The 238,611-nt window shown below is 43.9% G+C and overlaps 1 protein-coding gene across 1 annotated transcript; it reads left to right on the forward strand.

Annotated features, from left to right (window-relative positions):
* The first annotated feature begins 34,073 nt into the window (after positions 1-34,073).
* GAA (alpha glucosidase) lies at positions 34,074-227,392 on the forward strand. Its single transcript, XM_082271730.1, has 20 exons — positions 34,074-34,140; positions 64,597-65,026; positions 67,411-67,556; positions 77,360-77,525; positions 86,851-86,947; positions 101,162-101,281; positions 104,265-104,383; positions 111,011-111,142; positions 127,612-127,722; positions 164,217-164,330; positions 171,558-171,642; positions 174,480-174,597; positions 185,803-185,936; positions 186,028-186,179; positions 202,131-202,279; positions 202,359-202,500; positions 211,043-211,141; positions 213,242-213,406; positions 216,339-216,491; positions 227,298-227,392. The coding sequence occupies exons 2-20, from the start codon at positions 64,619-64,621 to the stop codon at positions 227,358-227,360; spliced, it is 2,673 nt and encodes an 890-aa protein (XP_082127856.1). The 5' UTR covers positions 34,074-34,140; positions 64,597-64,618; the 3' UTR covers positions 227,361-227,392.
* Positions 227,393-238,611: the final 11,219 nt, after the last annotated feature.

Below are 238,611 nucleotides of genomic sequence, written 5' to 3' on the forward strand. Positions count from 1 at the left end.
GCTCTGAAAAGCCTGACAGGTGTTCTAACCCCTCATTCTATTCAAAACTAAAAAACAAGGTAGTCTCAATCCGTTGAGCCTATATCCACCCAGTACTAATCAGCATATTTATTTATTGTATGTTTGTGGACAGATAATTAGCTCATACTTGAACATTCAGTGAGTTAGGGGAGCCAGTCTTTTTTGGTAAGGGAATGTTGGGGTTTCTTTAAATTATTTTGTATTTATATAATAGGATTCTGTGTTTCTGACAGATTGGGCTCATGGTAGAACAGGCATGGCAGACTCAAAATAGCAGCTAAATTGAGTGGAATAACTCCACAATTGGCTGCATTGGATCTACTGAGGGATTGTACCTACTTCATTCCAATAAATATTTAAAGATGAACTCCAGGCAAACAGTTAATACACAGATACAATGCATACAGTATTAGGGGACTGTTTTACCTGCCAAATGATTTGTATTACTGTATATACAGCTCTGAGATATAAAAGCTCTGCGCAACCCTGTCTAGTCTACTTCTCCCACTCCAAGATCAGTGGTGTACAGGAGGCTCATTGTGCTACTTCTCCCACTCCAAGATCAGTGGTGTACAGGAGGCTCATTGTGCTACTTCTCCCACTCCAAGATCAGTGGTGTACAGGAGGCTCCTTGTGCTACTTCTCCCACTCCAAGATCAGTGGTGTACAGGAGGCTCCTTGTGCTACTTCTCCCACTCCAAGATCAGTGGTGTACAGGAGGCTCATTGTGCTACTTCTCCCACTCCAAGATAAGTGGTGTACAGGAGGCTCCTTGTGCTACTTCTCCCACTTCAAGATCAGTGGTGCACAGGAGGCTCCTTGTGCTACTTCTCCCACTCCAAGGTCAGTGGTGCACAGGAGGCTCCTTGTGCTACTTCTCCCACTCCAAGATCAGTGATGTACAGGAGGCTCCTTGTGCTACTTCTCCCACTCCAAGATAAGTGGTGTACAGGAAGCTCCTTGTGCTACTTCTCCCACCCAAGGTCAGTGGTGCACAGGAGGCTCCTTGTGCTACTTCTCCCACCCAAGGTCAGTGGTGCACAGGAGGCTCCTTGTGCTACTTCTCCCACCCAAGGTCAGTGGTGTACAGGAGGCTCCTTGTGCTACTTCTCCCACTTCAAGGTCAGTGGTGCACAGGAGGCTCCTTGTGCTACTTCTCCCACTCCAAGGTCAGTGGTGCACAGGAGGCTCCTTGTGCTACTTCTCCCACTCCAAGATCAGTGATGTACAGGAGGCTCCTTGTGCTATTTCTCCCACTCCAAGATCAGTGGTGTGCAGGAGGCTTCTTGTGCTACTTCTCCCACCCAAGGTCAGTGGTGTACAGGAGGCTCCTTGTTCTACTTCTCCCACTCCAAGGTCAGTGGTGCACAGGAGGCTCCTTGTGCTACTTCTCCCACCCAAGGTCAGTGGTGTACAGGAGGCTCCTTGTGCTACTTCTCCCACTCCAAGGTCAGTGGTGCACAGGAGGCTCCTTGTGCTACTTCTCCCACTCCAAGATCAGTGGTGTTCAGGAAATGTAAGAGGCTGATGTCAAGTCAGAATTAGGTGCTTTCACTGCTTGTATTACAAAAAAAACATTATTATTATTATTATGAATGCAGGTGAATGCAGAGTTGTATTAATATGTGACTTTTATATCTGCTTGGAGTTCAGCTATAAGTATTTCATTAAAGAGAGCCTGCTATCTATATAAAAAAAAAAAAATTGTCATACAATAAATATATGACCGTAAAAAAGAAATTATTGCAGGTCCATGGAGTTCAGCAGGGCGTTTCTTATCGCTAAAGGTTTTCCTGCGGTATTTATATTCTGTACCTCCATCTTGGATTTGTTACCCTAAAATATATGAGAGTTAATTTATCTCAGACAATATTTGGGTTAATAATGAGAGTTCTATGACTGTGTGAAAACTTCAACACAACAATTATTTATTCGTATAAGGTTTGCACAGCCTACGTAATAACTATTGTACATACTACACAATGTATAATTTCCCTAGTTTAACTGAACAAATACAATGCATAGAGTATATACTCATATACACACACTATGACCGACACACAAATAAAATATACAATGTAAACTTACTCCTTAATCCATAATTACCTCTAGTGATGGCTCTAGCTCTCCCATGCCAAACAGGAAGTCACCCTGTCTCACCGAACCTAATATAGACCCATATCCCATAGCCTTGTATAGGGCCATTCTCATTGGTTCAGCTATCTTGCTTGTCACTTCCTGTGGGCCTATCTCTTCCCAGATTGGACCATTTCCCCCTCCCATAGTTACGCCTCTTTCTAACCACCCCTCTATGTTGGTGGGGGCCATTATTCATAACTGCGGAGTGGCTCTGAAATTGCTACTTAAGATATGCAATCTTTATTCTAGAGACATGTGGTCTACCCCTCCCCAGATGGCTTATCCTCATTGCATATCTTAATGAGAGTCTTTTGATATGGAGGGATACCACTCAGGGCGGGGATGTCAGTCTATTCATCCTCGTCTATTGGCACCAGGATGTCTAACACCCAGAGATGAGATTGCAGGGTGCCACCATAAGGTTCATTCACTGGCTCCCTCCCGGCTATACGAAAAATCAAATTCACACAGACTAGATAACAAGGTATTCACTTTATGTGTTTACACGTCAATAGCCAGCTGGCCTTTCAAAGGAATGTGTTACCCTGGATTCCTAAAACCAGTCCGTCTGGCTCACGCACATCTATCTACACTAAAATTCCCAAGTATGAGTTTGCAATCAAAAATGGGTACCTTTACTACTTTCATTAATATATATTTACAATTACTGATGGAGTTTTATACATAAACCCCTCATCCTCACCACACGGTAAGAGATTACGCCTAAACCCCATATGGCAACAGATTCAAGAGCTGGCTCTTACTTCCCAGTTTTCAGAGTCGGCCCCCTTGTGATATGTACTAAATCTTGAGTATGCGCACAATGACACCTAGCTGCATGTCATTTTTTTTTATTGGTTGCCATAGTGTTGGCAACGAAATCTCAAGATACAATACTTTGGCTCACAGCCCTGCAGCTCTCTGGGATAAATGGTAATCCAAATGTTATCACACTGGTAGGTTTAAGAAAAGCTGCTGGCACAAAAAAATCAGGTATGATTGCATATTTCAAACCAAATAAGAAATTGGCCTTGCTATAAAGAGAAAATAATGAGAAAAAATATACACATCAAATTGAATCATAAAAAAACATCCAAGTAATCTCAGTCCAACAACGAATCCATTTGTCTAAGTTCAAGGGAGTGAAGAGTTAGGCTGGGTTCACTCTAGTGCTAATTGGATGTGGGTTTCCCTGTATCCAATTTGCATGACAGGAGAGTGTGCCTGGCTCTCAATGGAGTTGGTTCATACTTCTCCTTGGTGGCTGCGGAGCAGATTGCACAAGGGTCCAATGTGTCTTTGACTCTGTTTCAGGTACAAATTCTTGCAAACATTTGGGCCTGATTCGACCCTGAAACGGAGAACAGGGACGCACCGGACCCCTGCTGTGAGCCGCATCCAATATAAGTGTAAACCCAGCCTTACACTAATTTTCATGTTAAATCCAATTTGCGCGGTGAATGTGGATGTGGTTAATACTGCAACAGGTGAATCACCGCAGTGCTCCTCCACCATATGCTCAAAATGGCAGCTTACCAGAGAGAGTGGACTCAAAATTTTAGAGTATACTTCCACATACTGTGATACTATGTGATACTGTGGCATGCCCGCCGGCCCCACGAGGCTGTCTGATACAGTCTGATTGATTTTTATTGCATATATGCCTGTTTCAATGTGAGTGGTTGGTGTTATCTACAATATATTTTATATACAGTATCACACTATGGGAATGTTTCTATTTTCTACCCATGTTATGTTGGATTGATTGACCACTATTCCATATGAGAGTGTTTTCCACCTGAAAGGAAGCTATAAACCAAGGACCTTTACCCTGAGGGACACCCTGTTATGCTTTGCTTGTGACTCTTAAAATTTCGATTCCACTCTCTTTGGTAAGCAGCCATTTTGAGCATTTGGTGGAGAAGCACTGCCGTAATTCGCCTGTTGCTGTATTAACCACATCCACGTTTATTATTTGTGCGCTGAAATTAGTGTAATTCTTTACTCCTTTGAACTTTTACCAATGGATTCGTTGTTGAACTGAGATTACTTGGGTGTTTTTTATGATTCAATTTGATGTGTATATTTTTTCTCATTATTATTTCTTTATAGCGCGGGCCAACTTCTTATTAAATTTGTGGGATATATCTTGTGATATTCCAGGAGGCTCAGGGTGGATTACGTCTGCCTAAGCAAGATAAAAGAAAGCAGGAGAGCAATGCACTTTTAAAAAATATTTACCAAAATGAAAAAATTGAATTATATGAGAGTGAGCAGGAAGAAAGGGAATGACCGCAAGTTAAAAAATTGGTGATAGGGCAGTTTTAAATGCTAACTTCACCTTTACAAATTACATATTACTCCCATATTTACAGAGATACGGACAGAGAGATGTACGATGTGTCTGCAGGAGCCTTACATTGCACCTGTGATCCACTATTCATGGGTGCAATGCTCTGCAGGCTCCTGAGAAAAAAATAAATAAATGTATTTTTTTTTATTTGCAAAAATATGTGCATTTATTTTTACACAAAGGTGAACCTAGCCTTTAATCACCATAATAACTGCACCTTCAGTATTTATGTGTAACCACAGCAAAGATGTGAAAACATTTTCTGAAGTATTGAACTGCAAAATGATGTAAAGCAAGCTTTATAATTGATAGAATATCCTGGACTGTCATCTGTTTAACATTCTTAAGCCCCGTACACACGATCAGATTATCGAACGATCTGTCGTCCGTCTTTTGTGGCATGCTAGTCTGATGTGGAAAGTGAAGAGGTTATTTTCATACGAATTTTCCCGTACAACAGAATTCTACTTCAGAAGTGATGTCATGTGTTGGATTGCTTTGTATATGTGTTCTTTCATCTCTGAGCATGCCTAGTCTTGCTCTCAAGATTTTTTTCCATCGAAAACTGTACTAATGAGACGAAAATCGGACATTGTGTTGACAGACAATAAAAATGTTATAGCCTGCACATCAGGATTTTTTCGGCCGAAAAGTTGGAGTCGGCTGTCGAAAGCACCATACTAACAATCCGAAAATCGACAGATCGGTCGTCAGACGAAATTTCCCTTCAGATTTTCTTATCGTGTGTACGGGCCTTAAAGCTAACCTGTGCTTTGCCTATGCAGGGAAAAAGCAACAGATTCACTTAAAGCATAAGTTAACCTTTGGGAACATGTTACATGTTCCACCCATTTTTAGGCTGAAACATGTAACATGTTCCCAATGCTGCATCCCTCCTCTCCCTGTAACAGTAATACAGGAAGAAGTTTCCCGTACTAGCTGTCAGTTTTTTCAATTAGTGCGGCCATGCGGGGCTCCGCCCACTTAGGCACGTCATTTATTCACACAGCTCTGTGCGTGAATAAACTACCAGCCCCTACATCCTTTGCTGTTGTTGTCGGCTTGTTGTTCTCGATGAACTACCAACGCCATGTGGTAGTTCATTGATACTTCCTGTCAGGGTATCTGCTTGTTCATATGGCATGTACAGGCACACAGATACACAGAAAGACATGCAGGAAACCTGCATGGCACCACCTGCAAAAAAAAAAAAAAAAAATGTGTATTTATTTTGTAAATTGAACTTATCCTTTAATTTGTGGTCCCACCAGCATTACCTGCCTTCCCTTTTCCCCCACTGGGAACAGTAGTCTTTACTTCTGGGCATGGGCCTTTTTTCACTCCCTTTCCATTTATGGGAAGGAACTGGTGCTTGGTGATTAACCATTCACATGGGAGTGGGGAGACCATTGTGACTTGGAATTTAAACAAGGCTCCCTCTCATTATGGTGGCAAAAAGGAGTGAGGTTCGTATGTACATTTGGAAGGGCCAGGATTAAAATGATCCTGATAACTTTAAAACTTGGCTGCCAAGAAAGTATAAGAGGAGCATATACAGTCCAAAAAACAGTTTGACTTGCCTTCCTAAGGGTAAAAGAAACATTTGTAAACATCTGTTATCTGTAAATTATCCCTACAAACTTGCTGGTGAATTAGCCCAAATCTGAGTTGTGCTGTGGGTGACCCTATTGGCACCCCGCAGCTCAACGAAAATTCACGAAAAATCAACTGGGCCAGGTGAAAAATTCTCAAATAGTGACTGCATCCATTCTGGGGCAGTCTTTGTTCTCGCATTCCGACAACAATCAGTGGCAGCTGTCTGAATACTAAATACATGTAGCGCTAATAAACAAATGATATGCAGATGATACAAACCCCACACAATAATGTAACAGAAAAAAACGAGTGTTCGGGGGACTACAGGTCCCAGCACAAATGAATACAGTCCCAATAAAAGAAAGTCCTCCAGTAAAGGAAACAAAAATGCCCAAAAGGTCTTGTGCAACACGCTTGGAAGGAACCACAAGTCCCAGCAGATGCAGAGTGTCCAAATATGTCTTCACAATATACCAAAAGTTCACCCGTGACCGAAGAGATATAAAAATAGGCTGCTTATCATCCAACCTAATGTATACATATTACTTGGAAACAGGACAAATCAAATGGATCCCATGGAACACTCCTCAGAATATATAAGGCAACAGATCCAGAAAGGGCTTGTACAGGTATCATCAGTATAGAGCCAATCTTCAGAATGTAACAAGTGAAGCCCATATACACCACATAATCAGGGAAGAGGAGAAAGGCACATAGCGTGATACTGTTTGAGATTGAAAACCTTTTATTTTAAAATCACACTTACATGGACAATGTAACAGGCGAACATGTCACAAAAGCCGATGACTGGAAAAAATGAACTTGCGGTGTCCCGTGTTCACATACAAAATCTATAGCCGGCTGTGGGGGCATGGTGACGTAACATCTGGAAGCTGTCTGAATACAATAGCCAGCAGTAGAGATTCTTCCATCCATACTGTTTAGTGTGTATAGAGGAATCAAGTAGTTTTCCCTTGGTCAGCCTGCAGGCTAAATTAGGAAAATCTTACCATGCATGTCTAGCTTTAGGCCCCTTTCACACTCGTGCGGGATTTTGACGCGATTTTGATGCGAGTTTGACTGGGCTTGAATGTCTTTGGCCTTAAAACGCTTCAAAATCGTGCCAAAGTAGTGCAGGGACTACTTTGAAGTCGGTGCGACTTCAAGTTGCACAGATATGAATGGCACTCATTGGAAATAATGGAGAACGACTTGTCATGCGATTTTGCAGTCCCAAATCGCATGACAAGTTGCACAAGTGTGAAAGGGGCCTAAAGTGGTTCTAAAGCCTTAAGGTTTGTCACTCTATGCAATCTATACATTATGTTGAAAAACCTTCTCTGCTGCAGCTGCCCCCCAGATCCCCCTTTTCCTTACCTGAGCCCTGTCCAAAATAGTGACGTGCATGAGCGCAGTGGCTCCCACCGCTGTCTCTCTCCTCATTGGACAGATTGATAGCACGGGAGCAGGGCTGAGTCCCACTGTCTGTGTCAATGGACGCAGCAGAGGGCCTCGGGAGCTAGCACGCACAGGTGTCCTCATGGAAAGCAGCTTTCTGTGGGGGCACCCAATGAAGAGGAGGGGCCTAGAGCGCTGGTTGGGGACCCCCGCCAGTGGGGGCTGCTCTGTGTAAAACCATTGGTAAGTATAGGCTTGTTAGTTTTTTTTTTTTTTTATGCAAAATAACAAAGCTTTTTTATATTTTACAATCACTTTAAAGTGGTATTAAACCAAAAAAGCATTACATTCTTAGATGTGATGGCTGCATTATTATTTTTTTTATTTTTTTTCAGGTTTTCTTTTCTTTGTTTTGACCTGGTGATCCTGCCAGTAAGTCTGTTTTTCAACAGGACAAACTCTCCTGCAAATGTTAAGAGTGTTGAGACAAACCATTTACCATTGGCAGGGGTGCTTACAATAATCACATTTTATTTATTCAATATTTATTAATAAAATCTTTATCCCAAAAAAAAAAAAAAAATTGTTGCTGCAAATGCTTGTGCAATTGGAGTGTCAGCTGGGGTTTGGCTTCAATTTGTTAGTGTATCGTAGGGCGCTTTCACACGGTCTGCCTCCGTCGGCGGACTCCGTGCTGCTCCGTGGGGGATCGATTCGCCGATCCCCACTGAGCAGGCAGGTGACAGCTCCGTCTCCTCTCTGTGTATGGAGAGGGAGGTGTCAGAGCCCTGCTGCTCTCTATGGGGAATCGGATGAGAGCGTGTCTGCTCTCATCCGATCCCATCCGATCCGATGCCCTGGATGGATGGAAAATAGGGTTTCCATCTGTCCGGATTTCACGAACAGGATTGGATGCGGATAGCAGCGGGTGTCAGAGGACATGTCACCGCTGACATCCACTGCCCCATAGAGCTGAATGGGGCATCCGATCAGATCCGCCTAAAAAACTGACAGGCGGATCTGATCGGACCGCCCGTGTGAAAGGGGCCTAAATCTGCTAGTACATCTAATGCTTCCCTTTTCCCAGATGCTACTGTCTGCTGTGCTCCTTCGTTCAGAGTAAAGGCTTGGTAATACAGGAGGTGTGTTACTGGCCAGATCACCAGGTGACAACAGAGGGGGAAAAAAAATAAAGACAACGAATGCAGCCACAACATGTAATAACTAGTAAGCTGCATTATTTGACCTTTCTGGTTGTGGGTTTAGTCTCAAAAGGGGTAAAGTGTTAGGCCCCCTTTCACACTTCTGAAGAAAAGCTTTATGTGGAAGTCTGGACTAGAACTAAGGGTAGCACTACCCTCTTGAGGATTGCTGGTTAGTGGGTGTTCTTCAGCACTACCGTGACCCTGTGAACTGTCTAGCCCACCTGACATTCTAGGTTCAGACATTGTGTATACACCTTTAACAGGTTAAGGACCGCCCGCTGCTGTTATACTGCGGCAGGCAGCTCCTCTTGCGCGAACCGTCGTAGGTATAGGTCGGTCCCGCCCCCACTCAGCAACGGGGACTCCGATGCATGGGGTAGGCGGCTCCGATTGCCGCCTGACACCCGCGATTGTTCCCCACTGAGAGAGAAGGACGGTCAGCTGTTGTAAACACAGCTGACCGTTTCTCTCCCTGGAATGATCATAGAGGCCATGTGATCCTTCTATATAGGATCGCAGGTCTATGTGATCATTTCACAAGCCCCATCCTCTTACAGCTAGAATCACTCCCCTAGGCTCACATTTAACCCCTTGATCACCCACAGTGTTAACCCCTTCCCTGCCAATGGCATTATTACAGTAACAGTGCATATTTTTAGCACTGATTACTGTAGTAATATCACTGGTACCCCAAAAAGTGTCAAAAATGTCAGTTAGGGGTCCGATCTGTCCGCCGCAATGTCGCAGTCCCGCTAAAAATCTCAGATCACCACCATTAATAGTAAAAAAACTATAAAAATGACAAATCTTTCCCGTAGTTAGTAGACGCGATTACTTTTGCGCAAACCAATCAAAATACGCAAAATATGTAGCAGAAAAAAAATTGGCCTAAAATGTTAAAATTTTTTGATTTCTAAATTTTTTTATTTGGGGAATGTTATATAGCAGAAAGTCGCTCTTTTTTTGTTTAAAGTGCAATAAATAAAAATCGCAGAGGTGATCAAATACCACCAAAAGAAATCTCTATTTGTGGGGAAAAAAAATCACGCAATTGTCCGTTAAAGTAACGCAGTGCCCAATCGCAAAATATGGCCTGGTCATTAACCACTTGCCGACCGCCACACGACTATTTACTGCAGTGGTCAGGCCCATACAGGCAAAGTGACGTAGGACTATGTCGCTAGCCTGTGAGCCTCTAGGGGGCTCTCTCTCTCTGCGGGGGTCTCTAGGCGCGCTGCCTGACCACTTGGGGGCGCTCTAGTGCGGCGGGACACTTTCATGTTTTTTTTAATCTGTTAAAGGGTTTCCCTGGTGTAACATGGACCCTGCTGAACATGTGTCCCCACCTGATCCCCTCAAGGTGGTAGGGCCCTCAGGCTCCCAGCTAACTATACAGTGCCTTGCGAAAGTATTCGGCCCCCTTGAACTTTTCAACCTTTTGCCACATTTCAGGCTTCAAACATAAAGATATAAAACTGTAATTTTTTGTGAAGAATCAACAACAAGTGGGACACAATCATGAAGTGGAACGAAATTTATTGGATATTTCAAACTTTTTTAACAAATATAAAAAACTGAAAAATTGGGCGTGCAAAATTATTCAGCCCCCTTAAGTTAATACTTTGTAGCGCCACCTTTTGCTGCAATTACAGCTGTAAGTCGCTTGGGGTATGTCTCTATCAGTTTTGCTTTTACGCCAAACATAATATTTTGCATTGTTGCCAAAAAGTTAGATTTTGGTTTCATCTGACCAGAGCACCTTCTTCCACATGTTTGGTGTCTCCCAGGTGGCTTGTGGCAAACTTTAAACAACACTTTTTATGGATATCTTTAAGAAATGGCTTTCTTCTTGCCACTCTTCCATAAAGGCCAGATTTGTGCAGTATACGACTGATTGTTGTCCTATGGACAGAGTCTCCCACCTCAGCTGTAGATCTCTGCAGTTCATCCAGAGTGATCATGAGCCTCTTGGCTGCATCTCTGATCAGTCTTCTCCTTGTATGAGCTGAAAGTTTAGAGGGACGGCCAGGTCTTCGTAGATTTGCAGTGGTCTGATACTCCTTCCATTTCAATATTATCGCTTGCACAGTGCTCCTTGGGATGTTTAAAGCTTGGGAAATCTTTTTGTATCCAAATCCTGCTTTAAACTTCTCCACAACAGTATCTCGGACCTGCCTGGTGTGTTCCTTGTTCTTCATGATGCTCTCTGCACTTTAAACGGACCTCTGAGACTATCACAGTGCAGGTGCATTTATACAGAGACTTGATTACACACAGGTGGATTCTATTTATCATCATTAGTCATTTAGGTCAACATTGGATCATTCAGAGATCCTCACTGAACTTCTGGAGAGAGTTTGCTGCACTGAAAGTAAAGGGGCTGAACAATTTTGCACGCCCAATTTTTCAGTTTTTTATTTGTTAACAAAGTTTGAAATATCTAATAAATTTCGTTCCACTTCATGATTGTGTCCCACTTGTTGATTCTTCACAAAAAATTACAGTTTTATATCTTTATGTTTGAAGCCTGAAATGTGGCAAAAGGTCGAAAAGTTCAAGGGGGCCGAATACTTTCGCAAGGCACTGTAGATGCACTTTCGGCGATCCTGGATCCGTTTGTGTCCGTGTGGAGGTGGTCTTTAAGGGGCGAGGTGCTAGAAAGCGCCCTCCGCCTACCCCTGCCTCATCTGATGCCTCAGAATCTGAGTCTGAATCAGTCATTGCTGACACAGGTCTCCCTTCCGGGTCTACTACCTCGCGCCCCATCTCCTCTGATAGTGAGGATGACCTTTCTGCCTCCGCTGCCGTGCAAGACAAGGCGCTGGTGGACGCACTGATCATGTCTGTACGTGATACCCTGAAAATGGAGGACACAGCTGCGACTGCGACTGATGCGCAGGTTGCCTTTGGCACTCACAAACCCTCCAGGGTGACAAAGGTTTTTCCTTTTCCCGCATTCCTTGACTAGCTAAGGACCCCCATCGCAGACAGGGACCCTCCTTTTCGGCACACAGAAAGTTTTTCGTCCCTCTGGATCAGTCGATAAAGCGAAGCCCTTCAAGGCCCCCTCTGGGGGTTCCAAGCGACCCTGGTCTGGAAAACATAAATCGGGTTCCTTCAGACCTGAGGACAAGGCCACTTCAGTCTGAAGGTGCGCCCCCACCCATATAAGGGGTGGGGGGACGTCTTTGCCAGTTCCTGGACCCGTGGCTCTCCCGGATTCAAGACAAATGGGTTCACAAGGTCATATGGTCAGGGTACAAGATCGAGTTTCGATCAGTTCCACCGGTAAGGTTTTTACCTTCCAATGTGAGACTGTCCCTGGATCGATTACGGGCTCTGTTGAGTAATAGTTCAGTTTATGTGTGCGGAATGTTTTCGGGGCTTTTATTCCAATCTGTTCACAGTACCCAGGAAGGAGGGCAAGGTGCGTCCAATCCTGGACTTAAAGGCGCTGAATTGCTTCGTACAGGTGCAAAAATTCAAGATGAAATATATTCGCACGGTGGTGGCCTCCCTGCATCAGGGGGACTTTCTGGCCTCCATAGACTTTAAAGATGCCTCCCTTCACATTCTCATTTACGCAGGACACCAACATTATCTGCGCTTTGCAGTGGGAGAGGACCATTTTTAGTTTGCGGCATTGCCCTTTGGTCTCACCTCTGCTCTCCGGGTCTTCACAAAGACTCTGGTTCTGGCGCTGTTGCGACAACGTGGATCTCGGTCCTGGGCTACCTTGACGACCTCCTTCTCAGTGCGTGATTCTAAACCTACAGCAGTCATCCTTGGTTCCCTCCAGGAGACTGGACTATCTGGGCCTAACTTTGGATTTGTCCTTAGCCTAGGTGTTTCTTCCTTCGGAAAAACTCCACAAGCTCCAGACAGCGACTCAGCTGTTGCTGTCCAGTAAATGGTCGTCCCTTCAGACTTGTATGAGAGTTCTGGGACTGATGGTGGCGTCCTTCGAGGTGGTACCTTTCGCTAAATTTCATACGAGGACCCTCCAGAAGGAGATCCTTCTCAAATGGAAAAAGAACCCCAATTCCATGGAAATCAGATCCAGCTGAGTGAGCGGACCAGGGAGTCCCTGATATGGTGGCTTCAGTCTCCGATGCTCATTCAAGGAAAATCCTTTCTTCCGATCTATTGGACGATTGTCATCATGGATGGGGAGGGGTTCTTGGCAGGTTTTCTGTTCAAGGAGTCTGGTCCCTGGAAGAATCCAGGTTGCCGATAAATGTACTGGAACTGAGAGCGATCAGGCTTTGCCTGGTTCACTGGACCGAGCATCTTCGAGGTTGTCCAGTGCGCATTCAATTGGACAATGCCACGGCCGTGGCTTATGTCAATCACCAAGGGGGCACCAAAAGTGCTCTTGTGGCCTTGGAAGTGGCCGGCATCCTCCAATGGGCGGAACGCTTTGTTCCCGCTCTCTCTGCTGTTCACATTCCAGGCGTGGAGAATTGGCAGGCGGATTTCCTCAGCCGACAGACCTTGGATCAAGGAGAATGGTCTCTCCATCCGGAGGTGTTCCACCAGCTGTGTCTTTGTTGGGGCACCCCAGATGTGGATCTGTTGGCGTCCCGGATCAACAGGAAAGCGCAGCGGTTTGTAGCCCGCTCCTGGGATCCTCTGGCAGACGCCACAGATGCGCTGGTGGCCCCATGGGGGCAGTATCAGCTGCTGTATGCCTCTGGACTGGCCTCATCGGGCCTGGTACGCTGACTTGGTCAGGCTAGTCGCAGACGCTCCATGGAGACTCCCTCTCAGGGAGGATCTACTGTCTCAGGCCAATCTTCCATCCTGTTTTACGCTCGCTGGCTTTGACGGCTTGGCTGTTGAAAGCCAGGTGCTGAAGGACAGGGGATTGTCTGCTTCAGTTATCCCTACTCTGCTTAAAGCAAGGAAAGCGACTTCTAGAAAGATCTATCATCGTACGTGGAAGTCATATATTGCGTGGTGTGAGTCCCTTGGGGCTCATCTACGTTCTTAGTCGGTGGCTCGGATCTTCACCAGAGCTTCATAGATTGCTACTGGAGTCCTCTTCCACTCCTCCACGACGACATCACAGGGCTGGTGGATGTTACTGACCTTGCGCTCCTCCACCTTCCATTTGAGGATCCCCCACAGATGCTCAGTAGGGTTTAGAGCTGGGGATATGCTTGGTCAGTCCATCACCTTTACCCCCAGCTTCTTTAGCAAGGCAGTGGTCATCTTGGAGGTGTGTTTGGGGTAGTTATCATGTTGGAATACTGCCCTGCAGCCCAGTCTCTGAAGGGAGGGGATCATGCTCTGGTTCAGTATATCACAGTACATGTTGGCATTCATGGTTCCCTCAATGAATTGTAGCTTCCCAGTCCTGGCAGCACTTATGCAGCCCCAGACCATGACACTCCCACCACCATGCTTGACATTAGGCAAGACATACTTTGTACTCCTCACCTGGTTGCCGCCACATGCTTGACACCATCTGAACCAAATCAGTTTATCTTGGTCTCATCAGACTGCAGGACATGGTTCCAGTAATCCATGTCCTTAGTCTGCTTGTCTTGAGCAAACTATTTGCGGGCTTTCTTGTGCATCATCTTTAGAAGAGGCTTCCTTCTGGGACGACAGCCATGCATACCAATTTGATGCAGTGTGCGGCATGTGGCCTGAGCACTGACAGGCTGACCCCCCCACCCCTTCAACCTCTGCAGCAATGCTGGCAGCACTCATATGTCTCTTTCCCAAAGGCAACCTCTGGCTATGATGCTGAACATGTGCACTCCACTTCTTTGGTTGACCATGGCAAGGCCTGTTCTGAGTGAAACTTGTCCTGTTAAAACACTGTATGGTCTTGGCCACCGTGCTGCAGCTCAGTTTCAGGGTTTTGGCAATCTTCTTATAGACTAGGCCATCTTTATGTAGAGCAACAATTCTTTTTTTCAGATCCTCAGAGAGTTCTTTGCCATGAGTGTCAAGGACATGTGCAGACTGCTGCCTCTTATTAACTCTGATTGCATCATCACTTGCCTGCTGCCTGGGCGTCGCACTGTGATGATGCTGTACACCTGACAATATCTATCGATAGTCTTCTGTTCTCTGTGTTTCTCCGTTAATGACCTGGCTTGGCTGAGGACTCTCCTGGATTTTGATCCAGCATCGTCAGGCGACCCGGCATTGGCAGAGTACCCACTTCAAGACTCGACCCCGGCTTGGATGACTATCCGCTTCTGGACTTGACCCCGTCTTGTTCCTGCTCCCACTTCCTCAATCTTGCTTTGCATTTATTATTGCTTGCTCTAATAAACTGCTTTATTTTACCTGCATCCCTGTGTGGTCTGGTTTCCTGACACCCTGACAGTACACAAGGGCAATAAATCCTGATGATGCAGGTGCTCCTATGCTCCCCATGCTGGCTACCAACCAGGCTTGATCAACAAGACCACCGTTTGGGTCAGTTCGCTCACATGTTGCAGACTTTGCTTGCACGCACAGCGCACCTCGCTCCTGGTGCTGCTAGGCCGATGTTCTCTCTTGTTGTTGCACTGCTTCTGCTCCTGTCGCCGCTCCTGCTCCTGCAGTTGCAGCTGGAGTCGCTGTTTCAAGAGGGATGACTGGTTCAGCCCCCCTCCTGCAGCACTATGGGGTGAACCGAGTCAGTGTCGTGGCTTCCTAAACCAAGTGGGCATTTATTATGAGATGGTTCCTCAGGTGTTTTCTTCTGATGGGTCCAAGGTGTGCTTCCTAATCTCCTTGCTCTCAGGCAAGCCTTGGGGGAATGACTTATGGGCGAACGATAATCCTGTGATACTCGAGTACCCAAGTTTTGTTGCCTCCTTTCGTAGGGTGCCTGCTCGCACTGTCTCTGTTGCTAAGCTGCTCCTGTCCATTCAACAGGGTACACAAACCGTTGCCTAGTATACCATCAAATTTTGTACCTTGGCAGCAAAGATGGGCTAGAATATTGAGACTGGTGGCTGTCTTCTCTGCCCTGGAGTTGCAACAGTGGATGCGAGAGCGCTGTGGGGTAAGAGTGCCTGCACCCCCAGCTCTATCACTGGAAAGGACTGGATTGCTGAGCAGCAGGTAGAAGCAGGTATAGTGCTGCGGTTTCACAGCGGATGAAGGACAGCGTCACCAGGTACTGTACAGAGCAGGATAGGCAAAAGACTGGAGCAGGGTCAGACAAGCCAGATCAGTCACAGATAATCAGATATGGCATAAGCAGCAGGCAGAGAATGTGTCGGTGTACAGGCAGAGGTTGGCCGCAGGATATAAGGCAGGAAAGCAGGTATAAAGGAATGAAAATACAGCTATGATCTATTGAAGCTGTACCACACTCACTCTGTGCTACGAGACACCACTTCCAATAAAGATAAACTCTACCTGATTAAACAAAGCAGCTGCTATAGCTCAACAAAAAGATCAATATCATATGTGTAAATATGCCCTCAAAACAGAGTCCACCTGGGCAAACAACACATTAGCAGCGCTACATATAATAATTCCTCAGCGGATTAATGTCTGCAAAAGTTCATAAAGACGTAGCCCTTCTGATAGATGAAGAAAGTCCTTCACCAGTGTATGAGGGTCTCAATCTGCACCATCACCGCACCTCCAGTGCTGTCCCATAGGTAATTATCACTCACCGACAGGACTGTAGGTACTACGCCTTTAACACTCAAAGGAATAGCTACACTGTGCCTTCCACCGACAGAGAGAAGAAGACTTGCACTCCTCCTATGCCCACACGATGTTCAGCAGTGTATATCCCAAACCAGATATTCCAAAATCATGTGAGTCACAAAAATGATAAGAAGGACTCATAGGGTAATATTGCTATAAATTGAATGGTTTATTCAGACATGTCCCCGTCCCCTCATCAAATGCACTTACATGTAAAACATGAAATATAGACATAAAGGCAACAAACGTAACCTTTCCGCTCTGGCCGCATTGCACCGCTCCACCTTCCGCCGCTCGGTACCAGCTGGTCGGATGTTCCGGGTCGCGTGTGTGACGTCCAGGCGTTCGGTTACCAAGGTGACCACGTGCTCGGCACGGTCACTTGCATTTATCTTCCTCCTCCGCAAACTATTAACCCATTCCACCACCTACACCTGCAGTCAGAGCTCCGGAAGGATCCAATTTAAACTAATCAGATGTTTTTTTTTTCCTTCCCTTTCCGCCGGAAGGGGCGTGGTTGCCATATGGCGCGGAGAAGCCGCGTCTAAACAGGATCCCGGCGAGGCTGCGGCTAGTGAAAAGCAATGCCATCAAGGGCTATCAAGACCCGCTCTACCCGCTCTTCCAGCAGCAAGAAGACCGGTAAACAGCCTCCACCAAGACCGTTGCCTTCCAGCTCCATTAAAAAATATTTGACAACCGAGGCTGACACAGCGGGTAAGCACGGTCTGGTATACGATCACAGCCCTAATCGGTCCCCTTACCCCCATACGAGTGGGAGCTCGTCAGCACTCTCTTCAGGCTCAGAGTTGATGGGAGATTTGAGAGGAGACACAGGTTCACCCAGTGGTGCAGTTATGCCAGCTTTTATGAAAGACCTGAAAAGAGAAATTGCAGGGATGTTTCATAACATGGAGAAATCTATAAAAAAGGAGCTGGGGGCTGTAAGGTCTGACATATCTCATATCTTAAGTAGGGTGGAGGAGTCTGAGAAACGCCATGACTCCCAGGAAGAGGCCCTTAGAGAGCTACAGCAGACAATTACTAAATTGGCTACAGCACATAGGTCCACCCTATATAAACTGGAGGACCTTGAAAACAGGAATCGTCGCAATAATTTGCATATACGAGGGGTGCCAAAAATCATAAAAGATGAAGATCTCCCTGTCACAATACAAGGTGTCCTCAACAAAATACTTGGTAGATCTGCAGCTGATCCATTACGTTTTGACAGGATCCATCGGGCATTCCGTCCACGCAATCTCCCTTCTGATCTCTCAAGGTATGTGATCTGCCGCTTGCACTACTTATGAAAAATAACATCATGACCAGACTGCGCAATGTTGCACCAATAGATCTCGCTAAAGAAACCTTGGAGCGCAGAAAGGCCCCTAAACCGTTGCTGGAGGATCTTAGGGTGAATGGGGTCACCTATAAATGGGGCTTCCTGTCTTGCTTAATTGCAACTCGTGATGGTAAGTCCTCCATGCTGCGATTCCCTGAAAATGTTCAAGCCTTTTGTCAGACTCTCCAATTAAAAATCCCTGACTTACCAGGATGGCAAGATTGCATCCCCTCATTTCAGGCTCAACTGGATACTCAATGGCGGAAGGCCTCAACTAAAAAGATCCGCACCTTTCTCTGGTTCAGCCCAGAAACATGGGTAACTGTTGACTGTTAATTATTGATTAAATAAGTTACCTCTTCTGGGGATTTTTCAGTAGACTGGAGCACCACGCCCTGGCCCCTGTGGGGTCAGCCAGGCTGCTGCGTCCACCGCAATCCCTCAATTGCTTGCAATGTGGGTGTGGTCGGCGTTCTGGCCTGATCCACCCTGCCAGGACCATTACATGTACAATCATGTACGTGATTTTTTTCCCTTTTTTTTTTTTGGTCTGTTTGTGTATTGTTGTTTTATTGGCGATGGGAATGATATATACTGTACCTTATTGAGGGGCTGCATTCTCTGTTATGGTCATGGCCACCCTGAAGGTACTTTCATATAATGTAAGGGGCTTAAATGTTGCTACTAAACGACACTTGGTTATGAGGGAACTTAAGAAACTCAGATGCTCTGTTGTTTGTTTACAAGAAACTCACCTTACTCACCAGGTGTCGGTGCGATTGTTTTCTCCCTTCTTTCCGAAATGGTACTATGGTCTCTCTGACACTAATAAAGCTAAAGGGGTGGCCATAGGCTTCAGCAGGGATGTAGCCTTTCAGTTGGAAGAAATGTTTGCTGATGATTTGGGTAGGTAACTATTTTTGAGGGGTACTATTGGCACTTCCATCTGCACATTTGTGAATATTTATTGTCCAAATGTACATCAAACATTATTTATGTCAAAAGTTCTTTCTAAATTAGCTTCATTTGCGAAAGGTGTATTGGTGATGGCGGGAGATATTAATATATCATTGGATCCGTTAATTGATACATCACTAGTTCGCTCTAATATTCAGTTTAAAAAATTGGCATTTATCAGGAAACGACTATGTGATCTTCAATTGATGGATGTCTGGCGTCTTCTGAACCCCAAAACGCGTGACTATTCATATTTTTCTAAGACTCATAATCTATATTCTCGAATCGATGCCATATTCATAAACCATCATTACTTACCTATGGTGCGCGCAGCTTCTAGAGGTCAGTTTTCAATTTCAGACCATGCACCAGTACAGATTACATTGATAATCCCGTCTTTAACAAAAAGATCTTACCAGTGGCGATTAAGATCGCCACTGGTAATCTATATTGTCTCTGACACAATATTTTGCTGAAAACATCACAGATTAATCACCTCCTTCTATTGTGTGGGAGGCCCAAAAGGCTAATATACGGGGTGTATTGATGGAGCTGGAGGAAAAGGAAACGGTCTCAACAAATGGAACATCTTCTGTCTGAGATTAAGGTTTTGGAAGCTCAGCATTAACTTTCTTTACTTGTGCAACATTTGGAGGAGTTGGAAAGTAAACGGGATGAACTCTGGTCGCTTCTTGACCTTGATATTAAGAACCATGCGCATAAAATATCTCGATCAGTTTATGAATGGGGAGATAAGCCTGGTAGGCAACTTGCACGATCTTTGCAATCTAAACATTCTGCCTCTTTTATCTCTAAGGTCAAGACGCGGGTGGGTACCCTAGTTTACTCCACTCCGGAGATTGCCAAGGTTTTTCAGGAATACTATTCGGATCTTTATCATGTGCAAGGAGGCCTTTCTCATCTCTCAAAAGAATTCGAAACGGGATAGGATTAATTCCTATCTCACATTGGCTAATCTCCCGGTACTACCTGCTCAGATGCTTTTAGCCTTGGAGGAGGATCTTACTGAGACAGAATTTAAGATGGCTTTGAGGTCCACTCCTGTAGGAAAAGCTCCTGGACCTGATGGTTTTTCTGTAAATTATTATAAGACATTTAACTGTGTATGCTAATTCAACATCTGTTCAATCTCAACTGCGTGCTGAAACACTTGAAGCCCACATTGCGGTTTTGCCAAACCTGATAAAGATCCTTCCTGTTGCGCTAGTCACCGCCCTATTTCTTTGTTAAACGCAGATGTTAAGTTAATTGCGAAAGTTATGACTACCCGTCTTATGCCTCTGATACCTCAATGGGTTTTCGTTCGATCAATCGGGTTTTGTCCGGGGCCGAGAGGCCCGCGATAATTCATTAAGATCCATCTCTCTGATACATTATGTTAGGTCACGGTCCCAGCCCACCCTTCTTCTTTCTACAGATGCTGAGAAAGCGTTTGATAGGGTGGACTGGGACTATTTACATGCCACACTTCAACATTTTGGACTTGGTACCAAGATGTTATCTCGGATATTTTCTTTATACTCTTTTCCAACAGCCAGGGTAAAAATGAATGGTTCCCTTAGCGATCCCTTTTCTTTAAAAAAAACCCGACAGGGGTGTCCCCTTTACCCTTTATTGTTTGTTCTTTCCCTAGAACCCTTTTTAGCTACGGTTAGAAACAACGTAGACATCCAAGGGATTCATATTGGTCAGTCCATACATAAATATGCCGCATATGCAGACAATATTCTTTTTTTTGTTCAAAAACCCCTCCTTTCTTTGCCTAATTTAATTTCAGCTTTAACAGATTACCAATTGGTCTCTAACTTTAAAATCAATATGAACAAGTCTGAAATCATGAATGTTAATATGACCCCTTCGGAGAATGCTGTAATCAGACGGTCTTTTTCTTTCCGTTGGCAATCATATAGTTTGAAATATCTGGGGGTTTATCTTACACCTAGAATTTCTATGCTTTTTTAGATCTAATTATATCCTGTTATTGAATGGCATTAAGGATCTCCTCCAGTGTTGGTCATCTATTTCACATTCATGGCTGGGGAAGATCAATGTAATAAAAATGTCTATATTACCTCAAATTTTGTTTTTGTTCCAGATGTTGCCACTGGGAGTGCCAATAGGTTTTTTCTCAACTTTGCAAGGAATATTGTCTAAGTTCACTTGGAAAGGTAAACACTCTAGGGTTGCTAGGCCTTGCCCTTCCTCAAGTGAAACTATATTATCATGCAGTGGCCCTATCTAGAATAGCGGACTTGGTTTGTATAAATAATGTTAAGCTATGGGTCCAGGTGGAGCGAGACTTAAGTGGAGTGGATATTTCTAGATCCCCCCTGGATTCCATATAAATACAGGTCTTTCCTGTCTTTTGTTTCCACCAGGCATAATAGACCCTGGTTTTCGGCAGTGGACACCTAAAGTGGAACTCCGCATACACCATGTTCTTAAGGACAATCAGATTAAATCCCTAAATGAAACTATGCATCCACGACAACCCTCTCGGATGGATGGATGGAGATACAACCAGCTGGTGAATTGTTGCGTTCTATTCCTCAACCTTTACGCAAAGTGTCAGACCTTAACCCAGTTGAAGCGATACTCCAGGCTCAGCAGCCACCTCAACATGCTATATCTGTGTTCTACAAGGTGCTGCTGAACCTATATTATCTAGAGAACCCAGGATATTTGGCTAAATGGGAGAAGGATCTTGCCATCTCTCTGTCGGACACCAGAAGGTAAAGATTCTCCAGATGGCTCTGTCTTCATCCCTATCTACTAAAACAGCGTAAGTAAACTACAAATTACTAACAAGGTGGCATTGTACACCATCAAAATTGCATGCTATGTTTCCATCACATTCACCACTTTGTTGGAGGAATTGTGGCCAAGTGGCAACACATGCTCATATATGGTGGTCCTGTCCTATTATACAACCGTACTGGGAAACAATTCTATCCGCTATTACTAAGATAACGGGTCTTTCTTTACCACAAGACCCTTGGAGTGTTCTTTTCCACTGTACTTCAGAGCCCCTAAGGACATATAAACGTTCTGTTCCACCCCACCTTTTGAACGCAGCGAAAGCTTTGATTCCAGTCAGATGTTGAGAATCTGAACCACCTTCCTTTCGCCAGTGGTGTCTTAAAGTGGACTCAGTGGCACTTATGTAAGACCTTACTTACATTTCCAAGGGGCGAGTGGATAGGGGGTCACAAAATTTGGGCTGTATGGAAAAAATTTAAGGCCAATTCTATCTTAGGAGGAAACGTCGCCTCTACCTCTGAACTAGGAGGCCCGGCTCAGATATCTATGAGTATTGTCTAGTAAAGAATGTCTGTGAAACCCCGTCGCCAATACATAAATAACTGCATAAGGGTGCATATGGTTTTTTTCCATTTTTTTTTTTTTTACTTTCTATGTCTGTGCCAAGTTAGTATTGTTTTAAGTTGTATTGTTTCTTTTTTCCCTTTTTTTTTGTGTAATACTGGAAAAATTAATAAAAATTTAATATAAAAAAAAAATAAACTAATCAGATGGATAATGGGCTCATCATAAACCTCAAAAGTGTTTATTAGCGCGGTGGAATATTAATTTGCATAATAAATATAGCCCAGACATTTAGATAATCTCTGCGCATGATAGTTACAGATAGTATCAGTTTAATGCCTCATTACTATTCATTAACAGGGTGTTGCTATATTCACAAAGCACATCTGATTAGTATTCAGAACAATGATAAATAAACCATATATCAATAATGTTAATAAAACCATATGTCAGCATAAACAATATGATCCAAATATTCGTCCTCCTATTAACTGCCAAAGGCATATATAAAACAATAAGTTAATATGAATAAGGTGAATTCACCATTAATTCATAACTGATCCAATTAAAACATTATTAAATCATTAAGAAGGTACTGTAAACATTCATAATCAAATACATCATCATTTCTTAAAATATCTTAAAAAAGATCCAGGCTCAAATTACCACAAGAAAAAAAGGGGGAGAAGATGTGGAGAACAAAATCGCATCCCCAAGAAGCGTTGCGATTCGTCCTCCAGGAAGCGAATCGCTCCCACCCTCTCTTTTGTTCTATTGGAGACCGCATCAGTATACACTAACTCAGTGTTGTATTTATATAAAATACAACACTAAAAGCTACGATTCTGGAGGGGTGTACACACAACACTGAATATTAAAATTAATAAATAATCCTATTACATCTCGGCAATTAACTCATATATGGATGCCCACCCAATATAGGACAACTAAATCAATTTCGGAGATGGGATATATAACATTACCAGTATATTCGAATTGGAGGGTCTTGCTCCATTCAGTAATCACTGATGAAGCAATTCACATGCAACTCGACATTCATTCCATTGGGGTAAAGTGCGTTTGTCAGGTAGATCCACTGCGTTTCTCGCTTAGATAATTCCCTAACTAGATTTGACCCCCGCCAGGCTGGTTGTATTTTTTCAATGCCCCAAAATCTGAGGCTTGGTAGGTCCCTGTTATGCTTCTGTCTGAAGTTCAGCAACACACTATGGTCTTTGAATCCCTTTAAAATATTCTTTATATGTTCTGAAATCCTTGTTGCCAACGTTCTTTTGGTACAGCCGTGATAGATAAGCCCGCAAGGGCATTCTAACCGTACACCACATGGGTCGAATTACAAGATCTAAATTCTTTTATATCAAAAGATGTGCCATTGGCATTGGAAACAAAGGAAGTCAGACCCCTCAAATGTTTCTTAACATGCTTACATGCCTTGCACCTCTGACAGGCATAAAAGCCCATCTTATCCCAAAACATTGTTGGCTTTTTCGGAGGATCTAAAACTTTACAGACTATTTTATCACCAAAAGTTGGTGCTTTCCTATAAATAAAAACCGGATCATTAGGGAGGACCTTACCCAAGATTCTGTCCATACTTAGAACATTCCAATGTTTTTAAAAATAGCCTCCACCTCTCTATGCTGCTCATTATAATTAATGTTATATGGATGCACTCTAAACCTATATACTTAAACACTAAACTAAGTATACAATAACTGCTATATTTTTACATGGATAGATGTATATATATTGAATAATAGAACAGACTCTCCAATAACCACAGTAAATATGTAGAATTTTAACTTTCGTTCTTCTTCTCCTCCTCTCCCCTTCCTCTCATTCTGTTCTCATTCTCACATACCAGGCAGACCGCTGTGCTGAAACCGACTCCGCCATCCACTCCACCCCCTGGGACTGTTCCTCTCGCTGCGGCCCCACCTGGCGCACCAGGGCCTTGGCTCCTCCTGCGGACGACGTCCGATATGTTCGGCCCCGCCCGCTCCGATGAGACCAATTACTGCGTCGGTGCCGTTGGAACGCAGGCCACGCTTCCGCATCCGGGGGCGTGGCCTGCGTTCCACCGGCAGGGGGTGCCATTGGCCGCCATATATGCTATGTTTTTATCCCCAGATGCTCACCTTGGCAACCAAAATGAGGAATCCAAACACCGCTTGAATCTTTCCATCTAGGTATACTTAGATCAATATTTGTATATACTGACAATACTCGATACACACCACCATTGAATCTAATGTGCTCCCATTTCAGCATCCACCTAGGGATCATCTTATCTCCACCTGTCGGGAAATAACAACATACTCCTTAATTTCCTTTTTAGGAAATTCCTGGTATACAACTACCAACAGACTAAGGTATGAGTAAATATAGACATCTTGCTGACATTCTGACATATCTCCGACATGGAACTGACGTAACCACAGTATATAACCAAAAAATATATATATATTTCAGAAGAATCAGCCGATTTACACCACCCTATTTTGGGACTCCATTGTTACAGACACCCTCCCAACCACACGCGTTGAGACATTTTTTACAAGGTATATTCTCCCTTACCTTCTTATCCAACTCACCACCATACTAGTTATTACTCTTTTAGTATACAACACAACGTATATATCTATTTTTTGCATATACGCCTACACAGACGCCAGTGCGGCCTCCCTTTTGGCATCCTCGCTTGAGCCACATCCGAGAGGACTCACACCCTCAGGGATTTAGTGGCACCCTTACCGGCATTCAACACAGCGGAGTACTCCTTTCTTTTCCTTTATCAGTCGTGACTCTCTTGTCACACTCCAACCATTCCCCAGGTATGCATTTCTGAATATCCAAAATACTATCTACACATGCAATGTTTAACTATTGTTTGAAATTTACTGGTAATGTAATATATTCCAAACTATGCAACTAACAAAAATACTGTTTACTATGTCATGTAGGAAATCACAAATCTCCCCACTTTCAGACCCCTGAAGAAAGGCCTGCGTGCCTGAAACGCGTCGGGTGGGAGGATTTCCTTCAGAAGCAAAAATATGCCATTGAGTATATGCATCACCAATTCTCTTTATCTCCTTGAAATACACCCATATATATTCTCTGTATAGAACACTAAATGTGACACTCTAGATCTGTGTTAGATCTATTTTAATACATTTTGTTAATAAAATTATTTAATTTTGACTCTCTTGTAGAAGTGTGCTTGCCGCTAAAGTCCCACACCCTAGGGGGACCCCCCACTCTGTTCATTCTATACCAATATGTCATATGTAGTGGTATCTGACAACATATTAGATAATTGGGTGTGATAGAATTTTTTTATTCAAAATTACAACACCCCCCCCCCTTTATCGGCTGGCCAGATAATCACATCCTTCCGTTTTTCTAAGGCCTCTAATCCCTTTTGTATATAACGCGGGATGACATCCTTTTTAGGCTTAATTGCTTCTAAATCTCTGATTACAAGCTGCTTAAATACCTCTACATATTGGTTAGAGGGTTGAGGTGGATTAAATAGAGATTTATTTCTAAGACCACTATTGTCACCTACAATTTGGACAGCAGATAAGGAACAGGAAAGCAGGTATAGCAGAGTCTAGGCAAGCCAGGGTCAGGACTGGAGATAAGCAAACTTGGTCAGACAATCCGGGTTAATACAGGAGTCAATTGTCAGGGTGCCAGGAAACCAGACCACACGAAGATGAAAGTAAAATAAAGCAGTTTATTAGGGCAACAACCATAAACACACAGCAAGAAAGAAAGAGGAGCGAAATCAGTCGGAATCTGCTAAGTAGTGTGTAACAACTCACCTGCCGAATCAACTAGCCCTGAAAATGGATGGCGCTGGAGCGTCTGGCCCATGCCTGGCTGTCACAAGTGATGAGAGCGGTCCCCCAGGGGCTAGGCCGCGGCGAGTAGAAGGGCCGCCGCAGTGGGCGCGGAAACCCCGGGGGAGGGCCGGGACAGACCTGCCATGGGTGCAGATCTTGGTGGTAGTAGCAGATATTCAAATGAGAACTTTGAAGGCCGAAGTGGAGAAGGGTACCATGAGAAATGCTGACAGCATCAATGACAGCATTGCATGTGAAAGATGATGCACAAGAAAGCCAGCAAACAGTTTGCTGAAGACAAGCAGACTAAGGACATGGATTACTGGAACCATGTCCTGTGGTCTGATGAGACCAAGATAAACTTGTTTGGTTCAGATGGAGTCAAGTGTGTGTGGTGGCAACCAGGTGAGGAGTACACCTCCAACATGACCACTGCCTTGCTTAAAAAGCTGAGTGTAAAGTTGATGGACTGGCCAAGCATGTCTCCAGACCTAAACCCTATTGAACATCTGTGGGGAATCCTCAAATAGAAGGTGGAGGAGCGCAAGGTCTCTAACATCCACCAGCTCTGTGATGTCGTAATGGAGGAGTAGAAGATGACTCCATTGGCAACCTGTGAAGCTCTGGTGGACTCCATGCCCAAGAGGGTAAGGCAGTGCTGGAAAATAATGGTGGCCACACAAAATATTGACACTTTGGGCCAAATTTAAACAATTTAAGTTGGGGTGTACTCACTTTTGGGGGTGTACTCACTGTTGTTGTAAACTCACTACTTGTACATTGTAGCAAAGTGTCATGAAAAGATAGAATAAAATATTTACAAAAATGTGAGGGGTGTACTCACTTTTGTGAGATACTGTATATCATATTTGGCCAAAACGTTAGCCCATAGAAACCACCTGGGCCTAACACATCTGTCCTCTTACCAGCACACAAGGACCATCTGAGCATTATACCACCATCAGATTTTTAGGGTTTACTTCTCATTGGAAGCATAGAGTGGCTGATGTCAATAGTATAAACAGTAATCCCAAGTGGGGGGAGAGAGTTTCCCAAAGGGACTAAGCCGCCCTCTCTTCACCTCTCTGACCTGACAGGGGAGAGAAAGATGGCGTTGTTTAGTTGCCCTTTACAATTCTATTAGATAGAGAAAACCAAATTGTAGTAAATGGATGATCATCTGCCTACATCTGTGCCTGTTCAGGTCCTTTGCTGTTTAGCTGGATCTGAACAGATGTGAACCTAAAGGATAAGTTTGCTTTTTAAAAAAAAAATATAAAATGCAAATTTTTTTTGCAGGTAAAAGCCTGTAAAGCATTGCACCAGTGATCAGCAGATTGCTGGTGCCATGCAGGTCTCCAGCAGAGCTGCCAGTGTATCTTTGTATACCTGTACATCCTGTGCAGGTAAGCAGATAAAATCTGACAGGAAGCACGAATGAACTACCATGGTGCTCCACAGCGCTGTGGCAGTCTATTAAGGGCTGGTTCACACTGGTGTGATGCCAGACTTTGCATGTGATTTGCACCGCATTGCTGTGCAGATCACATGTGATGTCTGTGCGATGCGAGTTCAGCCATACAAACTCGTGCAGGACCCTTTTTTTTTGTCTGCACCAGAATTGGATCGCATAGGTGTGATTCCTGTCCAAATTCACAGTTCGCACTGCGATCTGGGAGTGTCATTAACTTCGCAGAGGGCAGTGTGAGCCGCAGGTGAATAAAGTGCGATGCGCAAAACACTGGATTCGATGGGTTTCCCGCATCACACCAGTGTGAAGCAGCCCCCAGGATTGAGGGGGGAGGGTGAATTAGATTATAATGGGGCAGACAGGTCAGACAGGGGTCAGCCCCTGTTGGTGGATGGAATGGGGAAAGATGGGGGGAGAGTTATGGCAGAGGTTAACCACTTTACCACCGGAGGATTTTCCTGCTAAAAGACCAGGGGTTATTTTGCGATTTTTTACTGCGTGACTTTAACGGACAATCGCGCGGTCGTGCGACGCTGTACCTAAACGAATTTCACGTCCTTTTTTTCCCACAAACAGAGCTTTCTTTTGGTGGTATTTGATCACCTGTGCGATTTTTTGATCACGCGCTATAAACAAAAAAAGAGCGTAATTTTTGCAAAAACAACAATATTTTTCACTTTTTTTTATATGAAATTCCCCCAAAAAAAAATGTAAAAATCAAAATTTTTTAAAATTTTCGGCCAATTTGTTTTACGCTACCTATGTTTGGTAAAAAAAATCGCAAAAAGCGTATTTTGATTGGTTTGCGCAAAAGTTATCGCGTTTACTAACAAAGGGAAAGATTTTTGTCATTTTTGGTGTTTTTTTTTTTAACGAGTAATGGCGGCGATCTGCGATTTTTTTTGCGGTACTGCGACATTGCGGCGGACAGATCGGACCCTTGACTGACATTTTTGACACTTTTGGGGGTACCAGTGACATTACTGCAGTAATCAGTGCTATATATATGCACTGTTACTGCAAAAATGACACTGGCAGGGAAGGGGTTAACAGTATTGGACAGGGAGGGGTTAAGTGTGTCCTAGGGGCGTGATTCTAACTGTGTAGGGACAGGTCTACTAGTGTAAAAACAAAGATCAACAGTTCTACATAGTAGAACTGTTTGATCTTCACTTTTACACAGGGAGAACTGACAGGTGGCTTGTTTACACAAGCCGCTCTGTCTTTCTCCCGCTGTAGCGGCGATCGTAGTGTGACCGGCGGACATCGGGTCCGCCAGTCACACTCCCGCACTCCTCCGTGAACGAGCCGAGGCGGGCGCGCGCCTCGGCGGGCGCGCGCCCGCCCGCTATTGGCTCTGGAAGGAGTGACAGGCGAGCGACGTAGACCTACGTCACTCTGCCTGGCCGGGGCCGACTGCCGCAGTAAATATACTGTGCGCAGTCGGCAAGCGGTTAAGAAGGTTCCCATGTTACAAACAACCATTGGAAATGGTACTATTTGTACCAAAATAAAAAAATATGCAAAATAAGTGTGCAAAATGTGACAATGAATTGAAGTGTTTTTCACCAATGCCAGAAGTCTGCCAAGCAAAATAGGTGAGTTGGAAGCTCTGGTGCAGGAGGAGAACTATGATTTAATTGGTATTGCTGAATCTTGGCTTCATTCTTCACATGACTGGGCTATTATTTTTCCTGGCTATGCTCTCTTTTGGAAAGACAGGGTATAACGGAGGGGTGGTGGTGTCTGTCTCTATGTGAGAAGTGATCTCGAAGTGAGTGTGAAAGAGGACCTAGTTGCTGGAGAGTGTGCTGAGTCTGAAGCAGTATGGGTGGAAATGTTCATGGGTGTGCATAATACAAAGATTATCATTGGAGTTTGTTATAGACCTCCCAGTATTGAGGAGGTGAAGACTCAGCTCCTGGCACAGATAGAAAGGGCTGCAAGGGCTGGGACAGTGATAATAATGGGGGATTTAACTACCCAGACATTGACTGGAGTAATGCCACTGCTGGAACAGTTAAAGGGCAAAAATTTATAAACCCATTACAAGACAATTTTATGGTACAGTTTATTGAGAAATGATGCTCTGTTGGACCTGGTAATCTCAAACCACGCTGAGCTTATTATTAATGTTCATATAAAAGAACATCTGGGTAGCAGTGACCATAATATCATTTCATTTAATGTTAGCTGTAAGCAAAAAACGCATACAGGAAATACAAAAACACTTAACTTTAAGAGAGCAAATCTTCCAAGGATGAGGGGTGCTCTCCAGGATTTAGACTGGGAGGGGATATTGGCATCGATGAGCACAGAACAGAAATGGAAAATTTTCAAAGACTTTATGCAAACTCACTGCAAAGTACATTAACATGGACAATACGTTTAAAAGGCTAAAAATAAAACCTACGTGGCTCGCGGCCAAAGTTAAAAAAGCTATAAATCCTAGGAAGAGGGCTTTTAAAAAATATAAAAATAAGGGAACACTATCATTGTTGAATTGTTACAAAGAATATAGCAGAATATGTAAAAAGGAAATTAAGGACGCAAAAATTCAAAATGAACGACAGATCGCAAAAGATAGTAGGACAAACCCCCAAAAATTCTTCAAATATATTAATAGTAAAAAGGTTAGGTCTGAGCATGTAGGCCCTTTACAAAATAATCAGGAGTGGGTGACTGGGGACAAAGAGAAGGCAAATGTATTAAATACTTTCTTTAGCTCTGTGTATACAAAGGAGCATGGGGGAGCTCATGACCAAATGAGGACGGTATTGACACAGCCCCAAATGATCCACAATGGCTCAAAAGTTATATGGTCCAGAAATTTTTAGACAAAATAAGGGTGGATAAAGCGCCTGGACCAGATGGCATCCACCCACGCATCCTAAAATAATTCGAAGCCTTTGTTTCTAATTTTTAGGGACTCGTTAAGGACTGGAATAGTACCACTGGATTGGCGTAGGGCAAATGTGGTGCCTATATTTAAAAAGGGATCAAAGTCTTTGTCAAGTAACTATAGACCTGTTAGTTTAACTTCTATAGTCGGGAAGATATTGGAGAGTTTAATAAAAGACCACATAGATGAGTTCTTGCTGAAAAAAAAAATATTTGAAGCAACAGACAGCATGGATTCATGAAAGACAGAAGTTGTCAAACAAACCTGATTTATTTTTATGAATAGGTAAGTAAAACCTTGGACAGAGGGGTCGCTGTGGACGTAGTATACTTGGATTTTACAAAAGCGTTTGACACAGTTCCCCACACACGGCTAATGTGTAAGGTAAAGTCTACAGGCTTGGAAAGATCGGTTTGTAAATGGATAGAAAATTGGCTAAAAGATAAAATTCGGAGAGTAGTGGTTAATGATTCTTACTCTGAATGGTCTAAGGCAGGGATTCCAAAACGACGACCCTCCAGTTTTTCAGGAACTACAATTCCCATTATGCCTAGTCATGTATGTGAATGTCAGAGTTTTACAATGCCTCATGGGATGCATAGTTCTGCAACAGCTGCAGGGCCGTAGTTTGGCAATCCCTGGTCTAAGGTTATCAGTGGTGTACCCCAAGGTTCAGTGTTGGGACCCTTACTTTTTAATATCTTTATAAATGATATAGGGTCTGAGATTAAAAGTAGCATTTCAGTCTTTGCAGATGACACCAAGCTTTGCAGTGGAATAACTTCTTTACAGGATGTCTACAACTTACAAGCTGACCTCAATGCACTGTTTCATTGGTAAACTATGTGGCAAATGAGGATTAATGTTGATAAATGTAAAGTTATACACTTGGGGGCTAAGAATATGCATGCATCATACATACTAGGGGGATGGGACTGGGAGAATCCATAGCAGGGAAGGATCTGGGTGTTCTGGTAGATCATACGCTTAATAATAGCATGCAATGCCAAGCTGCGGTTTCCAAAGCAAGCAAAGTCCTTTCTTGTATTAACAGAGGCATGGACTCCAGAGAGAGAGATATAATTTTGCCCCTGTACAGATCATTAGTAAGACCTCATCTGGAATATACAGTTCAGTTTTGGGCACCAGTTCTTAAAAAGGATATCGGGGAACTGGAGAAAGTACAGAGCAGGGCAACCAAACTGCTAAGAGGCATGGAGGAGCTCAGCTATGAGAAAAGATTAGAGGAACTGAATTTATTCTCTTGAGAAGGGGAGATTAAGGGGGGATATGATCACCATGTATAAATACATAAGGGGTCCATATAGTGAACTTGGTGATGAGTTATTCACTTTAAGGTCAACACAGAGGACAAGGGGGCACTCTTTACGTCTAGAGGAAAAGAGATTTTGTCTCCAAATACGGAAAGGCTTCTTCATCATAAGAGCTGTGAAAATGTGGAATAGACTCCCTCCAGAGGTTGTTCTGGCTAGCTCACTAGATTGCTTTAAGAAAGGCCTGGATACTTTCCTGGGTGTACATAATATAAATGGGTCATGTCTTGTTAGGTTTGCAGTTGTGCAATACTCTTTCCATTTGCGGATGAAGGATTGAACAGTGCTCTGTGAGATGTTCAAAGCTTGGGATATTTTTTTATAACCTAAGCCTGCTTGAAACTTCTCCACATTTTTATCCCTGACCTGTCTGGTGTGTTCCTTGGCCTTCATGATGCTTTTTGTTCACTAAATGTCTCTAACAAACCTCTGAGGGATTCACAGAACAGCTGTATTTATACTGAGATTAACTTACACACAGGTGGACTCTATTTTCTAATTAGATAACTTCTGAACGCAATTGGTTCAACGCCACACTTTTCAGATATTTATTTGTAAAAGTTTTTGAAAAACATTTATCGATTTCCACTTCACAATTACAGTATCTCACCAAAGTAAGTACACCTCTCACATTTTTGTAAATATTTTATTCTATCTTTTCATGTGACAACACTGAAGAAATGACACTTTGCTACAATGTAAAGTAGTGAGTGTACAGCTTGTATAACAGTGTACATTTGCTGTCCCCTCAAAAAAACTCATCACACAGCCATTTATGTTTAAACTGCTGGCAACAAAAGTGAGTACACCCCTAAATGAAAATGTCCAAATTGGGCCAAATTAGCCATTTTCTCTCCCTGGTGTCATGTGACTCGTTAGTGTTACAAGGTATCAGGTGTGAATAAGGAGCAGGTGTGTTAAATTTTGTGTTATCGCTCTCTCTGTCATACTGGTCACTGGAAGTTCAACATGGCACCTCATGGCAAAGAACTCTCTGAGGATCTGAAAAAAAGAATTGTTGCTCTACATAAAGATGACCTAGGCTAAAAGAAGATTGCCAAGACCCTGAAACTGAACTGCAGCACAGTGGCCAAGATCATACAGCGGTTTAACAGAACAGTTTAAACTCAAAACAGGCCTCACCATGGTTGACCAAAGAAGTTGAGTGCATGTGCTCAGTGTCATATCCAGAGGTTGTCTTTGGGCCAGCACCAGTGACCAGTACCAGCGCCAGTGACCACCGGCACCAGTGACCAGTACCAGCACCAGTGACCACCGGCACCAGTGACAAGTACCAGCACCAGTGACCACCGGCACCAGTGACCAGTACCAGCACCAGTGACCACCGGCACCAGTGACCAGTACCAGCACCAGTGACCACCGGCACCAGTGACCAGTACCAGCACCAGTGACCACCGGCACCAGTGACAAGTACCAGCACCAGTGACCACCGGCACCAGTGACCAGTACCAGCACCAGTGACCACCGGCACCAGTGACAAGTACCAGCACCAGTGACCACCGGCACCAGTGACAAGTACCAGCACCAGTAACCACCGGCACCAGTGACCAGTACCAGCACCAGTGACCACCGGCACCAGTGACCAGTACCAGCACCAGTGACCACCAGCACCAGTGACCAGTACCAGTGACCACCGGCACCAGTGACAAGTACCAGCACCAGTGACCACCAGCACCAGTGACCAGTACCAGCACCAGTGACCACCAGCACCAGTGACCAGCACCAGTGACCACCGGCACCAGTGACAGTCTGCAAAATAATTAGAAAAGGTATGTGCATTGGCGTGTGTAAATTGTTGCAATATGTTTTTTTAATAGCTAGTCGTTTTCTGTCATAATAAAATGTCCTGTCCTTGTTCATACATGTATAAATAAGGACATGACATTTTCTGGCTGCCTAAGTCACATGTGCTAGGGGTGCAACTATCCCCCAGCACATAACTGTAAATATCCCAGCATGTGCAGTGTTTCTGACTCCTCCCACCATCACCATTTCAAATCACTGACATGGTGATGGTGGTTAGAGTGTTCCTTTATTATCTCTCAGAAGAAGTAACCCTCTGTATACTGATTCCATTTCATTTTATCATCCTCTAGTTGTAGTAAATTGGTGGTGTGGGGGGCGCAGGCGGAGTTTTTGCAGGTTGGGATGTCTGCATACATCACACATGTGCTGTGCTATGAACCAGCATATAGAAAAGAATAGTTTACTATGTACCATAGTGGTGACCTGCATTTATCCTCTGCTGTCAGTGTGATGGAGCTCTCAGTAGATTTCATACATCTTGAGGTCACTCTCCTCTGTGTCACACTGAAATCTGATAACACAAGCTTATAATTCTGCTGTCTGGGGACTTTCTTGTTCCTGCAATATGATACAGTGACCAGATCACACACACATCTTCCACTTCCTGCTTCTCAGCTGTCTTCCTGTTTGGTCACATGTCACCCAGTCATGTGACTCTGTCTTCTTAAAGGGACTGATAGGCAGAGGACAAAGGAGAAGCTGGAGTGTGAGAGGTGAGTGCTGTGCACTGTGACTGCTGACACTGAAATCAATCTTCTCTGTACATTATGGACTGTGAGATTTCTTCTATCTCTGCAACTGGCTCATCTACCACTACTTTATAATGCTGCATACAGTTGTTATAACTTCCTATAGATATATACTGTATATATGGCTGTTTTATTGCCTCTTATATATGTAGCACAGCAGGATTCATTTCCCTTTTCCCCTGTATTGTGTTTATTGTACACTGTGTGATATACTGACACCCATTGATAATCCACCTGTGATCTATATTTTATAAATCATATATCTGGGTCTCTGCCATCATTTACCAGCTTCACTATGTAATACCCAGCCTATATACATTATATACTATATATTTTATATCAAGAGGAGCCTTGCTGGATATCTGTGCTCTATATCATTGTCCTTTTAACCACTTAAGCCCCGGAAGATTTTACCCCCTTCCTGACCAGGGGTTTTTTTGCGTTTTTTTACTGCGTGAGTTTAACGGACAATTGCGCGGTCGTGCGACGCTGTAGCTAAACAAATTTGACGTCCTTTTTTTCCCACAAACAGAGCTTTCTTTTGGTGGTATTTGATCACCTGTGCGATTTTTTGATCATGCGCTATAAACAAAAAAAGAGCGTAATTTTTGCAAAAATAACAATATTTTTCACTTTTTTTTATATGAAATTCCCCCCAAAAAATTTAAAAATCAAAATTTTTTAACATTTTTGGCCAAATTGTTTTATGCTACATATGTTTGGTAAAAAAAATCGCAAAAAGCGTATTTTGATTGGTTTGTGCAAAAGTTATCGCGTTTACTAACAAAGGGAAAGATTTTTGTCATTTTTGTTTTTTTTTTTAACGAGTAATGGCGGCGATCTGCGATTTTTTTGCGGTACTGCGACATTGCGGCGGACAGATCGGACCCTTGACTGACATTTTTGACACTTTTGGGGTTACCAGTGACATTACTACAGTAATCAGTGCTATACATATGCACTGTTACTGTAAAAATGACACTGGCAGGGAAGGGGTTAACTGTATTGGACAGGGAGGGGTTAAGTGTGTCCCTAGGGGTGTGATTCTAACTGTAGTGGGACAATGCTATTGGTGTAAAAACAAAGATCAACGGTTCTACATAGTAGATCCGTCTGATCTCCATTGTTACACAGGGGAGAATGACAGGCGGCTTGTTTACATAAGCCGCTCTGCCTTTCTCCCGCTGTACCGACGATCGTAGTGTGACTGGCGGACATCGGGTCCGCCGGTCACACGCCCGCACTCCTCCCTGAACGAGCCAAGGTGGGCGCGCGCCTCAGCTCTATAGCAGTGACAGGCGAGCGACATAGACCTACGTCACTCTGCCTGGCCGGGGCTGACTGCCGCAGTAAATATACTGTGCGCAGTCGACAACTGGTTAATAAGTCATCAACATACGGGGGACGTTTCTCCCTATTCCATACCATACAAGGACTGAGTACTATCCATATAATCCTTATCTATTCTATCTATCTATCTATCTATCTATCTATCTATCTATCTATCTATCTATCTATCTATCTATCTATCTATCTATCTATCTATCTATCTATCTATCTATCTATCTATCTATCTATCTATCTATCTATCTATCGATTGCACATAATAAATAAAGGCAGACAGTCTGCTATTTGTTGGATATACTAAGTATTGGAATTGCTTCATTGTATGCTGCCATTATATATTCATTGTAGATTACAGTGATACCGTAGATTTTAGAGATGTGCAGGACAAAAAAAAAAAAAAAAAAAATGTAGTTTTTAGTTTCGGATTCATTCATTCAGCTAATCATTTTGTTTCATCATATTCGTTATGTTAGAATGATTCATTTTTGGAATTTAACCACTTAAGCCCCGGAAGATTTTACCCCCTTCCTGACCAGGGCCTATTTTGCGATTCGGCACTGCGTGACTTTAACGGACAATTGCGCGGTCGTGCGACGCTGTACCTAAACAAATTTGACGTCCTTTTTTTCCCACAAACAGAGCTTTCTTTTGGTGGTATTTCATCACCTGTGCGATTTTTTGATCGTGCGCTATAAACAAAAAAAGAGCGTCAATTTTGCAAAAATAACAATACAGGTCCTTCTCAAAAAATGAGCATATTGTGATAAAGTTCATTATTTTCTGTAATGTACTGATAAACATTAGACTTCATATATTTTAGATTTATTACACACAACTGAAGAAGTGCAAGCCTTTTATTGTTTTAATATTGATGATTTTGGCATACAGCTCATGAAAAACCAAAATTCCTATCTCAAAAAATTAGCATATTTCATCCGACCAATAAAAGAAAAGTGTTTTTAATACAAAAAAAGTCAACCTTCAAATAATTATGTTCAGTTATGCACTCAATACTTGGTCGGGAATCCTTATGCAGAAATGACTGCTTCAATGCGGCGTGGCATGGAGGCAATCAGCCTGTGGCACTGCTGAGGTGTTATGGAGGCCCAGGATGCTTCGATAGGGGCCTTGAGCTCATCCAGAGTGTTGGGTCTTGCGTCTCTCAACTTTCTCTTCACAACATTCCACAGATTCTCTATGGGGTTCAGGTCAGGAGAGTTGGCAGGCCAATTGAGCACTGTAATACCATGGTCAGTAAACCATTTACCAGTGGTTTTGGCACTGTGAGCAGGTGCCAGGTCGTGCTGAAAAATGAAATCTTCATCTCCATAAAGCTTTTCAGCAGATGGAAGCATAAAGTGCTCCAAAATCTCCTGATAGCTAGCTGCATTGACCCTGCCCTTGATAAAACACAGCGGACCAACACCAGCAGCTGACATGGCACCCCAGACCATCACTGACTGTGGGTACTTGCCACTGGACTTCAGGCATTTTGGCATTTCCCTCTCCCCAGTCTTCCTCCAGACTCTGGCACCTTGATTTCTGAATGACATGCAAAATTTGCTTTCATCCGAAAAAAGTACTTTGGACCACTGAGCAACAGTCCAGTGCTGCTTCTCTGTAGCCTAGGTCAGGCGCTTCTGCCGCTGTTTCTGGTTCAAATGCGGCACCTGTAGCCCATTTCCTGCACATGCCTGTACACGGTGGCTCTAGATGTTTCTACTCCAGACTCAGTCCACTGCTTCCGCAGGTCCCCCAAGGTCTGGAATTGGTCCTTCTCCACAATCTTCCTCAGGGTCCGGTCACCTCTTCTCGTTGTGCAGCGTTTTCTGCCACACTTTTTCCTTCCCACAGACTTCCCACTGAGGTGCCTTGATACAGCACTCTGGGAACAGCCTATTCGTTCAGAAATTTCTTTCTGTGTCTTACCCTCTTGCTTGAGGGTGTCAATGATGGCCTTCTGAACAGCAGTCAGGTCGGCAGTCTTACCCATGATTGCGGTTTTGAGTAATGAACCAGGCTGGGAGTTTTTAAAAGCCTCAGGAATCTTTTGCAGGTGTTTAGAGTTAATTAGTTGATTCAGATGATTAGGTTAATAGCTCGTTTAGAGAACCTTTTCATGATATGCTAATTTTTTTGAGACCTGTATTTTTCACATTTTTTATATGAAATTCCCCAAAAAATGTAAAAATCAAAACTTTTTAACATTTTAGGCCAATTTGTTTTCTGCTACATATTTTTGGTAAAAAAAAATTGCAAAAAGTGTATTTTGATTGGTTTGCGCAAAAGTTATTGCGTTACTAACTAAGGGAAAGATTTTTGTCATTTTTGTTGGTTTTTTTTTAACGCGTAATGGCGGTGATCTGCGTTTTTTTCTGCAGGACTGCGACATTGCGGCGGACAGATTGGACCCTTGACTGACATTTTTGACACTTTTGGGGTTACCAGTGACATTACTGCAGTAATCAGTGCTATACATATGCACTGTTACTGTAAAATGACACTGGTAGTGAAGGGGTTAACTTTATTTGAGAGGGAGGGGTTATGTGTGTCCCTAGGGGCGTGATTCTAACTGTGATTGGCTGTGGCTTGAGCTGTAAGAACAGTGATCAACGGTCCTACATAGTAGAACCGTATGATCACTGTTCCTACACAGGGAAGAATGACAGGTGGCTTTGTTTACATTAGCCGCCTGCCTTTCTCCCGGTGTAACGGACGATCGCGAGTGCCCGGTGGACATCGGGTTCGCCGGGCACACGCGCGGGGGGGTCCGTGACCGAGCGGGAGCACGCATTCGGTGGCGTGTGCTCGCTCCCCAGAGCCTCACAAGCTAGCGACGTAGACCTACTGACGGCAGTCGGCAAGTGGTTAAACCCAAAGGGCCCTTTCACACGGGCGCTCCGTGTGTCCGCAAATCATCCTATTTTTTTGCGGATGATTTGCGGACATAGTGTAAGTCTATGGCATTGCGGATGTCAGTGGAATACCATCCGCTGACATCCGATTTTCTTCCTGTCAGTTCTGTTCCGTTTTTTGGAACTGAACAGAACCCTATTTTTGTTCCGTTCAAAAAACGGAAACGAAGGAAAATCGGATGTCAGCGGTGTCATCCACTGACATCCGCAATCCCCATAGACTTACATTATGTCCGCATATCATCCGCAAACGGATGGGATGATATGCGGACCTACGGAGCGGATGACAGAAATGTGAAAAAAAAAAAAGTCCCGCAGTGGAGCTCTCACACGGAGCGGCCGTGTGAGAGAGCCCAAAGGGTGACCTCTACCTGTGCCACATCCAAAAGTAGACTCTAGAAAAAAAGGCAAGAACTAGCCTTACAGCTGGTGGACTCTACTGGCACATTACATGGAAAAAAAAATCAAAAAAGTTTTATTGGTACATATCTTTGAAAGGCGCTAACATAGCATTCAAACAAACAGTACACTGTACTCAGTAAATTGAATGCTGCACTTAATTAGATGCCCCCCCCCCACACCCCACCCCGGTGTGTTCTCTTGGTCCTGAAGGTGTATGCATCGACCCAGTGTTTTTAACCTGGTCTGAGTTTCCCTGTTGTGAGACTGTCCATCGGAAGCCCATATTATGTCATGAGCCTGATTTTAACTCTCACAATAGGGGATATTTACTAAAACTGGTGCACACAAAATCTGGTACAGCTGTGCATAGTAACCAATCAGTTTCTAACTTCAGCTTGTTCAATTAAGCTTGGACAATAAAAACTAGAAGCTGATTGGCTACTATGCACAGTTGCACCAGATTCTGTGTGCTCCATTTTTAGTAAATCTCCCTTTATGTGAGTTACCACCACAATAAATACAGGATAGGAATGACCCAGCCTGCTGCTCATTTGAGTAAAAAACAAAAAAAGTACAATTTTAGAGTTTGGCTAGAGATTAGTTCAGAGGAGGCCCAAGCTCATCTCTAGCTTTAATTTGTCTATCATCACATCTCAGAAATGTGGAAGGTATATCCTATTGTGATTACATGGGATAGTAGACAGTACTCTCTGAATTTATTAATAAATAACAGATAATAAAACTACAATAATGAGACACCACACAACATCTGGCTGGAAAATTTTTAAGGCCGCGGCCGTTTATTATTTGTTTATTTAAACAAACGTGATAAAAGATTTTCAACAATATTATAAAACACTGAAAAACAACCCGGTCACTACGACCCAGGTTGTGAGAATAAACAAATTCAGCTTATTAAACTTATCCAGAACAGCATTATTACACAAAACAAATCATATATACATATTGTCCCCCTTTTCATAACACAAAGGTGATCCTACAAATAATAATACTGGCGGCGACAAAACAATGGAGGGAGGGAAACAGCACAGCTTCGTTCCAGTGAGGTGGCTGAGCCCTTAGCTGCGGGGGTCCCTCTTAAATAGCCATAAACCAGGGGATTAGGCAGAATTCTGAGCGGGAAGAGGGAAAACTCAACTAATCTCCCCAGATACAAGGGAATTTAAGCGGGAAGAGGGGGAACCGGCCCAATCTCCCCAGATACAAGGGAATTTGAGCAGGAAGAGGGGGAACCGGCCCAATCTCCCCAGATACAAGGGAATTTGAGCAGGAAGAGGGGGAACCGGCCCAATCTCCCCAGATACAAGGGAATTTGAGCGGGAAGAGGGGGGAACCGGCCCAATCTCCCCAGATACAAGGGAATTTGAGCGGGAAGAGGGGGAACCGGCCCAATCTCCCCAGATACAAGGGAATTTGAGCGGGAAGAGGGGGAACCGGCCCAATCTCCCCAGATACAAGGGAATTTGAGCGGGAAGAGGGGGAACCGGCCCAATCTCCCTAGATACAAGGGAATTTGAGCGGGAAGAGGGGGAACCGGCCCAATCTCCCCAGATACAAGGGAATTTGAGCGGGAAGAGGGGGAACCGGCCCAATCTCCCCAGATACAAGGGAATTTGAGCAGGAAGAGGGGGAACCGGCCCAATCTCCCCAGATACAAGGGAATTTGAGCGGGAAGAGGGGGGAACCGGCCCAATCTCCCCAGATACAAGGGAATTTGAGCGGGAAGAGGGGGAACCGGCCCAATCTCCCCAGATACAAGGGAATTTGAGCGGGAAGAGGGGGAACCGGCCCAATCTCCCCAGATACAAGGGAATTTGAGCGGGAAGAGGGGGAACCGGCCCAATCTCCCTAGATACAAGGGAATTTGAGCGGGAAGAGGGGGAACCGGCCCAATCTCCCCAGATACAAGGGAATTTGAGCGGGAAGAGGGGGAACCGGCCCAATCTCCCCAGATACAAGGGAATTTGAGCAGGAAGAGGGGGAACCGGCCCAATCTCCCCAGATACAAGGGAATTTGAGCGGGAAGAGGGGGAACCGGCCCAATCTCCCCAGATACAAGGGAATTTGAGCGGGAAGAGGGGGAACCGGCCCAATCTCCCCAGATACAAGGGAATTTGAGCAGGAAGAGGGGGAACCGGCCCAATCTCCCCAGATACAAGGGAATTTAAGCGGGAAGAGGGGGAACCGGCCCAATCTCCCCAGATACAAGGGAATTTGAGCGGGAAGAGGGGGAACCGGCCCAATCTCCCCAGATACAAGGGAATTTAAGCGGGAAGAGGGGGAACCGGCCCAATCTCCCCAGATACAAGGGAATTTGAGCGGGAAGAGGGGGAACCGGCCCAATCTCCCCAGATACAAGGGAATTTGAGCGGGAAGAGGGGGAACCGGCCCAATCTCCCCAGATACAAGGGAATTTGAGCGGGAAGAGGGGGAACCGGCCCAATCTCCCCAGATACAAGGGAATTTGAGCAGGAAGAGGGGGAACCGGCCCAATCTCCCCAGATACAAGGGAATTTGAGCATAAAGAGGGGGAACCGGCCCAATCTCCCCAGATACAAGGGAATTTGAGCGGGAAGAGGGGGAACCGGCCCAATCTCCCCAGATACAAGGGAATTTGAGCGGGAAGAGGGGTAACCGGCCCAATCTCCCCAGATACAAGGGAATTTGAGCGGGAAGAGGGGGAATTGGCCCAATCTCCCCAGATACAAGGGAATTTGAGCATAAAGAGGGGGAACCGGCCCAATCTCCCCAGATACAAGGGAATTTGAGTGGGAAGAGGGGGAACCGGCCCAATCTCCCCAGATACAAGGGAATTTGAGCGGGAAGAGGGGGAACCGGCCCAATCTCCCCAGATACAAGGGAATTTGAGCGGGAAGAGGGGGAACCGGCCCAATCTCCCCAGATACAAGGGACAAATTTGAGCGGGAAGAGGGGGAACCGGCCCAATCTCCCCAGATACAAGGGAATTTGAGCGGGAAGAGGGGGAACCGGCCCAATCTCCCCAGATACAAGGGAATTTGAGCGGGAAGAGGGGGAACCGGCCCAATCTCCCCAGATACAAACAAGGGAATTTGAGCATAAAGAGGGGGAACCGGCCCAATCTCCCCAGATACAAGGGAATTTGAGCGGGAAGAGGGGGAACCGGCCCAATCTCCCCAGATACAAGGGAATTTGAGCGGGAAGAGGGGGAACCGGCCCAATCCCCCCAGATACAAGGGAATTTGAGCGGGAAGAGGGGGAACCGGCCCAATCTCCCCAGATACAAGGGAATTTGAGCATAAAGAGGGGGAACCGGCCCAATCTCCCCAGATACAAGGGAATTTGAGCGGGAAGAGGGGGGAACCGGCCCAATCTCCCCAGATACAAGGGAATTTGAGCGGGAAGAGGGGGAACCGGCCCAATCTCCCCAGATACAAGGGAATTTGAGCGGGAAGAGGGGGAACCGGCCCAATCTCCCCAGATACAAGGGACAAATTTGAGCGGGAAGAGGGGGAACTGGCCCAATCTCCCCAGATACTAGGGAATTTGAGCGGGAAGAGGGGGAACCGGCCCAATCTCCCCAGATACAAGGGACAAATTTGAGCGGGAAGAGGGGGAACCGGCCCAATCTCCCCAGATACAAGGGAATTTGAGCGGGAAGAGGGGGAACCGGCCCAATCTCCCCAGATACAGGGACAAATTTGAGCGGGAAGAGGGGGAACCGGCCCAATCTCCCCAGATACAGGGACAAATTTGAGCAGGAAGAGGGGGAACCGGCCCAATCTCCCCAGATACAGGGACAAGTTTGAGCGGGAAGAGGGGGAACCGGCCCAATCTCCCCAGATACAAGGGAATTTAAGCGGGAAGAGGGGGAACCGGCCCAATCTCCCCAGATACAAGGGAATTTGAGCGGGAAGAGGGGGAACCGGCCCAATCTCCCCAGATACAAGGGAATTTGAGCGGGAAGAGGGGGAACCGGCCCAATCTCCCCAGATACAAGGGAATTTAAGCGGGAAGAGGGGGAACCGGCCCAATCTCCCCAGATACAAGGGAATTTGAGCGGGAAGAGGGGGAACCGGCCCAATCTCCCCAGATACAAGGGAATTTAAGCGGGAAGAGGGGGAACCGGCCCAATCTCCCCAGATACAAGGGAATTTGAGCGGGAAGAGGGGGAACCGGCCCAATCTCCCCAGATAAAAGGGAATTTGAGCAGGAAGAGGGGGAACCGGCCCAATCTCCCCAGATACAAGGGAATTTGAGCGGGAAGAGGGGGAACCGGCCCAATCTCCCCAGATACAAGGGGATTTGAGCGGGAAGAGGGGGAACCGGCCCAATCTCCCCAGATACAAGGGAATTTGAGCAGGAAGAGGGGGAACCGGCCCAATCTCCCCAGATACAAGGGAATTTGAGCATAAAGAGGGGGAACCGGCCCAATCTCCCCAGATACAAGGGAATTTGAGCGGGAAGAGGGGGAACCGGCCCAATCTCCCCAGATACAAGGGAATTTGAGCGGGAAGAGGGGTAACCGGCCCAATCTCCCCAGATACAAGGGAATTTGAGCGGGAAGAGGGGGAATTGGCCCAATCTCCCCAGATACAAGGGAATTTGAGCATAAAGAGGGGGAACCGGCCCAATCTCCCCAGATACAAGGGAATTTGAGCGGGAAGAGGGGGAACCGGCCCAATCTCCCCAGATACAAGGGAATTTGAGCGGGAAGAGGGGGAACCGGCCCAATCTCCCCAGATACAAGGGAATTTGAGCGGGAAGAGGGGGAACCGGCCCAATCTCCCCAGATACAAGGGACAAATTTGAGCGGGAAGAGGGGGAACCGGCCCAATCTCCCCAGATACAAGGGAATTTGAGCGGGAAGAGGGGGAACCGGCCCAATCTCCCCAGATACAAGGGAATTTGAGCATAAAGAGGGGGAACCGGCCCAATCTCCCCAGATACAAGGGAATTTGAGCGGGAAGAGGGGGAACCGGCCCAATCTCCCCAGATACAAGGGAATTTGAGCGGGAAGAGGGGGAACCGGCCCAATCCCCCCAGATACAAGGGAATTTGAGCGGGAAGAGGGGGAACCGGCCCAATCTCCCCAGATACAAGGGAATTTGAGCATAAAGAGGGGGAACCGGCCCAATCTCCCCAGATACAAGGGAATTTGAGCGGGAAGAGGGGGGAACCGGCCCAATCTCCCCAGATACAAGGGAATTTGAGCGGGAAGAGGGGGAACCGGCCCAATCTCCCCAGATACAAGGGAATTTGAGCATAAAGAGGGGGAACCGGCCCAATCTCCCCAGATACAAGGGAATTTGAGCGGGAAGAGGGGGGAACCGGCCCAATCTCCCCAGATACAAGGGAATTTGAGCGGGAAGAGGGGGAACCGGCCCAATCTCCCCAGATACAAGGGAATTTGAGCGGGAAGAGGGGGAACCGGCCCAATCTCCCCAGATACAAGGGAATTTGAGCGGGAAGAGGGGGAACTGGCCCAATCTCCCCAGATACAAGGGAATTTGAGCGGGAAGAGGGGGAACCGGCCCAATCTCCCCAGATACAAGGGACAAATTTGAGCGGGAAGAGGGGGAACCGGCCCAATCTCCCCAGATACAAGGGAATTTGAGCGGGAAGAGGGGGAACCGGCCCAATCTCCCCAGATACAGGGACAAATTTGAGCGGGAAGAGGGGGAACCGGCCCAATCTCCCCAGATACAGGGACAAATTTGAGCAGGAAGAGGGGGAACCGGCCCAATCTCCCCAGATACAGGGACAAGTTTGAGCGGGAAGAGGGGGAACCGGCCCAATCTCCCCAGATACAAGGGAATTTAAGCGGGAAGAGGGGGAACCGGCCCAATCTCCCCAGATACAAGGGAATTTGAGCGGGAAGAGGGGGAACCGGCCCAATCTCCCCAGATACAAGGGAATTTGAGCGGGAAGAGGGGGAACCGGCCCAATCTCCCCAGATACAAGGGAATTTAAGCGGGAAGAGGGGGAACCGGCCCAATCTCCCCAGATACAAGGGAATTTGAGCGGGAAGAGGGGGAACCGGCCCAATCTCCCCAGATACAAGGGAATTTAAGCGGGAAGAGGGGGAACCGGCCCAATCTCCCCAGATACAAGGGAATTTGAGCGGGAAGAGGGGGAACCGGCCCAATCTCCCCAGATAAAAGGGAATTTGAGCAGGAAGAGGGGGAACCGGCCCAATCTCCCCAGATACAAGGGAATTTGAGCGGGAAGAGGGGGAACCGGCCCAATCTCCCCAGATACAAGGGGATTTGAGCGGGAAGAGGGGGAACCGGCCCAATCTCCCCAGATACAAGGGAATTTGAGCAGGAAGAGGGGGAACCGGCCCAATCTCCCCAGATACAAGGGAATTTGAGCATAAAGAGGGGGAACCGGCCCAATCTCCCCAGATACAAGGGAATTTGAGCGGGAAGAGGGGGAACCGGCCCAATCTCCCCAGATACAAGGGAATTTGAGCGGGAAGAGGGGTAACCGGCCCAATCTCCCCAGATACAAGGGAATTTGAGCGGGAAGAGGGGGAATTGGCCCAATCTCCCCAGATACAAGGGAATTTGAGCATAAAGAGGGGGAACCGGCCCAATCTCCCCAGATACAAGGGAATTTGAGCGGGAAGAGGGGGAACCGGCCCAATCTCCCCAGATACAAGGGAATTTGAGCGGGAAGAGGGGGAACCGGCCCAATCTCCCCAGATACAAGGGAATTTGAGCGGGAAGAGGGGGAACCGGCCCAATCTCCCCAGATACAAGGGACAAATTTGAGCGGGAAGAGGGGGAACCGGCCCAATCTCCCCAGATACAAGGGAATTTGAGCGGGAAGAGGGGGAACCGGCCCAATCTCCCCAGATACAAGGGAATTTGAGCATAAAGAGGGGGAACCGGCCCAATCTCCCCAGATACAAGGGAATTTGAGCGGGAAGAGGGGGAACCGGCCCAATCTCCCCAGATACAAGGGAATTTGAGCGGGAAGAGGGGGAACCGGCCCAATCCCCCCAGATACAAGGGAATTTGAGCGGGAAGAGGGGGAACCGGCCCAATCTCCCCAGATACAAGGGAATTTGAGCATAAAGAGGGGGAACCGGCCCAATCTCCCCAGATACAAGGGAATTTGAGCGGGAAGAGGGGGGAACCGGCCCAATCTCCCCAGATACAAGGGAATTTGAGCGGGAAGAGGGGGAACCGGCCCAATCTCCCCAGATACAAGGGAATTTGAGCATAAAGAGGGGGAACCGGCCCAATCTCCCCAGATACAAGGGAATTTGAGCGGGAAGAGGGGGGAACCGGCCCAATCTCCCCAGATACAAGGGAATTTGAGCGGGAAGAGGGGGAACCGGCCCAATCTCCCCAGATACAAGGGAATTTGAGCGGGAAGAGGGGGAACCGGCCCAATCTCCCCAGATACAAGGGAATTTGAGCGGGAAGAGGGGGAACTGGCCCAATCTCCCCAGATACAAGGGAATTTGAGCGGGAAGAGGGGGAACCGGCCCAATCTCCCCAGATACAAGGGACAAATTTGAGCGGGAAGAGGGGGAACCGGCCCAATCTCCCCAGATACAAGGGAATTTGAGCGGGAAGAGGGGGAACCGGCCCAATCTCCCCAGATACAGGGACAAATTTGAGCGGGAAGAGGGGGAACCGGCCCAATCTCCCCAGATACAGGGACAAATTTGAGCAGGAAGAGGGGGAACCGGCCCAATCTCCCCAGATACAGGGACAAGTTTGAGCGGGAAGAGGGGGAACCGGCCCAATCTCCCCAGATACAAGGGAATTTAAGCGGGAAGAGGGGGAACCGGCCCAATCTCCCCAGATACAAGGGAATTTGAGCGGGAAGAGGGGGAACCGGCCCAATCTCCCCAGATACAAGGGAATTTGAGCGGGAAGAGGGGGAACCGGCCCAATCTCCCCAGATACAAGGGAATTTAAGCGGGAAGAGGGGGAACCGGCCCAATCTCCCCAGATACAAGGGAATTTGAGCGGGAAGAGGGGGAACCGGCCCAATCTCCCCAGATACAAGGGAATTTAAGCGGGAAGAGGGGGAACCGGCCCAATCTCCCCAGATACAAGGGAATTTGAGCGGGAAGAGGGGGAACCGGCCCAATCTCCCCAGATAAAAGGGAATTTGAGCAGGAAGAGGGGGAACCGGCCCAATCTCCCCAGATACAAGGGAATTTGAGCGGGAAGAGGGGGAACCGGCCCAATCTCCCCAGATACAAGGGGATTTGAGCGGGAAGAGGGGGAACCGGCCCAATCTCCCCAGATACAAGGGAATTTGAGCAGGAAGAGGGGGAACCGGCCCAATCTCCCCAGATACAAGGGAATTTGAGCATAAAGAGGGGGAACCGGCCCAATCTCCCCAGATACAAGGGAATTTGAGCGGGAAGAGGGGGAACCGGCCCAATCTCCCCAGATACAAGGGAATTTGAGCGGGAAGAGGGGTAACCGGCCCAATCTCCCCAGATACAAGGGAATTTGAGCGGGAAGAGGGGGAATTGGCCCAATCTCCCCAGATACAAGGGAATTTGAGCATAAAGAGGGGGAACCGGCCCAATCTCCCCAGATACAAGGGAATTTGAGCGGGAAGAGGGGGAACCGGCCCAATCTCCCCAGATACAAGGGAATTTGAGCGGGAAGAGGGGGAACCGGCCCAATCTCCCCAGATACAAGGGAATTTGAGCGGGAAGAGGGGGAACCGGCCCAATCTCCCCAGATACAAGGGACAAATTTGAGCGGGAAGAGGGGGAACCGGCCCAATCTCCCCAGATACAAGGGAATTTGAGCGGGAAGAGGGGGAACCGGCCCAATCTCCCCAGATACAAGGGAATTTGAGCATAAAGAGGGGGAACCGGCCCAATCTCCCCAGATACAAGGGAATTTGAGCGGGAAGAGGGGGAACCGGCCCAATCTCCCCAGATACAAGGGAATTTGAGCGGGAAGAGGGGGAACCGGCCCAATCCCCCCAGATACAAGGGAATTTGAGCGGGAAGAGGGGGAACCGGCCCAATCTCCCCAGATACAAGGGAATTTGAGCATAAAGAGGGGGAACCGGCCCAATCTCCCCAGATACAAGGGAATTTGAGCGGGAAGAGGGGGGAACCGGCCCAATCTCCCCAGATACAAGGGAATTTGAGCGGGAAGAGGGGGAACCGGCCCAATCTCCCCAGATACAAGGGAATTTGAGCATAAAGAGGGGGAACCGGCCCAATCTCCCCAGATACAAGGGAATTTGAGCGGGAAGAGGGGGGAACCGGCCCAATCTCCCCAGATACAAGGGAATTTGAGCGGGAAGAGGGGGAACCGGCCCAATCTCCCCAGATACAAGGGAATTTGAGCGGGAAGAGGGGGAACCGGCCCAATCTCCCCAGATACAAGGGAATTTGAGCGGGAAGAGGGGGAACTGGCCCAATCTCCCCAGATACAAGGGAATTTGAGCGGGAAGAGGGGGAACCGGCCCAATCTCCCCAGATACAAGGGACAAATTTGAGCGGGAAGAGGGGGAACCGGCCCAATCTCCCCAGATACAAGGGAATTTGAGCGGGAAGAGGGGGAACCGGCCCAATCTCCCCAGATACAGGGACAAATTTGAGCGGGAAGAGGGGGAACCGGCCCAATCTCCCCAGATACAGGGACAAATTTGAGCAGGAAGAGGGGGAACCGGCCCAATCTCCCCAGATACAGGGACAAGTTTGAGCGGGAAGAGGGGGAACCGGCCCAATCTCCCCAGATACAAGGGAATTTAAGCGGGAAGAGGGGGAACCGGCCCAATCTCCCCAGATACAAGGGAATTTGAGCGGGAAGAGGGGGAACCGGCCCAATCTCCCCAGATACAAGGGAATTTGAGCGGGAAGAGGGGGAACCGGCCCAATCTCCCCAGATACAAGGGAATTTAAGCGGGAAGAGGGGGAACCGGCCCAATCTCCCCAGATACAAGGGAATTTGAGCGGGAAGAGGGGGAACCGGCCCAATCTCCCCAGATACAAGGGAATTTAAGCGGGAAGAGGGGGAACCGGCCCAATCTCCCCAGATACAAGGGAATTTGAGCGGGAAGAGGGGGAACCGGCCCAATCTCCCCAGATAAAAGGGAATTTGAGCAGGAAGAGGGGGAACCGGCCCAATCTCCCCAGATACAAGGGAATTTGAGCGGGAAGAGGGGGAACCGGCCCAATCTCCCCAGATACAAGGGGATTTGAGCGGGAAGAGGGGGAACCGGCCCAATCTCCCCAGATACAAGGGAATTTGAGCAGGAAGAGGGGGAACCGGCCCAATCTCCCCAGATACAAGGGAATTTGAGCATAAAGAGGGGGAACCGGCCCAATCTCCCCAGATACAAGGGAATTTGAGCGGGAAGAGGGGGAACCGGCCCAATCTCCCCAGATACAAGGGAATTTGAGCGGGAAGAGGGGTAACCGGCCCAATCTCCCCAGATACAAGGGAATTTGAGCGGGAAGAGGGGGAACCGGCCCAATCTCCCCAGATACAAGGGAATTTGAGCATAAAGAGGGGGAACCGGCCCAATCTCCCCAGATACAAGGGAATTTGAGCGGGAAGAGGGGGGAACCGGCCCAATCTCCCCAGATACAAGGGAATTTGAGCGGGAAGAGGGGGAACCGGCCCAATCTCCCCAGATACAAGGGAATTTGAGCGGGAAGAGGGGGAACCGGCCCAATCTCCCCAGATACAAGGGAATTTGAGCGGGAAGAGGGGGAACTGGCCCAATCTCCCCAGATACAAGGGAATTTGAGCGGGAAGAGGGGGAACCGGCCCAATCTCCCCAGATACAAGGGACAAATTTGAGCGGGAAGAGGGGGAACCGGCCCAATCTCCCCAGATACAAGGGAATTTGAGCGGGAAGAGGGGGAACCGGCCCAATCTCCCCAGATACAAGGGAATTTGAGCGGGAAGAGGGGTAACCGGCCCAATCTCCCCAGATACAAGGGAATTTGAGCGGGAAGAGGGGGAACCGGCCCAATCTCCCCAGATACAAGGGAATTTGAGCATAAAGAGGGGGAACCGGCCCAATCTCCCCAGATACAAGGGAATTTGAGCGGGAAGAGGGGGGAACCGGCCCAATCTCCCCAGATACAAGGGAATTTGAGCGGGAAGAGGGGGAACCGGCCCAATCTCCCCAGATACAAGGGAATTTGAGCGGGAAGAGGGGGAACCGGCCCAATCTCCCCAGATACAAGGGAATTTGAGCGGGAAGAGGGGGAACTGGCCCAATCTCCCCAGATACAAGGGAATTTGAGCGGGAAGAGGGGGAACCGGCCCAATCTCCCCAGATACAAGGGACAAATTTGAGCGGGAAGAGGGGGAACCGGCCCAATCTCCCCAGATACAAGGGAATTTGAGCGGGAAGAGGGGGAACCGGCCCAATCTCCCCAGATACAGGGACAAATTTGAGCGGGAAGAGGGGGAACCGGCCCAATCTGCCCAGATACAAGGGAATTTGAGCGGGAAGAGGGGGAACCGGCCCAATCTCCCCAGATACAGGGACAAATTTGAGCGGGAAGAGGGGGAACCGGCCCAATCTCCCCAGATACAAGGGAATTTGAGCGGGAAGAGGGGGAACCGGCCCAATCTCCCCAGATACAGGGACAAATTTGAGCAGGAAGAGGGGGAACCGGCCCAATCTCCCCAGATACAGGGACAAATTTGAGCGGGAAGAGGGGGAACCGGCCCAATCTCCCCAGATACAGGGACAAGTTTGAGCGGGAACAGAGGCTGATTAACCCCAGGTCAGAAAGGCCAACAAAACTTTCCCTAGCAACAACTCTACCTCATCCTGTTACCGTTCAGATCCAGCCTATACCTTTATTATCGCTGTCACTATCCCATGAGGAAAATGATGCCCCTTTTCCTTTCATTCTTCAAGATTAGTGGAGTGGAAGGTGTCCCACTGTAGGAAGAAGATTCATTTCTCCTGATGAAGCCATTTTATCAAGTTTTCTGAGAAACCATCTACCCTGCATTCCACACATGAGTATTCCATCTTGGCACACAGTCCTTCATATCTTCTCATCCAATTTGATGTCCTCTAATGTTCTTCCCTTTGTTGTGTCTCCCATCATGGCTATGTACAGTATTTACAATAGGATTACTTCTATTTTACTAGAACTCATCACTTTTTCTTATTTTCCCATCTCTAGAATGCTGGTCATATTTATAGACTGTATTGGTATCTGGGTATATTTGAGTGTATACATTATTCTTTATTCATTGATCCAGTAGTTTACTCTTCCAGTGTATGTGAGGTTTATGAGCATAGATCTTGGTCTGTTGCTTTTGGAGGAAAGCATATTTTTTCTAGTGGAGAGACCGCCTTATGCTGATATAAGGGAGTTCATGGGTTGAACTGGATGGACTGATGTCTTTTTTGGACCTCACTAACTATGTTTTGAACAATTTTCTTAACCGCTTGCCGACCCCTGCACAATTATTTACGTCGGCGGTCAGGGCTACGTCGCTAGCCTGTGAGGCTCTGGGGAGCGAGCTCACACCCCCGGAGGCGCGCTCCCGCTCGGTCACGGACCCCCCCTCCCCCCGCGCGTGTACCCGGCGGACCCGATGTACTCCAGGCACTTGCGATCGTCCGTTACACCGGGAGAAAGGCAGGCGGCTAATGTAAACAAAGCCGCCTGTCATTCTCCCCTGTGTAAGAATGGAGATCAGATGGTTCTGCAATGCAGGACCGTTGATCACTGTTCTTACACATCAAGCCACATCCAATCACAGTTAGAATCACGCCCCCAGGGACACACTTAACCCCTCCCTCTCAAAAAAAGTTAACCCCTTCACTGCCAGTGTAATTTTTACAGTAACAGTGCATATGTATAGCACTGATTACTGTAGAAATGTCACTGGTAACCCCAAAACTGTCAAAAATGTCAGTCAAGGGTCCGATCTGTCCGCCGCAATGTCGCAGTCCCGCAAAAAAAACGCAGATCGCCGCCATTACTTGTTAAAAAAAAAAACAACAAAAATGACAAAAATCTTTCCCTTAGTTAGTAAACACAATAACTTTTGCGCAAACCAATCAAAATACGCTTATTGTGATTTTTTTTTTTTACCAAACATATGTAGCAGAAAACAAATTGGCCTAAAATGTTTTTTGGGGGGAATTTCATATAAATAAATCTGAAAAATATTGTTATTTTTGCAAAATTGTCGCTCTTTTTTTGTTTATAGCGCATGATCAAAAAATCGCACAGTTGATCAAATACCACCAAAAGAAAGCTCTGTTTGTGGGAAAAAAAGGACATCAAATTTGTTTGGGTACAGCGTCGCACGACTGCGCAATTGTCCGTTAAAGTCACACAGTGAGGAATCGTAAAATGGGCCCTGGTCAGGAAGGGGGTAAAATCTTCCGGGGCTTAAGTGGTTAATGGAGGAGGATATATCAGGGTAAACAAAGAAGAGGAAGTTTTGCCTACCTTAATGCCCAAATAGGTTATGAAGGCCATGGCTATGGAAAAGAGAGAGTGGGAGGTCCAAGGAGGGTTCGATGACAAACCAAGGGGGAGAATTTCCCTTTAACTATAGTTAATGCAGAGGCCAGAACTCGCCAAAGATTACCTTAATGGAGGTCATGTCAGAGGAGTGGTTTGTGGTGAATATGAGCACATCATCATAGAGCAGTGCGTAGTTCATGGCTGCCAATCCAATTTTTTGTCACACATATGTATGTTTTGCTGTGAAAGCCTGGTTTAAAAATTGTGTTTTTTCTATTTAGTCACTGGTGCAGAAGCAGTATAGGATGCAGTCAGATGTGCCCTCCAGGCTTGGGACACTCAATACACTCTTCCCTGACTGCAGATATTTTGTTCAATAAGCACTTTGAAAAATGCCACCCCCCCCCCCCCTAGAAATTCTGTCATCTTAAGTATGGGCAGAAGATTCATGTAGCATTTAATTCTTGGAATCCATCTGTCCTTAACTCAGGCATGCAGGTAGGAGGGTGTGCTTAGCTGAGAAATCCCCTCCTCCAGATAAAATTTAAAAAAATTCCCATGAAGACTTCTGGGATGTTTGACATCATTTTGACCAAGCAAGAAAGAAACTGAAGATATTTAAAAATAAAGATTTAAACAAGTACATATAATAGACCTTCCTATCTATTTACTAATGCTAGCAGCATAAGTATTACAAATAGCTCATGTTAATTAAGAGAGTTTAGTTCCTCTTAAAGCGGACTTCTGGCCACAAAATCGACATAATCGACTTTGGGCCATCCGCTTGCTTTTGGTCACCTGAAAAAGAATTGGATAGTTACGATTTTTTTTTTGTTTACTTACCTTGTTATTGAAGAAAATATACTCACCTTTCTTCCAATTCCTCCCTCTGTGGCCGTGGCCCGCGCCGTCACTTCCTCTTTGCAATGATTCCTGGGAGCTGAATGTCATCGCTCCCAGGAATCAATGCGTCTGCACCGGCCCTGACGTCACTTCCGGTGCGGCGCCTCATTTCCTGCTAAACAGCTTCTATGCATGCCCAGAAGCTGTGCAGGGATGACACGCCCGCCCCGGAAGTGACGAGCGGGGCCGGTGCAGGCGCATTCTGGGAGAAGAGGACACGGAAGAGGACGCAGAAGAGGACGCAGAAGAGGACGCAGAAGAGGACGCAGAAGAGGATGCGCTGGCTTCAGCTTCCCACATCCGAGATGGCAGCGCTGGAGAAGAAATTTTCAAGGTAAGTGTTTCTTCTAAAAGGTAAGTGCGACCCGGGACAGTACAGAGGCTATCCATTGTGGAATGTACCAGCCCTGACTGTCCCGGGGTATTTTTATCAAAATTTCACCCCCGAGGTCGGAACTCCGCTTTAACATCAAATTAGCATTGGAGAAAAGCTTTTTGGCAATTATGTTGCCACCTTGTGGTGATAGATATTATTACTTTTTTTCCAAAGAGAAACATTATTAAAATGTACTATTATAAGCATTTATTAAGGGCAGGATTTTATATAATGTACATTAACACCAGTCCCTACCCTCAAAGAGCTTACAATCTAAGGCCACACACACACACACACACACACCAGTAAAAGTAATGTAACATTTAGGTGACTTCCATTTTCTTTCTAGCTTTTCAGATTTGTACTGCATTAAACATAGAGATTTGTAGATTATCTACTACAATGACTCTGCTAAACAACTGTTGATCTGTCATGCAGGGAGTAGGAGTTGATCTGTCATGCGGGGAGTATGAGTTGATCTGTCATGCAGGGAGTATGAGTTGATCTGTCATGCAGGGAGTAGGAGTTGATCTGTCATGCAGGGAGTAGGAGTTGATCTGTCATGCAGGGAGTAGGAGTTGATCTGTCATGCAGGGAGTAGGAGTTGATCTGTCATGCAGGGAGTAGGAGTTGATCTGTCATGCAGGGAGTAGGAGTTGATCTGTCATGCAGGGAGTATGAGTTGATCTGTCATGCAGGGAGTAGGAGTTGATCTGTCATGCAGGGAGTATGAGTTGATCTGTCATGCAGGGAGTAGGAGTTGATCTGTCATGCAGGGAGTAGGAGTTGATCTGTCATGCAGGGAGTATGAGTTGATCTGTCATGCAGAGAGTATGAGTTGATCTGTCATGCAGGGAGTATGAGTTGATCTGTCATGCAGGGAGTATGAGTTGATCTGTCATGCAGGGAGTATGAGTTGATCTGTCATGCAGGGAGTAGGAGTTGATCTGTCATGCGGGGAGTAGGAGTTGATCTGTCATGCAGGGAGTAGGAGTTGATCTGTCATGCGGGGAGTAGGAGTTGATTTGTCATGCGGGCAGTAGGAGTTGATCTGTCATGCAGGGAGTATGAGTTGATCTGTCATGCAGGGAGTATGAGTTGATCTGTCATGCAGGGTAGGGATGCACCGAATAATCGGCGGCCGAACATTATTCGGCCGAAAATAGAAAAAATAGCACTTTCGGTGTTCGGCCGAATAAGTCAAAAGGCCGAATAATTTTGTGCCGAATAATAGGGCTGAACGATAGTCGATATGATATTGACTATCCTTCTGTGGCCGTAGGCGATATTCATATCGCCGAGGTTACGATATTTACAGGGGGAAGGGACTCGGAGGAGGACAGGAGGACTCACAGACTTCCGTGTTAGGCAGGGGAAGCCGGGACACTTCAGCGGTGAGCATACATACATTACTCACTCGTGCACTGCAGCCCGCCCCACACATTCAGTGAGTTTTACTCTCCTCCCTAGTTTTTTCAATGGCACATTCAGGAAGCCAATCACGCCGTGATTAGCTGCACAGCGAACCAATCACGCGTGCCTGCACACCTGATTGGTTCCGCTGTGCCGCTACTCACGGAGTGATTGGCTTCCTGAATGTGCCATTGAAAAAACTAGGGAGGAGAGTAAGACTCACTGAATGTGTGGGGCGGGCTGCAGTGCACGAGTGAGTAATGTATGTATGCGGCTGTGCTCCTTTCCAGGCTCCTACTAGTCCACCTCCAGCCTCCTACTACCACCACTATGAGAGACTGTCTGTCACTGTATAATCTGATCGAGTCCACACTGACACTGACTGACTGTCACTGAGTAATTGATGTTACCACATTAACCCTGACCTGCCCAGTGCCCTGTATCTGCAATTAAAATTTACAAGGCTGCCTGCATGCTTCCTGATTTCCATTCCCAGCATCCTTCCCAATCCCTACAGTGTCACTAACATTAACCCTATGGTACAAGGCTGCAGTGTGCACTGAATCCCATTCCCAAAAGTAACATTTAGGGAGAGAGAGAGACACGAGAGGACAAGAGAGAGAGAGAGGACAGAGAGAGAGAGAGACATGAGAGAACAAGAGAGAGAGAGAGAGGACAGAGAGAGAGAGAGAGAGAGAGAGACATGAGAGGACAAGAGAGAGAGAGAGGACAGAGAGAGAGAGAGACATGAGAGGACAAGAGAGAGAGAGAGAGAGGACAGAGAGAGAGAGAGAGAGAGACATGAGAGAACAAGAGAGAGAGAGAGAGGACAGAGAGAGAGAGAGACATGAGAGGACAAGAGAGAGGACAAAAAATTGGCAAAATAAATGGAAAAAATGCAAAACACCGCGTTCGGTATTCGGCCAAACATTTTATTATTATTCGGCTTCGGCTTCGGCCAAGAATTTCATTTCGGTGCATCCCTAAGCAGGGAGTATGAGTTGATCTGTCATGCAGGGAGTATGAGTTGATCTGTCATGCAGGGAGTAGAAGTTGATCTGTCATGCAGGGAGTAGGAGTTGATCTGTCATGCAGGGAGTAGGAGTTGATCTGTCATGCAGGGAGTAGGAGTTGATCTGTCATGCAGGGAGTAGGAGTTGATCTTTCATGCAGGGAGTAGGAGTTGATCTGTCATGCAGGGAGTATGAGTTGATCTGTCATGCAGGGAGTATGAGTTGATCTGTCATGCAGGGAGTAGGAGTTGATCTGTCATGCAGGGAGTAGGAGTTGATCTGTCATGCAGGGAGTAGGAATTGATCTGTCATGCGGGGAGTAGGAGTTGATCTGTCATGCAGGGAGTATGAGTTGATCTGTCATGCAGGGAGTATGAGTTGATCTGTCATGCAGGGAGTATGAGTTGATCTGTCATGCAGGGAGTAGGAGTTGATCTGTCATGCAGGGAGTAGGAGTTGATCTGTCATGCAGGGAGTATGAGTTGATCTGTCATGCGGGGAGTAGGAGTTGATCTGTCATGCAGGGAGTATGAGTTGATCTGTCATGCAGGGAGTATGAGTTGATCTGTCATGCAGGGAGTAGGAGTTGATCTGTCATGCAGGGAGTAGGAGTTGATCTGTCATGCGGGGAGTAGGAGTTGATCTGTCATGCGGGGAGTAGGAGTTGATCTGTCATGCGGGGAGTAGGAGTTGATCTGTCATGCAGGGAGTATGAGTTGATCTGTCATGCAGGGAGTATGAGTTGATCTGTCATGCAGGGAGTAGGAGTTGATCTGTCATGCAGGGAGTAGGAGTTGATCTGTCATGCAGGGAGTAGGAGTTGATCTGTCATGCAGGGAGTAGGAGTTGATCTGTCATGCAGGGAGTATGAGTTGATCTGTCATGCAGGGAGTATGAGTTGATCTGTCATGCAGGGAGTAGGAGTTGATCTGTCATGCAGGGAGTAGGAGTTGATCTGTCATGCGGGGAGTAGGAGTTGATCTGTCATGCAGGGAGTAGGAATTGATCTGTCATGCGGGGAGTAGGAGTTGATCTGTCATGCAGGGAGTAGGAGTTGATCTGTCATGCAGGGAGTATGAGTTGATCTGTCATGCAGGGAGTATGAGTTGATCTGTCATGCAGGGAGTAGGAGTTTATCTGTCATGCAGGGAGTAGGAGTTGATCTGTCATGCAGGGAGTATGAGTTGATCTGTCATGCAGGGAGTATGAGTTGATCTGTCATGCAGGGAGTAGGAGTTGATCTGTCATGCAGGGAGTATGAGTTGATCTGTCATGCGGGGAGTAGGAGTTGATCTGTCATGCGGGGAGTAGGAGTTGATCTGTCATGCGGGGAGTAGGAGTTGATCTGTCATGCGGTGAGTAGGAGTTGATCTGTCATGCGGGGAGTAGGAGTTGATCTGTCATGCAGGGAGTATGAGTTGATCTGTCATGCAGGGAGTATGAGTTGATCTGTCATGCAGGGAGTAGGAGTTGATCTGTCATGCAGGGAGTAGGAGTTGATCTGTCATGCAGGGAGTAGGAGTTGATCTGTCATGCAGGGAGTAGGAGTTGATCTGTCATGCAGGGAGTATGAGTTGATCTGTCATGCAGGGAGTATGAGTTGATCTGTCATGCAGGGAGTATGAGTTGATCTGTCATGCAGGGAGTAGGAGTTGATCTGTCATGCAGGGAGTATGAGTTGATCTGTCATGCGGGGAGTAGGAGTTGATCTGTCATGCGGGGAGTAGGAGTTGATCTGTCATGCGGGGAGTAGGAGTTGATCTGTCATGCGGGGAGTAGGAGTTGATCTGTCATGCGGTGAGTAGGAGTTGATCTGTCATGCGGGGAGTAGGAGTTGATCTGTCATGCAGGGAGTATGAGTTGATCTGTCATGCAGGGAGTAGGAGTTGATCTGTCATGCAGGGAGTAGGAGTTGATCTGTCATGCAGGGAGTAGGAGTTGATCTGTCATGCAGGGAGTAGGAGTTGATCTGTCATGCAGGGAGTATGAGTTGATCTGTCATGCAGGGAGTATGAGTTGATCTGTCATGCAGGGAGTATGAGTTGATCTGTCATGCAGGGAGTATGAGTTGATCTGTCATGCAGGGAGTATGAGTTGATCTGTCATGCAGGGAGTAGGAGTTGATCTGCCATGCAGGGAGTAGGAGTTGATCTGTCATGCGGGGAGTAGGAGTTGATCTGTCATGCAGGGAGTAGGAGTTGATCTGTCATGCAGGGAGTATGAGTTGATCTGTCATGCAGGGAGTATGAGTTGATCTGTCATGCAGGGAGTAGGAGTTGATCTGTCATGCAGGGAGTAGGAGTTGATCTGTCATGCAGGGAGTAGGAGTTGATCTGTCATGCAGGGAGTAGGAGTTGATCTGTCATGCAGGGAGTAGGAGTTGATCTGTCATGCAGGGAGTAGGAGTTGATCTGTCATGCAGGGAGTAGGAGTTGATCTGTCATGCAGGGAGTAGGAGTTGATCTGTCATGCAGGGAGTATGAGTTGATCTGTCATGCAGGGAGTAGGAGTTGATCTGTCATGCAGGGAGTATGAGTTGATCTGTCATGCAGGGAGTAGGAGTTGATCTGTCATGCAGGGAGTAGGAGTTGATCTGTCATGCGGGGAGTAGGAGTTGATCTGTCATGCAGGGAGTAGGAGTTGATCTGTCATGCAGGGAGTAGGAGTTGATCTGTCATGCAGGGAGTATGAGTTGATCTGTCATGCAGGGAGTAGGAGTTGATCTGTCATGCAGGGAGTATGAGTTGATCTGTCATGCAGGGAGTAGGAGTTGATCTGTCATGCAGGGAGTAGGAGTTGATCTGTCATGCAGGGAGTATGAGTTGATCTGTCATGCAGGGAGTAGGAGTTGATCTGTCATGCAGGGAGTAGGAGATGATCTGTCATGCAGGGAGTAGGAGTTGACCTACTTGCAGGTTTGCATTGTGAGAGGGAGCAGTAAAGACAGGGTGTTTAGTACAACAAAGCATGAAGCTGCACCTGCATATTTATTGTGCAGTTATGGCTGTCCAATTTATATGTTTTATTATTAACTATACATAGAAGCAAGTTTTTTTACATAATATCAAACATAAATCGTAAGATTTGATTTTGATAAAAAAAGACTTATCATAGAAGTATGGGGGCTGCCATTTACTTTACTTCCAAAGATACAAATCATATGAGAGATGATTACAGCCACACACACCTACACAGGTTGAACTGGATGGACTATGGTCTTTATTCAACCTCAACTACTATGTAACTATGTAACTATCTGTCATGCTGATTCAATGCCTTCAGTAGTTCCTAGTTACTGACTCAGAGCGAGTATGTAGATTAGAAGTCCTGACCTTTTTCATCTGCCTGCTTGTTCCCGAAACAAGCTGCTGATATGCTCCTGAAAATGCTAGTTACTTGACTGTAGCTTCAAAACTCTGAGTTACTGATCTTGAACAGTTGTGGTGCAAGTAAAGTCAGGACCAAGTCAAAGCACCTAAACTACATGATTCTAAGTTCTAATTAAATGACTCCTGATGTCATGCATGTATGTGGGCAAGGTTTTTACCCTGCAAATGCTTGCGTCAAGAAAGAAAAAAAAAATTATGTGCACTGTATTGTCAAAAGTATTGGGACGCTTGCCTTTACACAGTCTCTGCTGTAATTCATCCCAAAGGTGTTCTATTTTAGGTCAGGACTCTGTGCTGGCTTGTCAAAGTTGGGAACATAAAGTTGCTGTCCAGCCCAACCCCTGACAAACAACCCCACGCCATAATCCACCCTCCACCAAATGACTGGGACCAGTGTACAAAGCAAGGGCTATAAAGACATAGATAAGTTTGGAGTGGAGGAACTTGACTGGTCTGCACAGAGTCCTGACCTCAACCCGATAGAACACCTTTTGGGTAAATTAGAGTGGGGACTGTGAGCCAGACCTTCTCGTCCAATATCAGTGCCTGACCTCAACCTGATAGAACACCTTCGGAATGAATTAGAGTGCAGACTGTGAGCCAGGCCTTCTTGTCCAAGAACAGTGCCTGGCCTCACAAATGCACTTCTGGAAGAATGGTCAAACATTCTCATAGACACACTCCTAAACCTTGTGGACAGCCTTCCCAGAAGAGTTGAAGCTGTTATAGCTGCAAAGGGTGGGCCAACTCAATATTGAACCCTATGGATTAAGGCTGTGATGCCATTAAAGTTCATGTGCATGTAAAGGCAGGCGTCCCAATACTTTTGACAAAATATTGTATGTCTATGCAGATCATACCTTGTCTTAAAATATAATATAATTGTTGGATTTAACAAATAAAGCTTATGGTTTCACAACTATAGATAAAAAAGAAAAACAAATTATTGTAATATTCTACTAGTAACCAGAAAAAAGACCACCTTAAGTTAAATACACTTAAAAAAAAGCTGCACTGCGGTTTGTCTGCAATGTGGATGTGCTTATGGTTTCCCTTTTTCTATTATGTCCTGGGTTTTTGATGCATGTAGGACCACAAGCCAGCAGAACTAAACTGATTTCGTGGATCGTATATACGCCATGATTATTTGCTAAAATGCAACATCGAAGAAGGCGCAGGCAGATTTAATCTGGAGTAAATCTGGCCATACATGGGTCAGTTGTGTTTTTGATCAGCCAGCAGGTTGAATGAAAAAAAAAACTGTCTCAATACCCCCATCCACACATTCAATGTGGATGCAGGAATCCTCCCCGCTGTGTCATTGTATTCTGCCAACAGAGAGACTCCTGCGCTGTCAGAATACACAGATCAACCTTGCAGCCTACTGTGTTCCCTCCACTCCATTCCATACAAGGCGCTTGTGTGCTACATCATGTGGGGTGGATGAGAGAGGAGAGATGGTTGGGGATCACTGCCAGTATACGTAGATCTGCCATAGCAGCTTCCCTCGGCCACTTTGCATCAGGAAACTGCTTTTTGGGGGTGGGACGAACAATCGTTCCTCAGGGGGGATAGATGAGTCTTATGGGGGATTGTTGGGGCTCATTTTTTGGGCTGCTGGGGGCCCCCGGGAGCCGCATGGTGCTGCCAGGGGCCGCCATCTTCATTCTAGCTTTTAAATTGTGCAGTCAATTGTTGGGACCCGACAGTTTCTGAGAGGGGATCAGGTGGTAAATTATGCTTCAGGGACTCCATGAGTGAGTGTGTGTAATGTGTGTGTGTGTGTGTATATACAGTGCCTTGTGAAAGTATTCGGCCCACTTGAACTTTTCAACCTTTTGCCACATTTCAGGCTTCAAACATAAAGATATAAAACTGTAATTTTTTGTGAAGAATCAACAAGTGGGACACAATCATGAAGTGGAACGAAATTTATTGGATATTTCAAACTTTTTTAACAAATAAAAAACTGGAAAATTGGGCGTGCAAAAATATTCAGCCCCCTTACTTTCAGTGCAGCAAACTCTCTCCAGAAGTTCAGTGAGGATCTCTGAATGATCCAATGTTGACCTAAATGACTAATGATGATAAATAGAATCCACCTGTGTGTAATCAAGTCTCCGTATAAATGCACCTGCACTGTGATAGTCTCAGAGGTCCGTTTAAAGCGCAGAGAGCATCATGAAGAACAAGGAACACACCAGGCAGGTCCGAGATACTGTTGTGGAGAAGTTTAAAGCTGGATTTGGATACAAAAAGATTTCCCAAGCTTTAAACATCCCAAGGAGCACTGTGCAAGCGATAATATTGAAATGGAAGGAGTATCAGACCACTGCAAATCTACAAAGTCCTGGCCATCCCTCTAAACTTTCAGCTCATACAAGGAGAAGACTGATCAGAGATGCAGCCAAGAGGCCCATGATCACTCTGGATGAACTGCAGAGATCTACAGCTGAGGTGGGAGACTCTGTCCATAGGACAACAATCAGTCGTATACTGCACAAATCTGGCCTTTATGGAAGAGTGGCAAGAAGAAAGCCATTTCTTAAAGATATACATAAAAAGTGTCGTTTAAAGTTTGCCACAAGCCACCTGGGAGACACACCAAACATGTGGAAGAAGGTGCTCTGGTCAGATGAAACCAAAATCAAACTTTTTGGCAACAATGCAAAATGTTATGTTTGGCGTAAAAGCAACACAGCTCATCACCCTGAACACACCATCCCCACTGTCAAACATGGTGGTGGCAGCATCATGGTTTGGGCCTGCTTTTCTTCAGCAGGGACAGGGAAGATGGTTAAAATTGATGGGAAGATGGATGGAGCCAAATACAGGACCATTCTGGAAGAAAACCTGATGGAGTCGGCAAAAGACCTGAGACTGGGACAGAGATTTGTCTTCCAACAAGACAATGACACAAAACATAAAGCAAAATCTACAATGGAATGGTTCACAAATAAAAATATCCAGGTATTAGAATGGCCAAGTCAAAGTCCAGACCTGAATCCAATCGAGAATCTGTGGAAAGAACTGAAAACTGCTGTTCACAAACGCTCTCCATCCAACCTCACTGAGCTCGAGCTGTTTTGCAAGGAGGAATGGGCAAAAATTTCAGTCTCTCGATGTGCAAAACTGATAGAGACATACCCCAAGCGACTTACAGCTGTAATCGCAGCAAAAGGTGGCGCTACAAAGTATTAACTTAAGGGGGCTGAATAATTTTGCACGCCCAATTTTTCAGTTTTTTATTTGTTAAAAAAGTTTGAAATATCCAATAAATTTCGTTCCACTTCATGATTGTGTCCCACTTGTTGTTGATTCTTCACAAAAAATTACAGTTTTATATCTTTATGTTTGAAGCCTGAAATTTGGCAAAAGGTTGAAATGTTCAAGGGGGCCGAATACTTTCGCAAGGCACTGTATTTATGTTATTTTTTTTATCATATATGCTTTTTTTCATTTTTTTTTTTTTTAACACACTTTGACCAGAGCAATAAAATGTTACCATATTAACATTGTACTACCCTGGGGAAGTGATCTGTTTTTTTTTTTTTTACACATTATGTTTGCATATAGCAGTTCCTTATATTGCTATATGCAAGCATTTTACTGAATGTAATTGATTCATTCAGTTTGTTTTGTTGTGATTAACTGTTATTATAGCTAATCACATGGTACAGATGGCCCATGTGGTACCATGTGATCACACTGACCTATAGGGATGCACCGATCCGATATTCGGATCGATATATCGGCGCCGATATGGCCATTTTAGATGGATCGAGGGATCGGTAACATTGACCGATCCACGGGCCGATCCGGTTTTTGCTTGGTAACAGCTCAGCCATCTCTTACTTGGTGCAGTAGTAGTATGGGGTGGGAGCCGCTACTTCCTGTATAGGTCCGGCTCACAGGCGGAGTGATATCAGATGTACTCCGCCTGTGAATGGAGGAGCCGTACACATGAAGCAGCGACTTTGCTCTGTACTGCAGCCGCTTGCTTTGTGTGTAGCTCCGGATCGGTTCCTGTATCGGTATCGGCGATTTCACAATGCCAGGTATCGGTATCGGGTCCAAAAAAGTCGGATCGGTGCATCCCTACTGACCTATCAAAGTTAGGAACTCAATTGTATACAATGGATGGCTTGAAAGGAAGCCATTAATTGTTTACAACTGTCATGTGACATCCTGATTGGTGGCACTGCTGGGCACTGAGAGGTGGCACTGACAGGCGGCACTGATGGGCACTCAGAGGCGGCAGTGATGGTCACTGATGGGTGGCACTGATGGTCACTGACGGGTGGCACTGATGGTCACTGACGGGTGGCACTGATGGGCGACACTGATGAGCACTGATGGGCAGCACCATCAGTGCTCACACTCAGTGCCCATAGTGCTGCTAGTCAGTGCCCATCAGTGCCTAGATGAGCAGGCACTATGGGCACTGACTGGCGGCACTGTGGGCACTGATGGTGGGCACTGTGGGCACTGATGGTGGGCACTTGTGTTATTTTATTTCCCTCTTGTGTAATTAGGGCATGGTGATCAGTGCCCTGATTACATTTCTCTGTGTCCCCTATGAGGAGGAGCCGCTGATCGGCTCTCCTCTTCCTCACACGCAGTCTCTGTGTGAGCCGGAAGGAGAGCTGGCAATGAGAGATGATCTCATATGTTTACATTTGAGATCATCTCTCATTGGATGTTCCGATTGCATGGCAAATGGCCGCTGTGATTGGCCATTCACCACGATCTGTGATTGGCTGTGTCCAAGGGACACGGCCGACACAGATTTTCCCCGATGCGCGCTCGCAGGAGCGTGTGGGGAGCCTGTTACTGGGAGGCCGTTTAAAGACGGCCTCCCGAAAATTAGAGCCCGCGCTGTAGCTGTCTTTTGGCTATAGCGCGGGCGGGAACTGGTTAAACTTGAAGCAAGTGTTAATGAGTCTTTACTGTAGAAGTAAATAATATTGGTCATTTTGGTGTTTCTTGTGGTTTTATGCAGTGCACTTAGCTTCATGTTAGAGCATATAAATGATACAAATGACATAATGTTAGCTGACCCTCATCATTTTAGGGGATAAAGTTGTCCCGTTAATGGTCTGTAGTGAATCCTAGTCATTTACATGGTATTTATTTCTTGTATAATCACATATCAATGAAATAGCCTTTAACTGGACATCTTTGGCTTTTGCAGGGGACTTTCCGGATGACACAGAATGTTTAGGCAAACAACGATGGATAGACAGAAACTTCTACTGAGTACCTATGTGCTTTTTATGGCATGTACAGCTTGCTTTACAGCAACCGTACATGCAGAAGATCCTTCCCAGTGCTCTGTGGCTCCCTGCAGCCGCTTTGACTGTGCCCCTGACAAGAGTGTAAGTAAGGAGGAGTGTGAGGCTCGAGGGTGTTGCTATTCTCCAGCATCAGAACACTTGGGAATAGGACAGCCATGGTGTTTTTTTGCTGCCAACTATCCAAGCTACAAAGTGGTCAACAAATCTGAAACTGAAAACGGAATTACTGCCACACTCACGCGTTCCGTCAAAACATTTATGCCTGATGACATTATGGAGCTGCAGCTGGATATATTACTTGAAACCGACAGCAGGCTGCATTTTACTGTAAGTATTTTCTTTGATTTGTTTTTTTTTCATCCTTTTTTAGTGTAGCATCAACTTTTTGTATGAGTCTAATTTTATCTTAAGGCTGGGTTCACACTTGTGTGATGACAGACATCGTATGTGATTTGCACCGCATTGCTGTGTAGATCACATGCGATGTCTGTGCGATACGATTTCAGCCATACAAACCGTATGGCTGAAATTACTTGGCATTCGCACGAAAACAGTGCAGGTGTAGAGCCTGACGTAAGAGGAGTGGCTTACCGGGTAACTGGCGTGGCACAGGTTCACCAGAGGCGCGGAGTCTAAGTGTTAGCCGGTTTTCACCAGGGCCCCAGATGGTGGGGATGGACTTGGCTGCTTGCTAACACCAGGTCACGGTCCCCGGATTCCCTGGTGGAGCCAGAATCAGGTCCAGGACCAATTGCCGGTAGCGGATAAACAGATCAGGATCCGGCAGGAGAATAGTCAGGACAAGCCAAGGTAAGGGCGGGCAGCAGGTAATCAGAATCCAAAGACAAGCCGGGTCAGGTAAACAGGAACAGCAGAATATAAACAGGCACAGGATACAGGAGAGCTGATGATAACATAGCAATTACCTGGAGTGACTGCTGTGTTTAAATAGGCAGTTTTGGCGTCAATTTAGTAGCCTCGAACTATTCTAAGGTAGCCTCGAACTTATTCCAAGGTAGCCTCTGACTATTCCAAGGTAGCATCTGACTATTCCAAGGTAACCTCTGACTATTCCAAGGTAGCCTCTGACTATTCCAAGGTAACCTCTGACTATTCCAAGGTAGCCTCGAACTATTGCAAGGTAGCTCGAACTACTGCAAGGTAGCCTCGAACTACTGCAAGGTAGCCTCTGACTATTCCAAGGTAGCCTCTCACTATTCCAAGGTAGCCTCGAACTATTGCAAGGTAGCCTCGAACTACTGCAAGGTAGCCTTGAACTACTGAAAGGTAGCCACAAGCTATTGTAAGGTAGCCTCTAGCTATTCAAGGTGCCCCTTCATACGCGCATGCGCATAGGCATTCGCCGGTTAGCGGCACCAGTGCGCCTGGGCAGGGTATTGATTCCCTGACAGCAGGACCCTTTTTTTGATCTGCACTGGAGTCGGATCGCATGGGTGTTCACAACTATACAATAAGATTCCTGCACTATTTCACAGTTTTCACTGTGATCTGTGAACCAATCTGGGGGTGTCATTACCTTTACATTGACACCCCCAGCAGTTTCATAGATCTACAGTGTGAACCAGTGTGCAATTCAGGTTCGATGTGGAAACCGACAATGAATGGCAGTGTTTCCTGCATTACACCAGTGTGAACCGGAACTAAAAAGCCAAATTCATCCATATTTTGTTTTGAAAAGAGCAGGGAGAGGTTACTTTTTGTTGCTGTCTGTGCCTTCCTGTTCTAGTGTCAGCCAATCTCCCCATTCTTTGTCCTTGTAGCCCAATGGCAGGAAGTGCAGGGCATGAAGGAAAATCTTTCTGATGGACTTACAGTCTGAAAAAAAACAACCTTACTGGCTTTTTTTTTGGTATATTTAGTTTAGTTTACAACATATAATATCCTGAGGTGCCCATTGCACTTCAAACTCTAACTGGAGCCTTATGCAATAAAACCTAGTTTGTGTCCCACATGCCATTTCAAGTGTTAAAACAAGCTTATGTCTCAAAAGTGAGCTCATTGGTCAACTACCTCTAGGATTTCCAGTGGAAGTGATTTGGGTGGTTTTACCTCAATAAAGTGTGACCCTGCCTCATTCCCCAGGCTTCATTGCTGCTCCTACTTCAGGATGAAGTTCAGAGGAGGATTGTTGAACATCCTTTCATTGATCCTTCCTTACGTTAGTGAAAGCAGAATTGCTCAGCTTTGAGCACATCTGGGTTCACTGTTTTCAGATCCAGACTGACTGTGGCCAGGAGAGCAATCCGATCAGGGACTTTTTTCTTTGATTTGTAGGGGCTTTAATAAATTCAAAGAGTTATTCTAGCCAAGAACCCCACATTCCTAATGCATGCTTACCTCTCTGAATGCAAGAATCCTTACTCCCACAGAAGGGATGCTAGGAGTAAGAAGTCTATGGGGAGTTATTTTGCTGCCCCTGGATAGGGGGGTTCAAGATTAGATTAATTTAGTAAGCCCTTACATTGCTTACTGTACAATTTAAATAGCCACCAAACTGCTTAAGTCCAGTGCCCTTTTTGTGCCATGGAAGTGTTAATTAAAAAAAAAAAAAAAATGAGTTGCATTAATTTAATCTCAACAGCACCATGCATGCTTTACATTTTAACACATTTATGTCAAATGGTAAGCTTTCTGTTTTTTCTTTCTGTGTTTTGAACCCTAATTCATTTTTCTTTTAATTGCATTAATAGATTAAGGACCCAGCTAAAAATCGATATGAGGTGCCCATACATACCCCTAAAGTCAAAGGAAAGGCATCTACAGTCCAATACGATGTCCAGATTACGGATGACCCCTTCAGTCTTGTGGTCAAAAGAAAGTCCAATGGACAGATTGTGTAAGTAATAGATGATCAGCTTAAAGGCTGTGAAAACTCTATAGTGAAAACATGTTGTCCCTATTTTTTTTCTTTTTCATCTTTTTTTATACTTAAACGAGGCAGTATCTAGGGAACAAATCAACTGATGCCCATTTTTCTGAATTGTGGATGGTATTATTCGGTAACCTGCTTTATTCTCCCTAGACATGAACTTGTTGATATTTGATGGTAAAACATGATGCATTGCAGCTCGGGATCCTCTAAGTTCCCAACACGAAAATTGGGCCAAATAGGGAAGCCAAAAGAATGTATCTAGTCAACTGACACTCTACAGGAGTGTGTATACAGTTTACAGGAGAGTGTATACAGGTTACAGGAGAGTGTATACAGTTTACAGGAGTGTGTACTGTATACAGTCTGTATACATTCTGCTTACATTCCTGGACCTTGGATGTTCTAAACTCTTTACATCAAATCTAGTATAGAGTTTACAGGGTTGTGTAACTGTGCCAATTTCAAGTTTTGTAATTTTAAAGCCCACCAAAACCTTTTTCTTGATAATGAGTGAGGAATGATTAATGCCTCAGGTTTTTATTGTGGACTGGGTCCCTGTTGAGGAGTTTTCCCCTCACTTCTGTTCCAAAATTCAAAAAAATCTCTCCAATGAAAACAGACAAAAACACGTTTTTTTCAGTAGAGTGGGGAAAGCATGAAACCCGAGTTCCTCCCCTTATGACATCGGCTCCCCCTGTGCAGGCGTCACAAGGTCAGAAAGTGAGGGAGAAAACTTCCTGATGGACTTGCCAAAACAAAACGTGACAGAAATGTTCAATCTTCCCCACTTTATCCAAATCTAAAGAAAAACATGATTTTTGTTAGGACTTTAATTCATTTTTTGATATACAGTACAGTATCTCACAAACTTACATTTTTGTAAATATTTTATTCTATCTTTCCATGTGACACACTGAAGAAATGACACTTTGCTACAATGTAAAGTAGTGAGTGCACAGCTTGTATAAGTGCCGGTCCACACTAATACGACTTGTCAGACGACTTGGTCAGCCTGACAAGTCGTGCACCGTCGCGGTCATTGAGTAGTACAGGACCGGTTCTAATAGGAGCAACAAAAGTCGCTCCGACTTAGAAAAAGGGTCCTGTACTACTTCGGGGCGACCTGGAGCGACTTGCATTGACATTCATTTTATGAAGTCCGTGCAAGTCGCGCCGAAGTCGTGCTGCATGCGACTTCACAGGTCGCCCCCTAAGTCGGAGCGACCTAGTGTGAACCGGCACTAACAGTGTAAATTTTCTGTCCCCTCAAAATAACTCAACACACAGCCTATAATTTCTAAACCGCTGGCAACAAAAGTGAGTACATCCCCAAGTGCAAATGTCCAAATTGGGCCCAAAGTGTCAATATTTTGTGTGCCCACCATTATTTTCCAGCACTGCCTTAACCCTCTTGGGCATGGAGTTCACCAGAGCTTCACAGGTTGCCACTGGAGTCCTCTTCCCCTCCTCCATGATGACATCACAGAGCTGGTGGATGTTAGAGACCTTGCACTCCTCCATCTTCTGTTTGAGGATGCCCCACAGATGCTCTCTAGGTTTTAGGCCTTGAGACATGCTTGGCCATTCCATCACCTTTACACTCAGCTTCTTTAGCATAGCAGTGGTCATCTTGGAAGTGTGTTTGCAGTCGTTAGTCAGTCTTCAAAGGGAGGAGATCATGCTCTGCTTCAGTATGTTACAGTACATGTTGGCATTCATGGTTCCCTCAATGAACTGTAGCTCCCCAGTGCCGGCAGCACCCATGCAGCCCCAGACCATGAAACTCCCACCACCATGCCTTACTGTAGGCAAACAATGCTTGTTCGCAGACAATAGGTGCAAGTGCTCAGCGTAGTGATTTCTCAATCCGCTCTGTAGTGCTCAGTGCAGCTTTTACTTCCACCGTGATAAATGGTAAGATTGGATCACTTACCAAATAGCGTGGGTCATGTATGCCTTATGGCATCAAGACCAGCCAAGCTTAGGTAGACTTCCAGGCTATGATGGAGTCTCCTCGTGGCTTGCTTTGGTTGGGTAGGATGGCGGGCTTCCCCTCTCTCTCCTCTCACCTCAGGCCAGATAAGAAGGAAGACGAAAAAAGCTCCGGATGGTGTAGTATTTTAGATATAAATTTTATTCCCCAATCTGGGTAAAAACGTACTGATAGTGATACAAAGTATTTAAAAAACCGGTATAAGCCAAAATGAAAGTAATTTGCCAATTAAAAAGGCCGTGAGCGCGTGTGTCGGTGCAAACCGAGTACAGGGTAGCGAGCGGGAAGACTTCCGGCTTGCGTTCCACCTGCGTCACACGTCACGTACGCTGTGCGTTCCAAATCTTTGCATTTCGTCACATCCGGTGATGTCTTCGGAGATCCACGCTATTTGGTAAGTGATCCAATCTTACCATTTATCACGGTGGAAATAAGCACCACAGAGCGGATTGAGAAATCACTACGCTGAGCACTTGCACCTATTGTCTGGGAACAAGCATTGTTTGCACGAGAGACTCACTATTTATTTATTTATTTACTTACTGGATTTTAAAATTAAAAAAAAAATTCTGAAAACTTTTTTTGGACTTTTTCTGTGATATTTTCACTACATTAGTCACCTTATGGAATTTTTATAATTTTTTATATGAATTAATTTGTATATATCACCATATTGTCACAATAGTCACCTCAATGAAATTTATGTATGAATTTTATGAATATCACTTTATACTTTATTATCAACATTTTACTGTAATTAATTAATTTTAGCAAGTGTTATAGGTAGCCTATTATAGACTACTTACCTGCAACACGTTTACAATATTTCTAATGCAGCTGCTACAAACGCACTATTTTATACTCATTTAAACTATTCACTCAATTAATTTATTATTCACATATTTATTTCTGAACACCGGGTGCGGGGCATATACTCAAGTATATTCCTTACACTTACTGTAGGCAAGACACACTTGTTTTTGTACTCCTCACCAGGTTGCCACCACACGCGCTTCACACCGTCTGAACCAAATAAGTTTATCTTGGTCTCAGCAGACCACAGGACATGGTTCCAGTAATCCATGTCCTTAGTCTGCTTGTCTTCAGCAAACTGTTTGCGGGCTTTCTTGTGCATCATCTTTAGAAGAGGCTTCCTTCTGGGATGACAGCCATGCAGACCAATTTGATGCAGTGTGCGGCGTATGGTCTGAGCACTGACAGGCTGACCCCCCACCCCTTCAATCTCTGCAGCAATGCTGGCAGCACTCATACATCTATTTCCCAAAGACAACCTCTGGATATGACGCTGAGCACGTGCACTTAACTTCTTTGGTCAACCATGGTGAAGCCTGTTCTGAGTGGCACCTGTCCTGTTAAACAGCTGTATGGTCTTGGCCGTCGTGCTGCAGCTCAGTTTCAGGGTCTTGGCAATCTTCTTATAGCCTATGCCATCTTTATGTAGAGCAGCAATTCTTTTTTTTTTCAGATTCCCAGAGAGTTCTTTGCCATGAGGTGCCATGTTGAACTTCCAGTGACCAGTATGAGAGAGTGAGAGCGATAACATCAAATTTAACACACCTGCTCCCCATTCACACCTGAGACCTTGTAACACTAACGAGACACATGACACTGTGGAGGGAAAATGGCTAATTGGGCCCAATTTGGACATTTTCACTTAGGGGTGTACTCACTTTTGTTGCCAGCGGTTTAGACATTAATGGCTGTGTGTTAAGTTATTTTGAGGGGACAGAAAATTGACACTGTTATACAAGCTGTACACTCACTACTTTACATTGTAGCAAAGTGTTATTTCTTCAGTGTTGTCACATGAAAAGATATAATAAAATATTTACAAAAATGAGAGGGGTGTACTCATTTTTGTGAGATACTTTAAGTGTAACAAGTAATAAAGCTGGTCATAGACGGTTGCTCGATTACCCCATCAACACAGGCAGTGTTGTCAGGGGAATTCCTCCCGTGGAGCTATTGTGTTCTTCTGGGGGCAGAGGGGATGCTGCAATAATTGCATATAAAATCCAACAGGCTGGTTTGTTCCCAGGTTAATCAATCGATCAACTTGGGTATATTCAGCCTGCCCATACATGGTTTGAATCTCAGCTGGTTCCTTCCGAACCAACCAAGATTTGAACCGTGTATGGTCAGCTTAGGAGATGGGCTTAATGTTTGAGTCGAACATAGGTTTCGACTCGATCATCGGGTGTTCATGTGTTCACCGAACACACAAACATCTGGGGCGCTCGGCGGGAAGTTCGCCCGCCGATGAGCACCCCATAATGCACTGCGCGATTGCAGTGCATTAAGTGCTTGTGATTGGCCAAAGCATGCACCTGACCTGGCCAATCACAGCACAATGTCCTGTCAGAGCCATGATTGGCCAAAGGCAGGGTGCCTTTAGCCAATCATGGGTCAGGGGCTAAGTCCACGCCCCACACTATATAAGGCTGCTGCTTACACGGCAGCCGAGTATAGTGTGTTACAATAGAGATTAGGCAGGTAGTTAGTGGATAGTGTGTTCAGTTGTGTGGTGTCCCCCTAAATCCCATACCAGACCCTTATCCAAGCAGGACAGGCCAGGATAGGGGGGGGGGGTGAGCAAGCGGTCCCTCCCCTCCTGAACCATACCAGGCCGCTTGCCCTCAACATGAGGAGGGTGCTTTAGGGGGCCTCCCAAAGCACCTTGACCACATGATGATGGGCTATTTTCAGAGACAGAAAGTCGGGGGAATTACGGGAGGTGAGGGTAAAATTTTCATTAGGACACCTGTTCCAGTAGCAACTGTCTTAATGGGGGCTGGGGGACCCCTTATTTTCTAGAAATTACTTCAGTCTACATCTGCAACAGTGATTTATTTGTATAGCAACATTTCATTGTTCCCTATGATGTGGTCATGCTCCTATTTTCTTTTATTGAACAATGTACCCTTGCTGTAACTTGTAAAGATTCACCAAGGAAATTGGTGAGCATTTAAATGGTCTAATCCCTGTGGATTTTTAAATGTCACTGAAGTCCAAGGTGAGTCCTAATTTCTTAGTATTCAGGTACATTTGAGGAGATTGGACATGAAAAACAAAGCTGAAAAGACTGCTAACTATAACCCCTCCCACTCCAAGCATGCTTCAATTTTTTGCTAGTGTCCTAGAAGAATAAACCTCTTCTCTCCTGAAAGAAGAAAAGGTATTTTCAGTTGCTGCAGAGCCAAAAGGGGTTCATTTTGTAACTCTCCAAACTGTCTGATTATCTGAATTGCCACAGAAGCTATAGCCAGGCCCACTGAGTACAAGTGAGACTGGCCTTTATTGTGTCATTAGAGGTCCAGGCCATTGTGCACCTGTCTGGTGGAACTCTGTCTCTGAAGACCCCTTTAGCATCCGAAGGGGTTGAACTCTGTCTCTGGATCCGAAGGGGTAAACACTAGTAGGAGCAGCATGCTCCCTAGATCTTTCCACTCTATCTCCAGATGTACCAGTGGGATTTCGGCATGGCCCTTGCTGGCCCTCAGCTGTAGTAGGTAGGACTTTTTCCTGTGTTTTTCTGGGAGCCTGTGTTTGTACAGACATTCCTGGCTTCCCCCAAGAGGTTAATCTTCCAGGCTCTTAGTATACCACTTTTAATCAGACAGGCAGTGGCAGAAATGTATTGTGCAAGTTTTTACGTTTGGCCACTCAAAGTGGCTTATTTGGGCTCTTCTCCTGCGTGAGCCCCCTCAATAATGTCTGTAATGTGTGAGTGTGCCATTTTCTCTGAGTGCATGCGGTCCTTGTTGCCTTCTCATTATCTCCCCTGCTCCTGCATTGGCTCTAAAATACCTGGGCTCCCTGCTGCCTTACATATGAACTGTTCACAGATGGAAACCTTCCTGTTCTGGCAGTGAATATGTGAGTATCCATGTGAGAGATGTCTCACTCTGTACTAGAACGGTGGATCATAAACACAAGCACAGTGATCCCAGGGGACTGGCTAGCTTGTGAACTGTGCTGAGGGTCTTGTAGTGTTCTATCTATAGGAACTTGACAAAGCGAATGCGCACGAAACATGTAGTTGTGGCAACCAGAAGCTTGCGAGTCACCTCCAAAGATCCAGCCCGGCTTCCTGTTGAGCTCCTGATCGTCACTTCCGGTGACGTCACCTACGCGCCACTTCCTGTTACTACGGAGGACCTGGCCACGGAGTACGTATCGGCTCTGGGTCTGTGTAGCGGCAGCACACAGGACCCAGTTAGCCTTTCATCACCGCGGTGCTGACTTGGGACATCCGGGATTACCTTTTTTTATCTGGCAACAGCTGATGCAATTGGATTCCCCCAGTTTACCATCAGGGTTCCCCACAGCACCCCAAGGAGATCGGGAGACTACAGGACTGGTTTGGAAGACTGTTTATTTTATTTATGTCTATTTCTGCATTAAACTTTCATGGTTCATCCAGAGACAGATCTTTGTCCAATTTCTACACAGTATTTCTCATTATGTGCACAATAGAGCGCCATCCTTCTTTTTTTGTTATTGACAGTCTTTGAACATCATCCCGTGTTAAGGATTGGGCAGCCTAGGTGCAATTGATTATAATCAAACCATAACCATAGTATAACAACATCTGGGTTTATGACCAAGCAGGAATCTGTATTAAGGACTAGCGCCTGAACTTTTTTTGTGTTTATATCTATAGCACCTGACCATGTTTGCCTGGCTTACTTATCTGAGTCTTCCTTAACCCCTTCAGGGGTTACCCCTCATTGGTAACATCTAGAGAAGAATACTCATATAATATGTCTAAGTTGCATTCATGATCGCTGACTCAAAACCCAAAGGACTGCAAGTGTGTTTGCACCCTTTCTCCTCCAGAGTCCATCTCTGGCTTCCTTGAGGCTGCAAATGCTTCTACGCAGTCATCTAAGGGTGATTAGGATCGTACCTTATTTGAGAATTTTTGGTACACAAGAAGTTGTAGCCTAAAGTCATTTCTCCAAAACTTACAGTATGTAAAACCCAACCTTTCATATTTCTAATGTGTGGTTGCTGTACCATGTACTTGTATGAAAAAGTATCTTGTTCTCTTTGTATTGCTTCCTTTGTGTGAAATCCCTGGTGTTCCTGCCAGTTCCTCTGCTTTCCTATTGAAAACTGACCACATTAGGCAGGAGAACACACCATGGTCAGTTCTCTAGCTATGCTAGTGTGCTCTCCTCCAGTGGTCAGACTTGTCCTAACATGGCCACACTACACAGCCTCCTCCCGCACACAGTCCCAGGACCATTTTTCTTCTTTCTTCCTTTTAGTTTAACCAGGACATTATTTAAATATGTCTCTGTCCTGCTCCTAAGCATCCTAAAGCCATTTCCTTCATTGTCTGGAGTTGGTTTCAGCTTATCTCTCAGCTTCAGCTCTTGGCAGTCTGACTTTCCTGAAGGTCCCCATGGGGGACAGCCGGCTTCTCATTGCACTATGGCTAGGTGGATTCCACAGCTCATTGTTCAAAGATTTGCAAGGCTGCAAAATGGGTCTTCACATTGTCCACACAATGGTTATGTTTTTTATCAGGTTGATATTCCGGTCTCAGGTGATGCGGGCTTCGTCAGAAGTTTCTTTTGAGCCACCCCTGTTGATCTGTTGATTTTGTGGGCCTGTTAACCTTTGTTTGCTTTGTTGTCCACCCCTCACTTGGACTGCTTTTGAACATCCCAATGTGCCTAAATACTCTTTTAGGAAATAGACTTATGCTGGCCATATACCTGACGAAAAATTGTTTGAAAATCTGTCATTTGGTCCAATCGTCCGTTTTTCCTCCAGTTAATGGGCACAAATTGAAAATCATTTTCAACTTTTCAGAGCCGAAAAATCTAAAGAACAGTTTTGAAAATCTGCTGGCTGATCGATAAACGAACGATGAATTGAAAGGTTAATGTGTTTCTGGCCCGACCTATTTGCACTAGGTATATGTGACAAACTGAATTCATAATGTCCATTGAATGATTTATCGTTCGAAATTCGGTCATTACATGATGGCACGATCGTCTGCTCTCAGGGCCGATTTTTCATTTTTCGAAATTGGGTTTGCCCGATATTTCGGCTAGTGTATGGCCAGCATAAGTCCCTTCCCTCAGTTCTTATCAACAACTCCTGATATTGCTTGCTAACAAAACTGATATATGCTGAGAGTGGTAGGGGGTTTACTGGGTTAGTGTCCAATTTCCCAAAGGCAGCTGCATACCCAAATGTACCCGAATACTCATCCTGTGTCCTGTAATGTACTCCAAGAAAAGTATTTTACGACAAGTCGCAAATCTTTTTATCCTTGTTATTGTACTGGCAGTACACTATTCCTTTTAATACACCAAAAATTTACAAAACTGACAAATACATCCCCCTTCATCTGTTGTGCACACACATATTATGGCTATACTTTAAATTACATTAGCATAGTAATTGCAATTACCAACTGATAATTAGTAGGACTGGCAAGGATTTATGCAGGCAGTTATTTTTCTCTTACTATCATTAAGGGACACCGCCCAGTTAGGAAACCAGTGATCTTATATTGCCACCTGCAGGAAAAAGATGCTGGGTGCAACAAAAATAGCAACCTAAAGGACTGACTCTTGTAGGGCACAGTGGCTTTGGCTTTTACCATATCTCAGTAGACTTACAGTTATTGTGTATTCTGCTTGGGTGGCCAGTGCTTTCCTGAAACATCCATCATAAAGCATCACTTTCTTAAGTTTGTGGCTCCATTGGCAAATGCCAGCTTTGGCCATCATTTTCTGCACACCGTACTATGATACATCTTTTGGGGCTTGGTCTAAACTAGAATTTGTTTGTGGTTGGGGACTCAGCCCACTCCTATGGTAATGCTTGTGATTTGTCCCAGTGGTTTTCTGAATGTGTCCCTCAATTAATTATTGAAAAAATGTAATTTAATATATTACTCGCAGTAAAATTATTTTCTGTGAGTTAACTCAGGGACATCGCTTCTCTCTTTCTATTGGATCTGTTGCCTTTGTTGAAATTTTTTGCTACTTGTACTGCTATATTGTCTAGAAAATAAAATATTTTTGCAAGAAAATATTGCCAAATACTGCCTTGTTCATCCTGAAAAAATATGTATTATTTTATCCTTAATAACGTTATCACTGAATAAACCGGCTCCCAGCAGAGATGTAAAAATTGCTCTGGTTCTTCAGGGGTATATTGGTACAGAAACTGAAGTGGTTAAGTACATCAGGTCAGATGGTGTTCTGGGAATACTTCTTTCTGCTTCTCAAGAAGAATGCCTCCACAGCCTAAAATGATTGGTAAAAAGCTTCAGAGCTGCTTTGGAAAGCTGTGTGTAATAAGAAAGTGATACAATTATATAAAGCTTTAGAGTTGGTTCACACTGATCCGACACGACTTCGGGGGCGACTAGTGAAGTCGCCGTGCACCGCGACTTCGGCGCGACTTGCACGGACTTCACATTATGGAATTCAATGCAAGTCGCTCCAACTTCGGTCAAAAGTAGTGCAGGAACTATTTTCTAAGTCGGAGCGAATCGAGTCGCTCCTATTAGAACGGTTCCCATAGCACTGAATGGACCGCGACTTGTCAGGCAACCAGGTCACCTGACAAGTCGCGGTAGTGTGAACCGGGACTTATGGTGAACTGAGGAATGTTCTGAGAAGCATTGTAGCAATTTTTAGTTGATTACATTGGCAATTGATGATATGATCATACTTTCTTGGATTGTGCTGTTCTTTATCTTTGCTTTCTGCTATTTTCCCAGGATAAACACTGCCTTGGCTCCATTATTCTTTGCAGACCAGTTCCTACAGATGTCCACATCTCTGCCTTCTGAGAACTTATATGGTTTGGGGGAACATCTCACTTCCCTTAATTTAAACACCACTTGGTCCCGCCTCACATTTTGGAACAGAGATATTTCACCGGAGGTAAGGGGAATGGAACAGTTTATTGAAGTAAAATAAAAACTCGGGGGTTTCGTGTCTACAAAACCAAAGTCAACTATGTGCATTGTAAAAATTGTAAGCCTACACTTTCGATTCAATAGTTTATAGTTTTGCTTTTGGAGCAGAGCAAAGCCATCTTAAAACTAAAGATATTTACATGTATCATTCCATCACAACGCCAAAAAAAGTAGATTTATTCTTCATTTTAGGCTAGTGGGTGGAACCATGCAAGTCATTTATTTGCATCTGTGACCAATTGTTGATGGCTCTGTCCACTATTCTGAAATGCAGTATAATCCTCCTATGTTTGGATATGTAATGGAATGAGACATAATTGGCTTCAGTTTTAAGAAGGCTCTACTGTGTTTCACACTGAATGGGTTAAGAGGGGAACATTTTGGCTCCTTTTAGCCAACCTTACAAATTGTATTACCGTAATTACCTAAAGAATACATATTGTAGGATCTGTTTGCATCCACCTGTATAATTCCAACCATAGTGCAATTTTTAGAAAACCCTTTCTTTGAGAAGATGAATTTACAGTGCCCTGTGCCAACAATAGTTAAGCAGGAGGAACTCTCTACTTGGCGTGGAGCCAGTCTAAGCGTCCGAAGGGTGTCCATAGCTCCGGCTGGATGTTGGATCATGTTCTATATATGTGATAATCTTCCTGTAAACAAGTGAGTGCAGTGTGTGGGATTGTTTTAATAAAGCGTGTGGAAACGGTATCACACTAGTGGAGCATTTTTTTTTTCATGTACGGGAGTTACATTATCCGAATGGGTGTTTGTGGCCGTCCGGTGGAGTAATGCTTCTTGAAATCCATACATTTTAAGCCTGATCCATGAGAGTGGGGGGGCATGGTCATTTGGTGAGTGTTCCATTCAGCTACTATCCTGGCATTGCGTTGGTGGAGAGTGGGGTGTTCCCCATAATATCACAAATTATTTCTGTTCCATGGATATAATTTGCACTTATTTAGAGTTCATGGACTTTATGGACTATTTTGTGCTGAGGACTGAATTATAAGGTCATTTCTTATGATATTATTGTATATGTGGGTCCTAGCCCAAGTACCAAGTTTGTGAACAACTGTGTGGTAGTGAGGGGTTCCAACCATCCTTGCGCTTCTGCTCTTTGTGACATATATCTTTTTTACTATATACATCAAATTTTATCCAAAAGGCATTGAACTTGCAGTGGAAAAAAAAATAGGACCTACGGGACAAGTTCTATTTCTTGGCTTTTCATGGCTGAGTAGTTGTGAACCAGTTGTTTTAGGCTTTGCCTTTCTGGTATTTGGTTCCCTGTATACTGTGTTCATTCACACACATCTTATACAGTATGTAACATTCCCTAATCTGTCATGAGAGCTTGGGATCCATAAATATCAGTGTGTTTTGGGTCAATAACATGCATGAAGGAAAGCTTGAGAATTTTTATTACGGTTTTGCTTACAAGACGATTAAACCCAGAGAGTTAGCGCAAATGACCTATATACAAGATTCTCCCGCACTTATTCCTGAGTTAGCGTAAATGACCTATATACAAGATTCTCCCGCACTTATTCCTGAGTTAGCGCAAATGACCTATATAAAAGATTCTCCCGCACTTATTCCTGAGTTAGCGCAAGTGACCTACAGTGCCTTGCGAAAGTATTCGTCCCCCATGAACTTTGCGACCTTTTGCCACATTTCAGGCTTCAATCATAAAGATATAAAACTGTAATTTTTTGTGAAGAATCAACAACAAGTGGGACACAATCATGAAGTGGAACGAAATTTATTGGATATTTCAAACTTTTTTAACAAAGAAAAAACTGAAAAATTGGGCGTGCAAAATTATTCAGCCCCCTTAAGTTAATACTTTGTAGCGCCACCTTTTGCTGCGATTACAGCTGTAAGTCGCTTGGGGTATGTCTCTATCAGTTTTGCACATCGAGAGACTGAAATTTTTGCCCATTCCTTCTTGCAAAACAGCTCGAGCTCAGTGAGGTTGGATGGAGAGCATTTGTGAACAGCAGTTTTCAGTTCTTTCCACAGATTCTCGATTGGATTCAGGTCTGGACTTTGACTTGGCCATTCTAACACCTGGATATGTTTATTTGTGAACCATTTCATTGTAGATTTTGCTTTATGTTTTGGATCATTGTCTTGTTGGAAGACAAATCTCTGTCCCAGTCTCAGGTCTTTTGCAGACTCCATCAGGTTTTCTTCCAGAATAGTCCTGTTTTTGGCTCTATCCATCTTCCCATCAATTTTAACCATCTTCCCTGTCCCTGCTGAAGAAAAGCAGGCCCAAACCATGATGCTGCCACCACCATGTTTGACAGTGGGGATGGTGTGTTCAGGGTGATGAGCTGTGTTGCTTTTACGCCAAACATAACGTTTTGCATTGTTGCCAAAAAGTTTGATTTTGGTTTCATCTGAACAGAGCACCTTCTTCCACATGTTTGGTGTGTCTCCCAGGTGGTTTGTGGCAAACTTTAAACAACACTTTTTATGGATATCTTTAAGAAATGGCTTTCTTCTTGCCACTCTTCCATAAAGGCCAGATTTGTGCAGTATACGACTGATTGTTGTCCTATGGACAGAGTCTCCCACCTCAGCTGTAGATCTCTGCAGTTCATCCAGAGTGATCATGGGCCTCTTGGCTGCATCTCTGATCAGTCTTCTCCTTGTATGAGCTGAAAGTTTAGAGGGACGGCCAGGTCTTCGTATATTTGCAGTGGTCTGATACTCCTTCCATTTCAAAATTATCGCTTGCACAGTGCTCCTTGGGATGTTTAAAGCTTGGGAAATCTTTTAGTATTCAAATCCGGCTTTAAACTTCTCCACAACAGTATCTCGGACCTGCATGGTGTGTTCCTTGTTCTTCATGATGCTCTCTGCGCTTTAAACGGACCTCTGAGACTATCACAGTGCAGGTGCATTTATACGGAGACTTGATTACACACAGGTGGATTCTATTTATCATCATTAGTCATTTAGGTCAACATTGGATCATTCAGAGATCCTCACTGAACTTCTGGAGAGAGTTTGCTGCACTGAAAGTAAAGGGGCTGAATAATTTTGCACGCCCAATTTTTCAGTTTTTTATTTGTTAACAAAGTTTGAAATATCCAATAAATTTCGTTCCACTTCATGATTGTGTCCCACTTGTTGAATCTTCACAAAATATTACAGCTTTATATCTTTATGTTTGAAGCCTGAAATGTGGCAAAAGGTCACAAAGTTCAAGGGGGCCGAATACTTTCGCGAGGCACTGTATATACAAGATTCTCCCGCACTTATTCCTGAGTTAGCGCAAGTGACCTATATACAAGATTCTCCCGCACTTATTCCTGCAAATTATAATGTACCTACCATAGTGGGCAAAGGTCCAGAAAATGTTGCAGTAATATCAAGAACATACAGATTCTCATTCCCCTAAAACACAGCCGAGGAGTCCATTGGATTCAGCATGAACACATAGCTGCTCCTGCTAAAAGCACGATTCCAACAGTCTGTTCAAGAGAAGTAGAATAAAATGCATATCATTCTGGCCATTGAGATAAAGTTCCCTCTTCTCCAAATTCTATGGCTTCCTGAATGACAGCTGTGGAGAACAGTACAAGGCCCAGGCTTTGTCAAGAGCGGCATCTTCCTGCTAAACGGTGTATGAGTCTGAAGAAGTGAAGGGGATCCTCTATTTATTGGGGGACGGGGAATGATATCTCTAGGAACAGAGCAGTGAGGGCTTATCCTGAACAGACTACTGGATCTGTGTGTTTACCAGGAGAAGCTGTGTGTCCATTTTGAATGCTGGAACTTATCTTTGTTTAACAAGGTGTTTTAGGTGTTTGATGCAACATTTTCTTGGACTTTTGAACAGCAGCTGCAAATATATCTTAGTGTTTATTAATATGGCCCCTTAAAGACATCTCCTATGACAAAACACATTGGGGAGGAGCCGGTGCTGATGTTTTCACTTCCGCTGGATGTAACAGAGATTGATTTTTGCTGTGACTCTGTTAAGTTTATTCAATGTGAGTACCTTTGTTTATATAATAAAACAAGTTTAATAGTTTTACACTATGGAGCTTTGTGTCGGTTTTACATTTGAATGGCAGCATATGTTGAGTGGAATTGCTGGCAAAACTTGGATCCTGCAGGTTACCTTGGGGGTTCCAGTCCACTTTACAAGATTATTACAAAGGCTCTTTGGTGTTCATGAATGCTGTAGACCTCTTAAAATATGGGGTCTTCCTCTCTGGTAAGCAGCTGAGTTCATTAGTGGTGGTGAAACCCATGGGGGACTCAGTGGTTTGTAAGTGTGACTTGGTCATCACTTATGGATCATACTGAACATTATGTTTTATGTACTTAATGCACATTTAGGTGATCACGCATTGTTTATATTTATTTACCTGAATTAATTTTGCAGATATATCATATTGCTGAGTATTTATGGATCCTTTTTTTTCCAACAATATTTTATTGTAAGCAAGTAAAGAACATGACATAATAATGGCATAGATCAAATACATCTGTCTCATATGCAAAGTACATTTTAGTTACATTTTATACATGGCAAGAAAAAATAACCACTCATGAATCCATCGGTCTGAGCATCCAGATGAAACCTCCACAAGAAGTTCTTGGGGCGGTTTCAACAATAGCTTGGGCAGCCTGTGTATCCGATCAATCGCCATATCACTTAGTGAGACATCTGGGAGAGCCTCTTGCATTATGGGGTTTAACCGTCTCAGGAATTCCTCTGATTTTAATATTATTGCGTCTAGACCTGTCTTCAAGGTCCGCTACTTTCGCTTTAAGCCAGGTGATGTCATCCTCATGTTCATTATGGGCATCTACCATATTGTTAAAAGTATCTGCAAATTCTCCCATTTTAGTCTCCTTAAGCTCCTTAAAGACACCATCATATCTTTCAATAAAGAGTCCATGACAGGTTTGCCTGTGGTGAGGAATGAGGATATGGTGTCATGGAATTCCAGGGTGTCATCAACATTTTCTCCCTGGGCCCCTTCACTCCCTGGAAGCTGCAGCCTGATTTTAGATTTGGCCGGGCTAGCACACTCTGAGCGAGGGGTAGATGCTGCCTGTGCCCCTGCTAGCATGTCAGAGGTTTCCCTAGCTGCCAGCAGTGTCCCTTGAGGCTGAACAGAGGAAGGGGATGTGTGAGGAGGCAGCGTGGCGCCGCTCGTAGAAGCACCGGCGCCATCTTGCCTGGGCGGCCCACCGGGTGAAAGAAGTTAAGGAGCTTACCGGGCTTAGTTTTCCCCTTTCACTTCCCCGGGACCTGTGTGTGGCTTCCAGGCATCTTGAGGTGTATTTTGTGCGAAGATGTGATGACCCTATGCATCTGATATGGCTCCGATCTGACTGCTTGGCGAGGAGCTGTGCAGTTAAGCGTCCATCTCTTTTGCCGGCCGGCTCCACCCCCCTTCGGTTTCAACAATAGCCACAAATAGTATAAATGGTATTACATTTATAACTGGAATCTCATGTTTGTGAAATGACCAGCTCAGTAAGGGGAGTAATTAAACTAACCAGTTAGATGGTTGCAAAAAGAACAAATCATTTTTGCCTCCGTAAATCGCATATTAGAAGTTCTATTTGGTGTAGGCCGATGTTGTGAAAAAATAGAGAAGAGAAGCGTGATGTTTTGGATTTGGGGTTGTCTGAATGATGAGAGGGATGTAGGGAAAGATACAGTGTAGGAAAAGGGGGAGGGGGGACAGGGTTTGTGTATGTGTGTGTGGGGGGGGGGCAGAAGGGAAGGAAGCGGGCTCACCTCCTTGGTCTCTACGGTTAGCAAACCTAAGTCTATTGGGTATAAGTATACTTGTATAATGAGGAGGGTACATTAGAGGAAGTGGATTCAGCATTTGGAAGTGGATTCAGCAGGCCCATACGGGTGAGAATTTGGTTGGGGTATCACGTGCTATACAGATCAATTCTTACATTTCTGCAATTTTGCTTATTTTATTAATCTTAAAGTTAAAATTGGCAGAATGTAATACACAGCCTTCTGTTTTGTGTCATTTGCCGATCTCAGATAACATTTCACCATCTAGAAGGCATCTATAGTACCCCAAGAGTGAATATTAATCAGCGCAAAACCACAAAAAGTAAAATCAACAATTCAAAAAAACGAAGGCAGCAAGCATTCAGTGTCTACACATTACACCAAAAACTAAACAAAAAATCAATAATGCTGCGCCAAAGAAAAAGTGACCCAATCAATAAGTGCAAATCAATACATTATCGCATGAGTGGCAAATTAATGATGTGAACCATGCAAGCAAAAGTGCGTAGGAAATAAATAAATAACAATGTAAAGGTCATAAACTAGAAAAGAAACCCATTTGGTTCTAACAGATCGTAAATAAATAAAGTGCTCAAATGTCCCAATATAAAATGCGTCATGTGACTTCGTCAGCAGAGTTCACGTTGCGTCATGTGACTTTGTCAGCAGGGGACGAAGTCACATGACGCAACGTGTATGGGGGAAGAGCCTACTTGCCGTATGTCTATCCTAGGAAGGTCTCGCCTGCATTTGCTAGCCTGCTATTGTAACTGCACTTGTTTAAGTGCTCGCCTGTGAGTACCCTGTATGCTTTTGTTTTACTTTAATAAACTATTAAACTGAGAGCATTAGATCCCTCTTCCTTTTTTCTACCCGGGATCTGGAAGCTGTTCCGCGGGAGATTGGAGGTTTGGAGGAGGAGAGAGACGCTATTTATTTATATACCGCTGTTGCTTCTATGACCCTACACGGGTCTATTATTGAGGTGAGCTGCTATAAGAGCACTAATCGCTGAGAGCACCGGGATGAATTGAAGTGGTGTGGAGCACTCATTCACTGATATACATAGTATATGCTGTCCAGGCACTGCATTATTGATTGAGATCCAGCACTTTCTCTGTTTTATATTGGGACATTTGAGCACTTTATTTATATATTTAAAATCTGTTAGAACCATATGGGTTTCTTTTCTAGTTTACGAACTTTACATTATTTATTTATTTATTTATATGTGATTTTCTACGCACTTTTGCTTGCATGGTTCACATCATTAATTTGCCACTCATGCAATAATGTATTGATTTGCACTTATTGATTGGGTCACTTTTTCTTTGGCTCAGCATTATTGATTTTTTGTTTATCTACAGTACCCTATACATTGTAAAATTTGGTTGTTTGTTTAAATACATTGTGACTCCAAATACCCCATAACCAAGTTTTGCATATAAATAGGTAAAGCAAACTCCCATGGCTGTTCCAATAAGCCTTCAAGTAATATTCATAAAAATAAAAACAAAATACACTGCACTTAATCAATGAGAGGGTAGAGTTATAATATCAGCAGCTAGCATAAGAAAGTTGTTGTACCTCAACTCAATACAAAATGAAAACAAAGTATGCAGCGCTTGATATAATAATCACAATATCAGTCAATGTTTGAAATAGTGATAAGCACAATAGATCAAAAAAAAACTATAAATCAATATATGGAAAGTCCATGAGGAAAGGAGTCCTATAAGAAGTCCAAGAACCAGGTGATGAGTTTGAAGATATGACCTCCACCTAACACCAACAAGTGTGGCCTCTTACCAGAATCATATGATCCCCATTACAGGGATCTCAATACGCCTTTGAAAGGGACTCCTCGCACCCCACAGTGGATGGATGGATGTAAAATCTTCTCCTACAGGAAATGCCTCTGCATGCTCAAAAATGATCCTCTCATGGGAATGGTATTAGCCCAGATAACATATGAAAGAAGAAAAACTCCTCATGGTGTAGTATATTTAAACACAGACACTTTATTTGTTAGAGAGCCAATGTAACACTCACATTAGATTGGTGTAAAACGAGCATCAACGGTCAAAATCCTGTGGGGAAGCCATGTAGTGGATGGTGTGGTAGCTGCAGCCAGGTAGCCTCTAGCTGGAAACAGATAGACTCTGGGGAGATGTTCACAGAGCAGACGTTTCCGGTCCCCTACCAGTTTCGTCAGATACTGACGTCATCAGGGGGCATAAGCAGAAGAATTATTCTCAAGGATAAAGTGTATGCTTTTTCTTATGAAGTTCGCTTGCTTTGTATTAAATTGATCTTCTTGAAAACGACAAAATTTAGGCCTAATATATGTGGAATTAATGAGTACAGGGAGGAGAAGAACCATATGTATTTGGGATACCAATCCTGTAAAATTTTTAGAATGTGGGTAGAATCTTTCTATGACACATCAATTTTTTATACATATAAACCCAAACAGATGGTAATATGTTCAAGTCATAAGAAGTGAGGTTTTTGAGTGAAAAGAAATCTATTTCAGTAATTTTATTCCTTCCATTTATAATTTTTCTCAGAACTAACATACCTCATATGTAAACCGCTCATTTTTTTGTGCCTGTTGTATCCCTGATATGTGCCTGTTGTACCATGTACTTGTGTTAAAAAGTATTCTGTTCTATTTGTATTGCTTCCTTAGTGTGGAACATCTGGTGATCCCGCCAGTTTCCCTGATTCCTATTCCAAATGGACAATGGAAGCACATCCATCCCAGCAAGGTTCCTGGCCATGCTAGGAGCAAGCCTGCCTGTCTTCCAATGGCCAGGACTTGTGCTGACAACCCCCCCCCCCCTCCTTCACAGCCATTTACTAGGAAGATCAGTATGCTGCTGTTTCTCAAGCCCCACTCCTCTAAGCCCCTTATGCCGATGAGAATGGAGGTAATGTGATCACATATAAAAGGGTATTTATAATGTGTATGTTTGTGTGTATAGAACACACACCACACAAATGTTTTGCCTTTCATTTCTATTGTAAACTAAGATGTTTTAGAGCCGGTTCACACTGGGGCGACTTGTCAGGCGACTTGGTCGCCTGACAAGTCGCCGTGGGTCGCCTGCCATAGATTAGCACAGGACCCGTTCTAATAGGAGCGACACAAGTCGCTCCTACTTAGAAAAAGGGTCCTGTACTACTTTGGGGCGACCTGGAGCGACCTGCATTGACTTCAATGATATGAAGTCCGTGCATGTCGCTCCGAGGTCGCGGTGCGCGCTGTGCACCGCGACTTCACAGGTCGCCCCAGCAAGTCGGATCGCCTCAGTGTGAACCGGCTCTTATGAGGTAAAGGTTCACAAATACTTAAGGAAAAAAGCAACATTTTTGGCTTCTGTGAGGAACATCTCCTGGATTCTCCAACATTTATACATGGCACTTATTATAATAAATTATGTTAGTTCTTTACCTGCCGCTGATTATATCCCAAATCTTTTTGTATTTCTAGAAAGGTACAAACCTCTATGGCTCTCATCCATTTTACTTGGCCTTGGAAAAAGATGGTTCTGCTCATGGGGTTTTTCTTCTTAACAGCAATGCAATGGGTAAGTATTATTTGGGCTAAATGGTGTAAATGTCTCTAATGCCATAGATAATGGTGGAAACAGTATTTAACCACCTCAGTACTGGGCACTTTTACCCCCTTCCTGCCCAGGCCAATTTTCAGCTTTCAGCGCTGCCGCATTTTAAATGACAATTACGTGGGCATGCAATACTGTACCCAAACAAAATGTTTATCATTTTCTTCACACAAGCAAAGCTTTCTTTTGGTGGTATTTAATCACCACTGGGTTTTTTACTTATTGCTAAATAAACAAAGACTGAAAATTTTGAAAAAATTTACTTTTTTCTTCATTTCTGTTATAAAATTTTGCAAATAATTTTGCAAAATGGGATTCTTGACTTACCGTAAAATCGATTTTCCTGTTCAATTATGGACACAGCATCCACCCCTCTGGTTGAGTTGTAATTCTTCTGACACTGCTTGTAACAAAACCTGAGTACCTATAGCAAAGTGAGGGAGTATACCCCCTGGGACTGCCCATTTGCGTACCCAGACTTTTTTTCTGCCCAGTGTCCTACTCCTCTAGGGAACAGTATAACCCAATAGTTAAGAAGATCAGGAGCTGTGTCCGTCAATTAACATCAGAGAAATGGATTGTATGGTAAGTCAAAAATCCCATTTTTTAAAACAACACTAACAAAAGTAGGACATATTTTTTTGTTATACTTTTGATAGCACAAAATACAATTATTTTTGCAAGACAATATTACCAAAAAAGCGTATCACTTTGTTATCTTACAGGACTTGTATATTTTCAAATGTTTTTATTGTTTTATCTAGGTATTAACCACTTATCGACTGTATAAGTTATATAGCGGCTAGGGTGGCACTGCTGCTCACGTACCTAGTACATGATTAGACTCTTCCAGGTAGGGGGTGCGCAGGCGTTCCACTGACGTCCCCCTGTGTCCGATGTCTGCTGGCACCCGCTGGTCCTTTGGTACAGAAGAAGAATGGAGGTCTGCCTATGTAAACAAGGCAGATCGTCATTCTTTCAGGATCTATGCCTTCCCCTAGTAAAAGCACATCCCATACTGCAGTAAAATACCAGCTAGGCAGAGAGTTAACCCTTTTCTCACCCCTGATGTTAACCCCTTCCCAGCCAGTGTCATTAGTACAGTGACAGTGCATATTTTTTAGCACTGATTAATGTATTATTGTCACTGTTCCCCAAAAAAGGGTCAAAAGTGTCAGTTAGTGTCCTACTGGCAGCCACAATATCGCAGTCCTGCTATAATTCGCTGATTGCCACCATTGCTAGTAAAAAACAAAACAAAAAAAAAAACGAATAAATAAAAATATCCCAGAGTTTGTAGACATAACTTTTGCGCAAGCCAATCAATATACGCTTATTGGGATTTGTTTTCCAAAAATATGCAGCAGAATACATATTGCCCTAAATTTATGATTTTTTTTCAAATTTTTTTTTATTGGATAAAAGGACATACATTTTATTTGGTACAAAAAATAAAGTAAGGCGCTGTAGGGATACTAATATGTGATAAAAATATGTATATGTGAAATAAAATAAAATGTGACTCAATAGTGGTGTTAAAGCCGCGTGACAAAATAAAGTCCGATGTGATAATCAAATGTACTACAGACATACAAATTAATAGTAGTGATAAATGTAAAAACAGTCCATTTAACAATAATAATAAATGGTGCTCTCCACTCAGTGACCACAACCAATATCACGCATTTTTCTGCATAATCATGTTATGCTCCATCACGTGAAATGGAAAATGCAAACGCCAACCAAACTCCCCAGGTCCAAAGGACCACAAAGAAAAACCTCATGGAAATGATTATTAGAAGGAGAAAGGTAAAACTAACTATAATTGAATTTAACATTCTAGCCCTTAAAGAGAAAAAAGCCACTTTTGTAGATACCCAAGAATATACAGATAAAGTGAAATGGATGCAAAATCTCATTACAAAATATCATAATGAAATTAAAAAGAAAAAAATGATAAAGTATCAGAGAGACGCAGAGGATTATAAAAAAGGATTGGTGTATAACTGGTAGGAGAATCGTAAAAAGCACTCAGTTCCAGGGAACCGTCCATTGAGAGAGATGCTATCCCTCAAGACATTAGGAATAATATATCCATGAGTTTCAATGTACTACCAAATGGATGCACACAGAATGCCCCTGGAGGGGGAGCAGATAATAGGCCACAGCCCCCAAAAAATGGTACAGGAAGAGGGGGTGCACACAACCCTTCCTACACAGTTCCTGTCAACAATAGGTTCTCACCTTTGAGAGACCATTCCTCAGGCTCTGGGATGCATCAAGCTAATGTACCCAGGAACTACCACATACCCCCATATAGAAGTAACCAGGAGCGGGAACATCAAGGATTTATCCCCAATGACCACCCTACAATGGACCACCAAGGGGTAGAGGTAGAGGTAACTATTGGGGGAGAGGCTTCCAGAGACTGTATTATCAACAAGGGGGGTGGGGACCCCCTTCAGCAGCATCAGTGTGAGTGGAAAAATTCTCACTCTACCCAATATCATCAGGGGGAATGGAAAAACTCTTATCCAACTGACTCCTACCCTCCTAATGAATGAAGGAACACACAGCAGGAGTACCCACAGCACCAGGGGGAGAGAGGGGATGGAAGGACAATTATTAGTAGGCAGCCTGACAGCCGTGAATATCTGCAGCTCGACAGACCCAGGCCGGGACTGGAAAAGGAAAGGAAAAATGGAGGAAGAAAACTGGAGGCCAGGTGGGGGTGAGTCAAAATTTATAGTTAAAGTGTACAGCCAAAGCCTACAGCCATAAAAACTAAAGCATTTCCCCTGGCCAGTCATTTGAAGGAAAAAAATAAAATATGCTGTTTCTAGGACTAATAGGCCATAATAAATGGTGGGACTTTCATAAAGAGAAACCTACAGTACACAGTTAAAGCTGAGGGGAAAATCAGCAGGTCTTAAGCAGGAAAAGACAACAGAGGATGATAGCCCCGCCTCCTACCTTAAAGAGACAGATCTAAGGATATACAGCACTGGAGGTGGTGAAGTACATGTGCTTTAATACTGCCTAGCCTCTAGTGACTGGGATAGGAGCATTAGGCGAGCAAACTAACGGACTGTTTTGGGTCTACCAAATGGGGGGGGGGCCCACCTAGACATACCTAGAGAAGACCGCTATCCTCCCCGGGCTAGCTCTCCAGTAGCTGGTTTCTACGATGCTCCGCACAACTCTCCCCCCCCTTCCTTCTTTTTTTTCTTCTTCTCTCTCCCGCCCCCAAAATGAGCTCTAAGACCAAAGGTAAAACTCTTAAAGAAAATACAAGTGCAATTAAGAAATGCCTGACCCAGGAAGGAAGCCCAGGGAACAAAAAACAACAAGGGGCAAATAATAAGAGGAAATCAGGGGGGCAAGATGATAAGCAAGCAAGAGACTCCATGGGGAACATTCAAATCAAACAACACATGATACTGGAATGGAAAACGAGATAGAAGTACGTAGGATGGAAGAACGAAATGTAAGCCCCCAATTCCCAACTAAAGTGGAAATAGCCGAGATGTTTAAAAAAATTGGAGAAAACCATTAAAAAGGAAATATCAACGCTGCATGAAAACCTGGGACATATGTTGGCACGGCTAGAAGAATCCGAGAGTAGAACGGAGATACAGGCGGAGGAAATAGAAGAACTGAAAGAACAAGTGAAGAGTTTACAATTGGAACAAAAGAAGATTTATCTTATAAAGCAGAAGATCAGGAAAATCAGAGTAGGAGACAAAAGAGAATATCTAAGGGACAAGATGAGTAAAGTTTTTAACCCTCTCTTGGGCAAGCTAAAAAGGACTATACTGAAAATAGATAGGGGTCCATAGGAGCAGGAAACCCCCAAATATACCAGCAGACGCCCCTAGAGACATAATTGTGAGATTTTAGTGTTCTGAGGAAAAAGCACAGATTTGGGAAAAATTGAGAGGAATAACAGCAATGGACTACGGGGGGAAGTTTAAAGTATATAGAGACTTTGCCCCAGAAACCCTTGCCAGAAGAAGACTCTTTAAACCCCTTCTTGAACAGATGTGGACAAAAAATATAAAATACAGGATTTTATAGGTATAGATATAGGATGTTATGAAGAAGCAACTAAGAGGATTCCAGTGGGAAAATTACAATGGCAATAAACCCCTCAATGAAGTAAAAATAGAGAACATTAAAGGGATATTGGGGGAATGCCCCATCGACAGCCCTGAAAACTCCGGATAGACTAAAGATGGGAAAAATCTGGGGAAGGTGGGGATGGGATAAGGGGAGAGTGGGGAAGGGGGGATGGGATAAGGGGAGAGTGGGGAAGGAGAAAAAGGAAATAAGACAAGATAAGTAGGAGAGGGGAGCCCCATTTTCGGGGGTATAGCCGAGGGGAATATTTACAAAATAAGTGAAAAGAACCTGTCGGACCACTCGGATCACTAGGGCGCTTCCGGACCCGCTCCCCTCGATCAAGGGAGGGGGATCAGCAGGTGTACGTGAACATAGTCAAACCCCAGGAATGTGGAATCAATGGCGGAAGGAAGACTAAAGGATTCCCTGCCGAATCTAGGGCCTGGTAATGACCAAAAATTCTCTGGGAGTGTGTGGTGGAGGAAATGGGTATTTGGCGGAGGGGGTGGGAATGTGGGGGAAGGGGGAGAGGAGGGAGGGAGGGTGTCTCGTTTTAGGTGATATCAATGTACTCTTATTTCCCTCCCTGGGAGGTCCCTTTTCTCTTTTCTTCTATGAGAATTATTGCCTCGTGGGATAAGCCTTTGAGAGAGCAGCCATGATATGGATGCAGTGGGAGGCACAGAGAAAATGTAACAAAGTGGAACAGAAACTTAATATGAATAAAATTAAACTTCTGACATATAATGTGAAAGGTTTAAACACCCGACTAAAAGACATAAGATCCTTAAAGCGTAACTCCACTTTTGTTAAGGAAAAAAAAAAACATTCCCTTCTGGGTGATCTCTGTGCATTACAAGGATTATAACAAACTTTGTTGCAGATTCCTATGTTTTGCTATTCTGAAGAAATCATTGTTTGTTCCTCTGTAGCTCTGTGCTGAGTAGGTCAAATGGGAGTGGTTTCATAATTATCTGTCAGCTGTGGCAGTTGCAGGGCTCTAATGCGGAAAGCTGCTGGGCCTGCATCCCTTTAGACATGTTCCTATTGGAAGTTTCTCAACAAAAATGACATTTTTGTTGCAGGGGATGCCAGAAATCTGACTTGTATCTTAGGCAGACTTCTGGGAAATTGGTGAGCCAATCACACAATCAGGAAATGATGTTTCTGGGGTGTGGTCAGTACACATTCTGTGTACAGAACACCTCCAGGTAGCCATATTGCATTGCATTTTCAGAAAATTACAACAGCTGCAGATTGAAAAGGAAAGGTAATGTTTAACAACATTCAATTACAATATGATTTGTGTCGCAGTTGTATACGCTTTATTGTTTTTTCTTTATTTGATATTTTTTTCCCATGAAAGTGGAGTTACCGTTTAAAGAAATTCAGTGACTTCCGGTTCCGGCGCTCATGAGAGAGGAGTGAGCCTCCGCAGCCCCGCTTCACCCGCCGCCGAATAGTTTAAAATTACGGGGACCGAGGCCGCCCGGAGCGTGCTTGCCTCCGCATCCCTCCTCCCACACACCAGGGGCTCTGGATGGACAAATTTGTGGAGCGCCAGCGCCCGCCATCTTCGATCGGCACGGAGCGGCCCGACACAGCCAGTTTACCTCACGCTGTCTCCAACATGGCCGCGGCGGCTACCACACAGCGGGAGGGGGAGGCGAGTGACTCCCTCTCTCTCTCACAATCTGCTCCTCAACTCCCGGGTCTCCATATGCCTGCCCAGACTGCGGAAAACACCCAGGCTGACCCGCAGTACCTGAAGATGGCAGAGGCAGTGGCACAGATCTTGTCCCCCACGATTAAGGCAGCTATTGAGACGGCCATCTCACAGAGCCTGTCACAGCTGCAAAAGGAGCTGACCTCCCACAGGCAACAAATCCAGGAGGCTGAGCTGAGGATTGCATCCCTGGAGGAAGAGACCCTGCTCAATAGCAGGGATATTAACAACCAGGATAGAGCACTTCAGGCATTGCAGGATAAAATTGAGGACTTGGAGAACCGCTCCAGACGGAATAATCTCAGAATCATTGGGGTGCCTGAAGCGGTTCAGGGGGCAGAGCTTCTCACTCTCTGCACAGACACTGTTCCCCGAGCCCTGGGTCTGCCATCCCCCTGCATTGTGGAGAGGGCACACCGGGTAGGGGCCCCGAATGAATCCAGGAAAAACCCGCGGCCCATCATCGCCCGTTACCTGAACTATGCGGACAAGAACACCATCTTACTGGCATTCAGGAAACAAAGACCCTTACAAATCAAAGGCTGTTCTATTCTACTCTTCGCAGATTACTCCGCCGAAGTGTCCAGACGACGCAAGGCGTTTGCTCAAGTTTGCTCCTCCCTTTTTCAACAGCAAATGCGTTTTACCTTAGCGTACCCCGCTATTCTTCACGTTACCACACCTGGGGGTGAACGCCTGTCTTTCCATACGCCGTCTGACGCGGAGCACTTTCTTTCTTCACTATCCACTCCGATGGAAGAATCCTCATCTCAATCCAGAAGAGAGTCTCTGGTTCGCAAGGCCCAATTGACACCCGATAAGGAACCACCCAAAAAGGGCAAATATGGCCACTCCGCCGTCCGCAGATCCCTCCTGTGAACTTTGACGGCCGAGTTCCCAGTGGTCAATTTTCTCAGATACTGACGTTCTGGTAGCCCTACCATTTCTGTACGACAAACAAGTTTACAGGCGTCTGGGTGGAATCCTTTGCCTATTTCGCTGTTTTACTTTTATTTTATTTTCTCTTTCCAGGTATCGCATTTATCCTTAGGCCTGGTGTTTTTTGACTTGTTATAGAGTTGGCTCATATACTTGTTATTTGCTTGCCTACAGTTTGTTGCTCATTCCTAATCCTTAGAGGGATGTTAGTAGTTTTCCCCTGGGTCCATGTACTGAGCATACAGTGCATGGAATCTTCGCTCCTCGGAGCGTACTCATCCCCTACTGCCCGTCACCACAGGCATATGGGTGTGGGGCAACGCCTGCACACTTCCTCTCCCTGAGAAAAAAGCGAAGCCTCATGATTGGTTTCCCCTTTTCTTTAAGACCTGCATCACACCTTACCACTGACCTCCTCTGCCAGGGTTACGCCACACCCCGGCACAGGCTCCTGTTCCTTATCTTTTCTTCTCCTGTCTTATTCCTACAACAATTGTCCTATCATGTCCCCCCTTCCATGAGTGTCCTTGCTGACGGTAATATCTTTGAGTTACAAAACCCTATCAACTCTCCTCCATGGCCACCCTGAAGGTTGTATCATGGAACGTGAAGGGCCTTCGCTCGCCAAATAAACGCATGATGATATTGCGCCATCTCAGGCGTTTGAGGGCGGATGTCGCTCTCCTCCAGGAGACTCACCTGGGGGAGGGAGACATGCGTTTCTTGCAGAAACTCTGGGTTGGGGAAGCGATATGCTCCCCTGCCTCGGGTCGCAAGGCTGGAGTAGCCATCCTGTTGAATAAGAAGATCCCCTATGACATCCTAGACACTAGCAGGGATGATGCTGGTAGACGACTGTCTTTATTGCTCAAACTTCCTACTCGCACAGTACGGATCTCAAATATATATGCCCCGACACCCTCTTCCACTATCTTTAACAGTGACACCGCGACATGGTTGCTTCAGGACCCCACTCCCTTTCATATAATAGGTGGCGACTTTAATGATGTCATGAACATATCAGTTGACCGACAGCAAAGGAGGACGAGGTCTCACGGCCCACGCCCAGCTCTCCACGCCAGGGAAACCCCCCTGCACTCCATGATATCTGCCCTACACTTGGTTGACGCGTGGCGTCTTAGCCACCCCACAGATCACGACTACTCCTTTTATTCCCCACCCCAGGACTCCATGGCCAGGCTAGACTATCTAGTCATCACCCCGGAACTTATCAGACTCGTTGATAGCACGGACATACATGATATTGCAATATCGGACCACTCCCCGATATCCCTTTCCATCTCATTAGCAGCTGCCACACCTCCCATGGGAACTTGGAGATTCCCAGTGTTTCTCACACACAATAAAGACTTCCAAAATCACGTGCAATCCTCCTGGCGGGACTATGCTACCCTCAATCAGGAGCATTCCACCGACCCTATCCTTTTCTGGGAAGCGGGCAAGGCGGTCCTGCGAGGACATATTATGTCATATGTTTCTACATATAGGAAAGCTCTTGCTAAACATTACCTAGAGGCGAGCGAAAAGTTACACCGAGCCCAATCCCGTCTCACCACATCACACTCCCCTGAGCTCAGGGATGAGTGGTACGAGGCTAAAAAGAACTTCGACCATTGGGCAAACAAAATCGAGGAATCTAAACGTTCCCGATTTATGGCATCCTTTTACCGCTTCGGGAATAAACCCGGAAAACTACTTTCCAGATTGGTCAAAGGTCCCTACAAACCCACGCACATACTGACACTCAGGAACGAGTCGGGACAGCTTACACATTCTCCTACTGACATTAGCGGTATTCTGGAAAAATACTATAGCACTTTGTATAGCAAAGACCAGGTAAATCTTGAGGCCGCCAAAAATTTTCTGGACACTGTCCCTCTCCCCTCACTTACAGAAGCCCAATTGCTAGAAATCAATGCACCAATAAGCTCGGAGGACATAGCTCACACCATATCTCATATGGCATCTCAAAAAGCGCCGGGCCCAGACGGTTACTCGACGGAATTTTTCAAAACTTTTAAGGATACCCTCCTACCCACTCTCACTACACTGTATAACAATATGTGGCAAAATGGTACTTATCTACCCACGGGCTCTCAGGCTTACATCAAACTACTATCCAAAAAGGGCAAGGACCCCACTCAACCAGGCTCCTATCGGCCAATATCCCTTTTAAACATTGATGCTAAAATTCTATCAAAAATAATAGCTTCCAGAATAGCACAGGTTCTTCCCACACTCATTCACCCCTCCCAAGCTGGCTTCGTCAGGGGGAGGTCGGCCACTGCAAATATCCGCAAGGTCTTGGCGGTCCTTGAACATGCTAAAGCTAACCCTACTAGTCACTCTGCCATAGTGACTTTAGACGCCGAGAAGGCATTCGATAATGTTAATTTGGACTGGCTCTTCCTGACCCTGGCGAAATTTGGGTTTTCCGGCAAGATAACTGACTTCTTAAAAGCTGTCTATGCTTCCCCCTCAGCGCGTATCTTCACGTCTTTAGGCATATCAAACCCGATTACATTATACAAGGGCACACGTCAGGGCTGTCCCCTTTCCCCCTTATTGTTTAACATGGCCATAGAGCCCCTTTCCAGGTACTTGTTGACCTCGAACACAATCCACGGTGTCCCGCTAGGTCAAACGGAGCTCAAAACTGCACTTTTTGCAGATGATCTGCTTATATTCACATCTCAACCTAGTACTGACCTCCCAGCGTTATGTTCGCTGTTAAAGGAATTCAGACTATTGTCGGGGTTAAAAATTAATTTCGATAAAAGTGAAGTCCTCCCACTAACGCAACCAGTCATAGACCACTGGAATCACTCCCTCCCTTTCCCTTTGAACCACCATCACATCACCTACCGGGGCATCAAGATTGGCCGACATACCTCTTCACTTTACCAACTGAACTATGTCCCACTTTTGGCAAAAATTATTAAAGAATTGGAATTGTGGATGACTCTGCCCCTTTCGTTCTTTGGAAGGTGCCACCTGGTCAAAATGATTAGTTTCCCACGTCTGCTTTACCCCCTCCAAACCCTCCCTCTCCTCCTTAAACATAAAGATATTAATACTCTAAACAAAGCCATTATGGCCTTCCTCTGGAATAAGAGGAGATCAAGGATATCCATTGCCAAACTGCACCTTCCGAAGAACGAGGGGGGAGCTGGCTTACCCAATATTAGGCTGTATAACTTGTCTTGCCTCTTACGCTATGGTCTGGATTGGATCACCAAATCCTCAAATTATTCCAACTACCACATTGAAACTCAACTAGACTACCCATGGGACCTTCCTGGAGTGCTCCATAGCACCTTTACAGCATTGCCCGTACACCTTCAACGACACGTACTCTTTCGAGACACTATGATAGCATGGAGGGAAATACGGAAACGTTTGGGAGTTCCCTCAACCATCTCTAAACACCTGCCTCTTCATGGCAATCCATTATTTCCACAATTTATGGAATATGCTTCGTTCCGACTCTGGGAACAGAATGGACTAACGCTGGCTCATTCCTTGGTTAGACCCTCGGATCTCTCTATAAAACCATACACGGAACTTGCAGGGGAATATAAACTGCCCCCATCACATCTGCTATACTACCACCAGGCAATAGCCTATGTTAAATCTTGTTCACCCAGCCCAGCTAAAAGTTTCCAAAAATCAGTCTTAGATGATTTCATCAAGAACAAAAGTTACAACATTTCCGTCCTATATGATCAACTACTTGTAAACTCAAATAAAATCTCCATGGAAACTATGTTCGATAAATGGGGTGCTGTCTTCCCCCTGGAGGATATTGCGCCTAAAATACTGCAAGGTTACCTACGGCTTAGAAAGACTGTGCTAATGGAGACATGGAGAGAGACCCAATTCAAACTGATTCACAGAGCCTTTGTTCCTGCTCTATATACCAATGACCCGAGAACTCCTGCAATCTGCCCTCAGTGCGTTGGAGAGAGACCGACGTTGGCCCACAGATTCTGGCATTGCCCCACTATTTCTTGTTTCTGGGACCAGGTGATGACTTTTATACAGGAGGTTCTGGGAATCCAGCTGGAAAAATCCCCTCACTTGTTCTTGTTTGGCTACGAAGAGATATCACAGTCCTCTAATCCTCCAAATCGGAAAGGTAAACGGCTACCCCCTTGGACCCATTTATGCACCTTAGCAGCCAAAAAAGCAATTCTAAAGACTTGGACTTCCAACACTCCCCCGTCGATTTCCATGGTTTGCAATGATCTTAAAGCACTTCTTCACATGGAAAAAGGAAATCTGGACACTGACAAATTCTCGTCAATGGAAACGTTTTTCTCCAGATGGCGCTCTTTCCTGCTATACACCTTTCGAGCAGATGAATTGAAAGATTTGATGGTCCCCTTCCAATTCACGGAATGGTATTTAAAGGCCTCCATATCAAATACATTAGGCGGGCTGAAAATTTAAAGGCAACACCCTTCATGTTCCCTCCTTCACAGGACCTAGCTCATCACCTACGGGTTGACTCCTTCAAGCTGGATCTCATGGATACCCCTATTTCCTCCCCCCCCCCCCCCCAACTATAAAACATACTGTTATAATGCGAATAGACTATGTGTGTAGCTCAGCCAGTAAGAGTCACTTTTCTGTACTTAGCTGTTGTTTTCTTTACATAATTGACGTTCTCCTCACGTCCCATGCGAGAGTGTCAATCTCTTTACCTATTCCTACTCCCTCCAAATCCCCCCTCTCACAGTGTCTTTCAGGTTACGTTTACTGTTACCCCTGAATATAACATGTGTGATACTGTTATTATAAAATATAAAATGCAGGAACTCTCTGTCTGCATACATGATTGTTACTGTTTCAAGAATTTTGCTTGTTATTTGTATGCAAAACAGACCTTGTGATTGTTTCCTATGTTCACTAATAATAAAAATATATTTAAAAAAAAAAAAAAGAAATTCAGTACTACACAGCAGGAATAGTTTTTTTTTGCAAGAAACTCACTTATCACATGACTCAAAAATCTAATTGTATTCAAGTTCAGTTTGGTATTATGCAGATTCATCATTGAGAAGGGCGAAAGGGGTAGCGATAGGATTCGCAAATGTTGTAAGGTTTAAGATAAGAGAAAGAAAGATAGATCTGGATGGCAGATTTGTGTTTTTGAAAGGGAAACTATGGAAGTGACGCTGGCAAATATATACTGCCCTATTAAGAACCCTACGTACTACCTAAGACAGACTCTGGGGAAACCTAACGAATTTAAAGATGGTAAAGTAATAGTTGCAGGAGATTTTAATCTTGCTATGGATCCACAGCTCGATGTGTCTTCCCATGCGGAAGGAGTAAAGCGGAGCACCTTTTTAAAGTAATCAAAAAAATACTGCACCAACATCAACTAATAGATATCTGGAGAATCCAACATCCCACAGTTAGGGATTACTCATTTTACTCCTCCGCGCATGGAACTTACTCAAGGTTGGATTATATATTGGTGGACCACAGATTACTGGAGGTAATGGGCAAAACATCTATTGAAGCAATAACTTTTTCGGACCATGCCCCCATAACGGTGGAAATAAAGATGGCAGAGGTAGTTGACAGGGAATATAACTGGAAACTAAATTATTCCCTAATACAAGAACAGGAAATTGAAAACAAACTGAAGCAAGAACTAGAGCTCTATTTTAAGATAAATATGACGCAGGATGAATCAATTGCAACGTTATGAGAAGCACATAAAGCCTACCTCAGGGGTGTTCTAATATCGATAGGGACTCAAAAAAAGAAAGAGAGACTGAATAACATAAATAAAATATTAAAGGAGCTATTTGAGTTAGAACAAAGGCATAGGAAAGGGAATGAAAAAGAAATACAACATCTGTTAGCATTAAAAAGAGATGAATTAAGCACATTAAGGGAGCAGGAAATTAGGAGAACCTTCAATGGAGTAAGTAAAGAGAGATATCAATGGAGAAATAAGCCAGAGAAATACTTGGCAAAAATGAGTAGAAAATCTGTGGGGTATATAAAGAGAATTAGGCCCCTTTCACACATGGAGTCCATGGCGGATCTGAACGGTCCCCCCATGCATCTATGGGGCATCGGATGTCAGCGGAGACATGTCCGCTGACATCTGATCCGATCTGATCCGTCAAAACCGGATGGATAGAAATCCTATTTTCCATCCATCTGGCGTATCGTATGAGAACAGACAGACAGTCCGTTCTCATCCGATTCCCCCATAGAGATGCATGGGGACCTGACAGCTCTGTCTCCGCACGGATCGATCCCCCGCTGAGAAAAATGGAGTCCGCCTGGCGGACTCCCTGTGTGAAAAGAGGCCTTAAAAAGAGGATGGGAGACCTAGTGCATTCAACAAAGGACATAGCTGAAGTATTTCGGAAGTTTTATAGTGCGTTATACGCAGTAAGATCCCTGGGGGAACAGGTAAATGATTTAGAGAGAAAGATACAGGCATATCTAAAAGAAGCTAAGCTTCCTCAATTAAAAGAAGTAAAATTGTTAGAACTAGAAAGAGATATATCTCAGGAAGAAATTTTAAAAGCCTGGAAAGAGTTAGCTGTAGGAAAGAGTCCGGGGCTGGATGGGTTTTCGGCAACTTACTATAAAAAATTTAATGAAATACTTGTTTCCAAATTAGATATTTAATGGAATTCATTGAAAGATGGAAGGAAGATAAGAAAGGAGTCATTGCTAGCTCACATCATAGTAATACCTAAGGAAGATAAGGACCCCACGCGATGCTCTAGCTATAGACCGATATCGTTATAAAATGTAGACCTAAAACTATATGCAAAAATACCCACCACCTGGCTGAAGGGTCTAATGTCAGAATGGATACATACAGATCAAGTTGGGTTTGTGTTAGGGAAGGAAGGAAGAGACAATGGGGTAAGAACATTGTGTCTCCTACAAAAAAACGAAAAAGAAGGGCCCCCAACTCGTCTCCTGTCAGTAGACGCTGAAAAAGCGTTTGACAGGGTAGACTGGGGATATATGATAGCAACATTGGAGGAGTTAGGTATTGGACCAAGAATGATTCAATGGATTACAATGCTATACAAAAAACCAATGGCAGAAGTTAAGATAAACAGGACATTGTCACAGGTTTTTGAGCTGAAAAATGGTACGGGACAGTCCGCTTCAACAGGAAGTTATTCAGCAGCCACAGAGGGTAGTATATAAACACAGAGAAAATGGCCGCTGAATAATTTCCTGATGACGCTGATTGTGAAATGCAGTCTGTGTGATTTGCTTAAATTTCTAAGCACTTGATTATAGTCTATATTTTCTATTCTTTTGCTGAGAATTGCTGAGACTATCGACCCACTGTTGCCCATATGTTTTGTTTGTAGATGTTCTGTTGCAGCCAGCTCCAGCCTTGACTTGGAGAACCACAGGAGGAATCTTAGACTTTTATGTCTTCTTGGGCCCAGACCCTAAGGCTGTAATACGACAGTATCAAGAAGTTATTGGTAAGCATCAACAATTTGTACATACTGTTCATTAATTTACTATTGAATTGCATCATATTGGAGAATTTATTGCAATCCTTACACTTCACTTACTGTACCTTTTTGAGCACAAGTCCTTTAATTCCCCCTCCTGATTGCCTCCCTCTCAAAATTTTCTTCAGCCCCTATGCAGTGATCTTTTCTTTGTGGCCTCACTCAGAATTACACAACCCTTCTCCAGAATATGGCTATTGACGTGGCACATGCTTGCCGCAGCCCTATTCATTTCTATGGGAAAGCCATACTCAGAGCCATATTAGATTGACCTTTTGATTTCACTCACAGCAGCCTCTAGGCAACTTTTTGAGAGTAACCTCATTTAAAAAAACCCTTTATTAAGCAACTAATGCACTATACCCCATGAAGGGCAATGACCTCTTTTAGACTCCAAAGCAATGATCAATGCAGGTTTAGCCTTCTGGATCATGTAACCACACAGATCTCACTACTATGCCAAGGCTGGGATACTTTGAAGGTTGAATTATTTACAATGTCATTTAATTACCAAAAATGAAAGAGAGAGAGGTCACGTTTAATATGTTAATATCAAGCAAGTTCAGGTCTAAGGACGCTATAACAAATTTTTAGGTTTACAAAGGCAAATATAATACACGGCCTGCTTAAAGACAAAAAAATCGCCACCTGGAATTAACTAAGCATTTATCTAAACTAAGCATGCAGTAAGTATCCTATTGGATAGTTTCTGCATGTGCCCAAAGATTTAGGTCAGCTGACCACCTGAATATACTGAATGACGAGGTTATTCCATCAATGGATTTTTTCTTCCCTGATGGCATGGGCATATTTCAAGATGGCAATGCCAAGATTCATCGGGCTCAAATTGTGAAAGAGTGGTTCAGGGAGCATGCGACATAATTTTCACACATGGATTGGCCACCACACAGTCCAGAACTTACCCCCATTGAGAATCTTTGGGATGTGCTGGAGAATGCTTTGCGCAGTGGTCCGACTCTCCCATCATCAATACAAGATCTTGGTGAAAAATGAATGCAACATTTGAGAAGCGTATCAAAACAATGCCACAGCGATTGCATGCCGTAATCAAAGCCAACAAAATATTAAGAGTGTGTGACCTTTTTTTTTTTTGGGCCAGGCAGTGTATATTAGCATATAAACCGAAAATAGATATAAATAAATAAATACATTGTTAAAGTAGGCACTGTCAAATTGGCCTGTCAGTTTGCCTACCCAGCAAGATATACTCTCTGATCCACACTCTTTCATAACCTCCCCGCTTCCTTGGAGCTCTCACTCCTTTAGTTTATTGAAGCGGGGCTTCTGGATATGAGGGAGCATGTGGCCTTCCAATCCAATGGTCCAATGCAAAGACTGAACATGTGGGAGGGGCAGTGGTGGTGTCCTGTAAGAAAGATGTGAATTAATACACATCTTTTGCAGAATGCTTGCTCATCTTAGTTATTCTTTATGGGGCCCATTTGCATCCTTCGTTGGGATAACGCAGGGGTGGGGAACCTACGTCCCGGGGGCCATATGCGGCCCTCAAAGTCATTTGGTCCGGCCCCCAGTGCAGCTGAGTCTGTGTCTCTCAGCTGATCTGTCAGAATGGAGCCGATGCTTCCTGTATAGTTCTGGCTCCATTCTGACAGTCTGAGTGAGTCACAGGTGGAGTGATATCAAATGCACTCCGCCTGTGACCAATACAGGAAACATCGCCTCTTCCTCAAGCGCGGCGTTGCTGCTAGCCAGCAGCACACATAGCAGTACCAGCCAGAACCAGTAGTACCAGCCAGAGCCAGCAGTACCAGCCAGGAAATACTCACAGCAGTACCAGCCAGAGCCAGCAGTACCCACAGCAGAACCAGCAGTGCCCACAGCAGTACCAGCCAGAGCCAGTAGTACCCACAGCAGTACCAGCCAGAGTCAGCAGTACCCACAACAGTACCAGCCACCAGTACCTACAGCACAGTACCAGCCAGCAGTACCTACAGCACAGTACCAGCCAGCAGTACCCACAGCAGTACCAGCCTGAGTCAGCAGTACCAGCCAGCAGTACCAGCCAGCATAGTACCAGCCAGCAGTACCAGCCTGAGCCAGCAGTACCCAAGGCAGTACATACAGAACAGTACCAGCCTGAATCAGCAATACCCACAGCAGTACCAGCCTGAGCCAGCAGTACCAGCCAGCACTTCCCCCAGAGCACAGTACAAGCCAGCAGTACCAGCCTGAGCCAGCAGTACCCACAGCAGTACCAGCCAGCTGTACCCACCAGCATTACCCGCCAGCAGTTATTTTCAAAACTTACCACCACAAAGTCGACTGCGCTCCAGACTGACCGACGCAAACCTGGAAAACCAGTTGCGAGTAGCAACATCATTAATACCAGCTAACATCACACACCTCACCAAAGAGAAGCAGTTGCAGCTATCACATTAGGGGTGAGTTATTTAAATTTTTGACCAAATAAAACAGGCACATTAAGTTGATAATTTTGTACGGCCCCCGAATGATTTCATAAATACCCAAATGGCCCTTGGCAGAAAAAAGGTTCCCCATCCCTGGGGTAACGTAACACACCATAGGTGCTTTAGTGTGTTGAGATGTCATTCAATTTCAACGCAGTGCATAACGCAAAACATGTTTAACACACAACATAATGTGTGTTAAACACAGCACAATGGACTGACTAGGGGTAAATGGGCCATAAAGGTTGGTAGGTTGTGGAATGACCCACAGCTGGAGGAAGCAATGGCAAAAGCGTTGCAACATTTCTTATGTATTAGCATCTACGGGATAGTGTAACATTGTCAATTTTGTTTTTAATTTGAACTAAAACTGCTGAAATTTGGAAAAGGTTTGACATTTGTCTCTTATAACCAAACTATCATCCCTATTAATACAGGTATGATGCAATGATATACAGGAGCCTGTATCTGCAGACCTAACCTGTCCATTTTCTGCACAGGGCTTCCCTTCATGCCACCTTTTTGGGGGCTTGGATTTCATATATGTCGCTGGGGATACTCAACTACTGAAATGACTCGGGAGGTGGTGAAAAATATGAGCAAGGCCAATATGCCTTTGGTAAGAGGACAGAAATACCTATACATTATTTCTTCTTAGGGTAAACATTCTAAACTCTTTATTCATAAATCTTAAAACTGAACTTCAAGCAAACTGTTGTATATATACAGATAAAATGCCTATGAGAGTTGTACAAAAAGATTTGTATTTCTGCCCTTCCAATTCTGATATAAAAGTGCATCTCATAAAACTAGAATATCATCAAAAAGCTAATTTATTTCAGTAATTCAACTCAAAAAGTTAAACTCAACTATTTTATATAGAAGCGTTACACACAGAGTGATATTTTTCAAGTATTTCTTTCTTTTAATTTTGATGATTATGGCTTACACCTAGTGAAAATCCAAAACTCAGTATTTCAGAAAATTAGAACAGAAGACCGATAAAAAAAAAAAAAAAGATTTTTAGTACAGAAAAGTATGTCAATGTACAGTAAAGTATGCACTCAATACTTACACAAGTGGCATGGAGGCGATCAGCCTGTGGCACTGCTGAAGTGTTATGGAAGCCCAGGTTTCTTTGATAGTGTCTTTCAGCTTATCTGCATTGTTGGGTCTGGTGTCTCTCATCTTCCTCTTGACAATACCCCACAGAATCTCTATGGGGATTAGGTCAGGCCAGTTAGCTGGCCAATCAAGCACAGTGATGATACCATGATCATTAAACCAGGTATTGGTAGTTTTGGCAGTGTGAGCGGTGCAAAGCCCTGCTGGAAAATGAAATCAGCATCTTCATAAAGCTGGTCAGCAGAGGGAAGCATGAAGTGCTCTAGAATTTCCTGCTAGAGGGATGCGCTGACTTTGGACTTGATAAAACACAGTGGCCCAATACCAGCAGATGACATGGCTCCCCAAATCATCACTGACTGTGGAAACTTAACACTGAACCTCATGCAACTTGAATTCTGTGCCTCTCCACTCTTCCTTCACACTCTGGGACCTTGATTTCCAAATGAAATCCAAAATTTTCCACAGTCCGTGATGTTTTAGGGAGCCATGTCATTTGCTGGTGTTGGTCCACTGTGTTTTATCAAGTTCAAAGTCAGCGCAGCCCTCTAGCAGGAAATTCTAGAGCACTTCATTCTTCCCTCCGCTGACCAGCTTTATGGAGATGATGATTTCATTTTCCAGGACTTGGCACCGCCCACACTGCCAAAACTACCAATACCTGGTTTGCTGATAATGGTATTACTGTGCTTGATTGGCCAGCAAACTCGCCTGACCTAAACCCCGTAGAGAATCTGTGGGGTATTGTCAAGAGAAAAATGAGAGACCCCAGACCCAACAATGCAGATGAGCTGAAAGCCGCTATCAAAGCAACCTGGGCTTCCAAAACACCTTAGCAGTGCCACAGGCTGTAGAAAATTGTGGTTGATGATAAAAACCTATCAAACACACGCCCAGCGCTAGTAGTCCCTATGAAATACTAGATGATAACACAAAGTATTGACATGCAACACAATACTGATGTAACTCCAAGTATTAGCATGTAACACTGAACTGGTGCAACAATAAATATAAATAAATCAATAAATATATATATATATATATATATATATATATATATATATATATATATCTGATTAGAAGCCGCTGTAAATAAACAGTACTATAAATGAAGTGCAGTTAATAACGTGTCAATACACAAAATCAATCACACTCCGCAGCGCTATACTCAAAGTCATCCGCTCTGAGTATCAAAAACGTCAAATATAAAACAAAATGCACAGGACCATCATATGAATGTAAGTGTCCATTACATAGAGCAGTCTCTATAACTCCCCAGTGAGGTTTTCTACTGTCAGAGTGACATGGAGTTCATAATCCCAGATCGAATGAATAGTGTTACTTCAATCCGGATAAAGTGAAATGGGTCCACCACCACACCTCCAGTGCTCCCCTCTAGATTAAACACTCACCAGACCAACAGAGATCAGAAGCCTCTATGTTATTGCCTTTCAGTTGTCTCTCCAAATCTCTGGTTAATAGATACAGATCACTGCACGCTGTAGCTTCCTGTTTCCTGTGCTGAGACTCTCCAGTACCATGTGACACAATTTGACCAATGGAAAAAGACAAGAGTAGGGCTCGGATAGTGTGATAACGTTTTCAACTGTTTATTGCTAAAAACACAATCAATCCGCCCCCCCCCCCCTGTTAAACATGCTTACATTCAAGTGCAGGATATTCAGCATATAAGTTAATGGAATACCGCCAGTATATAGCCCAATCCGGCCGATCAGTCAGCTCCCCGCAGGTCTCCCACCTCTGCTATGGAAGCCACGGCTTCTCGGCAAGGACATCCGACTCCTGGCGTGGTGGTGGACCGATTTCACTTTATCCGGATTGAAGTAACACTATTCATTCGATCTGGGATTATGAACTCCATGTCACTCTGACAGTAGAAAACCTCACTGGGGAGTTATAGAGACTGCTCTATGTATTGGACACTTACATTCATATGATGGTCCTGTGCATTTTGTTTTATATTTGACGTTTTTGATACTCGGAGCGGATGACTTTGAGTATAGTGCTGCTGAGTGTGATTGATTTTGTGTATTGACACGTTATTAACTGCACTTCATTGCTGCATTGCTGCATTGATGCAGTAATTCATGCAAAAGGAGCCCCGACCAAGTATTGAGTGATTACTATACTGTACATGGACTTACTTTTCAGTAAACATAAAAATTGAGAATGGCGCCTCCTAGTGATAAAATTCTACAAATATTGGTACAGCAGCCATCAATTTTTGGTATAACTAAAAATAAAAGGTTATAGAAATTTGAGGCGCTGTATCTCAAAGTGCTACATGCTAAAAATGTGTGATTATTATAATATATAAATAGATGATATATGAATAAACAATTAATAAACCTTATTGATCCAATATCATATAAATTAAAAATCCAAATGAGTGTTAAAAGTCTATTGCATTGAGCAATATAATAAATAAATAGAGGATATATGAATAAACAATTAAAAAACCTTGGTGATCCAATATAATATAAATTAAAAAATGAGTGTTAAAAGTCCATTGCAATATCTAAAACAGCAATTTCACCACTAAAGTGCCAAAGTGCTTGAAAATTCTTATTATTATAAGGTGCTAGTGCTTGATAATCTTCTACCCATTGATATAAGGGTCACTCACCAGATGACTAAGGGATTCTAGGACCCAGCTTGCTTTGCTATTAATCCAATTAGGATAACCTCCTTAGCGATGCAATATAATCACTGGATAGCCCCCTGGATTCACAAGGGGGGGAATAGTGCTTGTCCCACAATAGGATGGCACATCGTCCCCCAAAAAAGAAAGAATAGATGATTGCGCAATAACGTTTTTTATTTAGATAGTTAAAAATTAATGTACATTACTCACATTTAAAAGTGCCATAAACCGGCACACGCTACTAGCAGTAGGGAGAATGCCGCTCGATCTTGGCATGCGTTCCAACAAAAGGGGATGTGACGAAACTGGAAGTGTTGCCACTAGATCGACCTCAATGCATTTCCCAGTGTAGCCTCATCAGGAAGTTGACCAGCGGCCATTTTCCCAGTTCCTATATACTCTCAAGTTAATTCCTATTTGTTACTTTATACCCGAGGGTGCTCCGTGTAATAAACAAATGCTAAATTAATACAAATCGAATCCCATGAATTTAGAGCTATATATGTGACTAATTAATGGTCTGTTAAATTATTTAATAGATTTTGATGGCACTTCCTGTTGGTTACCCTCCGCTGCTTTAGATCCGTTACAATTTATACATATATTAATGCAATAAATATTCTCAAATTCAATATCAATATGATTAATATTTAATATAATAGAATAAAATACTCCAATTAAAATACAGATAATGGCCGTAAATATGGGAACCACTAAATAGATTAACCATCTAGTGGAAAATGCTCTATCATCAGCCCCCCATTTAATTCATTATACATGTAATATCCATTATCATCCACTAGATGGATTGGTCAACTCATTATTTATTACATTTATGTAATACCGCTTTTTTCAACTACAAACCCGATTCCAAAAAAGTTGGGACACTGTACAAATTGTGAATAAAAACAGAATGCAATGATGTGGAAGTTTCAAATTTCAATATTTTATTCAGAATACAACATAGATGACATATCAAATGTTTAAACTGAGAAAATGTATAATTTTAAGGGAAAAATAAGTTGATTTTAAATTTCATGGCATCAACACATCTCAAAAAAGTTGGGACAAGGCCATGTTTACCACTGTGTGGCGTCCCCTCTTCTTTTATAACAGTCTGCAAATGTCTGGGGACTGAGGAGACAAGTTGCTGAAGTTTAGGAATAGGAATGTTGTCCCATTCTTGTCTAATACAGGCTTCTAGATGCTCAACTGTCTTAGATCTTCTTTGTCGCATCTTCCTCTTTATGATGCGCCAAATGTTTTCTATGGGTGAAAGATCTGGACTGCAGGCTGGTCATTTCAGTACCCGGATCCTTCTTCTACGCAGCCATGATGTTGTAATTGATGCAGTATGTGGTCTGTCAATGTCGTGTTGGAAAATGCAAGGTTTTCCCTGCAAGAGACGACGTCTGGATGGGAGCATATGTTGTTCTAGAACTTGGATATACCTTTCAGCATTGATGGTGCCTTTCCAGATGTGTAAGCTGCCCATGCCACACGCACTCATGCAGCCCCATACCATCAGAGATGCAGGCTTCTGAACTGAGTGCTGATAACAACTTAGGTTGTCCTTGTCCTCTTTAGTCCGGATGACATGGCTTCCCAGTTTTCCAAAAAGAACTTCAAATTTTGATTGGTCTGACCACAGAACAGTTTTCCACTTTGCCACAGACCATTTTAAATGAGCCTTGGCCCAGAGAAAACGCCTGCGCCTCTGGATCATGTTTAGGTATGGCTTCTTTTTTGGCCTATAGAGTATTAGCTGACAACAGCGAATGGCACGGTGGATTGTGTTCACCGACAATGTTTTCTGGAAGTATTCCTGAGCCCATGTTGTGATTTCCATTACAGTAGCATTCCTGTATGTGATGCAGTGCCGTCTAAGGGTCCGAAGATCACAGGCATCCAGTACGGTTTTCCGGCCTTGACCCTTACGCACAGAGATTGTTCCAGATTCTCTGAATCTTTGGATGATATTATGCACTGTAGATGATGAGAACTTCAAACTCTTTGCAATTTTTCTCTGAGAAACTCCTTTCTGATATTGCTCCACTATTTTTCGCCGAAGCATTGGGGGAATTGGTGATCCTTTGCACATCTTGACTTCTGAGAGACACTGCCACTCTGAGAGGCTCTTTTTATACCCAAACATGTTGCCAATTGACCGAATAAGTTGTAAATTGGTCCTCCAGCTGTTCCTTATATGTACATTTAACTTTTCCGGCCTCTTATTGCTACCTGTCCCAGCTTTTTTGGAATGTGTAGCTGTCATGAAATCCAAAATGAACCAATATTTGGCATGACATTTCAACATGTCTCACTTTCAACATTTAATATGTTATCTATATTATATTGTGAATAAAATATAAGTTTATGAGATTTGTAAATTAGTCCATTCCTTTTTTACTCACAATTTGTACAGTGTCCCAACTTTTTTGGAATTGGGTTTGTAGATGGTTAATCTCCTATGAGCATGAGCTACACAGCACAGCACAGCGGATTGACTTTTTGCCTTGCTTCTCCCTTTCTCAAACTAAACTTTGCTATACAGAGATCGCAAGAGGTTGAAAACAAGTCAACTTCATGTGCTTATACTGCTTACAGTTACCATGGTATATAATAAAATACAGCGCTGCATTAATTTGGAGCTCAGCTTTAAGGGATACAACATGATCACTTCTCTGCCCCCAACCTGGGATTGTACAGTGAAGACGCAGAAGAATCATAGTGATGAGTCCTCTCTGCTTTCTCCTACTGTCAACATTTTCTTGTCAGCTCATGTGTTCTGTAGAACATGTGATTGGCCACTAGTTCTGCCTTTCCCAGTCTGTATAGTGGATCCTGGGTATATGTATTGCAAAAATGAACTGCACATTTTTTTAAAGTTTTTTTTTTATTTTGGCATACACTTTAATGGCGGATGAAATGTTCAGGAAAACATTGATCCACCTGCACTTGGCAAAGGTTTTGATTAGAATGGAGTGAAGAAAAGTTTATTGTTGAGGTGTACATCCAATTTAATGAATTCTGCAGACAACTACTGTTGACCTCCTGAAAACACTAATGAATTATGTATACGACCACTGTTAAATGATTTCTGAAAACACTAGTTGCCTGTCTTGTCATGTTGATCCTTTGGCCTCTTGGCTTTGACCTTACTAACTGCATACTAGTTCTGAATTGGTGACTTGCACTAAAATCTGAACTCTTGATTTGCAAATTTGTTCCAAAATGTCTGCATGAAAGCCGGGCAAATAGCACTTGTGAAGGAGTTAAGCAAAGACAGTTGAAATATATTCCATATGATGAAGTTCTTTTATTGGCTGCCTTGATTTCTCTGCTGGAGTACTGTCCAGGAAGTCAGGAAATGAAACAAATGATGAACAAGAGAAGACAATTTTTAAACCTATTCTGATATATGTAATCTTTTCACAACTATATGATGCTTCACAGGATGTACAATGGAATGACATTGACTACATGGATACATACAGAGACTTCACATATGACCAGACACGTTTTAAGGACTATGCAGAGATGGTCAAAGATTTCCATGAGCAAGGTCGTAAATACATCATGATTGTGGTAAGGAACTATGATAGAATCCAAGTATAGAGTATAAAGGAAATCCATTTAAAGTGTATCTATAGCAAAAACATTTTGGAAACAGTGAGGGAGAAGTTCAAAATCTGTCAAGTGTTTTTTTGGGGTTTTTTTTTTTTTTTGCTGTCTGTCCCCACTGTATAGATTCACTCTGTTTGTCCTGGTGACCATTTTAAAAGGGACAGTTAGAGATGGAAAAAACATAATATCTTATTTGTACTGGACAGGACAGCAAGTGATAGACTGTGGGTTATATGCCTTTACCTTCAGGTGATTGGACACGGGCAATGGCTTTGTGGGGAATGCCCCCAGTGCTTCCTCATAAAACCTCACCCACTCCACCGGGCTCCATTTTTTTGCTATTGTCCTTCAGTGATTGGTATTATTATTCTACAAGATTTATATAGTGCCAAGAGTTTGCGCAGCACTTTATAACATGAGGGCAGTTACAATACAATTCAATACAGGAGGAATCAGAGGGCCCTGCTCCGTAGGTGAACCCCTTCTTCTGATATAGAGAAGTCTTCTAAAGCCGCCTTTTTAACTTTTCTTTGACTGACACTTCTATCAAGATATGATTGCCTCAAGGCTCACTAGCAATTTTCGGATCCTTGATGTACATATTGTACATCTTAGGAACAGTACCCAGGCCCCGCAACAATGGGGCCAGTCTGTAATGTTTGCTTTAGGCACTGAATCCTGCGTTTACCACTAGCCTTGGCATGTGGCACAAAGAATCTACAGTAGATAGCTACTGGGTGTTGTACAGGTCCGTGGCTGTGGTCCAATTCTATGGCTCCCAAACTCTGAAAACCCTTTTGAGGTATGCCTGCCATGACGGGTAAAGCTGGTTCTTTCTGGGAGTTTGTTTGTGAATTTTTATGTAAAACAGGGTTTTCATGAATTTGTTACTGGGTTCTAGGTGTTACTCATTGTGTTTTCCTCTCTGTAAATGTCTCTGCTACAAAAGAATTGACAGGCTTTCCCACACTGTTCTGTTTCTCAAGTGGTGACGTAGTTGCATTATTCCTTCTGGCTGATGCACTTATGCCCACCATTACCGCCCAAAACACAAGAAGCACGTCTGTAGGACTCCTAAGCTACCAGCTGTTTCAGAGACACAGCCAAAGGACATCAGTGAGCGCCTGGGTTATCGTGTCTCCTTTCCCAAACATGCCACTAACTTCTCATTCTGCATCCATTCCATGAGGGCCCCACAGGGTATCCACTCACTTAAAGGAGTTGTAAAGTCAGCAGGTTATTTATCTTCATGCATAGATGCATGAAGATACAACCCCAAAGAGGGCAGGGGCTGATGGGATTGTACAATATGTATACACTATATTGTCAAAAGTATTGGGACGCCTGCCTTTACACACACACAAACTTTAATGGCATCCCAGATTTAGTCCGTTGGGTTCAATATTAAGTTGGCCCATCCTTTGCAGCTTTACCAACTTCAACTCTTCTGGGAAGGTTGTCTACAAGGTTTAGGAGTGTGTCTATGGGAATGTTTGACCATTCTTCCAGAAGCGCATTTGTGAGGTCAGGCACTGATGTTAGACGAGAAGGCCTGGCTCACAGTCTGTGCTCTAAAGGTGTTCCTAGGGTTAAGGTTAGGACTCTGTGCAGGCCAATCAAGTTCTTCTACCCCTAACTCGCTCTTCCATGTCTTTATAGAACTTGCTTTGTGCACTGGTGCACAGTCAGGTGGGTCATCCCCAAACAGTTCCCACAAAGTTGGGAGCATGAAATTGTCCAAAATGTCTTGGTATGCTGACACCTTAAGATCTCCCTTCACTGGAACTAAGGGGCCAAGCCCAAACCCTGAAAAACAACCCCACACCTTAATCCCCCCTCCACCAAATGATTTGGACCAGTGCACAAAGCAAGGTCCATAATGGCATGGATGAGCATGTTTGGAACTTGACTGCCTCCACAGGGTCTTGACCTCAACCCGATAGAACACCTTCGGAATGAATTAGAGCACAGACTGCGAGCCAGGCCTTCTCGTCCAATATCAGTGCCTGACCTCACAAATGCGCTACTGGAAGAATGGTCAAATATTCCCATAGACACATTCCTAAACCTTGTACACAGCCTTCCCAGAAGAGTTGAAGCTGTTATAGCTGCAAAGGGTGCGCCAACTCAATATTGAACCCTACAGACTAAAACTGGGATGCCATTAAAGTTCATGTGCGTGTAAAGGCAGGCATCTCAATACTTTTGCCAATATAGTGTACATTATGTAAAGCACTGCCGAAATTGACAGTGCCATATAAGTACTTGTGAATACTGTGAACCCAATCGCGCCAATAAACAATTGAATGAACTATATCATTAATAATTTGGCAGTTGCTGTTACAAATCTATTGGTTAAACTGTGAAATAAAAAATTGCAAGAGTGATATACTCTATGCAATAAACAGCGCTAGCTCTACAAATTGGGCAAAAAACATCAACCCACCCACAAAAAAACAAATAAACTGTCACGTACCTGGTGGAGATTGAGCCGTAGAGGGGGCTTCTCTTGCACCTCCTGTCCAACACCCCTGGTAGTGATGACAGACGGTGTAGGACACAGAGTGGCACGAGGGCCGGTATAGCAGGTGGTGTCTGGACAGAAGACTGATGGCTGTGGATCACCGGATGAACACCTGTAACTAGAACTCTGTGATGCTGGATGAGAAGGCAGGAGCGAAGCCAGAACACAAGCCAAGGAGTCGTCAACAGCCGGACAGCACGGGTACAGGAACGTGAGACAGGAGCGGAGTCAGGATACAAGCCGAAGTCGGTACACAGTCTGGCAGCGAGGTACAAAAGCATAAGGCAAAAGCAGGGTCAGACACAAGCCGAGGTCACAGGTAGGCAGGCAGGAATCCAAAGGAGAGTCAAGGGCAAGCCGGGTCGGTATAACAGGTAATCCAGAAGCAGGTCAGGGCACAAGTAAACAGGAAAAAGCTGAAAGACCACTCAGCAATATGCTCCTGTCACCGCTCAGTATAAATAGGCCGTTTGGCGCCAATTACGTGCGCACGTTGCGTACGCGCGTTCGCGCATGCGCATTCGCACATTCCTTCCTGTGTGCCTGGGCATGCGCACAAACGTCTGTTTGGGTCCAGCTGAGCGTCTCTTACATAAACAGTGTGACAATAACAACCTAAATTCTCCATATACTCCATTGTGTCGTTTATCTTGGAGTATATGGAGGATTTATGTTGGGACTGTTGTCACTGGACTCTAATTTAAGTTTTTGTGTGCACTGGGTCATAGGGGTCACACAACTTCTCTTTGTTGTTGCACAAGTATTCACATTGTATATTTTTATATTCTCATTTGGGTATTATTGTCACACTGTTTGTGGGTGGGTTGATGTTTTTTGCCCAATTTGTAGAGCTAATGCTGTTTATTGCATAGAGTATATTACTCTTGCGCAATTTTTTATTTCACTATATAAGTACTTGTATTAAATAATATTAGCTACATTATGCATCCTCTTCCATCATTGCTAGGAGGCTCAGGCTGCTAATTTCCAGGGCTTACACCCTCAAGAAACGGGTTCCATATTTCCATATTAGGGCCCATTCCACCATATTGTAAGGGATTAGCTCGGTGGCGGGTGTGGATGACCCCTTGGGGGGTGCGTTTTCCCAGAGAGGTAGCCGACAAGTGCTTGCAAACAAACAGTGTGGTTTATTAAATGGTGTTTTCTTCACCAGGCTGTATGCAGCAAAACATCCAAAATAAAATAAAACAGAAAATAAATCCTTGCCTCTGTGGGCGGCTACCTTCTCACAACTGGAACCTGCCTAAGTGTCTGTCTCCAACCTACCGTCGGGCAGACTTCCTTGTCCTACAGCGGACACTCAATAGTCCTTTTATAATAGCTTCACAGGGCAACACAGTCCTTTTGTTTCTTTCACATCAACAGTTCGTCTTCTCACCTTTGAGACGTATTCACCCTTGGTTACCGTCCCGGGCACACATCACTCCGGGGGGTCTTCTCCCAGGCCCACACATCCTGTCGGGAGGCACACGCTGACTGTCCTCCTGCTCCCAGCCCACATGGCTTCAGGATGCAGCTTCTGGAGGCAGCAAACAATAGGACTTTCTCTGAACAAATTATAGAGCCTTAACTCCCTCATTCTGAACAGGTGAAGGCCTTTCAACTTCCTGCTGGCTAGCTCTGTAGCCAACACCCTAAATTAATTAATGGACTTTCTAAATCAGGTGGAAATGTATCTCCTTCCTGTGACTACATTCCCAGATTTAGCTGACTTCCTGTCACATACCCCCCCCTCTTGTTTCAACCCTAGGGTTGGGACACATATTTCCAGGCACGCATGTGTCAGGCACTGCTGACTCACTGATAAGCCTCCTATTATCCTCAAGCTTCCGGATGAAACTGTTTTGTCATCTTCATTGACGGATTTCTCATAAATGCCACACAGTTTGTCTCTCATCTCATATACACCTTCTTCAACTGCATTTTTGGCATCATTTTGCTCCTTCTCGTTTCTGTCATCTTCATTGACAGCTTTCTCATAAATGTCAGACAGCTTGTCCCTCATAACCGTCTGTCCAATCCACCATGGAGGACCGTGATCCATAGGCAACTCAATTGGGCTAGTCTTAATGTCTTCAACATTCTTAAGACGCCTCTCTCTGCAATCCATAAATGTTTTCCACAAAACTTTGAGAACCTTTGCTTCACTAAGCTTTGTTCCAAGTAGGGACTCTTGACATCCCTCTGTGACTTGAGTTGCCTCTCCATACATCTGTACACAATCATTGACTTTTTGTTGTAAAAGGGAATGATCTTCCTTCTTGAGCTTTGCTTGCTCTAAGATGCTGTGCAGAGGATTTTCCAATTGAGACAACAGGCTGTCACACATTTCTTCAAAGTGACCCCTGTTCCTTTTCCCAGAGATATCAATATCATTCACCAAACATTTCATATTCATAGGCAGATCTGAAGCATTTGCACTCATCAACTTCTTAAACTTTTCGCCCTCCTGAGCGAGTCGCAGTAAAGGCCTACTATTTGATTTGATATTCAGTTTATATTTCTTGCCAAACTCTTCACAGAAGAAGCCAACCAGAACATCATCAACTTTCCTTCCACCAACATAGGGGTCAAAGGCAACAACACAGTTGAACCCAGCGATCTGGGTGGTATCCATTATAGACCTCCTCTCTGCATCAGTGAAGAAGCATGGAACTGCAACACATTCTTTTACAGGTTTCTTCAATGCACTTTCTGCTGAACTATTTGACCGCTCAAGGTCACCTAGTTCTTTTTCTCTATCTGAATTCCACATGGAATGCATCTCAAGATCACGATCAAACTTCTGCCACCCGTCTTTCACCAGTTCCATTTTGGAAACACTCCCTGAAAGGCACTTATTCATTTGCTTCACGTTTTCACCAACAGCCTTAGTTTTCTCCACTAGGTTTTCAGCCTGAACTGAGAAATCACCACATTTCTTACTCAGCTCCTTTGTTTGCTGAAGTTCTAATGATACATTTTCCAATGCTTGAAGTTTTTGAAGGAACGGTTTATTCCAAAGGGGTGATTCAAGCCACATGTCGTCACATTTCTGAGGCTCACTCAGGACAGACCCCAAAACACTGATCCTTTTAAAAACTGCATCAGGCACACTATCCCCTCTTTGGGACAGATCCTCTGTTGCCTGGAATTCCTCTTCCAGTTCCTGCAACGGAATCTTCATCTCTTCTACTTGCTGTTCTAAGGCTCGCTTAGACTTTTCTAGCTCCTGAACGCTTTTCACAACATCATCCTTGGAGCTGACCAATTCTTCCATTTCTGTACGCAGCTGTTTAACACTTTCTAGTTCAGCCTTACACTCTAGAGCTTCCTCCAAAGAGCGAGCCAAGAACAGGGCTTTGCTCTCGTTATCACGCACCTCCGTTTCTGCACGTGCGCGTTCTTCTGCATATTTTGCAGACACAGTCTTCTCTTCACCAAGCATCTGATCAAACTTCTTTTTCACATCTTCAACACACTGTAATGAACCAACGCTTTCTTCCATGCGTTTTTTCATATCCGCTATCTGAGCTTGCAATGTTGCGACTTGCTCTGATAGGTTTTTCTTTGCTTCCGCCTCCTCTTTTAATTGTTCCAGGAAGCCATTTTTCTCATCTTCCATTTGTTTGAGCTTTGTGCTAAAACTCAGCCTTTGACACCTCTCTTCCTGTAAGAGTTCCTGCGTGTCTTGCAGCTGCGATTCCAAGATAGAAAAATCTTCCGCAATTTCTCTAGATTTGCTGTCTGCTTGAGAAAGCTGATTTGTAACATTGTCCAACTCAACCTGCAGTCGGTTTGCCTTCTCTGACAGCTTAGCACACAATCGGTCACCTTCTGACACCTTGACTTGCGATTCCAGAAGCTGTGCCTCTACTTTTTCCCTCTTATGTTCACAATCTCCTTTTCCCTGCATAAGAGCCTTCACCTCATTGGCTAGCATCTGGGAATAAGAATGTAATTCTGCCACACAGGCTTCTTTCTCCTTTAACTGCTGCTGGACACGTTGGGCTTCCCCTTTCCAACTTTCACAGTCCGCACGCCATTCATTTACCACATTGCTCAAAGTAGTGAGCTCATACACAGTACTCAGTAATTTAGCCTCTCTTTCACTTTTCTCGTTGTCGCTGAGAGACAATGTCGTTTTCAGAGCGACATTCTGTTCCTGCGACTCCTGCAGGTCTATTTTTGTAGCTCCCAAAGACTGAAGACTTTTTTCCAGCTGATTACGCAACTCCAACATATCAGCCATACTTTGCTTCTGCAAAGTCTGAATTTCACTTTCCTTTTCCATGAGGATGGTATCTTTCTCCATTATAGTCTCTCTGCGTTTTTGCAACTCGACCAAAAGAAGAGCAGTGGATTCTTCCCACTGTAACACATGAGACTTGAGTAGTTCATTCGTTTCCTGCAAGTTTCTATGCTCCATCTTAAGCAATTCCACGGCTTGTTCCTTTTCTTCCATTTTCCGTTGCAAGGCATCCAACTCAGCCCTGCACACATACTCGGTTTCTTCCAAACCGATGGCCTCCATTGGCTGCTGGCGTCTCTGTTTCCAGCCTGCCATGCTCTCTTGATGAGCCTTTTGTTGAGCTGCAAAGCTCCGCTGAAAATCCGCATTTGCCTGCTGTTGAGCTGCATTTGCCTGCTGTTGAGCTGTATTTGATATAATCAGTTGTTTCAACATCTCCTCCATTTTGAGCTTACTTTTCATCTGAGCACACTGCGTCTCCATAGCAGTTTCATCAGTGTTGCTAGGGACAACAACCTTCCTCTTTAGTATACTCTCTTTAGGCATGGATGGGGCTGGTTCAGACGGTAACATCCCCTCCATCCATAGAATCCGGTCTCTCATTTCATCTATCTTTGCATTCTTCAGGCGTTTTGAACGCCCCATCTTCAATAACTCCACAAACAAATTTTTCACAGTCCAGCAAAAAATTTTCAGACCACTGTCTCTTTAACACATGTAGTTTTTCTCTCTCTTGCAAGATCTCTTTTCCTGCACACACAGTTTGTACAGTCACTTGCACCAGACACAACAAAGTTCATCAAATAATTTTGAGACCGCTGTCTCTTTAAAACACTTTTTTTTTTCTGTCAGGATCTTCTCTCCTGCACACATAGATTGTGCAATCTCATGCACCAGATAAAGTTCATCAAACATATGCACTTCCTTGCAGGGATCTCTGCTTATGCCCACTGCATACCTCCACCATATGTAAGGGATTAGCTCGGTGGCGGGTGTGGATGACCCCTTGGGGGGTGCATTTTCCCAGAGAGGTAGCCGACAAGTGCTTGCAAACAAACAGTGTGGTTTATTAAATGGTGTTTTCTTCACCAGGCTGTATGCAGCAAAACATCCAAAATAAAATAAAACAGAAAATAAATCCTTGCCTCTGTGGGCGGCTACCTTCTCACAACTGGAACCTGCCTAAGTGTCTGTCTCCAACCTACCGTCGGGCAGACTTCCTTGTCCTACAGCGGACACTCAATAGTCCTTTTATAATAGCTTCACAGGGCAACACAGTCCTTTTGTTTCTTTCACATCAACAGTTCGTCTTCTCACCTTTGAGACGTATTCACCCTTGGTTACCGTCCCGGGCACACATCACTCCGGGGGGTCTTCTCCCAGGCCCACACATCCTGTCGGGAGGCACACGCTGACTGTCCTCCTGCTCCCAGCCCACATGGCTTCAGGATGCAGCTTCTGGAGGCAGCAAACAATAGGACTTTCTCTGAACAAATTATAGAGCCTTAACTCCCTCATTCTGAACAGGTGAAGGCCTTTCAACTTCCTGCTGGCTAGCTCTGTAGCCAACACCCTAAATTAATTAATGGACTTTCTAAATCAGGTGGAAATGTATCTCCTTCCTGTGACTACATTCCCAGATTTAGCTGACTTCCTGTCACAATATATATAAGTGTTTCTTTTTACAGGTTTAGGCATCTTTTTTGCAGGTTTGTAAGGTCTTCTGTTCATGCTTTATTAAGGCTGGATGTTCAGGCCTCTGCTGAGGTGAGCTTTCAGTACTCAAGTGCTTAGAGTGCGTTGACCCTTCCTTGTGTGGAAGCTTTTCAGGTTGGCTGATCTCTTATCATTGCCACTAAGGCTGTACCTGAACCCCCCCCCCCCCGAGATGAAATGAGCCTGTAATGTGTCTTTGTGCACGGAATTCTGTTTTAGGCGCTTGCTTGGGTGAATACCGTGAAATGTGTTGTCAGCCGCAGAGCGCCTTATAGATCCAGGGCCACTGTGCATCCATGTTGGAGCCCTGTTCCTGAAGAACCGTTGGGGACTCTGCCTGCTAGATGGGTGAAGACTGGCAAAAACTGCATGCTACCTGGATTCCTGCCACTATATCCATAGATGTACCAATGGGGGGTGCTGCAGGGCCCCTGCTAGTCCACAGCTACAGGTGAATAGCACATTTGCCCACATATTACAGGGAGCTTATGTTGGTGCTTACATTACTGGTTTTCCCTAAGAGTTTAATATTCTGGGCTCAAGCTGTGACACAGTCACACAGCCAGTGTTGGGAAAGGGAGCTTCACCAATTTTAAAAATGACTACTCAAGCAGCTTCCAAGTGGTTCTGCTCTCATCCCCTCTATACACGCACCACTTTTCTTTTTGCCTTCTCACCATCCCCCCTACACCTACATAAATCCTACAATCCTCTGGGCCTTACCTGGGATCCTTGCTGCCCTATAGTGACCTTATCGGAGGCAGCATTATTCTTTCCTACTCTGGCACAAATTTTGTAAATGCAGTTGTCGGCAATCTCTCTCTTTGTACAAGAAGTTTGGGAGGTCAAAAGTGTAAGGGCAGCAGTTATGGCGGTTTAACTAGCTTATGACCTGCTGACAGTGCTGGGGGGGCTTGTAGTGTCCCCTCTATAGGAGCTGACACTGATAGCCAGTATCACTGTCCTTTGCCGAGTCGCAGCTTTCCTTTGTGTCTAAACATCTTCAGAGGTGACTCCTCAATTTTATCTAGGGAAGAATGCTAAGCTAAAATGCCTGAGTTTATCGTAAATATAGCAGCCATGATAGCTGACTCAGAATGCAGAGGCCACAAGTGTGCTTCCACTCCCTCTATCCAGAGTATGTATCTGAATTCCTTCCTACCTAATATGGTAACAGCATTCCATCTTAAAGAAGGCCTTAGTCTCACCTTCCTTGTGCCCCATTTCTAAGCATCCCAAGGAAATTGCTCTCCATTGTTTGGACGTTGCCAGAAATATAAAAAAAATCGAAATCTAAAAGCCACTATCCAGAAAACAGACTCTTTTTGTCTTACTAACAAGGTCTTGAAAAGGATACTCTGCATCAATGTCCACTACTAATAGATGGATAAGGCAACTCATTGTAGGAGTTACACTCAAAAGCAGGGGTCTCAAACTGGTGGCCCTCCAGCTGTTGCAGAACTGCAATGCAGATGAGGCATTGCAAGGCTGACTGTTACAAGCATGACTCTCATAAGCAGAGGCATGATGGGACTTGTAGTTCTACAACAGTTGGAGGGCCGCCAGCTTGAGACCCTTGCTCTAAAGGTACCCTTGCATGCTCACTCCACCTGATTGGGGGGGGGGGGGGGGTTTCCAGAGTATTCAAACATTGTCTGTTTTGTTGGGTTCATTGACATGGTTTGTTTGCCTTGGTATTGCCCACCTCTCAGATTTATTGCTTGGGGATCCCCCAGAGTCCATGAATATCCAGCCTATGTTGACTGTACAATTAAGATAAAATGTATTTTGACACCTGAAAATTCCATATACAGTACAGTATAGGACACAGGCCACCTTCCCCTCTGTTCCTTTGTGTCATGGTCTTACCTTCTTGCTGTTCTCCTTCGTTTGACATGTGCTGGCGGCCATCTTGGTTTCTGGGTTTCTTGTAGCCTCCCACTCTGCGGCTCCTCCTTCCCTCTGGGAGGAGCTGGATGCCTAGCTCATATATATAGGAGGTCTGTGGCTTCAGTTCCTTGCTTGGTCCTCCTGTGTTCACATGCTTCTAAGACTGCTGCTGCTTCTGGTTCCTGATCCTGGCTTCGTCTGATTACCCTGCTGGTTCCTGATCCTGGCTTCGTCTGACTACCCTGCTGGTTCCTGATCCTGGCTTCGTCTGACTACCCTGCTGGTTCCTGATCCTGGCTTCGTCTGACTACCCTGCTGGCTCCTGATTCCGGCTTCGTCTGACTACCCTCCTGGCTCCTGACCTCTGGCTTCGCAAAGACTCTGCTTCGGTTTTGCCATCCGTTTTGGACTTTTGCTTTACAGCTTGATTTTCAATAAAGCCTTCTTATTTTCACTTATCTGTTGTTGTACGTCTGGTTCATGGTTCCGTGACATTAGGACCAAGCCATGAATTCTGACGGTACAGGGCCATCCTCGCTACCCACGCTGGTTGCCAGACTTGATCAGCAGGATCACCTGTTGGGTCAGTTCGCCGTGGCGTTGCAAATCCTGCTTGAACGCATGGCTCATTTCGCTCCCGTTGCCGATGGGTCGGTTGTCACTCCTGGGCCCGCTCCTACTGCCGCTCCGGTTGTTGCGCCAGAGTCTACCCCGACACCTGTTGTTGCGCCTGCGGTGTTTCGGGGTATGACCGGTTCTGCCCCCCTTCCACAGCGCTTTGGGGGAGAGCCAACTCAGTGCCGAGGTTTCCTCAACCAGGTGGGCATTTACTTCGTGTTGCTGCCACATGCCTTTCCTACTGAGAGATCAAAGGTGGGCTTCTTAATTTCGCTGCTCTCGGACAAGGCCTTGGCCTGGGCCAGCCCTTTATGGGAGAACAACAATCCGGTGGTTGCCGAGTTTTCCGGTTTTGTTGCTTCTCTTCGGAGGGTATTCGATGTGCCGGCTCGTGCTGCCTCTGCTGCGAAGCTCCTTATGTCCATCAGACAGGGTTCACGATCCGTAGCTGAATACGCCATTGACTTTCGTACCCTGGCAGCAGAGGTGGGCTGGAATAATGAGGCTCTGGTCGCTGCTTTCTCTCATGGTCTCTCGGATGCCTTGAAGGATGAGGTTGCAGCTAAGGACCTACCAGTGGAGCTTGAGTCTCTTATTTCTTTCCTGATTTTGATTGACACCAGACTCAGGGAGAGACCTTCCTTTAAGGAGAGTCTGCGGAGGCCTCCTAACAGATTGGCGCCTACCTTTGCTGTCCCACCCGTGCCTCCCTCTCCTCCCACGCCTCCTGGGGATGACTTGGCTGGGGATGAACCCATGCAGCTGGGCTTTGCTCGCCTGTCCGAGGGGGAGAGGGTACTCCGGAGACGCGAGGGCCGATGCATGTACTGTGGTCTCGGTGGGCATTTTCGGTTGGCATGTCCGAACCGTCCGGGAAACGCTCGCACCTGAGATCCTGTCGGGGGCAGATCTTGGGTGGAGTCTCCTCGTCCCCGGTTTCCCGTGTTGACAAACCACTGATCACTGTTGTCCTCTCCTGGGTCGGGGGCTCAGTGACGACCCAGGCGTTGGTAGACTCTGGTGCTGGTGGTTTGTTCATTGATAGTGTGTTCGCTGCCGCCAATTCCATTCCTCTGCAGGCCCGAGGTTCCCCACTGGCTCTTGAGGCGATAGACGGCAGACCCCTTCTGCCGCCACACGTGACTCATGAGACCCTTCCAGTGGGGATAGCCATTGGTGCCGTTCACAGAGAGTCGGTCTGCTTCCAGGTTATTTCGTCTCCACACTACTCGGTGGTCTTGGGGTACCCCTGGCTCCAGAAGCATAATCCGACTTTCGATTGGAGATCGGCCGAGATCCTCTCGTGGTCACCGCAGTGTGGGGCTAGTTGCATCCATGGGCCTGTCAAGTTGCTGTGTACTTCCTCGGACTCTCTGTTGCCTCCTGAATACGAGGAGTATCGGGATGTATTCGATAAGGTGCGCGCGGTTGCCCTCCCTCCGCACCGCCCATACGATTGTGCCATCGAGTTACAACCTGGTGCCGTTCCTCCTCGTGGCAAGGTCTATCCACTGTCTGTAGCGGAGAATGAGGCCATGGAGGAGTACGTGAAGGAGGCGCTTTCACGCGGACACATTCGCAAATCCTCGTCCCCGGCAGGGGCTGGATTTTTCTTTGTGAAAAAGAAGGGCGGTGAGTTGAGGCCTTGCATCGATTACAGGGGTCTCAATCGCATCACGATCAAGAACGCTTACCCGATACCCTTGATTTCCGAGCTGTTCGATCGCCTTAAAGGGGCCACGGTCTTTACCAAACTCGACCTGAGGGCGGCATATAACCTCGTAAGGATCAAGGCGGGCGATGAGTGGAAGACCGCGTTTAACACCAGGACCGGTCATTATGAATCCTTGGTTATGCCCTTTGGGTTGTGCAATGCGCCCGCAGTCTTTCAGGAATTCATCAACGATGTTTTCCGTGACCTGTTGCAGCAGTGTGTGGTGGTCTATTTGGATGACATCTTGGTATATTCTGAGTCCATGGAGACCCACATTCTGGATGTCAGACGAGTGTTGCAACGGTTACGAGAGAACAAGCTGTTCGGTAAGCTTGAGAAATGCGAATTTCACCGATCCCAGGTAACCTTCTTAGGTTACATCATTTCCACTGAGGGGTTCTCCATGGATCCTGAGAAGGTTTCGGCTGTCTTACAGTGGCCCCAGCCCAGTGGTCTTCGCTCCCTGCAGCGCTTTTTGGGCTTCGCCAATTATTATCGGAAGTTCATCAGGGACTTTTCCATGCTAGCCAAGCCTCTCACGGATCTGACCAGGAAGGGCAGTAATTCCCAGGTCTGGCCGCTCGAGGCCATCCGAGCTTTTGAGGCTCTAAAGTCCGCCTTTGTGTCGGCTCCGATTCTGTCGCATCCCAACCCTGGGTTGCCCTTTGTCCTCGAGGTGGACGCGTCTGAGATGGGAGTAGGCGCCCTTCTGTCTCAGCGTAGAACACCAGAGGGTCCTCTGCTTCCTTGTGGGTTTTACTCCCGGAAACTGTCTTCCGCGGAGTGCAAATCAGATTGGTGACAGGGAGTTATTGGCCATCGTGCAGGCCCTTAAAGAATGGAGGCACTTGCTCGAGGGTTCGGTGGTTCCGGTTCTCATCCTGACGGACCACAAGAATCTGACCTACCTTTCTGAGGCCAAGAGATTGACACCACGTCAGGCCAGATGGGCTCTGTTCTTGTCACGTTTTAATTACGTGGTCTCCTACCTACCCGGTTCCAAGAACATCAGGGCGGATGCCTTATCACGGCAGTACTCCGACCTGTCCAGGGAGGAGTCGATTCCGACTTCGGTCATACCTCCGAATCAGATCCTGGCCGCCATTCGCACCAGCCTGACCTCTCCCCTGGGTGAGCAGATTTTGGCGGCTCAATCTGGTGCTCCCTCTGGGAGACCCAACGGCAGATGTTTTGTGCCTGAGGAGTTGCGCACTCGGTTGTTGCGAACCTACAATAACTCCAAGACCGCGTGGGCATCCTGGAAAGAATCAGCTGTCCTGGGCTGTTTCACGTCTGTTCTGGTGGCCTTCCCTACGTTCCGACATCGCCGAATATGTAGCGGCATGCTCCGTTTGTGCCCAGAGTAAGTCCCCTCGGCACCTTCCGTTGGGCCTTCTGCAACCCATAGCCACCGGGGAGCGCCCATGGTCACACCTGGGGATGGATTTCATTGTGGACCTCCCTGCATCCCGAGGCCATACGGTCATTCTCATGATTGTGGATCGGTTTTCCAAAATGTGCCACTGTGTTCCTCTCAAGAAGTTACCCTCTGCACAGGAGTTGGCCACGATTTTTGCCAGGGAGGTTTTCCGGTTGCACGGTTTGCCCAAGGAGATTGTGTCGGATCGGGGGAGTCAGTTTGTGTCCAGGTTCTGGCGCGCCTTTTGCTCCCAGTTGGGGATTCATCTCTCCTTCTCCTCGGCCTACCACCCTCAGTCCAATGGGGCCGCAGAACGATCCAATCAGGCCTTGGAGCAATTCCTTCGTTGCTATGTCTCCGATCACCAAGACAATTGGGTTGACCTCCTGCCTTGGGCTGAGTTTGCCAGGAACACGGCGGTGAACTCTTCCTCTGGGACGTCTCCCTTCATGGCCAATTATGGGTTCCAACCTGCCGTGTTACCGGAGGTATTCTCTCCCCAGGATATTCCGGCTGTGGAGGATCACCTTTCCGTCCTACGTGCTTCTTGGGTACAGATCCAGAAGTCCCTTGAGGTCTCTGCGCAGCGCCAGAAACTCCAGGCTGATCGCAGACGAGCGCCTGCTCCTTCCTACCAGGCCGGAGACCGTGTATGGTTGTCCACCCGCAACCTCAACCTTCGAGTGCCCACTCCCAAGCTGGCGCCTCGCTTTGTTGGTCCCTTCCGAGTGCTTCGCAGGGTAAACCCGGTAGCCTATGCCCTTGCGCTTCCTCCTGGCATGCGGATCTCCAACGTGTTTCATGTCTCCCTGTTGAAGCCACTGGTGTGTAATCGTTTCACTTCCTCGGTTCCTCGGCCTCGTCCGGTCCAAGTGGGCAATCGTGAGGAGTATGAGGTGAGCAATATCCTGGACTCACGCCTGGTCCGCGGTCGGTGCAGTTTTTGGTTCATTGGCGTGGTTATGGTCCAGAGGAGCGTTCCTGGGTTCCCTCCGCAGATGTCCATGCTCCTGCCTTGCTCTGTGCCTTCCACGCACGCTTCCCTCAGAAACCGTTCTTTACTCCGTGGAGGAGGGGCCCTTGAGGGGGAGGTACTGTCATGGTCTTACCTTCTTGCTGTTCTCCTTCGTTTGACATGTGCTGGCGGCCATCTTGGTTTCTGGGTTTCTTGTAGCCTCCCACTCTGCGGCTCCTCCTTCCCTCTGGGAGGAGCTGGATGCCTAGCTCATATATATAGGAGGTCTGTGGCTTCAGTTCCTTGCTTGGTCCTCCTGTGTTCACATGCTTCTAAGACTGCTGCTGCTTCTGGTTCCTGATCCTGGCTTCGTCTGATTACCCTGCTGGTTCCTGATCCTGGCTTCGTCTGACTACCCTGCTGGTTCCTGATCCTGGCTTCGTCTGACTACCCTGCTGGTTTCTGATCCTGGCTTCGTCTGACTACCCTGCTGGCTCCTGATTCCGGCTTCGTCTGACTACCCTCCTGGCTCCTGACCTCTGGCTTCGCAAAGACTCTGCTTCGGTTTTGCCATCCGTTTTGGACTTTTGCTTTACAGCTTGATTTTCAATAAAGCCTTCTTATTTTCACTTATCTGTTGTTGTACGTCTGGTTCATGGTTCCGTGACACTTTGTCACACTGTATTGCTTGCTAAAAAACTGAGGTCTCACGGAATGGGGTAGAATTATAGGGATATGATTAGGAGCGCATGTCCAAATCTTTGCTAGTGTCCAATTACCAGAAGGTAGCAGCTGTAACCCAGGGTCTTTGACTATCCAGCCTGTGCCCTGTATTAAACTTCAAGATTCAGAATTTACAGGTAGGACAAAATTCTAAATGATAGTTTAGCCTTAGTGAAAGGTAGCTCCGTGCTTTCATTAGTCTATTGAAAAGTAAAAAAAGATGGAGAAAGTGGTATTTTCAGAAGCAATAGTGCCATGCACTCTACTCCAAGATGTGGAATTTACAGGAAAGTCCAAATTATTTTTTTTTTAGTTGCCACCTGAACAGGGGGCAAAAGGACATTTTCCAATAGCAACTCCTATTTCAGTGACAATTGTCCAGGGGAATATTTATTTACTTCCTCTTGTGTATGTGGGACAGGAAATTAAGTGAAATGTCTCCCAATAAACAGGGAAAAAATCCAGCTGCCTTTGATTAATTTTACAAACTTTTATAGAAAAACAAACCTATTAAAAAAGGTTTTGGCTAGAGATTGTCTTAATTGTTATAGTTGAAGTGGTTTATGAATTCCAGAGGATTCTTAGTTACATTTTAAACCCCATCATGCTCATTTTTAGGACCCAGCTATCAGCAGTTCAAGCCCCCCTGGAAGTTATCCACCTTATGACGATGGACTGAAGAGAGGGGTGTTTATCACTAATGAGACTGGCCAACCTCTTGTCGGCAAGGTACGATATATGATTTTTGAGGATTTCTTTCTGTGGACAGGGTCATTACATGTTTCTCAAATGCTTGTGAATATCCATGTTAACTAACAACTTACTAACAAATGCTCTGTAGTAAATGCTATCGAACAACTGTTAAATGTGTCTATAGTTATGAAGATGGATTCACCTCCTAATGCCTTGTGTGGTCAGACAATTATCTTTTGTGACTGTAGCCTATGTATGTGGCTGGCCTTGTTTTGAAAATTTAGTGTCTCTTATCTGTTCTTAATTGATTAATTGATAAATACTTCTCTGCGCCATCCCCCTATGTCCATTTCCTTCTACCTCCTTCTTGTGCTATGCTTTCTCTACCCTTCCTTCTCACATTAGTGTCCCCTATCCTTAAATTCTCATTACTTTGCCCCTCATCTTTACCTCACAGCATATATAGTCCGGTCCATAAATATTGGGACATCAACACAATTCTAATCTTTTTGGCTCTATACACCACCACAATGGATTTGAAATTAAACAAACGGTGTAGGAATTACAACAGTTTGTATATGTGCCTCCCACTTTTTAAGGGACCAAAAGTAATGGGACAGATTAACAATCATAAATCAAAATTTCACTTTTTAATACTTGGTTGCAAATCCTTTGCAGTCAATTACAGCCTGAAGTCTGGAACACATAGACATCACCAGACGCTGGGTTACATCCCTGGTGATGCTCTGCCAGGCCTCTACTGCAACTATCTTCAGTTCCTGCTTGTTCTTGGGGCATTTTCCCTTCAGTTTTGTCTTCAGGAAGTGAAATGTATGCTAAATAGGATTCAGGTCAGGTGATTGACTTGGCAATTGCATAACATTCCACTTCTTTCCCTTAAAAAAACTCTTTGGTTGCTTTAGCAGTATGCTTCGGGTCATTGTCCATCTGCACTGTAAACTAGGGCTGCACAATATTGGAAAAAAAGTACATTGCGATATTTTTTTTCCCAACGATATATATTGCGATATTGAGAGAGCCATCAATCCAGGATAAATACAGGGTTAATGTTACTGTAGGGATTCAGTGCAGCAGCCTTCTTCTGATTGTACTACAGGGCCAGCCAGGGTTAATGTTACTGTAGTAGGATTTGGGAAGTAGTGCAGCAGCTGCCTTCTTCTAAATGTCATTGCAGTTGCACCATACAGGGCAGGCCAGGGTTAATGGTAATGTAGGGAACTGCAGGTTAATAAGATGATCACAATGATCTAAAATTGTGTAGTTTTGGTGAAGCCAGCAAAATCCAGTGTGTAGACACACATGCCCGTATATTTCAAAACGGTATTGGAGATATATATAATCATATGACTTCCTGCAGTTGTCAGGTTGAATCAAGGAGAAGTCTCTAATTACATAGTTACATAGTTAGTGAGGCTGAAAAAAGACACAAGTCCATCCAGTTCAACCTATGTGTGTGTGTTTGCTTTTAACCGTACATTGTATACCCCTGTATGTTGTGGTCTTTAAGGTGTCCATCCAATAGTTTTTTGAAACTATCAATGCTCCCCGCTGATACGACTGCTTGCGGAAGAGAATTCCACATCCTTACCGCTCTTACAGTGAAGAACCCTTTACGCACTTTAAGGTTAAACCGCCTTTCCTCTAGTTTTAGTGAGTGGCCACGTGTCTTATTGTATTCCCTTACTCTAAATAGTTTGTTCCTTATGCTCGGGTCGCCAGTACAGTATTTGTACATTGATATCATATCCCCCCTCAAGCGTCTCTTCTCCAGAGAGAATAGGTTCAGTGCTTGTAGTCTTTCCTCATAGCCGATGTCCTCCATTCCCCTAATTATTTTTGTTGCCCTTCTCTGGACTTTCTCCAGTTCCAGCACATCCTTCCTGAGGACCGGTGCCCAGAACTGGACAGCATACTCCAGATGTGGCCGGACCAGAGTCTTGTAGAGTGGAAGAATAATCTCTTTATTTCTGGAGTGAATCCCCTTTTTTATACAACCCAGTATTCTGTTGGCTTTGCTTGCAGCGGCTTGGCATTGCATGCCACTTCCAAGCCTGTTGTCTACCAGTACCCCCAGGTCCCTTTCCATCCTAGACTCACCCAGAGGTTCCCCCCCTAGTGAGTAGCTTGCTTTCTGGTTTCTGGCACCCAAGTGCATTACTTTACATTTTTCTACATTAAATCTCATCTGCCATGTAGTTGCCCACCCCGTTATTTTGTTCAGGTCTGCTTGCAAGATTTCCACATCCTGCATAGAAGATATTGGCATGCCTAATTTAGTATCATCTGCAAATACTGAGATTGTACTAGATATCCCCTCCTCTAGATCATTTATGAATAAATTAAACAGGATTGGTCCCAGGACAGAACCCTGGGGGACCCCACTTTCCACACCCGCCCAATCCGAGTACTCCCCATTAATCACCACCCTCTGGACTCTCCCCTGGAGCCAGTTCTCTATCCAGGTACTCACCTTATGGTCCATACCTATCTTCCTTAGTTTGTACAGTAAGCGTTTGTGGGGAACGGTGTCAAAGGCTTTTGCAAAGTCCAGATACACCACATCCACAGGCTTTCCTTTATCTAAGTGGCAGCTCACTTCATCGTAGAAGGTTAATAGATTGGTTTGGCATGAACGATTTTTCATGAATCCATGCTGATTACTACTTATAATACCGTTTTCATTACTAAAGTCTTGTATGTGGTCCCTTATCATCCCCTCCAAAATTTTGCAGACTACAGATGTTAGGCTGACCGGCCTATAGTTACCCGGGATATATCTCGGCCCCTTCTTAAATATTGGTACCACGTTGGCTTTTTTCCAATCAGCTGGCACCATACCTGTCTGTAAACTATCCTTAAAGATCAAGAATAATGGTCTGGCAATCACCTGACTGAGCTCATTTAGAAGAAAGAAGAAAGAAGAGACAGAGGGGATATGATAGAAACTTTTAAATACATAAAGGGAATCAACTCGGTAAAGGAGGAGAGCATATTTAAAAGAAGAAAAACTACCACAAGAGGACACAGTTTTAAATTAGAGGGGCAAGGGTTTAAAAGTAATATGAGGAAGTATTACTTTACTGAGAGAGTAGTGGATGCATGGAATAACCTTCCTGCAGAAGTGGTAGCTGCAAATACAGTGAAGGAGTTTAAGCATGCATGGGATAGGCATAAGGCTATCCTTCATATAAGATAGGGCCAGGGACTATTCATAGGATTCAGATATATTGGGCAGACTAGATGGGCCAAATGGTTCTTATCTGCCGACACATTCTATGTTTCTATGTTTCTATGTAACCCTTGGGTGCAAGCCATCCGGTCCCGGGGATTTATTTATGTTAAGTTTCTCTAGTTTACCTCTAAGTCTATCCTCTGTTAGCCATGGCGGCACTTCCTGAGGTGTATTATTTAGTTCGGCCTTACAAGCGGGGTTCATGTAGCCCCCCGATTCCTTTGTGAAGACTGAAGAAAAGAAATTATTTAACACTTCCGCCTTTTCTCTGTCCTCAGTGGCCATTTTTCCTTTATCATCTTTTATGGGGCCAATGTGTTCTGGCCTTGCTTTCTTACTGTTTATATACTTAAAGAATTTCTTGGGGTTCTTTTTACTCTCTTCCGCTATATGTCTCTCGTGTTCTATTTTAGCCGCCCTGATTTCATCTTTACATTTCTTATTGCACTCTTTGTAGTGCTTAAATGCTGCCAATGACCCCTCAGTCTTGTATTTTTTGAAGGCCTTTTCTTTAGCTCTAATATACATTTTAATGTTGGAGTTTAGCCACCCAGGGTTTAGTTTTGCTCTTTTAAATTTATTTCCCAGTGGAATGCACTGGCCCACCCCCTTGTTAAGTATGCTCTTGAAGCACTCCCATTTTTCCTCCGTGTTCTTTGTTCCCAGGGTTCTATCCCATTTGATATTTTCTAGCAGTGAGCGCAGTTTAGGGAAATTGGCTCTTTTGAAATTCAGTGTTCTTATATTACCCTTGTGTTTCCTATTACTGTAATTAATACTGAAACCAATTGACCTATGGTCACTGTTCCCTAAGTTGTCCCGTATTTCTATATCCGTGATCAGGTCTGTATTGTTGGTAATCAGTAGGTCAAGTACCGCATTGTTTCTTGTCGGTGCATTCACCATCTGACCCATGAAATTGTCCTGCAAAACATTTAGGAACTGCCGAGCCTTGGCTGAATGCGCGGTTCCTTCTGCCCAGTCTATATCTGGATAATTAAAGTCCCCCATTATAATGACATTTCCCATCCTTGCTGCCAATCCTATCTGTAAAAGGAGGTCTGCCTCCCCCTCCTCCCTCTGGTTTGGGGGCCTATAGCATATGCCCAATATTACCTTCCCCACCGTGCCTTCCCTTTGAAGCTCTACCCATAGGGATTCTGCCTCATCCATAGCTCCATTATTAATATCATCCCTCATATTTACCTGTATACTGTTCTTAATATACAAACATACCCCTCCCCCTTTTTTACCCTCTCTATCTCTGCGATAAAGGGAATACCCCTGAATGGTCGCCATCCAGTCATGAGAGCTGTCAAACCAAGTCTCAGTTATCCCCACAAAATCTAAGTCCTCCTCAAACATCAGCAGCTCCAGCTCTCCCATCTTGTTGGCCAGGCTTCTGGCATTGGTATATAAGCCTCGTAATTTTGATGTTTTTAGGCTGCTCTCTTGATTTTTCCCCGTACCCACCCTGGGTTTAGGAGCTCCGAACACCCTACCGCTAATGCCCCCATTTCTGCCCTCTGAAACTTGCTTTCCACTGGCTAATTCTACATCTGTACCCTCCCCCCCATTCCCTAGTTTAAAAGCCCCTCTAACTTTTTGGCCATCCTCTCACCCAGTACGGCTGCACCCACCCCATTTAGGTGCAATCCGTCCCTACCAAAGAGCCGGTGACCGACTGAGAAGTCGGCCCAGTTCTCCAGGAACCCGAAACCCTCCTTACTACACCAGCTCCTCAGCCACTCGTTAACTTCCCTAATCTCCCGCTGCCTCTCTGGTGTGGCTCGAGGTACAGGTAGTATTTCGGAAAATACTACCTTGGAGGTCCTAGTCCTCAACTTAGCGCCTAAGTCCCTGAAATCGTTTAGGACTCTCCGTCTTCCTCTGCCTATGTCATTGGTACCCACGTGTACCATGACAGCTGGGTCTTCCCCAGCCCCACCCAATAATCTGTTCACCCGATCCGCGATGTGCCGAACCCGAGCGCCCGGCAAACAACAGACTGTTCGGCGCACACGGTCTTTGTCACAGATTACACTGTCTGTCCTTCTAATAATTGAGTCCCCTACCACCAGCACCTGTCTTTCCTTTCCCTTTCTCTCGGCCTCACTGGAGGAGTTCTTCCCCTGGCAGCTAGGGGCGTCGCTCTGCTCCAGCAATGCTGGTCCCTGACTGGTTTCCCCAACATCACACAACGGGGCGTATCTATTGGGGTGCTCCAGCCCAGGATCAGCCTCCTTGACTTGTCCCCTTCTACCCCTCCTAACTGTCACCCCTCTACTCTGCTCTGATGCATGCACCTCCGATACTCCGCCCACCTCTGTGCAGGCCCCTGTCTGCACCTGATTGGTACAATCCTGGCTCTCCTCCGGTATGGACATTCGTCTCAGTGTTGCCAGCTGCTTCCCTAGATTCAGGACCTGAGCTTCCAGGGAAGCAACGTGCTTACATTTTGCGCATTTGTATTCGCCCTCGATCGCATGACCGAGGAACGCATACATATCACAAGATGTACACCTAGTCGCATCTCCACACCCGCCGGGCATTGTACATACTATCTAATCTAATGGGGATTCAGCGATTTAAGTCTATCCTATGTGGCTATTTCCTGACTTCCTAACGCTACCTTCTCACCCTCTGGTATTCCGCTACACTCACTTGACACCGGTCAGTCACCCAACACTCACAATCTCACAGCCCGGTCAGACGCACAACGCTGAGTCGCACAGCCCGGTCAGACGCACAACGCTAAGTCGCACAGCCCGGTCAGACGCACAACACTAAGTCGCACAGCCCGGTCAGACGCACAACACTAAGTCGCACAGCGCGGTCAGACGCACAACACTGAGTCGCACAGCCCGGTCAGACGCACCACACAGAGTCGCACAGCCCGGTCAGACGCACAACACCGAGTCGCACAGCCCGGTCAGACGCACAACACCGAGTCGCACAGCCCGGTCAGACGCTCAACACCGAGTCGCACAGCCCGGTCAGACGCACAACACCGAGTCGCACAGCCCGGTCAGACGCACAACACCGGGTCGCACAGCCCGGTCAGACGCACAACACCGAGTCGCACAGCCCGGTCAGACGCACAACACCGAGTCGCACAGCCCGGTCAGACGCACAACACCGAGTCGCACAGCCCGGTCAGACGCACAACACCGAGTCGCACAGCCCGGTCAGACGCACAACGCTCAGTCGCACAGCCCGGTCAGACGCACAACACTGAGTCGCACAGCCCGGTCAGACGCACAACGCTCAGTCGCACAGCCCGGTCAGACGCACAACACTGAGTCGCACAGCCCGGTCAGACGCACAACACTGAGTCGCACAGCCCGGTCAGACGCACAACACTGAGTCGCACAGCCCGGTCAGACGCACAACACTGAGTCGCACAGCCCGGTCAGACGCACAACACTGAGTCGCACAGCCCGGTCAGACGCACAACACTGAGTCGCACAGCCTGGTCAGACGCACAACACTGAGTCGCACAGCCCGGTCAGACGCAAAACACTGAGTCGCACCGCCCGGTCAGACGCACAACACTGAGTCGCACAGCCCGGTCAGACGCACAACACTGAGTCGCACAGCCCGGTCAGACGCACAACGCTCAGTCGCACAGCCCGGTCAGACGCACAACGCTCAGTCGCACAGCCCGGTCAGACGCACAACGCTCAGTCGCACAGCCCGGTCAGACGCAAAACACTGAGTCGCACAGCCCGGTCAGACGCAAAACACTGAGTCGCACAGCCCGGTCAGACGCAAAACACTGAGTCGCACAGCCCGGTCAGACGCAAAACACTGAGTCGCACAGCCCGGTCAGACGCAAAACACTGAGTCGCACAGCCCGGTCAGACGCAAAACATTGAGTCGCACAGCCCGGTCAGACGCACAACACTGAGTCGCACAGCCCGGTCAGACGCACAACACTGAGTCGCACAGCCCGGTCAGACGCACAACACTGAGTCGCACAGCCCGGTCAGACGCACAACGCTCAGTCACACCGCCCGGTCAGATGCACAACGCTCAGTCGCACCGCCCGGTCAGACGCACAACGCTCAGTCGCACAGCCCGGTCAGACGCAAAACACTCAGGTAGTGATAGGTACTCCCAGACACTCAGGTAGCAACAGGTACTCACAGATACTCAGGTACTCACAGATACTCAGGTACTCACAGGTACTCACAGATACTCAGGTACTCACAGATACTCAGGTACTCACAGGTACTCACAGGTACTCACAGATACTCACAGATACTCACAGATACTCACAGATACTCAGGTACTCACAGGTACTCACAGATACTCACAGGTACTCACAGATACTCACAGGTACTCACAGATACTCACAGATACTCAGGTACTCACAGATACTCTCAGGTACTCACAGATACTCTCAGGTACTCACAGATACTCTCAGGTACTCACAGATACTCACAGATACTCACAGGTACTCACAGGTACTCACAGGTACTCACAGGTACTCACAGGAGTACTAATTGAGGAGTGAGACACTAGTACTGCCTTGTTGAGTAGTTTTAAAAGCTATTGGATCACAGGAATTAGATGTTGTTCCAACAAATATGAATATAAATCTATATGGATCCCCACAGATCATTTCATGGCAGCATAGAATAGGACAACGAAGTCTCAGGACAGTCTATAGTTTTGAATAGGTCACAGAGACCAATGAATATAGGAGTAAAATTTCATCAGTAATTTCTGACAGGATGCCTGATGATCCGGGGTGGACGGTGGGGGAGGGAGAGAACCAGCAGGGAAGAGGATTTGACAGGTAGGTACACCCTAGAATCCACAGTGCTATGACGGGGAGAGACGCTGTGAAGTATAACAGCGAGGGCTCACATCAAGTAAGTCTCTATAATGTAAGAAATCCAGGCAGCGGTCAGGTAGTGATGGTGGATGTGTCTTAACATGTAGACTTAAGCAGATTGCTTACCGCATCTCTGAAGTATTCCACCGCTCATAAATCTGATGGTCATGGCCCTTTCTCCATCCCTTCACTAATTCAGAGGTTCCTCTCCCGGCAGTCTAACTTTTGGGTCTGTTTCCGAGTAGGTATTCATCCATTCCTGCGGTCTCCAAATCTCCCCTATTGGCGCCGTGAGTCCGGTTCGTCACTTCCTGACCGAGCGGTGAGTAGCGGCACAGCGAACCAATCACGTCGTGAGTAGCGGCACAGCGAACCAATCAGGTGTGCAGGCACGCGTGATTGGTTCCCTGTGCCGCTGCTCACCGCTCAGTCAGGAGAGCTGCAGGACGGACTTAACATGCAGGACGGTCGGGCTGTATTCTTCTCTCTATACCTTCCTTCACTGTGAGTCCCCAATATCGGCTGATCCGGCGATGTGTCTATCACCCACTCCCGCAGCACGATATTCGATGTTACATCGAATATCGTTCAGCCCTACTGTGAACTGCTGTCCAATGAGTTCTATAGCATTTGGCTGAATATGAGCAGATAATATTGCCCGAAACACTTCAGAATTCATCCTGCTGCTTTTGTCAGCAGTCACATCATCAATAAATACAAGAGAACCAGTTCCACTGGCAGCCATACATGCCCACGCCATGATACTACCACCACCATGCTTCACTGATGAGGTGGTATGCTTTGGATCATGAGCAGTTCCTTTCCTTCTCCATACTCTTCTCTTCCCATCACTCTGGTACAAGTTGATCTTGGTCTCATCTGTCCATAGGATGTTGTTCCAGAAATGTGAAGGCTTTTTTAGATTTTGTTTGGCAAACTCTAATCTGGCCTTCCTGTTTTTGAGGCTCACCAATGGTTTCCATCTTGTGGTGAACCCTCTGTATTCACTCTGGTGAAGTCTTCTCTTGATTGTTGACTTTGACACACATACACACCTACCTCCTGGAGAGTGTTCTTGATCTGGCCAACTGTTGTGAAGGGTGTTTTCTTCCCCAGGGAAAGAATTATGCAAATAGCACACTTGAAATGAACTCTGGACCTTTTATTTGCTCCTTGTAAATGGGATAATGTGGGAATAACACACACCTGGCCATGGAACAGCTGAGCAACCAATTGTCCCAATACTTTTGGTCCCTTAAAAAGTGGGAGGCACATATACAAATTGTTGTAATTCCTACACCGTTCACCTGATTTGGATGTAAATACCCTCAAATTAAAGGTGAAAGTCTGCAGTTAAAGCACATCTTGTTTATTTCATTTCAAATCCATTGTGGTGGTGTAAAGAGCCAAAAAGATTAGAATTGTGTCGATGTCCCAATATTTATGGACCTGACTGTATATACGTGTGTGTATATATATATATATATATATATATAAATCACCAAATTACTCCACTCACCACAGCTGCAAATACTGAACCACATGCTGACATAAACACACCTAAGAAGCGTGGCATGTGCACTCAACAGCAAAATGAGAAAAAGAGGAAGCACCAGCCACATGTATTAACCTTGGCACCATTTATTAAAAATAAATTAAAATGATACAAATTAATTGCATTCACAAGCATCTAAAATCACTGAGACATTAGCCTGAGAACAGCTATGGAACCGCAATGTGTAATACCCAGAGCTGGATAACACATTTCAGCTGGCCAAGAGCTTTTGAGGTATCCACCCTCTTCTTTAGAGCACTCCAGGGCAGTGTGACATGTGCGCTCATACATATCTTGCTCCCATCTTGTTTACCTAACCTTCCAGCTTCTCCTAACCTTTGTTGATATCTCCTCTAATCCTGGCCCTCCACTGTCACCCCTGCTTGCAAGACCTTCTCTCCTCTAGCAACAGCCATAATCAACTCTCTGTAGTTTCTATCTCTCTATTTCCAAGAGCCATCCACCCTTTTCATGTGCCCTCTGGAATACCTGCTTTGTATCAAACAAGCTTACTGCTGTTCATTACCTTTTTATCTACAATTCCTTTAACCTTTTTTCAGTTATTGAAACTTGGCCTAAAAAATATGACTCTGCCTCTCCTGCTGCCCTGATTGCTCTCCCAGATTGGCCTCCACTAGACCGTGGACAAAAGGGAGGTGGAGCTGGACTCCTATCCCCACTGAGTACTTTTCAGGGTCTTCCTAAACCTCAATTTTGAAAACATCTAGTGTTTTGAAGTTCATTGTATTTATCTTTATTCTCTGAAAATTGCTGTTTTTTACATATCTACAGTGCCTTGCGAAAGTATTCGGCCCCCTTGAACTTTGTGACCTTTTGCCACATTTCAGGCTTCAAACATAAAGATATAAAACTGTAATTTTTTGTGAAGAATCAACAACAAGTGGGACACAATCATGAAGTGGAACGAAATTTATTGGATATTTCAAACTTTGTTAACAAATAAAAAACTGAAAAATTATTCAGCCCCTTTACTTTCAGTGCAGCAAACTCTCTCCAGAAGTTCAGTGAGGATCTCTGAATGATCCAATGTTGACCTAAATGACTAATGATGATAAATAGAATCCACCTGTGTGTAATGGGGGGCCGGATTTAAAGAAACTGCAGCTTCAAACATCTATGACGTGTTTCAGTTTCGCCGCGTTCAAATCAATTAACTGGCGCTGCGGCGAATTGGCGAGTAAAACAGCAATAATGAATTCCGCCGTCAGCGGGATTCACTTACGATCGCGGCTTCGCCAATTCGCAAACTTATGTCTTCCTGCTTATAGCAGTTTCACATAGCGATGTGGGCTAGTGGATTAGTGCACACATCACATGTCTGTAATTCATCTCCCTCTGCTGTAGGTTCGAGGCTTACCATCTCCACCTACTTTTTTTATTTTCTTTTTTTGTTTATATTGCTAAAATGGAACGGATTACATCATATATATTGCTAAATAATGTTACACTCAGAAGCGCTTGCAAGCTTACACCATTTTAAGTGTTTTTTTGATCTTGTCTGTGTGTCGAATCGATCTTATGAAGGAAAGTACCAAAGGCAAGTGACCAAACCCCTACCCTACTTCAGGGCAAGATGAAACCTCACAATTTTACCATGGTCTTCTTCCCACATTCCATACAATGTTTAGTTCTTTAGCTATATGTGCTTTTTAGCCTTAACACACTCCCTTTTTTCCACCATACAGCTTTATTCTGCACAATAGCTAAGTGCTTTGCAACTTCACTGCAGTTCACAACGTCATGGGTTCAAATCACATCACTACACTTGGGATCTCTTTTCACTCTCATTTTTTTAAACAGTTTTTTTAAACTATCTTGAATTTGGGGGGGGAGGGGGGTGTCCTACCCAAATTTCAAGCACATCAATGGAAACAACACAATTTTGATTTTATGAGTGTGGTCCTAGTTTTATCGAGATGCAATTCTTTACATATTTACCATGGTTCTTACAATTTCTTGACCAATAAACATAGGTGTCTGATATTGGACTCTCTCCATATTTCAACAACACAGGCCCTCATAGTCCAACACTACATTTGCCTCACACCTCAACACAACACTGTCACATCCCTACTCTACATTACAACCCCTCACATCACCAGTACAAGCAGCATGCAAAGTGCAAAACTCCGGCCTTGGCAGCTTAATGGGCCATACACTAACAATTTGTCTAGACTTTTTCCTGTAGACTTAACCAAACCATATAATAGAAGCTCAAACCTCAACACTTTCAATTTGGATGCAATCAGGCAGGCCCTTGCACTACATAGAAAATGTCAATCGGAAGGATAAAGTCTTTTCTAAATCTTACAGTGTGGATGGCCCTTTTGTCTGTAGGCACCCACACAAAACAAAAAAACACATGTTCAATTCTAATGTATTTATTTATTTGAGAATGACAGCAGAAGGAGGGATGCAGCAAAAGAATATTGTCACTCTCCAGTCCGTGTGCCTTTACAGCGCCAGACCACGATCTTTGCTCCATGGCTACGGGATTCTGATGTCTTCCACAACTTCCGGCAGAGTTCAGAATCCATTCTGCACCTCTACCAGCTCATAGGGGACAGGCATGGCAAGGTTGCTGGGCAGCTTCCAAGCCACTTTCGAAGTTCCAGGGTGTTCATGTTGGTCATTGGCCATGTGCCTTACCAAATATCCACTGACCACAAAAGAAAATGAGTGGAGTCCATCAAGGTGGGTTTCTACCACCTACACCCGCAAGCAGTACCACTCCTGGAAAAATAAAACAAAGGATAAGACATTTCATTATGAAAATCACATCTTAATGCCTGTTTGCTTCATTCTGAACTTCATTTAATTTCGACATCACGAGTGAAATAACACATTTTATGCCAACTTACACAAACCAGAAATCATTAATGTAAACATTTGAATACACACCTGTGACGCCAGACAGCCCATCACCACAGGCTTCCCATGGTACGTGCCATGATTCCAAGATGTTGATGTTCTGGAAAATTACAACACCATAAGATACCAAGCAGCCGTTCATGTTATCAATAACTACACAGGTGGCATAGACACAAATAAACACCTGCCAGCTCTTCTCAGCCCTTTACACTATTCACAATACCAACATGTTTATGGTTAGAGGTGCATGTTTTTGCTCAAGTAACACAATTTTACCAATGTTGACTACACTTTATCTACAATGGCAAGTGTCATTGGCAGATGATAATCACCCTCTGTCTCCCTGTGAGTGGCACCTCTGCTAACTAGCTAATTAATACACATGCCCTATCTTGACCGGTTACAGTACTTACATGTAAAGTGGCTAGCAACCAGGGTATTCCGGGTGGCCATACCGGCAGCGGTGCTCCGCCGCCTGGGGGCCGCCGGCTGACGGACCTCTGGCTCCCTCTCCTCCGTCAGCTCCCAAGAATCATCCCGGGCAACGCACATGTTGTGCAACACGCAGCACGCCAGGATGATCTTGGAAGCCTTTGTAGGAGAGTACAGGAGTTCACCCCCAGGCCGGGCCAAGCAGAGAAACCGGGACTTGAGAAGACCTATGGTCAACTCAATGATACTCCGGCTTCTCCGCAAGGCCCTGTTGTAATTCCTCTCTGCTGGGCCCTGGGGGTACCTGATTGGAGCCATCAGCCACGTCAGCTGCGGGTAACCAGCATCCCCTGAAAAATAAGAAAAATATACATTAGTTATTCATATCATGTGACTTTAGATGACTCCTCAAAATGGGAGACAATTAGGCATTTTACTAAACAACCTGCTCGTCTGTTTGCAAAAAATCATATGAAACATCTCAACTCTGTCTAACTGCCTAAATCACTAATACAAATGGGAAAAAGGACACACAAAGTGGTGGGTTTCTCTTGCAAGTTACAACTTGGCCCCTATTCTGTTCCTATTACATTAGCCTAGGTCTTACTTCTGGAATATATCTGCAACTAGAGTGAGGAAACCAATATTGACTCACTTATGCAAAGTACTTTGGGGATATGGCAATACCATTGGAATCATTTGTAGGTTTTCTTTGGGTGGCTAGAGGACACCATTTACACATTGGTTAACCACCTTCATTGGACTCAAAGACAACTTTGCAAATCTTTCTTTTGTGAGCTGCTAAGCTGCTGATCTGGTTGTGTGTGAACAGCCTGACAACTAATAACACATCCATTTTAGGTAGGCTTTGCTTAAATCAGGGTGTACACCGATGTAGCTTATTCCTATGTCTATGTAATCTTACAGTTTATGTTGTTAAGACAAAATACTTTACCAATAAGCCACCCTTCGGGCATTTGTCCACTTTCAAACACCTCGTACAGAGTACTTGTTCTTAACATACTGGAATCATGGCACGACCCTGGGTGACCAGTGTTGACACTCATGATGCGCTGTTTGGCGTCACACACTAATTGGACGTTCACAGAGTGGTACTGCTTGCGGTTCCGGTATTCACTTTCGTGGCTCCTTGGGGGCCTAATGGCTATGTGGGTGCCATCGATTGCCCCTAGGATTTGCGGCATGTGTGCCCGCCGGTAGAAACCCAACTTGACTTCATTCCACTCATTTTCATTCTGTGGCCAGTGGATAAAATTGGGCACTATATCCACTATGGCATTAATGACCAACATGAACACCCTTGAAACTGTGGGCTGGCTAATGCCCATGATACTTCCCGAAGTGGCTTGGAAGCTGCCACGCCCTAAAATATACAAAGTGGCCAGCAATCTGGCCATGCCGGGCACCGCATGGCCGCGCTGTGTGTCCGGGTCAATTTTCTCTGCTATGAGCTGGTAGAGGTGTAGAATAGTTCCTCGCTCGAGCCGGAACTTCCTCCTGACATCAGAATCCCGCAGCTTGTCCAAATAGATCCTTGGAGCAAAAATGCGTGGCTGGCGAGGTAAGGGCACACGGACTGGAGGTGCTGCTGCTGAAGGTGCTGCTGCTGCTGCTGCTGCAGCTTCCCCACCTTCTGCTGCCTCCTGTGCCAGGGCCTCCTCAAACAAGGCACCAATAAATGCCAGCATTGCACCATCTAATGCGTCTGGGATATCGTCCTCCATTTTGAACGCGCAAATTCGCGAATGCGCAGATATATATAGAAACGGCCGCTAATTATCACACCTGTGAGCCAGCTATAAAAGGAGCACATGGCCAATATGGCTGCTGGATGTTATAGATCGATGTTTCTTATGTGCTAGCAAGACCCTGTGACCCACAACCTACATTATCTGGAGGTAAGACAATTGTATCTCTCTCTCCCAAAAAAAAGGAAGGAGACAATTTGTACTTATCTTGGGTGTGCTTAAGTTGTCTATGGTGAATCCCCTCCAACCCACAATAGCTTGGGAACCCCTCAAGTGTCTTTTAATCATTGGCAGTTGGCCCCATGTGCATGTGGTTTGGACATGTGTTTTCTCATGTTTGTTAAAGGTGTGCAGTCTAGATTTGGCATCTAAACCTGCCCCCTTACCTTCCCAGCTTCCAAAGACACCATTTTTGCTTTCCTGATAACTGTAATTTATTATGTGCACGTATGTAGGTCATGCGATTTCTCATGTATGTTTAATGTTTGCAGCCTCCTTTTGCCTATAAAGGATTACACCACCACCACCACCACCACCACCACTGTGTTTGTGACATTAGGTAAGTGTTTGGAGGGCCTCGTGTGATTTGTACCCCTATGCGTTTTCTTATGTGTTTTTTTTTTTACATTTCTTTGCAGCCTCTTCTGCTCTTTAACACCACCACCACCACCACCACCACCACTGTGTTTGTGCCATTAGGTAAGTGTTTGGAGGGCCTCGTGTGATTTGTACCCCTATGAGTTTTCTTATGTGTATTTTTTGTACATTTCTTTGCAGCCTCTTCTGCTCTTTGCCACCACCACCACCACCACCACCACCACCACTGTGTTTGTGCCATTAGGTAAGTGTTTGGAGGGCCTCGTGTGATTTGTACCCCTATGAGTTTTCTTATGTGTTTTTTTTTTACATTTCTTTGCAGCCTCTTCTGCTCTTTGCCACCACCACCACCACCACCACCACTACTGTGTTTGTGCCATTAGGTAAGTGTTTGGAGGGCCTCGTGTGATTTGTACCCCTATGAGTTTTCTTATGTGTTTTTTTTTTACATTTCTTTGCAGCCTCTTCTGCTCTTTGCCACCACCACCACCACCACCACCACTACTGTGTTTGTGCCATTAGGTAAGTGTTTGGAGGGCCTCGTGTGATTTGTACCCCTATGCGTTTTCTTATGTGTTTTTTTTTTACATTTCTTTGCAGCCTCTTCTGCTCTTTAACACCACCACCACCACCACCACCACTACTGTGTTTGTGCCATTAGGTAAGTGTTTGGAGGGCCTCGTGTGATTTGTACCCCTATGCGTTTTCTTATGTGTTTTTTTTTTACATTTCTTTGCAGCCTCTTCTGCTCTTTGCCACCACCACCACCACCACCACCACTACTGTGTTTGTGCCATTAGGTAAGTGTTTGGAGGGCCTCGTGTGATTTGTACCCCTATGCGTTTTCTTATGTGTTTTTTTTTTACATTTCTTTGCAGCCTCTTCTGCTCTTTAACACCACCACCACCACCACCACCACTACTGTGTTTGTGCCATTAGGTAAGTGTTTGGAGGGCCTCGTGTGATTTGTACCCCTATGCGTTTTCTTATGTGTTTTTTTTTTACATTTCTTTGCAGCCTCTTCTGCTCTTTAACACCACCACCACCACCACCACCACTACTGTGTTTGTGCCATTAGGTAAGTGTTTGGAGGGCCTCGTGTGATTTGTACCCCTATGCGTTTTCTTATGTGTTTTTTTTGTACATTTCTTTGCAACCTCTTCTGCTTTTTTTGCCACCACCACCACCACCACCGTGTTTGTGCCATTAGGTAAGTGTTTGGAGGGCCTCGTGTGATTTGTACCCCTATGCGTTTTCTTATGTGTTTTTTTTTTACATTTCTTTGCAGCCTCTTCTGCTCTTTAACACCACCACCACCACCACCACCACCACCACCACCACCACCACCACCACCACTGTGTTTGTGCCATTAGGTAAGTGTTTGGAGGGCCTCGTGTGATTTGTACCCCTATGCGTTTTCTTATGTGTTTTTTTTGTACATTTCTTTGCAACCTCTTCTGCTTTTTTTGCCACCACCACCACCACCACCGTGTTTGTGCCATTAGGTAAGTGTTTGGAGGGCCTCGTGTGATTTGTACCCATATGCGTTTTCTTATGTGTTTTTTTTTTTTCCTTTTCTTTGCAGCCTCTTCTGCTCTTTGCCCACTACTACCACCACCACCACGACCAAGTCTGTTTGTGCCATTAGGTAAGTGTGTTCTGTAACTGTTCACTAATTATACTGTATATGAAGAGCAATCTGCAAATCCTGTTTTTTCTGTTTTCTCTTTTGTCATTTCAGATTTAGGAGTTTGGGGCTCTTTGCTGCTGCTGGACAGCCAGATTCTCTGCCCACCTCGTGCTCCCATGGCCCCACCCACTGGAAGGATGAGAAGGGCCAGGGGGGCCAGGGGGGCCAGGGGGGCCAGGGGGGCCAGGGGGGGCAGGGTGGGCAGATCGTCTGGCTCTGGTGTGAGGGAGGCTCCAGCTGTATCCATGAGGGAGTCCACCATCCCCATCCCGGAGGAGGAAGCCGGGGGAGGTGTTAACACACCAAGTGGACAAGCTGGCTCTTCTGACAGTAGTCCTGGAGAGGGTCCGTCCACCAGAGTCAGCTTGTCCACATTAACCCGGCTTCCCCGTTTCACCCACAATCAGTGCTGTGCCCTGGTCCACGCCTATATGGCCAGATATCAGGCGATACATGGGACCAGGGCCGCGTCTTACTCAGTAACAGAGAAGAACAGATTGTGGGATGAAATCCGGGATGCTGTAAATGCACTGGGTGAAGCACCTCGCCACCGTGACAGTGTGCGGAAGAAGGTCAACGACATCTGTGGGTCCGTTCGGAAGAAGCTAATTGCATGGGCTGCGGAGGGTCTTTATGACCGTCAAGGTCGGCTGGATGAACGTGCACGAAGTTCTCTCTGGGATTATCAATTACCTTTCTTGAACATCATAGGACCCGATACCATCTTTACCAGAGAGGACTTAGATTCGGATGCTTTGCACCGAGGTAGGATATTATCTTGGATGTCAATTGTGTGAGTTGTTTGGAAAAGATTAACTACTATCCTATGTGTGACATTAAGAGAATGTGATACTTGCCCTTCCAATTGTCCTTTTTTTGTTTTCCCCAACCTGCAATTTGTTCATCTGTAGCACGGATCTCAGCCCCTCCACAGCCCATGCAGCTTGGCGAACCAGACGGACTCACAGGTGTTGACATCAGTGCTGACCCTCCTCCTGGTAGGTCCAATATCATACTGTGCCAAACAATGTAGATGTTTTTTTTTGGCCAAGATAGCTCATATTGCTATGTCCTTTACAGAAGATCCGCAGCAGGGAACACACCCAGTGCAGCTAGGCCTGGAGGAAGGTGTTGGTATGTCTAGTCAAATAATGTTTTTTGGAATCTTATTAACCCCATTAACACACATGTTTTTTCTTAGGAAAGAGTGTTGCCTTTTAGATGTTTACCCTGCAAAACACAGTTGACAGCATTAATGGGTGCCGTCATTAGTAGGCAGACCAAGCCTTCTTAACCTTTGGGAGGGTTTAGCAAGTGTCCTATGAGCCCAGGAAAGCACTTTAGAATGTTTGGCCTCAATGCTTCATTCATGAAGCTAGGAGGGCAATCTGGCCATAATCATTACTGACTAAGGTTATGTACTAAACATGTTTTTTTTTTTTTTTTTTAAAAGAACATCAGGCCCCTCTTGACGTTGCAGCTGGAGTTGGATCAGGAGCTGGCGACGATTCTGCATCCAGTGCTGTGGTATGTGATATAAGGGAACAAGGTGCACATGTAACATTTCAATGGTAGCATTGATTTTGGACTAGATGTGGCTTACATTGTGTGTGTTAAATTAGTGCTATGACATTCTGACGATGCACCAGCACAACAAGAGTTCTATCTTGAACATCAGGGAATTATGTTATAATTTGGTGTGCCACTAATGTTCCAAAAACATCCAGGATCTTTAAAGTCCGGCCCGTCTTTGATTTTCCAGGTCCAAATTCATGGGTATCGTTTGGTTGGGTTGTCCTCTAGCCGATTGATGGCAAGATTTTAGACAACATACGTAGATGTATAAAGTCATTGGTGTAGTAACAGATTTACCAAAAGCATAAACAACCTACCACACCAGGGTTAATTGGGAACACCTTCATGTTGAATCTTTTTTGCCTTTGTCATATTAGTCCTACCAATATAATATGTACCCATTATCAGAAGTGTTGCTAGCTTGGATAATCTTACAATGAACAAGTACTCATTAGAAGCACATCAAACTTTTCAACGTTCTGCTTGGGGTGTTAAGTTGTCAAACTAATCTGAAATATTTAGTCATGATGTTTGATAATGATTTGGTCTATTTCTTCTGCTTTCAGGTAGCCTTAGATGCAGAGGGATTGTCACCTACCCAACTTCGTCCATCTATGCTGGATGTAGCCGAGAGGCTGCTTGATGAGTATCAGGTCCAAAATGAGTTAAGGAGGCGTACTCAGCAATCTACTGAGGCAGTACGTCTGCTCGGGCTCATACAGGAATCTGTAGCAACAATGGTACAGGTTCAACAGGATATGCGTAACAGCTTGGTAAGTTTAGCAGACCAGCATCAACGGGATCGGCAAAGTGTTGACACTCAGGTGCTGGCCACACGCCAATGCCTGTTTGGATCTGAAGATGCCCCATTGGCAGAGCCCTCCCAAACATCTCACTCACCTGCCACTGCAGGTTGTGGTAGTGGGAGGGTAATGCCAGTGTTGGCCACTTGTCAGGCAGCTGGGGATGGGACAATTCCTCCTGTAGCCACTCCTAGCACTTCACACTCCGTTCGGACTCCCACACCCCTCAATGAGCAATCCTCCTGCACAACCTCAATGCGCACTGGTTCCACAGTACCCCTTCCACCTGACTACATTCCCTCCACACCTTTATCACTTCACTCCTCCCCAGGCCGTTCTTCTTTTTTGTCACCAATGCGACATGTCGTTTGCCCCCGCACCGTGGACCACAACAACCAATCAACCACCACTCCCCACACATCTTCACAACCCTTGCACCACCAGCAGCATCAAATAGCCTTGGAGCAGCAACGATCCCATCTCATGGTAATGGCACACGTTACCCAAATTCTTAGGCTGAGCACAGAGCAGATGGGACTATTGGCACAAGATCTTCAGTCTGGGACATTTCCAGGGTTCAACACCCTGCATCAGCAGCAGCCTCAGACACGGGATCTGATTCTAATGGGCCACTTTACCAGAACTCTAAGGCTAACCCCAGAGCAGATGGGACTATTGGCCCACCATTTGATGGCAGGAACCTTTCCATTGCTCACCACACTGCTTCAGTCACCACCACCACCACCAACTTAATTTCTATTTTTTTTTTTTTTTTGGTTTTGTTAATGATTGTTACATTGGCCAATTTGTGGGGCCATTTTTTTTTTAAATTTGAGGGTGGCACAATATGATTTCTTATAGTGCTTTTTTTGGGGATGAAATAAAATTTTATGCAAAATGATTAGTTTGTGTTTGCTCTTTGGTTTTTTAGGAGTGTTGGTGGCCAAGTAATGGCCCTGGTTAATGTAGGCATTTATACACACGTGCTTCTCGATCTCCAAACATATGATTTCATGTAAATTTAGATAACTCAATGTTCACATAACGACCCAAGAAAAGGTCTCCCTTCAAATGTAGCTTCAAAACAAGTCTCAAGGCTAACATAAACCAAAGCCAACATACTAACAATTACAGACCACACCACTCAAGTAAACAAATACAACACAAAAGACATTCGATGTGTACACCAAAAAGAAAACTTGGGTAATAAAATAAATGTTTTAATAACACATGTGGGTGTCTACCAACTGTAGCGTACAAAAAATATCTTACAATATATAATAGAATGAACTAAATTGCCAATGTAACATTTGTGTTGCAAAGAGCAACATACTTAAATTTAATTTAGATAAACATTTTAAACATTTTTTATGTTTTGACATCATTTTTTGGAAGGTTTTCACAAAAACAATTCTTTTTTGTAAACATTTGTGGTTTTGTCGGTTGCCATAAAAACAACAAGGCTTTTTTGTAAACATTTGTGGTTTTGTCCGTTGCCATAAAAACAACAAGGCTTTTTTGTAAACATTTGTGGTTTAGTTTGTTACCAAAAACAACAAGGCTTTTTTGTAAACATTTGTGGTTTTGTCCGTTGCCATAAAAACAACAAGGCTTTTTTGTAAACATTTGTGGTTTAGTTTGTTACCAAAAACAACAAGGCTTTTTTGTAAACATTTGTGGTTTTGTCCGTTGCCATAAAAACAACAAGGCTTTTTTGTAAACATTTGTGGTTTTGTCCGTTGCCATAAAAACAACAAGGCTTTTTTGTAAACATTTGTGGTTTTGTCCGTTGCCATAAAAACAACAAGGCTTTTTTGTAAACATTTGTGGTTTAGTTTGTTACCAAAAACAACAAGGCTTTTTTGTAAACATTTTTGGTTTTGTCCGTTGCCATAAAAACAACAAGGCTTTTTTGTAAACATTTGTGGTTTTGTCGGTTGCCATAAAAACAACAAGGCTTTTTTGTAAACATTTGTGGTTTAGTTTGTTACCAAAAACAACAAGGCTTTTTTGTAAACATTTGTGGTTTTGTCCGTTGCCATAAAAACAACAAGGCTTTTTTGTAAACATTTGTGGTTTTGTCCGTTGCCATAAAAACAACAAGGCTTTTTTGTAAACATTTGTGGTTTTGTCCGTTGCCATAAAAACAACAAGGCTTTTTTGTAAACATTTGTGGTTTAGTTTGTTACCAAAAACAACAAGGCTTTTTTGTAAACATTTGTGGTTTTGTCCGTTGCCATAAAAACAACAAGGCTTTTTTGTAAACATTTGTGGTTTTGTCCGTTGCCATAAAAACAACAAGGCTTTTTTGTAAACATTTGTGGTTTTGTCCGTTGCCATAAAAACAACAAGGCTTTTTTGTAAACATTTGTGGTTTAGTTTGTTACCAAAAACAACAAGGCTTTTTTGTAAACATTTTTGGTTTTGTCCGTTGCCATAAAAACAACAAGGCTTTTTTGTAAACATTTGTGGTTTTGTCGGTTGCCATAAAAACAACAAGGCTTTTTTGTAAACATTTGTGGTTTAGTTTGTTACCAAAAACAACAAGGCTTTTTTGTAAACATTTGTGGTTTTGTCCGTTGCCATAAAAACAACAAGGCTTTTTTGTAAACATTTGTGGTTTTGTCCGTTGCCATAAAAACAACAAGGCTTTTTTGTAAACATTTGTGGTTTTGTCCGTTGCCATAAAAACAACAAGGCTTTTTTGTAAACATTTGTGGTTTAGTTTGTTACCAAAAACAACAAGGCTTTTTTGTAAACATTTGTGGTTTTGTCCGTTGCCATAAAAACAACAAGGCTTTTTTGTAAACATTTGTGGTTTTGTCCGTTGCCATAAAAACAACAAGGCTTTTTTGTAAACATTTGTGGTTTTGTCCGTTGCCATAAAAACAACAAGGCTTTTTTGTAAACATTTTTGGTTTTGTCCGTTGCCATAAAAACAACAAGGCTTTTTTGTAAACATTTGTGGTTTTGTCCGTTGCCATAAAAACAACAAGGCTTTTTTGTAAACATTTTTGGTTTTGTCCGTTGCCATAAAAACAACAAGGCTTTTTTGTAAACATTTTTTTTTTGGTTGCCAAAAACAAGGCATTTTTTTTTTTTTTTTGGTTTTTTTGGTTCCCAAAAAAAGGGTTTTTTATAAATTTTTATATTTTTTTTGGTTGCCAAAAACAAGGCTTTTTATTTTTTTTTTTTTTTTTTTTTTGGGTCCCCAAAAAAAGGGTTTTTTATAAATTTTTATATTTTTTTTGGTTGCCAAAAACAAGGCTTTTTATTTTTTTTTTTTTTTTTGGGTCCCCAAAAAAAGGGTTTTTTATAAATTTTTATATTTTTTTTGGTTGCCAAAAACAAGGCTTTTTTTTTTTTTTTGTTTTTTTTGGGTCCCCAAAAAAAGGGTTTTTTTATAAATTTTTATATTTTTTTTGGTTGCCAAAAACAAGGCTTTTTTTGTTTTTTTGTTTTTTTTGGGTCCCCAAAAAAAGGGTTTTTTATAAATTTTTATATTTTTTTTGGTTGCCAAAAACAAGGCTTTTTGTTTTTTGTTTTTTTTTTGGGTCCCAAAAAAAGGGTTTTTTTTTAAACTGTTTTTGATTTTTTTGTTAGATTTTTGTTTATAATGGGCAACAATTACAAATGGGACATTTCTTTGTGTTGCAACGTGCAACATAAGTAAACAAACCACAAAAAAAAAATACTAGGATCTTTTTAAAGGTGTGACATTCCTAACGAATGGCTCCTTAGGGTCTGGATCCACGCCACAAAGGTGTTCCAAATATAGAATTCGGTCTCCGCACCACCTCATATAATCCAGGAGGACCTCGTAGGTGAGGTGGGTGTGCCCTGGGTAGAAAAAAACATGACAATTAGTTTTAGGCAAAATGATCCAAACAAGGATTGTAATTAATGTGCCTCAACAAATATGCTTAGGAGTCTATTGGTTGGCTTTTATCAACACTCTGAAGCAAATATGCTAAATTGCTGTTGTAAACCTTAAACTCAAACTTTCACAGCAAATTGTTCAAAAGGTTACATAAGATGGCTTGGAATGTTAGTAGCAGTTCCACCAAAGCTAAGTAAAATGCTTTTCTGCATGTAAACACAAGCAATCATTTTGAAGAATGTAAGGTGTTTTGGGTTCAATTGGTCAACACGATACATGTGCACACATTTATCTCTATCACCATTGGAATCTGTGGAGCGTTCTCTCTCACTCTTACTGTCTATAGATTGAACCTGACACATAGTAGAGACTCACCCTTAGGAATTTTGAGGGCCAGTTCTGGACGGAGCAGATGTGTCTGCTCCCCTGATCTCCTTTCCGCCATCCCAGCTGTGTTAAGAGAGAAGAAAAAGTTTATCAACAAATGGACTCACGCTAACTGTAGGTTACGCAGTCATGAAAACGCTCTAACACCCACTCATTACCCCTCCACATTTCCCTGAAAGTTTTATTTAGACATTGATATGGTGGTGATGCAGATTTGTACAGTGCAAGCGTCATTCTTCTGGGTGAAGCTTGTAGCGTTAAGGATACGTACTCCCTGCTTTTGTGCTGATTGTGTTTTTCTGATGTTTTTGGTGCCTCAGCCCTGCCTGTTCTAAGTGTTGGAAACATATCATTTTGGGAGGGCTGCGGAAAACTAATCAGGTTAGACTTACACTCTCTAGGTTTTTGGGGACAAGAGAAATAACAATCCTCCTTTTTACATGGCCCCTGTACACACCTCTAGGCACCTCCCTCCTGTTGTTTGACCCCACAGCAGGCAGCTTGCTATGGAGGCACATGAGATGAAGCCAAGCACCCTGTGCCTGTTCAGGCACTAGGCTGTGAGCCAGCCTTGCCCCCCTCCCTTCCATTGGTCTCAATGATTAGGAGTGACAGCATCAGGAGGCAATATTGGCATGCTGTCACCTCAGTTAAGGAGGAGGGGGAGTCTGTTCCAGACAAGTATTAGTGCAAACATTTGGACCGTAAAAAATGGTCCCAGTAAGTCTTAGGGGGAATATGCACACCTATCACTTGGAATACTAATGCATAGAATGCATTCACATAAAGAACCCGCTGCCTTTAGAACAACTTGAAGCCTGAGCGGGGACATACACAGTTAGCATTTCTCCACTTACTAAGTAGACACATTACTGGAAAAGCACACAACTTACCATCATCAGGTTTTTTTGGGGCCCCTGAAGTGGATGGCGTTGCTGGCTCTGGAGAAACTGCACAAAAAGAACACAAATTGTGAACTGGAATGTGGTACATTACCGAGGAAGAGTATTTATGAAAGATTGACAAACACACATTTTCAGTGTTGACTAAATCAGGACATGATTAAATTACAATGTCCCCTAAAAATTTACAAGTACAAAGCACACCATTTCCAATGTAGAGAAACTAACACCAATTTAGAATAGGGTGGCTTGAGATAACTTACAAAAGATAACATGTCCTGTAAAGCTCCCCAAAACCACCTTTCAAACATGAAGGTTAAGCAAGAGTGTTTCATGACCAACCTTCCTGTCACATATAGCAAAACTACACTTGCTTTGACTCCAACTTAGATTATCCTAGATACACATCATCCTAGCACACACAATTCATGTGAGAATCTAATTTTAGGTACTTACAGACTAGTTCAGGGGAGCCTGGAGTGGGGGAGGATGGGGGAGACCCTACATGGGGGGATGGTGTCCCTTCATGGGGGGATGGCGTTGTATCTCCTAGAAACACAAAGACACAAATACAATCCTTGAACAAAAGCTATTTGATAAAGGCACACAGAAAGTAGTCTGGAAACATTGAAGGTAGTAGTTACAGTGGACTGGGTAAGCAGTGGCCCCTCTTCCCCAGTCCTCCACAACAAACATCCTCAATGTCAGCTGCTACAAAACCCCAATGTCAAAATATATATATTACAGCCCTTATATTTACCAGGACACATTGAACACACAAACACATGTAGAATACTTACTTCCCCTTTGAGGAGAGCCCAGGTCCTCATCCGAGTCGGACCAATTGGCCTCTTCTTGGCCAACAGTTTGTTCCTGGCCCGGATCCAGGCGACTCGGCCCTGCCTGAGGCTCCTCTCTTGCTGAAGTTACATCAACCACAAAAGAAAACAAAACAAACAATCATTCCTCCAAGTTCGACCTAATACACAACACACCAGCACATCCACATTACTTACAGGGGGCCTGAGAAGGCTGAGCCGCAACATCCTGATCACTGGTTTCTAAAATAAAAGAAATACATTATATATTATTTATGGACACAAATAGGCAGTAACCTCTCATCATGCTAGCACCATACTCAATGCCCCTACAATTCAGAACATAGAAGTGCACTTACACCAATGAGATGCATTGACCATGTTTTAAAACAGGAGGGCACCATGCAAATTAAGCGGGCGCCTAAGGCCTCGCACCTACAGGGGCCTTGCGGCCAGTGGCGGAGCACCAACATTTCGAAGGGCGCAGTCAGGGAAATCTCCCAAGTAAAAGATTGCTTTCAATCCTCGGATCAAAAAGTTGCAGCAGTGTGCTGCAGTCCCTTCACTGCGTCTGCCAGGTGTCTGTTGTCCGCTGACACTTACTCCTCCTTCTCTGCCTGGGGATTGGCCGTCTGATCATGTTATCCTAAGATGTGGAGGAATCGGTAGGTGTGTACCTGCACCAGTAGGAAGTGACTGGCCGGTCAACTCACTCTGCTATCATCAGTTGTTGCTCTGGGAGGAGAGCTCCGCCCTGGACCCGGAACATACAGGTAACCAGGCCCAGACTTGATATTTTGCAGGCTGGTCATAGATTTGTTGTGTCCACTATGCAAAGTGGTTGAGTAGCCCCAGGGAAGTTGGAAGAGTCTGAAAATGGTTGGTGGAGGAGGAGGAGAAGAAGGCCCTGGGTGGCTGGGGGACAAGGAGAGGGCCCCTGGGGGTTTTCTAGAGGAGGAAAGATCCACAATGACGCCAGAGTCAATTGCCAAGGAAGAGAGTGGAGCTGAGCAAGTCCTGCCTATCTGACATGAAAGCCAAACATGGTGTAGATGGAGCCCTTTGCCCTACACAATGACAGCACCAGAGGTGGAAGGTGAGTGGTAGCGGGTCTTTGACATTATAGAGCATATGGACTCTGTCCATTATTGGTAGTTTTGTTTGGAGTTGTCCTTTAGATGTTTAACTGTGTTGTTTTTGACCCGAGCTGTGAGGGACTGAGGTATGACAGCCCACTATGCTGAGACTTATAGTGCCCTAGAATGTTGAGGACTGAGGAATCCTTAGTCCCTAACAGAGGGCACTACAAGTCTTAGCATAGCAGGCAGTATTTCCTCATTCCCCTACAGAGAGGATTACAAGTCCAAGCAGGTAGCCTTCTGCAGTGGGACTTGTTGTGCCCTTGACTGTGGTGGACTGAGGAAGGGAAGTGTAAGAGGGTCTCTGTAAGCTCAGATGTATGGGGGAGCTTTGGGGAACACAGAGTTCCCTTTTACACCAGAGTCCCCAGCTTCCCCCCTCAAATAATGGTTCCCAAACTCTCCTTATATCAGAGTCTTCACACTTCCCTCTTACAGTGTAGTAAGTCTGGAGACTCCGATGTAAAGGGGGCTCTGTAAAATGTGAGAAGAGATTAGAAATTTCTAACATTTTTCTTTTCTACTTACGATCCACAATTTTCAGCTGCTCAAATGGCTCGCTGCCTCTGACTGCATATTGGAGTGTGGCCGTCCTCCTCCTCCCCTTCTTCACCAAAATCACAAGAGGGTGCCGTCCGTCCGCTTTGGCTAGAAGCAGAAGAAAAAAAAAAACATAAAAAATACGAATGTACATAGTAGTATTAAAGGTTGTGAAGAGACACTTGATGGAGGTAGGAAAGGTAGGAGCGAGAGGGAGGGGGGGGGGGGGGGGTGTTGGTATTAGTGTTGTTGCATAGCTAAACACATGTCCACCTACCCAAAAAATTGTAACCTATCTGGTCACATGTAATGTATATTTTTACTTACCGGAGATTTGCTCCACAGCCTTTAGCAGGAGCCTGGGTGAGCGCCTTTTGGCATCACTCCAGGCCCGCTGCAGATCCACTATATCAGCCTGGAACTGAAATCTCCGCTGCAGCCTCATCCGGAGACGACACATCATCTTGTGCTTTTGGTGAAGATGCGTATAAACTTTATCATACCCCCAGAGGAGGAGGAGCTGTGGAAAGAGCAGTGTATGTTTGAGTCCAAGTATGTCCAAAATAGTACAGTCTTCAAATAACATGCTAGGTCGTCTTTGAGATATTGTAGAACAAAGAATTCCATTTCTGGTGATACATATACATCGATGTCCAAATCTACCTCCATGACATAGGTTGCCCCACACTGGTGATTTCCTCTACATGATATAGCCATTTTCTCAATTGGCCTTTCATGACACACCCAGGGCCGCCATCAGGGGGGACAGGCAGTCACTGTATTTACAACCTTATTGCTGTCCATTTAGCAGGGTGCAAGTAACTTTACACACATGTAGCATAGGTATCAACTTTTGTCACCATGTTAAAAGGACAGCAGTATGGGTAGCATTACAGTGACTGTTATTAGTCCAGGCTCACTAAACTAGCCAATGCTTGGAAAAGCAAGCCATGCAGATTGCTTTTCAGGTCCCTTTTAACACGAGCTGTCTGATTGGGTGTGGCTGTTAATTTTTGACGCAGACCTGATAAGCCCCTCAATTCTCCTTTATGGAGTGTTATATGTAAATGGGATTGCTTCATTTGAGATGCAGATTTAAACTGTGTATGGCCAGGCTGAAGGTACCCAAGTTGATTGGTCGATCACCTGGAGGACAACGTACAACCAGTCTGTCAGATTTTACACACACTTATCGCTAGCATCTCTTGTAGCCACTAGCAATAATCACTGTGTTTTCCTGGCAGGGGCAGCACCAGGAGAACACAATGGCTCCGCAGGAGGGTTTCCCCTGTCTGTGTTGATGGTGGAATCAAGGCAAAATGTTTTTCCTGCAAGCCACGGGACAAACAAAGATATTTTTTTAATGAATCCATGATTTTGCCAAAATGGAAAAAAAAAGATGTTTGCTTTGTATATTCTTAAGTTTGCTACATAACTAGAACATGTAACAGTGTTATATCATTGCAGGAGATTTCCCTTCACTTCCTGTCTTGGTGTCACCAGGACAGGAAGTGAGGGAATCTCCCGTGGGGATACAGCCAGCAATTCTTTCCTTTTATATATACTATGGACATTATAAGGCAACAATTGCAAGCTATTTCCCCACAGTGATATTCCCCTCACTTCCTGTCTTGGTGTCACCAGGACAGGAAGTGAGGGAATCTCCCGTGGGGATACAGCCAGCAATTCTTTCCTTTTATATATACTATGGACATTATAAGGCAACAATTGCAAGCTATTTCCCCACAGTGATATTCCCCTCACTTCCTGTCTTGGTGTCACCAGGACAGGAAGTGAGGGAATCTCCCGTGGGGATACAGCCAGCAATTCTTTCCTTTTATATATACTATGGACATTATAAGGCAACAATTGCAAGCTATTTCCCCACAGTGATATTCCCCTCACTTCCTGTCTTGGTGACACTAAGACAGGAAGTGAGGGAAAATCTCATGCAATGATATCACCCTACTAGAAATTGTAGTTCCGTCTAAAAAGTATACATAAAGTAAGCACTTGGTTTCCAAAGTGGCAAAATTATGGAGGAGTTAAAACCCCATAGTGTGATCGGGTAATCTGACGGTGTGTTCCTACACTCCTCAATGTGTCTGTTCATTAAGCTGTGCTGAATTATCCTTGATTCACAATTCCTGCAAGAGTTGCACATGGTATGTGGGAGATGCAAATTTAAGGTGGCATAATTATCCACACAATCACACATAATCCTTTTTAAAGGTCACCAGCAGAATTTGATGGCATAGTGGTTCACAGCAGTGCCATCAGATTCCAGTTAGATCTGTAAATTAACAAAGCAATGGGATCTGGGGGTGTATTTAACTTGCAATGGACACCCCCATTCATTATCATATGGCAGTGTGAGATGGGTCTGTTGGGAATGTGATCCATTGAGACAAGTGATTATACACTCATGTGTTTCTTTTAGAGGTGATTTGTTCAAGGCAATCCTTTGAAGACATGACCATTCCAGATTTTTGTGATCACTGATTCCATCTCAGGTGAACCAATTAGCTGCTGTGTGCAGATCCAGCTTATGATGGTAAGAGTGTCAGACAAGACAAACGGGGCCGAGCTTGCAGTGTGTATGGATGTATGTAAGGCAATAATTTTTGGCATTATGCATTTAGGGAATATAATGTTTCTAATCTTGCATATATGAAAAGGGTCAATACATTTGTCTTTATCTAGATAGATTCCAAAGCGTCAGAGCAATCTGTCACAGATAATTGGGTTTCATTTTGTGTAAAAGTTGAAACGAATCAAATCTATCTATATACAGGCATAGCCCACTTTAAGTACACAATGGGACCAGGGCATGTATGGAAACTGAAAATGTACTTAAAGTGAAGCAATCCCTTTTTTCTTTTCTCGATGCATGAAAATACACCAGCTCCATTGTAGATTTTGGCCACATTGACATAGCCTTACTCCCAAACCATGTGGGAGCATGTTAAGGGGATCCAGGACTATGACATGATAGATTACCTAGGCAAGCTGGCCAGCCACAAAATGGATATGGTGTAGTCCTGGGTACCCTGTCGTTGCTCCCTAAGTTTGTTATCCCTGTCACTTATGGTTTGTGAGCAGTGTCATGGCAAGCTGAACAAGCTGTGTCCTTACTCACGATTGTATATAAAGTGAGTGTACTTAAAGCAGGGTATGCCTATCTATATCTATATAGAAAGTTCAGAGATGTGAACCTGTTCCCTATTATATACACTAATATATGGTATATAACATTCTATAATGTATCTAATGTATATATATTGTATATAATATATACATAGTATATATATTGTCTAATATATATATTTTTTAGATACACATACATACATCTATATATATACACATAATATATATATATACACATAATATATATATATACATATAATATATATATATATATATACATATAATATATATATATATATATACATATAATATATATATATATATATATACATATAATATATATATATATATATATATACATATAATATATATATATATATATATATACATATAATATATATATATATATATATATACATATAATATATATATATATATATATATACATATAATATATATATATATATATATATACATATAATATATATATATATATATATATATACATATAATATATATATATATATATATATATACATATAATATATATATATATATATATATATACATATAATATATATATATATATATATATATACATATAATATATATATATATATATATACATATAATATATATATATATATATATACATATAATATATATATATATATATATACATATAATATATATATATATATATACATATAATATATATATATATATATACATATAATATATATATATATATATACATATAATATATATATATATATATATATATACACATATATATACACATATAATATATATATATACACATATAATATATATATATATATATATATATATACATATAATATATATATATATATATATATATATATATACACATATAATATATATATATACACATATAATATATATATATATATATACACATATAATATATATATATATATATATATATATATATATATATATATACACATATATATATATACACACATACATATATATACACACATACATATATATATATATATATATATATATATATATATATATATATATAGGGAACAGGTTCACATCTAGGAAGTTTCTATAACAGGAAGCTTCTAGATCACGTCTAATAGGCAGAAAGTGCATGCGCAGATCAGCAGACCAAAAGTTTCTTGCACACCCGCTAGATAAGCGACCCACCCTGCCACCATCCCCCATCCCCCATCCCGCACCCTGCACACTCACACCCCCTCCTTACCTTACACACAAATGCCACGATTTCGTCTGTAAACAGTGCAGGAGCCATGATGCACACTTACGACAGGGCCTGGACAATTTCCGGAAACGTGTGCACGCAGCAAAAGTTTCGTTTCCGGTTTCATGTATAAATGTGAGAACGCGGTTTTGTATATTCGCGAATTCGCGAATAGTGAACATACACAACCATTAAGCAGATTTAACTTAGAAAAAGAAATACAAATACATACATTTGTGGACACCAGAAAACTTTATTTAGACACATGAAGACATTTTAAAAAAAAAATTGGAAACATGCTGTTTATTACATTTGTATTTTTCAAACCAAAACAACCTTTGTACAACATTTAGACCATATACATCGACAAAGAGCCCATAATCAACAGATGCATGTGCAGATTGACAGAATTATGTTAACAGCAATAAATACTTACAGAGAGTCAACACACAACACAGCCAAATCTCACCTCCATAAATAACAAAGGGCCAAAAATGTTACCCATAAAACATGTGACACACAAATATATTGGACCTCTTCGTAGGTCAAATCTTTCCTGATGTCTGAGTGAGCTATATATAATCCAAGCAAACACACCCAGAATGGTAACGCCCAGTCCAAAAATTAACTGTGTGTATCCTGTGTGTTTTGGAGCATGCTCAGTTGCCAAAACAAGGGAAATAGAAATGAGGAATAGAAATGTATGTAGGTGTGTATAGTATATGTGAATTGAAAAAATTCTCTCTTGAAGTTTGCTAGTCATTATTTAGAATGTTTAGATACAGGAATACATACATATATATACAATTACGTGAGAGAGAGAGAAATATATATTTAGGGAAACAATTGAAACACACCTTTTGGGATTTGAGAAGTGAGATTGTGACGATTGACCAGATATGTAAGCCAACAATCTGACTCATCACTCATGAACATCCCTAAATTTGGCGTGGCAATTATATCAGGCGTTCTTATGTGCATTTTGGCTGGCGTTTTCCCAGGCGTTTTGACATGCATTTTTTGGGCAGGCATTGTTATATGAAATCACCTACAAAAGCCCCAAAAACAGACCACAAACACGTACATGTGAACGTAGCCCGTTTGGGGGCGTTTGAGGGGGATTTGTCCAGCTCAAGGATCAGCTCCCAAAACAGGCAAAAAATCCAATCCTATTCAGTTCAATGGCCCCTGTTCCCATGTGAGCATTTTGACGGCATGAGGAAAACACCCAACGCTCACTGAGAAATAGCACAATGATTAGGGAGTCTGCCTTCCTGCTGTAGGTTTGTAAGTTCGAATCCGGAAGGTGCCCTCTGTATGGGCAACACTTGGATATCTCCAATCCTCCAAATGTTGACATCATTAATTTTGTTCATGTTTGAAAAAGGCATGTGTATCAGCAAACTTTTAATCCAAAGACATGAACAAAATACAAAAGATGCCCCATAAAGTCAATATGTAGCAATATTGTGAGCTAAAGCTCTATTTGTTTGTTGGGCATACTTTGCTAATTAGCCAAGTATAAGGGATATATATATATATACCTTCAGTTAAATGTGTAGTAAAATGGTAACACTTGGCCATACCCATATGGAAGAAAAGGTAGTATTTGCAATATATTTCTAAAAACATTCTTTGGAAACACATAAAATATTGTCAAAATTGTGACATTTCCTTGATATGTGTGAAATGCTATTAATCTTTCTTTGAAATATGTTTTACATCTATTTTTTTTCTATCTGACGACCAATTCCCCAATGTAATATTTTGTGGGTTTTTTCAGAGAATGTGGAGGTTCTATATAAACACTGTAGATTTGACTGCTATGATTTCGGAGTTAGCAGGAAAGGTGTATGGAATGTGATGGTGTTTACTAAAGGATCCCTTGTTGGAAGTGTGCATGTTTTTCCAATTCCGCCGGTTTTTGCCATTTTCTATGGGCGAGACAGCGGATTTGCAAGCGGTATTCAAAAAAAAATTGACCCAAAATCGCGCTGGCGAAATTTTTTGAGCCAATTTGACGTTGCGCATGCGCACATTCGCGAGTTCGCAGCTCGCGGCTGGAGGAGCTGTTTAACCTTTCCACACTTTCGCAGATATCTCTCTTTCTAAGTCAGTTTTTGAGATTTTTTAAACGCAAGTCATCTCCAAATTGACTTCCACACCTTCCACAGTGATTTGGGATTTTTGGGGGTACAGGGGAAAATTTGGCTAAACTTTAGTCGAGCTTTTAGCTGGCGTGGTTTTAAGTCGCGCTCTGACCATATTGCATCTTAATGAATCTCACACTAGGCGCTATTTTCCGCCCGCCGTTCTTTGAATGCCAATTTCAGACTTAAATAATCGCCGCTTCGCAAAATCACGCCGAAACGCCAATTCGCCGTACTATGAATCAGGCCCCAAGTCTCCGTATAAATTCACCTGCACTGTGATAGTCTCAGAGGTCCGTTTAAAGCGCAGAGAGCATCATGAAGAACAAGGAACACACCAGGCAGGTCCGAGATACAGTTGTGGAGAAGTTTAAAGCCGGATTTGGATACAAAAAGATTTCCCAAGCTTTAAACATCCCAAGGAGCACTGTGCAAGCGATAATATTGAAATGGAAGGAGTATCAGACCACTGCAAATCTACGAAGACCTGGCCGTCCCTCTAAACTTTCAGCTCATACAAGGAGAAGACTGATCAGAGATGCAGCCAAGAGGCCCATGATCACTCTGGATGAACTGCAGAGATCTACAGCTGAGGTGGGAGACTCTGTCCATAGGACAACAATCAGTCGTATACTGCACAAATCTGGCCTTTATGGAAGAGTGGCAAGAAGAATTCCATTTCTTAAAGATATCCATAAAAAGTGTCGTTTAAAGTTTGCCACAAGCCACCTGGGAGACACACCAAACATGTGGAAGAAGGTGCTCTGGTCAGATGAAACCAAAATCAAACTTTTTAGCAACAATGCAAAACGTTATGTTTGGCGTAAAAGCAACACAGCTCATCACCCTGAACACACCATCCCCACTGTCAAACATGGTGGTGGCAGCATCATGGTTTGGGCCTGCTTTTCTTCAGCAGGGACAGGGAAGATGGTTAAAATTGATGGGAAGATGGATGGAGCCAAATACAGGACCATTCTGGAAGAAAACCTGATGGAGTCTGCAAAAGACCTGAGACTGGGACGGAGATTTGTCTTCCAACAAGACAATGATCCAAAACATAAAGCAAAATCTACAATGGAATGGTTCACAAACATATCCAGGTGTTAGAATGGCCAAGTCAAAGTCCAGACCTGAATCCAATCGAAAATCTGTGGAAAGAACTGAAAACTGCTGTTCACAAACGCTCTCCATCCAACCTCACTGAGCTCGAGTTGTTTTGCAAGGAGGAATGGGCAAATATTTCAGTCTCTCGATGTGCAAAACTGATAGAGACATACCCCAAGCGACTTACAGCTGTAATCGCAGCAAAAGGTGGCGCTACAAAGTATTAACTTAAGGGGGCTGAATAATTTTGCACGCCCAATTTTTCAGTTTTTTATTTGTTAAAAAAGTTTGAAATATCCAATAAATTTCGTTCCACTTCATGATTGTTTCCCACTTGTTGTTGATTCTTCACAAAAAATTACAGTTTTATACCTTTATGTTTGAAGCCTGAAATGTGGCAAAAGGTCGCAAAGTTCAAGGGGGCCGAATACTTTCGCAAGGCACTGTAAATTTATGTATTATTTATTACAGGTACTTGTATAGCATGGTCAATTTACGCAGTGCTTTACATATATTTAGTGTACATTCACCTCAGTCCTTGCCCTCAAGGAGCTTACAATCTAAGGTCCCTAACTCACATTCATATGTACACATACTAGGGCCAATTTCAGACAGAAGCCAATTAACCTACCATGTAAAGGCAAAAATTGACCAGCGCTATGGAGTGTGCGGTGAGGCGTGAAGGAATAACAGGTGTAAGCAGCCAACAACCAAACCCCAAAAGGGGTCAAGATGTATGTGGAGTGCAGAGAAAGGTTGTAAACGGCGCTACCTTGTGCAAATAAATAATTAGATAGTAATAAAGTGCAAACTCTTATAACCAATAATAAATGAGAGGGTGTGTCCCATAAAACCGAAAAGGTTAAAAAATTATATATACTGTGTATCAAGTGGGTATAAGTAAATATCCTGGTGTGTGGTGGATAAAACCCAGAAAGTGCTAAAGTGCAATGAATAAATAACATAGACAGTGTTTTTATTGTGATATACAAATAATTAAATCGTCCACTGTGAAAATAAAATAATCAAATATTGGTGAATATTCCTGGCACTGTTACTGTCAAAAGTGCAACATGCCAGTAAAAACCATATAGGTGAAGAAAGGTGAAGTCAGGGAATAATCCCGTGTGAATAAAATAGACCAAAAATAAAAATAAATATAAAAAAATAAAAAATAAAAAATAAAATGAGAAATCAGCTGCAATCACCTGTGTGACCACTAGGTGTCGCGCTGTATATACAACCTGCCCTAAACGAATGTTAGGCAAGATGGATCTTCAAAGGTCCCCCTCCACAGTCAACCAAGCACCGATTGGCGAGTTTCCATATGGGGAGAAAGAAAGGGGGAGCCTCGTGAAGTATCAAAACATGAACTGAAGAGAAAGAACGTAGCATCCACTCACTCTGAGAAGCCGTGGTAACTGCCTCGCATCAGTTGCAATCGCCGGGAAGCTTCCGCGTTCCACGGCGGTGGAGTCTCAAACCGGAAGTGACGCTGTGACGCAATGGACCCGCCCTACGCGTTTCGTCATCGACGTCTGCTGGAGAGGCCTCCAGCGATTTCTAACAGCAGCCCTGCTCATTACCCCCTCTCATCCAGGCTTTGTTAACTCTTCTCTACCTTTAAAACTCTACTACTTTAATTTCTGGACTTTTCTTGTTTAGTATCAGTTTTTGCCTTGGCACCCTAAACTTTTAATTTTGCAAAAAAATCTTATTTTTTACTGTTTGTGTTAGTAGTATGTTTTTCCGTAAGTAATTTTTCATTTTTTTTTCATCAACCCTCTCTCTAGGTTTGGCCGGGTCTTACAGTGTTTCCTGATTTCACAAACCCTGAAACTTTCAGCTGGTGGTATGACATGACAAAGGATTTTCATGATAAAGTGCCTTTTGATGGCATGTGGATAGTAAGTAGTGTTCCGGTATATTCATTGATATGCAGTTTGTAAACTATTAACTTAAAGTTAGATCAAAATAGGTGCTATTTCTTGCAATTTAGACTATGCTCTTGTTAGGATAAACAAACATGTGGGTAAGCTGCTTAGGGAAGCAATCAGCTGGATGTAGATCATCCCCTGGTATGCTAACCCATGTCAAGTGGTTTCACAGACCCATTATATCAGTGGTCCTCAACTCCGGTCCTCGGGGCCCACTAACAGGCCAGATTTTAAGTATTACCTTGGGGAGATGCAGACTAGAATACTGCAATCACTGAGCAGCAAATGAGATTACCTGTGATGTAATTTAGTTATCTTGCAAACCTGGCCTGTTAGTGGGTCCGAGGACCGGAGTTGAGGACCACTGCATTATATGACAAAACAAGTATGGTTATGTTGTGCGTTATGAAGTATGATGGATGAAGTGTATGTGGTGAAAATGTCTGTGGGGGTTTGTGTGTGCCCCTCTGTCTTGCCTGGGTTCTCCTATATACCGCTTTGGGACAAAAGGGCCATAAAAATTATAATAAGCCTAGCCCAGAAGGTGGAACTTCTTTCCATTGGTTGTGGCAGATAATAATTAACTTTTTGTGATCAGGCATTTAACTCTTTTAACCACCAAGTGTATCCTAGAGAAAAAATATGTGGTCTGAATTATTAGAACTAATTTGTGGTAAAAAATGTCAATTTTCTCATGGTACAGGCATGGCCATCTGATATTAGATGGCGTTACCAGGACTGACCATACACAGATATAATAGAAATGAGTATATATTATTAATAGAGCATTTATATCGATCAGGAATAAATGTTTTACCTATACAGTGGGGATCGAAAGTTTGGGCACCCCAGGTAAAAATTTGTATTAATGTGCATAAAGAAGCCAAGGAAAGATGGAAAAATCTCCAAAAGGCATCAAATTACAGATTAGACATTCTTATAATATGTCAACAAAAGTTAGATTTTATTTCCATCATTGACACTTTCAAAATAACAGAAAACAAAAAAATGGTGTCTGCAAAAGTTTGGGCACCCTGCAGAATTTTATAGCATGCACTGCCCCCTTTGCAAGGCTGAGACCTGCCAGTGTCATGGATTGTTCTCAATCATCGCCTGGGAAGACCAGGTGATGTCAATCTCAAAGGTTTTAAATGCCCAGACTCATCTGACCTTGCCCCAACAATCAGCACCATGGGATCTTCTAAGCAGTTGTCTAGAAAACTGAAGCTGAAAATAGTTGATGCTCACAAAGCTGGAGAAGGCTGTAAGAAGATAGCAAAGCGTTTTCAGATGTCAATATCCTCTGTTCGGAATGTAATTAAGAAATGGCAGTCATCAGGAACAGTGGAAGTTAAAGCAAGATCTGGAAGACCAAGAAAAATATCAGACAGAAAATATCAGACAGAACAGCTCGCAGAATTGTGAGAAAAACAATTCAAAACCCACGTTTGACTGCACGATCCCTCCAGAAAGATCTGGCAGACACTGGAGTTGTGGTACACTATTCCACTATAAAGAGATACTTGTACAAATATGGTCTTCATGGAAGAGTCATCAGAAGAAAACCTCTTCTACATCCTCACCACAAAAATCACCGTTTGAACTTTGCAAATGAACATATAGACAAGCCTGATGCATTTTGGAAACAAGTTCTGTGGACCGATGAGGTTATAATTGAACTTTTTGGCTGGAATGAGCAAAGGTACGTTTGGAGAAGAAGGGGCACAGAATTTAATGAAAATAACCTCTGTCCAACTGTTAAGCATGGGTGTGGATCAATCATGCTTTGGGGTTGTATTGCAGCCAGTGGCACAGGGAACATCTCACGAGTAGAAGGGAAAATGGGTTCAATAAAATGTCAGCAAATTTTGGATGGTAACTTGATGCCATCTGTGAAAAGGCTGAAGTTAAAGAGAGGATGGCTTCTACAAATAGATAATGATCCTAAACACACCTTGAAATCCACAGCGGATTACATCAAGAGGCGTAAACTGAAGGTTTTGCCATGGCCTTCACAATCTCCTGACCTCAACATAATTGAAAATCTATGAATAGACCTTAAAAGAGCAGTGCGTGACAGACAGCCCAGAAATCTCAAAGAACTGGAAGACTTTTGTAAGGAAGAATGGGCAAAGATACCTCAAACAAGAATTGAAAGACTCTTGGCTGGCTACAAAAAGCGTTTACAAGCTGTGATACTTGCCAAAGGGGGCAGTACAAGATATTAACTCTGCAGGGTGCCCAAACTTTTGCAGACACCATTTTTTTTGTTTTCTGTGTAATTTTGAAGTGTAAATGATGAAAATAAAATCTAACTTTTGTTGACATATTATAAGAATGTCTAATCTGTAATTTGATGCCTTTTGGCGATTTTTCCATCTTTCCTTGGCTTCTTTATGCACATTAATACAAATTTTTACCTGGGGTGCCCAAACTTTTGATCCCCACTGTAAAATATGGGATGTAATCTGATCATCATATATTTTTAGATAATAAATATATATAAAAATGTAATTCTTAATAGAACATTATCCTGAACATATAAATATAATTTCCATATCCCCTCTTGGTATATGATGGGCCATGGAAGTTGTACATATTTATGATCATATTGCCAAATATTTTAAAATAATGTCTGATTAGTGTGAATTTGTGACAAGAAAAGAAGAAAAAATAGTTCTTTCTATTGAGGGCTCTTTTATTCTGTGTTTAACTTTCCCAGAGTCTGGTAATTGGATAACCAATATTGCTGCCTTTTCCTTGCAGTCTATTATAAGATGTCTTTGTAGGTAAACCTTCCCCCAAGGTTGTCTCACCTGGGATAAGCAATTGAGTTGGCTGTGTTTCCAAAGTATTATCATTCAAGGCTCTTCAAATACAATCTATTTGTGACCATAGAATATAGCTGTCCTTGGCTTTTATCTTTCGTTTCAGCACAATGAGCCAATTTACAACTCTTCATCTTCAATATGGTGGCAAAAACACAGGGTGTTCTGTCTGAAGACCTTTGTGAATGACCTGGGTTTAAACCTGTTTTGAGGTTTATTTAGTATTAAATCTCCATAATCAATTTATGAAAATATCTCTATTGCTTCAAAATATTTCTGACAGTTATATGCAGGCCAATGTACACTTAATCTCTTTGCTGTGCATTGTGTGCAGGGCCGCTGATAGGGGGGACCACCAGTCCTCTTGTAGGGGGCCCGGGCAAACAGGGGGGGGGGGCAGAAACAGTACGGGGAATCGGTGCAGTTGGGCGGAGGGACAATTACAGAAGGAAGCCCTGTGCAGCTCTCTGCAGCAGCTGAAAGACAGTTTCTCCCTCCTGCCAGCTTTCAGCTGCTGCAGGGAGAGACACAGACACAGGGCATCGTTCCTGTAATTACTTCTCTGACACCGATCCCCCTCCCTGTTCTGCCTGCTTCTGATCCCCCCTTCCCATGTGCCCGCTTTTCACTGTGACCCCCCCCCCCCCGCATCGCTGCAGGCTTCCTTGTCCTGTAAAAAAATAACAAATTGTAAAACAGCAATTAAACATTGTAATAAATAATTTAAAAAAATTGTAAAATAAAATAGCAGTAATTATTGTTAAAGTTAAAAAAAAAAAAAAAAGTAATTATTTATTTATTTATTTTTTTAATGTAAAAAACAAACAAAAAGGGTAAGTGCCGGTTCACACTGAAGCGGCATGACTTAGGGGGGCGACCTATGAAGTCCCATGCACCACGACTTCGGCACGACTTGCACGGACTTCATAAAATGAATGTCTATGCAAGTCGCTCCAGGTCGCCCCGAAGTAGTACAGGACCCTTTTTCTAAGTCGGAGCGACTTGTGTCGCTCCTATTAGAACGGCTCCTGTAGCAGTCAATGGACCGCGACGGTGCGCGACTTGTCAGGCTGACCAAGTCGTACTAGTGTGAATGGAGACTAATTCACACATGTTCTCTGTTATGAATGTGTCCGACAATAATTATTTTAGTGAAAATATTGTCTTGAATAATTCAGTGGGGGGGGGGGGGGGGGGCTGTATGGGGCCCTGTGATTTCTAACAGCAGCCCTGCTTGTGTGTATACACAGTTCCCTTCATTAGTTACAAAATGCTAGACATCGAGCTGCACATCTGGAGAGAAACACAAATATCCTTGCCTAGGGGTACCCTCATTCTGTTTAAAACAGGAAGAAGGTCTAAAGCAGGGGTCTTCAAACTATGGCCCTCTAGTTGTTTAGGAACTACAATTCCCAGCATGCCTAGTCATGTCTGTGATTGTCAGGGTTTTACAATACCTCATGGGATGTGTAGTTCGCCAACAGCTGGAGGGCCGTAGTTTGAGGATCCCTGCTCTAGATGGTGTCTTGAATTCAAAGATAGCTAGTTTGATTTATGTGAGCCATGTTTTGATAATCTAACCTTTATTATGCTTACATTTAAGCCAAGCAACACTAAATTTTTATAGTCACTCCTGCTTATGGCAAGATGACCAAACAAGTAGTTTTGGAGCTCCAACCAAAAGGGGAAGTTAGGGCTTTTTCACACACGGAGTCCGTCAGGCGGACTCCGTTTTTCTCAGCGGGGGATCGATCCGCCGATCCCCCGCTGAGCAGAAGGTTGACAGCTGTGTCTCCATGCTGTGTGCTGAGACACAGCTGTCAGGTCCCCATGAATCTCTATGGGGGAATCGGGTCTGTCCATTCTCATCCGATCCGCTGGGCGGATGGAAAATAGGGTTTCCATCCGTCCAGATTTGACGGATGGGATGTCAGCGGACATGTCTCTGCTGACATCCGATGCCCCATAGGAATGCATGGGGTGACCGTTCAGATCTGCCTGAAAAACTGACAGGCGGATCTGAACGGTTTGCCTGTGTGAAAGGGGCCTTACACTTTAAGGACTCTTCCCTCGCTCCTCTTGACGAATTGGCACTTTTGAGGAACGAGTACCCAATTTTAACAGGTACCTGCTGCCACTTCCGCTCCTCCCTCCCCCCTGCAATCTTCTGGGACACCTGACAAGTCCCAGAAGACTGCATCCACCATTTAGGATATGCAGCACTGCTTGTGCAGGGGGTGCCCATAGTGAAGATGCTGGTGCCAAGGAAAGGCAGAGGGTGAAACCAACTGGGGTGAGCACAACGCTGCATCATGGGAAAGGTGAGTGGCTGTTTTTTTTTTTTTTTTGAAAGTCAGCAGCTACAGATTTTGTAGCTGCTGACTTTTATTTTTTTTTTTACAGGAGACTTTAACTCCACTCTAGGTACCCTTCAGATTTACTATATATACCTGATGTTACAATACCTCAGGTACCTTGCAAGTGGGAAGTGTGTCATAATGGGAGCCACTTGGCTTGGAGCTTTCTTGTTTGCAAGTTTGAAGTCTGTCGCTGACTTGCAGTGATGCTGTGTAGGATCTTTGCTTTGTCTCCTCTATAGTGTATTTTCCTTTTTATATATAGGTGAGTGTTGATAGGCACACTTTGAAGAGTGTTGCAGAGAGTTTTGAGGTTCAAACTCTGTACTGAGTATACTTCTGTGCCCATTGCATTCACTCTCAGGGGATATGGCCTTCTCTTAAAGAGGAAGTAAACCCTCCTCTGCAACTTGTACCTATAGGTAATCCTATGATAAGGCTTACCTATAGGTACTGTAAATATCTCCTAAACATGTACCGTTTAGGAGATATTTACCTTACATGCAGCCAGTGACGTCACTGGCGCATGCGCTCTGAAGGAACGGCCGCTGGTACCGTTCCTTCAGAGCCCCGTGCCGTGACCGTCGGCTCCCGCACGCATGCGCGGGAGTGACGTCACCCCGGCTCCGGCCAATCAGATGGCCGATTGCTGCAATCCCAGAAGACGGGCGACTGAACATGTCACCCGTCATACAGCTAAGCGGGCGGCACGGCGGGGGCTCGTTCTAAGGTAAGTATTTCATAATGAGCTAGTATGCGATGCATACTAGCTCATTATGGGTTTCTCTTTCAGATTGAAAAAAAAAATTTTTTTTAATGGGTTACAACCTCTTTAAACCCAGTTTTTTTCTGTGTGCTGTGGTGTGCTGCAAAATAAGTTTGTTACTGTGCTGTGTGTCAGGGCTGTGTAAATATTAGAACTAGATGGATAAACCTACAAATTCTTTGGCATATATGTATTTCACCTATTTGTTTCGCGGTTTTGGTGGAGTTCAGTTATTTCGGTGTATTTTGTAGCCTTAGGGCTCTTTCACACGGCCGCTCCGTGTGAAAGCTCCGCTGCGGGACTTTTTTTTTTCCACGGGGCGGATGACATTTGTGTCATCCGCTCCGTATGCCCGCATATCATCCCATCCGTTTGCGGATGATATGCGGACCTAATGTAAGTCTATGGGGATTGCGGATGTCAGCGGATGACACCGCTGACATCCGATTTTCCTTCCTTTCCGTTTTTTGAACGGAGGAAAAATGGGGTTCTGTTCCGTTCCAAAAAACGGAACAGAACTGAAAGGAGGAAAATCGGATGTCAGCGGATGGTATTCCGCAATGCCATAGACTTACATTATGTCCGTAAATCATCCGCAAAAAAATAGGATGATTTGCGGACACACGGAGCCCTTAATCATAATAAGTAAAGAAAAATGTATCCAAAACTAGAGTTAAGCAGCTTAAGGTTATTGTGTCACATGCACATTAGGGCGTTTAGCGGCATATTTCAAGAGGAGAGTTTGGAGGCAAGAAAAAAAGCCCATCACAAATGAGTTTTTAAGAGGTGTTTTCAGGCATAAAAAATGGTAAACATGCTGCGTTTGGTAGAGTTTTTAGTGTTTTCAAGTATATATTAAAAAAATGAGTAGAAGGTTATGTTTTGGGAAAAAAATATTATAAAAGCAAATGCAATAAAGCTACTATGAACATTTTTCTGCCAGAGGTTCTGGCATTTTTTTCTGCTTCTAGTGTGTTTTGGAATTTTGAAAGCAGAGCTAAAGTTGGGGAAAAATGTGAACAGGCAGGCTCCTTAAAATACACTTAATAATACCTGTCTGTCTACAATCCCCCATAGAATGTACACCTAGATGTGCATGAAAATTCACAATGTTATTTTCCTCTAAAAAAGTAACATCAGTCATACTATAACAATAATTTCTTTTTGTTTTCACAAAATAAACAAATTGCAGGAATGAATTAAATTGAGTAATTCTGATTTGTGGTCTTGTTATGCTTTGTTGTAGGACATGAATGAACCATCTAACTTTGTTGCTGGCTCATTGGATGGCTGTCCAGATAATAAACTTGAAAACCCTCCATACGTGCCTGGTAAGATTTGCTAACATATTGAAGAAGAGGCTACACTTAGCATTCACTCTACATCTATAGTAGTTTTATACTCTGTCCGGTGTAGAGATAAGCTGTCCATAGATGGATTAAAATGTGGCCAGTTCAGCAGAGATTGGATAAATTTCAATCAATCTATGGCCGTTCCCGCTTCAGAGAAATCATCGAATAAATGGCTTCTCTCGACTGGGCTGTTGAAAAATTTCACTCAATTACTGAGTATGTAGCCAATGGCTGCAGCGCTGATCGGTTTACTCTGACAGTGGAGTCCCCTCTGTCAGAATACAATAGCGCAGTGGGAGGGATTCTTTCATCCACCTCTAATGTGTGAATGGGGGAATCGGTTTGCTTTTTTTAACAGCTGGATCGGAAAAAAAAAATCATCTATGACCAGCCTTACATACAGAGGATCTTCTAGATAAAATCATGCCTAGCCCTTTTTATAGTACATCCTAAATGGAAATTCAAGGTGTTAGAATACAGATGGAGTCCAGTGGAGCAGCCCCGTGGGCATACAATGGGAACCTTCACTTCTAAAATCAGATCACATGTTCCTGTTGCTTTGCTTAATACTTCAGATAAGAAGCCTTGTAGGAGGCCATGCAGCAAAGGATCAAGTTGGTATTGAGTTACAGTCACAATACACTGAGGAGTTTTCTTTTTAAGTTACTCATTAAGCATGGGATGTACTAAGCTGTCAATCTGTCTCTAAATGTATAGAGAGGGGGACAAGTTCCTGCTGTCAATGAAGGATTCCATCTCCATATCATTCTGAGTAGTGGTGGCACTGGAAATGGTAGAATCTCTGAACGTCATTGCAGTACCTCCAATATTGTTACCCAGATACCCAGGGCTAAGTAAATAAAAAGATAAATACCAAGGTGCATTCTTTAGGTGTAAGGATTGCTGCAAATGGAAAAATATACTTCTTCAACTGTAATACATCAGAATTACATTGCATCAGGTATCTTTTGTAGTTGAAATTGAGACAGCAGTGACAGTATCCATAATATATTAACAAAAAAAAAGAAGAGAAACCTCAATGACCAGAGCTAGCACAAGATGACACTTTGCAGTACTGTACTATGAGCCATAGCTAATGTGTTAATAGTAATACACCCTTGAATCCATTGCAGCCTTGGCTCACAGTAAAAGAGCTGAATGGCACTGGCCATAATTCAGCCCAAAAGAGGACCGGCTATAAGCACAATTGATATTATTATTATATAGGATTTATACAGCGCTGACAGTTTCCGCAGCGCTTTACAACTTGAGGGTAGACACTACAAATACAATACACTTTAATACAGTAGGAATCAGAGGGCCCTGCTCCTTAGAGCTTACAATCTAAGAGATTGTAATCTTATGCATGTAATCTACAATCTTTTACATCCCACCTGTTGTTGCAGTGCAGAATCATCAATCCTCCCTCCTCTGCATAGTAACCATAAGGTCCTGTTCACACTAAAGTGCAGTGCGGGAGAGCTGCGCTCCTGCACCACATTCCAATCTCAATGCCCTTGTAATCTGCTTTTGAAGATCAGTTCAAGTTAACACCCCAAATGAAGGTCACAACGCATTGTGTTTCCTGCATGGGATCCCATGCAATGCGGTTGCCGCACATTTCAGAAAGTAGTGCATGCACTACTTTTGGTGCGGTGCAATTTCAGCCCATTTAAAATAAATGGGGTTGAAATCCCACTGTGCAGAACTGCATGTAAAGCACACAGGAACCGCACAATGTTCCTGTGCGATTCAAGTGCAGCTCCTAGTGTGAATGGGCCCTTAAAGCGGAGTTCCACCCTAAATTTATACTTACCTCCATCTTCTTGCTCCGGGTCACCTGAAAAACAAATGAAAAACAAATGGTAACATAATCGCAATTTTTATTTTTTTTTTACTTACCTGGTTTAGAAGAAAATATACTTACCTTACTTCCTCTTCCTCCCCTCGGCGGCCACGGCAATTCGTCACTTCCTGGCTTGCAATGATTCCTGGGAGCTGAACGTCATCGCTCCCAGGAATCAATGCGCCTGCAGCGGCCCCGACGTCAGTTCCGGTGCAGGCGCCGTCATACCTTGCAAAACAGTGACGGCGGGGCCGGTGCAGTGCATCGCGGGACCGAAGAGGACGCAGAAGAGGATCGCGCTGGCTTCAAGCTGCCCACACCTGAGATGGCAGCGCTGGAGAAGAAATTTTCAAGGTAAGTATTTCTTCTAAAAGGTGAGTGCAACCCGGGACAGATCAGAGGCTAGCCATTGTGGAATGCACTAGCCCTGACTGTCCCGGGAGTATTCTTATTCAAAAAAACGTTCCCGGGGTGGAACTCCGCTTTATTTAATGAATCCAGGTATGGATATCCAGCTTGGACCAATGCAACTATGCATATACCATATCTGACCGATGTCCCTTGAAGTTGGAAATCACTGAAGTAGACACTGCTGTTCCAATGATCTACACAAGCATTCTCTGATTGGACGAGGTGGAGAGTGTGACATCACCGCTCTGCCACGTCCAATCATAAAATGATTTGCATTGCTTCAGAAAATGCAAAGCATTCTGTAAATGGCACCCCTCCTGTGTGGCCAACCTCTTGTATTCAGTAAGCAGCAGTGCAGTCACTTGACCCAGGACCTGGAAGCAAATGGACATCATTGGAGTAGCCGTGTCTACATCATTGATCCCCAGCTTCCAGGTGCATTGGCCAGATTTGTTATATACATATCCTATTTAGCTATATAACCTAACCTATCTTTTATGCTCTACTGTTGCTTGTGTAGTGTTTATTTCTTGACCCATATCATTTTATGTCATTGTAGCTGTGAAAGGTGGCACCCTGCGGCACGCTACTATTTGCACCTCCAGTCAGCAGAACATCTCCTCCCACTACAACCTTCATAATTTGTATGGCCTCTCAGAAGCAATTGCATCATACCAGTAAGTGAGAACCAGAAAGAACAGAAAAATGCTGCTACTGGAAGATGACTGTCCCCCAGAGGTTGCCCTGACCTTGAAAGCCCCCCGACACCTCTGACACCCTGGGTTCTAACATAATTCAAAGAGAATACAAATGCAAAAGACACCAAAGAAATAACAGAGTTTTCAATATTCTTGGGTTAACAAGGGAAAGAAGAATGTAAAATGTGAAAATTCCCCAAATTGCAACTTTGGCATAAGCAGAATTACAGAGATATGCAATGAAATGGTAAGAACAGTGAACCTGGTGGTAAAAGCCAATAATTCTTAAGGGAACCTATGACTCCAGGTACAAGAAAATACTTTTTGTCAGTCAGCTCCCTCTAAGCCCTGATGCCACAGGCGAAAAGAAACAACAAAACACGATATGTAAAACCTGAGTGAGCGTTCACTTTGAAGATAAATAGGTGCTGTAGGTTGATTCCTTTGCATGGAGGAGTGTTTGGGATAAGAGTGTCAGAACTCTTCAGCTCGCTATTAAGGGGCCCAAAGGTGTTGCTGTGTAATAGCGACCAGCAAAGGTAAATAGGCTAAGCAAGGTGTTTCCCAGCAAAAGGCCTTTGATGTAGAAAAGGGTGGAGTAAAGGTGTTTGCATGCAGTGTCCCTGAATGTAATATTAAGGGTGGGCTTCTGCCTGCTCACCAATCCTGGGGATACCAAGACTTGTGGAGATAGGATGTCCCAGAACTGGCTCTCAAAGGATCTGCAGTCCGACGAAGAATGTCCGACTGGCAGCCAGCCTGACGACCTAGGGATTCAGCGTTGTCTGCCTGGGCGTAGGTAAAAGTGCCCTGAGTAGCCACACTGCCAGTGAGAGGCCAGTGACTGAGGATCTGCATTCAGGAATAAGGCTCACTCACAGAAAAGCACTACGCGCTGTTCAGGCTGCGGCGCTTACTTACACCAGCCAGGGGAGCACAGCCTCTTTCTCCTGCAGCTGTAGATCCTGTGCCCCAAGAGAGCGAGCCCTTCATGGACAGTTATATTTATTTGCTCACCCAGAATTCTCTCTCTATCCAGCCAGCTGCTGCTGTAGTTTGCAGCAGATTTAGATCCATTGGAATCCCGTCTTTCTGGACTACATGTCCCCCAATCCCCTGCTTTCAGTAGTGGTCTCTCTCTCTCTCTCTCTCTCTGCAATTAGAAAATTATATCATAATTCCCCTGCTGGGCACTAGAGGGAACAAAGCTCGATGTAAGCTTCATTTGCATGGAGGAATGTCCCATGATGGCAAAAGCGATCTTGCCAGCACTTGGCTACATTGTTATAAAAGGTATGCATTTATATGATTTAGACCCGGTTCACACTGCCACAATTTTTCAGGCGACTTGGTCACCTGACAAGTCGTGCTCCATTCTGTGCAATGGAACCGTTCTAATCAGAGCGACTTAAGTCGCTCCAACTTAGAAAAAGGTTCCTGCACTACTACGGGGCGACATCAGAGCGGCTTGCATTGACTTCTATTATAGAAGTCGTTTGCAAGCTGCGATGAAGTCGTGCTGCACGGGGCGGCTCAAAGTCGGGGAGACTGAGTCGCCCCCAGTGTGAACCTGCTCTTATACTGTATTTAGAATATAATGTAAACTTTTTCTGATTAGCATGCATGAGTATGTAACCATTTAGGGATTTCCCTTTGGGTTATAAGATTTTCTGTTTCTCTATAGTAGGTAGGTATAAGAATCTGTGATCATGTTTCCACCCCACAGCTGACCTGCAGGGGTTAAAGAAAAACTAAGGGCAAATCTTTTTCTTTTAATTTTGAGTAAGAGAGGTTCATTCGAGTAAGGGAGGGTTATAACCCCTGTCATATTTTTTCCCCTATTTGTGTCTCAATGGGGAAATTTCCCTTCACTTCTAGCCCCATAGCCACAACAGGAAGTGAGGCAATCCCTGGTTATCACCAGAACTGGTGTCCCCTTTGAAAGATTGCCTCTCTATTCCTGTTCTAGTGACAACCCAAAATTTGAGATTTTCTTTTACTTTAAAGGTTAACTCCACTTTCATGGGGAAAAAAGTAAATAAAGAAAAAAATAATATTGTGTATACCAGGGCTTGAAAAACTCGAGGTGCCAGGTCGCATTGACGCCTAGAATTAGCAGCTTGGCTCCTGGCCTACACTGCGACAGGTGTCTTGTCCCAGACATCCCAAGTCTCCTGCGAGGCTGCGGCTCCCTGACACCCGCAAGTGCCGCGTAATATCCCGGCTGTCTGTCTCAGATGTCAGAACTAAGCTGATGCTTCCTGTATAGTTCCAGCTCTGTCCTGTCACAGGCGGAGTAATATCAAATGCACTCCGTCTGTGAGGAGACTGAGAGATACAGGAAGCATCGGCTCTGCATGCTTCCTCTATCGCCGCTGCTCACACTCTCCACCACCATTTCCCGCCAGCAGTAACAGCAGTACCCACCAGCAGTACCCACCAGCAGTACCAGCTAGCAGTACCCAGCCAGCAGCACCCACAGAAGTACCAGCCAACAGTACCCACCAGCAGTAACCACCAGCAGTACCTGCCAGCAGTAGATCATAAGTTCTAGAGTGCAACTAGCCCCCAGGACATAACTGTAAATATCCCAGCATGTGCAGTGTTTCTGACTCCTCCCACCATCACCCCTTCAAATCACTGAAGTGGTCATGGTGGTTAGAGTGTTCCTGTAATACCACTCAGAAGAAGTATAACCTCTGTATACTGATTCCATTTCATTTCATCATCCTCTAGTAAATTGATGGGGGGAGGGGGGTGGGCGGAGTGCCCCCTCCCTGAAATTAGTTTTTGCAGGTTGGGATGTCTTTTGTCCCCATGCAGCCCCCGTCTGAGGGTGTGCAGACTAAGATTCCACGCAGGCCGGTAATTGAGGCCGCGGCTTTGTATCCTGCTGTAGGGAGATGCTTACAATGGGGAACTGGCGCCCTTTTGTGGTGGCCGGGGCTGCAACAAGCAGTCACTGTTAGCACTGAGGGTTTCCCCTGCCTGTTGTCACTGCTCGGGGAGGAGGTTGAAGATGTTGAGGGCTTGATCTGGCGCCCTGTCCTTAACGGTGTGTGTGGGGCAGCTGGTCGGAACAGCCTCAGTTCCATATACAACCCCACAAAGTTTTTTTTATGTATTTTTTTTTCCATTAAAATTCATTTTTTAAATTTTTTTTTTAATCTTCTCCCTGTCATGCCACACAGCCGAAGGCCCCTTTCACACGGGTTGTCTTATCAGGTCCACCTGTCAGTTTTTCAGGCGGACCTGATCCAACCCTTCAGTCTCCTCTATGGAGTGGCAGATGTCCACTGACAACCGCCGCCATCCAATCCTGTTGGCCAAAAACAAACGGATGGTGGCCCTACTTTCCATCCATCCAATGGATCGAATCAGAGGGCTTCGAATTGAAATGGACAGGCAGTCCATCTGACTGCCCCATAGAGGACTGTGTCCATGTTCGCTCTGCATAGTGGAGCAGACAAGACCTGTCATCAACCCGCTCAGCGAGGATTAGTGGAGAAATCCTTCTGCTTAGCAGAGGTGCACATGTGAAAGGGGCCTAAGGTGGCATGAGTTACTGGATCACTGGATCTCCTGTCGCCTCCAACTTCACTGCACTGTCTTTCCCTAGTGAGCCACTGCCCATCACACCATTAAGCCAACACGGGCCAGGCAAAATCAGCCCGTTCATTAAAAACTGGCTGCCATTCGGCCCATGTGTATGGCAGCCGGTCCGACAGAAGCCGGCCGTTCAGCATGAGCAAAAAAAAAAAACTGTCTCCTAACTTTTTTAGCTGGCTCCTAGATTTCAAGCAAATTTGTCAAGCCCGGACGTATACAATTGCAATACAAGTCATATTGTAATTGAATGTTATTAAAAATGAACATAAAAGGACTGGCGCAACCGGACTGAAAAGTAACCTCAATGGGCTCCTAATAATCAAAGGAAAACTAAACGGACCTGAAAGATGTTATAAAAGAGTCCATGGAGTCCATACATGAAACCGGTCTGTGCTCTCCTGAAGGCAGCTTAATCTCAAGTGTAGAAGAAAAACTTGCAGGATGCTGGAAGAAAAAGAAAAGCGCCACTCTGAGTGCAGTAAACTCGGTACTTTATTAGCCATATACCATCATGGGTACTCACAAGATAAAAAATGTAAAAGCATGATGAATTCCTCAGATGATCGGTAGGTCCAAGGCCTCAGCGAGGGGGGGCTGTTGTGCTCCAGACAAATCCGTGACTGACTGCAAGAGTCAGCGATATGCGGACCTAGGGGACACCAGCAGCGCCTTCGGCGGCGGACTTCCGGGTTGGGCGTGGAACGTGGGGCGTGATGACGTAGGCGACGCGTTGTCGGAGCATGCGCTCCTTCCTCAGGCCTCTGAAGCCGCCATCTTAGAAAGGGGCATTATATAGGGAAGGGACAGTCTGCTGCCGCAGGGTCCTAAGAAGAGTCTAAGGGTTGTAATAGACTCTTCTCCGACAACGCGTCGCCTACGTCATCACGCCCCACGTTCCACGCCCAACCCGGAAGTCCGCCGCCGAAGGCGCTGCTGGTGTCCCCTAGGTCCGCATATCGCTGACTCTTGCAGTCAGTCACGGATTTGTCTGGAGCACAACAGCCCCCCCTCGCTGAGGCCTTGGACCTACCGATCATCTGAGGAATTCATCATGCTTTTACATTTTTTATCTTGTGAGTACCCATGATGGTATATGGCTAATAAAGTACCGAGTTTACTGCACTCAGAGTGGCGCTTTTCTTTTTCTTCCTGTTATTAAAAATGACCTTTCCTTTTTAATCTGCAGCCCCTGTAATTTTCTATAAATGCAATATGGCTACCTGGAGCTTGTCTGTACACAGAATGTATACTGACCACACCCCAGAAACATTATTTCCTGTTTGTGTGATTGGCTCCCTGATTTTCCCAGAAGTCTGCCTGAGATACAAGTCAGATTTCTGGCATCCCCTGCTACAAAAATGTCATTTTTGGTGAGATTCTCCGAATAGGAACACGTCTAAAGGGATGCAGGACCAGCAGCTTTTCTCATCAGCTGCACAGCTGATAATTTTGAAACCACTCCCATTGGGTTCACTCCACACAGGGTCACAGAGGAACAAACAGTTAATTCTTCAGAATAACAAATGGGAAGAATCTGCAACAAAGGTTGTTAAAACCCTGCAATGTACAGAGATCACCCAGATGGGAATGTTTTTTTTTCTCAACTAAAGTGGAGTTACACTTTAACTCTCGGTGATAACGGTCTACAGGACAAACAAATATTTTCCACCACATCCTTTTAAAAGAAGTCAATTAAATGATCAACTTCTGCTGAACAGGGATGGCCATACACTGATCTAAATTTGTCCGGTCCCTGCTGAACCAGCTAAATTTTTATCAGTTTGTGGCTAGCCTAAAGGCTAAGTTCATTCAAGTTGAACCACTTGCCGATAAGCTGCCATACTTATGCGGCAGGTCAGCTCTGTCCTGCGAAACTACGTACCTTTAAGTCGTTTAGCGGGACAGCTAGTGGGGGCGCATGTGTGTATGCCCTGATTAGTCACAGGAGGAACCAATCAGCAGGTCTGGCAATGTCCACCGGGCACCCGCGATTGCTCCCTGTGGAGACAGAATGGCTCTCTGCCAATGTAAACAAGGCAGACCGCTGTTCTGTCAGCAATGAACACAGGTCTCTGTGTTCGTCCAGCAAGCTCACCCCCACACAGTTAGAAAGCACCCCCTAGGGACACATTTAACCCTTTAATCACCCCTGGTGTTAACCCCTTCCCTGCCAGTGTCATTATTACAGTAACCGTGCATATGTATAGCACTGATTACTGTAGTAATGTCACTGGTACCCCCAAAAGTGTCAAATGTCAGTTAGGGGTCCGATGTGTCCGCCGCAATGTCGTAGTCCTGCTAATAATCACAGACCACCGCCATTACTAGTAAAAAATAAATAAATAAAAATGACATAAATCTATTCCCTAGTTTGTAGATGCGATAACTTTTGCACAAACCAATCAATACGCACTTATTGGGATTTATTTTATCAAAAATATGAAGCAGAAAACATCTTAGCCTAAAATTATGAAAAAATTTGATTTTTACATTTTTTTTTTTTATTGGGAATGTTTTATAGCAGAAAGTAAAAAAATATTATTTATTTATTTTTATTTATTTAGAATTGTCACTCTTTTTTTGTTTAGAGCGCAAAAAATAAAAATCGCACAGGTGATCAAATAGCACCAAAAGAAAGCTCTGTTTGTGGGAAAAAAAGCACATCAATTTTATTTGGGTACAGCATCGCACGACTGCGCAATTGTCCGTTAAAGTAACGCAGTGCCGTATCACATAAAAACGCCTGGTCATTAAAGGGGAAAATCTTCCGGTCCAGAAGTTGTTAAAAGCTTTGTTGATCCTCAGTGCTGCCTTTATTTAGATTTAAAGTATACCTGCCATGACAGAATTATGTAGGCTGTCATTGCTGACCTCCTTTAACAATGACAATTCCCCAGTTGTACAGGTCATGCTGTAGCCTCAGCACTTTCTAACTCTGATTTCTTTTATCACAAAATAAGTGTAAAGGTAAAGGGATTCCAATATTTCTCTATCACTCACAATATATGTCTTAAGGCCTGGATCACACCTATGCATTTTTATTTGCATTTTGCAGAAACGCACTACAATCCATTTAACATGGTTTCCTATAGGACATGTTTACGTTTCTCAGCCACTGCATTTCTGGAAAGGGTCAGGGACTTTTTTAAATGCACCACGGTACATTTTTGGTTCAATAGACCTCAATGGATACACTGTGGAAATGCATGTAGTGAATTTTTTAATGAGTTTTGTGTTTCTTAATCTGCCTAAAAACAAAAATATCTCCCCTTTTAATAAAAAAAAAAAAAAAGCATAAAAAAGCATGAAGACGGATCAAAAGCAAACTGCATAGATGTGAACCAAGACTTAAAGCGATAGTAAACCGCAAAAGAAAAAAAAAATCTTCTCTACAAATTAATGTCATAATGTGCTAGCATGCATCGCATACTAGCACATTATGAAAGACTTACCTGAAAACGAAGCCCTCCAGCGGCACGCTGTCACTGCTGACAGGGCTTCTATCTTCACCCATTCTTTTGTCTGGGGTTGCAGGCAGACGCAGTTTGACTGGCCAAGCCTTGATTATGTCAGTCCTGTGCATGCACGCGGGAAACACGACCGCGGAACAGCTCTCTAAGGATTGCACGCTGTCTACTGAGAGCGCAGTGGGCATGTGCTGCTGCTGCTAAAGTAAATATATTTACTGTACTTACAGGTAAGCCTTATTATAGGCTTAACTGTAGGTATAAATAAAAGAAAAACGCCTTTACTACCACTTTAAGGTTCCAAATACATAAGTATCCACTTGACCTCCGAAAGGTTTACCCCCTTTATGACCAGGCTATTGTTTGCAAATGCAATACTGGACTGCATTGATTTAACTGACAATTGCACAGTCGTGCTACGCTGTACCTAAATAAAATGTACGTCCTTTTTTCCCCACAAATAGAGCTTTCTTTTGGTTGTATTTGATTACATGTTTTATTTTTTGTACTATAAACAAAAAACACAGATAGCCCCCGTTCACATAGGGGCGACGCAGCGCGCCGCTACCTCGGAGCGGCCACCATGGACTTCATAACATTGAAGTCTATGGCGGTCGCCTCCGGGTCGCCCCAAAGAAGCTCCGGACCCTTTTTCTAGGTCGGAGCGACTTGTGTCGCTCCTATTAGAACGGGTCTGCAGCTTCCCTATGGGAGGCGACCTGCGGCGACCTGTGAGGCGACCAGGTCGCCTCCCAGGTTGCCCTAGTGTGAACCGGCACTTAATTTAAAAAAAAAAAAAAATCTATCTCTATCTATCTATCTATCCGATCGATCCGATCGATCCGATCGATAGATAGATAGATAGATAGATAGATAGATAGATAGATAGATAGATAGATAGATAGATATCTATTGATTGGTCTGGGAAGGAAGGGGGTTTAAGTGCCCAGTATTGAGGTGGTTAAAGGTACCGTCATGGACAAATAGTATACATGAATATACATGAATATACATGAATATACATGAATACAGTAGTTAGTAAAGTAAGAAAGGTTTATTGAACAAAACCACAATAATATAAACTTGTCCATAACATAGTATAGACACTATAGGCACCCATTACACAATTGGTCAGTAATGCCAGCAATACTTATATAATTGGTAGTACATCAACTACAATGGATGGGGCTGATGTTGAAATGCACTAAACTGACCGCCACGGCCAGACATGAGTAGTAGCTGGAGTGCTCATATGCCTTTAAAGTCCACTTAGCCCCCCCCCCCCCCGTTCTCCTATCTATCTATCTATCTATCTATCTATCTATCTATCTATCTATCTATCTATCTATCGATCGATCGGAGAACGGGGGGGGGGGGGGGGCTAAGTGGACTTTAAAGGCATATGAGCACTCCAGCTACTACTCATGTCTGGCCGTGGCGGTCAGTTTAGTGCATTTCAACATCAGCCCCATCCATTGTAGTTGATGTACTACCAATTATATAAGTATTGCTGGCATTACTGACCAATTGTGTAATGGGTGCCTATAGTGTCTATACTATGTTATGGACAAGTTTATATTATTGTGGTTTTGTTCAATAAACCTTTCTTATTTTACTAACTACTGTATTCATGTATATTCATGTATATTCATGTATATTCATGTATACTATTTGTCCATGACGGTACCTTTAACCACCTCAATACTGGGCACTTAAACCCCCTTCCTTCCCAAACCAATTTTCAGCTTTTAGCGCTGTTGCAATTTGAATGACAATTGCGCGGTCATGCAACACTGTACCTAAACCAAATTTGTGTCATTTTTTCCCCACAAATAGAGCTTTCTTTTGGTGGTATTTGATCACCGTCAGGTTTTTTCTTTTTTGGTGCACAAATAAAAAAATACTGAAAAGTTTGAAAAAAAAAAAAAATTTTTTTTTGTTTAGGTTATAAAATTTTGTAAATAGATATGTTTTTTCCTGCACTGATGAGCACTGATGATGCCGCACTGACAGGCACTAATGAGGAGACACTGATGGGGTGGCACTGATGGGGTGGCACTGATGGGGTGGCACTGATATGCAGCACTGATGGGCACTGATAGGTAGCACTGATATGCAGCACTGATGGGCACTGATATGTGGCACTGATATATAGCACTGATATGCAGCATTGGTGGGCACTGATAGGCAGCGCTGATGGGCACTGATAGGCAGCACTGATTGGCGGCACTGATGGGCACTGATAGGTGGCACTGTTGGGCGGCAATGATCGGCACTGATGGGCGGGACTGATCGGCACTGATGGGGGGCACTAATGGGCACTGATAGGCAGCATTGGTGGGCAATAATGGGCACTGGTGGGCGGCACTGATAGATGGCAATGACGGCACTGGTGGGCAGCACTGATAGATGGCATTGGTGGGCAACACTGATAGGGAGGGCACTGGGGGGCTCTCTGAGCCCTGCTTGCCATCCCTGGTGGCCATAGTGGGCATCCCTGGTGGTCATGGATGGGCATCCCTGGTGGCTTAGTGGCACCCATCCCCCCCCCCAGGGCTGCACTGGTAATCAATGTTCTGATTACCAGCACAGACCCCCCCTGTGATCAGTGAGTAATTAGAAATACTCACTGATCACCCCCGCAGCAGCACCGATCATCCCTCTTCTCCTCACTGACAGGATCTGTCAGGAGGAGAAGAGATCGAAGCCGTTACAACGGCTGTATTTACATTACATGACGGCTGTGATTGGACACAGCCGTCATGTGATCAGGAGGGCCAATCACAGGGCCCTCCTGCCGAATGATGTTGCTCTGTGTCCGAGGGACACAGGCACATCGAGATCGCGCCGCTGCGCGTGCCCGCGGCGGCGCGATCTCTCTCCTTCTGAAGGACGTTCCGGAACGTCCATTCAGAAGGACGAGACTCCCGCCCGGCCGTATATCTACAATGGCCCGGGTGGGAGGTAGTTAAAGTCCACTTACCCCCCCCCCCCCCCATTCTCCTTTCTATATTCAAATATATATTACTTTCTGCTATAAAACACATCCAATAAAAAATCTAATTTCTTTATCAATTTTGGCCAATATGTGTTCTGCTACATATTTTTAGTAAAAAAAAAAAAAATACCAATAAGTGTATATTGATTGGTTTATGCATAAATTATAGCGTCTACAAATTATGGTATATTTTTATGGAATTTTTATTTATTTAATAATGGTGGCAATCTGAGACTTATAGTGGGACTAGGACATTGCGGTGGATACATCGGACACTAAGTGACACTTTTGATATTTTTTGGGGACCAGTGACACCAATACAGTGATCAGTGCTAAAAAAATATTACACTAATGACACCGGCAGAAAAGGGGTTAACTTTAGGGGCAGTTAAATGTGTCCCTAGGGAGTGCTTGCTAACTATGTGGGGGATGCTTCTACTATGGAAAGACAGAGACCTGTGTTCCTGCTTAGCAGAAACACAGAATCTCTGTCTTCCCCACTAACTTGTTTACATAGGCAAACCATTGTTCTACCTCTGTTAGGAATGATTGGTGGGTCCTGGCGGACATCAAGCCCTGTACATGATTCTGAACAGTGGAGCTGCTGCCCCGCAGTAAAAGTACGTGGGGCGGTCGGCAAATAGGTAGTGAAGCCAGACATAGCCAGGTGGCTAGCATCATTTTCAGAAGAAAGCAAACCTCAGCAACTACCATTTTTTGATTACTAAATGCCTGTGTTACAGCTGCAGTCCTAATTTTCACATCACTAGGTATTCTAAAACGATAATGAATTGTACTTATTATATCTAGAATTTGAATGTGTTGTAATGACAGACAGCATAAGGTTTCTCCACCCATTCCTCCCCTGCCAGCTCAGTGTCTCCTTCCCTATATTGGTAATACTGCATAGATTAGCTGTTGGCCACATGTGATATTTGGATGCCTTAATAGGGATGTTGACAATGAAGAAAACTGGATTTCAAAAAGAAACCACTAAAAATATCATATTTCTATTAGAAAAAAATTAAAATGTTAATGGAATGTGTTGTTATTGTGTGGTGACTCATTTCATGGCCTCTTCTAATAAAACGTTGTTGCTATGTTTCCTAGTGCTTTAGTGAAGATCCGTGGGAAACGGCCCTTCATCATCTCTCGGTCCACATTTGCTAGCCATGGGCACTTTGCTGGTCATTGGACAGGGGATGTATACAGCACCTGGGAACAGCTATATTACACGGTACCAGGTAAAGTCTGGTCACAGCTGCCATTATAAAACGTCAAATCTTTATATAAATAATGTGGAAGTTTACAGTAGTTCCACTGTTTTTTTTCCAGCCATATTGCTTTTCAATATGTATGGAGTCCCTCTGGTTGGGGCAGACATTTGCGGATTTGTTGGAGATACCACTGAAGAGCTTTGTGTGCGATGGAGTCAGCTTGGTGCCTTCTATCCATTCATGAGAAATCATAACAATCGTGAATCTCGGGTAAGGTGATGGCTGTGGATTATATTTAATGCATATCATCTTAGTCCCAAATAGAATTGAGCTTGGGCATCCTCCAATCTATGGATCAACCAATTATCGGCAATGCCGATATATCAGGGGCCGATATGCACTTTCCCTGATATATCGGAATCGGCCTCGGAGGTTACCGATATTGCAGATATTTCGGAAAGTGCCAGAGTGATGCCTGCAACTAGAGGCATCACCCCGTTACCGGTGTCCATAGCTGATGGTCGGCTGACTTGTAATGACAACCGATGTGGCTGAGAAGCCGCTCTGCTGTCATTACAAGAAGCGGAGGGGACTCCCCCCTCCCGCCGCCTTCCGCAGCCCGCCCAGGTCTCCTGTCCCACCGGAAGACCCGGGCATCCTACCTGCATGGCTGCCGAAGACCCGATCAAAGCTGCATTTGGCTCTGATCGGGTCTCCATGCAAAAACCTGGAAGTGATGTCATGATATCACCTCCGGGTACTCTGCCCCAAATTCAAAAATGCGAGCATTCAAAACAGCCAAACTTGGCATTTTTGAATACTTTTAAGTGCAGAGGAGGGGTTTGGGGTCTTTTAGACTCCCAGATCCCTCCACAACAGGACCTGTGAAAGAAAAAAAAAAAAAGTTTTTTAAATGTCCGAAAATATCGGAAGATATCGGCCGATACCGATATGCGATGACCAAAAATATCGGTATCGGCAATAAAATAATGATATCAGTCGATCGCTACTCCAAAAACCTCTCTACCTGAACTCCCAACTTGCGTTCTTTTTTGACACCAATGAGCTGAGTCATGCCTGCTTCTTTGTGAGCTGCGGGGGTAAACTGGCCTGGAGCTTATTGGAGTGGGAAAATAGCATGAGTTTGGTGTTTGCCTAGAAATGAGATGAGGATGCTTGAGCTCACTGCTAGTCCCAAATACAATAGAAGAAACATACAAACTGCAGTATTGAAGAGACATTACAATTTTTAAATCTACTGTACTGTGCAAAAGTTTTAAGACAGGTGTGAAAAAATGCTGTAGAATGCTTTCAGGAACGGAAGTGTTGTTTTTTTTTTGTCTTTTTTTTTTTTTTTTTTTTTATAAATCTTTTTTATTAATTTTATAACCAACAATCAAAAAAAAGAAATGGAAGTGTTAATAGTTTATTTCTATAAACAACAAAATAAAAGTAAATGAACAGATAAACAAATAAAGAGAAATCTAAATCAAATCAGTATTTGGTGTGACCACCCTTTGCCATCAAAACAGCATCAATTCTTCTAGGTACACTTGCACACAGTATTTCAAGGAACTCGGCAGGTAGGTTGTTCCAAACATCTTGGAGAACTAACCACAGATTTTCTGTGGATGTAGCCTGCCTCAGATACTTCCGTCTCTTCATGAAATCCCAAACAGAATCGATGTTGAGATCAGGGCTCTGTGGGGGCCAAACCATGTTTTCTTTACACTGAAGATAACTCTTAATGACATTGGCTGTATGTTTGGGGTCACTGTGCTGCTGCAGAATACATTTGGGGCCAATCACATGCCTCTCTGATGGTATGGCATGATGGATAAGTATCTGCCTGTATTTCTCAGCATTGAGGACACCATTAATCCATTCCTGACCAAATCTCCAACTCCATTTGCAGAAATGCAGCCAAGAAACATCCACTGTGCTTCACTGTTTCCTGCAGACACTCGTTATTGTACAGTTCTCTAGCCCTTCAGCAAACAAACTGCCTCCTGAAATAGCCAAATATTTCAAACTTTGACTCTTCAGTCCAGAACACCTGCTGCCATTTTTCTGAACCCAGTTCCTATATTTTTGTGAGTAATTCATGTCAAGGCGCCTTGTTCTTGGGGGATTTTTTTGGATTGTAGAACCTGCTGCCCTTTTAATTGCAAAATGCAATACAAGCTAGGTGAAAAATGGTAAAAAGGCGCTGGTATCCCTGAATATAAAATATATTACAATGGTGCACCAGAATATTAATATTCTAAAAAATAAATAAATAGATATGTAAAATGCAATATCTGATGTGTATCTGTGACAGAATATTAATATTCTTAAAATAATATTTATTTTTAGAATATTAATATTCTGTCACAGATACACATCAGATATTGCATTTTACATATCTATTTATTTATTTTTTAGAATATTAATATTCTGATGCACCATTGTAATATATTTTATATTCAGGGATACCAGCGCCTTTTTACCATTTTTCTCCTATATTTTTGTGCATAAGACGTAGAAACAAGGCTAAACAACTCAACAATAGGGGTTAGGGGTTCTAACTTTTATCCACTATATCAAAAAATAGAAAAGCTTTGGCTGAATGCCTACAAACCTATACCAAATATGGCAACATCACAAAAGTTAGTACACCCCTCACATTTTTGTAAATATTTTCTATCTTTTCATGTGACAACACTGAGGAAATGACACTTTGCTACAATGTAAAGTAGTGAGTGTACAGCTTGTATAACAGTGTAAATTTGCTGTCCCCTCAAAATAACTCAACACACAGCCATTAATGTCTAAACCACTGGCAACAAAAGTGAGTACACCCCTAAGTAAACATTTCCAAATTGAGACATTTAGCCATTTTCCCTCCCCGGCGTCATGTGACACGTTAGTGTTACAAGGTCTCAGGTGTGAATGGGGAGCAGGTGTGTTAAATTTGGTGTTATCGCTCTCCCTCTCTCATACTGGTCACTGGAAGTTCAACATGACACCTCATGGCAAAGAACTCTGAGGATCTGAAAAAAATAAATGTTGCTCTACATAAAGATGGCCTAGGCCATAAGAAGATTGCCAAGTCCCTTAACCACTTAAGCCCCGGAAGATTTTACCCCCTTCCTGACCAGGGCCTATTTTGCGATTCGGCACTGTGTGACTTTAACGGACAATTGCGCAGTCGTGCGATGCTGTACTTTTTTTGCAATTTTTTTGCGTCAATTTTGCAAAAATAACAATATTTTTCACATTTTTTTTATATGAAATTTCCCCCCCAAAAAATGTAAAAATCTAAATTTTTTAACATTTTAGGCCAATTTGTTTTATGCTACCTGTGTTTGGAAAAAAAAATCGCAAAAAGCGTATTTTGATTGGTTTGCGCAAAAGTTATTGCGTTTACTAAGGGAAAGATTTTTGTCATTTTTGTTGTTTTTTTTTTTTAAACGAGTAATGGCGGCGATCTTCGAATTTTTTTTTTTTGGCGGGACTGCGACATTGCGGCGGACAGATCGGACCCTTGACTGACATTTTTGACACTTTTGGGGTTACCAGTGACATTACTGCAGTAATCAGTGCTATACATATGCCCTGTTACTGTAAAAATGACACTGGCAGTGAAGGAGTCAACTTTATTGGAGAGGGAGGGGTTAAGTGTGTCCCTAGGGGCGTGTTTCTAACTGTGATTGGCTGTGGCTACTAGTGTAAGAACATAGATCAACGGTCCTACGTAGTAGAACCGTGTGATCTCCATTCTCACACAGGGAAGAATGACAGGCGGCTTTGTTTACATTAGCCGTCTGCCTTTCTTCCGGTGTAACGGAAGATCGCGAGTGCCCGACGGACATCGGGTCCGCCGGGCACACGCGCAGGGGGGTCCGTGACCACGCGGGAGCGCACCTCCGGTGGCGTGCGCTAGCTCCCTAGAGCCTCACAGGCCAGCGATGTAGACCTACGTGGCTTTGCCTGTGAGGGGCTGACCACCGCAGTAAATAGCCGTGCGGCGGTCGGCAAGCGAGTGCTGCCAGCATTGCTGCAGAGGTTGGAGGGTTGGGGGGTCATCCTGTCAGCGCTCAGACCATACGCCGCACACTGCATCAAATTGGTCTGCATGGCTGTCGTCCCAGGAGGAAGCCTCTTCTAAAGATGATGCACAAGAAAGCCCGCAAACAGTTTGCTGTAGACAAGCAGACTAAGGACATGGATTACTGGAACCATGTCCTGTGGTCTGATGAGACCAAGATAAACTTATTTGGTTCTGATGGTGTCAAGCATGTGTGGCGGCAACCAGGTAAGGAGTACAAAGACGAGTGTGTCTTGCCTACAGTCAAGCATGGTGGTGGGAGTGTCATGGTCTGGGGCTGCAGGAGTGCTGCCGGCACTGGAGAGCTACAGTTCATTGAAGGAACCGTGAATGCTAACATGTACTGTAACATACTGAAGCAGAGCATGATCCCCTCCCTTCGGGAAATTGGGCAGCAGGGCAGTATTCCAACATGATAACGACCCCAAACACACCCCCATGACCACTGCCTTGCTAAAATAGCTGAGGGCAAAGGTGATGGACTGGCCAAGCATGTCTCCAGACCTAAACCCTATTGAGCATCTGTGGGGCATCCTCAAACCGAAGGTGGAGGTGTGCAAGGTCTCTTACCTCCACCAGTTCCATGATGTCATCATGGAGGAGTGGAAGAGGACTCCAGTGGTAACCTGTGAAGCTCTGGTGAACTCAATGCCCAAGAGGGTTAAGACAGTGCTGGAAAATAATGGTGACCACACAAAATATTGACACTTTGGGCCCAATTTGGACATTTTAACTTGGGGGTGTACTCACTTTTGTTGCCAGCAGTTTATACATTAATGGCTGTGTGTTGAGTTATTTTGAGGGGACAGCAAATGTACACTGTTATACAAGCTGTACACTCACTACTTTACATTGGAGCAAAGTGTCATTTCTTCAGTGTTGTCACATGAAAAGATAGAATAAAATAACATGTGAGGGGTGTACTCACTTTTGTGAGATACTGTATATTACATCGTTTGGAGACGCTATAACTTTTGCGCAGTCAATATAGGCTTATTGGAATTCTTTTACCAAAAATATGTAGCAGAATACATATTAGCCTAAATTGGTTTTTACATTTTTTTATTGGAAATGTTTTATAGCAGAAAGAAAAAATATATATATATTTTTTTTCAAAATTGTTTGTATTTTTTTGTTTATAGCACAACAAATAAAAACTAAAAACCGCTGAGGCAATCAAAAACCACCAAAAGAAAGCTCAATTAGTGGGAAATAAAGAACATCATTTTTTATTTGGGTACAGTGTTGCATGACTGCGCAATTATCAGTTAAATTAATACATTGCCGTATAGCAAAAAGTTGCCTGGTCATGAAGGGGGAAAACCTTCTGGTGCTAAAATGGTTAAAGAGGTTGTAAACCTCCCTAAAAAAAAAAATATATATATATATATATATATATATATATATATATATATATACAGTAAAACCTTGGATTGCGAGCATAATTCGTTCTGGAAACATGCTTGTAATCCAAAGCACTCTTATATCAAAGCCAATTTCCCCATAAGAAATAATGGAAACTCAGATGATTTGTTCCACAAGTCCTTCAGTTTATAATCCATATAAAAAGATTATAGCAATGTTATAGGTTGTGTAACCATAAAATGTCCATCCACAATATGCAGCCTTCCCAAGGGGATTAGAAGCAAAATCTAGCAGAGCTACAGAATATAAAAGAGATGAGAGGAGCCTCTAAGTGTAGCAATATGGTTCCATTTAATGAAGGTTCAACATTTAGCAACTCACATGATTGATGATTAAAATAGGCACATCTAAGTATGCAGGCATCCGGGGTAAAGCTGTCCACATAGACCATCTTCTGAACCACCGGCTCTCACCACTGTCAGTCTTCAATCGTGACCGGGAAGAATAGCCTGCAGTAGAGTGATCTGAAAGTGAGGCTTTGAATCACTTGTGGAGTGCAGCGATGATGAAGATGGCTGTGCAGAGGACAGTCTATGTGGACAGCTTTACCCCAGATGCCTGCATATTTAGATGTGCCTGTTTTAATCATCAACCCTGTGAGTTGCTAAATATTGAACCTTCATTAAATGTAACCATATTGCTACACTTTAGAGGCTCCTCTCTTCTTTTTTATACATGACGCTACTTGTATATCAAGACATCGCTTGTATATCAAGTCAAAAGTTTATTTAAAAAATTTGCTTGTCTTGCAAAGCGCTCTCAAACCAAGTTACTCTCAAACCAAGGTTTTACTGTATGTGTGTATATATATATATATCTGTAAGACAAAAGGCATAATGAGCTAGTATGCATCGCATTATGAAATACTTACCTTAGAACGAAGCCCTTCCAGCGGCGCCTGCCCACCGCTGACACGGCCGGCGTGTTCATCCGTCTTCCTTCTGGGTTTGCGTTCTCCGGCCGTCTGATTGGCCGGACCTGCGATGGGGTCACTCCCGCGTATGTGCGGGAGCCAACGTTCATGGCACAGGGCTCTAAAGGAACGGCACGGGTGGCCGTTCCTTAAGAGTGCATGCGCCAGTGATGTCACTGGCTGCATGCAAAGTAAATATAGTTTAGGAGATATGTACAGTTCCTATAGGTAAGACTTATCATAGGCTTTCCTATAGCTAAAAGTTGCAAAGGGAAGTTTACTTCCGCTTTAAAGTTTATCTATTGCCTACATTTCTGGCAAATGCAGTGGGGGAGATGCAGGGGCCATGTTACATACACACTCTGTTCTTTAATGAAGCTTTTTGGGGCATGTGCAGCATGCCAGTGTCCACAAGATAACAGGAGATGCAGCAAGATTGATTTACCCTTTGTAATTTGATTTTCACTTGTCATTTTATACACAAGTTTGATTTACACTTGTAATTTTCCTTCCTCCTTTTTTGAACCCTCGGTTGTTTTTGAGGTTTGTATGAGCAAAAGCTAGATGCAAAAATATTTTCATATGAAGTGTAGCAATGATAATTAATGGGTTTATTAAAAAGGAGATGAGATATAAAGGCATATCTATGGATCAACAGCCATGGTAGCTGGTTAGCCCGATGTCATCTGCCACCTCTGAAGGATGCATAGTAATCCTGTAGCTTGTAGGCTTTTAGGATTAGGAAGCGCCAGTGAATCAAAACGGCAACCAGAGTGGAACACAGGGGCCACCGCAACCAGAAGTGACATCAGTAGGAAGACGGAAAAGCCACTGGCCAATGGGGTGATACGATTCAAAGTATCAACTTCTTTGTCATGCCTTATTATCTCCTTTTTATGTAATCTGCCAATTGGCTTTTAATAAACCCATTTTTATTTTTACATAGTCTGCTTCACTCTATGGGGAGCTGCTGCTAATGTTGCAGAGATTTTTCATTAATTTATGGACTTTTTTTTTTATAAACGGACTATTATGACCGGTTACACATAGTCTTAAGAAATTGTTTGTTTCTTATGTTTTTTAATTATCTGGGCACGATTGTCTTTCCAGCGCCATTGCTTTCCTGCAAAAAATATTTAAATACCATTTATTAGTTGAGGAATAATTTACAAGGACTAAAATCGTCCTGATAAGTAGTTTGTTATGCCAAAGTGCATGTCTGTTCAAGTCCCTTTTGCAGAGGATATTACTAAAAAATGACAAAAGCAAAAGAAAAGAAAACATGGAAAGAGATTCCAACTAGGGCTACCTTATACACATTTTTTGAAAAATTATAGTTACAAAAAATGTAATGTGCTCCACTGGCCTAAACATAAAAACCACTTGTCTAATGCCCTGACAACCCTTCTCAACCCCTAAAAAAAACACCCCAACCAAAAAAAAGGCTTGCCGATGCAGCAAATAAAACTGATTGTACAAACATTGAGAAAATTGATTATCAATTAAATACCTAAAGATGATAATCCTAGGTCCACAGATTTTTCTACTAAGTTCTCCTTTTTTTTACTTCTTTTTCAACACAGCATTACGCTATAAAAAATTTTTTAAGAAAACATTGGGGGGTACTTAGGAACTATAGGATTTTAGGGCCCTTTTTACCTGAAAAACCAATGATTACTTTTAGGGGAATCCCTCCAGCTAGACTGCAGATCGCTCCTAACATCATTAATCCCCCAGAGAAAACCTCCTTCTCTTTATTTACCCAATTTAAAGGTTTTTTCCCTGTAAAAGGTGTGCAGTTTGTTCAGTCAATTCTCTTAAAAACAGGAAATACACCTCCTTCCAATCTAATATCACATCTAAATCTTATAATATTGATCACTTACTGACTGGTACAACCAGGAACGTAGTATGTTATCACATGTCCATGCGGGTTGCATTATATTGGCCGCACTGTGCGTGCTTTCCAGGTTCGCATGAAGGAGCACATTGCGAACATAAAAAAAGGTTTTCCCAAGCATAACCTTTCAAAACCTTACGATTTATGCCATGGGAGGAACCCGATGGGCACTTCCTTCATGGCAATCGAACAGTACCATCCCAATTGGAGGGGTGACAATGTTAGGAGGAGTATTTCCCGGTTGGAGACTAAATGGATTTTTGAGTACAAATCCTATAGACCCTTCGGCTTGAATGTCGATTGGGACATTAATTTCTTTATAAATATGAGTTGATTTGTATTCACTGCATTTTTAGTGGTATGGCTTGTTTCTGGCTGAATTTCCAGCCGACCTCCAGTTGATATTAATGACTTATGTCTTTAACATTTGTATAATCCTTGGTCTATGGATTTGGGGTTGTTATTTTCTATCATATATTTTGGTTCTATATTTTGATTTTTGTTTTTGATATATTTGTCATATTTATTTATGATTTTATTGGGTGATGTGAACATTGGTGCCTGGTGTCATGTATTGATGTCCTTGCCATTTTTTTTATTTCAATCTAAGCCTTTTAATTTTGTCAGTATTTGGATTGCCAGTATATACAGGGCTTTCTTGCCTTTGTATTTGTGGCTTAAGGAGGTTCGTTCTGCACTCTGGGTGTGTTGAAGTACATAGGGAGTTCATCCTTGTTGTGTCCTGGGATGCACTAATGTGCTGACGAGGCTACTTCCGGTGTTTTGGTTTGAGCAATGATGACTTCCGGTTTCCGGGGCTGCATCATTTCCGGCCCGGTATTGCGTAACAAGCTGTCACTTCTCACATCGCTCTCACCCCAGTGCCACCTCGTTTTTATGATTAAACACATAGGACACGTCTACAGGCACAAGAAGAACATCCTCCTTTTTTGCTGTGATTTATGCATTTGAAAAATCAGTTCCCACCTTTGACCTCCATTTCTGGTGCTCTGTCTATATGTAGATTGGGCATGCATCATGTGGCCACACCCCTGATGATGATAATTGTAACAAAACATGTTGAGGGGAAGCTAGCTACTTGATGCTGTTGCCTACACCATTGGAGGTCGGACATTTTTTTCGGTTGGAAACAAGTTCATGCCATATTATGACCATTTGATATTCTTATTTTACAAGGGAAAGTGTGAGAACCCTGTTTGCTGTTTTATATTTTTTAATAAATGAAGCAACAAACAATAGTGCGCTACTAAAATTTGGTGGCCTCTTACCGCAACAACACTCCAATAATGACAATCAAAGTGACAATTGGTGAGATGGTGACACCCAGTGGTAGAATTTAGTTCTTACCAGACATAGGGAGATAAAAGCTTAGGACTGATGTAATAGAAAATCCACTTCAAAGATGGTGAAGAGTAGACTCTCATGGGGATATCACAAAACACGTCCACTTCAAAACTGCATAAGACCGGTGACTCCAGGCACAAAAACCAAGAGGATATGCCCCATAAAGAAAGAAAGGAGCTGCATTACCCACATAAAATAATTTATTGAAAAAAGGCAAACAGTTACATCACCAACGGAATTTACAGATGAAGAAAAGCTTTTAAAAAATGCACGGCCGCCTGCAGAATGGTCCGTGTCAAATGTCAGCGCAGACTAGGCTCCCTCCGACGCGTTTCCACATAGGAGTCGTCTACTGGGAATGGAGCTGAGCCGGCACCATCAATCTCCCTCTAAAATAGCTGTTTGAATGGGAACTTCCGGTCCGGCCCCAGCGGGGTCCCGGAAGTGCGATGACGTCACACTTCCTGTGTTCATGCCAGCAGTAAAAAGGCAGTGTGGAATCAAAGTCAGCAAGAAAAGAAAAAAGAAAAAACTTCTTGCTGTCAAAAGCTTATAAGCCTTAATGACAGCTAGTGACACTGCTTATATATTAAAATTGCTTAAAACGGTAGAAATATTGACCGTGGCGGGGTCCCGAGAGTGCGATGACGTCACACTTCCTGCGTTCTAACTTCCTGTGTTCAGACTTCCTGTGCTCAGACCAACACTCACGGTTAGCTAAAACAGGAAGTGAAAGGCAGTGTAAGATCGAGGACAGTGCCAAATAAAGAAGAAAACAGTTATTACTGTCAAAAACTGATAAGCTTTAGTGACAGTCGATTACACTGCATTATATGTTAAAAAATACTTAAAAAAACAAAAAAAATGTGCTATTTTAGAGGGAGATTCTTCTACTCTTCACCATCTTTGAAGTGGATTTTCTATTACGTCAGTCCTAAGCTTTTATCTCCCTATGTCTGGTAAGAACTAAATTCTACCACCGGGTGTCACCATCTCACCAATTGTCACTTTGATTGTCATTATTGGAGTGTTGTTGCTGTAAGAGGCCACCCAATCACCAAGAATATCTATTTCTTCAAGCACTGTTGTCTGCCAGCGTCAGATCACTTTGGCACGGACTTTTTGCACTGTATTGTTTTCATTGGTTTAAGCAGACAGTCACCATTCACACACAGTTTTTTGTGTTGCTCATTATTTGCACTCAACTTATTGATTTATTTTGACTCGCCTTGTCATTTCAGTAGCGCACTATTGTTTGTTGCTTCATTTACTTTATTTATTTTTTCTAGTGCTGCTTTGATTTGTTTTATATTTTTTTGCGCACCTTCACAAATATATACATATTTTTTAATAAACCTATGAAAGATGTTTGCGCAATGATAGTCTTCCCATTTCTTTTGGAATGTGCTGTGTGATTGGAACTTGTGGGGTTATATCACTGGATCCTGGCAATAGCAACATATTTGTTTTGACGGCTGTTTAACCACATCCATCTGGTAAGAGGTTGTATGTTTGGCTTTCCTTGGTGGTGGACCTACTGATCCCTTTCCACAGTGTTTTGTTGCATTTCACCAGAGGACTTTTTCCATACTCTACACTATATATTTTTAAACTTGTGTAAGATGTTTGCGCAATGATAACCTTTCCATCTTTTTTTGAATACACCTCGTGATTGGAGTCAGTGGGATTTACATAATCGGATCCATCGACCAGACAACAGCAGCAAATTTGTTTGAGCGACTGTTTAACTATACACTTTTGGTAAGAGGCTGTATGTTTGACTCCCCCTGGTGGCGGATCTGCTGTACCCTCTCCACAGTGTTTGTCGCGTCTCACTGGAGGACTTTCTTTTTTTTCTTTCATTGACATATTTTTGAGCGCTGCTGTTTTTGTATAAATTAAATACCATGGCCATGAAAAACGTGAAAGACTATGTAAATCTTGTGTAGGAAAACCAAAGTGAATATACTGTTTGATAGAAGGCCTGTTCCACAAAGTGATGACCTATACCATACTAGATAATAAGTGCCAACTAATGCTATATAAGACAGTCCCAATATTGGCTTCTAAATAAGGGCGAAAACTGAACATTGATTGAATTGTACAGTACTAGAACCAGTCAAGAGATAAGAACAGATCCAGTGCTGTATGTGAATTAATGCATGTAGCCGGTCAATGAATGCAGTCCGACAAAGCAACGTTACTGCCAGCTATACTGGACAACAGATGCTTCAATAAATCAGGAATGTCTAACACTGTATAACATTGTTCCTCTTGAGTAACGACTGTAGATGCACCACAAATCTCACATAGGAGCCAATGTTACAATGATGCAGATTATGCTTGTAGGAGTGGGGGAGCTGGTACACCTGGTCTTCAACCTTCCGGGGGGCTATGCAGACTTCCATTTCTGCGCACATTTTGAAGATGCATTCCCCAGCTGTTAACCTGCCACCAAAGTTTGTGGCTGCGGATTCAAGCATGTAGGTTGACCTGCTCTGGAATGACATGAGGCAGAACATGTGACCCAAAACATCCACAGGAAATGTTCAGACCTAGAGGATTTTTTTCAGGAGAGCAAGGAACTTAAAGGCAGAAGTAGAGCTGAAGGTTGTGCTTGCTGAGTACATTGATAGTGGAAGATTGTTGGTACAAACATCCCCCTTGGGTGATTCCCATAAGGAGGTAGACATGTGCAATTCGTTTCGGTCCAAATGTAAATTCAGATACATTTTTGGTTATTTGGAGATTCGGATGTATTCGAACCTCTGAATGAAGAATTTTATTGAATCAGTTTTTGTTTATTAGAAACTACATATCACAAGGGCCAGTTGGGGAAGGCAGGGGACTTTGAATGTTCCACAAAAGATCATGTAGTTATACAAAAGAGTAAAATGTGAAAATGTATTAACACAACATATTAAAAACATTCCCAAAAATGAGAGTTAATAGAAAAAGCAAAGCCCATGTGACACAAAACGGCACAGATTTTACAGTATTGAGACACATCAAAGTAAAATCCCAGTGGTTGTTTGGGACACCGACACGCTTTCGGCTTATTCAGTCTTCCTCAGTGGGGGGGGGGGGGGGCATATTGGACATTGGAGTAGCATTGGATTTTTTAGAGATAAAACATATGTTCATAGAATACTGTAAAACTGTATATATATATACACATGAAGAAAAATGTCATATGTTAAAACCGCTTGCCGACCACCGCACGACTATTTACTGCGGCGGTCAGCCCCTCACAGACAAAGCGACGTAGGACTACGTCGCTAGCCTGTGAGGGTCTAGGGAGCGAGCGCGCGCCGCTGGAGGCGCGCTCCCGCGCGATCACGGACCCTCCCACACATGGTCACTCGCGATCGTCCGTTAGAGCGGGAGAAAGACAGGCGGCTAATGTAAACAAGCCGCCTGTCATTCTCCTCTGTGTATGAATAGTGATCATACGGTTCTACTATGTAGGACCGTTGATCACTGTTCCTACAGCTCAAGCCACAGCCAATCACAGTTAGAATCACGCCCCTAGGGACACACATAACCCCTCCCTCTCAAAAAAAGTTAACCCCTTCACTGCCAGTGTCATTTTACAGTAACAGTGCATATGTATAGCACTGATTACTGTAGTAATGTCACTGGTAACCCCAAAAGTGTCAAAACTGTCAGTCAAGGGTCCGATCTGTCCGCCACAATGTCGCAGTACCGCAAAAAAATCGCAGATCGCCGCCATAACGCGTTAAAAAAAAACAACTAAAATTACAAAAATCTTTCCCTTAGTAAACGCAATAACTTTTGCGCAAACCAATCAAAATACGCTTTTTGTGATTTTTTTTTTACCAAACATAGGTAGCATAAAACAAATTGGCCTAAAATGTTAAAAAATTTTGATTTTTACATTTTTTTTGGGGAATTTCATATAAAAAATGTGAAAAATATTGTTATTTTTGCAAAATTGACGCTATTTTTTTGTTTATTGCGCATGATCAAAAAATCGCACAGGTGATCAAATACCACCAAAAGACAGCTCTGTTTGTGGGAAAAAAAGGACGTCAAATTCGTTTAGGTACAGCGTCGCACGAATGCGCAATTGTCCGTTAAAGTCACGCAGTGCCGAATCGCAAAATAGGCCCTGGTCAGGAAGGGGGTAAAATCTTCCGGGGCTTAAGTGGTTAAAAAATACAAACAATGTCATATAGAGACAAAACTAGTACAAGAAAAATATATGCTGGGGGGTCCGTCCATAAGATGGAGCTACTCTACATCCACTGGTACTGGATCCCGAATACAAGGTACAAAAAACAGCAACCGGAACATTTACACCCTCATCTGTCTAATGATGAGTAGATACATATAGGGGAAGAACAAATTAAAAGAATTGTAACTTCCTTACAAATGTATACAAAACATTGGTCTCTACACACAGGTATGTGGATCATTTGGACTTTTATACAGCATCTTTTATATAGCATTTTTGACTTTTCTTGGCTTTGAAATCATATCACTATTGATACAGTTACAATTCTTTTAATTTGCTCTTCGCCTATATGTATCTACTCATCATTGGACAGATGAGAGTGAAAATGTTCCGGTTGCTGTTTTTTGTCCCTTGTATTTGGGATCCAGTACTGTGGATGTAGAGTAGCTCCATCTGGCTCCATCTTATGGAGCATAATATGTTTTTCTCGTACTAGCTTTGTCTCTATATGACATGTTTTCTTTATATGTATATATATATATTCTCTGAACATACAGTATCTCACAAAAGTGAGTACACCCCTCACATTTCTGTAAATATTTTATTCTACCTTTTTAATGTGACAACACTGAAGAAATGACACTTTGCTACAATGTAAAGTAGTGAGTGTACAGCTTGTATAACAGTGTAAATTTGCTGTCCCCTCAAAGTAACTCAGCACACAGCCATTAATGTCTAAACTTCTGGCAACTAAAGTGAGTACACCCCTAAGTGACAATGTCCAAATTGGGCCCAAAGGAAGCCTGAATATGTCAAAACGTGTCGGGGTCCCGGATGAGAACCATTGGGATTTTACTTTGATGTGTCTCAATACTGTAAAATCTGTGCCGTTTTGTGTCACATGGGTTTTGCTTTTTATAATAACTCCCAATTTTGGGAATATTTTTAATATGTTGTGTTAATAAATTTTCACATTTTCTCTTTTGTATAACTGCATTATCTTTTGGGCATCGTTCAAAGTCCCCTTCCTTCCCCTCCTGGGCCTTGTGGTATGTAGCTTCCAGTATTCTGGGACAAATGCCATCCATATGAGTTCAACTCCTTATTTGCATAGCCACTAGATTAATGGTTGATAGTTTTGTGTATTTTTTTTTACCTAATTGTCACAACGATTCGAATTCGGATTGGTTGAAAAATGATTGACGGTTTCAAATTCTGTGTGAAGAATAGCTGGTTGTTTAGGAGCAGGCTGGGAAGTCGGCCGCCGCGTCCTGAACAACTGATGACTCATCAGCTGTCAGCGGGCTGCCACACTGAGAGCTGAAATGTAAACAAAAGAATGCCAGGTAATAGAAATTTCAGCAAAAAAAAAAAACCAGAGTGGGGTCCCCCATCCATTTTAAGGGGAACCCCACGCCAAAATAAAAAGTAAAAAAAAATTGGCATTGGGTCCACCCCAAATTCCATACCATACCTTTATCTGAGCATACAGCCTGGCAGGCCAGGAAAGTCACCCCTTCTGAACCACACCAGGCCACATGCCCTCAACATGGGGGGGGGGGTGCGTCAGGGCAGGGGGGCTCTTCCCCCCACCCCAAAGCACCATTCCCCCATGTTAATGGGGACAAGGGCCTCTTTCCTACAACCCTGGGCGGTGGTTGTGGGGGTCTGCGGGTGGGGGGGCTTTTTGGAATCTGGAAGCCCTCTTTAACAAGGGGGCCACCAGATCCCAGCCCCCCTATGTGTATGGGGTACATAGTACCCCTACCCATTCACCAAAGAAGTAAAAAAAAACAAGATACAACACAAGTTTTTGACAATTCCTTTATTAAAAAAATAAATAAATAAAATGTCCCCCCCCGAAGTAGATCCATTGTCAATGACAGTGCCCACCGGACCCAAAAAAGAAAAAAGAAAACCTTCAGTCTCATCTAAGCCTCCCGCCCATCTGCCTGCTCCTCCTTCTGACATTTCTTAAATAGCTAAGGGGCGGTCACCAACTGGGGCATAGTGGGTCAATGACGTCACAAGGGGGCGGGTCATTTTTGGATTTAAGATTCACTGCTTTGAGCTGGATTGAAGTTGTTCGGAACGGTCTAAGAACTTTTGACTGAGGACTGATATTTACTCACCAATTATCACAATTTTCATGTCTGGCAATTTTGTATTGAAATGGGATTATTTGTTTATATCACACATGTAATTTTACTAATTAATTTAGTGTAATCGCCGTACGAGTAAGGGATTGCGATTTTCACTTGCTGTTTTAACAGTGGAGCAGTAGTACATATGGCAACCTGTAAAATAACTTTCTTGTTTTTATGTTTTAGCCACAGGAACCATATGTTTTCAGCGAGAAATCTCAGACCGCTATACGAAATTCATTGTACATCCGATATTCCTTGCTTCCCTACCTGTACACATTGTTTCATAAAGCTCACATCTCAGGGGACACAGTAGCACGAGCACTCTTTATAGAGTAAGTACTTGGAAGAGAATGGTTTTCTCCACCGTTGAGCATTTGTGTATGTATGCTGGGTAATGACCATCTTTTGTAGGTTCCCCACTGACCCAAACACATGGACTATTGACCGCCAGTTCCTTTGGGGAGAAGCATTGCTGATTACGCCAGTCCTTGAGCAGGGGAAAACTGAAGTAAATGGCTACTTTCCCTCTGGCACATGGTATTCATTTTCGACGGTAAGTCCACCCTCATTTTGTTTTCTGAAAAGTTGTTGTTGGTATATATATATGTAATATGTATTGTGGGGATTTGCTCGGTGGTGGGTGTGGATGACCCCTTGGGGGGGGTTCGTTACACAGGGAGATAGCCGAGAAGTTGTTGCAAACAACAGTTTGGTTTATTCATGCAATTTTCTTCACACAAGTGCAAGCATCAAAACCCATCAAAAATAAAATAAAAGACAAAATAAATCCTTGCCACTGTGGGCGGCTACCTTCTCACACACAGGAACCTACCTAAGGAGTCTGTCTCCAACCTACTGTTGGGCAAACTTTGCTGATCCTACAGCAGACCATCAATAGTCCATTTATTTTCTCTTCACACAGCACATGTTCATTGGATTTTCCCTTCACATAGAAAACATCCATTTGTTTTTCTCTTCACACAGCAAATGTCCCTTGGATTTTTCCTTCACATAGAAAACATCTAAGACCTCACCTTGAGAAGTCTTCAGTCCCTTTACCCTCCTCAGCGCACATCGCTTCAGGAGGCATTTCCTCTCCCATGCTCACACAGCGTCAGGAGGCACACATCTGACTGCCCTCCTCTACCCACACAGCGTCAGGAGGCACCAATCAATAGACTTCCTCTGGACAAATTATAGAGGCCTTAATCTCCTCATTCTGAATAGCTGAAGGTTTTTTAACTTCCTACACCTTCCTGCTGGCTACCTCTGCAGCCGACACCCTATAGTAATTGGTGAATTGTCTAAACCAAGCAGACATGTATCTCCTGTCTGTGACAACATCCACAGATTTACCTGACTTCCTGTCACAGTATGTATATAAAGTTAGTATGAAGTGTAATTTAAAAGTCCTTTCTACTCGCTGGGATTTTATTTTTACAAAAATGACGTCTGTCTGGCTAATACTGGCACTTGGCAATTATTTGGAGAACTTGCAATTGGCAAACAATCTAAAAAATGTTTTTGTCCTGCATGTGTATTTAACACAGAAACTTTTTTTTGCTTATGGCTAAAACACACTAGGCTTACAAGCACATCGTTTCTAGCTAAGTGATATATTGTGGATGATCTTGGCAGACTTATTGTTTTTTTTTCTTTCAATTTCTTTTTTAAAGAATATAAAAGTAACAAAGGATACACAATGTAGTATATAGAAAATACTGGTGGTTGATTACAATTGAAAACAACGTATGTAATTTTCACAGAAAAACATTGGGGAAAAACAGCAAATCATTGTGTAGTAGGTGGGCTGTAAGATAAGCGTTATAGTGAGAACAAGAGTAGCTTCCACAGGCCCGGACTTCTTGCTGGAGGTGGGAATCATTTTAGCGTTCCATATAACTTACTAACATGTCGAACAAGTGGTATCATTAAAAGTATGTAAGGGCAATATAAAACAAAGTCTAAACAACCCCATTGGGGCATACCATCATCCAGGAGCAAATCCATAGACTTCCACATAGACGATAGGAGGCCTCCCAGTGGAGTCAATGTGACACCTGCAATCAACTACCATGAGTATAGAAAGGTTGGGCTGCATACCCATAGACTTGAGACCCAATGAAAAACTGGGGTTATAAACCCCCCCCCCCCCAAAAAAGGGGGAAAAGGGAAATTACAAGTGGATATAGAGGCAATACTTATCCGTGGAGACCCTGTGTGTGGTCAAAATTGTATGTTAAAGCTCGTTGTACCTTTTAATATTACGTGAGTGAACAAAGAGAGACTAATAAACAGTAAACAATCTAAGTCCAGAATGCCAGACAAAAAAACAAGAGAAAAAAAGGAGAGTATGATAGGAAAAAAAGAAGAGTAAGTAAAAGAGAGAGGGGGGGTACCAGGAGGAGAAGAGGGTAGACACAGAGAAAACTTGAATTCAGATAAAAATACGTAAGAAGAAAAATGTATGTAGCCTGCCCAGGGCTCCCACACTGAATCAAATTTCCAGACTGTATCCTGGAGAATACTGATTGCTTTTTACTGGGTCATTATCAATAATTTTTTTTTTTTCGCTTTACTGCTAGAAAGGACACAGAAAGCTGCTTCCATGCTGTATCAATTGTAATCTTGGCCCCCAATAATATAAAATAAATCAGTTTAAGGTTTTTAGAAAATTTCCCCACCTTTTCATTTAATAGAGCATTAGAGGAGATTTAGGGATTGCCACTCCTGTGACCTTCCGAAGCAAGTGAAAAATCTTGTTTTAAAAACCCCTTATGCAAGGAAAATGCCACCAGGTATAGAGAAGAATACCCAAATGTCCGCAGCCCCTAAAACAGAGTGGGGACGAACCTGGGTAAATCTTAGCTATGTGTGAAGGAACATGATACCATCACGTTATGATTTTTACACTAGCTTCTACCAGAGAGACATTTACAACCCCTTTAAAGGATCGTTGGAAACATTGGTACCAGGTATCTGAAACCCAGGCAAATTCTAAATCCTGTACCTGTAGTAGAGAGTTTTTCTGAAGTCTCTGCCAGTGATGAGTATATCAAGGGGATACCCCACCCCCTCTGATCCATAATTTTAGAGCACCAGTGTTCATATGGGGTGACCCTCGGAGGGTCTGGTTTGGTCTTCCATAGTGAGAGCAACTAATGACAAGTTTTGGGTCAGTCTGAATTTCTCTGACTAAGGCATCTCAAGTTTGCTGACACAGTGGCTCACCGTTAATGGACCCAGTGAGGAGAAAAAGCGCCCTATCCTGAATAACCCTTTATTTAACCACCACTGGAAAGCTCTAATGTTAATTGTGGATTATGGAGGAGGTGAGTTAGAGGACGAAGTTCAGACAAAATTGCAGTGTTAGAATAGAGAGAATTGCATAAGGTCAGTGTGACGGGAGTCACTTTGGGCATGGGGGTTGTGGACCCCAAATTCCTTTAGAGAGGTCAGGGGGCACCATGCCCAGCCTTATGGGGCTCTCTTATGTTTAAGTCACCCTGCATCTGTTATGGATGCAGGGTGACCAGGAGGGTGGTGAACACTGGAAATATGGTTTGGACTACTACAAATGGGACAGTCATATTCAGGAAAAATGACGATTTTATTCCCTGTACAGTATGAGGTCTAAGACCAGGAAGTACAACTCCTAATATGGTCATTCCAGGAAGTTCAATGACTGTCTAACAATGTTGCTTTTGTCTGAGGTGGCTTTCCATTCACCTATTGTCGGGTGTGCTAATGAACTCACCTGCTGTCTGCTAAGAGATGTATTGACACTCAGAGTAATGTGTATTGAGGGCTCGTTAGGGAACCATTATTCTGTGTCTGGCTATTGTGTACATTGATTGCCCCCTGGGGGCTTCTGTCTCCTTGTACATGGCAGTCCTTCTGGTCAAGCTATCTAACCAATCACTGCTGACTCATTTTCAATTCCTCATTTGCATGGCTAAGGAGGACCAGAAGGGAAACTGCAGGTACTTTACAATTGACCAATAGGAAAATGGTTGTTGGGGGCAGGATGTTCCAAATTCTGTATAAAAGTGTGCTGTGTTCTTCCAATAAATTGTCTTCCTGTTTGAACTTACATACAGCCTTGCCTGGTGTTTGTTCTAATGGATTCCGAACGGCACATAGCTGTAGTTCGGATCCCGGATCCTTGGTTGACAGAACCATCAGACGTTGCGATCTGCGAGCTGACTCACCAGAAACAAAGGAGTGTCGGGAGAGCGGAAGCGAGCGAGCAAGAGTCTCATCACAGCCATGGAGTGTGAGAGAGTAGGGGCTAAGATAGGTGGTCTGGTCTTAAGGGGGTACCAAAGAAGGATATCTAAAGTGTGTCTGGGAATTGATTGCCTTTCCATGTTAACCCAATCAGGTGTATTACCACGGGCATAGAATATGGATATTTGAGCTAGTTGGGCAGATTAGTAGTATCTCCATAAATTTGGGAGACCTAAACCCCCTTGGGAACGTGGTCTGAAACAAATACTTTTAGGACATTGGTGACCTTTAGTGCCCCAAACAAAATAAATGATTTTGGATTGGAATTTATTAAGGTGGGATTTTAGAATTGGGATTGGAAGAGATCTAAAGAGGTATAATAACCTTGGCAATAGGGTCATTTTGACAGCGTTCACTCTACCTAACCAGGAAAGATCACATCTGGACCATGAATCTAGGTCAGCACTCAGTTTTTAAAATTGTGGGAAAATTTGCATTATAAAGTCAGGCTGACCCCAATAAGTATAGGAGGATGAGCTCCAGTGGAAGGAAAAGTGACTTTGAAGTCTCTCAAGTAGAGAGGGTGGGGTAGAGATGTTGAGTGCCATAGATTTAGTTACGTTAACTTGTAGCTCTGAGGCCCTCCCAAATTTATATAATAGAGCTAGTATGTTTGTTGTAGAGATTAGTGGAGAGGTAACAAAGAGTAATAAGTCATCTGCGAATAGAGCTCACTTGTGAGTCTGAGGACCACACTGAACCTCATGGATATCAGGATGATCCCAATTGCAAGCGTCTTGATAGCAATTGAAAAAAATCAATGGGGACAAAGGACAGCCTTGTCTTCAGCCTTTTGATATAGAAAACGGGTCTGAGTAAAGTCCCTGAAGTCTCACATGCGTGCTCGGATTAGAGTATAGAGCCCAAAGGATTCCTAGAAAATGCTGACCAAACCCCCACCTAGACAGGACCTCGCCTTCCCGTGATAAAACCCACTTAAATTTTATGTACGTATCGATCAATAAATGCCAACAATCTATTAGCTAAAATTTTTGTTAGGATTTTGAGATCGTTATTGATCAGAGATTGGTCTGTAGTTGCTCACTTCCAAGGAATCCTTGCCAAGTTTTGGAATAACCGATATGTAAGCTGAGTTAGAATCATTATCGACAGTAGCCCCCTTCCAAAGGGAGTTAAAGAGCCTCGTCAAATATGGAGAAAGGACCTGAGCACATGCCTTATGCCTTACGGAGTATCCATTTGGTCCGGGTGCCGAACAGTTTTTAAGATTCTTGATGACATCTAACACCTCCGATTCTGTGATGGATTTTCCTAGGTTTGAGCGATGTGCACATGAAAGTTTGAGGAGAGGAATTTGGTCAAGGAGAGCATATAACGATTTAGTAGGGGACTGGGTGTCAGCTTTATAAAGTGTTGAATAGAATTAATGAAAAGATGCCATCATTTCAGGATTTTGAGTAAGCGTACCTGAAGGGGAGCGAATTTTAGGGATGGAGAATGTTCGTAACCTGGGAGTCAGTCAATCTATTAGCCAACCTGTGTCCTATTTTGCCCTTTAGTAAAAACAACTGGCAATTAGTCCAACAGAGGTTCTTTTCGGCCACAGTGGTGAGTGCAAGATTTAGCAAAAGACGTGCTGAGTCCAAGGGATTCGGGTGTTGGGTGACGTTTATGGCTTTTAGAGATCTTTAAGAATTATTTTTCAAGATTGACAATTTCAGCTCTTTTGTCACGTTTGCGCTGGGAGGCAATCTGGATAAGTTTAGCTCTAATAACAGCTTTCTGCGCTGCCCAAAGTGTTTCAGGAGAGATTCCCCCTGTATCATTAGTCTTGACAAAATCTTTGAGTTCTTAAAGATTGTAGAGGGTCACTCAGTGGAAGTCACCAATGGAAAGGCCCTGAGGTTTTCAGATGTTTAACAAAACCAGGGCATGATCCAACAGGGGGGAATCTCTGATGAATGAACTGGATGAACATGGTATGGCTACCGAAGATAAAAATATGTGGTCTATCCTGGAATAGGATTGGTGGGGTGCAGAGAGGTGCGTGTAATCTTTTGCTGTTGGGTTGAGGTCCCTCCAAATGTCAAACAAACCGTGAGAGTGAAGGAGCTTAGCTATGGGGGCATTTGGTTTAGGAGGACAAAGAAGATGAGAGCGACCATCCCGCAATTTATCTAGCATCTGGTCAAAAGCCACATTTGAGTCGCCTCCTATAACTACCCTGCCTATAAAGTGGGGGGAAAGGGTTTTCATCATAGATGAAAAAAATTTGAATTGTCCGCAAATAGGAGCGTAGCAGGGCATGAAAGTGAAGGCGGAACCATCAATGTTGCCTGCAAGGAGAAGAAATCGACCTTCCTGTTCTTACATCTCCTTCACCCTATCAAAAGAAATTAGTCTGGCAAAGAATTTCCCCACCCCTTTAGTTTTATCCTCCGCATTAGAGAGGTAGAACTGAGGGTATTTATGATGAATAAATGAGGGGTTATATTGTTTAGGAAAGTGTGTCTCTTGTAGGAAAAAGGATATTTAAGTGTTGGGAATGGTAAGATTGGAACAGTTTGCTACGTTTTATAGGGAAATTTAGTCCCTGGATGTTGTGAGAAGCTAATCCTAGAGGGAACATAGAAGCATTGGTCGGGATAATGGATCAGAGAGAAGGAATAGCACATCAAATAGCAGAAACTTATCCACCAAAGTGAGGAGGAATCCTACAGTCGAACCATTGAGTTAACCCGGGCAGCAGAGAACTAATTACAAGCATTGGTAGAATTACCTCTGTGTCTGAAAAGAAAGAATAGAAGTGTGAAAGAGAACAGTTTGAAAAAAGGGAAAAAAAAGAAAAAGGAGACTGAAGAATATCCACAGACGGAATACCCTCAGCCCTGGAGGAGTCAGAACAGGCCTGCCAGTACCCACAGATGCAAAAAACCATGAAGAACTCTGCCGGATTGGTGGAATATAGTCTGCCTCGATATTAAGGATAAACCCAAACATTGGTGCAGATGGAGGAGCATGAAAAACCACTCTGGCCTAGACCCCAAATAAGACATAAGTCCCCAGAGGATCTGAAGAACCCTCCAGGAGAAGAGACCTCAAATGTTAAAAGGTCCCCAACCAAATAAGTTTTGTACTAAATAAACAAGACTATAAGCAACCGTATTGAGAGGAAAAAAAAGGACATAATAATTGTGCATCAGTCCTGGACGGACACAGTATAAAATATCAAATCAGCAGTAATAGACATTTGGCAGATGAAGATTGGATTCCAAAAGTGTAAAGAATGGACTCAAGGAGGGCGAGAGTCTTTGGATCTCTTGGGCTGCTGCTTTTGCAATACCGGGGTGATAGGGTTTGGTGGAGAGGGATGCTTAGAAGATCCAGGGGTTTTACGGGAATCCGAGGAAGCCTGTCCTGAGAAATGAGGCCTAGCTGCAGCAGTAACCGTTCACCATCATGGATAGATGTAAAAGCATGTGTTTTTGTCCAGGAAAATGACCACCAATACTTAATAGACTTCTGAGACAGAATAAGCAGTAGAGGTTTATTCTCCCTGAACAGGGTGCCCCTGAATAGAGATTTGGTCATCCTCTCTGGATCTCCGCATAACATCTTCTTTCACGCTATAAAAGTGTGGTTTCACAATAATGTCCCTGGGTAGGCCATCAGAGCGAGGTGGTTGTAATGCCCTTTGTGCTCTGTCCAGCTACAGGTGATGTTCTGGTATGTCTTGATCAAGGAACGGACTACCGAATGCACATTTTTAATGGTTTCCGGAAGGCCTCTGATTCTAAAATTGAGATGCCTGGATCTATTTTTCAGGTTGTAAATTTTCCCAAGTGCAGACTCAAGCTGGTCCTGCAGATCCTGGATGTGGGCTGTGTTTTGGTTAGCTCTGGCGATCGTGCGGTCCACTTTTTGTTCAATGGCCTCTATTCTGGCACCCAAATTATGGAGGTCAGCCTGGATAGTAGTGATAATTTGTGTGACTGTTTGTGCAAGGCCCCTTGCAAGTGTTTTAGAGAAAGTAGCCATGAGTAATGAGAGCTCAGTGGGATTAGCTGCTGGAGTCAGGGACTGCCTATCAGGCAGGGAATGGCTTCCTTTTAGGTCCCCCATGGGGGTAAATAAAAGATTTTCCAATGTCCTCTCTAATAGAGATTCTGTGAAGGCAGGTGAGGGGATTGGAATACTGTGTGTACTCAATGCAGACAGTCCCATTGTGGTAGCTGAGTGTGAAGAATGCTCAGTGCCAGCCTCCATGTCCTCTCCTCTCTGCTTCAGCCTCGTGGAGCTCGCCCGATGCCATCTTTGATTCCCCTGAGATCTGGGGATTGGTGCCTAATAAATGGCACCCCCACCGACATGAAGAGTCCTGGGTCTCCCTGTTATCACTGGGTAATGGATGGAAGCGGGGTCACTCAAGCAGATCGCTGTAGGCTGCGGCAGACGGCCGAAGCGGGATGGAGCTCTGAGATTAGGCGGCCATTTCCGGGACCTCTGCCCATGCGCCTAGCAGACATATCGTTTGTATAACAACCTGTGCTTATGCCCGGGGTTTCCAGAAGTGGCACAAAAGATGACGTGTAGGTGGTAAGGGAAGAGGAGGGGGCCGCCTTTTCACTGCTGATAATCAGATGCTAAGGAGGATACTGCCAGATTGAATGGGGCATTGGATTTTGAGATGTGGCAGGAGACAGATCAGAAGGGAATAGCCTTCTTGGTATGATACACATTTCTTTAACCATTTTGCCATCTCATAGAAATGCAGCACAAACAATAAACATATACTAACCTCATTTTGTATGTATTAAAGATATATTTTTTCTTAAATTCCTTAGGGTTTAAAGCTTCAAAGTAAAGGTCAGTGGATCACACTTCCTGCACCAATGGAAACCATCAACGTTCATGTTAGAGGTGGCTGCATTTTGCCTTTACAGGTAAGATCAAGAAAAATAACCTACAGAATGTAGAAACAATATGGCAATGGCAGGCACATATAGAGTTCACCACAAGGGGATGAGCAGGAGAATCATGGGTAGCCCACAGAAAGTAAACTAATCCTTCATTCATTTTTCACAAAGAAAACTTTCTTAAATACTCATTTCCATCAGAAACTGGCTGCGATTTAGACTAAAAGTCGGTCATTCAGAGAACAAGCAGATGGGTACTGCAACAAAAAGCTGTTGGTCAGGGCCGAATCGTAATATTTGTATCCAAATTTCCAGGAATTTCTATTTGTTAAAGTAAACAATACCACTCTACGGTATGAACGCCTAATTTATCAGCATAGAGGTGTCCCACTACGGTATGACAAAATCTGGGCTGGGTAGTTGGCGCATCCGGGCCTGGCCCCTGCTGATCTTATCATGGATCGCTTATTGCAATAGTGCCCTATGTGTTTTGATTGCAGAGTGTGGGGAGGGTATTGTATGTCTTCTTGTGTGACCATGCCAGGGTGTATAGATGTGCTCTGATTTGATGGGAATGCATTCTTTTGGGGATGTTATGTATCTTTTATTTGACTGCTTATACTCTCTTTGCAAGAGAGCTTGCTGTGTTGAAGCCTGTGAATTTTTTGTTTCGTTCAATAAACTTTGTTTCTGATTAAAAAAAAAAAAAGTAAACAATACCTCTTTCTGGGCTGAGCAATGTCCCTTACAAATGCAGTGCATTGAAAAAGTATTCATACCCCTTGACATTTTCCATGTTTTGTCATATTGCAACCAAAAACGTAAATGTGATAGACCAACACGAAGTAGAAGGAAAATTATAAATGATTTTCAAATTTTTTTACAAATGTCTGGAAAGAGTGGTGTGCATTTGTATTCATCCCTGCTGAGTCAATACTTTGTAGAACCGCCTTTCACTGCAATTACAGCTGCAAGTCTTTTTGGGGATGTCTCTACCAGCTTTGCACATCTAGAGAGTGAAATATTTGCCAATTCTTCTTTGCAAAATAGCTTAAGCTCTGTCAGATTGGATGGAGAGTGCCTGAACAGCAATTGTCAAGTCTTACCACAGATTCTCAATTGGATTTAGGTCTGGACTCTGACTGGGCCATTCTAACACATGAATATGCTTTGATCTAAACCATTCCATTGTACCTCTGGCTGTATGTTTAGAGTCATTGTCCTGCTAGAGGTTAACCTTTGCCCCAGTCTCAAGTCTTTTGCAGACTCTAACAGATTTTCTTCTAAGATTGCCCTGTATTTGGCTCCATCCATCTTCCCATCAACTCTGACCAGCTTCCCTGTCCCACTGAAGAAAAGCATCCCCACAACATAATGCTGCCACCACCATGTTGGGTTGGTGGGAATGGTGTCTTCAGGGTGATGTGCAGTGTAATTTTTCTGCCACACAGTGTTTTGCTTTTAAAAAAGTTACATTTTAGTCTCATCTGACCAGAGCACCTTCTTCCACATGTTTGCTGTGTCCCCCAGGTGGCTTCTCACAAACTGCATACAGGACTTCTTATTGCTTTCTTCTAGCTACTCTTCCATAATGCCAGATTTGTGGACTGCACGACTAATATGTGCCTTGTGTAAAGCTGCAGGTGGACTGTGCTGCCCCCACGGTGCGGGTAAGCTGCAGCGTATCAGTTAGAAAGCAGCCTTATAGGGTGCTCAGGACAATAAGGGCTCGTTTACATTTGTGATTTAGGGGGCAGGAAAACCCCATAGTTCATTGTGGCCCACGAACGGTTACCAAATCACTTAATTGTCCCTAGCGCTTCAAAAGGCTGAGTACCTAAGGGCCTACAGTGTGTTAGTTGGCTTTTCTTCTAGATATTTAATCCTAGTCATAAGGGGATCTTTTGCATTCAGAATCTAACACAGCTGCAAATGCATCTCTTCCTTTTTTGTACTAATCTACTTTTTTCTTGTTTGTAGTATTATCATTATGAAAATATGCAGTTTAGTTATGTATTGCTTTTTAAATATTGCAGCCTCTTTTGGTAAATCTTTGTCATTGTAACAAAAGCAGTGGATGTGTATGTTAGTGTAGTTTGATTATTTATTTGTTCTTTTCTCCTCCAGTTACCAGGTATGACCACACAGGAGACACGCAAGAATAGTCTGATACTTGTGGTGGCGCTTACTACGGAAGGATTTGCACGAGGAGACCTATTCTGGGATGATGGAGACAGTTTAGCAACCTTTGAAAGAAGAGATTATACCCAAGTGCTTTTTATTGCTACAAATGTAAGCAAAGGGACTCGGTCATCAGGTGACACTTTTAAGGCAACTCGCATGCATAAAATGTTTATAATTGGCACTTATTGGTGCCAGCCATTAATTAAGTTGCATCAACCGCAAGTAAAAAAGAGGGGCGATAGCCAAATTAATAAAGGCTGTCGCAGCTGTATCAACCGTTCACAGGTTGGGTCCATATAGCGGTGCAGTCCACATGACAAGGGCAAGCATAAATTAAGGATGAACAATTTGTCCACCAATGTTCTTCCTAAATGTTTTGTCTCTACGTGATGAATGAGGAGGGTGTGTGAGAATGCATGACATCTAGTGGCTAAAGTCTATTACTTGTTCTGATGATATTTGCGCCACTGTAACGGAACCTCAACCCACACTGTATTTGTGGAATTCCATCAGTATACGGCTTCCTCCCAGTTGTGAACATAGATACCAGGTTTTCCCAGCAGCCCAATACAAAGGTAGCTGACAACTTAGCTTGTACTGGAATCTCTGTTTATTGAACAGTCACACAGAATTTATATACAGCATGGACCTCCCCCTCCTGATCAGATTACCACACACAGGTCAGGGGATGCCTGATTACATTATCATATGCAGATGAAATTGTATACAGAAATAGAATTAACCTGAACTAATTATCTAGCCATCTGGACAGAAACAATGTGAGGTCATTAACATTTAACAATGGAACAGACAGACTTAACACCAGCCACATCACAGATGCTGAAAACTGCTGCAATCTTTGATGATTAGTCACAGAACCCATTCCAGTTTCTATTTCACTCTCAAATCTGTGGTGCAGATACTTCTAAATCAGGTTTATCTGCTCAGTTCATGTGGTGCATGCCACTCCAGACATAATCATTAACTTTAACGCAAAGCCATTTATAATCTGTTCTCCAGGAGGCACATTACAGTTATATTAAAGCTGCATAGATATCAGTTTTATCTATTTCAAGATTCATGCAGAATGTCACTAGGGTTTACCCAGCAGTGCCGTTTTCAGTCCATGAACCTGTTGATTCTGCCAGTAGATTAGTTCTTTTATATAATAATGGTAACAGGTCAAGTTGTCCAGCAAAAGGGGCCTGCACTCTCATGATTTATCTTTTCTCCACACATCACGGTGGTTTGGTTGGAGAAAAGTCACATTTTCTTACGGTGATGTACCATGGTAAGCATTGCTGAAATATTACTGTGATGTGAGAAGTGTGGGGAAGGCTTTTTAAGGATGCACACAGGGAGCACTTATAGGTCACAAAACCTACGATCCATAGTAAAACACCTAGTCCCATATTATTATTTTTAGATTTCAATATTTTTATTGATTTTTAAGAAAAGATCACAATGGTACAATCAGGCCATGGCCATGAAACAAAGAAATAAAAACAAAACTTTCAAAACAGTTGACATGGCAGTGAAAATAGTTGAACAGTAGCACAAACTTCAGCAAAAGCATAGCCCCCCATGCCCACCAAGTCAACATTGGCTGGCCCGGGCCCCGGCACCCCCATGGAAACTTACTGCACCCGAGGGGGGGAGCGGCCCCCTGACCCCCCAACCCATTACATCACAATTAACTGGGGAGGCATCCACCATCTGCGATTCCACAGAAAAGTCACCTGAGTGCTTGGCAGAGGCCATGGTAAACAAAAACTGTAGACCAACCGTGGTCCGTTGACACCGGAATCATTATTATTATTATACAGGATTTATATAGCGCCAGCAGTTTGCGCAGCGCTTTACAATGTGAGGGAAGACAATACAGTTACAATACAATTCAAAACAGGAGGAACTAGAGGGCCCTGCTCTATCATTGTGTCGAACAGTTCAAACATATTAAAAGAAAGATGGAGAAGGAAATAGAAAGATAATGGAGAGAAAGGGAGAGGATGTAAGATGGGGGAGGAACAGTAGGAAGTAGATAGTAGAAAGGAAGTAATAGCGGTGAGAAAGGGTCGGTGCCCAGGCTCATGTCCCCGGAATCGGGGTTCACTCACAAGTTATGCGGTCTCGGTAGGTAACGGTTCCTCCTCAACTTAAGTAGGGGCCAGCTAGGTATCGCACCCAAGGGTCCCAAGTTTTCTCAAAGAGGTGCATTTTGTCATGAAGTATCGCCACCATCCTCTCATTTATCATGATCCAGGTCAGCTTGGCCTTTAGCAGCTCAATCGGCACCACCGGAGTCCTCCAAGAGCGGACTATCGCAATTTTGGCGGTCGTAAATGTAAAAGCTATAAGGCGCCTATTAATATTTATGTTCTAGAATGTCCCTACAGAGCTTTATTTTTTTTAAAGCTTTTGAGGTGTAGTTTTTTTTTTTTGCACGGTAAAAAAACATTTGGGTTCTAGCGAAGGTTCACATTTTTTTCACGAAGTGCATTGCAGTAATGAGCATTTCTTCTGCACATATACGTGTGCTGCGAAAGGCAAAATTATTGGGCTGGCAGCACACCTCAACATCCCAGAAAATGGGCATGCACCTTTTCTGACAGTTTTTTGTTTTTCACCTGTTGATCCTGTCATTAGAGCTGTTATTTTTCAACTAACAGTAACTAGACAACTTACCTAGCAAAAGGGACAGTTACATTTACAGGAAATCCCTGTCATTTATCCACTAAATGGTCAGAGAACCTGTCCGTCAAACTAGTGGGAGTAACAAATGCAGTGGACTGGATAAAAGCAGAGGGAAATGCTCCAGAATTGGGAGCTGGTGGTCACCCTAATAAAAGGCATGAAAAAGAAAGCAAAAATGGACAACACAGGCAATTGAAATAGTTACTCTCACCAATATAAAAAGTCCTTGCACAATTCTATTCAGTAGGTAAAAGGGAGCTATTTACACAATTTTAGTATCTGGGCAAACATACATTTTATTGTTGTCTTCTCCATGCCTCAGTTTTCTGTTTGTTTCTTACCCCAGAATGCCCTTCTAAGTGAAGTGATACACCTGAACAGCCAAGCAGATGGCTTGAAGCTGCAATCAGTTCAGATTTATGGGATTATGAATCCTCCAAAGAAAGTGCTGGTCAATCAGGTGGCTACTGAAGATTTCACCTACAGGAGTGACACAAAGGTAATTTTTTTTGCGGCTAAAGGAATTGTTTGTCTACGAATCTGCATGAACAATATGATGGGCAAACTGAACTGAATCAAACAGCAGGTGAGAATGGCAACCAACAAGCTTACAGTGGGGATCGAAAGTTTGGGCACCCCAGGTAAGAATTTGTATTAATGTGCATAAAGAAGCCAAGGAAAGATGGAAAAAATTTCCAAAAGGCATCAAATTACAGATTAGACATTCTTATAATATGTCAACAAAAGTTAGATTTTATTTCCATCATTGACACTTTCAAAATTACAGAAAACAAAAAAAATGGTGTCTGCAAAAGTTTGGGCACCCTGCAGAGTTAATATATTGTACTGCCCCCTTTGGCAAGTATCACAGCTTGTAAACGCTTTTTGTAGCCAGCCAAGAGTCTTTCAATTCTTGTTTGAGGTATCTTTGCCCATTCTTCCTTACAAAAGTCTTCCAGTTCTTTGAGATTTCTGGGCTGTCTGTCACGCACTGCTCTTTTAAGGTCTATCCATAGATTTTCAATTATGTTGAGGTCAGGAGATTGTAAAGGCCATGGCAAAACCTTCAGTTTATGCCTCTTGATGTAATCCTCCATGGATTTTGAGGTGTGTTTAGGATCATTATCCATTTGTAGAAGCCATCCTCTCTTTAACTTCAGCTTTTTCACAGATGGCATCAAGTTACCATCCAAAATTTGCTGAAATTTTATTGAATCCATTTTTCTTTCTACTGGTGAGATGTTCCCTGTGCCACTGGCTGCAATACAACCCCAAAGCACGATTGATCCACCCCCATGCTTAACAGTTGGACAGAGGTTCTTTTCATTAAATTCTGTGCCCCTTCTTCTCCAAACGTACCTTTGCTCATTCCGGCCAAAAAGTTCAATTTTAACCTCATCGGTCCACAGAACTTGTTTCCAAAATGCATCAGGCTTGTCTATATGTTCATTTGCAAAGTTCAAACGCTGATTTCTGTGGTGAGGACGTAGAAGAGGTTTTCTTTTGATGACTCTTCCATGAAGACCATATTTGTACAAGTATCTTTTTATAGTGGAATAGTGTACCACAACTCCAGTGTCTACCAGATCTTTCTGGAGGGATCGTGCAGTCAGACATGGGTTTTGAATTGTTTTTCTCACAATCCTGTGAGCTGTTCTGTCTGATATTTTTCTTGGTCTTCCAGATCTTGCTTTAACTTCCACTGTTCCTGATGACTGCAATTTCTTAATTACATTCCGAACAGAGGATATTGACATCTGAAAACGCTTTGCTATCTTCTTATAGCCTTCTCCAGCTTTGTGAGCGTCAACTATTTTCAGTTTCAGTTTTCTAGACAACTGCTTAGAAGATCCCATGGTGCTGATTGTTGGGGCAAGGTCAGATGAGTCTGGGCATTTAAAACCTTTGAGATTGACATCACCTGGTCTTCCCAGACGATGATTGAGAACAATCCATGACACTGGCAGGCCTTGCAAAGGGGGCAGTGCATGCTATAAATTCTGCAGGGTGCCCAAACTTTTGCAGACGCCATTTTTTTGTTTTCTGTAATTTTGAAAGTGTCAATGATGGAAATAAAATCTAACTTTTGTTGACATATTATAAGAATGTCTAATCTGTAATTTGATGCCTTTTGGAGATTTTTTCCATCTTTCCTTGGCTTCTTTATGCACATTAATACAAATTTTTACCTGGGGTGCCCAAACTTTCGATCCCCACTGTAAATCTTCAGTTTGTTCACCTACAGTAGGTTTTGGAAACGAATGATAGGAGCTTATTGGTTGCCATATACAGCTGCTCCAGATTCCAGTTTCAATAAATTCACCCCTATGTACACAAAGCACATATGTCACTGCACATCATATAGCTGCTCTACTCATTGTCACAGCTGACAACTTTCTACTAACCATATTACTTTATCCATTCTTATCACTTTAACCAGTGAATTTTGCATTTCTGCCTATTTATTTAGTGATAACTTATTAATGAAAGCGGTATTACACACAAAAACAAAAATGTAATATATTGCAGATTACCAATCCTTGGATGTGGTGGCTGCATTTGTTTTCTTTTTTTTTTAACGTTTTTTTTCCCAGTTTTCATAGCCAGTGAGCCAATGAGGAGAGAGAAGGGGTGGGGCCGAGCCACAGCTTAGTGTGTAAATGGACACGAAGAGCAGTGGCTTGGAAGCACTTGGCAGGAGGGAGGGGCCTGGAGCACCCGCCGTGGACCCAAGAATAGGAGGATCTGGGCTGTTGTGTGCAAAACTATTGCAAAGAGCAGGTAAGTATAACTTGTTTGTTTATTTAAAAAAACAAAAAAAAAACAGAAAAAAAAAAACAAGTCTTTAATGTCACTTTAGGCAGAGGTAGGTGGTTCTGTTTGTAGCTTTTCTGTTAGAACTCATGAGGACACTGAAGATTGACAGCATCGGCGGACTCCGTTTTTCTCAGCGGGGATTGATCCGCTGATCCCCGCTGAGCAGGTGGATGACAGCTCTGTCTCTGCGCTGTGTGCAGAGATGGAAGTGTCAGAGCCCCGCTCTCTTCTATGGGGGAATCCGATGAGAACGGACCGCCTGTCCGTTCTCATCCGATCAGATCCGTCCGGACAGATGGAAAATAGGGTTTCCATCTGTCCAGATTTGACGGATCTGATGTCAGTGGACATGTCTCCGCCGACATCGGATGCCCCATAGAGTTGCATGGGGAGACCGTTCAGATCCGCCTGAAAAACTGACAGGTGGATCTGAACGGTCCGCAAGTGTGAAAGGGGCCTTAAGGTTACTGATTGGCATTGCTTGTTATGTTTTTTATTAACTGTCTGTGTACAGACTACTTAACCACTTAAGCCCCGGAAGATTTTACCCCCTTCCTGACCAGGCCCTATTTTGCGATTACGCACTGCGTGACTTTAACAGACAATTGCGCCTTCATGCGATGATGTAGCATGATGTAGCAGTGAAGCAGTGAAATTGATCTCCTTTTTTTCCCACAAACAGAGCTTTCTTTTGGTGGTATTTGATCACCTGTGCGATTTTTACTTTTTGCGCTATAAACAAAAAAAGAGCGACAATTTTGAAAAAATAACAATATTTTTCACATTTTTTTTATATGAAAAAATGTAAAAATCTAAATTTTTTTAACATTTTTGGCCAATTTGTTTTCTGCTACATATGTTTGATAAAAAAAATCGCAATAAGCGTATTTTGATTGGTTTGCGCAAAAGTTATTGCGTTTACTAACTAAGGGAAAGATTTATGTCATTTTTGGTGTTTTTTTTTTTTAACGAGTAATGGCAGCGATCTGCGATTTTTTTTTTTTTTGCGGGACTGCGACATTGCAGCGGACAGATCGGACCCTTGACTGACATTTTTGACACTTTTGGGGGTACCAGTGACTTTACTACAGTAATCAGTGCTATACATATGCACTGTTACTGTAAAAATGACACTGGCCCTAGGGGCGTGCTTCTAACTGTAAAGGGGTGTGGCTAGTGATGTAACCACAGAGACATACGATCCTACATAGCAGGATCGTAGGATCTCTGCAGTTACATCAGAGAGAATGACAGACGGCTTTGTTTACATCAGCCGCCTGCCTTTCTCCCTCTCCAGCGGGAGATCGTGAGTGACCGTCGGACATTGGGTCCGCCGGTCACACGCGCGGACTTGTTAGGGAACGAGCGGGGGGCGGGATCGCGCCTCCAGCGGCGCGCGCTCGCCCCCTAGAGGCTCAAAGGCTAGCGACGTAGTCCTACTTCACTTTGCCTGTACGAGGCTGACCGCCGCAGTAAATAGTCGTGCAGCGGTCGGCAAGCGGTTAAAGGAGTTGTAAAGTTAGAAGGTTTTTTTATCCTAATGCATTCTATGCATTAAGAAAAAAAGTCTTCTGTGCATAGCAGCCTCCCCAGCACCCCCTAATACTTACCTGAGGTTCCTCTCTCTCCAGGGATGGCCATGAGTCCCTCGGCTGTCTGAGACTCTCCCTCCTGACTGGTTGAGACACAGCCGCTGTGCCATTGGCTCCCGTGGCTGTCAACCAAAGTCAATTAGCCAATCAGGAAAGAGAGGGGGCAGGGCCGAATGGCAGCTCCATGTCTAAATAGACACACTGAGCTGCAGCTTGGGTGCCCCCATAGCAAGCTGTTTGGTGTGGGGGCACTCAACAGGAGGGAAGGGCCAGGAGCACCAAAGAGGGACCCGAGAAGAGGAGGATCGGGGCTGCTCTGTGCAAAGCCAACTGCACAGAGGAGGTAAGTATAACATGTTTGTTATTTAAACCCCCCAAAAATGTTTATATATTGAAGCTTACTAGTCTGTGAATTTCGTGGCTGCATTAGCTTTCTTTTTTTAGGCTGTTTTACCTATATTTTTACCTATATTTTAAGCAGGTGATCCTATTTAACCGCTTCCATACAGAGCAGTTAGACACCCTTCCTGCACAGACCAATTTTCAGCTTTCAGCACTCTCACACTTTGAATGACAATTGCTCAGTCATGCTACACTGTAACCAAACAAAATTTTTATCATTTTTTTCACACAAATAGAGCTTTCTTTTGGTGGTATTTGATCACAACTGGGGTTTTTTTTTTCGTGATATATGCAAAAAAAGAGCAAAAATTTTGAAAAAAAAACACTTTTTTTAGTTTCAATTATAACATTTTGCAAAAAATTTATTTTTCTTCATACATTTGGGCCAAAATGTATACTGCTACATGTCTAGAAGCTATGGTACCAATTACTGAAAATTGATCACACCAGATGTACTGACGGCCTATCTCCTTTCTTGAGGCCCTGAAATGTCAGGACAGTACAAATACCGCCCAAATGACCCCTTTTTGTAAAGTAGACAGTCCAAGGTATTTAGTAAGAGGCATGGTGGGTTTTTTGAAGTTGTAATTTTTTCCCACAATTCTTGGGAAAATGAAGAAAAAATTTTTTTTTCTTTTTTTTCCCACAAAGTTGTCAATTTATAAGCTATTTCTAACACATAGCATGTACACAGCAAAAATTACACCCAAAAATACATTCTGCTACTCCTTCCGAGTATGGTGATACCACATGTGTGAGACTTTTACACAGCCTGGCCACAAAAAGAGACTCCACGTCCAAGAAGCACCTTCAGGCGTTCTACGAGCATAAATACACATAAAACTTTATTACTACCTATCACACTTTTCAAGGCCCTAGAGCACCAATACAATGGAAAAGTCCACAAAATGACCCCATTTTGGAAAGCAAACACTCCAACGTATATTCTATGAGGCATTATGGGTCCTTTGAACATATAATTTTTTCCACAGGTTTTTGGAAAATGTGGGAAAAAAATGAAAACTTTTTTTTTTTACACAAAGTTGTCAATTTATAGGATATTCCTAACACATAGCATGTACATAGCGAAAATGACACCCCAAAATGCATTCTGCCACTCCTCCTGAGTATGGCAATACCACATGTGTGAGACTTTTTCACAGCCTAGCCATATAGAGGGGCCTAACATCCAAGGCGCACCATCATGCATCCTAGCCACTTGCCTAGGCCTATTTTTGACATTTGGTGTTTACAAGCTAAAATCAGTTGTTTTGCTGGAAAACTGATTAGAACCCCCAAACATTATATATTTTTTTTTAGCAGAGACCCTATAGAATAAAATGGAGATTATTGCAATATTTTTTATCACACCGTATTTGCGCAGCGGTCTTCCAAACGCAATTTTTTTGGAAAAAATTCACTTTTTTTAATTAAAAAATAAGAAACCAGTAAAGTTAGCCCAATTTTTTTCCATAATGTGAAAGATAATGTTACGCCGAGTAAATAGATACCCAACATGTCATGTTTCAAAATTGCGCACGCTCACGGAATGGCGACAAACTTTGCTACTTAAAAATCCCCATAGGCGACAATTTAAAAATTTCTACAGGTTGCCATCTTTGAGTTACAGAGGAGGTCTAGGGCTCAAATTATTCCCCTTGCTCTAACGATCGCGGCGATACCTCACATGTGTGGTTTGAACACCGTTTACATATGTGGGCGGGGTTTCTGTATGCGTTCGCTTCTGCGCGCGAGCTCACGGGGACAGGGCGCTTTAATTTTTTTTTTTTTACTATTTATTTTATTTATTATTTTTTATTTTTACACCGTTTAAAAAAAAAAAAATGGATCATTTTTATTTCTATTAAAAGGAATGTAAACATTCCTTGTAATAGAAATAGGCATGACAGGACCTATTTTTTGTGAAATCTGGGGTCAAAATGTCCTCAGATCTCACAAGTACACTAAAAGATAGAAAAAAAAAAAAAAATATTATATAAAATGAAAAAAAAAAAAGGAACTTTAAACCGGTTGCTAGGCAACAACATTTTCCGTAGCTCCGGTCCTCCAAGACCATAGAGTCAAGTGAGGGCAAGCTTGCCCTCACTCGACATCCTGTCTGTGAGGATCTGGGACCGGATCGTTTTCCCCGCTGCCGGCGGGTCCGGTAAGCGGGGAAAAGGACCGGAACGTGGCGGGAGGGGGGGGGGGGCGCCTCTTCCGCCATCCCGGAAGGGTGATCCCACAGCGAATCCGCCGCTGGGACCACCCTTATCGGAAAGCCAACCGTCCACCGTTTAAAAAAATACCAGGGTTATGGCAGCTATCTGCTTCCATAACACCGGTATTTAGGTTTAAACGGAGGACGTATATAAACCTTTTTGGACTTGGACATGGTGGCTGTATGAAGGGTGATAGGTACTCGGGTACTTTGTTGGGCAGGTGACAGGTACTCTGGTACTGATGAGCAGGTGGCAGGTACTCGAGTACTCCGATAGGCAGGTGACAGGTACTCGGATACTCTGATGGGCAGGTGACAGGCAGGTGATAGGTACTGATGAGTAGTACTGATACTGAGAGGTGATACTGTACTGATGGGTACTGATGATCAGTACTGATACGTGATAGGTACTGATGAGTACTGATGAGTAGTGATGGGTACTGATGAGCAGGCGGCAAGTACTCGGGTACTTCGGGCGTCAGGTACTCTGATGAGCAGGTGGAAGGTACTCGGGTACTCTGATGGGTAGGTGACAGGTACTCAGGTACTCTGATGACGGGTACTCCGTTGACAGGTACTCAAAGTACCCGAGTACCTGTCATCAGAGTACCCGAGTACCTGTCATCAGAGTACCCGAGTACCCGTCATCAGAGTACCCGAGTACCTGTCATCAGAGTACCCGAGTACCTGTCATCAGAGTACCCGAGTACCTGTCATCAGAGTACCCGAGTACCCGTCATCAGAGTACCCGTCATCAGAGTACCCGTCATCAGAGTACCCGAGTACCCGTCATCAGAGTACCCGAGTACCCGTCATCAGAGTACCCGAGTACCTGTCATCAGAGTACCCGAGTACCCGTCATCAGAGTACCCGAGTACCCGTCATCAGAGTACCAGAGTACCCGTCATCAGAGTACCAGAGTACCTGTCATCAGAGTACCCGAGTACCTGTCATCAGAGTACCCGTCATCAGAGTACCCGTCATCAGAGTACCCGTCATCAGAGTACCCGAGTACCCGTCATCAGAGTACCCGAGTACCTGTCATCAGAGTACCCGAGTACCTGTCATCAGAGTACCCGTCATCAGAGTACCCGAGTACCTGTCATCAGAGTACCCGAGTACCTGTCATCAGAGTACCCGAGTACCTGTCATCAGAGTACCCGAGTACCTGTCATCAGAGTACCAGAGTACCTGTCATCAGAGTACCAGAGTACCCGTCATCAGAGTACCCGAGTACCTGTCATCAGAGTACCCGAGTACCTGTCATCAGAGTACCCGAATACCTGTCACCAGCCCATCAGAGTACCCGAGTACCTGTCATCTGAGTACCTGATGGGCTGGTGACAGGTACTCGGGTACTTTGATGGGCTAGTGACAGGTGCTCTTTATTGGGGGGGGGGGCAATCAGTGTGGTTGGGGTGCACTATGATTGGTAACTAGCTGTTACCACAATCTCTTCCTCACACAGGATCAGTGTGTGAGGAGGAGAACACGGTGACAGCTAGTTACTGTGTTCTCTGTTGACATTTGTGACCGGCTGTGATTGGACACAGCCGGTCACGTGGTAAAGAGCCAATTTCATTGGCTCTTTACCTAGATCGGGGATCGACTCTGTCCGAGGGACGAGCCTCGTCCCCGATCGCTGCTCTGCGCGCCCCCGGGGGCGGGCATTGCAGAGAGAACGAGCGTCTCGTGCTGGAGCCGCTCATGTGATCGGTTGCGATTGACACAGCCAATCACGTGGTAAACAGCCAATTTCTATTGGCTGTTTACCTTGATCAGGGATGGGCTATGTCCGAGGGACGAGCCTCACCCCCGATCGCCGCGCTGCGCGCCCCCGGGGGCGCGCAGTAGAGGGGAGATCCGGGCGACGTCATATGACGGCGGCCCGGATCCTCACAACCACTTTGCCGACGTCATATTACATGACTCGGCATGGAAGTGGTTAATAAAGCCACTGTGCTTTTTGCCATTAATCCCTCTTGTTAATGTATTGCAGCAAATTCATAAAGTATTTGCGACTCTTTTGGTTCTGATAGTGAGCCATGCACCAAATTCAGGTAGTTCTATAATGTTCCACTTTTACATTGTGGCATAATGAATTCCCCATTTCAAAATAACATACCAACAGTTCATATCTTACAACAGTGGAGCTAGTGAAGATCAACTCTCTTTTGGTGTACAGAGAGAGAAACTGGGGCAAACAGATTTTGCAAATGTGTCTCGCATGCCTTCTGACTGTGACGCAGCATGAGCCAAATTCAGCTAAAACTTCTAGTAAGGCAGATGAATTTGGAGCACTCTGCACCACTTTTAGAACTCATGATACACTTATGCAAAATCTGTCCATGCCATTCTTTATGAATTCCAGGAATTGTGTCCTAAGGTGACAACACTCAGTCAATGCACTGTATCTATGGAGGAGTAGAGTTTTCACTGGCTGATAGCTAACATTTTGTGGAATGGTTATTTGCATGTTGAGCCATGTTGTGTTTTATTTTTAATAGAACGTGCATTTTATGAGGGTTTTTATATTGGGTGGATGCACAGCTTGTGTCTGTAGGGTAGGATATATATCTATATATATATATATATATGTATTACCTGGTTTTGATATTAAGCAGCATTGTCACCTCCCCTCTCCCGTTCTCTATTACATAAAGGGGAGTTGTGTTATACTTCACAGAAGAAAGCTTGAAAGGTAGATAACATTGCTTGAGATTTCAGTTCAGTGCTTAGAAAGTTACATGGACACAAGATTCTGCAGGTTAAACAGGAAATGCTGTGAACTTTGCAGAAAATATACTTGAATACCTACTGCAGCACAGCACCGCACCACATAGGACTGGTACATTTCAATATATTACCTTTGGTTATTCGGTTTGGATATCCTTAAAGTGGTTGTAAAGGCAGAAGGTTTTTTATCTTAATGCATTCTATGCATTACAATAAAAAAAACATCTGTGTGCAGCAGCCCCCCTCAGCCCATCTAATACTTCCCTGAGATCCATCTAGATCCAGGGATGTTGTCTGGGACTCCCCTCCTCATTGGCTAAGACAGAAGTGCAGCGCCATTGGCTCCCGCTGCTGTCAAAGTCAGTTAGCCGATGAGGAGAGAAAGGGGGCGGGGCCAGGCTGCTGCTCCATGTCTGAATGGACACAGGGAGCTGTGACTCAGCTCGGCTCGGGTGCCCCCATAGCAAGCTGCTTGCTATGGTGGCAGTCAACATGAGGGAGGGGCCAGGAGCACCGAAGAGGGACCCGCGAAGAGGAGGATCTGGGCTACTGTGTGCAAAATCACTGCACAGAGCAAGTAGATATGACATGTTATTTTTAATGGAAAAAAAACGGAGAATTCAGTTCAACTTTAAAGCGATTGTAAAGGTAAATTTAAAAAAATATCTATACTTACCTGCTATGTGCAATAGAATTGCACAGAGTGGCTGCAAACCTCCTCTTTTTGGGTCCTCTGCTGGCGCTCATGGCCCCTCCCCACTGTCCAGTGACACCACGGGAAGCTCTAACGATCGCGGCGATATCTCACATGTGTGGTTTGAACACCATTTACATATGTGGGCGTGGCTTGCATATGCGTTCGCTTCTGCGCAAGAGCTCGGAGGGACGGAGCGCTTTAAATTGAATTTTTTCTTGTCCCTTTAAAAAAAAAAATGTTTGATCACTTTTATTCCTATTAGAAGGAATATAAAAACAGATAAGCAGGACAGGTCCTCTTTAATGTGAGATCTGAGGTTTTTTTTTTTATCCCATCTACACTAAAAAGCAAAAAAAAAAAAAAACATTTTTTTTTTCCATCATGAAAAAAATGGGCCCTTTAGGGCAATATGAGGAAGCGACATATGACGTTGCTCCGGTCCTCCAAGGCCATAGAGTTGAGTGGAGGCCAGCTTGCTCTCACTCGACTTCCTGCCTAGGTGGGGAGAGGACTGAATCGTTTTCCCCCCTACCAATAGCTTCAGTAAGTGGGGAAAATGATCGGGAAGTGCGGAAGGGAGTGCACATCTCTCGCTGCCCATAAAAGTGATCCCGCGGCGAATCCACCACTGGGACCACTTTTTTGAGAAAGAGGAGCCTCCGCCCAGTAAATTAAATTAAGCTGCTGCCATAACCCCGGTACTTAACGTCAAAGTAGCGACGTATAACTGAGGCGGGCGGTCCGGAAGTGGTTAAGTAGTGCTGATGTTGGTATTACTTTGTTTTTCATGCTTGCCTTGTTTTTTCTTAATTCATATACAATTCTTTGTTTCCCCCTTAGGTTTTCTCAGTGGAGAAGCTCTCTCTATTAATACAAAACCAGTTTACAATCACATGGTCTTGATGTTGTATTTCATCATTGGAAAAGTGACTTTTCTAGAGCTATTTGCTGATTTTGCTGGTTTTGCAATGTTTGGATTATGGTACGTACTCCATGACTGTCATTGGGTCTAGTCTAATGGAAGAATGTTGGACTTCAGAAAAAAGGCTCAGTTTGCGAAGACCCATGAATTATCCATCATAGCGATCTTCATTTTTGAGCCATTAAACCGTTATTTTCAACTCTCAATGATTGTCATTGTTCAAATTAACATTTTTATGGCAATAATTGTAACATCTAAGTGAATTGAGATGAAGGTCTATTAATCTGTTTATGGCAAAACATGTTATGCACAGGGGAGCTTGTTCAGGACTATATAGTCCTTGTTGATTGGATGCTTGTTGTGATAGATCTATGCAGATGAATGTTAAATTATGACTACTTGATTTTTTTAATGATTTTGCAAATGAACTGGCCAGAACAGTTGCTTAGCAGTTTGCATAAAATGTGGCTGTAATGTTATGTAAATGTGCCCCTCCCCCCATCCTCCTCCCTTTGGTAGTAGACCTAAAAATCAGACCTTCAATGCAGAGCAGTACCCCTGTACACTACCTTGATTTCAGTGATGCTGGACAATGTTTACTTTCAGTTTTCTGACTTGCTTTTGTGCTCTACTGTGCATATGCCTGTTCATGAATGGGAGAGCCTGACATTCATTTCCATAGAGATTGTATATGCATCTGCACAGTGGAGTACAATAGCAGGAAAGAAAACTGAAATCAAGCACTGCTGACTGCTCTACTGAGGTATGTTTTTTTTTCTACTACCTAAGGTGGGTAGGGTTACATATAGAATTTATATTTAACAACTTAAGGACCGGGCCTATTTCTGACACTGTTGTTTACAATTTAAAATCATTATTTTTGCTAGAAGATTACTTAGAACCCCCAAACATTATAATATATATATATATATATATATATATATATATATATATATATATATATATATATTTTTATTTTTTAGCAGAGACCCTAGAGAATAAAATGGAGATTGTTACAATACTTTGTTACACCATATTAGTGCAGCGGTCCTACAAAGCTTTTTTTTGGGGGGGTGGGAAACACTTTTTTGAATTATAAAATAAGAAACAATATATATGATGTGAACATATAATGTGAACAATAATGTTACGCCAAGTAAATAGATACCCAACATGTCATGCTCCAAAATTGCGCACGCTCGTGGAATGGGGACAAACATTGATACTTAAAACTCTCCATAGGCGACGATTTAAAAATTTCTACAGGTTACCAGCTTAGAGTTACAGAGGAGGTCTAGGGCTAGAATTATTGCTCTCGCTTGAACGATCGTGGCGATACCTCACATTTGTGATTTTTAACACTGTTTACATATGTGGGCGCGACTTGCATATGCGTTCTCTTCTGGGGGGACGGGACGGGGCTCTTTAAATATTTTTTTTTTTAAAACTGTCCCTTAAAAAAACATTTTTGATCACTTTTATTCCTATTACAAGGAATGTAAATATCCCTTGTAATAGAGATAAGCAGAACAGGTCCTCTTTATTGTGACATCTGGTGTCAAAATCTCCACTTAACCTTCTTAGCGGTATTCCCGAGCGTGGCTCGGGGTTAAATTTCAGAGCCAAAAGCGGTAACCCCGAGCCACACTCGGGGTACCGCCAGAAGCATTGCTGGATCCTGTAAAAGAGGTTACTTACCTTGTCACCGGGATCCAGCGATGTGTCCGGCGGTGTCTGGCGGCGGTTCTTCCTCCAGATCGTCTCCGTGCCCTGGCTTCTGTCTCCTGCGACATGACATTTGCAGGGGGGTGGAACCGGCGGCAAATTCAAATAGTAAAACACACCAAACACACTGATACCATTCAAAATAAAATAAATTCACATTACATTGCCCCCCAGTGCCCTTTCCTGCAGTTTTACTGTACTTATTATGTATATATATATATATATATGTGTATATATATATATATACGTATATATATATATATATATATATATATATATATATATATATATATAAATAAAATAAATGTATACAGTTGGTTTGGGCTGCCCATTCACAAGAATTACATGCAAAATAATGGTACCGCTTTCAGCACCTAAAATCCAAAAGAATCATACCGCCAGGGAGGTTAAAAACAAAAAAAAGTACTTTTTTTCAGCATGAAAATAAAGGGACTCTTTAGGATTGTTGGGAGGAAGTGATGTATGATGTCGCTCAGGTCATCCAAGGCTATAGAGTTGGATGGGGTTCATCTTGCCCTCACTCAACTTCCTGCACAGCACCTGAGAGGACCGAATCATTTTCCCCGTTAACGACGGCCCAGGAAGCGTCGGGAGGGGGGCATCTCTCCTGCCGCCCATAAAAGTGATCCCGTGACGAATCTGCTGCTGGGACAACTTTTATGTGAAAGAGGACCGCCCAACCTGTATGAAAATACCGGGGTTATGGCAGATATCTGCTGCCATAACCCCGATATTTAATGTCAAAGTACCGACGTAAAACTACAGTGGGCGGTCCGCAAGTGGTTAAATAAAAGCAGAGCTGTCCTGTGAATTAGATGTAAATGCAATCATCAAAGTCTCATATAAGCGTTGACATCATTTCAAAAGTTATTTTCAGTCTATTTAAACATGCAGCTTACAATAAAATGTTTTTTGTGATCCTGCCATGAGGATCCTTGTTCAGGTACATCCTGTTATCAGATGACTACTGTCTTCTCCTAACTGTTCTCCTGCATTCCCACTCGGTCATATTTGCTCATGATGGGGACTACAAGAGGCATGCTGACACACAAATTGTGCAGCTATTATCCCCCATTGCCACTATCATGAAGCTATTTTGGAGAAAGAATAAATAAATAAATAAAAATATATATATAAATAAATAAATATATATATATATCTGATGCTGGAGCCAGTGCATGAGGAATTGCATAAAAGAAACCCAGAGGAGATCAGCCGCACTGAGATACAGATGGAAAAAAGTCAGGTATTTTCTAATCACATGTAAAATTAAAAATCATCCAGTTAGGGTTTGGAAAACAGGTTCTGCTATTGTAACTTTTAATAATTTTCTGCCTAGTCCAAAGTATTTTATAGCGAGCATGGTGCCACAGAGGGAATTAATTGTTGAATTTGGCTTCTGGTATCCATATTTTGCTGTCCTGCTGATAAAATAAAAACATTTTTGAAACCGCTTATTGTGAGTGTTGTGTTTTTCATCTTTATAAAAACTATAAAATGTTAAGGTCACTATGATTAAAGGACACTGATCAAGCATGTGCATAAGTAAAAATCTGGATCTCCAATCCTAAATTGTTAGAATAGTGCTTCCTTGCCTATTGGGGGTTAGGAATGTGCTGTTATTCAATTGTATTCTCTCCCCATAATAGCAAAATTATCAGCCTAGTACACACGGACCGAATGTCTGATGACATTGGCCGGTTCAATAAAAACCCATGTGCATGGCAGCCGGTCTGACTGTTTGGCCGGCTTCTGTCGGATGTGCATGCTGGAAAACCAGCAGCTATCTGGCTCCTGATCAGCCCTCTCAGCCGGAGTGTTCTGGCAGGGGGGCCGTCGCTGTACTAAAATCAACGGCTTATTGTTAAGCGACTCTGTCCAGACTGCTAAAGATAAAAAAAAAAAAAAATAACTAAATGATCAAAGCCTCCTATTTTTTGACGTATAATTCCAACAATACCTATGTTATATGACAACTTTTAAATGTTACCTGCATAGAGCTCAGGCAGGAGGAGGTGGCCTTATATCTGACTACTACTTCTGTGAGAGCAAGAGAATGCAAGTTAAAGAAAAAGTCAAGTTGTTTTTCAAAGCTAACAGTACAATCCAGTACAGTACAGTTATAGCAGTTTTGGAGTGGGAATTCTGATTTATGATAGCTCTCCATTGGTGACTAGATTTCTTTAAAGAATTCATAGCTGTATAATAAATGTTTGGTTTGGCTGATTTCAGACGGACTAGACTGCTGTCATGTGCCAACAACAGCTGACTGTTTTCGGAGATGGGCAAAACTGATCAGCTGGGTTTGATTTTATATCTCTATGTATATTATTTAACAATGGAACTCTTGAAATCTCGGTTCAGTGTGTGTACAGTGCATGAACACTTAGCTGATATTAGCATGCCTGTCCTCCAAAATTATTTACTAGACCAAAAGTAATGCTTTTTTATAGGTTAGCATGTATAGCTAAACTTATGTCTATGCGCAGCTTAAACTTATGTTGTACCTTGCTGTGCCCCTAGACCCCTTGCCTGTCTTTTACTCTCCTCCAACCAATCCAGTAAAAGATATCACTGATGTTGCAGAGCTGCTTTTCTGAGTTTTCTGAGGTGGGCAAAAGGATGTGCTCAAGCCCAGTTCAGAAGATTTTTACAAGTGGCTCTGCAGCATCAACTGCCAGTTTGGCTGGATTGGAGACCGGTATGTACTGTATCTTACAAAAGTGAGTACACCCCTCACATTTTTGTAAATATTTTATTCTATCTTTTCATGTGACAACACTGAAGAAATGACACTTTGCTACAATGTAAAGTAGTGAGTGTACAGCTTGTATAACAGTGTAAATTTGCTCAGAAAAAGGATGTACTCCGCGCTAAGGAAGTGAATAAAGATACAGTAGGCTACAGCCCCCCTCGAATATAACCGCAGTTATATAGAATCAGTGGGAATTAGAGGAAAGAAGGGGTATGGCGCTGCCTAGATGAATAGTTGAATAGTGTTATATAATGAATGTGTCATAGGTAAATGAATAAATAAGTAAATTAAAATTTTATACAAGACATATAAATAGAACAATGGTAATGTAAAAAACACCAAATAAATAAATACAAAAGCAATGGGAACAATGTGACATATACAGGCAGACCACGATGAGGTGACTAGTGCCGTACAGTGTAGACACACTGGACTATAGTAAATAGTGGTGAATCCTACATACAGTAAATAAATATGGTTCAAAAGGATAAAATGTTGTGACCACAAATATAAATATCCAGTAGATAGGTAAATATACCAGAAGGGTGAATCAATAAAAAAGGCGACCCAAATAATTTGATAAAAATATATATATATATTAATAAATAAATAAATAAGGTGGCAGTGTTCATAAATAACAGTGTGCAGCAGATATATGGTGACTTTATATTAGTAATGGCAACAGTCCATATATAACATGCAACACAGCTTGCGGATCCTCAAATAGTGATGGCAGTGATGACCCTGTGGTGGGTATATTGGTGGGGTGCTCGTAATCCCTGGAGTAAGTAGCACACTCACCAGAAATACCCACCCCACACAGGGGTATAGAGCGGGTATGTATATATAGGCTGATCCCTCTGGTGGGTCCTGGCTCCCTCTGGGGGTCTTGGTGTGTGGACCTGACACTTCAGAATGGGTATCCTGGGGGCCCCTGTAAGGTTCCTATGGGGTGGATATGGGTATCCTGTAGGGTTTCCTAAGACCGGGTACCTGGGTCCTCCTAGAGGTCCTGCTCCAAGTCCTCCAGGAAATCCTCAGAGCGTTGGGGTAAGTGGTACACCTGTATGAAAATAAGAAAGGGCAGCAACCGTGTGATACTGTTTGGTAATGTTTATTTAGGAAACACAAAGTAAGGTACTCACAGTATTATGAAATAAAAAGCGGGATGTACAAGTAGCTGGAACGCTGTGCGTTCCTCCTGAAGTCGGAACCGGAAATTATGTGACGGCGCTGTACGCGTTTCGCCATAGACTTCCTCAGCAGCGTCACGCCCTCTAGCTGTTTTTCCAAGCACTTCTTTAAGGAAACAGGGCAAGTCACAGTCCTGTATGACCTGCAGTCCTGCTGAGTCAGGGAAGTAGCACAGGGGTCCTGTAGGGCACCCCCACCAAAGTTCCTGAATACATTTGAACTTTGTGTTCACAACATCTTCATCTGTCAAAGCTGCCGATGACGTCCCACACAGCTATTTGTAATCCACAGAGATCCTGGCCCGATGGCCCAAAGGATCTAGCACAACAAACAATTTCCCAGAAGACCCGGGCCCGATGGCCCTAAGAGGCCTGACACAGCAACATTTCTTCCAAAAGACCCTGGCCCGATGGCTCAAGGGGTCCACATTTAAACTTAAACACTTGCAAACTTGTGAATTCAGCATTATATTTGAAGTTCCTTGGTCAGTTGTGATGCCCAGCCAGCCAACACAGTTTCTTTTCTTTTGCTTTTGAAAATCCTCTTCCTTGAAGCAGAATATTTGCAGCCCTCAAATATAATAGTCAGGGTGAGGGACCTGAACATATTCTCCTTGCTCGTTTTTGACTCTGTTGGACCAGGCATGCTTTGATCCATCTGGGCGGCGGACCTCCACTCTGTCTATGTAGATGGAGTACCCAAAGTTCCACTGAGCCTTCACGCTGTTGAATTTTTCCATAAGCTTTTTCTCTGGGAAATCCCTGTATGGCTTGGGGACAAACAGGAAGTCCCAGATCATCTTATCACACCAAAAGTCCCGAAACTTCTCCACCATCACCATCACTTCTCTTGGTGCATAGGGGTAATCATACCCATATTCAAGCGCTACTTTCTTTTGCATCCACCTTTGCAACCTGGATAACCGGGGGAGAGTCCTCCTGTTACCTCTCTTACCGTGCCCCCGGCCTCCATCTTCACCGTCCTCACTAGGACCTCCAGCATCCTCTTCTCTGTCCTACCTGGGACCCCTGACGCCATTTTCACTGTCCACACCGGGACCTCTCTCTTTTAAGCAGTTGCAGCACTCATGCATTATGACACTTTTTCCCCCTGCTCTCCATGTTCTGACAGCAGAGTGCATCTCATAGTCCATATGAAAAATTCTCATCAAATTACAGGTTTCCTTTGAACAGTTGTCTTGCCACAAGCAACCTTCCATATGGGCTTCTAACTTCAACCCACTCTCCCTGCCTCCCGCAGATGCAGTCTCACATCTGGCCTGGCGCTTGAACAACAGTTCTGGGCCCAAAATATTACTTTTTTTACTTTTTCTTCTGCCATTGCCAGGGGCAACCGGCCCAGTAATTAATGGCAAAATCCCGGACGAGCCCCCAAATGTAGCAGTTTTTCCAAGCCTTAAGCCCGATGTGGGTCTGCCATTGTTACCGGTGACACCTCCAACACATTTGTGTTGTGACCCCAGGTGTGAGAACTGAGACAATGACCATTCTGGCATCTTTGGTTTGTTTTATTTTATTGTATTTAGGGGATGGGAGAAGGGAATCAGTGGGATACTCCTCTGGCTCAAATAGGTTTGATTGGGGCACTATACAAAAAAATGCCCATTGGCGCTGTCTTGACACCAGCTGAATGCCGGCCAACGCTTCCTGGCGCTTTACAAATACTGTAACACTGAACTTGTCCTGGAACCTCGACTTTAACTTCACTGCAAGATCCAGGAATGTAGAATACTTGACTCCTGACACTGCTTTAGCTCAAAAGTCACTGAACAGCCCTCTCCAGCCCTCACTGACTGAGGTAGCTCACTTGTCCTTGCTTGTTCTGCTGCAACACTTAACTCTGTGTACCTTGCACTGCACACACTGTACTGTACACACTGACTCTTCAGGGCCCAACTGCAGTCGCCCCCTTTAACAATTCAGGATCCTCCAACCAGGCACCCCTTTACAGCTAGCTGACTCCTGGATCCCCAGAACCTTCTCTGGAGTGGTCCCCCCTGTCACTAGGCAGACCCCCAGGGGCAGTCCACAGTACTCACGACCTTTTTAGGCTTACCTGGTTCTCGGCCCATGGATCCCCTCTACAGCTCAGCACTCTCTGGATTCTCAGGCAGCACCCGAGACACCCGCTTCCTCTGACAGGAGGAGAGACAGCTGTACTCTCCCTCCTGGGACTCTGCATCATGCCAAAGACGCTGAGTCATGCACTCCCCTCAATCTTTTACCCACTCCCAGAATCCTCTGCGACAGAATCTGCCTTCTGGGGTAGATACAAGCCTGAATGTGTCCCTGATTAGGTTCCTTCCACTGCCCAATGAGAAGCCTCTCACAGAGCCAGTGGGGAGACTCCCCTCTCAGAAGACACACCTGAAAGCCATGACAACCTGACCAAAACGAAAACATGGCCCTGCTGTTAGGCAGACAAGGCCCACTATATTTTACCTAGCACCTACCTGTGGGGTGCTACACTATACAGTATTAGAAAATAAAATAATAAAAGCAAAAATTCTACTTACACTGTTTACTGCCTTAGTAACACTATTAATTTCTTGACTCCCCATAGCATTGTGGAAAAAAGATTACAAAAAATACATTGTAAAATAAAAGCTATTAGAAAAAAATTATTATAAAATAGTTAAAAAAAACTATTGACAAAATTACTGTTCTATTGACAATGCCAGCTGCCCCCCCAAAATCATGGTGAAAAAAAATGATACATAGTAAAACATAATAATTATTAATAAAATTGTAAAAAATAATACAAGTAAAAACTTTGACACTGTCCATTGCCCTACTGACACCATCCACTGCCTCAAAAAGCATTTTTAAAGGTAAAAAAATTGTAAAAAAAATATATGATCCGGCCCTTTTCCTTCTTCATCATCATGACTTTCCGAGGTCGTCCTATCGGAAATCGATCTTGCCGCTTCTCTTTACAGCGGCCAGGAGCTGCATTCCCTTGCTATGGAAACAGTCCCAGCCCCCCACGGTGGCTATGTGGCTACGTAAAGTAGCATACATTAACGAGATGGAAGACCTTGCGGCCGCTGAGTGGGGCGCAAGAGATGGGTTCCTCAAGCGATGGCATTACTGGCAGGAGTTCACTTTTTCCGCAGAATACAAAGACCTGGGTCCGATCGGTCGGTCATCTCTACCCTTTTCCCCTTCCCTCCCCCCCTTTTTTCCCCCTCCCTCTCCTCCCCTCCCCCCCCCCCCTTCCTGTCCTCCCCTCCCCTTCCCCCCCTCTCTTCACCACCCCCCCTCTTCCTCGCCCTTATTCTTACCCTTCTCTTTAAGCCGTGCTTTCCTTTCTACCAGTTATGCCTGACTTTTGGGCACAAAAATTACCAGCTTTTCCCCTTGGGCATGCATACAGTTGATATGCCATCTGGCAGCTGCTGTGGCCACCAGCCACCTGGGTTGCTCTTCTCCGTTCCTGTATACCGGCCATATGACGAATGCCGGTGGGGATGAGAACTGCCCCAGAGCTTTATGGCTCTTTCAGCACTAGTTCTGCTCCATGGCACAGTGAGCCCTAAACAAGTAGCATAATCGACTCATATCCGAAGTGCCTGTTCATCCGGTCTGCAGAATATTCACATGATCGGCTAAAAGATGTTCTTTACGGTATGACTGTTTGTGTTTCACATACTGTATGTACTTTACTATCTCTGTTCCTCTAGTCATTTGGCTCAGTTTTACATACTTGTTTCTGATAATATTGTATGCCTTTATACCTCAATAATAAAGAATTCATTAAAAAAAAAAATAATATATATATATATGAATAAACATAAAGAACTACTGGCAACATCCACTGCTCAGTGACATGATCCACAGCCCTACAAAAATTTGAAATGTAAAAAAAAAATTGTAACTTTGGGGGAGGAGGAGGCGCTGCGAGAAGGCGGAAGCTGGAAGCTGTGTGTGTGTGCGTGCAGAGTGTGCTGTGAGCAAGGAGGAGGAGGAGAAGGAGCTGCGGGGGAAGCCGGGTGCAGGAGACCTCTGGGGGAACCGGTGACTAGTAAGTGTAGAGCAACTGAACGGCGGCGGAGGACGGTAAGGAGGACATAAGAACTGGGACATGAGCTGGTGAGCTTGTAACCCGGAACAGCAGTAGGGATGTGAGTAGGTGACTGATCAGCTGTTCGGCCGCTGGGGGGGACAGAGGGGAATAGCTAGTGACTGTAGGTGACTATAGGTGATATAGGCTATAACTGTGACCGTGTCTAGGAGTATATAGCTGCAACTGTAAGATACTGTATACTGACTGTGAGATACTGTATACTGTGACGGTAAGACACCATATACTGTGAGTATAAGAAATAACTATGACTGGTGTATTAAGTGTACCTTCAGCTGAGAGTACTTGCGACTGAGTACCTTGCGACAGGGACTGGGTGTAACCGGGTGACTAGGACTACCACATTACTGTGTGTAGCCTTAGCGACTGTGTGTAGCCTTAGTGACTGTGTGTAGCCTTAGCGTCTGTGTGTAGCCATAGCGACTGGGTGTTAGCAACTGTAGGTTAGCGACTGGGTGTTAGCGACTGGGTGTTAGCAACTAGGTGTTAACCTTGCAACTAAGGAACAAGTTAGTGTCTGGTAGTAACCTCAGTGCCTGGGGAGCTACTGTAGCGACTGGGACCGGGTATACCTCTAATGACTGGTGGATAACCCTAGCGACTAGGAGCCTTAGCGACTGCGTGTAGCCTTAGCGACTGCATGTAGCCTTAGTGACTGGGTGTTAGCGACCGGGTGTTAGTGACTAGGTGGAAACCTAGGTGGAAACCTTAGCGAATAAGGAGTAAGTTAGCGTCTGGTGGTAACTGCAGTGCCTGGGGGAGCTACTGTAGCGACTGGGACTACCTTTAACAACTGGGGGACTACCCTAGCGACTAGGAGGACCTAGCAACCGTAGGCGACTGGGGAGTACCATGGGCGACTGGGGAGTACTGTAGGCGACTGGGGAGTACCCTAGCAACTAGTGATTACCCTAGGATTAGTACCAGGGAAGATAGAGGTAGTGTAGGTAAGGAACAGCAGGTATCTTAATTTTTCCCCATAGAATAGAGGGTATTAATGTCCACCAGGATTGGGGATGCCACTCAGTGCACTTCTTGCTGCATGTATGTGTTCCTTGATGAACCAATCGAGGGCGAATACTGCTGTTCAAGATGTGAGCGACTTACTTCTCTGGAAGCCCAGATCCTGGATCTAGAGAACACTGCGTAGCATCAACAACCTGGAAAGGAGCTTGGACATTACCCTCAGGGGTTGGCATAGAGGAGGGTGGAGACGCAGGCACCAGAGGTAGGCAGCTCGGTGACAGTTAGAAGGAGGGTTAGAGGGAAGAATGCCAGGGAGGCCAGTCTTGAGTTGGAACACCCCAACAAATATGCCAAGTTGCATGACGGTGGGGATATCAGCTCAGGGGTGGCAGTGCTGGAGCAGGTGCCCTCCCCCAGCTGCCAGGGGAGCGGCGGCTCCAGGAAGGAGGGGGACTGTGACTCAGGAA

This window comes from Pelophylax lessonae (genome assembly GCF_965119305.1).
Source record: "Pelophylax lessonae genome assembly, chromosome: 11".
Lineage (NCBI taxonomy): Eukaryota > Metazoa > Chordata > Amphibia > Anura > Ranidae > Pelophylax > Pelophylax lessonae.

Bases quoted from the DNA above. Each gene is read 5' to 3' on its own strand.
- GAA (XM_082271730.1), top strand. From the start codon at position 64,619: ATGTTTAGGCAAACAACGATGGATAGACAGAAACTTCTACTGAGTACC. The intron at 185,937-186,027 runs GTAAAGTCTGGT...TTTTTTTTCCAG, and splicing joins GCTATATTACACGGTACCAG to CCATATTGCTTTTCAATATG. The intron at 202,280-202,358 runs GTAAGTACTTGG...CATCTTTTGTAG, and splicing joins GCACGAGCACTCTTTATAGA to GTTCCCCACTGACCCAAACA.